At 31.0% G+C, this 288,358-nt stretch overlaps 6 protein-coding genes across 9 annotated transcripts in view; 3 read left to right on the top strand and 3 right to left on the bottom strand.

The window, feature by feature from the left end:
- The window catches only part of LOC147808522 (uncharacterized), a 6,927-nt gene extending 5,819 nt beyond the window's left edge, over nt 1–1,108 (bottom strand). Inside the window, exon 1 of the mRNA XM_087162597.1 lies at nt 459–1,108. Within this exon, the coding sequence (XP_087018723.1) occupies nt 459–578 (120 nt within the window). The 5' untranslated portion in view covers nt 579–1,108. The remainder of the gene's footprint in view (nt 1–458) is intronic.
- A 3,433-nt stretch (nt 1,109–4,541) lies between these two features.
- Nucleotides 4,542–9,761, top strand: LOC147808521 (uncharacterized). The gene is made up of 3 exons (XM_087162596.1): nt 4,542–5,218; nt 5,336–8,271; nt 8,404–9,761. Exons 1-3 carry the CDS (start codon nt 4,542–4,544, stop codon nt 9,759–9,761), a joined length of 4,971 nt encoding a protein of 1,656 aa, XP_087018722.1.
- A 38,351-nt stretch (nt 9,762–48,112) lies between these two features.
- Nucleotides 48,113–50,434, bottom strand: LOC147808520 (uncharacterized). The gene is made up of 2 exons (XM_087165196.1): nt 49,779–50,434; nt 48,113–48,579 (listed from the first exon to the last, which is right to left on the bottom strand). The coding sequence occupies exons 1-2, from the start codon at nt 49,949–49,951 to the stop codon at nt 48,300–48,302; spliced, it is 453 nt and encodes a 150-aa protein (XP_087021322.1). The 5' UTR covers nt 49,952–50,434; the 3' UTR covers nt 48,113–48,299.
- A 32,543-nt stretch (nt 50,435–82,977) lies between these two features.
- LOC107441594 (uncharacterized) lies at nt 82,978–220,957 on the bottom strand. Of its 3 annotated transcripts, none has more exons than XM_087163275.1 (41): nt 220,856–220,957; nt 220,637–220,757; nt 215,961–216,145; nt 214,283–214,542; nt 212,651–212,710; nt 211,457–211,567; nt 208,458–208,573; nt 207,195–207,253; nt 205,767–205,816; nt 203,044–203,156; nt 199,205–199,343; nt 195,848–195,909; nt 192,875–192,987; nt 189,092–189,192; nt 179,644–179,682; nt 174,746–174,873; nt 173,523–173,593; nt 162,116–162,180; nt 141,062–141,209; nt 139,138–139,255; nt 136,046–136,146; nt 131,792–131,863; nt 128,001–128,107; nt 126,343–126,415; nt 117,172–117,270; nt 112,051–112,209; nt 107,856–107,990; nt 106,800–106,884; nt 104,869–104,957; nt 104,716–104,778; nt 97,052–97,144; nt 96,914–96,973; nt 95,779–95,876; nt 92,336–92,399; nt 92,093–92,256; nt 90,159–90,237; nt 87,368–87,422; nt 86,890–86,966; nt 85,911–86,013; nt 83,815–83,889; nt 82,978–83,202 (listed from the first exon to the last, which is right to left on the bottom strand). In XM_087163275.1, the coding sequence occupies exons 2-41, from the start codon at nt 220,677–220,679 to the stop codon at nt 83,105–83,107; spliced, it is 3,930 nt and encodes a 1,309-aa protein (XP_087019401.1). In that variant the 5' UTR covers nt 220,680–220,757; nt 220,856–220,957; the 3' UTR covers nt 82,978–83,104. The 3 variants fall into 3 exon arrangements, with proteins under 3 accessions (XP_087019401.1, XP_087019403.1, XP_087019402.1); XM_087163277.1 differs by having other exon boundaries at nt 220,842–220,868; XM_087163276.1 differs by lacking the exon at nt 220,856–220,957 and having other exon boundaries at nt 220,637–220,816.
- Nucleotides 220,958–226,297: 5,340 nt separating this feature from the next.
- On the top strand, nt 226,298–249,284 carry Elp3 (elongator complex protein 3). The gene is made up of 16 exons (XM_043046369.3): nt 226,298–226,560; nt 228,029–228,131; nt 229,280–229,370; nt 230,370–230,417; nt 230,516–230,586; nt 232,105–232,168; nt 234,167–234,235; nt 235,182–235,417; nt 236,141–236,221; nt 237,300–237,426; nt 240,751–240,944; nt 242,218–242,374; nt 244,483–244,655; nt 244,785–244,839; nt 247,864–247,945; nt 249,133–249,284. Exons 1-16 carry the CDS (start codon nt 226,539–226,541, stop codon nt 249,219–249,221), a joined length of 1,662 nt encoding a protein of 553 aa, XP_042902303.1. The 5' UTR covers nt 226,298–226,538; the 3' UTR covers nt 249,222–249,284.
- Nucleotides 249,285–267,408: 18,124 nt separating this feature from the next.
- On the top strand, nt 267,409–285,493 carry LOC107449832 (uncharacterized). 2 transcript variants are annotated; one of them, XM_087163274.1, is made up of 4 exons: nt 267,501–267,544; nt 268,086–268,182; nt 275,555–275,946; nt 284,131–285,493. In XM_087163274.1, the coding sequence occupies exons 3-4, from the start codon at nt 275,563–275,565 to the stop codon at nt 284,539–284,541; spliced, it is 795 nt and encodes a 264-aa protein (XP_087019400.1). In that variant the 5' UTR covers nt 267,501–267,544; nt 268,086–268,182; nt 275,555–275,562; the 3' UTR covers nt 284,542–285,493. The 2 variants fall into 2 exon arrangements, with proteins under 2 accessions (XP_087019399.1, XP_087019400.1); XM_087163273.1 differs by lacking the exon at nt 268,086–268,182 and having other exon boundaries at nt 267,409–267,544.
- Nucleotides 285,494–288,358: the final 2,865 nt, after the last annotated feature.

The following is a 288,358-nucleotide window of genomic DNA, read 5'->3' as shown; positions in this document are numbered from 1 at the left end:
ATAATAATTATAAACATCGAAACACGTTTGAATTTAATGAAAATACTGAAAGTTTTAGTTTCAATATAGTGAATATATTAACATCGAAACACGTTTGAATTTAATGAAAATACTGAAAGCTTAGTTTTAATATAGTAAATATAAACATCGAAGCATGTTTGAATTTAGTGAAAATACTTAAAGTTTCAGTTTTAATATATCAAATATATGCCTCTGCAGGCATGTCTATTAAGATAAGGATTGTTTTGTAACTCTCGTAACTTAAAATATCGTCATCACAAGCTGATTAACATATTTAAATTAATCCCTGATTTCATCAAGAAAAGCATCACTGTGCATGAAAATCGAATAATTAAGTTAAAAATTATAAAGCTGTTCTTTATTTTGGGTACAGAATTCTTTAATACTTGCATTTTAATATCCAAAAATTAAAACAAATTAGAATTTCAAATAAATACCTGTCCCAAACCATAGTTTGCTGTGATAGTAATGCTGTTCGGGTTGTTGCTGACTGGATCACATGTAAACATAACTCCCGACACCTGACAAGCAACCATCTCTTGAATCACATCGGCCATCCGCGAATTCAAAAACTGACCATGCTGTCTGCAAAAAATCCAATTAAATTTTGATTACTTTTAAACTTTTCACGCTTGCTGCTCAGACGATCCTGCCTGTATGAAATGTGCCGCGGCACATTTTTCGTATCTTTGTAAAAATTTCATCTTACGAACTACCGGCCTGCATCAACTGCCAAGGAGAGCACCTGACTTTATTTACTGGTTGTGACTGAATATCCAAGACCACACAGATGAAAGGGCTCCACCGAAATGTTGCCACCCCATCTTCTCAATTTCTGCAGTTCTTGAAAGAAATACTACTAAAGACGAGGGCTCTTCTCCAAACCCTTCTCTCCCATATCGAGACTAGTGGTCGGAGGCAGCGCAACTAGTGGAACTACTGTGATTGCTACATTTTTTGCGCAGTTTGTAATGTATGATAGGCATAATTTATAATCATAATAATTTTACGATGAACATTAAGTAAAATTTGCTCTACAAATCGAAAATTCGCTTTGTAAAATTGTATTTCTGTAAGTAGGAGAGAGTTGGACAAAAGTTTTAAATCTTTTCTGTCTTGGATAATATCAAAATGTGCATGATTAAAAAAACAAATAAAATACTCACAAGTTCTCTATGTGTCGATCCCTTGCTTAGTCGGTATTTTTAGTAAATGTCTGTTTCCTTTCATACCATGATCCTTATCCCCCCCCCCTCCCTGTTTGTGAAAAAAAAGGACTACGGGCAAAAAAATTTCTTTCCCCACTACAGTTTGTTTACGGAAAGAACTGCCCCCGCCACAATATCTGTTGCTGTCTGCTGCTATGGAAACAAGAGGGTAGCTTCTGTTCACTCTAGGGCAAACACAACAGACCGTGAAAAAAGATTCCCTTTCTCTCGTCTAACTGAGCCAAAACCTGTCCTAAACAACGACCCCACACCACTATGAGAAATAATTATATTTCGTTGCCATGGTCATCCACACGGGTCCAGAGAAATGGCTAGGGGAAATCTTACTATAAGCAAACTAGTTTGTCTACGGTAAGAACTCTCCCATCCACAATGTTAGACTCCGTTTGCTGTTATGGAAACAAGCGCATTTTGGGGAGGGTAGCTTCTCTTCACTCTAGGGCTAACACATTAGACCTTTATTCCTCGCTATTTCACTTGCACTGGGTATATCTAGATTGTGTATATTATTATAGAATCATGGAAATTTTTTAAAAAACATAATTCGAAGGAAATTTTAGCTGGTTATGGGTTTCTTTAAAATCGTTCATGAAAACTTTCATCACTTAAGAGAAACAATGGAATTAATTTTATTGAAAAATATCCATAACATCGAATTAATTATGTATTTAAATTTAATTTTATTTTGTTGAAAGCAAGAAATTGTAACAATAAAGTTATGCGGATCTAGTAAACAAGTTGAAGAAAAGAAATAGATTTTTGTCAGGAATAGAACATCGCTATCTAACAATGGGGATGGCGGATGAATAAAGTTGAAGAAAAAACACGTCTCACAGCGGAACAGGAATCATCATCCACTAATCAAGATGGCGGAAGGGCATGTTGAAGAAAAGAAATAGATTTTCGTCAGGAACAATCTAACATCGCTATCTAACAATCAGCATGGCGGATGAATAAAATTGAGGAAGTGGAACTTGTTTAGTCAAATTTGCTGAGTGGGAAAACTCTCAAGATGATGCTATTCATCACAGTTTTTCTCATGAGAAAGTTTGGATGAGGGAGAAATTTCCATCCTTAAACAAACATCAAAACCATAAGGAAAAAAAAAAGAAATTCTGAAATAGTACTTCCTCAAAGGAAAACACCATATTTATCGGTTTCAAAAAGACAGAGTCACAGAAAATTCAATCAACAATGAGAGTGAAATTAGAAGTGGTGTCTGAAACGAGGGGGGAAATTTTACATCTAAAATAGAGGGAAGTTGATTTGATTAGAAAAGTTAAGGATTTAAACGAATCACAGAATAGAAAATCTCTTTGAAACCGGTCAAAAATGTGGCATCGGTGACGGCGAGTAACAAAACTCATGGCAACAAAGGAAAAGAACGGTAAAAATATATATGTAAAAAACCTTGTACCTTGAATGGACTGTGACCTTGAATGAGACAAACTGAAACAATGAAGGAAAAGGATTCAATAAAAAAAAATAGCCATCAAAGGCAAAGAGAAGAAAAAAATTTGAATAAGTTTAAAAGGTGGTAGGCAGTATTAAAAAAATGGAGGAAAAAAAATCTAAAATAGCAAAATTACAATTGATTAAAAATTTTAATTGAAGAATAGATATAGTCACAGGTCACTGTAATAATATTAATATTTCATTTCAACATGGCGAAGGATAGTTACACATGAATTTAAAACAATTTGCAAGATATGGAGTCATACACAAATAAAGGAAGATGGAGAGCTATGATTGAATCCCTATGCTGCAATAAGGAGAAAGGAGAAATATATATGCATGAATTTTATATTCACTTAATCGTCTAAAAATGAACTTACCTTAGATAGTAACGCCTACTTTCTCTTCTTTGCTTTACTGTGCAGTACGAACAACAAATAACGTATGTTTGGTAATATTATCTTAAGTCAAACCACGAGTAACAATAAGAAAATTTAATTTTCAAAAATATAATATAGTTCTCAAGGTTAAAATTTTATGAAATTTCAGAACATGTGGAGAAATTTCTCTTATTTTAAAAAAAAAATTCTACTTGATAATAAGATTTCTTTCTAGTAGGCGAAGGACGGTTACACATGAATTCAAAGCACTTTGCAAGACATGGAAGAGGAAGTCAAACACAAATGGAAAGCTTTGATAGATGATTCTATAGAGAGCAAAGAGAAAAATATATCCTATATTTTAATTTATTTATTTTTGTCAGGGAATCATCCAGAGAGCAATGAACATTTTATATACATCCTTCATTTCCTTGACAATGAATGAACCAAAAATGGTTCGCAGACATTAAACAGTAACGCCTACTTCCTCCGTATTACGAAAAATTTGCATATGGTAATGATGATCTTAACTAATATGGCGAGTTATGTTAATTAACATTGATTTTCAGAAATGTAATGTAGTTCACAAGATTAAAACTGTGAAATATTTTTGAAACTCCAGAACATTTTGAGAATTCTCTCTGATTTATGCGTTTACAACGAAACGGATAATATGAAATATCGTAACTGTATCTGGCTATCATTGGGAGTTCTATATCGTCACTACAAGCCATTGTGTTGTCCTTCCATCATCATTGATGAAAGCTATTGTATAAAAGTCCCTTAATAGGACCGTAATCAATTCTCACCAATGTATCAAAACGTGACTATATTATAACACTATTAGCATATCTACCAGTATTTAAAACTATTAAAAATTAATAAAAGTTTTTTAATTTAAACCTACATTTGAAGACGTCTTTTTTCCTGCAGTTCTTGTAGAATAATAAATAAAGCTGTCTGCACTTTTTATGTGCGGATGGTAAGATGATTTGTGAAAGGGCGCGCAGTTCTGCATGAGGAGAATATTCATTTCATATCATCATTAATCACTTCTTTTAATATTTTTTACTTTACATATTGACTTTGTATCCGCACGGATTTGTAGCGCCTCCTAGTATAACTTGTAACACTGAGAAAGAGTGTGTGTGGAAGGAGAGCTGTAACGAGCTACAAAAAAGCTCTCTTCCAAATAATAATAAATAAATATTGTGAATTTACAGTCCGCTTATTTTCTGTTTATTGAGCGAGTTCATATTTACCTGAGCGTCGACATAAGTGGTCCGCTCACCAGGAGAAAAAATCAGCAAAATTAAAACAATTAACGAAAAGAGTTTCGTTTTGAGTTCTAAGAGATAACCATTGTGGACAGTGTTACGAGAAAACTGTGGATTCGTGCTTTCCCATTCGAAGTAGGATTGTTTTGATTTTTTTTAATAAAATACTTTAATTTACAATGTTTAAGAATTGTAAAAAAGATGATTTAAGGCTTATTGCCAGTGAACTAGATCTAGAGATTAGTGATGATATGACTGTGGTAAACTTAATTGATATAATTAAAAGTTGTAAAAAATATAAAACTGACTCTGAAACTGTTAGTGATCTAGTAAGTTTAATAGTAGAAGAGCGCAAGTCTGAAGAATCAAAACAATTAAAGTTAGAGAATATAAAGCTCGAGAGAGCAAAAACTGAACTAGAAATTGCACGTATTCGTGCTGAGCCAAAGGAGCTCGAGAGAACAAAAACTGAATTAGAAATTGCACGCATTCGTTCTGAGCCAAAAGAGAATAATATAGAGCTAATTGAATCTAATAATTCCCTAGATTCTTTGATTAAGAGCATTAGAACATTGACCATTAAAGTGCCGTGTAAACCCGAAAATTGGGGATTCTTCTTTACATCGTTAGAACGAGCATTTATAGTTAAGTGTGTGCCAGATAAATATAAATCAGAGATTCTTCTTAATCTACTTGGGGAAAGATCGTCTAATATTATCACATATATAAGTGATGATGATCTTAATAATTATGAAAAAGTGAAAGAAATAGTACTTAGAGAATTTCAGCCAACGGCTCAATCTTGTCTGGACAATTTCAAAACAACCACGCGCCAGTTAAACGAAACGCACGTCCAGTTTGCGTCACGTTTAACAACTAGTTGGGATTATTACTTAAAATTAAGAAATGTCACAGATTTCAAAACATTAAATCAGCTAATAATTTCTGATAAACTCTTCCAAACATTGGACAGGGAAACCGCTACTTATATAAGTGTAAAACAATCGGACACCTGGTTTGAACCAATTAAACTAGGAAAGGAAATAGATTTATTTATGACTTCTCGCGGAAAATCTTTAACTAAGTGCTCTTATAATAAAAGTCATAATGAAAGAAATATTTCTAAAACCTTTTTGTCTGATGTTAAGAGTTCGAAGTGCATTTTATGTAATGAAAATCACCCCCTTTATATGTGTTCTACTTATAAGAAATTATCTGTGTTTGAGAAACTGCAAATTGTTAAAGATAATGAATTGTGTTTTAATTGTCTTGGTAAACATAAAGTGATGTCTTGTAAATCAAAATATTCATGTGCTAAATGTGGTAAAAGGCATCATATTTCATTACACTTTAATCGAGAACATAATTATTCAGAGAAATCAAAAATAAGAGAGGAGAACATTATGAATTCAGAATCGAATAAAAAACAAATTGATAGAGGAAATCCCCCCCTCTCTCCACTTGCTTCTGAATTTACACCCGCAGCATGCGAAGGGCAAAACACAGGCGCCAATATCTTTTCGGCCACGAGTAGTTATGTCTGGAATAAAAACAAAACAGTTCTTTTGAGTACGGCAATTTGTTATTTATGTGATTCTTTTGGAAATGAGAGTGAAGTTCGTGTTTTATTAGATTCGGGATCGATGTCTAATTTCATAAGTAAAGAATGTGCAGATCGCCTACAATTGAGAAAGAATAAAATTAACATAGTAGTGTCTGGGTTGAATGATTCAGCTATTTCTGTTAGGTCTCAAGTTTGTGCTACTTTAATAAATAAATCCCGAACTTTTAACGCAGATCTGAATTTATTAGTTGTTCCTAGAATTACGGATCTCACACCCTCAAAGAAAGTAAACAAGTGTATGGAAGGGTTGGAAAACATTAACTTAGCTGATGAGTATTTTCACATTCCGCAGAGAGTTGATTTATTAATTGGTGCGGAATCCTTTTTTGAGCTAATAAAACCTGGGCAAATTTACCCTCCTAACTCGAATTTAATCTTACAAAATTCTGTGTTTGGTTATTTAGTTAGTGGAAGCATATCAAATATGGAGGATAATAAAATCCATTGTGGGTTAGTTAAAGAAACTCTTGATTTAGAACAAACTGTTAGAAGTTTTTGGGAGATAGAAAATATCGAAACTGAAATAATTGAGAGTAAAGAAAAAATTATTTGTGAAGAACATTTTAAAAACAACTGTGCTAGAAATTCTGAGGGACGGTACATAGTAAAGATGCCTTTAAAAGAGGATCCTAAACATTTGGGAAAATCTAAAGAGTTTGCGTTTAAGAAATTAAATCTGATGTGGAAACGTTTAATTAAAGAGCCAAATTATTTATCTTTATATAAAGATTTCCTTCATGAATATTTAGAGATGGGACACATGTCAGAAATTTCGGATGATGAAGAGGAAGAAGCCACTTACTACATTCCCCATTTAGGAGTTTACCGCCCTGATAGGCAATCTACTGTCCTAAGAGTTGTTTTTAATGCGAGTTATCCTACCTCAGCTGGTAATTCCTTAAATTCTTTGCAATTAAATGGAGGCATAGTTCAGAGTGATTTATTTTCCATCATGACAAGGTTCCGTAAATATGTCTATGCCTTCACAGCAGACATAAAGAAAATGTACCGAATGATCTTAATTCACCAAAGCCAAAGAAAATTGCAGCGTATTCTTTGGAAAGAAAAAGAGGAAGGACCTGTCAAAACCTACGAGTTGAATACCGTCACTTACGGTACGGTGTGTGCACCATTTCTAGCAACTCGTACATTAAAGCAAATAGCTATTGATGAAGGAGAAAATTATCCTCTTGCTGCTCCAGTCATTGAAAATGATTTTTATATAGATGATGTGTTGACCGGCTCTGATAATTTAGCAACTGCAAAAGAACTTAAAAATCAGTTAATTGGTATTTTAGGAAATGCTGGCATGCAACTCCACAAATGGCATAGCAACTGCGCAGCGTTAGTTTCTGATGGTGAAGAAATATATAATTTTACTAACTGTGATGGAACTCAAGTGCTAGGAGTTTCCTGGAGTCCGATGAAAGATAGTCTTTATTTTAAAGTTACCTGTAGTGCATCACAAAGAAAAGATTCGAAAGTCACGAAGCGCTGTGTCTTATCCACAATTGCACGCCTTTTCGACCCCCTTGGATTGCTTGGACCAGTAGTGTCAAAAGCAAAGATATTTTTGCAACAGCTATGGTCTTTAAAGCTGGACTGGCATGAAGAACTACCTGAGAAACAAATCCAAGAGTGGAAGAAGTTTGTCGAAGCTTTAAAGAGTGTTAACAACATGGAATTTGATAGATGTATACTTACAGAGGGAGCTGACATGATTGAAATTCATGGATTCGCCGACGCGTCAGAGGTTGCTTACGGTGCTGTTGTTTACTGTAAGTGTGTTAAAAATGGTCAAGCAGCGACTATCAAATTGATTGCTAGCAAAAGTCGTGTATCACCTTTGAAAAGAGTAACCATCCCAAGACTAGAACTCTGTGCCTCACTGCTTCTAGCCAAATTAGTGAAAAAAGTGATAAAAGCTCTTGATTTGCCTATATCCAACATATACTTATGGAGTGATAGCATGATTGTGCTTTCTTGGATACGTAAGGAGTCATTTCTACTTAAAACTTTCGTTGCCAATCGTGTATCCCAGATTCAAGACTTAACTAACATTGACAGTTGGAGATATGTACCATCAACTGAGAACCCAGCAGACATTATCTCCAGAGGTCTCGATCCTGATAAACTTTCACAATGTAGATTGTGGTTTGAAGGACCAAATTTCTTGTGTAACAGTGAATATCCAAATAGAGACATTCCATCCAGAGTTATTGAAGATGAATTTTCTAATGAATTTAAACCATCTAGTGACTTCAATTGTTTTATTAGTGATAATAGTAATTTTCTTAATAATTTTTTGGAAATTAGTAATAATTATAGTAAACTCATTCGTGTATTAAGTTTTGTATGTAGGTTCATCGATAATTGTCGGAGCACTTATGACACATCAACTGGGTCTTTGTCTCCAGATGAACTTAAAAGAGCTGAGCTAAAATTGGTAAGTTTAGTGCAGAAACGGGAGTTCAGCAAGGAAATCAGAGATTTAGAAATTACAGGTGAAGTTTCAAAGCAGAGTAAGGTAAGAAATTTATGTCCTTTCATTGATAAAAAAGGTCTCTTAAGAGTAGGTGGACGTTTGTCCAATAGTAATTTGTGCTTTGACAAAAAATTCCCATTGTTGTTACCAGAAAAACATAAATTAACACAATTGATAATTATTAGTAATCATATTAAGAATTTACATGTTGGACCTCAAACATTATTGTTTATTATAAGGCAAAGATTTTGGCCAATCAATGGCAGATCTAATTGTAGAAAAGTAGTTCGTGAGTGTTTGTCGTGCTTTAAAGCTAAACCAATAACTTGTGATCAACTTATGGGTGATCTACCCAAAAGTCGTGTGAGTCAAAACTTTCCATTTGCCATTTCAGGTGTGGACTTTTGCGGTCCATTTACAATTAAATACAAGAACCAACGGAAAGGTACTTTTCAAAAAATTTATGTCGCGATTTTTGTATGTTTCGTCACAAAAGCGATTCATTTGGAGCTTGTGACAGAGTTGAGCTCTCAAGCATTTATAGCTACATTAAAGAGATTTTTTTCGCGTAGAGGAAAAAGCAGTATTCTGTACTCAGATAATGCGACTAATTTCGTTGGGAGTAATAATGAGTTACAGCGATTATTTAGCTTAGTTAAAAATCCTGATAAGAGTTTATGTAATTATATGAGTCATGAAAATATCAAATGGAAATTTTTGCCACCTAGGAGTCCGAATTTTGGAGGGCTCTGGGAAGCTGGAGTGAGATCCTTCAAATATCATCTGAAAAGAGTAGTGGGTGATAAGAAATTAACTTATGAAGATTTTTTGACTGTAACTACTCAAATTGAGTCAGTTTTAAACTCAAGACCGCTTACCCCGTTATCTTCAGATGCCAATGATTTGAGCGTTCTCACTCCAGGCCATTTCCTGATCGGAAGACCGTTCACATCAATTGTTGAACCAGATGTAACCAATGTATCTGATAATAGGTTGAGTTTATGGCACAAAACCACTAAATTCGTGCAATTAATATGGAAAAAGTGGCACAAAGATTATTTGTCAACTTTGCAACAAAGGTCGAAGTGGTACATTGATAAGCAAAACATTAAATTTGGAGATATGGTTTTGATAAAGGAAGATAATTTAGCTATATGTAATTTTCCAATTGGTAGAATTGTGGAGGTCTTTCCGGGAAAGGATGGCAGAGTTCGTGTTTGTAGTATTAAAACGAACAAAAGGATCTTTAAAAGGCCCATTTCCAAGATTTGTTTATTGCCAATTGAATGAATATTTTTTTAAAAAAACTTTATATTACTTTTCATAATCATGTAAAATGTGAAATTTATCGTGTAATAGTAATTGTTTAGTATAGTAATATTTGTGTAATAGTAGTAATATTGTTGATAGTTGTAGTAATATTGTTGATTGTTAAAACAATGCAACGCCCGGCGGTATGTATCCGCACGGATTTGTAGCGCCTCCTAGTATAACTTGTAACACTGAGAAAGAGTGTGTGTGGAAGGAGAGCTGTAACGAGCTACAAAAAAGCTCTCTTCCAAATAATAATAAATAAATATTGTGAATTTACAGTCCGCTTATTTTCTGTTTATTGAGCGAGTTCATATTTACCTGAGCGTCGACAGACTTGTTTAGGAAATTCTGTTCTCCCTCACGAGACTTTTATTTATTTAATAAGCTGAATATTTGATTATCATTTTTATGAAAGCTGACTATTTTGAAATCAGTCGTACGTAGCAAGAAAGAGAGATTTCTTGTTGCCAGGTACAAATCTTGTTTCATAGTAAAATAAAAATTAAATAAATAAAGATAAAAGCTGTTCCTTATTTGAATTATTATAAGTCTCATCAATGAGTAAAATTGCTTCTCATTTTCATCATTCTAATTTAATCTCTCAATTTGTATTCCTTTGCCTTTTTTTTTTTTTTAAGTGCAGGTAATTATTTTTCAAATCCTGGTAATGGCCTACTTCCTTACGATTAAAAAGCATTCGCATATAAAGTAAAAATTATTGTATGTTTTAAAACCAAAATGTTCTGCATTTTTACAGGAACTGTTGACGTTTAAAAACTTAATAAAGAAAGATTTATCAAAATGTATTGCAGTTGTTAGCGAGCAAAAATTCTAGTTACTTAAAAAAAAAATTCAAGGAAATTTAAGTCAATTAACTTTTACAATTCAATAGCTGAAATCAATTCGAGCTTTGCAAAATTAAATCGCTTTGCCTTTCTGGCTTCAGTCTCTTATTAAATTAATTTAACACTAATTTCAGATTTTAAAATAAAGAATTATAAACATTCAGGGTTGGAAGTAAAATAGTAGGTGAATTAAAGAACAATTTTACGCGGTGTTCCAGAACTATCACTCTTAATATATATTTGAAGAGTCTTTGTCAAAAAAGTAGCTCAAAAATTAAATGATTAAAAACTTATCTGATTCATTTTTTTAGAAAAATTATTTTAACTGCTGTGCCTAGTAAAAGTTGGTAAATAATAGAAAGACAAAAGTTTATAATTTGTTTAGTCCGCTCTTAAATAGCAAAGTTTTTCTTTCACCACTACTAGAATTAAATTATGCAGATAATGGACATAAGTTTACTTATTTCTAACCCCATTAACGTAAAATTTAAATAGTTGCAAAATTGTATTAGGATTTCTTATTACAGAAAATTTACGTAAATTTATTCTGATGAATTCCATTAGCAATACCATACTAGCATATAATTATTAAAATTAAACATACTATTTAGTAGAAGTCAAATTTGGTTGGCGGAAAAACAAATTTTTAGAATCAAAATCTTCAAGTACCTATGCGATCAAAATAAAGTCAGAGGTAACTGTGACAATATTAATATTTTATTTCAACTTGGCGAAGGGCAGTTACACGCGAATAAAAAGCAATTTACAAGACATGGAAGTAATATTTCAATTTGGAGTAAAAAGTAGAAATATTTATGTATGAATTTTATACACACTTAATCGTCCAAAAATGGTGAATTTACGTTAGACAGTAACGCCTACTTTCTCTTCTTTGCTTTACTCTGCAGTACTGAACTACTGAACTGAACTAATCAAATTTTTCAGAGTACCTAGCCTGATGAGGCTATCTGCTCTTTCATCTCTATGAGAGGAGGAGGAGGGAAGGGGGGAGCGTCGTAAAAATCGTAAGATTACGAAATCGCATAATTCATGAATTAACAATTTATCTGGGTTATATAAAAAATCGCAATGTACATATAAAGCATTAGTAAGGATAATAAAACAATGAAGGGAAGAATTATTTACAAAATATACAAGGGTTTGGATTTCCTCTGCACTCCCTCGCCTCCCCCCAAAAGGGCTTCATTGGTGCAGAGAGCAGAGTTCATCCAGGAAAATATTAAAATTTAATTAAAGTACTTGGAAAGCACGCAATCGCTTAGAAAGAACGCCGTAATTTCTGCAGTACATGGGTGAAAGCCATTATATAGCAAGACGGAAAAGAGAAAAACCTGGTACGTAAAACATCTCATTCCAGCATTTTTTTCGAAAAAAATGAAATATCTGTAACTATCAAGATTTCTTTTATAATTCTGGCATATATATAAAACTGCTTCTTTTCCAAGATAAAGTAGACATTGTTGAAAAGTTTAAAAAAAGAATAAGTAAACTCCTCCCCAAAACTAGCTATAACTGAAATAGTTTTACTACCAGCCTTTCCTCTTTTCCGTCTCGCTTTCACCCCTGCTGCAGTACGAACAGACGGCCATGGGTGAAAGCGAGACGGAAAAGAGGAATGGCTGGTGGTAAAACCATTTCGGTTATAACTAGTTTCCCGGAGAAGTTAACTAATTCTTTTTCAAACTATTCAACAATAACTACATTAACCTTGGAAAATAACCAGTTTCATATAGAGGCTAAAATTATAAAAGAAATCTTGATAGTTACAAATATTTTATTTTTCTCGAAAAAAAATGCTAAAATGAAATGTCTTTCGTACCAGTTTTTGCACTTTTCCGTCTTGCTATATAAGGACTTTCAGCCATGCAGATGGCGTATGGTAATACACATCTAAAGTTAAATCACGAGCAAAGTGAGAAAAAAAATATTAATTTTCATAAATATAATGTAGTTCACAAATTTAAAACTGGCAAAACATTAAGAAATTTGGAGAAATTCCTCATTTTTAAGAAAAAAAAATTCTACTTGATATAAAGATTTTTCTTTCTAGTAAGCGAAAGACGGTTACACATGAATTAATAGCAATCTGCAAGACATGGAAGAAGTCTAACACTAATACCAGAAGATTGAAATCTTTGATAGATGATCCAATAGGGAGTAAAGAGGAAAATATATCCTATATTTTTATTTATTTATTTTTGACAGGGAATAATTCAAACAGAAATGAACGCACCTTCATACCAAACATTAAGTTTTTCTCACCCAAATTATTTTACCAACAATGGCCTTTGATTCAGAATGTAATCATATCATTCACGGAGGTGGCCCTTGCGGCCAGGTACTGCGGTGCACCAATTACTAGTTTCCGCTAACATAGGGAGTTATATATCGTAACTACATGCCGGTGAATTGTCCTTGCATTGTCATCGATGAAAGCTGATGAATAATAGTCTCTTAAAAATATAATTGTAACCAATGTTCACAAAAATAAAAAAGTGACTATAGCATTGCACCATTTGCCGGCCAGGTTGCTGAGCGGTTAGCGTGCCTGACTGACTCTTTGTGTTCTATGTCCTTTCTCCTTTGTGTGTGAATGTGACCCGCCCTATAAACGGGTTTGTGGTTGTGTGACGTGCGCGACGCTGCTCCACCGCCGTGGCTTCGCCACAGGTGCCCGCTGGGTAACGAGAAGAGGGTAGTAGTTCTGGCACTTTCTGAGGCCAATGGACAACTGTTCCAAGTGCCCGCTACTTAAAAAAAAATATTACACCATTTGAATATCTACCAATATTTAATACTATTAAATTCAATATATATTTATAAATTTTACAGCGGGCGCAAGAATCCAAGAAAATCAAATTAATAAAACTGTCTGCGAAACTTGTTATGTGTGGATGGTATGATGAAATATGGAAGTGAGACCTTTTCTGTGTTTCTTTGCAGGAGGAGAAGATCAATTATTTTCTTCCAACTATTCAACAATATCTACTGGCGAGTAATGTAAATTAACTTTGATTATCAAAAGTGTAATGTAGTGCTCAAGATTAAAACTGTGAAATATTTTTGAAACTCCAGAGTATTTTGGAAATTCTCTCTAATCTACGCTTTAACACGTTCACGCCGGGTGTTGCGCCTGAAAGCGGGACGGAAAAGAGAAAATACTGGTAGAAGGACGATTTCAATATTAGATAATCTATTCTCAACAATAACAATTCACTGTAAGGAAATTTATGACTTTACTTACTTTATTTAAAAACAGCTGGGCACCTATCCCATTCATCATGAAACTACAAAAATGAAGCAGTCGTTGTGGTAGCTTTACAATAATATTACCATGATTAGAGAAAATACAAACTTGAACAGAGATATTTACAGTAATTGCCATGAAAAAATGTACAGAAAATATGACCTTGATTAGAAAAGAAATTTATGACGGCGAAGAAGCAATTCAATATAAAAATTGCATCCGTTAAAAACAATTGGTAGTTATGGATTTTTATTATTCCCTTAAAAAATGAAATTTATTTGATACCAGTTTTTACTCCGGCTCGTCGCCCGGTGAGACAATCTAGCGTGACCCACCGGTGGGTCACACCGGCGTGAACGTGTTAGCAACGAAACAGATAATATGAAATATCGTAACTCTATCTGGCTATCATAGGGAGTTCTATAGCTTCACTCCATGCCAGCGTGTTGTCCTTGCATTGCTATCGATGAAAGCTAATGGATAATAGTCTCTTAAAAATAGGATCGTAATCAATTTTCACCATTGTATAAAAACGTGAATCTCTTATTACACTATTAACATATCTACCAGTATTTAATAATATTAAATTCAATATACATTTATAAATTTATCACCCATTGCATCTTTCATTGCATTTGCAGAGATGCCAACTTGCTCCGGACCGCAAATATATATTTTAAAGTGGTAGTTTATCAATTGTGGTTCTTGGTTTATGAAATTCAATTTAGTAGATTTTTGTCCACCACTATTTCTAAATAATTCGTAAGCCTATAAACATCACCACTTTATAGTTCTTATATCTTGCACCTTTTAAAAAGCAAGGAAAAATAGTCAAATATTTGCAAAATTTACTATGTAGTTATTTACCCTTATTTTAATTATTTTGGCGTGTCCGGAGCAGTTGGCATATCTGGTTATTTACCGCTTTTTTTATTATTTTGGCGTGTCCGGAGCAGTTGGCATCTCTGCATTTGATATCTGTTGCTGATTTTTTTATCCCCCTGACGGGCTCCTCATGTCCTCTTTCATCATTACCCTTATTAAGGATCTGGTAGACCCAGGTAGGATGGTTCAGGAATAATTGGTACTTTGCCTTAAGTAGATCGAGATGACATTGTTGAGTTAGCAGGCACAAAACATTAGAGGAAGATTAACAACTGCAAGCAAATGATGACTCTATGCAAAAGAATACGACTAGTTACTGATGATGATGAAGGGTATAATGAACCCGACACCCCCTATTAATATAAGTGTATATTGGAGTAGGGGCAGGTTCATACCAGCACAGGCTCCTGTCGAGCGAGCCGGCGAAGGTCCTCTGTGGTGTAAATTAAAATCTAAAAATTTACAATAAAACGATTGCCAGATTTCAAAGTTTACATTGATTGCTGGAACAAAAATAAAAGGAAGTCATTGAACATAATAGGTGTTAAATGGACATTTGGGAACAGGGCCAAAAAATCGTTATGACATTAAGATTTAAGATAGAAATATAGAAGAAAACAGGATAGGATAATAACGTAACTCACGATGTGAAGAATAATGACATTTTCTAAAATATAAGTAGTGAAGTTCATGACATGAAAATGAATATAAATAAAAATCCTTAAAATTAAGGTATGAAGTAAAAACACCATAAAAATTGGCAAAACACTAAAAGATAAAACACTGCATCAAAGCCAATACAGTTGAATAAATGCAATCAATTAAAACTGTAAAAACAATAGAAGCTACTGAACCTAAAAGTATGTGAGTGTCTAAAAGGTGTTATGTACATTAAAAAGTCAGCATCAACTGACGAATTTCGTTGGTGGCAGTCTAAAATTTCGAGAATTAAAATCCACAAAGTTTAAATTCACAGTAGAGGATTAAAATCAAAGTCTAAAGTACATGGCGATGTTGGTTAAAAGTCAAAGCTAAAACCGAAGAACTAAGATGCAATAAAATTAAAAATCGTGGACACAGTGTCGGGAGGGTTGCGATAATATTTGAAGGTCAAGTTGGACTAGCATTTATCCCCTTGTTATTTTAATGCTACTTTCTGCTATTTTCCTGCATTCTAATGTAGAGTATATTTGTCAATCTGGATTTGATATCTGTGTGCCACGGAGTGCTGGAATCTGTTACAGTCCTTTATGAAAGTTTTGATCATCATCACAGAATTGACATTTGCTGGCCTTGTGAAAAAAATTTCTTTTGATAGTCTCCAAACACTCCATGGCCCATTAAAAATTTATTTTAATGAAATCCGATAAAATAAGATCCAAATTTGTTACCCAAAAAAACTTGTGTTGGTTTTTGAATTGCTTTCTTTTAAAAGTGATAGATTTGGAATTATTTTTTCTAATACCTTATATGGCGTATAATATGATGAACTGCAATTTTAAAATGGGGTGATATTTCAGTGCCATTCTTTAATATTTATTTTTTAAATAAATTTTTAAGCTCTTTTTTTTTATTGATCGAATTGAAAGAAAATTTGTATGCTTTACAGGAAATAAAACCTTTTTTCATCAATTATATAAAAATTTTGAAATTTATTTAATTAATTTAAATTTTCCATTCTATTAAATACATTTCATTGGGCTAGGGGCTTATAACCTTTTGTGAAAGAATTATTGTAGTGTAAACAATCATTAAAAAAATGTGAAAAGAAAGTGACCCATTAAAATAATAAATTTTTTTTAACCATTATTGCATCTAAGTTAGAAAATCTAGCTTTTCAAAACATTATCTTTTCGTTTTTTTTTAAGGGTCGGGGAGGGGGGGAAATCAAAACGAATTTGATGAATAAAGGCTTATATATTCAGAAAAAGTACCTGTCTTGGTCAAAATGGCATATATGAAAACCGTTGCAGTTTACTGTTGCACATATTTTAAGAAATTTCTTTGGGATTATACTAATGCACTTTACAGAATGAAAATCTGAATAACCAATCAATATTTAAAAGATACACGTTTCTTATTGTCTTTTTTATATTTTGTTTATTTATATTTTCTAACAGTACATAATCTTATTTTTTAATTCAGTACCATTCATATACATCAGACAGGTGTAACCATGGAACGATATTCATGATATTGCTATGAGTCTGGAGGGGTGGTGGTGACTATGGTAACGAGGTATGATTATTTCAAGTAGGGGTGCGGGTCCCTCTTTAAGACTGGTTTTGGCGCGAGAAAATCAGACCTCTTTCTTCGGTCTATTGTGTTAGCTCTAGAGTGAAGAGAAATAAGTATTCGCACCTGAAACATCGTTTAGAATTAGATCGTTCGATTTTCTCTTTTTAAAAGAGTCAAAATTTTAATAGCGGTAGCACCCAAAATTTGATATCATAATTCTTACATTTTTTGTTGTTTTTTAAAAAGTATATATTATACGAAACAATAGTCCAAAAACGATTTTTTTTTATTTAATTTATTTTACAAGATATTAACAATTAAATTTCAAAGCTCTTTTTAATTAAAAAATAAATATCTAAGGATAGAATGAGTGGATTTTAAAAAAAATGTATCTCATTTTACGCGGAAATATTTGAAGTTTTTGATAAAATGATTAAAATGAAACAAATATTTAAAAAATTTAATTTTTATTGCAAAATTAAGTTGTAAAATGAAAAACAAACATGTTGCTAGTGTCGTACAAAGTTCAAACAAAACCCATTTTAAAGTAAATTTTATTCTGAACAAAATGGCTTTTCAAAAAAATGGATCGCAATTCCATAAAAAGTTATAGCTTTTATCGTGAAACGCTGCACCGTGGCGCGCTCTGCCACTCCACTCCGCTGATCGCTCAATCGCGCTGTATCAGTTGATTTGGAGGAAATTTAAAAACCTCAACTAAAGTTTCACAAAATAACAAACATTATATTAAATAATAAATTTATAATTTTAGGTGAATAATTAGTTATTTATAATTTATTTACATTATTTTTTGAGTTCAAACTTGGAACAAGAAGAATATATTTTATTTATAACTATTTTATCAAAAACTTCAAGAACTTCCGCGTAAAATGAGATACAATATTTTTAAATCCAATTATTCTATCCTTAGATATTTATTTTTTAATTAAAAAGAGCTTTAAAATTTAATTGTAAACATCTTGTAAAATAAATTTAATAAAAAAAAATTGTTTTGGGCTATTGTTTTGTGTAATATATATACTTTTCAAAAAACAACAAAAAATGCAAAAATTAAGATATCAAATTTGGGTGTAACCGCTATTAAAATTTTTACTCAATGACTAATTAAAATTGCTATTTCTGTGTAATGATTGATAAATAGGATATGTATGGAAATATTATAAAATTGTTTAAAGCATGCTCAATGTTTTATTAATAAATAACTCATCTATAAATTTATCATACATAGCAAATTGGTTATTAAGAAAAAAAAATAAATTTGCTAATAAAAAAACTGTTAGAATTATTTTTTTAATAAATAGTGAGAAAAACTATACAGATTACATTAAAATACAAGTAAGAAAACGTAATTTAAGCAACAAAAAAAAACTTAGATAATTTCAGATGGTTTGATGGGTGCAAGTAAAAATCATCGTTGATAGTTTTAGATTTCATCCTATATGCGGTAACTTGCTTTCAGTTTAAAAAAAAGTAAAAAATAAATAATAAAAACAAAGATATTTAATATTTTTTCGGCACAGATAACGTGAACTATTTCTATCTTCAGCAAAAGTTTTATCTCCTTTTAAAATCAAAGTTAATAAGTTTAAGCACTTCACTTTTTCCAGAAAACTCAAACAATAAAAGAAATTAACTGCTTTAAAAAATGTGCAAGTTTAGAAATTAAACCATCTAACAATCAATGAACATTCATAATAAATATCGTAAAATTAAGAAAGCCTGTACTACCCTTAATGTCAGAATTTGTTCACTTTTTTTCCTTTGTATTTAAAAAATAACAACCGATTGAGTAGAGAGATTCATTTTAAGTAAGGAAGAAATATCTATGCGAATCTTTAAAAAAGTTATTGAATCAGATTAAATAAGTTTCCTACTGGTGGCTGAGTCAGCCAATCTGGTATACTCCCCATACAAGCTATCTTAGAAGCTACCCTCCCTAAAATGCCCTCTTCTTGTTTCCATAGCACCAGACTGTCGCAGACTTTGTGGCGGTCAGAGTACCTATCGTAGACAAACTATGCTATGTGTTTACATTTATATTTAGTGCCGTCCATATATTACATTTAACATTACGCGAAAAAAATTGAGAACAAGATACTTCGTTTTTGTGCTTTAAAATAATCTTGAACTATTATTACAAAAAAAGCTTTTTAAAGACAACAACAACAAACTCTTTATATTTCCTATGTTTAAAAGCATTATATTTAACATTATGAGGAAAAAACAAGACAAAAACTGAAGCATTTAAAGATTTTTCTTTACAGTAGGAATTTCAAGTAATTTGTCATATAATTTCTCGTTAAAAAAATTTAATAAATTTTTTTTTAAATGTATACAAATATTTTCAGCATTTTCAATGGTTTAATAACTTAGTCTTGTTTTGTCTTGGTAACAACACATAAAATAAAGACTATTGGCTGAAACAACAAATATATTGACATTTTTAACATTCACAACCATCGTATGTAGTTAATCTCTTAAGTCGAGTCAAATTGTCCCCCTAATCGCAATCGAAAAATTCTGAAAAATTAATTTAGCTAATTTTTACCAAGAACTTTTCTATGTACCATTTCTTATGAAAAAACTTTGACTTGATCTCAATGAGTTCTTATTTAATACGAAACGTAACGCTTACTTTTTCAGAATACTAAATAATTATACTTTGTAACGTAATGCCTACTAATGTTTACTAAATTGCAAAGAGCATCAGCAAATAATTACACGGTAGAAATTTTTTTTAGTTGCATTTATATAACTTGATCTTAAGTTTGTATTATCGTTTGCAACGTCGAATGAATGGAAAGGTTTTTTAAACCCGAAAACAGCTCTCATGAAGTATTATTAACGATCTTGAACTTTATGCGATTCTGAGCGATCTGGTAAAGATTTTGAGAAGAGATGAATGGAGGTCGTAAACGCTAGGCACAGACGGATCACCATTTATTTTGAATTCTCAACTCTTCTACATGAAACTCAACTCAAACAGGCTGGCTCCAAACACAAATTGGGTGACCGAGAGGTAGACTAAATGGTTGTCGTGTACTTAAGTTACTAAACTATTCTTAATTGTTTAATCCCATCCAAAAGTTAGCTTAAGCTCTTTAGTAAAAGGCGAATGGTTAGCACGATTGATGACGAGAAGCCGAGCATACGTTTCTTCTTTCTTTATTTATTTAAAACAAATTGGGTACCTAGGCCGCGCATACCCCATACATCATGAAAATTATGCAGTGAATAAGACATTTTGTTATTGTGACATTGCGGTAACACTTACAAGAATATAAACATGATTTGAAGTATACTGAGTTGAACGGTGATTTACACAAATTGCCACATGTTTCTTCTTTTCTTTTTCTTTTTTTATTTAACAAAAACAGGGTGCCTGGGCCGCGCAGCGGCCCCTAGCCCATCCATCTTAAAAATATTATTACAGTGAATATGACATTTTGATTTATGTAACAGTGTGGTGACATAAAAATAACCATGATTAGAAATTTGTACAACTTGATCGATGATTTGCATAAATTGCCTTTAAAAAAGAAGTGAATACAGCCATGATTAGGTCGATATACATGAGATACAAGCTTTATCTGTGATATTACATAAGTTGCACTTGAAATTTGAAATTGAGCATAAAAAATTGATGATAACATATATACACATGATCGGGAAAATTATGAGGATTATAAATAATAATTAGGAAAATTATAAATTATGAAAATTCTACATAAATTTTCTAAGCCATAGTGGCGCCATCTAGTGTGATAAACATTCAAGAATATAAATATGCATAGTACTAGAGATATTATCAAAAGTTCGAAAAAGAGTTCAGGTTTAGTCATAGTGGCTTTAATCTGGAGTGGACTCACGCATGATTGCTTGAAGTAGTTGTAGGACTTCTCTGTTTTTTAATAGTTCTTTTAATTCTTTGATGATTGAGACAAGTCTATGGGCTTGACCTGCCGTTGTTGGTGGAGTTACAGTTGGAGTTGCTCGAGAGCCCTTCCTGGGCAGATGCCGCATCCCGTGAAGTTGGCGGTGTGTGCCTCACCACAGTTGCAGCATTTGAGTGGTGTAGTTTTGTCTTTATGGCACTGAAAGGAACGGTGGTCGGCGGCACATTTAAGACATCTTGGTTGAGATTTGCACGTTCGTTGTGTGTGGCCGAAATTCCGGCAGTTGTAACATTGGATTGGGCTATTCCCGCCACGGAATCTTTCAATTTCACGGGATGGTCACAAATATTGGTAACTGAGTGGATTTGCTGATTTTGGTCTGTTTTGATCAATATTGTGAGAAAAAGTGGGATGAGCCGATAGGCCTCGCCAATTTTTCTCTTAAACTGTATGACTTTTTGTGTTATAATGCCTGTCTTGGCCAATTCAAGGGAGATATGTTCTGCATTGGAGCCAACTGGAAGTCCACGGACTAGAACTTTAATGTGCATGATTGGTAGATCTATTTCTGGAGTTGTGGTTGGAGCTGCAGTTGCATGGTAATCCTCCTTGGGTTGGGCTAAGTCAGGATCTACATTGGTTTCAGAAAGTTGCAAGGAAGTGGCGACATCTAGTAGTAATGGAGGGCTGCTATTTGTAGTCACGAGGGAATTTTCCTTAGATTTTTCAACGTTATTTTCTTTTTCCGCTCTTTTGGAGGGGGCTCTGCATTATTTTCGGTATCGGTTGTCATTTCGCTTTTCTGTTCTAAATTTTGGCCAGCATCTTGAGTTTCCATAAGTTGAGTATTGAGTTACGAGCAATTCTGGAGCACTTTCGCTGTTGTTTCAATTTCTTCGTTGGTCATCCTTATCTATTCTTCATATAACAATCGTGACACATGTTTTTTAAAGTGTGTGTTAAAAATATTAAAAAGTTTGTTATAAATATTAACTGGTGGCTAATTATATATTACTAAATGAATTTTCACAGGATTTAATGATTACTTCACTTTTGATTTCGTTATGCGTGTAATGTCAGTGTGAAGTGAATGGACTTGTTCGAAAGTGCTTCTGTACAAATTGAAGTAAATCAACTTCCCTGCATAAGGATAAATATTGCAGTTTCAATTTAAAGAAAACGCCTCATTATACACCTCACAACTACATAAATTGTGAGGTGTATAATGAGATACTAAAAAAAAAAAAAAAAATTCATGAAAGCATTACTATGAGATAAAATTTGGAGCTTTGTTTAAATTATTTTCTCTTTTATTTTTTAATGATTTGAAGTTTTTTTAATTCAGCATTTGTTTATCTTTAAAAATGCGCAAAACCTAATGAATAATAGAAAAATAGAGAGTATCTTTTTCTCTACATTATATCCATGAACATTATAAAGCTTGAAATGAAATCTCAAATACGAAGTAAAATATATTAAGTTGGAATGGGATCCATAGAAGAAAAAAATTTGCACAATCCGCGAATTGAATAACTTTGCGAAACCCGCTGAAATACAATAAAAACAACTTCTACTTTTTTGTTGAAGCTTTGCGGGGAATTAGGTAAAAGCTATTTCCTTGTTAAAGCTTTTCATGTAATGTGCGAACGTCTTAAGCTGCTGACAATCTTTTATAACTGAAATCAAGAAGTCATAGCTCTTAAATGTTACAAAGTCTGAAAAACATAAGTTATTAAAATTTTAAAAACTATACCAATCTTTGAAAAGTTGTGTGTGACCCGGACAAGAGGATATTATTAAATATCCTGATAGAAAGTTCACCAATGACATACAGCAGCTAGCTACAGCGCTTAAGTGTTCATGACTCTTTTCCAGTCTAACCGATAAATTAACTCCGAAATAAGGATTTTTCTCTTTACTAAAATAGGGACAGCGGGAACGAACAAAAAATCATGCACCTCAAGGAACCACATTTTGTGGATTTGATGTGAGCATCAATCCGCTTAACTCACTCAGTGCAATGAAAAGCCTGTGATCAGGTTAGCCTCCGTGATCATCAAAGCTTACCCCAGTGACTGATGCTCATGGTGTACTGTCTTCCATTAATATAAAAAAAATCGACGAATGTGAAAAAAATATTCAAAATTGTGTTTTTATATATTCGGCATTTTTGTATGATAAGCTACTCATTATAAAACACTGTTTACTTTTAAATAAAATTTTATTTTAACAGTTATTTGAAATTCTATTTTACCATTCAGATCATTAGTAGTAGAATAAAGAAAAGATTCATCAAGCCACTTTTTCAAAGTCTACCACGAGGCCTTTTATTTTTTATTTTATTTATTTATTTATTTTTTTAAATGCATGGTAGTGTAATAGTTTCTTTTTGTTCGAGGCCTTTAAGTCCCGTAAGGTCTTTTTAACTCTCCAACATGTGATTCAATCACGATTGTTTGTCACTTTCTGAAATATTTCGAAAACGTTATAATATTTACCTTGTGAATAAGCAAGTTCAAAATCAATTTTACCCATTATCGAAGTATATCCTCGTTTATAAAGTATTTACTGAAAATCATCATATTCTTCTTCCTAATCCCCAAAATTAGCAGGGCTAAACAATGTCCATGACATTCATGACACGGAGGAAGTCGGCCACCAAAAGTGGGTTTTCTAGAATGTCCCTCTTGTCCAGTCCAAGACAGTCCAGGATATGTAGGGGACAAGCCTGCATGTTGTGTCACCTGGGGCAGTGCATCTCCTGAATGGTTGCTCTGGTACCAGTGATGTTTGGGGGGTATGAGCCAGGAAACATTGTCTTCTTTTTTCTTTTTCGATGCCAGTTCCATGAAGGTGAGTGAATTTGGACTCGTCAAAGTTTCTTCTGTCCCCTCCTTAGCCAGAATGTCAGCGATAATAAAATCATAAAATAGTTTTATGAAAGCTGTAATTGCCAATTTTGAAATACTCTACAATTACAGTATTTTTATTTTTTTGGGTATTCATAATTTGACGAGAAGAAAAAACAGTTTGTAACACAAAATGAAACATTGGTATTGCAACTGTTCAAAACGCAGTACGTAACTTATGAATAAACTAGGAGGCTCCGCCCCCTGCTCGCTAACGCTCGCCAACCCCTGAGAATTGCTACGCAATCCTATGTGGTTCACGCCGTGAACCATGGCTCGCGGCACTCGCTCGCCAATGAACATAATGATCTAGCACAAAGACATAATATATTATCATCAAAGATATAGTATTTTATCATCAAAGACATAGTATTGTACTTATGTAGAAGAATTCTACCAATGTTCTTATTGGCTTTTAAAAAAGTATATTAGCTATTTAGATTATACATGGTGAAAAAATCAAAACATTAGCTAAATAAGAAACATATTAGCAAAATAAATTATCAAATATTGCTTCACTAATATTCTGCATTTTAAAGCGTGAAAATTCAATGCATAAATAAACGCGAAATATAAAAAAATTCAATGCATTCAATACAAACACTTAAACGTTTTTTAGACGTTTAGGTAGCTCCCAGTAGAAAAATATCAATTCAGCAGCGGCCTTTTAAAGGGACCCTATTTAATTCTTGTTAAATGTTAAAATAACAAAATCAAAGCTTTTATCTCAGATAAAAAATTAAATAAAAACTCATAATTCTTCGCCTTACTAATATTTTCATAATGATAGTCATTGATTTCATTGAGATGTGAAAAATCAAATCTCAAAATTTTTGTAGTTGAGTTATAGGCATTTAAAAACGATGACACTAATTCAATATTTTACATTATAGAATACTTATTTCTTCTTAAAATGTACAGTAAAATGCAAACTTAATCGTAAGTAAATTTTTAGTAATATTACCGTATGGATGACATTCTTCATAGCTTTTCAACATTTTATGAAGAAATTTTCTCCTTTTTAAAAGAAAAGAATGCATGGTATGAAAACAAAATTTATTTAATTTTGTTGTTATGATGAAGAATTTAGATATTTCCATAATTTTACGTTTATTTTAACCTTGGCTGATAGCATTACTTTCGTACACCAGGATCTGTTATAAGAGCGAGCAGATGGCGCCACTATACATTCTCTTTTAAATTTTGCTGTTCGAAAAGGAAAAAAACCACTTTGTTTTAAATTTTCTAATGGATATAGAAAATTTAACTGCTTTATGCAATTTTTATTTATATTTATTTAATTAAAATACAATTTATCAATATGTCCGGTCGATTTTTACGCCTAAGCTTGAGAACGGGAGCCATCAAATATTATTATACTTGTAGTGTATGCAATATAAAACATTTTTTCAATTTAAATTTCAACGGAACAAACCGCATATAAATTTGCAAAACTCATGGCAAACTCCCTGCAACCCAAAAAATTAACTAACGGAGATATTTTACACAAATGTAGCCAAATAAAGGATAAATCTCAAAACATGGCCAACCTTGCAATTTTTTTTATGTTGTGATATTAATTTTCTTAAATTTGTCTTAGGCTCACAGCCAATTAGAATTTATAAATTACAGGAAGCTCTTATAAATGATGAAATTGCGCGTACAACGATGGACAAATAATAATAATTTAAACAAGAAACGTACATGAAATGCATGAAAATTGCACTTAGCATTGTAACAATGTTCGAACGAATTGGAATTTTGTTTTTATTGAATCGAATTCATTTTTCTACACGCCTTCATAATTCTAAGTCTTATAGATTTTGAGCTGCAGTTTAATGCGAAACAAAAATTAACGTAAAGTAAAAAAAAAGAAGAAAAAAAAGAAGAAAAGAAAGAAAAAAAAATGTCTTATAAAATTCCAATAACTTTCAATCAAATTTTATTACTTATAATTATAAATGTTGTTTCTATTAACAGTAGAATTTTTCTTTTTCAATATTAAACAAAATGATGGTATTCATTTTTCTACCAAGTCTAATAGTTTTACTTTTTTAAGTCTTAAGTCTCTGAGCAGTTGTAGAACAAAATGTTACATGAGGCGAAAAAAAAAAATGGCAAAGAAAGGGACTTAAAATTCTCATTAATTTTTAAACAAATTGTATTATTTATAAATGTAGTTTTTGTTCAGCGTCAAAATTTTATTTTTAAATCATAAATAAAATGATGGTATATTAAATGAAAACTTTTCCACAATTAGAGTTAACTTGTTTAACTGTCCAATGATAATCAATGCAATATAGATGAAATAGGAACTAAATTAGTCCAAGATTTTAAACTTTTTTATAGTTGGATATTTGTTCCATAGTGCAGAGCAGCAGAATCATTATTATTATTTCATTGTTCGGTAAAATCATATTTAATTAATGTTATTAGCTTTTTATAATCAAGCAGTTAAAAGTAAATAATTAAATATAGTGCACATGGTGTAAATCAGTTTCCCTCCCTTTCAGCGCAATTTGTGTTCTCACACAAAATTTATCAACTTCTTTCAGAAGCATTAAGCTTGCCCGAAAAAAAATAAAAATAAAGTTTTTTAACAGCATTCGTCTGACCACAAATGACCACATTTTAATTTTTTTTCGACCACCCTTATTTTGAACATAATCCTAAAAATTAAATTCGTTGGCTAACTTCGTATTTAAAAGGAAAGAAAATAAAAATCCAATTTCTATATTGTTATCGCTTGACCACAAATGACCACCTTTTAATTTTTTTTGACCACCCTTATTTTGAACATAATTCTAAAAATTAAATTTGGGGGCTAATTTCGCATTTTTACACCAATGAAATAAGAATCTTATTTTTATATTGTATTCGTCTGACCACGAATGACCATTTTTAAATTCTTTTTTACCACCCTTATTTAAAGCCGTAATCTTAAAAATTGGACTTGGGAAAAGCAAATTTAAAACTTCAACTGCATTCGTTTGACCACCTTTTAATTTTTTTTCTTGACTAAACCTTTTTTCTGTCGCAATCCTAAAAATAAGACCACAAATGACCATCTCTTAATTTTTTTGACCACCCTTATTTCGGACATAATCCTAAAAATTAAATTCCGGGGCAAATTTTTCATTTTTACGCCAAATAAATAAAAATCCAATTTTTATATTGTAATCGTTTGATCACTTTTTGGCCACAAATAACCACCTTCCAATTTTTTTCGACCATCCTTATTTTGGACATGATCCTAAAAATTTAATTTGGGGGCTCTTCGATCTATTGTATAAGCCCTAGAGTGAAGAGAAGCCCTCCCTGAAATACGTTATTCCTGTTTTCTTGGCAGCAGGCGACCTCAGACTTTGTGGAGGGGGGGGTTCTTACAGTAGACAAAATATACTGGTTTGCCGTAGGTTATAAGATTAAGATATTCAACATGAAGCTAAATAAGTACAATTGCAAATGAATGATGAAGCCCGTTTTTTGATTTTTTTAATTATATTTTCTATGAGGCGACATTTGTAAAATAGAATTTTCTGATTGGTGCAGTTGAAGCTATTGTTTTAAAATAAACTATAGATAATTCAGTTTTTTCAGACATTTTAAAGTTAACATCCATGATGTTTGACAACTTAATGAGCTAAACATCAAAGTTGTTGTTTATTTCAAGTACTGTAATGCTTGATTAATCGAACTTAATGCTTTTCCTTCCTCAAAAACAATTAACTAGACTTGAAATTTTGTATTTTGTCAATTAAAAGGAAATTATGAAGAAAAGGGTAAAAATGATTACCTTGCAATTAAAAATATTGTTAACGCGGAAAATTCAGCAGTGATTTAATTTTTATTACATTTCAAGCTGTAAATCCGCGCCTTTTCGCTAACAAGAGTGTGGTGTAAAATTAAAATATTAATTATATAACCAGTCTTTTTTTTTTCAAGAAAAAGAAAAAACCACATAATTATAAATTTATATATTGGGTCCCTATTAAAAATCTTAAAAATAAAAAAATAAATAAAAAATTGCAAAGGGAAGGGAAAGACATAATTCAAGAAATAGTATTGTCTCGATTGCTTACGTATGTTTATAACTCAATAATTATACAAATATTTTTTTAAAAAAATTCCAATAAATAAATTTCAATTTTATAGGTTGAATTTCCTTTTGTTAACTGTTAAAGAGGTAACTAGAGAAGAATAGTAATCTTTGTTATTGCAACATTAAAGTTTTTTTTCAGGGAGATGGAGTGAATATCTTGAATACCATTTAAGTGGTCATAAAATATATACTCGAAATCGGTGCATTCACAAACTATGTTGTTGTTGTTGTTGTTAATTTACGCCGCACTAGAGCTGCACAATGGGCTATTGGCGACGGTCTGGGAAACATCCGGAGGATGATCCGAAGACATGCCATCACAATTTTGATCCTCTGCGGAGAGGATGGCTTCCCCGCTTCGGTAGCCCGACGACCTGCGCGCGAAGTCGAGCACTTTACGGTAGCACAGTTTACTGAGGACCAATACCGCACACCCTCGGTCCCTACGCAGACTGATCCAAGTGGTCACCCACCCGCACACTGACCGTAGCCAGTGATGCTTGACTTCGGTGATCTGCTGGGAACCGTGTCTTAACGATCAGTCCACTGCGGGACCACAAACTATGAAAACATTATTCTTCTCGATACTGATATTTCCTTTCAACATGGCAAAGGACTGCTACACATGAATTAAAAGCAAGACATGGAAAGAGTCAGCCACAAAGGAAGATAAATGAAAAGCAATGGATCTATGCTGCAATTGAAGAGTAAAGAGGAATATTTATGTATCCATTTTATCTATGCACTTGTCATTTTCCTAAATGTTGATCGCCCAAAAAATGGGGAACTTACATTATTAGGCAGTAACGCCTACTTTCTCTTCCATTCTTTCCTCTGCAGTAAGAACAACTTGCGTATGGTAATATCATCTGCGAAAAAGGTGAATAAAATTTAATTTTCAAAAATATTATAAAGTAAGCAATGTTTAAACTGTTAAAAGTTTTTGAAAATCCAGAATATTTCGAAAATTAGACATAATTTAAATTTTTAATAGAATATCTACCAGTAATGAAATATATTAAATGTTTTGATATTTATAAATCAAAATTTTGTGAACATTCATTCAAAACAATCAGTTTATTGCTAGAGCTTTCAGCGTAATTTTAATTTGCGCAGAAGGCAAGTATAGCTTGATCTTGATGTTTGAAATGTTCTCTTAACAGCGTAAAGGGAGCATTGGCTAATAGCAATAATAATGGCTATTTTTTTTACTAATTGGATGGATAAACATTTCTTTCAAATGCGTGCATACTTAAGATACTTGTTAAATATTTTGTGTTTTATAGAATGAAAGATGAGTTAACAAACAATAATGTGCTGAATGGGACAAAATGTATTCAACGATTTTTAATTTGTACAAATAAAAAATATATATATGTATGTAAAAATAATTAATAATGCTATAAAAAAAACTGCTGACTTTCAATGTTTGTTTTTAATTTAACCAGAATATATGATGTCACATTTCTTGTTTCCCTGTCAAGCGTGGACAGAATTTTTGGAACCCCCCTCCGATATTTGAGGAAAATCCCTCTCGTGAGCAATGCAAATCCGATCTCAGTTTAATGTTTACAAAAATAATACGAATGATTTGTAATTTATGACTTAAGTCTACTTTAATAAGTCAATACTTATCGACAATGATGTAATATTCTTTTGTTTTTATATTTTAAGGTAATGAGGTTCTTAATGAAACACTTTGTTTTTGAAATACTATATAAAGCGGATCAAATCATCTTGAATTCATGTAATAAATTTCCATGACGTTATGTTTAGAGTAAATGTTTTAGAAGTAAGCGTTAATTTTTCAATTGGAATTGCAGTCTCTGTCAGGCTTTGAAAGATTATAATAGTGATAAGTAATAAGAAACGGAGAGAATATTTTGAAGATACGCTTAACGCACACCATGTTGAAAATTCTGAGCAACTCCTAAATGTTACATTAAATGTAGCATCTACTGTAGATTTTTCATTGGAAGATATCTCGTTGGATGAGGTACAGAGTGCCCTGAGGGCCACAAAACCAAAGAAGGCTGCAGGGAGAGATGGAATCGTGGCAGAAGATGCTTAAGGCAGATTTTGAAACCGCTACAAGACAATTGCAAAAGCTCTTCAATGAAATCTGGAGAAATGAAAGAATACCAGATCAATGGAAGGAAGCAGTAATAGTGAAAATCCCCGAGAAAGGCGATCTAACAAAATGCGAAAATTGGAGGGGCATTAGCCTACTTTCCATACCGGGAAAAATATTTGGAAGAATAATTTTGAATAGACTAAAACATGAAATTTATGGAATTTTAAGAGAAGAACAAGCAGGTTTCCGTAGTGGAAATGGAACAATGCAGCAAATCTTCACACTTGAGCAAAGCTTAGAATTTAACACCTCTTTATACTTAAACTTTATTGATTTCAGTAAAGCCTTTGATTCAGTTAAGAGAGAGAAATTATGGGAAATTTTATCACTTTATAATATACCAGAGAAATATATTAACCTAATCAAAGATATGTATGATAACAGCAAAGCATGTATAGAAGTAAATGGAGAATTAACTGAATTCTTTTTAGTAAAAACTGGCGTGAGACAGGGATGTGTTTTATCGGGATTTTTATTTATACTGGTGATAGACTGGTTTATGCGAAACAGCTTGAAAGATGAAAAAAGAGGAATAAGGTGGAATTTCACAACTACTTTAGAAGACCTTGATTTTGCTGATGACATCGCACTTATTTCATCCAAATGTACAGACCTTCAGCTTAAAACAGACAAATTCAACAAATATTCAAATAGTGTGGGTTTATTCATGAACAATAAGAAAACTAAAGTAATGAGAATAAATCAAAAGAAAAATGACAAAATTAAAATCGAAAATCATGAAATAGATGACATACAGTCATTAAGCTATTTAGGTTCTATTGTAGGTAAAAAAAAAGGTGGAAGTAGTGAAGATATTAGACAGAGAATAATCAAAGCAATAACATGTTTTAAGGGATTACATAAATTTTTGAGAGAGTCAAATATTGAAATAAAGACAAAAATAGTTGTTTACAAAGCTATTGTTAGAGCAGTACTATTATATGGCGCAGAAACCTGGAAACAGACTACGATCGAAATTCAAAAATTAGAAACGTTTCAAAACAAATGTTCAAAATTTATTTTTAAAATTTTCTGGCCTTACGAAGAATCAAATCAAAATCTATTAAAGAAAGCTAAAATAAAAACAATCGAAGATGAAATTAAAAAACGAAGATGGAGCTGGCTCGGACATATCCTTAGAATGCCCAAAGAAAAAATTTCATCTGTTGCGCTTACATGGGCCCCTGATGGTAAAAGAACAAGAGGAAGACCCAGACTTACCATCCAGCGCATGTTTTTGAGCGAATTAAAAGAATGTAGAATATCTGGCCGGGAGGATGCAAGATCTATTGCTAAAGACAGGAGGCGTTGGAGGGATATGCTAGAGGCCTTAAGTGCCCAAGGCACGTAGAGGATAAGTAAGTAATAAGAAACTATATCCTATCCACTTCACATAACACTAGGTTTACGGACGTTTCTTATATACTTATCTCTACGAATACGCGTCATTTGACGCATGAACGAATGAGTACATATAACAGCACTTACAGAGATGCCAACTTGCTCCGGACAGCAAATATATATTTAAACGTGGTAGTTTATCAATTGTGATTCTTGGTTTAATAAATTCAATTTAATAGATTTTTATCCACCACGATTTCTAAATAATTCGTAGGCTTATACAATTCACCTCTTTATATTTGCAAAATTTACTTAGTAGTAATTTGCCCCCTTTTTTTAAGTACATTGGTGTGTCCGGAGCAGTTGGCATCTCTGCACTTAGAAAGCAATGTAATTATATACTACGAGAAAAAAATGAAAACATGAGATATATATTTATGAAATATTCTATTATTTTATTTATCAATACTCGAACTAAGCAACTGAAACCTTCAAAATCTGACATCAATTGACATTCTGCGTTTGCTCTTTCTATTATTGCTTATCGGCAACAGTTGCTTATCGCTTGTTTCATTTCAGATAACGATATCGGAAAACGGATCGTAGTATTGTCGGTACATGCCTATTTATTATTGATTGTTTACTCAAAATTTTGTCTAAATTACGATCACGTCAAATTGACGCATATCCGTAGAAACAGGTATACCAAAGAGAATTTCAATATTTCAACGTTTATAAAGAAAATAGACTTCAATATATATTTACCTCGATCAATGGATAAAAGTCATTAAAAGAGATAAAATAAAAATGCAAGCGGGTTTTGTAATTTTCTTTATAAAATTCGAAATGCGCCAAAATGGCGCATCCCCTAAACCTAGCACACTCAGTGGTCATTCACTTAGACTGAGGTTGGGTTTGGTGCAAAGTCGTCACTGCTCTCCTTCACCTGTAATAATGCCCTTGTTTGACTGCGGTACTGTGGTTAGCAGAAATATCAAGAGAAGTAGCAGAAGCTCTGGTAGACTTTAGTTTATACTTATAGTCATGCTTTATCTGAATATATTGCTTACTTTAGTAAATGGTGGGATTCTCCCGATCAGGATTACATGCGCGAACTTTCCTGCTCAGTTATCATCCATAGTTGAGAAAATAACTGGCTATAACTGATAAATAAATAAATTGAAAATATAAGGGAAAAATTTAATTATTAAGTTAGAGGACAGGCCAGTCTTGACTTGATATAAGAATCGTTAGAGTTCTTGCCAGCGGCAGCAGGCACCCAACTCCTTCATCTGCATTGGGTTAATTGGAGACTGAGACTAATGACATAGATAAGAGGTAGTGCTGGGATAGTTGGCGACTGGGAAGTCTACTTAAAAAAAGTTCATATCTGAATATAAAGTGTATAAGAACACGAAAATATATTAGAAGGAACTTGGTAATGAAGAATTTTAAAAAGTAATAAGTTGATAAACTGTAATATCTGCATGATAAGTTGGGGAAGTTTAAAACTAGGATTGGTATACACCAGTGCTGAGAATCAAGAGTGTTCTTTTCCTCTTCTCGGGAGTATCCGTATCGAAGATATTTATAATTTTCTGATAATATCCCTTCAGAGAGCAGGAAGTTTGTAATAGGATTATGTGTTCTTGCACCTTGTTGTAATTCTTTATTTAAAATGAGATTGTATTATTGCTTTTGTCATCGCTGAAGAAACTTGCACTCGGTTTATTTATGAATTCATTGAGTGTATCAATATTTAAATCTCGTCTGATATACTTATTTGGTAGATGACAAGGGGCACCAGTAATTCTGCGTAGAAATTTGTTCTGTAGAATTTCTTATTTTTTAATCTGTGAGTTGGTTAAGCAGTTCCAAGCTAGACTAGTTGATGACTTGGTACAGTTGGAAAATACGTTGCTTCAGTCGGGGCTATTACAGCCAAGTTAAGATCATTTACGCACGATTATATAGTTTTTTGCCGTTCTTGTTGCTGGTTCTACATCTCCATACATTATTTTTGGCATTGTAGTCTCCTGCTATAATGCAGTCATTTGATAGTATCTTTAGCAATGATATTCTGTGGTCTATTGTAGAGTCGCGCAATTTTGTAGGTGGTTTTATCATCATAAAGCAAAATTGAGGTCTCTTCGAGGCTTTGTTCTTTTGTATTACTAAATAATGCTTTGTTTAGAGTCTTTTTTTGGTGAAGGCAGCAGTACCGCCATCCCTTAACAAAGATCTGTACCTTTTGTAAGGTATTATAATTGGCAATAATAAGTTTATTCTAGCCATTTTCATGAGTCTCTGTTACTAAAGCAACATCAATGTTATGTTGTCCCGCAGTGGACAGATCGTTAAGACCCGGTTCTCAGCAGATCACAGAAGTAAAGCATCACTGTGCGGGTGGGTGACAACTTGGATCAGTCTGCGTAGGGACCGAGGGTGTGCGGTATTGATCCTCGTTAAACTGTTCTACCGTAAAGTGCTCGACTTCAAGTGCAGTTCATCGGGCTACCGAAGCAGGGGTGCCATCTCCTCAGCAGAGGATCAAAATTATGATGGCATGTCTTCGGATCCTCGTCAGGGATGTTTCCCAGACTGTCGTTCATAGCCATTGTGCAGTTCTAGTGCGACGTAAATAAACTACAACAACACTGTTATGTTCGAATATAAAGTTTGAGAATTTAATACGTTTGTTTGTGATAATGGTTACATTCCACAGCATTATTTCAATGGCTTTTTTACTCATCATTTTTCTTATTCAATTCCTCTTGTTCAATTTTTTTTCAACTGCTTTCCTTAGAAGTGGGATAGCTTTTAAGCCACTTATCACGTTGACAATATGATTTAGCTTATTCACAATATTAGCTTCATTCACAGTGTTTATCATATTTGAGTTTGCTTATTTTTAAACAGCTTCTGCTTATGTTTTATTTTCCTAAATTATTTCCACTAGGCTAATTCCTTCTAGTATCTAGTTTGGAGACTGCTTTTTTAAAAAATATGAAGTGCTGTTCGTTCATTTTAATGAATCTTCTCTGTGTTCTTAGAATATGTAGTTTTTCCCTTAAAATATCATATCAATAATTCATCCTTGTACAAATCTGCGAAAAAAATTATAATTAATTAATATTATTTTCATATTATCATCATTATTATTTCTCGATCTGTCCTTAAGTAATCATTACTAAAACTAGAAAGAAAACCTGCTTGAAAGAAAAATTCAAGTTTTGATTTTTGCAATCTTTAGGGTAATTAAATTTTGAGTTTGCTACAGATCCAGCTACAACTTATTTAGGCCTAGTTACAAAATATCTATTTCGGACGACCAAAAAAATATGATCTGATATGATTTCTTTACTTGTTATCATCTTTAAAATATCTATATTTTAATAAATTAATAGCAAAGACATATAACTTTCCTTGTTATAAAAATACGCAAAATATAAATGTGTTTCGTTTTATTGATTTACTTAATGTACCAATCACAGGGGTTTATTTTGATTAAAAGAGGAATGAAATGGTCTTTCAGACTCCAAAAATTTATCAGCAGAAATTCTTAGAAAATGCAGCTGTTTTTATCATTCAAAGAACAGAGTAGAACAAAGGATGAATAATAATTGCTTCCCTACAATATCAGACAACTATTTCTTACTGACGGAGCGCACTCCTATTTATATAAGCTTAGCGACGAAACCCGGAACTTATCACATAATTCTAGACAATTCTCGTAAAACTCCGTAAGTATCAATTCTATAACTTTGGAACTCAAAATTTTAAGAGAAATCATTTTGTCGCCAAAACAGTCGCCTAAAGTCATCGGCAAAAATGTCGCTAAACCGAGTCTTTTATCAGAAATGCAATCGACGATATTTACTGTCTATAGCATTCCTGCCAACTTTTTATCCCTTCCATTATCATTTTTCCCAGTGGTATTAAAACGGGGATTAAAACTTCAATTTTAAGCAAACAAATATTTGAGAAAACTTAAGTTAACAACTATGATAGTAACGCATATTAATATATGTGCTTAATTTTTGTAAGAATAGTGGTGATCAAAGTCATCTAAAAATTAAGTTTATAAAAGAAAAAATATTATATACTTACTACCACTTTAAATATGAAAATAAAATCTTGTGGAAAATCCGGAAGAGTTGGTAGTTATGATATAAAGTACTTTAAAAATACGCGACTTTCTTACGAATTTTCAAGCTAAACTGCTTAATTTATGCACATTTAGCTTCATAACAAAAGAATATTCACAAAATTGTACACATATTTACAAAATTGCCTAAGCATAAGTCTATTGAAGACAATTGATTTTTTTTTCTAGCATCAGTATTTAATTTCTTTTTTTTCCTGAATTAAAATCAATAATAATATTCAAAAGCATTGTACCTGTGTCTATATGCCAGAAAAATCTGAAATTCGGAAATTTTACACATGTTTTTCAAATTTTTTTTTTTTTGACTGATTTGTAATTTTTAAATGTTTTTCTTTACCCAAAATATATTTTAAAAGGAAATTAAACTTAAAAACTGGTTTTTATAGCATTCTGAATTTCTATAACATTCTGAATTTCAAATAATTAAAATACTTAATCACGAAAAAATATTTTGAAATATTTAAAAATGTATAATATGAATAAAATATTTAGTAAGTAATAAAATATATTTGTAAGTAATATATTTGTTAGTTATATATACTACATTGAAATGCATACATCATATACTTATACATTTAAATTTGAATAAAAACATATCCTTTAAACATGTAATTATAATTGAATACGCAAATATCCTTTCTTCGGCTGTAATTAACCCAGGTTTTGAAAAAGAAATTAAACAGAACCGGAATAAAAGTATATCATTGCTTATAAACTGTAGGATCACTGGATTTAAAACCTTCAATGAACAGTTCATATCTTGCAATTAATATACCCTTTTAACATATTGATTTTCAGAAATGAAATTTAAGAATCCAAATCTAACTGCATTTTAATGATCAACTCAGAAAACGCGTAATACTGCGAAAACGCGTAACTATGTCAAGAAACAATGATTTTAACTTTTTTTGTTCGTAAAACGGGGGTGTTATCATAGAGTTGGGGTGTTATTTGCTATGGGTGTTATTGCTTTCTATGGGTGTTATTTGCTTTTCAGAATGATGGAAAAAACAAAGCACACATTTTCCGCAATACACTTAAGGTGGGTGCATAAAGTGGGCGTTACTTTTGACAACTTGCATTGGTAATCTTAGGCTTGTAAATTGTAGGTAGATTCGAAAAACTTGTCCCCCCCCCCCCGCCTCCGAGCATCATCGGCGAAAGCGATACTTAAATTCAAATTTTTACACTAAAATTGTAATAGTGTATTAGTCTATATTTGAGGAGTAGTTCTCTTTCGACTTAAAATACTACTCTCCGCCTTGCTATAGGTGCAAAATTAACTAGTCAAATTTCTGTGAGCTATATTGCGATTTTTGTGCTAATTTTTTAAGGTGCAATTTTTATAACTGAATCTGAGAATAAAGAAGTCTTGAAATATTTGATACTTCATCTGCTAAGAATAGTGATAGTTATGAAAGCAAAGATTTCTCTGATATCAGCGCAATAGCAATTTAAATTCTTTAACTCGCAGCTTCTGAGGTACCTGTCATTTTAACTCCAGCTCAGACTTATTACTACCTAATGTTTGTAGGTAGAACTAGTTGAGCGAATCTTTATTTTTGATTTCATACCTATTTCAATATAACAGATAACAGAGGCTTAGAATTAACAACCATTTCCTCGTTTTGGGATTTTTTTGTATTGTCCCCTCCCTTCGTATCAAGCCAGTTTACTTTGCATTAAAATAGTAACACCTACTTTCAACTAAAACTCAAAAGATCGAACTGAATACCGTTCTGAATGTCGAACTGAATTGATTGAGCGCAGATGATAATGATTTTTACGAGCGATTACGTCTGGCCAGTTCACGTTAACCCCTTGGGGACGGGTGATTCGGAAAAGCATTCGTACAAAATCAGAATCAAGTTGTAATTAAATAAAAAACGGTAACTTAAATGCAGTCGTTGCTAATTTGACAGACTTACTTTGCTTTTACTTTAATTATTGTTAGTTTAATCATATATATAATCAATGTTAATTCAAAGTATAACTAAATAGTTTCATTTTGAACAAAGTAATGGTGAATTAAATAAATCAAACAATTATAACTCCGCCCACAAATAAACTGCTAAAAAAATACTTCGGTTACCAGTTTTATATTTTTACCCTGATAGATACGGTTTTATGCTGTCACATATTTGTGACAGTCGGCGCGAAAGGGTTAATGGTCTAAAATGAAATCACTACTTGTGATAGGGAGACGGTTTTAACCAAGTTTTTTTTTATTTTTCTTTATTTCTATTTAGTAATTTAGAATTAATTTTATTACAGTCGCAAGATATATAACATTATTTTTATACATGCTTTTTAGTCTAATGGTTCCAAAAATTTAATTTAAATAAAAGAAATGGCTGTTCAATACAAAGGAATAATTGAATAATTCATAATACTGATTTTTAAAAAGGCGCTAATTTCTAGAAAAATAATAATAGTGACCTTAGATTAAGATTTCATAAGACCTGAAGTAGAATTAATGTAAATACTATGATTGTAGGCAGTATTTTGTTTAGTTCTGTTACGAATGTTATAATTTATAATGCACATGGCTAAGTAAATATTTCGTTTAATTATTGTAATTGTTCAAAATAAAAATACTATTTTCAATTTGTTCCATTTTGTGTGTGTGTGTGTTTTTTTTTTTTTTTTTTTTTGAGTCAAAGTCAGGGAAATATAATATATTTCTGATTTTTTTACGTAAACAGTTATAAGAATACCAAAAATCTAGAACACACACGAAAACGAATTCTAAAGCTAATGTAAAGTAAATACCAGTCAATACATAATACCTCCCTCCCACGCAATGAACTTTCATTTTCAGTCAATAGCGTGATCCGGCCACTTTGAAATTTAATTACTCGTTAATTTTTGATCTCATATTGAAACAAAGTGATGAATCGACAGAATATTTTCGACCTCCGTTTCTCGCGTGCTATTTAAATAGAAGAAATTATTTTCGCATTTAGTTGTAGAGAAAAAACAGGAATGGGGGATATTGTACATTTCAGAGTTAAGTTATTTCATCACTTTTTCAAATTTTTTATTTATCACATAAATGATAATTTATTTATCACTTAGTTGCTTTATTTATCACATAAATGATCTTTTAGAATGGTCTTCTTTTCCTTAAAACATCATGTTACTCCCGATTATTCCATTTTATTTACTTCAAAATCTTAATTTATGAATTTAAATTCATCTTAATTACGATATGACAAACCTTTTAAGAATCTTTCCATAAATTGCCTCAATGAATGCCAATTTCTTTAGTAAAGCAGAAAAATGAAACAAAGGCAAAATTTAATGATATCTTCAGTAAAGAATTCTCAAATTAAAATATTACAAACAGCCCATTAACAGCTTTTTTGTTATCGGATCTTATACTACCCAAGAAATATTGCAAATCGTGTAAATATTGTACATAACCATTTTTCCAATTCATTACCATTCTTATGTATGAGACTGGTGTAACCGGGGAGCGACTTTACACATTGTCGACTCCCGGGCACCTCCACTCGCCGCGGTTTCATTTGTCAACTGTTTCACCGCCTTATCTAGTAACCCTCACTCAGAGGCAACCCTACGCTCGCCGCAATACAGCACTCGCAAAAGTCATAAATGAATCTTCGCGCTCATGGATATTTTTAAAAGTTGCTTGTTGAATTAAGTTAAAATTTTATCCTCGTTTAAGACTAGAAAAATTCAAATAACGAGAACAAAATACTTCGTTCTTTTTAAAAGAAAGAGGAAGAAAAATTTACATACACACTATTATTTCAGTTAATTACATACATATTTCGATTAAAAAAAATTTCTAATAGAAACTATTCTTGTAAATTAAATAAAAATCTGGAGTAATGAAATAGTCAATTATTCAGAATAATCAATTTCTTTTGAATATCTTACTTAATAAACAAAGTTTAAAAAAATAATTCCCTATATAAATCATCACATTATTAAGTGTACATATTTTTAAAGATAAAAGTATTAAAAAAAATTTTACTCAGTTTGAAAAACAATTATTTTCATTTCCTTCATTTTTACCAGGTTTTATCAATTATTTCTATTTTGGAAAAAGTATGTATTCTTCAAAATGCTTACAATATCTTAAAAAAAATTGCATATATTTTATACTGAACAACTTTTGATTGACAGTATTTTCTTCATAAGAGAGACTTTAAAAAAATTTGAAAATATTTTCTGTAAAATGCGTGCTATTAGGAAAACAAGGAGAAAAAATATTTTTAGTGAAGCCATGACGTAAAGAAACAAATCTATGACATATTCACTACTATTTTCGTATAGTTAATTTATTTTTTATAACATCAAATCATATTTATTGAAACTTAAAGTTGTGGCTGCTTAACTTTTTTTAATGTTTCTTAAATTCGTCAGGGAAAATTCCGATATTTTCCATTTTTCTTGCTTCTATCACTATTATTTGTATACATCTGAAATTACTCCCCTTCGTTTTAATTGTTTCCTAATTAATTTTATCATATATTTTGCTATATATATATTTATCCTTTCATTCTATGCTTCATTAATTTCATAACATATCCATCTTGTAACTTTTTATTCATAATTTTATAACAACTTCAGCTTATTAGATTCTATAACTCAACAATTGGTCTATATATTTTATAATTTTTTTTATTCAATTTTTGGGCTTCTAAATAAGATATGGAAAAAATACTATGAAAATTATTACATTTATTATCAATCTAAAATTTGACCTTTTTTTCCTCCTAAGTGCGAAAACACATTTACTTACTTAAGGTAACGTAATTTAACACGATTCATCTATTTTAATAAGAAAGATTCAGAGAAAAGCAGGATCAGAAAAAGTGAGATGTGTATTTTAATTTATATTCTGCTTCAAAAATGAGACAAAAGAGACACAGAAAACTTTTCTGTTATTATTTAATAGTCTTCATTAGTCTTTAAAATTCCGAAAGAATTTTTCAGTTGCTGGAATCATATAATAGTCTCATTTGTAACAAATTGTTTTTTAATTTTTTTTTACACAATAGCTTTTATTGTATGCAATTTGCTTTAAAAGTTCAAATATTTATTCTTGGATTGTCATGCAGTCTGTGTGTCTGGAAACTGCATGACCTATTTTATTTTATTTGTTCCTTGCAGAATGGTAATAATTGTTTCTTATTTGATAATAAAAATCTTACTTTTGCTGAGATAACTGATCGCAGGAGTTTTGTTTTATTATCATAACATTGATTAATTTTTTTGAGAAAAGTATAAGTTCTCAGCCTTTTAACCCAATTGCTTTAAAACTACTTTCTTTATTTAAAGAAAATTATTAAATTTAAAAATTGTTAAGATTCTCTTATTTGACTCAATATCTTGTCTTTAATGAATCAGAAATAAATAAACAGATTGTCCTTATATTGTTATACAGTTATGATATAAGAATGTCAAAGTTGATGCTTACTGTTTACATTATATTTTTATTTTACGAATCATAAAAAGTTTTCTTTAATAAAAATTGTGTTCACCTCATAAATATACTTTAACTGCTACAAATTTTTCAGTCTTTGCTACCAAAGCTGTGGAGTTGGCTAATACGTATGAAGGAATTTATCGTTTGGGACATAACATTTACAAAAAAGTGTCAAATCTAAGTACAATTGTTTGGACGCAAATATTGTTGGCACTGCAAATGGGAATCATTACATCAAATTTAATCATAGATATCAATGTCAGAAAAGTAAAAAAGAATAAATTCATGTATAAAGCTGACAGCAACAATCTCCTCATCATTACACGTATATAGAAAGAAAATGCTTAAAACTCATAAATTGTGTAGTTACTTAAATTAAAGGTTCTAAAAACTAAACAATAAGGTACAAAACCCTGCTGCATTATAGAATATTGTGTCCACATACTTGGTAAAGACACCATAAATTATTTGCTATAATTTTATAAAAATAATTAAAAAGCTATACCCTACTCATATATCCTACACCCACAACAAAACTTTATCCTAAAAAGGAAATAAAAAAGTAAGAAATAAATATGTGTTTCAGGAAGTCCGAATAAAAAGAGAATGATAATACACAAAATTTTTTAAAGCAGCTAAATTTATTCACACCTCATGTTCACTCATGCGTTTTTTAAATCGTATGTCGCAAGTGAAACATGCGCGAATTAATATTCGAAGATTTTCGCGAGAAAATTTGAAACCCGACTTGGCGAATGTAAGATTGGCGAATTTCAAAATACGGTGCCAAAGAAGTGCCCGGGAGTCGACAATGTGTAAAGTCGCAACCGGGGAATAATCCATCAGAAGGTATAGGGGAGGTCACTCCAACAGACGAGAACCTATATTATCTATTTTATTATTTTATTTCAATGTTTGAGCCGTCCATCTACTAGACTATAAGAGTAGCCATGTCTTTATTTTATCCAACAATATTTAACAAGGTTCGATAGTTTTTTGAGTGAACGGATTGCAGTTCGACGACCAAATAAATAATTCAAAATTAATTGAAAAAGTATTTCAAATTCCAATATGCATTCTCATTCTAAACTCCAAATAGTTGATAACGTTGATATGCCAGATATCGAAAAAGGCATACAAGATTTTGGACTATGTCCAAAAAAAATCGAGCTGATGAGAATGAGGCGGGGCCAAGAGTACAAGCTCTTCCCCCTCAAAGACACTACCAAACATTTAGAGATCTATAACGTCAAAGAACTCCTGACTGCACCAGTTTAGATGAAGAGATTTCACACGCGAAAATCCAGCAATTCCGAGCCAGCTAACATGAAATGTGGCGATGCACATTTCACGTACTTATGTACAAAACAGATATGCGAGCAGGCCAAATGTATCAATTGCCATGATGAGCAACCAGCTTGTTTTCCCAGGTACATTGCAAGACTCAAAAGGAAAATGAGAGGAGACCCAGACAAGAGAAACAAACCCTTCGAAATACATATGTGATTCCTACTATTCTCCAAGAGGATGCAGCCGTTGCTGAAGGACCAATTACTTGTAAACCTACTCGGTGGGAAGTCAAATATGTAGAGATCATCCCACAAGCCCGATCCCACCAAGACGTCCACAGTCCTCCTGTGGAAATTCTCATCACTTTTAAAAGCTAATAGTCACCGTTGCCCTAGGGCAAAACTTACATATGCTTTGCGGGCAGATATTTGAACCCCACCCTATCTAGTCTAATAAAATTACCACAAAATATTAAAACGCTCCTCAGCAAGTATACTTGCGGATGTAGCTGGGAGGACACTGTATGTGAAGAGAAGGATTCTTATTAGTGTAAATATTGTTTATAGACTTATTCCATTTTTTTTATAGTTTTTAATATATCGCATCCCTGCAAGAAAAGTGACACAAGTTTAAAAAAAAGTAATTTTGAGGTTATGTCAATAAAAAATAAGTATGAAGCTCCCCATCAAGCTCAAATAGTGTCACACCTCTAAATCGGAATTCATCCAGCTGAAGGTAGTTGTGTGTCTATTTCAGAATTAGTTTTATAGTATTCTTCGCAATACTTCCCCTCTCAATGCCAGCATCTAATCCTTTTTCTTTGGGAGCTTCATCTGCAGATAAATTTTTTTGCAACTTGATAAAATTATTTCAGCATTCAAAACTTCATAGTTTACTAAGTTTCTGTGTATTCACCTCTTTTTGGCATTAAATTTTAAGTTATTGATGGAGTTGAAATATCGTTAATTGTGTTATCCTCTAGAAATCCGTTTTTTATCTAAATTCATACAGTAAATCCTTTCTTTCCCTTTTTGTTAGCGCGCGTTTAAAAACTATACATTTCAATCTTCCAAAAGATATAATTCATAACTATTTTCTTCAATTATAAAATGGGTTATCATCAGAGAAAGATGAAAAAATAGCAGAAAAAATTGAGAAAAGAGCCTAAACCGCGCGTCTTGCTTGCTCTCCCTTCTTTTACCTCAATGCTGCATTTTAAAATCAGGAAACTGTCCTTGCCGAGGAGAACTAACTATCGAATGCAAAAAGTGATGACACTGTCCTTGCCGAAGAGAAGCCGAGTGCATCGAAAGTCTAGGCATCAAATTTTCGCCATTCATCGGCATAAACCAGTATTTTAAAAATACTCAGTAAACGCCTCGATAAATATTGTAATCTAAAATCAAAATAAAGTTGGTATGATAACAATAATTTTCTAAATAATATGATATTTTTTGCAAATTTTTCGTGGTAGATAACAAAATCTAAACTTCCTTTTTAGTTAGAAAATAAACAGATTGAAATATTTTTCTAACAATATATTACACATTAATAGGGGAGAATATCGTTCCCTATTTTCTGACAGAATAATCACTAAATCTTGGCAACTTTTGAGCTACCACCTGTGAAAAACTAAAGAAACTGTCTGTAAATTCCAGGCATATGCCCAAAAGTCACACAGTAATTATTTACCATCTCCTTACCATCATTGACTATTTCCAAAATTGGAAACTTGCCCTCAATATCGACAAAACTCAGGCGGTGCTATTCACCAGAAAAAGGACCTACAAGAAGGATGTTATCATTGATAACAACTTCTCATTCAAATGGGAAACGAAGGCCACGTACTTAGGTGTCATTATGGATAAAACTCTGACATTGAAATATCATTTTAAAAACATTAACCATTTTATAAACATTGAGTAAATTCATAGCTGCAAAATGTGCACTTTATCCTATTCTAAAAAAGAACTCTCCCCTCAACACTAACAACAGGATTCTAATTTTTAAAATGCTTCTCGCCCCCCTATTAACATATGCAGCACCCGCCTTCGGGGGGGGGGCTGCAAAGACAAATCTTAAACTCTTACAGAGTGCTTATAACAAAACCCTCCGCAATATCACAAATTCACCCTGGAATTTCAGGAATAAAAATATCCGTAATAACACCTGTACGCCTAGCCTTCTTGACTTATACAAAAATAGTTCTCTTAAGTATTTTCTTAAGAGCACTGGACACTTCAACCCCCTTATTTGGTCTTCCTCTAACTACGACCCAGATGACCCTAAGAGCAGGAGACGGCCTAAGGCAATTCTCCATTACTATAATAATCGCCAAGACATCGTTTGAGTCCTATTGCTGATTTTTCTATCCCCCTGACTGGCTCCTCATCTCCTGTATCATCATTACCCTTTTCCACCTTCTTGGGTTGGCCCAATCCTTCGCGGAATTTACTAATTCAACTACTAACAATGCTAATCACTCACTGCTTATTTGTCAATAATTTTAAATAAAAAATAAATAATGATTTATAATAAATAATTAAATTTTTTTTTGTTTATGTTATTACCTGTTTGTGTTATCCCTGTCCTATCTTCTTTCCCACAATTTTATTTAACTATAAACATTAAGTTCACTAACCCAAATAATTTTAATATCAATGGCCTTTGATTCAGTTTGTAATCGTATAATTTACGGAGGTGGCCTTTTTGGCCAGGTACTCCGGTTGCACCAATTATTAGTTTCCGCAGTTTTTTCCGCATAAGTCCCACCATAACTCTGAACCACATTGTGCACTCCGACGAGACCTTCCCCGTAGTTATCAAGGCCAAAAATCAACCTAAAATTTTCTTGGAAAGGCCATGTACCTCATCGGTGCCATGTCTTTCCTCGATCGTCACAGATATTTTCCCCCTCTTCAGTGGGCGTAATCAGTAATCAATCTTCAATTGTCAAAATCGGAGAAGGAAAATCGGAGGGGTGAAGGACTAAGATGAACCTAGGAGAGGGGTGCTAGAGGATTATCCTTTATCGCTTCTTACTTGCCAATTATTTGACTTAAAATTAACGCCAAGCAAATGATGTTCACAGTGTAATCCAGGTGGCAACGTTTATCATTTTTTTTCAAGATGTTTATCGCCAAACAGCTTTTAAATGAAATCGAAGTAAATTTCAGAATGCAATGGCATCATCAATCTATACTCTGGAATATAAGAGGTGACAAGCTGATAATAATGATGATTAGTAGAGGAAAGCATGTGCTGCTAAAAGTTTAGCACGTGCTTTTATAAAAGTTATTTTATTAAAATGTCAAAAACTTATTCTTGGTTTAAGTTTAAATTATTTAATTTCAGAGATTTTATCATAAATGAAATAAAATAATTCTATATTTATCACTTCATATAAATGGTGTTTTAAAAAATCATACATTTCCATGAATTATAACTTAATGTTATTTAATAATTTTAGTTTGCAGGTTTTAGTTTAAGGTTTTTTTTTTATTATTATTATTTCGATTGTAACTTAAGAATGTTAAGTTCTTCTAATTGTAGTTATTTAGTTTAATTTACGTTGTAGTTATCTAGTTTAATTTAGTTAAGTTTAATTTAGTTCAAACTTATTTTTTATGACTATCATCTTGATTTATTTATTCGTTAGTTTACAATTATACTACTGCTTTATTAAAAATATATTTTGTGAATATTCGGATTATATTTGATTTGTATTATGTTGTACTTGTTGAAAAGCAGAAAATTAAACTTTCTTAACCTTCACTTTGAAGATAAGAAATTTAAATATATTTTCAAAAATTTTAAATGAAAATTTAATTAAAACGAAGAGTTTATGTGTGATGGTCTTCGTTATAACTCCAGAATCGTTTGAGCTATCGTCCTTAAATTTCGACAGTTGATGAAGAAAGCAATTTTATCCCGATCTCAAAAGTAATTAAAAAATTTCAATTACATCTTTCAGGGGCGACTTTGGAAAGTGTTGACAACTTTTCCTGCACATAAACCCATTATGCAGCACTAGTGTGATGTTTATAAAGTACCCACTTAAATGGAAAAATAAAAGTGTAGTTATTTGAGAAAAAAATTTAATAGAAAGGAGAATGAAAAATGAATTGCGTGTTTTGTACATTTAATTAACCATGGATTTGCCCGGAATTGATTTGCACATAGTGAAAAATATACAAATTAACAAAGAAATTTTTATCGTATAAAGCAATAGAGCAAATATTTTCTTCTTTTATTATACCCAAATCAAAAAAATTTAAATCAATATTATTATCATGATTACGAAGCAAGAAGAAATCCTCGGGGTAAATATTATTCGATAAACAAGTATAATCTTGAAAGATAATGAAATCATCAATAAATCTAAAAACAAATGTAATGTTAAGAGTATAATTTTTCCATAAAAATGCAAAAATAAGATAAAGATTAATAATTAGTGAATATGAATTTATCATTAAATTCCTCAGTTTTCTATAATATTTAAATTACCAGTAATAATATGTTCAAGATCATCCTTTGTGACATTCATAATGGGATATATTAATCCTCCCTAAATTTTTGCTTACATCAGTATAATTAAATATTGTTCTACCAAGTGATTTATTTTATTTAAAGGTTTTAATAATCTTGAAATCTTTTAAGGGAAATAAAGATCAAAAGTATTATGAAATTTGATATTAGCAAAAATAGGATTTTGAAAGTAAATACCGAAATATCACCTATCTGAATTTTCTTTTTATTTGGAGAAATTTTACTCATTTTGGCTTTTACAAAATCGAAACAAACGTGTTTCTAAGTCTATAGATTTTGAGCAGCAAAGCAAAATGTAACTTAAAGAAATTTTTTTAATAATTTAATGTTAATTCTTTCCCCTTTCTCTTTTCTTAACATTATTATTAAATTATTTTAATAATAATGTTAATCCCGTCTTTTTCAGTAACTTGGGGCCCCGCCAAGCTTAAATCCGGCCCTGCGGCGCAGCAATTTAGATTTTACCATTATTATTATTAGTTTCTTCAGTAATTCTGTTTTTTATAACATGAATAGAAAAACTAACGCAAATATTTTTTATCCTGTGAGAGTGATTCTTAAGATGAACTGCTCCATCCTACGATTTGCATATGCGGAGGCAGGTTATTTCGATAATAGCATGCACGAGCAGTTCTTTTTACATATACATAGTTTCAAACCATTCAATGCACTTCGATAGAAAAGGAGCAAGCGATAGATGAGTGTCTTCGCTAAAAATATATTTCATGTATAATACATCTTTTCACATCTATAATATTTTTTATAAATTAGTAAATAAATTCAACAAGTAAATGTTTATGGATTTTTCAACAAATTTTATAATTTTAATCTCTTAATTTTTTAATTTAATAAGAGATATAATTAATGCTTATTATCTCTTATTTTCTTAATTTAATAATTTTAAGCATTTTATGACATACTGCACAGTGCAGCAGGACACATTATATTAAGTTAACAATAATCATTACTGATTATTGTTATTATTACTGTTATAAATTCAGTTAAAAATGAAATCAATGTCATCAATCATTATTTTATTAAATTTTAAAATCAATTTTGTATGATTAAACAAGTTTTATTCCAAGTAAACTAACAAATGTGATGTTATTATGGAGCATAAAAATGATTATAAGTGATGTACAATCATAGCTGCCAATCAAGTAGATTTTATTAAATATACATTTAATCACAACTGTAGCAAACTGTGAATTATGTTTACTTGTACTTTCGAATAGGCATATAATTCAGATTTTTTAATATATGTAATGTAAGGTTTAAACTGATTTCTATAAATGAGGGTTGCTTCATTATATATTAGTAATAATTATTTAAATATTCAAGCAATAATCTGTACAAAAATTCTATTTCAATATAGATTTTTTTATGAAACTTACTCAGTTTTAGGTTATTATAATTTCAGATATTTTTTTTTAGCTTTACAATATTTAGATATTATTGCTTTTATATTTACCAGAAATCTTTCTTTTCCTTGGCCATCATCTATACAGAGGAATTTTCGGCCATCTGTTGTGTTCTGCCAATCTTCTGTTAGGTTAATTTCATCTACATTATGTGGCAAGGCAGGTATGAGAGCATGTCTGGCCCTGTACATCTTCTTTATTAGAGTGGTGAATCTGGGTATTGTGGCAGCAGCCTCCAGGGATGTTGCATGTTTTCCAACTGCTTCACTATTAAAATAAACAAAGTAAAAATCAACTTCAAATCAAATTATTAAGTGCTGTAATTATATATTAATTAATATATATTAATGTTATTAAAGAAATTTTATAATATTAATAAAAAATGTTATAAGTTTTTAAAATAATATTTTAATGTTATAATTTAAGATGTCGATAGAATAATTTCCTCAACAAAACTTTATGTTAATAAAATATTAAAAATAGAACATTGCTTAAAATTAAATTTCTTTATTCTTAGTTTGCATATATTTTTAGTTTTACATACTAAAATTAATTATTATTTTGAAAATTTTAATTTTTTTATCAATAGGGTGGGGTGGACACAAGAGAATATATATATATATTATCAAAATAAAAAAAGAAACTTTTTTGAAATTAGTTTGCATATATTTTTAGTTTTAGTTACTAATGTTGATTACAATTCTGAAAATTTAAATATTTAACAGAGATTTATCAATAGGGTGAGGTGGACACGTGCGAATTCACTATATATATATATATATATATATATATATATATATATATATATATATATATATATATATATATATATATATATATATATATATATATATATATATATATATATATATATATATATATATATATATATATATATATATATATATATATATATATATATATATATATATATATATATATATTATTAAAATAAAAAAAAGAAAATTTTTTAAATTATTAAAATAGATTATTAAGTAAAGATATAGATACATTGCTTTTTGTGCGACCTTAAATTTCCTTTTAGATAGTATTTAAATAACAATATATTATTTCATGCTTCATATAAAATTATATAACGAAATTTTAACTATAGATGTGTAAATTCCGTTAAAAAAGATTTTAGATATTTTATTTTGATTTCTTTATTTTTAATTTATTTGACCACATTCATAGTGAATTCCTACTTTAATTGATTACCATTATTGATAGTGAAGTCGTACCTCAATTTTCACTGGCAGATTAATATACAATAATATATAATTAATATTAATCTAAAATTATTTAGCTAATTAAATGTTATACGCATAGTTCTTAAAAATATTTAATTTTTATTAAATTTAACAAAATATAAATGCTAGATTTTTTTTATCCTTATTCGGAAACAAATGTAGTTAATTAAAAATGAACTTTACATTCATTATAAAGACAATCAAATAAAGACTTACTCGTACAATCTCTTGACAGGAACAGTATTTTGTTCAACAGCTTGTCTTTCCATTGCTATCGTAAACTCACATTCCCTGATCATCTTCGAATCATCTTCGTGATTATGGTGTCCTGCTTCAGAAATTATCTCATCGTTATGTGTTCGAAGTCTTGCGGAGCAATGAGGCGTCATGTGCCTACACCTCCATTATTCTATTCCCTTATTTGTCCTATGTAATTTATAGGTATGTTTGTTGTATACTAGAATCCTACCCCCTCTTCGGGGACTTAGGAAAAAAACATTTTTCCTTGCGACCGCACTTGTGGCTGACATTATTGCGAATGATCTACGATTATTCTACCAAGTACTATTTTCACTTAAGTCGCCAAATTACGATGCTAATTCTATGCCACTATTTACAAGCATGCCAAAATATTATATTAACCTTTTTTCATGGCTCTAACGGGAAAGCTAAAATATTCACGGCTTATTATCAAACGCGCCAGAACATACCCTTAAAAAGGATAACCCTATAGTCTGTGGGGGAAACATTTTCAGCGTGTTAGGTGGGTCATCTTGACCATCATTTAGTAGCAGGTGTTCCTTTGTAACACTCCTTACAATGCCTTTTGTTCATTTTGGGGGGAATAAGTTGTGACGGATCTTGCATGTCATCGTTGATGTCCTTATGGCACAAATAGGATCGGTGACCCGAGGCACATTTAACACATCTGGGAGGAGAACAGCAATTTCTTTGAGTGTGACCAAAGTTTTGGCATTTGAAACATTGAGTTGGACTGTTCCCTCCACGGAACCTTTCTATTTTCACCGGGACATCGCATATGCTGTTAATTGAGTAGATTTGTCGGTTATTTTCGGATTCTATTAGTATTATGAGAAAAAGTGGGAGGAGCCGATAGGCCTCGCCCACTTTTCTCTAGAACTGAATTACTTTCTGTGATTTAATGCCTTTCTTGTCCAATTCAGGGTAGATATAATCTGTAGGGAAACCCTCTGGAAGTCCACGTACCAGAACTTTTATGTGCTTGACTGGTTGAAGGGTTTCTGAAGATGTGGGCAGAACTGCGACTTCAATCGCATCCTCTATGGGTGGAGCTATGTAGGAGTTGACTGTTGCATCAGGTAGTGGCAAGGAGGTCGCGGCATCTATTAGTGAAGAAGAGATGCTTTCTGTAATCATGATTTGTGTATCCTCAATATTTTTGGCTTTGTTTTGCTTTTTCTTCTTCCTTTTTCGCTTTTTCGTAGGGGGCTCTGCATTATTTTTTAGCTGTATTTTCTGTATCGGTTGTCATGTCGCTTTTCTGTTCTAAAATTTTGCCTGCATCTTGAGTTTCCATAAATTGAGTTTTGAGTTGCGAGCAATCCTGGAGCTCTTTCGCTGTTGTTTCAATTTCTTCGTTGGTCATCCTTATCATTTCCATCCATTCTTCATATAACTTTCGTTCACCTGGACTCATGCTTTCCACATTTACCGTTGGTTCTCGTGAAGTCTTTTCGGTTTGCCATTTTCCGCCACGTGGATGATTTTGATATGTAGCCATATTGCGTGATTTGATTTTGTTGTCGAATTCTGTGGATTCCTCATTCGTCGTAGAGTCACTGAGGTTTTGACGCCCGGCATTCAACATTCATTGATTGATTGATTGATATGTAGGAAATCTCGGCGTTAAGCGCTTCTAACCGATTCATCTATACTGTTTTGGCATTTCGACTAGATGTCATATGCAGTTCTAAGATAGGATGATTCAACATTCTGGATCGTGTAATTTTGGCAAGGTACCTGCCCGCGCAAGCGGGCACTAGACCTCTGATCTGAAATATGCCCTAGGGCGACTGAGACTAATGGCATTGGAATTCAACATTCTCTTTCTCTCTTTATTTAACTAAAACTGGGTGCCTGGGCCGCGCAGCGGCCCCTAACCCATTCATCATGAAGTATTTACAAGTTGAATTAAAAAACATTTTGAATTATGCAGCATTTAGGTAGCATTACAAAAGATCAAGCATATTTGCTTGATAAATTAAACATGATTTGATATTTAATATAAGTCATGATTTATGCAATAATCAGAAATTTTCGTGAATATAAAAAGCACAATTGATATTTAAGCATTAATTGGTATTAAATTCGATGCAATCATAGGTTGTGATTAAAATATGAATTAAATTAATATATAAACAATTACAATTGATATTTTAGCATTGAATGGAATTTAAATTTGATGTATTCATAAGTTGTGATAAATTATGAGTAAAATTAGAATGTATGCAAATGCGATTGACAATTTAGCATTGAATAAAGTTAGAATTGTGTAATTTTAAGTTGTAAAACAAATATAACATGATATATGATAAATTTACAGAAGTTTTGTTTAATATTGGTGTCGTCATCTATCGGATACAGTTTGCAATTTAATTGAGCTGTTTTACTTTTTTCATTGAAGAAGAGTTTGATAATCTACATATTACTTTAATGCAAGAGTTCAGAATGAATAGTCCGGAATTGGGCATGACTATGACATTATGGAGCATTATCTCTAATGATTCTTTGCAGTAATTGGAGTACCTCTTCATTCTTTATGAGTTCTTGCAGTTCTTTTATTATTATGACAAGTCTGCGAGCCATATCGGCTGTTGTTGTGGAAATCGGGCGAGAGCCCTTCCTAGTGGGACGGGCTATGCACCCAGTGTAGTTTGCGGTGTGGGATTCACTACAATTGCAACATTTTGGTGGAGTGTGTCTGTCCTTTCTGCATTCATGGGAGCGATGATTGCCAGCGCATTTCACGCATCTTGAGGCAGCGTTGCATGATCTTTGAGTGTGGTGGAATGTTTGACAATTAAAACATTGAATTGGTCCACGACCCCCCCTAAATCTCTCTATTCTGACTGGAATACTTTGAATAGTGGTGATGGAGTTAATTTGATGATTTTGCACTGTATTTTTAAGAATTATGAGAAAAAGTGGGAGGAGCCTATAGGCCTCGCCCACTTTTCTCTTAAACTGTATGACTTTATGAGTTGTAATGCCTGTTTTTGCCAGTTGATGGGAGATCTCATCTGTTTTGTATTCTGTTGATAGTCCACGGAGTAATACTTTAATATGTATGGTTGGATGTGCTTGTGCAGAGGTTATGGGTGTGTCTGTTTCTTCATTGGGAACTTCCATGGGTGGAGCTATGTCGGAGTTGATTATTGTTTCAGATAGTAGCAAGGAGGTGGCGGCATCTATTGGTGAAGAAAAGGTGCTTTCTGTAATCATGATTTGTGTATCCTCAATATTTTTGGCTTTGTTTTGCTTTTTCTTCTTCCTTTTTCGCTTTTTTGTAGGAGGCTCTGCATTATTTTTAGCTGTATTTTCTGTATCGGTTGTCATTTCACTTTTCTGTTCTAAATTTTGGCCTGCATCTTGAGTTTCCATAAGTTGAGTTTTGAGTTGCGAGCAATCCTGGAGCTCTTTCGCTGTTGTTTCAATTTCTTCGTTGGTCATCCTTATCATTTCCATCCATTCTTCATATAACTTTCGTTCACCTGGACTCATGCTTTCCACATTTACCGTTGGTTCTCGTGAAGTCTTTTCGGTTTGGCATTTTCCGCCACGTGGATGATTTTGATATGTAGCCATATTGCGTGATTTGAGGAATTCAACATTCAAATATAGTGAAAACGTATCATAAAACATTTATCTTTTAAAAAATGGTAGTAAAATATTTTTTTTTCTTTCCTTTTTGTAGAAATTTAAAAATTAGCAACTCAAATATACCATTACGAAACAGAAATCCATGATGATGGTACGTATGATTGAAATTAATATCATAAATATGGAATTATAAAAAGTTATGCCCGTGAAAGCGTGCGTCTTCTATAGAATAATACAAAAGGTTCTTTAACACGTTCACGCCGGGGTGACCCACCGGTGGGTCACGTTAGATTGTCTCATCTTGGCAGCGCACCGGAGTAAGAACTGGTAAGAATAAATTTCATTTTTTAGTTTTTTTCCGGGAATAATAAAAATCCATAACTACCAATTGTTTTTAACGGATGCAATTTTTATACTGAATTGCTTCTTCGTCGTGATAAATTTCCTAACAGTGAATTGTTATTGTTGAGAATAGATTAACTCCTCCCGAATATTATCTAATATTGAAACAGTTCTTCTACCAGTATTTTCACTTTTCCCGGCGTGAACGCGTTAAAGAGAGAAAGTGGTAAAGGGATTACTTTTAAGCTCAGAGGTAAGGTTCTATGTATAGGCCAGTAAACTACTACGTTTCTCGCAAAATATTTTGCAGAGTGGTAGTCTTTCAAAAACCAAAGCTTACAGAATTTTGGAAATTCGCTAAAGTCTCATGTGGCGTCATGTATAGTCAAAGTAGCGTTGCATATGAACTTTTAAATCATTTTTATGTAGTGGTGCGGAAAAATAAGTTGAAATGAATAAAAAATAATACATTAAAACATAAACAAATAAATTTTTACAAAAAGCGTAGAAAGTTGGCAGCCCTGCGTATTCTTGCAAGAGATTTCTTAAAAGAGTTAAGTTATTTTCGCATTGTTGATATCAAATCGGCATTAAAGTTCGAACCAGGATTTTTAAATAACACTAGAGTGACTTGCGAAATGTCCCCACATCTCTGTTACGTAGGGCGTAGTAGGAACAGGGTAATAATATATTTCAGTTTATGATGCAATACGTTAGACTTATGTCTATGCATATGTTACACTAATGTAAAAAAGTTATTTTCAAAAGAACAGACAAATATAGCTATAGTGTATAAAAACCAAGATATGTAAATTATGAACCTGTAAATTCACGCAAAAAGTAAACCATAAAATATCATATGGAAATAAGAAGCTGTAGTTTTCTGAAAGCAGATCTGAATCCTTGCACCCGAACTAGCTAAAGTCAAATACTGGTATAAATGCCACAAAAAAAATTTAAAATAATTTATAGTGCAAATTATTATAATTTATGTTTCGAAAATTTATGTGATAAGTTAAGGTTATATGTTTTTAGCTATTATTAAAAGAGTCGACAAGTGCAGGGCTGCTACCTTTCTACGCTTTTTGTAAAAATTTATTCTGGTGGTATCTAAGTTTATGTTTTAACGTAAACATTTTAAAAAGCAAAGCCTTCAGAATATTTGGTAATGTTGCCAAAGTTTTAAAAGCCTCACCACGAAAGATCTGAGACAAAGTGCCGTTCCATATGAGCATTTAAATCATTGGTATAGAGTAGTGTGGAAAAATAAGTTTCAATTAATAAAAAATAAAGCAGTAAATCATAAGTTTAGCTACCACTAAAATAATTTTTTACCAAAAGTATCGAAATTTGGCAGCTAAGTCTTCAATGAAATATCGCATAAAATGGCACTTAACTGCATTTAACTCGTAATTACTCTCTCAAAGTGCAGCTGGAAAATTATCCTAACTGTTATTTATTTATTTCCTAACTCTATGAACTTATTAAAACTTTTACAGAAAGTGCTAGCATTCCTGATTTCACGTCATACCTATTTTTAATTAAGATAGCAATTGCCCACAAATTATAGAGCGTGCACTTGCTTTAATACTTTGCGAAATTGCATGATCTCAAGTATTGCTAAAATATTACAAATTTAATATTTACTTTTTTATATCTCTCATCCTGGTAGATTAAAAAATTTAAATTTAACTTTTATAGGGAAATAAAGTTTTCTCTTGTGTGGAATTTTATCAATTGTAATTAATATGAATCCAAATTTTTATAAGTTCAGCAAAAAGGACTTTTTTTTAATCCGTAAATTCTTTGCAACTCCTAAATAACGCTTTTATAAAGATAGTAATTTTCAATTTTTTTTAAAAATAACGCGATTCGTAATTGTTTCTTGCTTTGCTATTCAAAAAGAACGAAAGGAGTTTCTCTTAGACCCATTAGAAAATATAAAATACATTTCCTCAATCAAATATCTTCTCTTTTTGCATCCTGAAATTTTTGCCTTCAAATCCTCTAATTTTCTTCACTTTTTGCATCCTCCATATTTTTTGGGTGCAAAATTGTTTTTTTCTTTTCCGTTTTACAACTAATATGTAGGTGTTGTAAAAACAGTGATTACACTAATAACTACACTGGAGAATAATTCTTTGTTGCATTTATACAAGTACAATATTGATGTCAATATTTCAATTCTGAAATTATTTTTGTTCTGATGGTAACCGAATGTTTGCAAAATGATACTTTTCAGCTTAGTTGATTTTTTATATAAATGTAGAAAATTATGAAGAACTTATAGGTGTCTATACACACATATACTTTTGTCTGTTCCTTTGAAAATAACAAATGAATAATAACAATGAAAGTTCCTTTCGACCAAAAAAAAAATTGTCTGAATGTATTGCATCATAAACTGAAACGTAATAGAGCCTTCTTTTTACCACTCCTTACGTAGAAGAGAAGTGAGCACACTAGGCATTCACCCCTAGGAATTTTGCGAAATCCTGGTGGAGAATTTATTATTAAATTGGTTTGAAACTCTAGTTTGTAAAGAGAAACCGATTTCCATTGAAAATTTGAAGTCAAAGAGACGAAAATATCTAAAAACCAGTTCCAACAATTCACGTAGCAGAAAACAAACAAAAAACATAAATAAGTAAAAATTGTTCCCAAATGCAATGATTCTAATAGCTAAGAACTTATTCTTAGCGCCCCTATAGCTTATCTTAAAATATACTTATTTATTTCCGATATTTTAAGTTCTAACATCTGAATCATGATGACCACAACCGAGAAAAAATTTAAAAAATCATGACAAATATTTCTGGTCAAAAATCCGGAATTAGAAACAGTGTTGAGAACTCCTTAGAGCTGCTGTCAAATTTTGCCCAGCTGAGTTGCCGGTTGCTACACTGAAAATTGGCGATTCCCGCTTCCATTACGTTACTGTGAGGATCTTTTTAATCATAATAAATATGGAAATAATTTCAAACTTCGTTAGACAAGGCAAAATGCTGCCTTTTTTAACTACAAAGTTCTTTTTCGTGCATTTATTTTATTTTTGGGTGATGCACAGATTTAAATAAACATAAAATTTATTCTTGAACGTTAAATATAACTAAAAAGTATCATTTCGAATGAATGTTTTATTAAATGCTGATTAATATAACCTTCATAGAAAGTTTTCTAACTTAATTATTCGGAGAAAAAAACTTTGTAGAATTCAAAACATATAGGTGAGATTGAAAATTATATGCTTCATTATTCTCATTCTATTTTTAAAATAGTATCAGATAAAATGCAACTTGATTGCTTTCATCTCATGGTTACTTTTTCGAAGAGTAATTATCTTAGTTCTACGATTATCGTAGTTAGTTCTACGTTATCGTTATTAGTTCTACGAAAACCATAATGTTCAATCATCTGCCCACTTCTTACGTAACGAACAAATACTTTATTATAAAGATGTAGATGTAGTAAACACTCCAAAAAGTCTGTTGACTGTTGATGATGATGTGGGGGGATCTCTGCTACTCGCTTTTATCCCCTTTGCTGTAAGGTGTATTTTTGTGAGTTGAGTTGTTGATGCTGAAGATGATGACGATGAGGTGATGAGAGTGTACGCTGTTCTTGAAGAAGCGAAACAAGTTTACAGTAGAGATCAAAATTAAATATTTTCCAAAACACTTTTGGAGAGGAAGATTAGAAAAAATTAAAAACTAGCATTTGGTGGTTCCAATACTTTTGGAGAAACACGTTCATCAAAACAAAAAAATAAGAAAAACATACTCTTTTTCCCAGGCGCTCAGAGAGGCTTAAACTAAAACTTAAAAATTAGTGACTGCATTTAATTATGGATTTGAAAACTGGAGGCTAGAAACGCTTAGTTGAAATTAAAAAAACCACTAAATTTTTGAGAAGATTATCGTATTGGTTATAACTAAGAAGACGGTGAAGGGAGAGTGGAAAAACTCCGATTGAAGTGTTAGTCTCTGATGCTCGAACTTTTTGCATTCAAAGAGGAGGTGGATAGCAGATTCTGGAAGTTGACAATGGTCGCACAAAGGGGAGTCTACGAGCCCTATTTTTGCATAAATTTCGTTAAGTTGGATTGTGTTGCTTCGGAGACGCGAGATTAAGATATCGTATTTTCGGTTTGGGAGTTGATTGAGGGAAGTTTTATTAACAGGGTGATCAAAGGGGAAACGCTTGTGGTATTTTGAATTAGTCCGGAGGTTACTGAGTTCGCGGTTTGAGTCTAAAACTGCTGAATATGACAAGTCTTCAGGTGAGATAAAAGAGATGGCTCGAGGGGCATTGGTGGCGTGTTTGGCCAGCTTATCAGCGGTTTCATTGGGGGGGATGCCAACGTGTGCTGGTGTCCAGGCGATCGTGATTGATTTCACTTTTGCACTTGCTGAAACAATCTTGTTTTGTAAGAGGAGGATGCTGTGAGGGGATTTATGGGTGGCTGAGATGAGGGCAGTGATTGCGGACTTACTGTCCGATAAAATAACGTAATCTAGATACTCGGTAGTGAATTTTGTGACTGCTAACCAAATCGCTAAAACTTCTCCGGTGAAAACTGAGTTAATAGGATGGATTTGAGAGATATAAGACATGTTGTTCCTTGAGTTAAAAGCCGCAATACCTGTGTTCGTACTGGATTTTGAGGCATCGGTAGCCAGGATGACAGAGTCTTTCCAAAGGGTGTGGAGGGTTTCCTGATAGAGAGGGAGGATTTCGTTGGGATTTTTCGTAGTTTGAAAAGGAAGATCGTGTACAAAAAGACAGAGGTTCGGGAGATCTGTGAGGAAAACTGGAATGTGGAAGGGGATGATATTGAATTTACTTATGCCTTTTTGGCTGAAGATGTCCTGAAATTTGAGGAAAAGGTGGGGTTTCTTTTTAAGTCTAGTAAAATGGAATTTATGCAAAAGGCGATTTATTGGGGAGTGAGAGCCAAGGGAACAGTGACGGAGGTAGAATTTTTTAGCTGCTAAAACAAGTCTGTGTGAGATTGAAGTAGTGCCGGCTTCTCTGTGGAGGATATGAATTGGAGTCCATCGTGGGAGGCCCGTTGCTGCGCGGAGGCTAGAGTTGTAGATTGTTTCAATTACTCGGAGATGTGATTTTGGCGCAGAGAAGAGGATTGGGCTGCCATACTCTAAGATACTTCTGATTGTGGCATTTACAATCTGAATGAGGTGGTAGGTTCGAGACCCCCACTGAGTGCTAGAGATGCAGTGGAGTGCATTAATTTTTTTTAAACATTTCTTTTTTAGGTATTGAAAATGACCGAGGAAAGAAATGTTTGCAGTGTAATGGATGCCGAGAATTTTGATGGAATTAACTTGGGGAATTCGTTCGTTAAAAATTGTTAACTGAATCGTAGGTGACAGACGTTTGTTAGAGAAATTAATAGTTGCACTTTTTGAGGGTGAAATAGCCATTTTACACTCTGTGCACCAAGTTTGAATGGTGATGAGGGCATCTTGAAGTTTAGCAATAACCCTGTCAAAAGATTTTGCAGCATAGTAAATGTAGATGTCATCAGCGAACACAAGAATTTGAACTCCAGTGGGAAGGTGTTTGTGAATGTCTTTAAGGTAAAACATAAAAAGAAGGGGGGAGAGGACACTGCCCTGCGGAAGGCCCTGGGGTTGCTGAAAATCTTTAGACCGGGTGTTGCGCCAAGAGATGTAGAAGGTTCTATCGGAGAGAAAGTTTTGTAAGAAAAGTGCTGTTTTTCCAGATATGCCGACCGAGAGGAGTTTGGTGAGGAGACCATCAATCCATACGTTGTCGTATGCCGAGACTAGATCGAGAGCAACACAAACGATAAATTTTCTCCGTTCACGTGCTTCTCGTATGTCATGGTAGAGTATTGAGTGAGTTGTATTACAGTCACGAAAGGGGAGGAAGCCAGTGTGGGAGGGGGGGAAGATATTTTGCTGAAGGCAAAAATTAAGGAGCCTTTGTAAAAGCATACGTTCGTAGACCTTGGCGAAAGTCGAAGTGAGAGCAATAGGTCTGTAGCTGAGAATTTCTGATGGGTTTTTTCCTGGTTTTAAGATCGGAACGATTTTTGCTTGGGTCCATGAACATGGAGGTTGGGCTGTATCTTGAACGACATTAAAAAAGTTAAGGAGCTTAGTTGGGTAACGGGAGTGAATAAATTTAATGAGAGTAGCCGGAATGCGGTCTGGCCCGGGTGCCGTGTTCTTTGTTCGACGAATAGCTGCTTCCAGTTCGGTAGACGAGAAAGGGGTATCCAAGTGGCTGTAGCCTGTACCCCAGAATGAGAAAGGGATTGGACAGGGGCTTTGAGCATGAAAAAGGTGCTCCCCAAAAAGGTTCGCTTGGGCGAGTGGGCAGGTGATAGCTGTCGCTTGGTGGGTTAAAATCAGGTTTTCGGAGGGAGCAGAGGAATTTCGAGTTGAGATACTTTTTAAGATTTTAAAAATGTTTTTTGAGGAACCTAAATTGGAACAAATTTTGTCCCAATAGATTCTTTTTCTGATTTTAATGTATTGGCGGAGTTGAGCGGAGTAGTGTTTGTATTTAAGCCAAAATGAGGATGAGACTTGTTTTTTAGCCTTACGCAAAAATTTGCGCTTTTGACCTAGCAGAAACGCGCATTTTTTATCCCACCACGGAGTCGTGGGATGCGGGGAAAATTTTGTAAATCGGGTATTATCTTTGACTACGGAATTGCAAGTATCTTCTATGTTCTTTGCGTTGAAGTTGTTATTTGACAGAGCTTGAGTGATTTCATTTTGTGCGTTTCGCAAATGGAGGTACGGGCGTGGGATGTTAGGGTTGTTTAAGGAGAATTTAACTTTGGTAATAATTGGAAAATGGTCACTATCAAAAGGGTCTGGGAAGACAGAGTAAGAAGATTTCTGGTAAAGTTCAGGGGAAACTAGGGTAAGATCTAATAATGACTGTTGATGATGTGGGCCGCCAAAGTGGGTGGGAGTATTTGTATTCAAAATAGTAATATTATTTGTTAGGATCCAGTCGAGAAAGATGTCAGCAGTTTGGGAGCAAGAGGCAGAGCCGAGGGCTCGGTGTCTTACGTTAAAATCTCCGACGATGATGAAGGGTTTTTCAATATTGGGAAGGAAATTTTCCAACCATTGTGAGGAGTAATTACCGTCTGGTGAATAGATATTAACTACCGTGATTTGTCTATTATTAACTTGAATTTTTACACCGAGGGTCTCAATTCGGGAAGGGGGGAGATTATGGAAATAAATTCTTTGAAATGGGATATGTTTTGAAATAGCTAAGAGGGTGCCACCACCTCTATGGTTAGGGGGGTCACGATCTTGTCGGAGAGTAATTTTATTTTTAAAGTTAATTTGATCATCGCTTTGAAGGAAGGTTTCCTGAATTGCGATAATATCGGCTTCTGAAAAGATGTTTTGACTCAGCCAGTAGCGTTTATTTCTAAGACTGCGAGCATTCCATTGCACTATATTAAATATCGGAATTGACATAGTTTATAAGAAATAAAAATAAAAGTTGTTTTTTTTTTTAAAGTTTTTCTAAACGCCTGGGACAGAGTATGTATGTAGTAAGGTAAGAGTTTTTTTTTTTTTTTAAATTAAAGCCTTTTCTTAAGGCACAAGAGATAATTCATCCTCATCGTTGTTCAACGGTATTAGAGGCATTGATAAGGAGTTGTCCATAGGTATAGGCAGATCTTGGACTATAGGGTGATCAGCTGTTAGGAGAGGATTTGTAGTGAATTGCACATAAGTTGGGGGTGAGTTTGATTTCTTCTTCTTTTTTGCCCGTTCTGGAGAGAAGTCGGACGAGTAGGATGAGATTTTTGTTTCTGTGATTGCACCCTGGGCAGTGGTGCTTCGTTGGATGTTAGTTATCGCGGGGATAAGAATATTATTTATGGAAGCAGGCAAATTCTCAATTTGGGCTGCCAGTATAGAAACTTGTTTTGCGCAGGTATTCTCGACTAGCTGTTGCATGGAACCCGCGAACTTATTAAGTTCCGATTTTAGCTCTGCTCGGGTAATGTATTCTCCTGGCACAGACTGAGTTATTTCTGCGTATGAGGGCTTTTTCAAATAAGCTATTCTTCTAGCTTCACTCATCGGAACATGATGGGTAGACTTAATTCTCATTAGTTTCTCAAAATTTAAAAATGCAGGACAATCACGCTGAATTGGATTATGGTTGCCGTTACAATTTCTGCAGCACTGGACCCTAGTACACGGGCCCTGATGTTCGGAAGAAAGACCTCCACAGTTGTGGCATCTGGTTGGGGATTTACAGTATTTATCGGGGTGGCCGAAACTCCAGCAGTTTTTGCATAGGGTAACGCTATCTTGGAAGAGTTTAGTCTCATAGTATTGATACCAGAGACGTATTTTCTCAGGGACAACAGTACCTAAGACATTGAAAAGGATTGTGGTTGTCGGTTTCCCTTGTTTTAAGAACCGACGAATTTCTAGAGCTTGTGTCTTGTTTTCAAAATTGAACTCCCGACTAATGTCCGAAACCGAAGTTTCAACAGGAAAGTTCCTGAGAATGAATTTGGAGGAAATGCATTCTAGAAGGCGTTTAACTGCTACAGGAATCTCTAGGATTGTTTTTATCTTTAAGATGTATTTTGCAGTTTCTAAGTCGTCACATTGAATAAGGAGCGACCCGCTTTTTTGGAATCTAATACTTTTAATTTTTTTTGTCGGTACAGAAGCATTTAGGTCTGCTTTAAGGCGTACTGGTGAGGTCTGAGGTATAGCACTAGATTTTTCTTTTGCTTCAATATTAAACCAAAAGTCTGCTGAGCCGTTGTTTTTAGCATGAGCCAAAATATCTTCTATGGGCTCCTTGGAGCACCACTGGTAGTCTAGGAGATTGGTCATTTTGACCAGATGGCCCCCAAAAGGTAAAGAGTAAAAGTAGCTTACCTGTTTTTTGGTAATCCTGAAATAAGGAGGGAGATTTTTAACATCTAACTATAAATGCATGGATGTTCGCTTATTATCCAACAAAAAAAATGATATTCAGAAAATAATAAAAATTCGAAATAGAAACTTAAACGTGGCTTTTCTTTAGTCACATTACTCTCGCTAAAACCTAGTTATTAACCAACTGACTTCATGAAAAAGCTTCGGAAAACATCAATCTCCAATTGAAAACTCCAACTCTAACACTACTACGATCAACACAGTAAGTTTTAAAGTCGACACGTCCGCTCGGAATCAAAAACCTGAACTCAGGTCAACTCAATAACTTTTTAATAATCTCCAAAAAGTCAAAGAAATTAAAAATATATGTTTACTTTTTTATATCTCTCATACTGGTAGATTTTAAAAATTCAAATTTAGCTTTTATATGGAATTGAAGTTTCCTATAAGGTGAAGTTTTAATCAATCGTTATTAAAATGAGTATAGATCTCAGTGAGGTCAGTAAAAAACGTATAATTTTTTTTATAATGCTTTAGGAAAGACAGCATTTCATTTTTAGCAAAAGAAACACTATTCACATTGCTGTTCCAAGACGACGAAAGGGGTTTCTCTTAGACCCATTAAGAAATATAAAATACATTTCCTCAATCAAATATCTTCCCTTCTTGCATGCTGCTATTTTTACCCTCTAATCCTCCTTCACTTCTTGCATCCTCAAATTCCCCCCCCCAATCCTTTAATTATCCATATTTTTTTTTCATCCGATCCTCCAAATATCTTCACTTTTTTCATACTCCAATTTTTTACCTCTAATCCTATAAATATCTCCACTCCTTGCGTCATCAATTTTTCTCTCTCTCTAGTTCTCCAAATATATTTACTTTTTGCATTCTCCAATTTTCTTGGTGTAATTTTTTTTCTTTTATAAGCAAATGTGCATGCATTTTAAAAATAATGAACATACTAATAACTAAACCGAGGAATAATTTGTATCGAATCATAAACTGAAATGCATTATGCCCTTCTTTCTGTCACTCCTTACGTCGAAGAGAAGTGGGGACACTAAGTATTCACTCGAGGGAATTTTAGGAAATCATGGTGAATAATATATTATTAAATTGATTAAAAACAGTAGTTTGCAAAGATAAATGTATTTTCCTAGGAAATTTGAAATCAAAGAGATGAAAATATCTAAGATCAGTTCCAACAATGCACGAAGCAGAAAAAAAAATTATAAATAAATAAAATTATTCCCCAATACAATTAATCTAATATCTAAGGACTTAATTTCACCTCCTCTATAGCTTTACTTAAAATATACTTATTTAATTCAGGCCACGGTATTTTAAGTCATAAAATCAGAATCATGATGACCACAACAGTAGTGAATTAGGAAAAATTAAGTGCCAGTATACATGCAACAAATAATTTGTTTTCTCGCAATATTTGATATTTTAAAGAAATGCAGCTCATGTAGTAAAAACTGAAATCATCCGTTGTCATTTTCCTGAAATTCTTTTGTCTGACAAAACATTTTCAGAGATGCAAACTTTTGCATCGTCTTGTAAAAAGATATTATGAAAGGGAAACGAATTTTAATTTATTTTTAGTTTAGTATTCAACCTTTTAAGAAATTTTTCCACCACTTCACATCAAAGAATCAGATAAAATGCAACTTGAATACTTTTGGTTACTTTTTCAAAGAGAAAGTGTAATTATCTTAGTTCTACGAATTAAACATCTAATTTAATAGAACTTATCAAAAATCAATTCCCCACTTTAATTGAGCATCTTACCCACTACTTATAGATAACGAGCAATTGCTTTTATTTATATACAGTATTCAAAAAACTATATTCAGCTGGTTAATGAAAGTACAATTACATTTTTACTTTTTTACATCTCTCATACTGGTAGTTTTTAAAAAAATCAAATTTTGATTCATATGGAGATGAAATTTCCCATTAGGTAAGGTTTTTACCAATTGTTATTAATATGAGTATAAATCTTTTATAAATTCAGTAAAAAACGTGTAAAAACTATTTTTTTTTATCCGTAAATTCTTTGCAACTTCAAAATAGCGTAAAGACAGCATTTCAGTTTTTGAAAAATACCACTATTCGTAAATGTTTCTCGCATTGCTGTTCGAAGAGGATGAAAGGGGTTCTCTTAGACCCATTAAGAAATACAAAATTCATTTCTCCAATCAAATATCTTCACTTCTTGCATCCTGAAATTTTTTCCCCTCCTATCCTTTAAATATCCATTAATTTTTTTTCCACCTGATCCGCCAAATATGTTCACCTTTTTCATACTCCAATTTTTCCCTCTAATCCTATAAATATCTTCACTCCTTGCGTCCTCCAATTTCTTTTTCTCTCTAATTCTACAAATATAATTACTTCTTGCATCCTCCAATTTTCTTGGTGCAATTTTTTTTCTTTTATAAGCAAATGTGTATGCATTTTAAAAATAATGAACATACTAATAACTACACCAGATAATAATTTGTAACTCATCGTAAACTGTAACGCATTATCGCCTTCTTCCTGCCAGTCCTTACGTCGAAGAGAAGTGGGGACACTAGGTATTCACTCAAGCTAATATTAAGAAATCCTGCCGAAGGATATATTATTAAATTGGTTAAAAACTGCAGTTTGTAGAGATAAACTGATTTCCGGAGGAAATTCGAAATCAAAGAGATGAAAATATCTAAGATTAGTTCCAACAATTCACGAGGCAGAAAAAAAATTATAAATAAATAAAAATTATTCACCAATGCAATTAATCTAATATCTAAGGACTTAATTTTACCTCCTCTATGGCTTTACTTAAAATATACTTATTTAATTCTGGCCACGGTATTTTAAGTTATAAAATCAGAATCATGATGACCACAACTGAAAAAATTTAAAAAGTCATAACAAATGTTTTTGATCAAAGATCTTGAAAGTGTTAAGAAATCTTTAGAGCTTACGTGCTGCTGTCAAATGTTGTCCAGATGGGTTGCCGGTTGCTACACTGAAAATTGGTGATTCTCGCTTCCATTACCATACCTGTTAACTTTTAATCTCTTCCATTACGATTTCTGCCAGTGGTATTAAAGTGGAATTAAAATTTCAATTTTAAGCAAATAAAAGTACGTGGTATTTGAGAAAGCTTAAGCTGACAACCATGATAGTAACACGTATTTATATATATGTCCAATTTTTTCAAGAATAGTGGTGATTAAATTCATTTAAAAATTAAGTTTATAAACGAAAAAAGTAGTATATATTTACTACCACTTTAAATATGGAAATAAAACTTTACGCCGACTGCGTAAAAGTTGGCAGGTATGCATTACGTTACTGTGAGGACTATTTTAATCATAATAAATATGGAATTAATTTCAAACTTCGTTAGACAAGGCAAAATGCTGCCTTGTTTAACAACAAAGTTCTTTTCCATACATTTATTTTATTTTATGAGTGATGCATAGAATTAAATAAATATAAAGCTAAAAATTATTTTTTTACGTAATTCTTAATCTAAAGTTTCATTTTTAACGAATGTTTTATTAAGTACTGATTAATATATATTTCATAGAGACCTTTTCTGACCTCATTATTCGGAGAAAAAAAAATTTGGTGATTTCAAAATATGTAGGTGTGAGTTTGAAAACTATATGCTTCATTATTCTTATTCTGTTTTGAAAATAATTTAATATAATAGTTTTTTTTTGCAGAGCTAAGATATTTTCGCATCGTTGATTTCAAATCAGCAACATAGTCCTAGCAGTGATTTTTCAAATTGCACTAGTGTGTCTTGTTAAGTGTCTCTACAGCTCTGGTACGTAGGGCATGGTAGGAACTAGGTAATAATATATTTCAGTTTGGGATGCAATACGATAAACTAGTATCTTAAGAGTTATTTTCTAAATGACAGACAAATATACAAACATACACAGAGTATATGTTCTTATTAAACATAAACATTCTGATAAAAAATAAAATAAATATCATACTAAAAAAAAAAATATACTAGCTTTCCGAACAAAAATAATTTCAGATCTGTAATCCTTTCACCCGAATCAGCTAAGATCTAGTTCTTGTACACATGCAACAAAACAATTCGTTCCACTAATTTATGGTACGAATTGTTGTAATTTATGTTTCGAAAATTTATGATGAGATATATTAAGGTTATATACTTAAAGGAGGCGACAAGTGTATGGAATTTATATAAACCATTACGTTTTTCAGACCTGCAAATTCAGACATAAGCTAAACTTAAAAATATCATTTTGAAATCAAACAAAACTTATTTTAGTTTTGAAATTCCCTCACCTTTTCCTACTTTGAATTCAGATATGACAACTGCTCAGCGTCAGCAAATGTTTTAATAAATTAAGTAATAAATTACGAATAATAAGGATTATTGCATCCACTCTTTAAAGGTATCACCATGTGCTAACTAGAATAAAGTTGCATTTTATATGATTGTGCATTGACTTTTTTTTATATATAGTGATAGAAAATTTACTTAAAATGAAAAATACTAAAGCAAGCATAACTTTAACTTTATTAGAAAACAACTTTTTTGCAAAGCGGAGCAAGTTGGCATATCTGTGAATTAGGAAAAGTTAAGTGCCAGTATACATGCAACAAATAATTTGCTCTCTAGTAATATTTTAAAGAAATGCAGCTCATGTGGTAAGAACTGAAATCATATGTTGTCATTTTCAGTAATTATCCTGAAATTCATCTGTCTGACAAAACATTTCCAGAGATGCCAACTTCTGTATCGTCTTGTAAAAAGGTATTTTATAAGGGAAATTGAAATTTAAGTTATTTTTAGTTTAGTATTCAACCTTTTAAGAAAATTTTCCGCCATTTCACATCGACATATCATATAAAATACAACTTTATTGCTTTTATCTCGTGGATACTTCTTCCAAGAGTAAGTGTAATTATCTTAGTTCAACGATTTATAACATTTAATTTGTTTTTGTTACCTATTTAATAGAATGTAGAGAGAAATTGAACCTACTTTTGCTAAATTTGCCCACTACTTACATAGCGAGCAATTTTTTCAATTAATTTCCGAAGTACACAAGTATATCCAGGAATTTATAGAATTACAAATATATATATTCTTTTTTTGATGTTTTATACTGGTAGTTTAAAAAAAATAAAATTAAGCTTTAATATGGAATTAAAGTTTCCTGTTCGGTAAAGTTTTAATCAATCGTTATTAACCCTTTCGCGCCGAGTGTCACAAATATGTGCCAGCATAAAACCGCATCAATCAGGGTAAAAAGATAAAGCTGGTAATCAAAGTATTTCTTTAGCAGTTTATTTGTGGGCGGAGTTATAATTGTTTGACTTATTTAATTCACCATTACTTTGTTCAAAATAAATCTATTTAGTTATGCTTTGAATTAACATTGATTATATATAAGATTAAACTAACAATAATTAAAGTAAGAGCAAAGTAAGTCTGTCAAATTAGAAACGACTACATTTAAGTTTCCGTTTTATACTTAATTACAACTTGATTCTGATTTTGTACGAATGCTTTTCTAAATCACCCGTCCCCAAGGGGTTAATATGAGTATAGATCTTTGTGAGTTCAGTAAAAAAAGTATAAAAAATGTATTTTTTTATCCGTAAATTCTTTGCAACTCCAAAATAGTGCTTTAGTAAAGACAGCATTTCTTTTTTTGCAAAAATAACATTATTCGTAATTGTTTCTCGCATTGCTGTTTGAAGAGGACGAAAGGGTTTTCTCTCAGACCCATTATGAAATATAAAATACATTTCTCAAATCAAATATCTTCACTTCTTGCATCCTGAAATTTTTACCCTCAAATCTTCCTTCACTTCTTGCATCCTCAATTTTTTTCCCCTCCATTCCTTTAATTATCCATTCATTTTGATCATCCGATCCTCCAAATATCTTCACTTTTTTCATGCTCCAATTTTTCCCCCTAATACAATAAATATCTTTAGTACTTGCGTCCTCCAATTTTTTTTTTCTGTCTAATTCAACTTTTAGACATTATTTACTTCTTCTATCCTCCAATTTTATAGGTGTAATATTTTTCTTCTTTTATAAACAAATGTGTATGCATTTTAAAAATAGTGAACATACTAATAACTACACCGGGGAATAATTTGTATCTCATCGTAAAATGAAACGCATTATAGCCTTCCTACAACTCCTTACGTCGAAGAGAAGTGGGGACATTAAGTATTCATTAATTTTACAAAATCCTGGTGAAGAATATATTATTAAATTGGTTAAAAACTGTAATTTGTAAATATAAACCAATTTTCCTAGGAAATTTGAAATCAAAGAGGTGAAAATATTAAGATCAGTTCCAACAATTCACGAAGCAGAAAAAAATTATACATAAATAAATAAAAATTATTCCACAATGCAATGAATCTAATATCTAAGGACTTAATTTTACATCCGGTATAGCTTTACTTGAAAGATACTTATTTAATTCTAGACCAGTGTTTCCCAATCTTTTTTGTGCCATGCCCCACCTATGCCTTTCTAAGATTTTTTTGCCCCCCTATGTAACATATACATAATTTTTAATATTAAAAAAAATTTAATTGTTCGTTTAAGAATCTTAAATTATGGGTTTTAGGAAGAAATCACTAGGAAATAGTTAACGAAAGACAGTAAGTAAATTTTCAAAACACATAATGAAAAACTATATTCTAAATAATTTTAATAAAGATTTTCCTATAATAATTTAATATTTTAATTTAGTGAGATCCTTGCGCTTGATGCACAGAGATTTTATGTTAGGTTCTGATTTGGTTAGCTTCAGTTTCAAGTCACCCCGTTTTTTTTTATATCCAGACGATTTCTTTTTTTTAACCAGTAAATCATTTACAGCACTAAATCCACATTCAGCTAAATATGAAGATGGAAACGGTAACAATAGTTTTCTTGCACAGTTGGTTGAATTTGGTTATTTGATTTCTGTTTCCTCACAAACCCATGCCATCACTCCTTTTATATTAAATGAAGTTTTAACTGACTCATCATTTTGCATTTCTGCGAGTTCTTCTTGATACTGCATATTTGATATATCAGACAAATCCACTAGCATTGACTGCATCATCCATGTAGGAAAATCAATTTGTTTTAAATCAAAAAATCCTTCTTTTAAATCGGCCGATAGAATTTTCTGATGATCGACAATAACAATTAAAGCGGTAACATTTACTTCACATTTTTGAGTCAATGAAACTGTTCAATGTTTTTGTTGTTAATATATTTCTGTCATAACTCAATAAGGGTAATAAAACCCAATATCCTCGCTTTTGCATTATTAAGAGTTTTATTTGTTCCTTGAAGTTGCTTATTTAATCTATTTAGTTTTTCAAAGATATCGGCTAAATGACTCACAAATGCTTTACAATCGACTGTTAACAGGTACTTCATTTCAGGTTTGCCACTAAAAAAAATCACAAAGAGTATCAAACAGTTTCATAAATCTTTTCAAGAAGTTCCCTATAGAGAGCCATCTTACTTCAGTGTGAAGCAAAAGTCTCATATGGTCTGTTTTTTTTCTTCACAAAATAGCTTGAAGAGACGCTCACATTAGTTTTAATAGCATTGATACACTTTATTACTGAATGTAGTACTTCATTTAGAAGAGGCGAGATGTTTTTAGCTACCAAGTTTTCCCTATGTACAAAAGTCATTCCTGGATTCTCATCTTTCTTCAATTTTAAGCAGCCATTTTTCTTGCCCATCATATTAGGAGCACCATCTGCAGCACAAGATGTTATATTTTTCATTGGTATATTATTGACATCTAAGTAGTTTTTTAACTTATTATATATATCTTTGGAGGTAGTGGTGCTTTCTAATCTCTTGCAGATCAACATTTCTTCAGCAAAATGCCCTTTATCAATATATCTTACATAAGTTATCAATACTGTCACACTGTCTAACAAAATTTATTCATCCGTTTGCACTGAGAATTTTCTAGTTTTCAGCTTTTCAACAAGTTGTTTTTCAATATCTTCACTCATTTCGTCTATTCTTCTGCTAACAGTGTTGTTGCTGAGTGGCATAGCTTTTACAACTTTGTCAAGAACCATTTTAAGAAATGCTGATATTGACGGTTTTATTAAATTCTTTCCTATAGTATGATTTTTTCCGGGAATCCACGCGTAGCCTGCCGTCTGCTGCAGAGAGGTTAACTTGATGACGCCAAAAACCCAGTTGATATTTTGTTCTCGTCAAACGAATTTATAATATTTATTGGCCGCAATTATTTAAGAATTTGCTATTTTCTTTCAATTTCGGCACCGAAATCTAACATTGCATTTAAATGGCCCTGAGCAAAAGGGTTAAACTCATGTAGAGTCCATTTTCGAATTGCCCTCCTTAGTAATCAGATTGCCCCCCGGTGGGTCGTGGGCCCCACGTTGGGAAACACTGTTCTAGACGCTGTATTTCAAGCTATAAAATAAGAATCATGATGACCACAACTGAGGAAAATTTGAAAAGTCATGACAAATATTTATGAGTAAAGATCCTGAATTAGAAAGAGTGTTGAGGACTCTTTAGAGCGCACGTGCTGTGGTCAAAATTTGTACATCTGGGTTGCAGTTGCCACACTGAAAATAGGCGATTCTCGCTTCCGCTTCGTTACTTTGATGATTTTTTCTTGATCATAATAAATATGGAAGAAAATTCAAATTATGTTAAACAAAGAAAAGTGCTGATTTCTTTTAACTATGAAGTGCTTTTTCATACATTTTTTTTTAAATTTTATAACTGATGCATAAAATTAAATAAATACGAAACTTAAAATTATTTCTTGAACGCTAAGTCTTATTCCAAAGTTTAATTTTGCAATGAATGTTTTATTAAATACTAATTCCTTCATAGAAAGATTCCTTCATAGAATACTGATTCCTTCTTCTATACTTATCCTTCATAGAAAGCTTTCAGACTTAGTTATTTGAAGAAAAAAACTTAAGTGAATTCAAAACATATAGGTGAGATTAAAAATCATATGTTTCATTTTTCTTATTCTCTTGCTGTTTTCAAAATAATTTAACATAACAGATTTTTTTACAGTTCTAAGATATTTTCTCATCATTAATTTCAGATCAGCAATATAGTCTAAACCAAAAATTTTCAAATTACACTCGAGTGACTTGCTAAGTGTCCCCACAGTTCTGGTACATAGGGAGTGGTAGAACCATGGTGGTAATATATTTCTGTTTATCATGCAATACGTTACACTCATATCTGAAGTGTCACTTTCAAAAGAACAGACAATTATATAAACATAGATAGAAGATATATAAACCTATAGATGTTTCCTCTTAAACCTTTCCATTCTGTCTAAAAATCAAATAAATAAAAATAAAATGAAATAAAAAATAAACTAATTATATCATTTAAAAAAAATATTAAATTAGTAAAACTAGCAAAGCTAATTTCAGATTTTAAGTCCTTTCCCTCGAATCAGGTAAAATCATGTACAGTCCGCAAAAAAAAAAGATATCACCCTGAATAACTTTCGTTCTAATGATCGGATTTTCACGAACTAAGTGTCAATCTTAATGGTTCCGGTGGGGTGACCTCAAATATGCTAATTAATTAGTGCTAACTATTAATTAAGTTACGAAATCAGACACAAAAGCGCACTTTCTCAGAATAAACATGTAATTTTTTTTACAAATTTGAAATCCAGACACTTGAATTAAGGGGGTCAGACAAAATTTTGAAATAATTGGGTCTTAAATTAGGCCACAATAAATGTTTATATATTTGGCGATAGTCCAGAAAACCGCCAAAAAAAGTCGCCTGCGCAAATTAATATTTTAAGGTAACCCATTGACTAATTCAAAAGAAGAAGACTTAATTTCACTAGGTTGCTAGGCAACCAATTTCTGACTGCAAAAAAAAAAAATTTCCATAATGCTCTGTGATTGCTCGGAGAGGTTTAATTCGCGATCGCAACGAACTATAGGGGGCGTTGTTGTATGAGACTAATACCTGCGATTTCTATATGAACAGTCATTCATTTACTCTAGGGACGTCTTTAATGTAGCGTGTAGCATTGCAACGTTCCTTCTTTATCGTGGCTCATTAAATTTAAAAAAGAAAAATGTTTAATATCCTTTCTTATGCAAACGAAAACAAAATGGTATCTCTTTTTTTTTTAGAGAAGGAACATCCAAAACACATCGGAAAAATATTTGCACATAAACAGAAAAAAATATGTATATTCTTATAAGAGTTAAAACCTAATGCCCGAGAAATAGTTTTACTAAATTTAATGATATAACATGAAAGGCCTATTTAAACTTTACATTTCATAGTTTTAAGAATCATATTACTTTAAAAATTAAAATGAACAAAAAGTATACATAACCCTCATAATTTTATGAAATTTAATTTAGTAAAAAAAGTTTTTTGACAACAATTTTTATCAAAAAATTTCAAGTTTCAATAAAAATCATTATTTAGAAACTAAAAAACGTAAAATAAAGAATGCTTACGATACAAAGCAAAAAAGAAAAAACCAATTCTAAAAATTCCTTACATTAAAATAAACAACTTTCATGTTTTTTCTTTTTTGATTCATAATCGGACGCAAAAAACCATTCTATCGAAAACTATCATCAAATAAGAAGAAAACTACTTAAAAGTAAAATTTTTTATTTTATAAAAATTATTAGTTACCTGCTTTATAAGTCAGAAGAATTCCAAAATGATTTGTTCTTCGATTTCTGTTACCATTTTTTAGTGCTACGAAAATGCGTCTTTGGGATTTGCCAAAAATAGAACAAGATGCAATTTTATTTTTTCAGGAGCGAAATATTTTGCCCATTGTCCACCGAAATCCGATAAACTACTTTGATTTTAAATAAAGTGTTTTATTTTATGATTTGTCGCAAAAATTTTGGTGTAGATTGGTGACACTTATAAACCGCCAAATCTGTAGTTGCCGTGGCGTTATTACGTAAGTACCGAATTTTTATTCCATACTTTTTGAATCATATTATTTCAAACATTAGAATATGCAAGAAGTATACATTAGCACATAATTTTATACCATTTAATTTTTCAAAACAATTATTTTCACAACAATTTTTATCAAAAAATTATAAACTAAAAAACGTAAAATAAAGAATTCTTAGGATAAAAAAACGATTTTAAAAATTCCTCATATTGAAATAAAAAACTTCCATATTGTTTCTCTTTTTATTCTTATAGTTCTTAATCAGACGTAAAAAAGCATTCTGTAGAGAACTATCATCAAATGAAAAAAAAAATATTTACAAGCAAATTTTTTATTGTAAAAATCATTGCACTTACCTGATTTATAATTCCCGGAGAATTCCAAAATGATATGTTCCTTGTTTGAAAACTTTATTCTCAAATAATAGATACATAGTTTATCCCTTCATTACTTTTAGATAACATACTACACAGCAAAATTTTATAATTGATATGAATTTGAATATGTAGCTAAAAACAGAATAGCTGAATTCTAGTTGAACTTATTCTTTCAAAACTAAAAAATACTTACCAAGAAAACGATTAAAATTAATTAAGAATCAGCACAAATGGCACTATTTCAAGTAACTTGGATAATTTTTAATTGTTGTTTTCCGAATTATATGGATACAGAAATATATACTATTCTATAACGAAGAAGAATATGCTATAACTATTACAATTCTGTATGTTCTGAATTCATATTTATTCACTGGAATGACGAAAGCAATGTTGACTTCACTTTAATTCGTAATGAATTGAAGACAGAAGAAATGCATTTTACCTTAATACACACATCTGTAACAGTATCCGAAATCGGAAGTCATCAGTTGCAAGTTTGTTGATAATAGAAATTAAAAATTATAGAGGAATTTTTCTTCAAATGTTTGGCGTGTTCTGTTCCTGAAAGATTTGCTAATATTTTGGAGATTTTTTTCAAGTTCTTCGGCCTTTTCCTTAGGGAAATTTTGTTTCTTATTTGCTGCTAAAAAATGACGTCTGATTCTGTCAATGATTTTGAAGGAACTAAATGAAAACGTGATAAATTAATGTCTGATATTTACAGGCTCTTGCTAGACGGCGTACTCGAGCGTTGCGATCGCGAATTGTTTTACAACACATGGTTTTAGCCCTCTGGTGGGAAAGACTTTAAAACAAAACTTACAACAGTTACTTTTCTCAACACCTGAAATTTAGAATAGTGTGATTAAGAAAAATATGTGAACTGTTTGCAATTTCAAATTAATATTGAAATGCACGGGTTTAGAATTTTCTACAGTGAAAAGTTTTCGGAACTTCAGTGTTCAAAAAAGTATACAAAAGCTAGACGTTAAGAACGTATCCAATGAACGAGCAAAGCGAGCATCGGATTGCGAAGCAATCCGAAATGAACTGCGAAAGCAGTTCCGGAGGTTGGCGAGCGCCAGCGAGCAGGGGGCGAGGCCTCCTAGTGCTTTTATAAAACTCGACATTCGTTGATTAAAATGTTCTGTTCAAATTTCTTTACTAAATTGCAAATAGAATTTTAGATGACTGAAAAAGAAATATCGCATTTTATAGTTTTAAAAAAGTAAAAATAAAAATATTTGCAAACGATTATTAGCGAAAAAAATATTAATCAAATTTTACGCCACTCGCGCTAAGTCAAGCTCCTCGTAAGTTTATCACATTTTAATATTAATCGCTCCATTAAATCATTTCTTCATTGTCGCCAAACTATTATTTTCTAAGTAATTAATTTTAATTTTGCTCATCTTCTAATAAATATAAACAATAGAAACTTTAGATTTTTCAATTGAAAAATATGTAGATTAAAATGGTGTAAAAAAATCCTTACCTTATAATTCAAAATTTTTTCATCCTCACTTTAATTAAATAATAAAAAAAATAATAATAATTATTAAAATTAATTTTTTTCATGAAATTATCTTTGGGTAAATGAGTTTTATGAGTGGGTGCAATTTTTTTTTTGAATTGCTTCATTAGTTTTTAAAATATGACAGAAAACGCAAAAAACGAAATTAACATTAAGGGGTCCAAACTTCGAATCACTCTCCTGACCCAACTATGGGGACCACATTTCCCAGATTGCGACTACCCCCTATATTTTGGAGATAAGGAATTCAAATATGCAAAAAAAAAATTATATGTTTATTCAGAGAAAGTACATTTTTGTGTCTGATTTCGTAACTTAATTAATAATTAGCACTAATTAATTAGCATACTTGAGGTCACCCCCCGGAACCATTAAGATTGACACTCAGTTCGTGAAAATTCGATCATTAGAACGAAAGTTATTCAGGGTGACATCTTTTTTTTTGCGGACTGTACTTATATGTATGCAAAATAAAATTGATCTGATAACTGACGATGCGAAAACCTATGATGTAATCCCCGGGGGTGAACTGGTACCTATCCGTGGAACAAATTATGCAGCATCACCCCAAGGAATAATAAATTATTTCTATTTAATTTAATGTGGTGTATTTCTCTCGGGTGTGTTTGACTTTCCATAAACCTGACATTATTTAAATAAATGCCGAAAGAAAATACAAAAACAAAACGTAGTAACAAAATCGTGTTAACTTTTATTTTTTATTACTCTTCGTCTAATAAATATCACGTAAAAAGGCAGAAACTAAAATGTAAAGAAAAAAACAGAATAAAACATAAAACGAAAGTATAAAGCGAGTTGCGAATTCAAATGAACATAAATGAGCGGGAAAAGTTTTGCGGATATAATCGTGTGAGCTGATGAAGATATTATATCTTTTTTTCAGATTTTTAAAGTTTCTTTAAAATAATTTTCTTTTTCTCTTTTATCTTAATTCTGTACTTTTTTCCATGTTTTCTCAACTTTTTGAACTTATTTTATGAGTTCTATATATTTGCAGCTTATGCACAGTAAATAGAACTTATTGACTTTCTTCGTTTGTCTTTTCTCATCTTTATATATATATATATACTCATTTTTATAAATATATATATATATATATATATATATATATATATATATATATATATATATATATATATATATATATATATAATATATATATATATATATATATATATATATATATATATATATATATATATATATATAATATATATATATATATATATATATATATATATATATATATATATATATATATATATATATATATATATATATATATATATATATATATATATATATATATATATATATATATATATATATATATATATATATATATATATATATATATATATATATATATATATATATATATATATATATATATATATATATATATATATATATATATATATATATATATATATATATATATATATATATATATATATATATATATACAGTGAAACATCCTGCTATGGTCACTCCTGCAAAACGGACGCCTCTCAATACGGACATGTTTTTAATTTCCCGGAAATTTTCCGTGAATAATCCATTATGTACATTCCCGGCAAAGCGGACACTCCCGTAACCGGACGCGGATAGTCATTTTGGTCCTCAAACTTTATTTCCTATCTCTTCGATCTGGACACTACTTTTTCTAAATTTGAAAAAAGAACTATTTTTGCTTTAAATTGCAAGCTAAAAAAATGCAACTTTTCACCATTTTCAAAGCATGTAAATTTTTTGCCTTATCCATAACTAAAAATATTTTTAAGCTATTTCACTACTGGAGAATCATTCTTTCTCCAGACAAAATGCCTTATCTTTAAAAAGAAAGGAGAGAAAATGATAATATAATTCGGACATCGGCGTCTTTTAATATCTTCATCTGGACCACACAGGTTATGAGACCCCTCAAGTTGAAATGGCATCTTAGATGCTTTCGATGCCTCTTCCCCCATTGAAAATTCCTTTATTTTTCTTATCAAATTAAAGACTGTATTTAACACAACTGGGATAAAAAAAAGAGAACAGATGAATCTTTGAAGTGTTCATGTAATCGCAACATTTATTCAGACACTTCAAAGATGATCAATTGTGAATAATCAACTCCATATGTTCACATTACTTGCAGGTATGCATTGCTATTTTTCTGTGAACTGTGGGAGCTTTACTTTCAAGAAGGTATTAACCATGTTCCCTATCAAGTGATAAGAAGTTGTAAGGGGATGTAAACCTAATAATTGAAACCGACTGAGGACTGAAAGCTCCGATTCGGTATCATTTGTCTAACTTGAGTATCTATGCTAATAGAAAGATTATTTTTCATTTAACGGTAGCTACATCTAGAATTATGTATTTATATCAAACTTCTTTATAAATTTATTCTTTTTAATCTTTCTTAAAGTTTAAATAAATATATTTGTAGATTATTTAATTATTTTGGCATCTGTGAAAATATTCTAAAAACAATTTACGGTGTTAAACTTCGTTATTTGGTTACCCTTCCCGTAAACGGACAACTCTCATAAATGGACAATTTTTTCGGTCGCAATAATGTCCGCTTAACGGAGGTTTTGCTAATATATATATATATATATATATATATATATATATATATATATAAAACTCAACTTCATGACAATATTAATGAGCATTATAGGTTTTAGCTTTTCTTTTTAAGAACTGATTGTAAACTTCTCTTTTAGCTAAAACTGCCGAACTTTTTGAGTTGTCTATCGCTGTCTCATTTTCTATGCGTTGTTTTGCTCTACAAAAAATATGATTATTTTATCTATTTGTTATTTATTATTGAAATTTTTATAATAAATGTTTCTTTTACAACAAATATCTGGTTGTTTTCTTTATAAAATATCTTAGATATAAAATGGACTGATATGTTCTTCATTTGAAAACTTTATGCTCAAATAATATATATGTTACCGGCAAAGTATAAAATCCGGCATTGTATAGAATGCCTAAAATTAGCTGGTAAAGTATGAAATGATTTATATTTCACACATTGCCTAGGTATTCAATAGAATGCCAAATGAGAAACCAGCAAAGTATAAAATACATCTCCGATTCGTCATAATGTCATTCAAAAATGATAAATTCAAAACGTCATCCGATTTGATATTAATTTATTCGCGGATATAATTACATTTATTCGATATTTTAATACTTACTGACGATGGATTAGAAGAAACATCAGTTTTTGGAGTATCGGGCAAATATTTACCGGGCAATGGCACTTGACCTTAAAAAAATATCAGTGTAGGGTATACCAGGCAAATGTATACCGGGCAGTGGCACTGAACCTTAAAAAAACATCAGTGTAGGGTAAACTGGGCAAATGTATACCGGACAGTGGCAGTTGACCTTAAAAGGCATCAGTGTATGGTATACCGGGCAATGGCACTTGACCTTAAAAAACATCAGTGTAGGGTATACTGGGCAAGTGTATACCGGGCAGTGGCACTAGATCTAGTATATATCACGGACATTTGCCAAAGGTCTAGTCATACTAGGTCTAGTTAAGTGCCATTGCCCGGTATACCCTACACTGATGTTTTTTTAAGGCCGAGTGCCATTGCTCGGTATACCCTATACTGATGTTTTTTTAAGGTCAAGTGCCATTGCCCGGTATACATTTGCCCGATACTCCAAACACTGATGTTTCTTCTAATCTACCGTCAGTAAGTATTAAAATATCGAATAAATGTAATTATATCCACGAATAAATTAATATCAAATCGGATGTAATAAATATTTCGGACATTCACCAAAGCGGCTAAGTGATTGTCAACATTCACCGGTGAAAGTCAACAACCACCGATTTCGGTCATTCACAGTAACATGCAAATCATTTACATAATAACCTCATCAGGACGTTAATTTCATACTTTGCCTAAATAGCATTTGGCATTCTATAGAATGCCTAGACATTTTATACAATGCCTAGGGAAAGTATATAATACTTCTCACATTTCATACTTTGCCTAAAAACATCCTGCATTCTATACAATGCCGGCGTTTCATATTTTGCCGGTAACATATACATAGATTATCCCTTCATTACTTTGAGATGTCAGTCCACACAATAAAATTTTATAATTGCAATATCTCGATATGAATTTCATTATGTAACTTAACAGAACAGTTGAATTCTAGTTGAAATTTATCATTCAAAATTAAAAAATACCAGGAAAACGATGAAAACATTTTAATAATCAACATCTATATATATATTTCTCTTACACGGCGATAAAAAAAGCCTCATTACAACTCTCCGAATGGCAACGCTAGAAAGTCAACCAATAATTGGCGATAAAAATGTCACATGCCAAATCTAGATTGGGTGGCTCAACATATAGCGCTTCTAAAAACGGAAACGGAAATAACCAGAGAGTAAAATATTATGTGCTTATGCGCATCGTATTTTTTGTTAAATAATTTATTTATTATATATCAGTTTATAGATGGTAACGAGAAGAGTTATGTGGTTGCTATGGTGACTAATTAGAATGTAAATTGTTTTTTTGAGTGAGTGTGAGATTTGTTTTTTGGAACTGCGATGCTGTAATTTTATTGTTTAGTTAATAAATCTTCCTTTTATATTAAACGTGATAGTAGTTTCCTTAATTATTTGATTCGAAGTCCTTGGAGTTTTATTTGAGGTCAGTTTATTTTGTATTTTTTGACAAGAGAGAGCATTCTCACCAAACGAGATTTCCTCCGAAATTCAATGTTTTGTTTATGCAGGGTTTTTCCATTGCAATTTCTCTTATTCAAATTTTTAATAGACTTAATTATAGCCAAAATTTAAACCTTTTTAAAGAGATATCAGTCTTAGAAATTTTATCTTAAGATTTTATACTATAGCACATTTCTAATAGGTTTAACGAATTACATGTCATTTATTTGAATTCAAATTTATTTTAATGACTTAGTATTTACTAAAAAGATGTAATTTTTTTTAAAAAAAAAGTCGTTATATGGATTTGAATGATTGTTTTGAATTCTTAGAATTTTGTGCATTTGCAATGTACCTAAGTTAGTAGCGAGCGAAGCGAGCTTGGTTTGCGAAGCAAACCATATGAGATAGCGTAGCAATTTTCGGGGGTTGGCGAGCGTTAGCGAGCAGGGGGCACAGCCCACTAGTAAATGATATTATTTCAAGTAATTCAGATGATTCTTTATTGTTGTTTTCAGAATTATATAGATACAGAAATATATACTATTCTAAAACTCTTACAGTTCAGCATGTTCTGAAATCATATTTATCATTTGGAATAAAGTAAGAAATGTTGACTTCCCTTTAATTTGCAATGAATTGAAAATAGACAACAAAAAAAAAATAGGTTTTACCGTATTACACACATCTGTAACAGTATGGAAGTTATCGGTTGCAAGTTTGTTGACAGTAGAAAGTTAAAAATTATTTAGAATTTCCTTCAAATGTTGAGCTCGTTCTATTTCTAAAAGATTTACCAATGTACTGGGTCGTTTTTTCAAGTTCTTCTGCCTCTTCCTTAGGGAAACTTTGCTTATTTGCTACTAAGAAAATGACGTCCGACTTTGCCAATGATTATGATGGAACTAAATGCCTGATATTTTCAGGGTCCCGCTAGAGGGCGTACTCAAGCGTTGCTATCGCGAATTGAGGTAATTTAGAAATGAATCGAGTGATCTTACGACAATTGGTTCATTCAATAAAAAAATATTTGTTTTGGATTTGTTTAACATTATGGTTGCCTCATTGAACAAATTTTACAAGAAAATAAATATATTGTCACTATTTTAAAATTATAAATTATATTTATTTTAATTATGCACTTTAGTTAAAAGAAGTTAAATAATCAATAAAAGTAATAATAATGTTTTTGAAAGTATTATTAATAATGATAATAATAAGCTGCTTTCTTTATCGTTGAATTCATCAAAATCTACCAAATTTTTCTGCTCATAGAACCACAGTTTCACGTAGAGTAAAGGATCTTCAATCGTATGCCATGGCTTAAAAAAGATAATCTACGTTCAAAACAAACACTTACAATGTTTGTTTTGATTTTGTTGTCGAAGTTAAATGATATTCCACTACGTTAGCGGGGTTTTTTAACTTACAAAGATGTGCTAAATCTCTCCTTTTCACTTTCGTAAATTTGATATCTTTTCACAGGCTTATGCGCATTTCACCTGAACTAACGCATGCTCACTAGAAGTGCACATGCGCACTTACTTGAAATCATACGTACGGGAGCTAACTTCAGTTTGCGAAATTTACCTATAGTTTCAGAGTTTTTTAGCTTTAAAACTTTTGATCAGTTGTCCATATGCTGTTCCATCTGCAAACATTTTAAAGAATTGGTAGCGAATTAAAAACTTGTAGAATAAGAAAAATTGCGTCTACTATTTAAAAAAATCACCACATGATAACTGAAAATAAGTTGCTTTCATATGATGCTTTGAAATTTTGATATGCAATGGCAGAAAAATTACTTAAAATGAAAAAATACTTAACTGAAAATATTAACTTATTCTATTTTTTTTTAATAACTTTATTATGTTATTGTTTCTAATACCATTTGCTAATATCAGAAAGCCTGCTTGGTGAAACCAAGCGATTTTAAAGCAAGTGTTGCGTTTTTTGTTTCTTAGTGGCTCTACCTATGGCTAGGAAAATGAATTCAGTCACACACACGTCACAGTCCATTTAAAGGGAGGAACTTATTTGTACGTCATTCATTCATTCACAGGTCGTAATTTTGACCTGAACTTAAAAAAGGATCATTCTCCTATACAGTATTCCCAGAGGTATTGACTTGTTTTGAGGAAGTGTAGGATTTTGATACCCTAATATATTCAACGTGAAACAAGTTAACATTTAATACACTGTTATTACACGTTTTTTAATGAAGATAAACACGTTATTACATGTTAAGGAAGAACGAAAAGACATGGAGAGCTTTGATAACGATAAAACATGGAGACCTTTATGACCCGAAATATTTAACGTGCATAAATCACCATTTTCTACACGGGAGGTTTTCGGCAGGCCAGGATCGAGCCCACGGCGTCTTGTACATGAGCCCAACACCTTACCAACCAGGCTATCCCGGGATATTATACATTGCCTTTGCACCGAACTTCCTCAGCAAATAATTTTCCTACAATGAAAGTACATTATGGCTCTATACTATCCTTAGCAATACACTTTACAACATACTATAAAAGTCGGAAATAAATTATGAAAAACTTGCCGGTAATGCTTTCTATCTTTACTCATATAAATAAGTAAAAGTGGCATTCACTATTACGGAATTAAACAGAAATGCATAAATTCCCAACTACAATTTATTTTTAAATAGAAAAAGAAATTTTAAAAAAAACTTGATCAGTTTTGTTATGAAAATAAGCTCAGACGAAATTTCTCAGAAAACAGTTTCAGACGAATTTCTTCATTTCAGCTTACGGTTTCACCTGCTTCTTTGTCTTCTAAACCATTCGGTTGTGGCAATCTCTGTAAAATACCTTTTTTTCCATCAAGTAAAATATAATCACCTAAAATATCAAAACATAGCATCTAAATAATGTCAATAAAATAAAACCTTATTTCAAAACAGTTAATTAGCAAATTTAAAAAAATCTTGAAAAGTTTTAAAAATGAATAAAATGAAAGAAAAGATAAACAAACTTAGTACTTTTTTAAAATAAGAAGTGAGATCTAAGCAGGGTTCGAAAGCATCCAGGAAATAACTGTTTATAAACACATGCCTGCCAACTACTACTCCTTTCCATAAATGTCTACCATTCTTCAAGATATTTTACAAAAAGCGTAGTAGTTGGTAGGGCTGAGGAGAGGAAGTGTAATCACCCCAAGCATGTGAAAGACAGGGCTGCCAACTACAGCGCTTTTTGCAAAATGTTTCACGAAGTGGTAGACAATTAAAAATCAAAGCCTTCAGAATTTTTAGGTAATTTTTCGAAAATTTTAAGGCCTCTCGTCAAGAGAGCTGGTACAAAATGTTGTTGCATAGGAACTTTTAAATCATTTATAAGTAATGAAGTGGAAAAAAAAGTTTAAATGAATAACAAATTAAAACATTAATTTAGTTACCACTAGAATAAAATTTTACAAAAACGGTGGAAAGATTGCAGCCCAGTTAAAGTTACCTGTTTTAAACTGCTTTGTGGCTCCTCGTACGCCGACAACACACGGCAGGCCATATTCCCGGCTCACAACAGCTCCTGAAATGAGTAAATATGAATGTTAATTTCTATTCGATATAATCGTACTATTTCAATTAATTTCGCTAGAACCATAGTGCATTAGGGGATAGAGCGCTCGTCTTCCAATGAGGCGACCCATGTTCGAATCCAACCTTCGTTGGTCGATATGAATTCTGCTCCACACAGCCACAGTACTGACATGAAATATCATCTGTGGTAGAAATATTCTAATCCCACTGCTGTCGGGTTAACCGGGGGAAGTTTTGTGATTTTCCTCTTCCTGTATCATGTATTGGGAGAAATATTTCCTTTCATGGAGGACTTTTTATGGATTTACGTTACATGCAGTGGAAATCCGCATTTGCATTACATGGAGAGGAAATTCACGAAAACCTTCCACGGTTAGCCTGACGGCAAGGAGATCCGTCTACCACTGGGGATATTTTACATCAGCACTGTACTTGGTTCAAGCCAGATGCGGTGTTCGTATACACCAGCCATTGCTGGCATTCGAACCTGAGTCACCTCAGTCAAACGCTCTATCTCTTGAGCGACAACGGCTCATTAAGAAATATTTATCAAATCATATGGAAAACTCATTCTTTGGGGTGTAGCTCACGAACCGCTGGTTCGAGATAGTTTAAAAGTAAACAAATTGGACAGCTGTGTCTTTAAATGTATTTCAATCAAATAATACCACGGTTTAGAATTGGGTACTGACAGCTCGAGAAGTGAAATGATTATGCCTAGTCATGTGGTTGAAATCATATTAAATTGAATACCTGTAAGAGACGTCACGCGTGTGCTGGTTTCTGAATCGACACATGCCCTGATTTACCAACGATGACGTCACTTGCGGGTATCCAATTGCGAATTAGTATACGGTACATACATACAAACATTCTGCTTTATTAACATAGATTTTATAAGTCTAACTTAGAACATTTTGGTCCAGAATTACAAACAATCAACCGACGCATATGGGTTGATCAAAAACAATAAAAACACTTGTATACTAATTCCGTACCTGCCAACATTCACTCTTTTCGAGAATAGATTGTCCAAGTGGTAGTAAAACAATAACCGAAAAACTATCTTCTTCAAAAATATATTTATAATTTAATCAGGTTGAAATTCGCTATCGTAATGACTAAAATGCTTTCATATATATTTGTTGTAATTATATATATGTAGTGGTGGTCAAACTCATTTATAATTATTATTATAATTCAAAAAGTTTAGCGGAATAACATGAATTTCGCTACCACTATAAATATGGAAATAAAATCTTCCGGGAAAACCGGAAGAGTTGGCAGCTATGTAATTCTATCGAAACATGTTTTCTTTTAGCACATTTGGAAGATTTACTAGGTAAAAAATTGTTGGAACAGTTTCGAAATAATCTCATAGGGTTGTATGATTTCCATAAGAATGCTTTTTCAACAATAGTGGTATAAAAAAAACTGCTTTTAACTTCCTACTCTCATCCCGTCGGAGAGTGCGAAGTTCGTAATTGAACTCTGAAATCATAAATGATTCAAGATTTAGAGAGAATCAGTAAGCGTTTTATTTTATTTTATTTTTTGTAGTGTTGCGTTGTTGTAAAAATATACTTATACGGTCGCTACAAAGTGGTAGTAAAACAACAACAATAATGAAAATATTTTCTAAAAATAAATTTATTGACACACTTAAGGCTTAAGAAACAAATAAATATTTCAACTTTTTTTTTAATTGTCTTGGTAGTTAGAGTTTTCTTCTAAGATTTAAATTGAAGACTTATAGCATCTCAACGCTATAATTTTACTATCAGTATGAAATTTTTTTCTTTATCGACCGTATCTGTAGGCAAATTTAAATGTTACTTGAAGTCTTAATATTATGAAATTAATAATAATTTATAATTATTTTTTAAAAAGGGTGGTAGTCAAAATTATTGTTAAATTCATCAAATATAAAACAATAACGCTAAAACTTACTACCACTTTAAATATTCAAGAAAAGTATCGCTCCAAAAGTCAGATAATTTGGCAACTCACCGTGTGATATAAGTCCACCGAGTTCTGTCACAACTCCAGAAATAATCGGGAAATATGGACTCCAACCGATGTCTGTACTAAAAGCAATTAAGATTTCTCCTGGCTAAATAAAATAGAATTAAATTATGTAGAGAATTTCGAACATCATTTATTTAAGAGTCATTTAATAGTGTTTTTAATGATTTTGAAAATATTTACAAAACTATGCTATTTGAAGAACATATTCATATAACTATTTGAAGGCAAACAATCATAAAGAATTGTTTCAATTTGAACATTAACAATGTGTGTGTGCCATGATTACGATTGAATAATCAGGGCCCGCGCTAAGCATTCGTCACCTCAAGAAATACGATAAAATCATAAATATGGAGAATAAAATTTTGCTTTGGTGAAAGTACTGGCGAGTGATTTTGTCAATGGAAAGAAAAATATATATTTAACTCGATCCTCAATATTACGTCAAAATTAATTTTTCTGAACAAATCAGTATTTTTTATTCGATTACTGTAATTTTCGGTAAATACGCCCCACAGCCAGTTTGAATTGGGTCCAAATAATATAAGCTTGAAACGAAATACAGTAAAATTGTTTTCTACTTGTAATAAATTAATCATAAAAATTTTTTACGATTTGCATTTGGCGAAGACTTTTGAAAATCGGCGAATACTTTTTATATTTGGCATGAAAAATAATAATAAAGTGTGTTACTTTTATAAAGTAGCGCAAAAAACGCACATATTATCAAGTATTTGGGGGACAAGATGTGGTTGAAATATAAATACGATACTTTTATAACGAAAAATAATAATACCGTGCGCTACCACTTCTATAATACCGTACGTTACTTTTATGAAAATAATAATAGCTTGAGTTACTTTTTTAATGCAATGCGTAACTTTCATAAAGTAGCTTATAAAAAGGCACACATTATCAAGTAATTAGTGTACAAGGCGAGGTAGAAATATAAATGCGTTACTTTTATAGAAGCCGCTTCTTGTAATGATGTGGCAACTCTGGCGTATCCTTTCACAACACCTTGACTGACGGGTACACCTGAAAATGTTTCGTTATAACTTCTACTGTAGTAAATGAACATGTAAATTGATGCTACCATGAATGACCGAAATCAAGAGAATGTCAACATTCACCAGTGAATGTCAACAATCACATAGTCGCTTTGGTGAATGTCCGAAATATTTGTTATATCTGATTCGATATTAATTTATTCGATATTTTAATATCCGCTAAGGATAGAATAGGAGAAACATCAGTGTTCCGGGCAGTGGCATTAAACCTTAAAAAAAAGCATTGATGTAGGGCATACCGGGCAATGGCATTTTACTACGGGCATTTACTAAAGCGACAATGTAATTGTCAACATTCACAGGTGGAAGTCTTCCAATTTCAGTCATTCACACTAACATCGACATGAAACAAACGAATTTGATATTTACCTTGCATATTGAGGTCTGCTATGTAGTTTGGTGTCTCTGATGAATCTTCGTCATCCTTTATAAAGAATGAAAATGGAAGAAAAATATGTAAAAGAGGATAGAAATCCAACAAAAATAACAACAAATTAAAAGAGATTGCTCATTGGTTTAGTCATTTTTAAGTACTGGTGGAAAGTAAGGACTGCCTATGCGACACACTGACCCCATTTACACAATAATGCGATTGGTCACAAAATTGTGGAGTCCTTAACATCAATCAACCCCTTTGGACCAAAACTGACTGTTGCTGGAATGATTTTTCAAAGAGATCCAAATTAAAATAAAGCATACTTTAAGCTACACTGATTAAATAAAAACAACTGAAATAAAAGCACAAAAAGTGGCATACTGTAGTTTCAGTTTTCTAATAAAAACATTCAAAATTCGAAACACAAAATGACAGGAGAAAGTGCGAGACAAACTAAATTTCACCATCCCTAAAGACTTTCTAACTTATGTTAACAACTAAGATATTATAAAGTTTATTGTCACTGTGGTCTTGTATACATTTTATTTTGTTTTATTACCAGCGTTGAACAGTCGACCGAATTCTAAGTTTACACCTATCAATGTTCAACTCCGTAGCCTTGTAATTTCGAACCCAACCCAGAATACAAGGACAATCCTGGATTAAGTATTTTGGAGAAACTTACCTTCGTGATAACTCGCTTTTAGATGGAACTAACCAGCATTTGTGTTACACTGCCTTTGTGTATATTTTATTTAATAACTGTCGTTGAACACCCGATCCTACTTTTGGATTTACGACTACTAATGTTAATAACAATAATAATCTTAATATAACGCCTATTAAGTCAAAATAAACGTAACCTAAAAACTTCCGACTTCAATTAATATGAAAAACCGATCGAAAATCAGTATATTAAACAATCTTTAATTGTCCTACAGAGTTGCAATTTTAATCATACGTTTGAGTTTATTTCTGCGATTACCATTCAGCTCTGTTCTTCATCTACAGATCAAGAATTCAGAGGATCATTCCATACTTTTAAAAATTCTTAAAATTTTGTAAATGATCTTTCAAGTATTCCTTTATTTTTAAATGCTAGGAAATCTATTTTAATTTAATTTTAACCCTTCGCACACATGAGGTTCTCTCCCAACCCACTCACATCTCTTTCTGATTTCTCTTCTTTTATTATCTTATTCAAGTATATTCCTCTCACTCCACTGTTTAAACTCCCTTTTTTCTTATTGCAACGAGTTTAATCCCTACTTTCTTCTGTCATTTTGTGTTTAGACACTGATGAATGTCTTTAGAATTTATAAAACCGAAACTACTATAGTTTGCTTTTTTGCCTTTATTTGTGCTTTATTCGCGTTGTTTTGCTTTCTTCATACTGAAAGAAACTCTGCAAAAAATTTCTACAGTGAACAATCGTCATACTTTCACTAGAAAGTCATTTAATACTCGGAGTTTTTACCTGTTCTTCAGAGTTTCTGTCATTTCATAAAATAAAGCTTTTTAATAAATAATGAACTACTTTCATAACCGTTTTGATGTTGCCAACTGTTTAAAATGTTTGAAGAAAAAAAAAATTCTGAAACCTTTGGTTTTTAAATGTCTACCACTCTATTAAATTTTTTGCAAAAAGCGTAGCTGTTGGCAGGCCTATTATCGATGATTATATTAAGCGGATCTTTTTCCCATTCATCACAAGCTTAGTCGATGTGGTAGTAGCGTAAGGTGGTAAATACAAATGGCTGTGAGGAGGAAGTCGACGACTCTTAATCAATGTGATTAACTTGTGTTAGCAGATAAACACGTGATTTAGTAACGATAAAATGAAGGATGTATACAGAAGACGACTACATCAGAGCTCAGGTCCGTATAAACTTTTAAACTCGTAGCAAAATTAATACTGCGTCGGGTTCTGGCATTCCTTGGAAACAACCGTGCTCAGTTACAGCAGTGTAGGTAACTTGTACGGTTAGTCCTGTGTGTTTGAAATGTTTAACAAATCACCCGCCGCGTATGAAGTACGGTCATTAATGCGTTTCTAGTCGACAAGAAATCTGTCTGCTGCATGCATTCACCGGCAGATTTGTGAAGTTTAAGATGCTTCCTAATGTCATGCTGGCAGGAAATTTTGCTATTCCATGACAATGACTCCACAGCTCAGTCCTGAGCTTTATTGGACTCTATTGGCTGGGAAGTTTCGAACCACCCTTTATACAGCCCAGATCTTGCGTTTAGTGATTTTCATCTTTTCCATTGCTTTAAATATCATTTTGGCTGCAACCGGTACAATGATAACGAAGACGTGAAAACGATCGTGACCACTCTGTTATCGGAGCAGGGGACAGGTTACTATAAAGAGGGTATTCTAGTTGTGTAAGGTACTATGATAAGAGTTTAAGCAAACTTGGCAACTATCTTGAAAAACAACAAGAAATGTATGTAGAATCAAAAAATAAATTTGCTTCATGAAAATCATCTCTCCTTTGGTTTTTATTTTCAAACGGCCTTTACTTAAAAAACAAACCTTGTACTTCTTGCTCAATAAAACGGAAATCAATATTATTAAACCCAGAACACAATTTTAGTTGTATAGTGTTATAATTTTGGCAATCCTTAAATTCATATTAATGTTGCCTCCCCTTCTGAGCAAATTATTTTTTGCTCTTTTTTGGCATAAATTACGAAAAAAAAGAGAGAAAAAAAATGTGTATTAAATGTGGTGAACACTAACCAAACACTGTTTGCATATTAGGTATTTCTTATACTTACTGGTTTAGGGTAACCCCGTATGATTTCTGGAAGTGTGTACTTTTGCAGGGTGGGGAATATTTTCCTCCTCTGTTTAGCCCTAAATAAAAAATCATCATGAGAAAGAAAGCAATGTTTAATCTATTAATTCTGGATGCCCGACGGAGAACTAACTGGATTTTATAATTAAATATCTTAAAAACAAAGAATTCTAGAGAAAGGAAACAAACAATATTTTTATTGAGAGCTATGAAACTTTTATATAGTAATTGCGGAATTTAGTTATAAAAAATACCAGCAGATGGTGCGAGAGATGAGAAGAGCTCTTGAAAAAATACAATTGCTTGGAGTGTAATCAAACCTGAGGTATTCTAGTTAAAAAACGCATGAGTGATGCTCTCATGGACATTACTATTTCCTAGTTTTTAAAATTTCTTTAATTTCATAATTTTAATTTTTCAATCATTCTTAATCCTATTATAATTAAATTAAATAAATTGTTTAATTTTATTACATTTTATAAAAAGCAAATATGAATAAGTTTATTATTTTCCTTAAAATCAATGTAAAAGCTAATTTTAAAATTCTCAACAAATAATTCATTAATTCAGTGTTATGACTATACTAAATCGAATATCAAAACCTATTTTTAACTAGCTACTTTATCTCTCTAACCACAAAGTTCTAACCAAATTATTTAAAATTTAATATTACTAACACGGGGTCGGCTTTGTTCTTGGCTATATTTTCGATCGATAACTCGCCAAATTGTGAATCTTTTTCTATGTTCATAAGTGTCCGCTAGCAACTATTCATGCTCTGGTAATTTAAAATTTTTGGACTCAGGCTTAGGACTGATATTTTGTTTGGATGTCTGATGGCCCCTCAGTCCGATCGTTTATAGTAATAAAATTGTTAGATAAAATGGATAAAATTAGCTATTTTCGTCTCACTAAAAGAGATGATGCTTGATATTTTAGTTTGTTATTTTATAAGTAGGGCCATATTTGTTTTGTTAACTTTAAAAATGCATCATAATAAATCAAAAAATATTTGCTTGCAATATCTCTGTGGTAATTTCGCTTTCGGTACAAGCACAATGTACTAGGAGTTTCTCATACAATCATGCTTCGATAACATGGTGTCCAATAGATATTTCGATAACAGGGTATCTCCTAACCCGGTACGGCAACCTCCTTTAGCCTGGTTTTTCGAAACTCTTTAGCCATCAAAATGAAGAAAATAATGCCACAGTTTAAGTGGTGCCTTACAATTGAAACAAAGCTATAATTTAATTTAAAACCCTGGATTCCCCCTTGCCGTAAAGAAATATCAAAACTTTCGAACAGGCAAATAACTTATATTCTTAAGTTATTAAGCTTTTTTTTAAAAAAAAGAATCATCAATTTGGCGACATTTTTCCGCATAGTTGAAAATTATCAAAATTAATACCTTATACCTATTTTTATAAACCAGGTATTGCAACATTGGAGCAACTTTTTATATATTAAGAAAATTCGACTACAAACGCTTTTAATTTTATCAAAACTGTGGCTTTTCTTCATTTTTATATTTTGCTCTATTTTCAGAAAAATTACAGAGAGTGCTAGTTAAACATAGACTAAACTTGACTTAACACTCACGAGTAAGTGTGACGAGTAACTACCAGCAATAATGAAAATAGTATATTATTCGCAAAAAAGCTTCACTTCATGTGATAGCTCTGGTAATTAGTTAAGCACAACGCCATCTTTTGACACGTTTTAATACTAATTTCCAAAATTTCTGCTTGATATTTTTCACTTTCACAATAAACAACATATCATTTGTTTCATTTCTCTTTTGCCTTTTGTTTCCGACAGTTTAATTTTAGAATCAGTCAGTCTCGGTATATAAGCAATTACAAGAGAAAAATCAATGTCATCAATAGCAATCGATGATTGCATAAACAATACCTGATAATATGCTTCGGTTCTCTCGTTTTCAGAAGACACTTAATTTCGTCAAGTGTCAAAAAGTAGAGTAAATCATTGTCCAAGATTCGTCCTTCTGACACCATTTGTTGTGCAAGACGCCGGAATCCTTTCCTCCAGTAGTCCATGCACTTGATGATCAGAGACTATAAAAATTATGTTAACATTTATTATGAATAACGGACAAGTAATCGAATAAAGAAAAGTAATCGATGAAACTTTTACTTTGGTGGTTTCACGGCAGCTAACACCTTTGCAACAATTTGGGATGACAAACCTCAGTAATAGTCTGAAAATATTTTTTTAAGAATTTAATATTAGCAATTATCTCGAGCATTATGCAACTAAATGTAACCTGTATTAACATAATGTATCATTTTTTAACATTTTATTGACTAAAAAATTGAACTGAATGAATTGAAATCATCACCCTACTATGGCGAAGCACCTATCTCCATTTTAAGGGCAATATTTTTTAACGGCCATTTTAAGAATACCATGCAATTTTGATTCTGGTCAGACGACGTGGGCAGTGTTTTAGCTCGTGTCCCTCACTCTAACTTTAACATTACAACTAATGAAAGAGCTTTCAGGAACGACAGATTTAACGTGCACCTTTTTATAAACTTCGTTGAACAACCGACCCAATTTTAGATTTACGACTTGCTAATGTTCAACTCCGTAGTCTTGTAATTTTGAACCCAATTCAGAAGACAAGGAACTATTGGATCAAGAACAAGGAAAAAATTTGCCTTCGTGGAGGTCTTTTTGATGGAACTAATCCGCATGTACGTTACATGGAGAGGAAAAGCACGAAATCCTTCTATAGTTAACATGTAGGCTAGAGAACTCTAACCCATGATTAAAAGCAACGTTCTTATGTATACTACAGGGTATATGGATTTAATATTTCTTGAGTAATAAACTTGTATTTTATAAAAATTTACTTTCTCTTAAATAATGTAACCGATTTCTTATGATTTTTTCATTTTAAATTTGAGAGTTTTTGTGATGATACAAAATATTTGCTCATTGATAGACAAAATGTTTCTGATTGCAACTCAATATAATACAAAATTATAAGAAAAATTTCCATTATATGTTATTTTCTTTCGATAATCTATTTTTTTTATATGTGTAACATATATTTTTATATTAGTGCTATGAATGAACATTCTAAATTATACGGTTGATACTGTTACCTTCATAGTTTGAGGAACGTGAATCTAAATCTGATGAGTTAAAACTGAGTTCGTAAATGCCTTTATCATCTGCTATAATTAATTAACATATTTAAGGACTGCTTTTTAAAAACATTTAAGATTTCAGCATGAGAGGTGAAAGTTGAATGATTAAATTACTCACTGAAAGTTAACTATACATTTATTAAACATAAGGCTGAAACAGTTTTATGTATATCGATGGCACCATGCCGAAAAACACGAATCTACCAACGGTCACAGGTAAAAGTTCGCGTTTTCGGCTTGGTGACATATAGTCATGAGGAAGGACATCTATTGAAAAAGTAGTTTTGCGATGAATTCATTCATTTCAAAACAAGAGTTTATAAATAACGTATCATATTAAATATAAAACTCTTGCTTATATATAAAGAGTCACGTGGAATTTAAACTAATTCTCTGTTATCCCACAAGACGCGTAGTGAACTGATCGTAAAGACACCGTTCCCAGTAGAACACTGAAGCCAAGCATCACTGTCTGCGGTCAGAAAGCAGGTGGGTGACCACTTTGATCAGCCTGCATGGGGAACGAGGGTGCGCGGTATCGGTTCTCGTTAAACTATTCGACCGTAAAGTGCTCAACTTCACGAGCAGGAAGTCGGGCTACCAAAGCAGGGGAGCCATCCCCTCAGCAGAGGATCAAAATTGCGATGACATGTCTTCGGATCATCCTCAAGGATGTTTCCCAGACAGTCGTCAATAGCCCGTTGGGCAGCTCTAGTTCGACGTAAATAGAGTACCTTCCTACCTGTCACCCCACAATGCTCGAAACATTTTTCAAAACGGAACGATATTTTGTTTGAAAAGCATAGATGGTCACATCCACACTAATACAAGAATGTTTTATATTTCAATCTAAAATACAAATCACCGTGCAATTTAGATGGCTTTTACTGCGATAGCTAGCATAAGGAAATATTCACGTAGTTTAAACTTACATGCGTTACCATGAATTGACGGAAATCAAGAGAATGTCGACTTTCCAACAATCTCATAGTCACTTTGGTGAATGTCAGAAAAATTTGCTATATCCTATTTAATATTAATTTATTCGTTGATATTACAATATTTAGTCGATATTTTTATATCTACTGAAGATAGATTAAGAGAAACATCAGTGTTCGAAGTACCAGTTAAATGCATGCAGGGCCACTGAACCTTAAAAAAACATTGATGCAGGGCATATCGCGCATTTGTATACCGGGCAGTGGCACTTAACTGGACCTGGTATATATTTCGGACATTTACCAAAGCGACTATGTGATTGTCAACATTCACCGATGGAAATCAACAACCACCCATTTAGGTCATTCACAGAAACATTAGATCACCGGACAAAAAATTAGTCACCCGAGTGCGCAAACAACGATGAATCCTTAGGCTTCGTTAGATGACGCAGTGGTCAAGTGACGTGTTCAACTGCATGCACACTGCTTCAACCTGATCAAAGACAAGTAGCTATCAGTGAGATATTTTTGTTTGAAGCGGAAATTGTGTGTAAATATGGGTAAGAGTGAAGATGAGATAGAGTGGTAAAAAGGGGCAATTGTGTTTGGCCGTGCCAATGGTCATATGGTGAATAAAGTTGCTGGATTTTTTGGCGTTTCAAAGCTGACTGTTCAACGTGTCCACAAGCAGTGGTGTAATATACGTGGTCACGAAACACGACGTCAGAATTGTGGTCAGAAAAAGATCCTGCATGAAAGTGACCGGAGACGCGTTTCACGACTTTTCAATCAAAATCGCTTCCAAACTGGACAGGAATTACTTCAGTTATTAAATGAAGATCCATCCCAGTCTTTTAGGGAGAAAAAAAATTGCGAATGGAGCTGCATACAGTGAACATATGGAGTCGAACATCTCGTAAGAGGTCATTGCTCGCACTTGCACATAAGATGACAACAAGTTGATTTTTCAAGATGACAACAGCAAAGTTCATGGGGCTGGAAGTATATGTGACTGGCTTTATGAACACTCAGACACTCAATTACATCTCGGCTGGCCAGCAAAATCACCTGACTTGAACCCCATTAAAAATTTGTGCGACATGTTGGAACAACGGGAAAAACGCCAAAATCAGCATTCTCACAATTTGGTGAATTTGCGCGATTAAATCCTCGACGAGGGGCTTAAACTGGATTCGACTTCCTAACCGAATCCAGGCAGTCATCAAATCTAAAGACGCTGTTACACGTTATTAAATGATCTTTTTCATGATTTCTCAAAGGGTGACTAATTTTTTGTCAGGTGAGCTTATGTACTATAAATTTTTTTCGTAAAAATAACTTTTAAGATCACGGCAGCTGTTGTGTTTTATTAGGTTTAGAAAGGTAGAAAACACTAAATAATTAAAGAATTTTATTTTTCTTTAAGTATATTTATGAAAAGAATATTGATACGACATTTGTGTGTATCAAAGTTTATTACCTATCCAAAAAACTTAAAGGAGTGCTCAGCTCTGAGAATAATTCACTGTAACTTTTAACAGCCTTTTTGCTTATCTCTTTTGTGCTGCCAACTGAGGCCTGCAAAAAAGATATGAATTTCCCAGGATCATTAGATATTCAATTACTGCATGGTGACACTTCTAAAGAGTATGCATGCAATTATCTTAATTCTATAAGTTTTAGTATTTAAATCGATACCAATTTATTAAAACTTTTACAGAATCAGAGCAGTTTGCATCCTTATGTAATTTATTAGTATTTTAATAAACTAGAATATTGTCCAGCACTATGCAAAATCATTTAAACTAATATATTAAAGATCAGATAAACAAATGATCGTGTAAAATTCGAACAGAATTTTTTAACAATCCTGTTTACTTTCTGGTTCAGTTCATTGCCACAGGAAAAGTAATTGTTTTCATATCAAGTGCTGAAGGATATATATGCAACATCTAAAATAATAGCTCAGCAAAACCTAAGAAGAATTATATTTCTTGGACTAGCTCTTCTAACAGATAATTACTTTAAATAATCTCTTTCACGTAATAATCGAATCACTTCTCGTATAAATTATCATTAATTAGTGAGAAATGCAATCTTTATTTATTAAATGAATCTAAGCTGTGCAGTAAAAAGTCTTTATGTAAAACGTCGTAATATCATTCAATATAATAAATATTTTGGAATTTTAATGCATCTTCATCCGATTTTATGATTAAATCTTACGACGTCAACTCAAACAAAGAAGTCCTTGTTATGGATCACATGACATAAAGGAAATAATAACTATATGCTGCATGCGAAAAAAGTGCGCACTTGTCTTGTGCGCACTGTGAAAGTCTTCAGGAGCTTCTGTTCCGTGTACATTAGTAAATAGTTTTCTTTAATCACTTTTTCTTCATAAATGTTAAATAAAAATTTTAAGGAAATCATCATTACATTAAAATCGACTGCAAAATAAAAATCTGACAATTTAAAATTAAAATTGAACTAATCTCTGATATTTTTGTCCTAAAAGGTTAACTCGGTACCATAGCATAACATATATATGCATTTCAATATCTTTCCATTTTACTTCATATGGATTTTTAAAATTGTTAGAACTAACTACTTACCTTTATAAGTTTGATTAAATCTTTTTGATCTTCTTCCCATGTTATAGAACTTATAGCAAACTAAAGGAGGAAGGGAAAAAATGCATTAATTACTGGTCTACAATTTGACGCGATAGAAAATTATAAGAAATATACAACCTCTTTTAAACATCTGTGGCCGTGTCTTGCAATGAAATTCTGATACAGTTTCCTTGACTTTGTATTTGAATTGTTCAACCAGTTCTGTGCCTCCTATAAATGAGTAAAATTAAAAAACTCCTTTAAGGTTTTTTTTTTTTTTTTTTTTGAATACGAGGCGGCTAAGTCCCCAGATCATTGCCGCTCAACAACCCCTTTGATTGCTTCGCATTAATTGTTGTTTCGTGGTGGAAAACAGTTTTCTACTAAAGTTAAAATTATTCACGTAACATCTATGTACTAAAACAAATTCTGTTTGCTAACGCTTGTGGCTTCATTTACCGCGTCCAAATATTATTATCTAGTAGTATTATAAATATTTAGATCAGAACATATTTAGGTGAACAGAAGTAATTTTTCCCAACTAATCATTTTTTGAAATAACATTTATATTGTTACTAGCTGACTCGGCAAACGCTGTTTTGCCATATGAATTATTTCTAGAGTATGAAAATTTATCTCATTTATTGTAAATGTGTGCGTATGTGGTATATGAGTGGAGGAGGCATGGAGCGCTGTGAACGATGACGGAATGTGAAAATAACAGCACACTAAATAATAGTTTTTTAAATTTATTGTAACTTTTTTTATAAATTATATGTACAACGAATTCTGAAATTCCATCTTTAGCTGACACAAATAAACTGGATGGTTTGCCCACTCGAGAGCATGCCACGTATAATTGTCCGTGTGAAAAATATGGTGTGCTCAAATCTAAGACACAAACAGACATTGTTTGGCCTTGTAATTGCAAATGCCAATCTAATGGGGAACTGAATGCGTTTAAATTGAATTGGCACATCTGTGGGTACAATAGGGATTCGTGGCAGTAATATACTTTCACCCCGGAATTTGTCATCTAAAATAATGACTTCGATAACATTGTTCATTAATTTTTTAACGACTAATCGCGTGCCGTTGCACAGCCGTGGTAGGTTCAAAATACGAAGCAAAATAACCGGAGATCCAACTCTGAGTACTAAATTATGCGGTGGTATGCCTGGTAAATCCAATGAGTTTAAAAACTCTGTTGGAAAATTTGCAGCTTCAATAGGATCGCAAACTGCATCAACGGATTTATATGTCACCAAGTTACCTGGCAATAACTGTTTTATCTTCAGATTCAATTCGATGACGTTCACATATTTTGCTGCTGAAATCGTCCTTTCTGCCAGCCACTCATGATGAATGTATTGTGTGTGTACATCGGAAAATATTAGGTTAATGAGAGCATCTTGTGAATCAATGATTATGCAGAAATCGTCCAGTAATTTTATGCATCCAGTCTCATCCTTAGTAACTTTTCCATCACCGATATCTAACAATTGTTTTGAGAATGTTTCAGCAGATGAATCTTGAAGCATTCGGACACGCATATTTACTTTTAGTTGAACTTTTTCAACATTACGTCACAGTGGAGATGATTTCAAGCAAGCATTGATCTCATCAGCGTACGCGGAATGACGGGAAGTGTTTGTCTGAAATCACCTGAAAGGAGTAACAGAGTGCCGCCAAATAATTTGTCATTGTTTTTATATCTTTCAATGTCCTGTTCAACGCTTCAAGCAAATGTTTGTGTGCCATAGTGCATTCATCCCAGATGATAATTTAACAGTGTTTCAACACTGTGGGCATAAACGATTGCTTTTTGATGTTGCACACTGCATCTGGGTTGTTTTGAATATTTAGTGGCAGCTTAATTACTGAATGAGCTGCTCTACCACCATCCCATAAAGTTGTCGCAATGTCAGAAGATGCAACGGCCAACGCGATGCCATTATTTGATCGTATTTCAGCGAGAATTAGCGAAATAATAAATGTTTTGCCAGTTCCACCTGGTGCATCCAAAAAAAAATCCACCTTGTCCTGCAGAAACTGCGAGCATAATGCGGTCATAAATGTTCTTTTGTTCCTCATTCATTAGTGGAACACTGCGAGTAACAATCGTTGCCATTTCTATCGTATTGTATTGAAGTTCACGATTCATGTCAGTGTTTAATAAATCAGATGCACTTCGATTTGGCGAAGACATACGGAAGTGACTGACTGGCAAGTTGCCAACAATAATACAAAGATCTTCAATAGCAATCAGTGCGTTATTGTACATAGCATGGCTGAATGCTATCGTTAGATCGTTGCAACGTGTGCGATGTTGATACCGTATATCATCAGTCATCGAATCATTGTGATTATCCCAAAACGTTTCCATACGGGCCGGGAAACATGTAGTTAATACTATAGCAAATAGTAGACAAAGCAGTTCTATGCTGCTTCAGCAAGCATACATTCCCACTGGTTGTCATCTTCCAGCAAGCCGAGTGCAAGGCATGCATCTTTGTACGTTGGATGCTGATGTCCATCGACTTTACGTATATCGTGAAATGACAATGAGCCGGTGACATTAACCAACAACAGTCGAAAATAAAAACACTCAATCTGCCTTGGATTAACTGTAAATACTCTCCCCCTAAAGCGTTTGATTTGAATAAACCGGGACATGCACCAACCGGTGTGCCTTGCATGCGGGGTGTCCATTTTTTTGTTTGAACCCATGTGAAATAGTGAGGTACTTCTGAGTAGAGTAATGTCCGTGGAAAGGCACCAAAAGCGTCCGCACGATTACACAATTCAAAAAAATTCGATGAGTGTAGTTTTTGGTGGATTTATAACTCGGTCTATCGCTGTCTCGTTCATGAAATATACGCGCTGTTTTCAAGATGGACGGTTAAATGAATAAAGGTTGGATCCCGTTCATGAATTAGGAATCCAAAGATACGCCAAATAGCTTCATTGGAGCTGATGTACCGGCCAATATGGTACAGCGTTAGTTCATCGTTGTTATTCACTGGAACTGCAGTCACATTGGTATTTTCAACTCGAAATACTGCCATATCACTGCCTTTATTCACATACTTGCAAATATATTTGATGCTTTTCTTTTAAGGGCGAGCATGAGTATTAGAGTTTAATGTGATTTGTTGCAACGTGAGTGAATATTACTTTTCATTAATTATGTTTCTATGTCTAGTTTGAAATCGTTTAAATAAAGATAAATTTAAAATATACGTTAAATTTGTCCAAGGAATGAAAAAAAAATTAGTTATAAACCTATTCTCAGACCTACTGAATCTTACTATTCGCGATCGCAACGCTCGAGTACGCCGTCTAGCGGGAGCCTGTAAATATCAGACATTAATTTATCACGTTTTCATTTAGTTCCATCCAAATCATTGACAGAATCAGACGCCATTTTTTAGCAGCAAATAAGAAACAAAATTTCCCTAAGGAAAAGGCCGAAGAACTTGAAAAAAATCTCCAGAATATTAGTAAATCTTTCAGGAACAGAACACGCCAAACATTTGAAGAAAAATTCAATAATTTTTAATTTCTATTATCAACAAACTTGCAACTGATGACTTCCGATTTCGGATACTGTTACAGATGTGTGTATTAAGGTAAAATGCATTTCTTCTGTTTTCAATTCATTACGAATTAAAGTGAAGTCAACATTGCTTTCGTCATTCCAGTGAATAAATATGAATTCAGAACATACAGAATTCTAATAGTTATAGCATATTCTTCTTCGTTATGGAATAGTATATATTTCTGTATCCATATAATTCGGAAAACAACAATAAAAAATTATCCAAGTTACTTGAAATAGTGCCATTTGTGATGATTCTTAATTAATTAAAATCGTTTTCTTGGTAAGTATTTTTTAGTTTTGAAAGAATAAGTTCAACTAGAATTCAGCTATTCTGTTTTTAACTACATATTCAAATTCATATCAATTATAAAATTTTGCTGTGTAGTATGTTATCTACAAGTAATGAAGGGATAAACTATGTATCTATTATTTGAGAATAAAGTTTTCAAACAAGGAACTTATCATTTTGGAATTCTCCGGGAATTATAAATCAGGTAAGTGCAATGATTTTTACAATAAAAAATTTGCTTTTTTTCATTTTATGATGGTTCTCTACAGAATGGTTTTTTACTTCTGATTAAGAACTATAAGAATAATAAAAAAAGAAACAATATGAAAGTTTTTATTTCAATGTAAAGAATTCTTAAAATCGTTTTTTTTATCCTAAGAATTCTTTATTTTCCGTTTTTTAGTTTATAATTTTTTGATAAAAATTGTTTTCAGAATACTTTTTTTTAAAAATTAAATGGTATAACATTATGTGTTTATGTATACTTCTTGTATATTCCAATGTTTGAAGTAATATGATTCAGAAAAGTATGGAATAAAAATTCGGTACTTACGTATTAACGCCACCGCCGCTACAGATTTGGCGGTTTTTAAGAGCCGCCAATCTATACTTAAAATTTTTACGACAATTCATAAAATAAAACACTTTATTTAAAATCAAAATAGTCAATCAGATTTCGGTGGAAAATGAGCCGATAGGAGTTTAGCATAGATTCAAAACAATCATATCGCCATATGAACTCTGATAAATAAGATTCCAAATGAAATAACATTTCCAAAACGTACGTTTACCAAGATAAAGTTTTATGTTGTGGGAATTGGTACATTTTCGTTTTTTCGGTAAAATATTTCCCTCCTGAAAAAATAAAATTGCATCTTGTTTTGTTTTTGGCAAATCCCAAAGACGAATTTTCGTAGCACTAAAAATGGCGACAAAAAAGAATTGTTTTTTTGTTTTTGTTTCGTCAGCATTCTTTATTTTACGTTTCTTAGTTTCTAAATAATGATTTTTATTGAAACTTGAAATTTTTTGATTAAAATTGTTGTCAAAAAAATTTGTTTACAAAATTAAATTTCATAAAATTATAAGGCTTATGTATACTTTTTGTTCATTTTAATTTTTGAAGTAATATGATTTTTAAAGTAATGTAAAGTTTAAATGGGCCTTTCATGTTATATCATTAAATTTAGTAATACTATTTCTCGGGCATTAGGTTTTAACTCTTATAAGAATATACATATTTTTTTCTGTTAATGTACAAATATTTCTCCGATGTGTTTTGGATATTCCTTCTCTAATAAAAAGAGATACCATTTTGTTTTCGTTTGCATAAGAAAGAATATCAAGCATTTTTCTTTTTTTAAATTTAATTAGCCACAATAAAGAAGAAACGTTGCTATGCTACGTGCTACATTAACGACGTCTCTAGAGTAACTGAATGACTGTTCATATAGAAATCGCAGGTATTAGTCTCATACAACAACGCCCCCTATAGTTCGTTGCGATCGCGAATATATAAAAATCCAATGATGGTGTCGCAGTTTTCCATTGTCGTCGGTGCAATTTTATTGACCGGAAAATCACATGGTAGGATCCAGTTTTCCCACATTAATTTTCATCTTATTTTGGTTGTCATCAGCATAAAAATTTATATAAGTCATAAAGGTATTGTTTTAGTGTGAATATTCTTGCATCCCTAATCTTCTATCTATATTATATAAAGCGCTAATACGTACGTATGTATGTATCAATAAAACCGATGATATTTCTTTTCTCGCGCTGGCAACAGTTTTCATTTTTAATTGATTGGATTCGGCGCGCAACAGCACGTAGTGAGCAACCAGATAACAATAACCAGAGTGAGCATTATCAGGTTGTTCAATTCAGATTCATGCGCTAAAAACATGACAATATTTAATTTCAACTCAATTGGGTATACTATAGCCTACGTCACAGATTGTGTTATTCCTACTAAATTTAACCCATGAACGGCATTTTCTGCGAGCCTAACTTCAAGCCACAAATAAACAAACGAAGTGTTTGATCGTTTAAATAGCTGCTCGACAGATTTTATTGCATTATAAAGAAAAGTAATTGATATTCGATTTTTGATTAATAATTGATTTATGTGGATAGTGGCATTTATGTGGATAGTGGCATAGAATTTAGCATTGCGTCATGGTAAATGTTATTCCTACTAAGTGGAAGTAGTTGTGTTTTTTTTATATTATACCCAATTAGGAATTAATTAATTAATTGAAGTGAGAATGCTTTAAAAGGCCGCTGTTGAATATATATTTTTCTACTGGGAGCTACCTAAACGTCTAAAAAACGTTTAGTGTTTGTATTGAATGCATTGAATTTTTTTATATTTCGCGTTTATTTATACATTGAATTTTCACGCTTTAAAATGCAGAATATTAGTGAAGCAATATTTGATAATTTATTTTGCTAATATGTTTTTTATTTAGCTAATGTTTTGATTTTTTCACCATGTACAATCTAAATAGCTAATATACTTTTTTAAAAGCCAATAAGAACATTGGTAGAATTCTTCTACATAAGTACAATACTATGTCTTTGATGATAAGATACTATCTCTTTTATGATAATATATTATGTCTTTGTGCTAGAACATTGTGTTCAGTGGCGAGCGAGAGCAGCGAGCCATGGTTCACGGCGTGAACCACATAGGATTGCGTAGCAATTCTCGGGGGTTGGCGAGCGTTAGCGAGCAGGGGGCGGAGCCTCCTAGTATTATATAAAACGCTAATACGTACGTATGTGTGTATGTATCAATAAAACCGATGATATTTCTTTTCTCGCGCTGGCAACAGTTTTCATTTTTAATTGATTGGATTCGGCGCGCAAGAGCACGTAGTAAGCAACCAGATAACAATAACCAGAGTGAGCATTATCAGGTTGTTAAATTCAGATTCATGCACTAAAAACATGACAATATTTAATTTAAACTCAATTAGGAATTAATTAATTAATTGAAGTGAGAATGCTTTAAAAAGGCCGCTGTTGAATTGATATTTTTCTACTGGGAGCTAAATAAACGTCTAAAAAACGTTTAAGTGTTTGTATTGAATGCATTGAATTTTTTTCATATTTCACGTTTATTTATACATTGAATTTTCACGCTTTAAAATGCAGAATATTAGTGAAGCAATATTTGATAATTTATTTTGCTAATATGTTTCTTATTTAGCTAATGTTTTGATTTTTTCACCATGTACAATCTAAATAGCTAATATACTTTTTTAAAAGCCAATAAGAACATTGGTAGAATTCTTCTACATAAGTACAATACTATGTCTTTGATGATAAAATACTATGTCTTTGATGATAATATATTATGTCTCTGCGCTAAAACATTGTGTTCATTGGCGAGCGAGCGCAGCGAGCCATGGTTCACGGCGTGAACCACATAGGATTGCGTAGCAATTCTCGGGGGTTGGCGAGCGTCAGCGAGCAGGGGGCGGAGCCTCCTAGTATACATATAAAATTTCATCAAAATCGGTCGAGCCGTTTAGGAGGAGTTTAACGACTAAAACTGTGACAAGAGAATTTTATATATATAGATAACATTATATTGTTGAACCAAATTTGATGATTTCACAACCATAATTTAATATTATCGCTTACCAAACCGGCTGATATATATATATATATATATATATATATATATATATATATATATATATATATATATATATATATATATATATATATATATTATTTTATTATATATTATTATATATTATTATATTATATATTATTATATATTATTATTATATATTATTATATATTATTAGACAATTTTCGCAAACTACCACCGAACTATTTAAGAGACTAAACAAATTTTTTCAACCAACCTTATTACATCCCGTACTAAAAACTTACTTCTAAGGTCATGTGTTTGAACTTTGTCACACCAATATCTTTCACAATTTGGTTAGCAACTTCCTGTATTAAAAATGAGATTACAATTAGCTAATTAATCCTGGAATTATAATAGAAATAATAAATTTAGAAAAAGAATAAATAAATATTCGCCTGCATAGATGATGGTACTTCGGCGCTTTCCACGTCTGATGTTGTCGCCAATATTTTCCCAAAATCACTGTAGACATCTGCGTCAATACCTGTAAGGGGAAAATGAAATAAATCAATATGCTCTCTGCAATTCTCACCTTATTTATTTATGCTATTGGGATTATGAGTGAGCCAAAAAATAATCCATCGTGATGCAACCCACTTAAGAAACCAGTTTTATATTCCCACACAATTTTGAGCCTTCTCACAAAAATTGTTTGCAGAGGGCGTTTGTAAGCGGAAAATTTAATACGTTTTCTGCTGCATTGTCTGATGATTCCAACTGAAATAAACTATATCCAAAAGCATGCAACCAAAAGCAACAATCGATGTGTTTCAAGCCCTCAGAAACAGGCACCCATTTTCAAGACTTCCCATACGCGAATGAGAAGAAACAAAAGTGATTTCTGTAAAATATAAAACGATAAGTTGTAAACGAAAACTGGAAAAATAGAGGTGAGAAAGAAATTAGAATAATCGCAGTATCTCAGAGAGACAAAAAAGAACAAAAACAGAACAATAAAAAATCCGCAGTGGCCGAAAGGGGCACATTACGGTAAAATGCATTTCCACGCGCCATGGGGACGTGGTGAAGACTCATGACGTCGTTTACAAAGGAATCATATAAATAATAGAGCATGAAAATGCATTTTACCACAATTTGCCAGCTCGACCACAGCGGTTTTATTTTTGTTCTTTTTTTTTTATCTTTGCTTCTGTCAGGGCAACTGTTTTTTTTTTTTTTTCAGTTTTGCATCCCACTTTTATTTTTCTATTTTTCTTCGGCAACTTTACGTTTAATATTTCAAATGACTTTTGTCTCTTTCATTCGTGCCTATCAGATTTCGAAAATGGGTACTTGTTCTTAGGCATTTGAAACATCACGACTGTTATATCCTTTTGTTATATATATTTGCAGAAAATGAAGTATTTATTCAAGTAGCAATTCATGTTGTTTTTATTTCTCCAATTTCAGAACTTTTCTCCCAAAACTTAAAATATGCTCTTTCCTCAAATCATACTAAATTGCATGAAAATATTAGGAGGAAATTTCTCACTTATCATTTTTGTTTTTTCTTTATTTTATGCAGAATTTCCCCTCAGTTCAACAGTGAATTAGCACACAACATTACCAAACATAAGGAATTCTGAACACTGTTCTTAATTCCCCTCTTGCATATCACTTCCTTTATTTAAAATGTTACTCTTGTTTGTAAACTCGGAATTTCTTCCCAAAAAAATTAATTAAGTGTAATCAGTAAAACTAATGTATTCTGAAGCAAAAACCCTTCAATAATAACAGGGATTTCTGTTGAAGTTTTCATTGCTTTTTCAAACTGCACAATTCGTCAAAAAAGAAAATAATAATTTTAATCTTAAGGTAAGTGTAAAAAGTGGAACAAAACTGCTCAAATCTTTGCATTTGTATATAAAAAAGAGAAGTTAAACTTAAAAAATTTGTTTTTGTTTAAATCATTAAAGATACGGGAGTTGTTTTTATTGCCTCCATTGTCCTTGAATAAACTAAAACTCAAAATTTAATAACGTGAATTAAAGCATAAATTTTATTCAATGCAAAGTTTCATAGTTCATTCAAATTCAGTCCTAAAATTCTCAAATTTTTATAACTGCTTTAAAAAGTCGAATTTAAAACAAAATGGGAGGGAGAATGAAACGTATGTAAAGTGAGTTAATAATTTGTTTATTTTTGCTGAAAGACGAGAGGGGTCAAAAATTGTCGCAAACGTGTCAACGTAATATTTAGATTCGGGAGGAAAGAGAGATTATTTTCAAGAATTAACAATATTTTCCCGATTTAACGAGAAGCTGCTATACATTTATTTTAATAAGCTTTTTAATAAGGGTGTAGAATAAAAATCCTATCAACTCACATCCTTTTGCTTTGACTAAAAGGGCGAAAAGAATAGAATTCCAATGTGAAGAATTACCAGAAGAAATCATGTGGCGAATGGTTGGCTGGAAAAAAAAAGAAAACACATTTTGACATTGTACCCACTGCTAATATAAAAATAAAATTTCAGTCATTTTTTTCGCAAATTGAATTTAAATTCAAATTTTTAAACAAATATCAAAAATCGTTTTAAATTTTTCCTAAAATGCCAAAAAACGAAAACATAAATTGTAGTAATATACACCTACCAAAGAGACCCTACCAAATAATTTTCTTATTGAAGGTTCAAAAACTTAATATAGATGGCGCTGCATGTGTATTTTTATTTTTATTTGATACTTACAATGATTCATTGAGTCTTTAATACCTGCTAAAAAATAGGTAATTCAAGTCTTTCATTATTTTTTCTTCTTCTTTTGTTCATTCTACAAGTTATTACGCGTTAATCGTTTTCGAAAATAATATATTCCTTCGACATAACTATGTCGCTCTCCCGGTCACCCGATTTTCCCGCTCTTCACATTTCCCTCTTCTTCGTTACATGGGCTATGGATAATCTCGCTTTCTCCCCAAGGCAGTATTTTATTAAATATGTTTTATTTAATAATAAGTGCACTAGCCGAAGGGTTACCTTACGAATGCTTTCTTCAAAACTTATTTATCTTATTCTTTATGAATAAAAAATGTTTGGAACGTAATTATTTTTTAAATGTTGGGAAAAAGCAAGATCTATTGAAACAAAGGTAACGAAGAGAGGGAAAGTGTAGAGAGTGGAGAAATTGAGTAACATTTAGGTGACTGTTCTATTAAGCAAAGAGTACACTAGATGAAGGATTAATGTGCGAATGTTTTCCTTAAAATTTATTTATCATATTCTTTACGATTAAAAATATTTTGGAACGCAATTATTTTTTAAACATTTTAAGCAGACGTTACATTTTAAATTAAATATTTTTTGAGTTCTAATTGTGAATTTCATGAATTCCACTACGCTTATAAGGGATACAAAAAATGCACTTTTTGTTGTAATGCTTACTTCAAAGAAGTCGGAACAAGATTTCATCAGAGCATTAAAAGTTTCTTCTGCAGTTTCGTATTTCATGAAGGGAAGATCGTAGTTTTCAACATTTTTTTTCGTGACTTCTAATCCTCGGGTGTATGTCAACAATTCCTGAAAAGTAAATGTTTTAAAGGCGAGCATACACACAAACATATGCTATCTGCAAAAAAACACGAGAGTAAAGTTTTGAATCAGCTGCAATTTACTTGGTCAACCAAAAAATATTTTCCACATTTTGAAGAAAGAAAAAATTTTCCTTTATTTTTCAAAGTATACTTTTTTAACGCATTCTTTGCAAAAACAGTCCATGCTTGAGCAATCGTACTTTATTGTAATAGAATTATTCGACATCGACTTGGAGAAATTTATTCTAGTGATAAGCTTAGTTAACAGAGAAGATTTTTATCTATTTATTTTTTTTGAAATTATTGCCAAGAGAGAAATAAATTATGAAATTAAAAACTATGCATGCTTTATAAAGCATACTTTTCTTTAAAGTATATATTTAATAAAGTATAATTCTGTTTTACGTATTTTATACCTTTCTTTAACGTATAGTTAATAAAGCATATTTTTCATTAATGCATTCCTCGCAACAGCAGTCAATTCTTGAGTAAACACATCTATATTATATAAAACGCTAATACGTACGTATGTATGTATCAATAAAACCGATGATATTTCTTTTCTCGCGCTGGCAACAGTTTTCATTTATTGGTTGGATTCGGCGCGCAAGAGCACGTAGTGAGCAACCAGATAACAATAACCAGAGTGAGCATTATCAGGTTGTTCAATTCAGATTCATGCACTGAAAACATGACAATATTTAATTTAAACTCAATTGGGTATAATATGAAAAAAACACACAACTACTTCGATTTAGTAGGAACAACATATGACGCAATGCTAAACGAATGGAATTTAGTTGTTGTTTATTTAGTTATTGTTATTAGTAGTTGTTGTTATTTGTTTTAGTTGTTGTTGTTTATTTAGTTGTATTTAGTTTCAATACATTTTCTTTATAATGCAATAAAATCTGGCGAGCAGCTATTTGAACGATCGAACACTTCGTTTGTTTATTTGTGGCTTGAAGTTAGGCTCGCAGAAAATGCCGTTCATGGGTCAAATTTAGTAGGAACAACACAACCTGTGACGTAGGCTATATTATACCCAATTAGGAATTAATTAATTAATTGAAGTGAGAATGCTTTAAAAGGCCGCTGTTGAATTGATATTTTTCTACTGGGAGCTACCTTAAAGTCTAAAAAACGTTTAAGTGTTTGTATTGAATGCATTGAATTTTTTTATATTTCGCGTTTATTTATGCATTGAATTTTCACGCTTTAAAATGCAGAATATTAGTGAAGCAATATTTGATAATTTATTTTGCTAATATGTTTCTTATTTAGCTAATGTTTTGAATTTTTCACCATGTACAATCTAAATAGCTAATATACTTTTTTAAAAGTCAATAAGAACATTGGTAGAATTCTTCTACATAAGTACAATACTATGTCTTTGATGATAAAATACTATGTCTTTGATGATAATATATTATGTCTTTGTGCTAGAACATTGTGTTCATTGGCGAGCGGGCGCAGCGAGCCATGGTTTACGGCGTGAACCACATAGGATTGCGTAGCAATTCTCGGCGGTTGGCGAGCGTTAGCGAGCAGGGGGCGGAGCCTCCTAGTTTTATTGAAAAATTGCAATGGAATTATTTGACATCGACATGAATACATTTATTCTAGCAATAAGATTAGCTTACACATAAGATTTTTAATTTTTTCAAAAATAATTGCTAAAAAGGAAATAAAATGCAAAATTGAAAACTACGCATACTTAATAAAGTATACCCTTCTTTAACGTATATTTATTAAAGCATAATTTACACTGGCATAATTAAAATGGCACTTTCGCATAGTGGTTTACTTACATAGTGGTTTGATCGGTCTACCTATAAGAAGTCGTGTGGAGGCTTTCAGTTAAAGGAGGCGTTGATTTGATACGAAGGCTTTACAGGCAAATTAAAATAGTTCGAAATTCCAACTGATATTATTCAGACAATCAGTTCATATCTTACTGATCGAACGTTAAGGATCAAATTAAATAATAATTATTTCAATATCTGAAATATTAGGGCAGGTGTGCCTCAGGGCAACATTTTAGTCCCGATACTTAATCTTATGTACTCTTATAACTTACTAACGACAACGTCAATGGAATGACTGCTTACTATGCAGATGATACTGCTTTGTTTATTATATACAATCAAAAACTACTCAACAGACATCGAAGAAGAAGAATGCAGCGAATGGAGATTTAAGATCAGAGGAGATAAATCAAATCTCTTAATTATTATAAGACGCAAGCGTTCGTCTCAATTGCTATTGAATATCAACATTTGAACGATGCAATTCCGAGAGTCCAGCATGTCAAATATCTTGGCCTGATAATGAATGAAAATTTAAATTGTCATGGAAATAGAGAAAAAAAAATTAATAAAGCTAAATCGGTAAATAAAGCTCTATCCATTTATTGATAGAAATTCCACCCATAGCCTATATACCAGGGTTTCGCAACCTGTGGTTCATGAACCCCTAAGGGGTCCATGAGTTATATTTTGGGGGTCCGCTGACTACTCCTAATTTTTAAAACGTTTGGAAGCCTACCCATTGCTTGTAAATCGAACTATGGCAGCTTTAATTCCGTTTGCTACTGTGTATCTTTGCGAAGCGGGATTTTCCACACTTGTGACAATAAAAATATAACATCGAAATCGATTGAATATTGAACATGATATACACATTGCTTTGACGAAAACCATCCCCCAATTAAATTTATTAATTAAGGAAAAGCAGCAGCAACCTTCACATTAAAAATTTTAATTTAAAAAACTTTGTATACTATTAAAATAATAAAATTAAATGTTTTCTAATAATTGATGTTTTTTGCAATTATTTTTTTTCACAGGGGGGTGGTCCGTGACTTCTTAAAAATTTTTAAAAGGGGTCCATTATATCAAAAAGGTTAAGAAACACTGCTATATACTAATGAAAGACTCATCTACCTGTTGTAGACAAGGCTAATTATGATATCTGGGTACCCCGCGAGGGCAACTGTAACTAAAAATATAATTAACTCTATTTTATTTTATAACCGTCGTTGAACAGCAGACACAATTTTGAGTTTAAAACTACCAATGTTTAACTCCGTAGCAGTAACCTAATCCAGAAGACAAAGGAACTCTTAGATCAAATATTGGGAGAAATTCTGCCTTCGTGGAGGACTTTTTGAGTGAGCTAACCCGCATTTGCGTTACATGGAGAGGAAGAACACGAAAACCTCCCTTGGTTAGCCTGACGGCGAGGGGACTCTAACCCATGATCAATCTACAACTGACGATATTTTGGTCTGTGCGAGCCGGGTGCTGAATTCGTATCGAACAGCCCTGCCTGGGATTCAAACCCGATTGCATGTTACCTAATTTTACATCTACATTTTATAAAGAGAGATTTTGAGAGCGCTGATTAGAATTCTCGACAACGCCTTCTGTGACGTATGGCTTTTTCATTCTGCTATGCTTGTTATTTTAAGCGATTTCTGTGCCACAGCTTATCTTTTTCCATCTTGAAATGTCAGCTTTTAAGGGCAAGAATCTGCCTTCTTTATTTAAAAATGAAATAGAAACTATTTCGTCCAACATTATTACCCTTAGATGCAATGTTCTAGATTTAGAAGTTTCAGGCTAGTGGGTAATGCAATTACAAATACGAGTGAACAGACAAATACGAAGTAGAATTCCAGAACTTCAAAACCTCACGAACAAAGATTAAATAAAGAAGAAAAAAAAGGAAACTTGTATGCACGGCTGGTGGACCCCCCTTCTTCGTTGTTATCCGCAGCTTCGGCTGGGTGACTCCCCGGCTACATTAAAAAATATTAATTTTAAAGGTATTAAATTAAAAGATGTTTTTTAATAATTTTAGGAGTACAATGACCTGAAAATAGATGCACTCAATTTTCCACAATCGATCGCAGACAGATACAATTGATTATAATTTATAAAAATAGTATATTTTTTTCAAATCAAATACCTGTCATTCTTAATTCAGATTTCATTCTGAATAAAAGACGAAGAATTCATTCTGAAAAAAATTAAAAATCTTACTTTATAGACTAATAGCTGAACAAAGAGGGGAGGCTTCATGGAATATGGAAATCTTTCCTTGGCGATCTCATAGATTTCTGGCTCTTCCAAAACCCGGCCAAAAATACTAATTAAGAAACCCTTTGAAAGTGTAGTATCATGGCCGTGGCGACAAGTGATCTAAAGTTAAAAGAATGAAATAAAGCAATAAATAACTCTGTCGAGAATTGTAGGTTTGCAAAGACATGCACTGACTTTTATTTTCTTAAACAACAACCGAAAAATTCGTCCTTTTTTCCCCAATAATACTTGAGGAAAAAAAGGAGGAAACTCCCCATTAATACTTCAATAAATACTTGAGTTCCGTCATTTATTTTTCAGTTTAATAAATGAGTTCAACCTTAATTTATGGACGCCGAGGATTATTTAAAACTGTGTACTCGGATAATGCATCAAAGCGTATGTGACTCACCCGTCTCGAAGGGGGAATGCTTGTAAACGGTTTTGCCAGCTGATTTACGTTGTATTGAGAACGGCTCTTATAATATCTTCCCCAGGTGCTTTTTTTATTTTTAGGTTTTCGATAATAGTTTTAACTTCGTCATCATTAGAAAGAGTGATGTTTGTCTCAGTCTTCTTTTTGAGATTGCCGTAACTAGATTAAATCTCATTAACACTAGATTTACGGGACACGTCAATTTGACGCATGTCAAATTTTTTAAGGAAAATTATGTAACCCGTTTGCATTTTTATTTTATCTCTTGTAATGATTTTTAATCATTGATCGAGGTAAATATATATTGAAGTCTATTTTCTTCAAAAGCGTTGAAATATTGAAATTCTCTTTATGGTATACCTATCTCTACGGATATGCGTCCATTTGACGCGATCGTAATTTAGACAAAATTTTGAGTAAACATGCAAACATCACATCACTAATGAATAGGAATGTACCGACAATGCTTCGACCCGTTATCCGATATCGTTATCTCAAATGAAACAAGCGATAAACAACTGATGCCGATAAGCAATAATAGAAAGAACAAACGCAGAATGTCAATTGATGTCAGAGTGTTAGATTTTGAAGGTTTCAGTTGCCTAGTTCGAGTACTGAAAAATAAAATACTAGAATATTTCATAAATATATCTTTCATATTTTCATTTTTTTCCTTATAGTATATAATGCCAACTGCTCCGGACACGCCAAAATAATTACTTACTTTACTTTATTTAATAAAAGCTGTCCCGCAGTGGACTGATCGTTAAGACACGGTTCCCAGCAGATCACTGAAGCCAAGCATCACTGGCCGTGGTCAGTGTGCGGGTGGGTGACCATTTGGATGAGTCTGCGTAGGGACCGAGGGTGTGCGGTATTGGTCCTCGTTAAACTGTTCTACCGTAAAGTGCTCGACTTCGCTTGCTGGTCGTCGGGCTACTGAAGCCGGCGTGCCATCCCCTCAGCAGAGGATCAAAATTGTGATGGCGTGTCTTTGGATCATCCTCAGGGGTGTTTCCCAGACCGTCGCCAATAGCCCATTGAGCAGCTCTAGTGCGACGTAAATGAACTACAACTACAACTTTAACAAAAACTGGGCAACTGGGCAGTGCAGAAGACCCATATCCTATTCATAATGAAATTACAGACAAAAAAAAATATATAAACAGTTTGTATACAGAGTCTCTGGGGTGACTGATGTTGTAGAGCAAGCACCTTGCTTGTTTAACTGAAAAGAAAAGTGAAAATAATTCTAAGCAACTTGCTGTAGTAAAGATGGCTGTGAATTTATAGTCAACATGAGATAGCAGGTGCTGATTTCGAGGCTGGTATTGTAGTTGAGGCTGTAATCAATTGATGTTTTGAACTATTGCTATGAACTATTGATGTAAGAGATGGAGATCTTTATGTATGCTGGTAGTTTTGGTATGAGGCGTCAGAGGTGAAGTGTGCAGCTATTGGTCTTAGGTTTTTGTGTTTTTTAAAGTTTTCAAATTTAAATATTTCGATGATGATATTTTGCTTTGTCGTAAAAATCTGCATTAAGCTTGTAAATATACTGACAGACAGTCGGGATTTTAAGGTTTTTGTGGATGTTTAAGTTTCCAATGAACCATCTGGCACAAAAAATAATTAAAAAAAACGGTAAATAACTATTAAGTAAATTTTGCAAATATATAGTGGTGAATTATATAAGCCTACGAATTATTTAGAAATTGTGGTGGATAAAAATTTACTGGATAGAATTTATTAAACCAAGTCATCACAATCAATTATCAATTGTGATTCATCACAATTGATAAACTACCACTTTAAAATATATATTAGCTGTCCGGAGTAAGTTGGCATCTCTATAAATGCTGTTTAATGTGTTCGTACAGATAGAGATATAAGAAACGACCGTAACCCTAGTGCTAATGAAAGATGCTGAAGTTGCATTTCATTTGATACTTTGAATACTATGGTATGTAGAGGAGAAAAAAATGACTTAAAATTAAAAATACTGATCTAAAATAACTTAAATTTCGTTGCCACAAAAAAAATAATTTTTTTTAAAGTCGAGCAAGTAAAGCGAAGCATGGATTATCACAATAGTTCTCACGTTTATAGTTTGGGCTTGTGACACTTTCGACCAAAGATTGGGGGACGAAATCTTCTCAATTTAAGGAGAGAATAAGGTTACTGTGGGGTGTGTTTTATTGTTTTACGATCACCGCTTCCCTTTCATAATTCACTTCCCGAGGGAAAAAAAGTGCCCATCAGATCTCATGTTAAATAATTTTTAGAAAGGAAATTTAGAAGCGCAATTCAAACGACCCATTAGAAATTTGAACCCCTGTGGTAGAACGTGGACAGCCTGTATACACATCACCTCCAAAGTTTTTTACTTTGAAAGTAAATGAATTTAAACTTGAATAGTGCTTGCTTTTACCCAGATCCAGAGCTGGCGGTTAATTCATTATCTATTCAAGGTTTTAGCCTTCATGGCACTTTTTTTATTTTATTATTTTTTATTTTTAATCAAAATAAGTTCGGAAATTGCGTATTTTTTATTGCATTTTTTTTAAAATCAGATGATTCTAAAATTGGCAAGGCTTCGAAATCTTCTTACAAATTTCAATTTTTAGCATTTCCTGCTTCACAAAATAAGGCATTTTTCCTGATAACAAATTATACTACAATAATATCTTGGGAATCGTGCTAAAGTAAAAAATTAAACAAAATTGTTTAGTATATTATCTGGAAAAAAATCTACATGGAATCACAAAGAAAGAGTAAAAGATATAATGAAATAATTAGTGAATCACACGTGGTCAGATAATTAAAAATTTAATTTCACAACTAAGATAGTAGGACAACATTTAAGATACTGAGATATTTTAAGACGCTTAAAAATTTTGGCTACGTATTCGACAGCTTTTTATGTTCGGTATCTTTATACTCTTTGTAGTGACTTCTAAAACATCAGCATTTTAGATAATCTATGTTGAAATCACAAGAAACAAAACAAAAATAAAGACAATCAATGATTTATATTCTTTTTTCGAAAAAAATAGTATGCTTAGTAAATAATCAGCTGTTTTGCATTAAATAATTGTACACAGTAGAATATTTTTAATTTCTTAACAAGGTTTTATTCTTAGCTAGCAGACAATAATTATTTTAAAAAAAACTTGACTATAATTTTAAAAGGAACTTTAAAGAAAACCTAAATTAAAATACTAAAAAAAATTGATTAGAAGAAATAATAAATTGGGTAAAGAATAAGATTTTTAAAAATGTTAAAATTTAATTAAATAGTTGGTAAAATAGTTCTACGAAACACTTCCGGACAGGTGATTAAAAAATTACTTTTAAGATTAAGACGATATATAAGATGTTGAGAAATTTGCGATGATGTGAGATATGCTTAAATATGTTTACTACGTATATTTATTAATATTTATAAAAAATATATTCGAAAGAAATACTAAAAAAATATACAAAAAAGAAATTGATAAATATCTTATTCCAAATCTATTCATACGTATGTATATTATTGAAATTGTATCAGTTATTGAGGAAAAAAAAACTAAAAACTAAAAAATAATGACATTAAATAAGCACAATCTGGTGTATAATCATATTCTATCAGAAGCATTCTTTTATAGAACTCGACATTCGTTGAATAAAATGTTTTTTAATCAATAAAATGTTTTATTCAAATTTCTTTACTAAATTGCAAATAGAATTTTAGACGACTAAAAAAGAAACATTATATCTTATGGTTTGTTTGAAAGAAATAAAAAAAAAAGATTAGCAAACGATTATTAGCGCAAAAAAATATGAATAAAATTTTATGCTACACACGCGCAGTCAAGTTCCTCGTAAGTTTATCACATTTTAATATTAATTGCCCCATTTAATCATTTCTTCATTGTCGCCAAATTATTTTTTGTTAAATAATTAATTTTAATTTTTCTCATCTTCTAATACATAAAAATAGTTGAAACTTTAGATTTTTCAATTGAAAAATATGTAGATCAATATGGTATAAAAAAATCCATACCTTATAATTCAAAATTTTTTCATCCTCACTTTAATTAAATAGTAAAAAAGAATTAAGAATTAAAAAAAAAATTTCATGAAATTATCGTTGGGTAAATGAGTTTTATGAGTGGGTGCAATTTTTTTTTGAATTGCTTCATTAGTTTTTAAAATATGACTGAAAACGCAAAAAGCGAAATTAACATTAAGGGGTCTAACTTTGAATCGATTGCCTGACCAAACTATAGGGACCACATTTTCCAGATTGCGGCTACCCCCTATATTTTGAAAATAAGGAATCCAAATATGTAAAAAAAAGTATATGTTTATTCAGAGAAAGTACGTTTTGTGTCTGATTTCGTAACTTAATAAATAGTTAGCATTAATTAATTAGCATATTTGAAGTCACCCCCAGGAACCGCTAAGATTGACACTTAGTTCGTGAAAATCCGATCATTAGAACGAAAGTTATTCAGGGTGATATCTTTTTTTTGCGGACTGTTCTTAGCTACCTTCAATTTTCAAAAATAAATAAATAAATAAAATATAAATACGAGAGTGCTATGCTAAATTGGTAATAAAGAAACTGATGAAAAAGTTAATTATAAAAACGCAGTCACCTCTGGTATACTCATGACGATTTGATTGTAGAATATATCCGGCGGACAATATATTCGCTTTGCAAATATTTCAGTCATCCCTCTGTCAAAAGCAAATTTCTAGAAAGAAAAAAAGAAATAATTTGATATATGTATTCCTGTTATAATTATTTTTCATGTAAATAATCTGCTAGCGGAATACCCGTTTCATGAGGGACGAAAAAAAAAGAAATTATCAATAAATCAGAATTGATTACTTCTACGATATCAAGCACAAAGCAGATAGACATGTACTGACACAATTAATTAAGCTAAAACAAATCCAATCGTTTCGTTAATTATTGTTTGTTGCCTTTCACAGTGGCTTTATGTTATTAGATTAAGCAAAAAAATGTCTTTAAAAATTCATCCCTTCAAAATAATTCAGTTTAATTAATTCTCCTCTTCATAAACAGTAAAACCCTATTCCAACAGACGAATCTTGGTATCATTAATAGTACCATAGAAAGTACTAATATTGGTACCAACCTTGGTCATCACCTTGTTACCTTGGTAACAATATTAATACCTAGATACATTGGAAAGTATTGAGTATTTATGATTACGCTAATTAACATAATAGCATTAGTACCTATTACCTAAATGGATTAAGCATCATTGACGTCGATAACAATATGGCAAATTACTACGTTTTATATACACGAATGAGTACCTTTTCTTCATTAATTAATTTAGAATTTCAATAGAATTTTTTTCATTTAAATTTGTACCTTTTACGAAAGTTAGTTAATTGCAATTCTCGAAAATAATTAATAACAGCACTAATGTTTTTTATAATAAATTTTGACAAAAGAACTAATATCGGTACTTATTATCAATATCGCGAGCTATTTTTAAAATCAGTAATGCTTAACATTGGTAAGACAGCTGGGGCTATTTTGGTCCATCTTCTTTTCCATTGTTTTGCTGGTCAAAAATATACTTTCAGAAAGTATTAAGTATTTCTGACATTTCATAATTTACAATTAAGGATTATTTTATAATTAACAATTTAGGAAGTTCGAAGCACTAATCAAGCAAAAAAAGAATTTTTTTATAGATATGTATGTTAGCGAAATCAGCACTTTATCAGGGGACGCACTAACACAGTAAAGCCTTTCTGTAGTCAGTGGTAATACCAAAAGTTGACTGTGCCCCTAGTCGCCATAATGGATAAACTAAATAAGAAAAAGCTATAAAAAAATTCTGAAATTGAAATGTAAATGCATTTAAAAATTTATGTTACACAAACACAAGTCAAAAGTACACAGAGAAAAAACTAAAAATGAAACGCCCACATATTAACAAAAATAAAAATAAACAATAATAATAAATAAAAATTAAATATAAAAAATAACAATAAAAGTTTAAAAAAATACGGAATAAAATAAACTAATAAAAGAATTAATAAAAAATAAAATAAAAAAATTATAATAATTTTAAAAAAATTTTTAAAAAAAATTTATTTGTAATAATAAAACATATTTTCTTCCAGCAATTGGGAATTTCAAAATTACCTTAAAGAACAATAATTTTCCTTTCAATTATGGTAATTAAAATTTTTCAATTCAAAGTATTTAAGAGACGTTCAACTAGTTCGACCGATATTGCAGTCCGCATGAATAGGCCTATAATGTGAAATTTTGGATATTTAGTTCCTGAAAAATATTGATAACTTTATTAGAATTTTTAATCATTGAATGTTTTGCTCTATTTTTCAAGTTTTTAAAAAGGGGTCAGCACTATAAATATTTTTAAAGAATTTTTTAAAGATTTGGCAATTTATATTTTATTTTGATTTGGTTATTCTAACTGTAAATCTTTTTTTTCCTTATTTCTTGACGTTTTATTGTTAATTAATTTTTCCTCTTTTTACTTTGGACTTGTGCATGCGTATCATTAATTTTTTACAGCATTAACATTTCATTTTTTAATTTTTACTAGCTTTTTCTTATTCAATGTATGCATTATGGTGCCCCCGGTACACAGTCAGTTTTTGGTATTACCACTGACTACAGAAGGGCTCCAGTGAGTTAATAGACAGTGTCCCCCCCTATGAAGTGCTGTTTTCTCTAACATGCATATCTTTTTTTAAAAAACTTTTCTTTTTGCTTGATTTATGTCTCTAACCTTCTAAATTGTTAAAATTAAGACAAATTTGGTTTCAGCTGCTTTTTGCGCTTTTCCATTTTGACTTATTATTATTTTAAATTTTATTTTGCGTCTTTCTGAATTGCTTAAATCAGTTTTATTCTTTGATTAGATAACGTTTATGGAACCTTATACCTAGAAAGACGGAAGGAACCAGAGTAGCTCCCAATGTATTTCGGTAGGTACACAGGTAGGTTTGAGTGTAAGGATGCCCAGTTTCATTAATAAAAGAAGGATCATTTCAGCATATTTTCTATTATTATTTATAGAGAAAAGGTAAGTCAATTATCTAAGAAACTATTGAATTAGTATCATTGAAAAGTCGCAGTCCCGTTTAATCAAATATTTTCAAAGAAAGTCCAGATTCAATCACACGCATGCGCAATTGAATCGGGACTTTACTATCTTAACACTCGGGAAGTTTCACTTTAGATTCCTCACCATCAAGTGTTGCATCAAGATGTAAATTATATACTCTAAATTAAATTATTAAAAATTGTACTTTTTAAATATAAGAGTGTTTATCTTAGAACCTCACGCTAAGGAATGACACACTCGCGATGATTTGTGGATTATACTATATTAATGTGTAAAAAACCATCGTTTAAAAAAGTTTCGTTTCAAAACAAAACTGACACGCCTGCCAACTACTACGCTTTCTGCTAAATATTTTATAAAGTGGATGACATTTAAAAACGGAAAATCTTCAGAATTTCTGGTAATTTTGAGAAAATTATAAATGCGTCAATACGAAAGTACAAGATTGAAGTATTATTCAGAGTGCCTGTCAGCTAAGCGATCAATCGACTCTTTCATATGTGTGCATACCCTTGGGCGATTGGATCGAAAGTACTAGTTTATTGAAATTGCATACATTTGCTGGCTTATAAATCTTCGTCGAGTAGGGGGACATCTGAAAGAATGCATCCAGGTTTACGGCGGGTTTCGAACCCATCACCTCCAAGCTTCACACAGCGTTTGGCGGGTGATATTGCTCGGCCAGGGAGGCCCTCAAAAAAAGTACAGGAACAAACTGTCGTTGTGTATGAACTATTAAATCATTTATTTGTAGTGATGTGGAAAATTAGTTTAAATAAATAAAACATGATGCATTAAAACATAAGCAAAGCTACCACTCGATAAAATATTTACAAAAAGCTTAGACTGTTGACAGCCCTGAACTGACTTGGAGAAATTAGGACTGCTAAGAAGTTCGTGACGATCTGACCATATGACTGGAAGTCGTTCCGACAGTGAAGTCTTGAAGGGTGATGCTCTACTGATGTCCTCTTCTCCCTTGTGATGCCGGTTATGTCGAATTGATGCTGATTATCCTGAACTTTACGAGGTGAGTGATACTTATTTTGATCTCGTCAGATTCTGGAGTCGGGAGAGATAATACTGTCAACTAGCCATTTTTGATGTCTGGATTTTGAGCCCGCCATTTTGTTTTTTCAAGTCATGCCGTATCATAAAACAGCTCGTGGTGGAAAGGTCTCACTCTCTGGTCGTAATTCACCGCCGCATTGCAAAGAATCCACGTCATTAGAAGAAATCATTGCTATCTGCGGGATATCAAAAAAATACTTTCCACCAGTTGAACATGAACATATTGACGATCTCGTCGAGTTTTACACTCAGTTTGATACAGAGGAGCTGATTCGTTTAGATAAATTACTTAGCAAACTGCTCATTCAAATAAGATCAAGTTACCCTGGAGACTACGAATACAATTACTTCCTAAAACTGACAAATGCAGCTTATCACATCAGATGGAAGAGGAAGATTCAAGCAGAAGAAAACAAGGAGATGAATAAAAAATCCATTCAAGTCGAATCAATAATGACTGAAACTAATCCAAGCACTGGCGACATAACCATGGAAAATAAAGATGAAAACCTGAATGCAACACCAAATACGGAAACTGACACGGACATCAATATTAACAATAATACAGAACCACCAGCAAAGAAAAGAAGAAAAAAAAGAAGCAAAATGCAGTCAAAACAATTAACGATAATTCTGCACTCATGTCTACAAACAGCTGTCTTTCTTCTAGCCACCATAACTCAACCGATGACGTCACTATCTTTCCGACAACAAAACCCAAGGATGATACCGACAAAGTACGGGATCCGCCCAGCAAACCTGAAATAACACTGCAAGCCAGATTTATAAAGGTTTTGGTCCGGGGCCTGCCTGTGGACTTTGATACAGATGCCATCAATACAGAATTACAGAAAAACAATATTGAAACCCTTAAAATAGTGCAGTTTAAGAAGAGAATGGGAGAGGCCTATCGGCTCCTTCCACTTTTTCTCATAATCCTAACATCAACGGCGAATCACCATAGAGTATTCGATGTCAAAAACATACAGCAGATTCCGATCAAAATCGAACGATTTCGAGGAGGTCTAGGACCTATACAATGTTACAACTGCCGAAATTATGGACATACGCAAAGCCACTGCAATGCACCTGCAAGGTGTGTAAAATGTGCTGGAAACCACAGGTCACATGAATGCAACAAAGACAAAACAACACCTCCAAAATGCTGTAATTGTTACAAAAGCCACACAGCCAACTATTCTGGGTGCGAGACCCGCCCCAGCAAAAGGAGCCCTCGAGCAACATCGAATTTGACGCCTAAACTTACTCACCGATTAGTGACATTAATCAAAGAATTACAGGAATTGCTCAAAAATGAAGAAGTGCTCCGCCTTCTGCGGGGGATCATCGGAGAAACATCTCAATCGCAGTGAGTTCCATTTTTATTTTCAAGACTTTAAAGTTAAATTCACTGAACTTTTCACTGCAGACTTTTACTTACGTTAAATTAAATTGCATTATTTTCTGATAATATAGCCAATTTATGCATACATATTTATTAACTTATGCACGTTAAATTCTTTTGCAAATTCTATTGTATTTAAAGAGCAATATTTCTCTGATAAAATATATTTACTGCATTTTCTCCAAATATGTTATTTTATCATATATCAAGGTATGACTTATCTATATTCATCAATTATGTCTTTCATTTTTCAAAAATCAATTATTGTACACATCAAATCATATTTTATCTTTATTTTTAATTTAAGTCTACCATCAATATTTCTAGTGTTATGTAAAAACGCCAATATGTCATATTGAATTTTTTCATTGTTTTATTTTTTCTCAAGTAAACGGCTTGATTTTTTATGGCCACCACAAATCATTAAAGCATGCTAGATGGCGCCACTAAGGCTTTGCAAAATTTATGTAGAATCTTCATGATTTTTAATCCCGATTTTCTGTATATATGCTATCATCAATTTTTAATGCTCAATTCCAAATTTCTACTGCAATTAATGTAAATTTCACAGATTAAGCTCGTATTTCATGTATATCCATCTAATTATGGCTGTATTCATTTTTCAATGGCAATTAATGTAAATCTCCGATCAAGTTTGTACAGACTTCTAATCATAGTTACTTTATTATAATGTTACCACATTGTTACATAATTCAAAATGTTTTATTCACTGTATATAATTTTCATGATGAATGGGGTAGGGGCCACTGCGCGGCCTAGGCACCCAGTTTTGTTTAAATAAATAAATAAATAAAACTGATTTGGAATAATATTGCAAGAACCTAAAAACCAGTGAAATAATTATCGTTCTTGAAGACTGCTCCCAGATAGGACAAGTTAATTCTTTTTTCAAACGTAAGACCTCGTTTCTTAACTAATCGAACAAAATGAGTTATTAATGTCGGGGCTGCAGCCGATAGACGAATCCAGAAACAGAAGTAACGCTACTGGTGTGAATTTCTAGAAATTCGATGATTTTCAAGAAACTTTTGAATCTTCTTTGGGGTGGTTTGGGCTTTTTTCGAACATCAAAAATACACCAAGTAAGAATTAAGCGAAAGATTATAAGCTAAAATGTATAATTTATTTTTTTAAAAAATTAAAATAAATAAAAATAAAAAATTGTTTTAGCACCCAACAATCCAATACGACTGATTTTAAGACCCTAAAAATACATTCTTATAGATTTTTTTCACCCAAAGCCATTAATAATTCGTAGCAGACATATTTTTCTTACTCGAAAACAACACGAAGGAAAAAGCTTTAATGCTCATTTAGCAGAACACAGTTCATAGGCATTGGCATGCAATTATAAGCGAGAACTACTGAATACAGTGCTGCAGGATGTCTTTGTGAGAGGTCTCCGGCTATCGGGCCACATTAAACAGGCTCTTAGAAGAAGGTGATATTGATCTTGAGCGCACAATTAAAATGGCTTTGGCCATGAAAAAGGTGAACAAGATCACTCAAGAAATTATTGGGTAGCCAGTAGAATTGGAAGAATTTAAGGTTTACCAGAAAAAGGAAACGAAACGGTTCTCACTAGAAACCAAACGATAAAAATAATTTTGTTTGTAATCATTGTTAGAGATCTGATCATGGAATTAATCTGCAACCTGTAATATGTTATGTACGTGTACGTGAATAAATCTGCAACTTATGTCATAAGTACAAGTTATGACTGTCCAAAAGTGGGAGTTATGATTAGTTAATGACTATAGGAGTTATGCAAGTTATGACTGTCCAAGGGATAAATAAAAAAGCATCTTAAACAAAACAAAACAAATTATTGAGGTTGTACCCGGAAGTTCAGGAGAAAATATTATATCCGTACCGTTACGAACTAAAATAATGTAAAACTTTACGATGAATTAGCTAAAAGACGACCCATTACGATTTTACTTTACTTTACTTTATTTAAAAACAACTGGGCACCTGGGCTGCGCAGCGTCCCCTATCCCATTCATCATGAAATTACAACAATGAGGTAAAAACATTTTGAATATAAGCAGTCGTTGTGGTAGCTTTACAATAATATTACCATGATTAGAGAAAATACAAACTTGAACAGAGATATTTACAGTAATTGCCATGAAAATATGTTAAGAAAATATAACGTTGATTTGAAAAAATTACAACTTGAACAAAGATATTTACATTAATTGCCATAAATATGTACAGAAAATTGAATATGAGCATGAATAAATGATGATTATGTATATACAAAAGTCGTGATTCAAGAACGTGAAGATTTAACATAAATTTTCGACAAGCCTTAGTGGCGCCATCTAGTATGCTCAACTTTAATTTGAAAGGGCAGTATGCAGAATTTATTTATAATCTGTATGGGAAATTAGAGTTCTGAATAATAATAAGAGTTCAAATAAAAGTTCAAATCAAGTAAAAAAAAAAAAAAAAAAAAAAAAGATGTTACTGTGCAAGAGTGGCTTCCCCCATAATCCTTTGAAACAGTTGAAGCACTTCTTGATTTTTTAAAAGTTCTTGCAATTCTTTAATTATTGTAACCAGCCTTTGAGCAAGTCCTGTAATTGTTGGTGGTATGGCACGCGTTCCCCTCCTGCTGGGACGGGCTCTGCACCCCGTGTAGTTGGCTGTATGAGAGTCTCCGCAATTGCTGCACTTAGGTTGTGTATTTTTATCTTTTTGGCACTCGTATGATCGGTGTTTGGCGGCGCACTTTACACATCTTGATGGTGAATTACATGATCTTTGACTGTGGCCAAATTCTTGGCAGTTGTAACACTGGATTGGATTTTGCCCGCCTCGGAACCTTTCAATACTGACCGGGATACTTTGTATATTGGTGATGGAGAAAATTTGTCGATTAACATCTGTTTCTGTGAGAATTGTAAGAAAAAGTGGGAGGAGCCTGTAGGTCCCGCACACTTTTCTCTTAAACTGAATTATCTTTTGCGTTATGATGTCTGACTTCGCCAGTTGCTGGGAGATATGATCAGTACAGAATCCAACTGGAAGACCACGAATAAGAACTTTTATATGCTTAATTGGTTGAACTTTTGCTGGAGTTGTGGGTGGATCTACAGTTGAACTGGAATCCTCCTTGGGTGGGGCTACGTCAGTATCAGATATAGATTCAGATGGTTGTAAGGAGGTGGCGGTATCTATCGGTGAAAAAGGTTTACTATTCGTGGTCATGATTAGATTTGCTTCAGCTTTTTTGACATTATTTTTCTTTTTCTTCTTCTTTAAAGGGGGTTCTGCAATATTTTTGGTTGAGCTTTCTGAATCTGTGGTTGACTCATTCCCCGTCTGTTTCAAAAGTTGGCCTCCTTCATAAGTTTTCATATCAATGACATCAATTGGTGTTGTCGGTATTTCGGGCCTATTTGGCACAGGCATGAGAAACTGCTCCAATTGATTTAGTTTCTCAAGTAGTTCTTTATTTTTCCTTTCATCTTCTTTAATTCTTCTTTCCATGTCTGCTAACTCTTTAGCCATTTTGGTTTCAAAATCCGAGCATTCCTCATCCGACGTTGAGCCACGTGCAGGTCTTTCGGTCAACCGCTTTCCGCCACGTCCGTGGTGGTGATACGTAGCCATTGTTGCGTGATTGCAAATATTAATTTCAGCAGTGATGTTAACGTAAATTGAAAGCTACTATATCGGGCAGAATCGTTTAACTTAACTTGCATCTACTTATACTCTTAAGTTAACTCAGAATTAGAAAATATACATGATTTGCAAGAGTATGAAATAGGTATTACTCACTCAAAAGACACCAATGAAAATCCGAAAGTTCTACGACCTCCTAAAAGCATAAATTGTTCTTCCACATCACATCAGAGCATCAAAAACAACATGACCGCATGATGACATCCAAAGCGGATCTGTCCTGACGTCCTCGATTCGACCCATTACGATTAGAGTAAATATAGGAACTTGTCCTGTTTTATTGAAAGTTAACACTGGTGGAGCAGTTTTGGTTATGAGTATTAAAAAATTTCGAAAAATCTCTAAAAAAAGATTCGACCTGTTAAATTGATTTTTAAAACCTGTGAAGGAGATTACGTTGTACCACTGGGATATGTTTCTGCTAATATAATATATCATAACGCGTCATAACATGAAAAATATATCAATTATAATAAATGTCAATAAATAACAACCTGCATTGCTTTTGCAAATAGTTTGGAGCACATCTCAGCAGCCAGAGGAGGTGTTGCACCGGGCATTACTTCGCTGTAACGGAAGGAATATAAATAAAACAGGTGTTCACCATTTTTTTCTTCTCGTAATTAATTCTTGCTTCAAAATTAATTTGAAACATGTTACACTTCTATTTATTACTAATAAGTAAATTTTATTTTATTATGATCGTAATTCGTTCAAGGGCGATAGGATAAAAATTGTTCCACATGCAGACACAAATATGGAAATAGTTTCTCTTATACTAACATACATTTAGGAAGATTTTGCACGGTTCGAAATGTTGGCACTTTTTAGAAATAGAGTCCGTATTGCCCAATCTAAATTTGTAACGACCAAAAAGAGTTCAAGAAATTATAAATTTCTTTTTCAACTTATTACAAGCAATACGGAAGTGTTTATACTGAAGTATAGATGGTGTCGGAATAATTTTTTAAAGCATTTTTTAATTATAGTGGTATTGTAAGAAGAAAGAAGCTTATAACTTCATACGTTCATTTTGGTCGAAGCAAATTTCGTATGAGTAAAATGAACACCACTTCTAAAAGGTTTAAATATGATCTTTCAAACTGTGCCAACAGTTTTGTTACGCAAAATATTCCAAGACATTAGTTGATAGAAAATTTTTTTAAAATGAGTTAGTATAGAAGTGTTTCCATATTTTTGTCAAACTTCTATAATTTCGAAACAAATATCAACAATTAATTATAAATGTAGTAGTTTTTAAACAATGCGGGAGATGATGATCGCAATTTTCTTTCTCTTTTGTTCTAACAGAGGTAAAAGTTAGAAATTACCTCTGTAGAATGGCTCTGAAGACATTTGGATACTTAGTGATAGTCGTAGTGCAATTCAGCACCTACAAAATTGGCATTAAGTCAGTGACCAAGTAGGTTTACTAATATTGGAAAAACTAAAATACATGCCCCATAAACGAGATATTCAGATTCAGTGTATACCTTCTCACGTAAATGTGTCAGGTAATGAAATTGCTGACATGTTGGCCAAAAGGGGCTAGTTGCGACTCCCTCACTTTCCACGAAATTTCTTCTGCATGGAACAGAAGCTGCAAACAAATATGGCTTACTCCCCCTGCTCACCACTGTTATTGTAGAAAGTGCCCAGGCTGCATTCTCGAACTCGAGGGCGATAGTCCAGATATGACAGCGATTTCAAGGTTTAATAGTGGCCACCTGAAAGGTATGACTTTTAGCTCCGGATGCAAAATTTTTTCAACCTGCATTCAGAGCCAACCTCTCCGGAGCATATCCTGGACTGCCTGGGACTGGAAGACCTAAAATCATCTCCACTTATTGTAATTGACTTTGCTAGAATACATGTTGCTAGGTCATGATCTATCTGTTGCTAGGTCATGAAGGATTAGTAACAACAACGCTTAGCACATCAGAAAATTCCATTCAGTTTTCCGGTCATCTCTATTCAATTTATGAATGTGTAAAAATTGTATTAACATCAAGTGTCTATTTACTACGAGTTCAAAGAAATATATTTGAAGTTTAGCGAATGAATAGAAAGTATTTTATTAACGATTGAAAATTTTAACAAGATATAGAGAAAGTGTAAAGTAATCGTAACAATTTTAAAAAAAAAAGCTTACCCAACATTTGCTAAAGTGAAATAATCCCTCTCACATCTCAGAATGGTATTAAACTCGTGTTTCAACTCAAAGCTGTTCAACAAACTTCTGCTTGTCACAGGTCTTGACTAAAAATTTTAAAATTTATCAATATTCACTAAAGGACACAGCGCGGGCCACAAACCGGGGAAAAACTTAAAAAGTGAAAAAAACAATCTTTGCTTATTCCTATTTACCGAAACATTTTTTTAAAAAAAAATCATCGGAAATATATATCGACATCAAAATAGCTCAAATTAAAATGAAAGTATTACCTAAATCGTTAAAATTTTTAATAAATTTCACGAAAAAGTTGTCTTCACTTTCTATATTTTTTTCGGTTGCGACCAGGCTTTTGCCAATAAAGCAAAAATAAATTTAAATTAGTATAAAACTACCACTATCATTAATAAAGTAAAATTATAAATACTTAAAAAGTGAGAGATACGAATTTAAAGTCAAACTCTCTAATCTCAAATCAAATTATGACAAAATATTTTTTGAAACTTAAAGTAGATGTGTCATCTGTATCTTTAAAATAGTTTCACGGAAAAATTATCATTTTTAAGGCCCACACTAAGCATTAACACCTCGCCAAATGCGATAATATCATAAAATTGTGTTTTAGTGAAAGTATTGGCGAATGATTTTTTCAACTGGGAAGAAATTAAAATGTAGGCCCAAATGAATTTAAGTATTTTCAATATGATTACAGTAATTTTCAGTAGATATGCAGCATAATCAATTTGAATTAAGTCGAAATAATATAAGCCTGAAACAAGCAACCGTAAAATAGTTTTCGATGGAAGAAAAAAAATAATCATAAAAAATTAAGATTTGCATTCGGCAAAAAATTGGCGAATTCCTTCGATATTTGGCTAATTTACTGGCTAATAATTTGAAATCTTTAGCACGGGCCCTGCTTTTTATACTTTTTCTGTTGTGACCTCACCAAAACAATCAAAGAAAAAAAAATTTTTAATTAGTGTAAAACTACCACTAGTATTAATAAAGTAGAACAGTTAGCAAGAAAAAGAGAGATTAAAATTTGTAACTTTTACTCGCATAAATCTTTCCTTAACCCCTTGGGGACGGGGGATTTAGAAAAGCATTCGTACAAAATCAGGATCAGGACGTAATTAAATAAAAAACGGTAACTTAAATGTAGTCGTTTCTAATTTGACAGACTTACTTTGCTTTTACTTTAATTATTGTTAGTTTAGTCATATATATAATCGATGTTAATTCAAAGTATAACTAAATAGTTTTATTTTGAACAAAGTAATGGTGAATTAAATATATCAAACAATTATAACTCGGCCCACAAATAAACTTCTAAAGAATTACTTTGATTACCAGTTTTATCTTTTTACTCTGGTTGATACGGGTTTATGCTGGCACGTATTTGTGACAGTCGGCGCGAAAGGGTTAAGAAAGAATTTTAATATTTTTAGAACTTTTAACTAAATAACTTTTTTTAAAAACATTATTAAATTAATAAAGTTTGTCATGGAGGTAGCTCGAATCACGGTTGCCAACTACTCCGCGCCTGCCAACTTTCACTCTTTCCGAGAATGGATTTTCAGAGTGGTTGTAATACAATAAACGAATAACAATTTGACTCAAAAATATATTTATATTTTGATCCCGTTGAAATTCGCTTGCTCAAGTATTATTATGCTTTTATATATTTATTGAAATTATTTATATGTAGTGGTGGTCAAAATCATTTACAATTATCATTATAATTCAAAAAGTTAATTGGAATAACCTGAGTATTGCTACCACTTTAAATATGAAACTAAAATCTTCCGGAAAATCCGGAAGAGTTGGCAGGTATGAAATTGGTAGCGAATTAAATAGTAAAATTTGTTATAAGTGCTCGCCTCCCGATGAAGTGACCGAGTTCGAATCCCAGCGATGGCTGGTCGATACGAATTCCTCACCCGGAACGCGCAGTGCTGACGAAAAATATCCTCAGGGGCAGACGGATCTTGAGTCAGGGTTCCCTTGCCATCAGGCTTACTGTAAGATGTTTTCATGGTTTTAATCTCCATGTTAGGCTAATGTTGATTAGTTTAATCTAAAAGTGATCCACGAAGGCAAATTTCTCTCAATACTTGAACTAGCTTTCCCTACACATTTAAACGTATACACATTCAAATTTGTACGAAAGTATAGAACAGGATCATCTAATGTATGCATTAAAGAGTAGATCCCTACCATTTTTTTTTCTTTCTAAAGATATCTTTTGTGTCATTGCATAATAGGGCATGCACTTACTCGGGCAGAATTTTCCGGATGACCTAATATTCATCATGACCATGCCCTAATTTATTCATTTCTATTCTGTTAAGATCATATACGTGTAACGGTGAACAAAATTCTCTCATTTCTAATGCATGCCTGACAACTACTACGCTTTTCGAAAAATATTTTATAAAGTGGTAGACATATAAAAACCAAATCTTCCTAAATTTTTGGTAATTTTGCCAACATTTTAAAATTTTCCTCGCGATAGACTCAGAGGTGCCAACTTGTACCGCTTTGCAAAAGAGTATTTTCTAGTGGTAGCAAAATTTAAGCCATTTTTGATTTAGTATTTTTCATTTTAAGCAATTTTTCCACCACTTAATATCAAAGACTGAAAGTATGGAACAAAATGCAACTTTATTCCTCTTTACTCGCTGCCACTCTTTTAAAAAGTAAGGCGTAATAATCAAAATTTTACAAGTTTTATTATTTAATTCGCCACCACTTTATTAAAACTTTTACAGAAATCGGAGTTGTTGGTATCCATGTACTTTTAAATCATTTATATGCAGTGGTGTGGAAAATAAGTTCAAATAAATAATAGATTAAAACCCAAACTTGGATGCAACTGGACATTTTTTTTACCAAAGGCGTAGAAAGTTGGCAGACCTGTTAACGCATCTATATTATATAAAACGCTAATACGTACGTATGTATCAATAAAACCGATGATATTTCTTTTCTCGCGTTGGCAACAGTTTTCATTTTTAATTGATAGGCTTCGGCGCGCAAAAGCACGTAGTGAGCATCATATGGCTAATCTATATTATATAAAACGCAAATACGTTTCAATTGATAGGCTTCGGCGCACAACAGCACGTAGTGAGCATCATATGTCTAATCGGGTGAATTCTCACAAAAAAATTCTCACAAAATTATCTTCATCGAAGCCGATGCTTTACATCCGGCGTTCAGTACTATTTCTTATTGTTTTACAACACATGATTTTAGCCCTCTGGTGGGAAAAACTTTAAAACAAAACTTACAACAGTTACTTTTCTCAACAACTGAAATTTAGAATAGTGTGATTACGAAAAATATGTGAACTGTTTGAGATTTGAAATTAATATTGAAATGCACAGGTTTAGAATTTTCTACAGTGAAAAGTTTTCAGAACTTCAAGTGTTCAAAAAAGTATGCAAAAGCTAGACGTTAAGAACGTATCCAATGAGCGAGCAAAGCGAGCATCGGATTGCGAAGCAATCCGAAATAAACTGCGAAAGCAGTTCCGGGGGTTGGAGAGCGCCAGCGAGCAGGGGGCGAAGCCTCCTAGTTTATATTAATACTTTAACTTTTACACTTGGAAATTGTTTCGAAAATAATGCAAATTCCGTACCAGCGACAGGGTACTCGCAACGTGGTCAGTATCATAACACTTATTCAAAAATTATTGCAAACTACACACACAAATTATACATACAAATAGTACTAATAAGTTTTGTTTAACAAATTATACTTACTTGAAGAAGATATATGTTATTTTGTTTTATACCCCATTCTATGTCTCTGGGTGATCTATAAAACTTTTCAACCTAAAATTAAAATAATACTAAGCCTATATCTGAATATTTCAAAGAAGAATGCTCTGTTCAGAGAAAGTTTAAATCAAGATTGTTATGGTATTCATATTAAAAAATACTAAATGAAGATATTTTTTTCACTCTAAAATTAAATAAATAATAATGAATAATGAAGAAATTTTTCATTCGCTTAAAAAATATATAAATTTCAAACAACAGTCGAAATGTTTCAAGCACTTAAAAATAGGTGTTTATTTTCAAGATTTGCTAAACATGAACGAGAAGAAACAAAAGTGGTTTCAAATAAAAAAAAAATTATGTTGCTCATAAAAAATGAAAAAATGAAGGGGAGAAACATAAATAGAAAAACAACAGTAGCCGAGAGAGAAAAAGATGAAAAGCAGAATAAGAAAAAGAAGTGGCCGTGCAGGTCAATGTTGCCTTCAAATAACTTGTTTTGAAATTTATGGACGCAAAAAACTTGATATTATTTATTTCTATATTTGTAATATCGTATGGCGATAATTGTCTCGCCTCTGCTGTTCTATTGTAGCAGTATTATCAAGTTGTTTTTTACACTTTCTAAATCAATTGAAACATTTTCGCACTCAATTATAAACGTCGCTGACCCAAAAATAATTACATGCAAAAAAAAAGTAAATATTATTTTTTTTCAGTATTATTTTATTTAATAATAGACGTAAACATACATTTTGAATTTCAAACCATTTTGAATTTCAAGAAAGTAACATTTTTAAAATTCACTTTCTCTGGAGCTAGTCAACCGATTTCATGCATATTTTGTATTTTTGCATATAATTTCAAATGTTGCATGAAATTGTATATCTTAAAATTTATTGTAAGTATGTGTATTCAGAGAAAGTATGCTTGCATGTCTGATTTCGTAACTTAAAATATTGTCTGCGCAAATTAATTACCATATTTGCACTTAAAATATTATCTGCACTAATTAATTAGCATATTTAGCATTAACATATTTGTGCTTTTTAAGTAGCATATTTGAAATCACCTCTTCGAACCATTACTTTCGAGTCCTTAAACGCGAAGATCCGATCATTAAATTAAAAGTTATTCAGGGTGGCTCGTTTGTTTTTTTCTTTTTATCCTACTGTACATCGTTATCATCTGTATATAACTTTCATTTTAGTTTTACTTCGTCATGCCTTTACCTGTTGCTTATTATAACTGTGTGACCTCACATCAGTGCTTAACTGATTAACCGGTAAACGCCCAGCGTCATATATTAAGGACAGTTCCTTTTTTCAAAGACATTCATTGTGGTGGGAAACTTTTTTCAGTATTTTCATTTATCTGGGTGAATTAAAAGATTCTCAAATACCACAATGATTTAGTTATATCTGACTAGATCTAGAATTAAAAGGAGCAAGTACTTTTTGATCAATCGAAGACTTTTTGAATGCCCTAACAGTAGAAAAACCAATTAATTTCGATAATATATTATACCACTTTTTCCATGAAACCCGCTTTTTGTATCATTTCAATATATAAAGGCGGGACAAAACGGGTTAAGTCACGAACAAGCCACATTAAAATTCGTGGCCCTAGTTATCAGTTCTAGAAACCATGGTCGAAAAGCCCACATCATGACGACAGCAGCACAAGAACTCGACGATAGAAGGCCCCGAGTCTCGCCACCACAATTTACCCCATCTATATATTAATAATATACATACTAATAACACATTTACGGGACGCATCATTTTGACACATTTCGAATTTTATAAGGAAAATGACAAAACCCGTTTGCATTTTTATTTTATTTCCCGTAATGAGTTTTATCCATTGATCGAGGTAAATATATATTGAAGTCGATTTTCTTCAAAAGCGTTGAAATATTAAAATTCTCTTTGTGGTGTACCTACCTCTACGGATATGCGTCAATTTAACCTCATGCGTCTAGATGTTATATATCAATAAATATCTATAAGTATTTAATTTAAAGGAAATATATATGGGTGCAGAAAATTACACGTGAATAATTTCAATGAAAGGTAATGAAGGCAAATGAATTGTAAATTTAATTATTATTCAAAAGTTTTAAAAAATCTTAGGTATCACGCATTTATTATTTCCAGGTCGTAGTAGCCCAGTGTAACTAGCATGCTTTTGTTTTTCAGAAAATAAAAAGTGGTTGATGAAGTGGCATTTTTTCAGAAACCGGACAGTCAACCATGATATATTTATAACTCAACGGTTTACATTTTAATCTAAAATTAAGGTTGAATGTTTTTTTAAGCTGAAATGGTTATTTGAAACACAAAGAGAAAATCTGTTTACTAGAAGAAGAATAAAATAGGTACTATCAAATTTTATCAGATTTAGGGCACTTTCGACAGCTTAACATGAATGGGTTGAGCAATTTCAATGAATCCATTGGGTAATGCGAAAACACATTCAAAATTGTGGAGTAGCTTCCTTGCATAAGGATATAAGGAGTCTGTAAAATTATCATTTAAAGTGTTATCCTTATAGTTATATTCACTTTAAATGTCCATCACAAAAATAGACTTGCCTCGGAGTCTGATTCAAGATTATCCTTGGTTTCAAGTCTGTGTTCAAAATCAAAACCTTACTAAGTGGAACATCAAGAGTCTCGGATTTACTGTCTATGGATCAAGAATGATTCCAGATTTTTCCTTGTCCTCAAACTTGCATTCAAAATTACAACCTTACCGAGTCGAATATTAAGAACCTCAGATTCGCTATTTATGGATCAAGAATACTTCTAGATTTTCCTTATATATCTTGCACCAGTCATGTTTATTATTTTGTGTTAGTCTAGACCAGGGAATCCCAAATGGAGTTCCATAGAACTCTGGGGTTCCGTAGAAAGTTTAAAGGGTTCCGTTAGTTAGTACTTTTTATGACAAATAATGAGTTTTGAAACTTTTGATTATATTTAGATCCAATCTATTATTCATTATTTATTTAATCTTTCGGTTGTCTTTATGAAATTACTTAAAAATACCAATGAAATAGAAATGGTATTTTTGAAAAGAAACTATAGCATTTCTAATAACGATATATTGAACAAATGATGTAAAAATCAAGCATTCTTTAAACATTGCATTAATATTTACTATCGCACTTTTCAAAAACAAAAAAAAAAAACTAAATTCTTTCATAGAAAAAGATGTTTTATTAATTACCATTTTCAACGTTTACGGCAGTTCATTTAAGTTTTCATTTCGAAGTAAACCATAACTCGTTTTATTTTAGTCATTTTCAGCTTATATGTCACCAAATCTCAATTCATTGCAAGACAAATTCATAACTAGACTAGATATAACACAATATATAGCTGCAAATTTAACTCTGGATCTTAAAACCTAATTTAAAGTAATTTTTGATAAAACTATAAAAAAAATCTTCATTCCTCTAATTAAATATTTTATAAAATAGTCTTTTTAAAGCAATTATGTTCATAATTGCCTTAATAAATTTCATAAATAAAATCGGGATACCACCAAAAGAAGATTGATTATTTAGGGCTCTGTGGCGAACATGATCGTGAACCGCGGATTTAGACAGTTAAAAAGCTCTTAGATTAAAAGATCACGACTGTTTTTTGATATCTTAACACGTTGAACGCCACGCTAATTTTACATGACTTGCCCATCTGGTCACGGTAAATAACTACAAACTAAATTTGCAAATATTAGACGGATTTTGCTATTTTTTTAGAAGGTTTATCATGACATATTTGACAAAAGTGATGAATTATATAAGCCCACGAATTGTTTAAAAATAGTGATGCATAAAAATCTACTCAATTGAATTTATTAAACCAAGACTCACAATAATTAAGTAAATTTTGAATAAGTTTTCTGCAATTCCATAAAAGAGTATAAATTTTATAGTTCTATATCATGTTATACGCTGTCAGCCATCTGTTTTTCACGGTCTATGTGAAAGGTCAGTGTCAGCAAGCGGTGGCAGACGCAGCCTAAATGTAATTTCAGTGTCAGCCACCGGTGGTTGACGCGGACTAGATGTAATTTCAGTGTCAGCCACCGGTGACTGACGCGGCCTAAATGGAAAGTCCAGTGTCAGCCACCGATGGTTGACGCGGCGCTCAACGTGTTAACGGTCATAGTTTTTACTAGTACAGTATCATGTTTCTCAAGAGAAGTGTTCAAAAATTTGAAGTACTTCGATTGCCAGTTTGCCAAGCCTTTGGGCCATTTCATTGTCTAGGCAGGAGACAGACTTTTGGTCTTCAGACAAATCTTCTAGTCTAGTTCCACCAAATTCTATAAGAAAAGAAAACACAAATTCTAATTATAAAAAAAAGAATCTAAACTAAAGAAGAATAACATATTTTCGTGTTAAAAAATAAAACAAGAATAAATACAAAGACGGCAAGACTACCAGTTAAAAGGCTATAAAAATACAGAAATACTTCGGAATTGAGAGGAATATGATTAGAACGGTTATAAATAAATGAGGCATATGAGCTCTGGGCTGCCAACTATTATACTTTTGCAAAATATTGTTAAGGCGGTAGGCAATTAAAAACCTAGACTCAATTTTTAGAGTAATTTTGCAAAAATTTTTAAATTTTCTCCAAGTAAAACCTCTACAAAGTGGTTTTCTAAATTTAATTTTGAATTTATTTACAATTAATGGTGCGAAAAATAACTTTAAATCAAAATTATAGAACGAAGAATACTACTTTAGAAACTTTAGTACAGCTCGAAGAAATTTGCCACGGGCAAATAAAAAGTATAAAACATGGTGACTAATAAAATTAAAAATTTTATTTAAAACGATGAAAATTAGCAACTTTTTATAGCATATTTTTTTCCAGTTTACTAAAGTGAATTTGTTCGCTTTAAATGTAAATAATTCGAAATTAAGTCCTAATGGTAGTCACAATTGACTAATTAAAGGTATCCCTGCATTTATGGGATAAACTTAACCCCTTGGGGACGGGTGAATCAGAAAAGCATTCGTACAAAATCAGAATCAGGACGTAATTTAAAAAAAATGGTAACTTAAATGTGAGAGTTGCTAATTTGACAGACTTACTTTGCTTTTACTTTAATTATTGTTATTTTAATCTTATATGTAATCAATGTTAGTTCAAAGTATAATTAACCCTTTGACGGTCAGGGAAATGAGCAGTTTTCGTTTCATTAATTCGCACAGTATTACGTGCAAACAGTAGTCGAAAGTGGCATCTGTTTTCCCCCTCCGTTCTTCCGAAAATGTCACCCTTCTCTGGCGATGCCAACTGCTCCGTCTTCTGGAATTGTTATAATAAAGTGGCAGCAAATTATGTAGTAAATTTCCTTGGAGAAATACAGTTATACGCCTACTTTTTAATAGAGTAACCAGTAGATTGTTGCTTTAACGGTGCATTTCATATGTTGCTTATAGTTTTTGATATTTAGTGGTGAAAAAATTACTTAAAAGGAGAAATGCTAAACTGAAAGTAACTTGACTTTCGCCATCACTAGGAAATACTATTTTACAAAGCGGAGCAAGTTGGCATCTCTGGATGCGGTAGATAGCTCGCCTCACGTGTTTTAAAAATTTCTTAAAGTACATATGAATTACGTAGTACATATAAATAACAGTTTTTACGTAATTTTCGTTTTTAACATAGTCAATGCAGAATAATAATGGCGAACGAGCTCAACTCGTCAGCGCGCATTGGGGAAGGAAAAATTTCCCTACGCGAGTAGTGCTCGTTACTAACCATTACGGTCAAAATCTTGCTCCCGAGCGGAACTCGTTTGCGCGCATTATGAGGAGCGATTCGATTGCGAGCTGAACTCGTTCATAACCGTCAAAGGGTTAAATAGTTTTATTTTGAACAAAGTAATGGTGAATTAAATAAATCAAACAATTATAACTCCGCCCACAAATAAACTGTTAAAGAATTACTTTGGTTACCAGTTTTATCTTTTTTCCCTGGTTGATACGATTTTATGCTGGCACGTATTTGTGACAGTCGGGGCAAAAGAGTTAATAGCCATAAAAACTGGCAAGAACTTATAAAAGCTTTTATAATATTATTCTTGGAAAAGTACTATTTCATACGATTGAAGAGTCATTTGATCACAGAGTTACATCATATGAGTTCTGAGTCATATGAGTTCATAGTTACTCATATGAGTGCAGAGTTACTTCATACGTGTGTTAAGTTATATGAGTGCGAAGTTACTTCGTATGAGTGAAGAGCCATTTGAATGAAGTTACATCAAATGAGTACTGAGCTATATAAGCGCAGAGCTACTTCATGTGAGTGGAGAGTCGTAGGGGTGCAGAATTACTTCATATGAGTGCAGAACAATCAAAGAATAGTCATAAGACAATGTATTCTCAAAATTTCGAAATAAATGTTAAACGCTACGTTGTTACAATTCGTTTCTAAGCACCAAGAAAAGAAAAAAAAACAGAGTCGGCATTCCATTTTAAGGAATTCATCGGTATCGAGAATTGAATTCACTAAATTGGATTTATTCGCAATATCGGTGTCTAAAACAATGAAATATAGATTTCCAAGCTTAATGAGACTAATGAGAGATTTAACGTACACCTTTTAATAACCGTCGTTGAACACCCGATCCAATCTTGGGTTTACGACTACTAATGTTCTACTCCGTAGCCTGGTAATTTTGAACCAATCCGGAAGACAAGGAAACTCCTGGATCAGTACCACCAGAGATATTGATTTGTTATGGGAACTTGGAGGATTTTGTGGCTCGACAGATTTAAAGTGCACCAGTCACTACTTACTACACGGGGAGTCTTTGACCGGCAGGAATCGTTTTCACGACCTCTTAGATAAGGGTCCAGTGCCCTGCCTAACAGGCTATCCCGGCCCATTATTAATAGTTTTAGATATCGCCTAATAAAGGCCGGGATAGCCTGGTTAGTAGGGCACTGGACCCTTATCTAAGAGGTCGTGAAAACGATTCCTGCCGGTCATAGACTCCCCGTGTAGTAAGTAGTGACTGGTGCACGTTAAATCTGTCGAGTCACAAAATCCTCCATGTTCCCACAACAAATTATGCCTCTGGGGGTACTAAATTGAAGACTGGTCGTTCTCTGGTTCCGGTCAAAATTACGATCTGTGGATGTAGGAATATGTCCGCTCTATAAATGGGTGTGACATATGGGTGTAGCAGAAGTCAAACTCTTGGCCATAGATGGCGCCACTGGAAAACTAGAACAATTACACCCCTTGTCTTAAAAGGCTTACCACAGCAACAACATAAATAATCGAATATTACCATCCATAACTTCCTTCTGGAACTTCGATCCGATAGTCAGTTCTTCTATTGTGGGAACATCATCCCCGTTCTTCTTCAGTACATAAGTATCAGGCTCAACGGATCCAGACACCACAGTCTAAACAAGAGTTTTTTTTATTTTATTTTATTTTTTAACGATGAATCAATTGAGAGTTAAAACTATAAAATTAAATTTGCAAGAGATTCAAAAAGATTTATAAATAGTAATACAGTAAATATAGTAAATAATTATAGTAATATAGTAAATGCAAGAGTTCTAAGATGTTTGGTTATAATAAAACTACTGAAAGTCTTAATTTAAATGTTGTAAAATAAGTATCCTAGGATGTTTAACAGAAATAAAGTCTTAGTTTTAGCATTGTAATTCTAAGAATCCTAAGATGTTTAAATTCAATTTAGTAAGTTTCCTTAGTTGTTTGAATTTAATTAAAAATACTAAATGTGACAGTTTCAATATAGTATCTACAAGCGTAATAAGATGTTTGAATTTAATAAAAATACTTAAATCTTGGTTTTAATATGGTATATCTAAGCATCCTAAGATATCTAAATTTATTAAAAGTACTGAAAATCTAAGCTTTAATATGGTAAATATAAGCATCCAAAGATGCTTGAATTTAATAAAAATATTGAAAGTCTTTGTTTTAATATGGTAAACATAGGCATCAAAAATGTTTGAATTTAATGAAAATACTCAATGTCTTTGTTTTAGTATTAAAATTGTAAACATCCTAGGATGTTTAAATTTAATCTAGTAAGTTTTCTCGGCTGTTTGAATTTCATAAAAATACAGAAAGTCACGGTTTTGATATAGTAAATATAAGCATCCTTAGATATTTAAAATTAGCAAAAATACTGAAAGTCTAAGTTTTAGTATGGGAAATGTAAGCATCTTAAGGTGTTTGAATTTAATAAAAAATATTGAAAATCTTAGTTGTAATATGATAAATATAAGCAGTGTTCCATGTTTGACTTTAATGAAAATGCTATAAGTATTTGTTAATATGGTGAATGAAATCGTCGTAGCGTGTTTGTTGTAATAAAAATGCTGAAAAACTTTTATATAGTAAATATAAACATCGTTAAATGTTTGAATTTAATGAAAATGCTGAAAGTCTTATTTTTAGTATGGTTAATATAAGCATCGTACCATGTTTGAGTTTAATGAAAATTTTGAGAATCTTTGTTTTAAAATGGTAAATATAAACATCGTAGCATGTTTGAATTTAATGAAAATGCTAAAAGTCTTAGTTTTAGTATGGTTAATAAAAGCATCGTACCATGTTTAAGTTTAATGAAAGTTTTGAAAATCTTTGTTTTAAAATGGTAAATATAAACATCGTAGCATGTTTAAATTTAATGAAAATACTGAAAGTATTACCTTTAAAATGATAAATATAAATATCCAAAATTTTTTGACTTAAATAAAAAACTCTGAAAGTCTTAATTATTAAATATTATATGCATTTTAATATGTTTGAATTCAATAAAAATTTTGAAAACTTTACTTTTAATATAGTAAATATAAACGTCGAAACATATTTGAATTTAATGAAAATACTGAAAGCTTCAATATAGCAAATATAAACATCGAAACATGTTTGAAGTCATTGAAAATGCTAGAAGATTTAGATTTAATTTATCAAACATATGTGCCTTCAGGCATGTCTATTAAAATAAGGATTGTTTTTGTAACCCCCGTAACTTAAAATATCATCACCACAAACTGATTAACATATTTAAATTAGTGTCCCTGAATTCATCGAGAGAAGCATCACTGTGCATGAAAATCGAATAATTAAGTTAAAAATTATAAAGCTGTTCTTTATTTTGGTACAGTATTCTTTAATACTTGCATTTTAATATCCAAAGATTAAAACAAATTAGAATTTTAAATAAATACCTCTCCCAAACCATAGTTTGCTGTGATAGTAATACTGTTCGGGTTGTTGCTGACTGGATCACATGTAAACATAACTCCCGACACCTGACATGCAACCATCTCTTCAATCACAACGGCCATCGGCGAATTTAAAAGCTGACCATGCTGTCTGCAAAAAATCCAATTACATTTTGATTACTTTTAAACTTTTCACAGTGTTTTTAGAGTTATAAATAAATAAAATCTGAAAATAGCTATTTACAATGCAAAAAAATATATATATATGTAATAACTTAGGATCAAATGCGATCAAATTTTTAACTATAATCCCCCCCCCCCTATTTCCTGCTCAGACGATCCTGCCGGTATGAAATGTGCCAGAGCACATTTTTCGTACCTTTGTAAGAATTTCATCTTACGAACTACCGGCCTGCGTCAACTGCCAAGGAGAACACCTGACTTCTTTTACTGGTTGTGGCTGAATATCCAAGACCACACAGAAGAAAAGGCTCCACCGAAATGTTGCCACCCCATCTTCTCAATTTCTGCAGTTCTTGAAAGAAATGCTACTAAAGACGAGAACTCTTCTCCAACCCCTTCTCTTCAATATCAAGACCAGTGGTCGGAAGGAGCGCAACTAGTGAAACTACTGTGGTCGCTGCATTTTTTTGCGTTGTTTGTAATGTATTTCAACAGGCATAATTTATATTCATAATAATTTTACGATGAACATTAAGTAAAATTTGCTCTTCAAATTGAAAATTCGCTTTGTAAAATTGTATTTCTGTAAGTAGGAGAGAGGTGGACAAAAGTTTTAAATTTTTCTAGATCTGAATAAACAATCTTTTCTGTCTTCGATAATATCAAAATTCGCGGGATGAGAAAAGCAAATAAAATGCTCACAAGTTCTCTATGTGTCGATCCCTTGCTTAGTCGGTATTTTTAGTAAATGTCTGTTTCCTTTTATACCATGATCCTTATCCCCCCTCCCCTGTTTGTGAGGAAAAAAAGGATTACGGGCAAAAAAATTTCTTTCCCCACTACAGTTTGTGTACAGAAAGAACTGGCCCCGCCACAATACCTGTTGCTGTCTGCTGCTATGGAAACAAGAGGGTAGCTTCTCTTCACTCTAGGGCAAACACAACAGACCGAGAAAAAAGATTCCCTTTCTCTCGTCTAACTGAGCCAATACCTGTCCTAAACAACGACCCCACACCACTATGAGAAATAATTATATTTCGTTGCCATGGTCATCCCCGCGGGTCCAGAGAAATGGCTAGGGGAAATCTTACTTTAAGCAAACTTATTTGTCTACGGTAAGAACTCCCCCCGCCACAATGCTTGACTCCGTTTGCTGTTATGGAAACAAGCGCATTTTTGGGAGGGTATCTTTTCTTCACTCTAGGGCTAACACATTAGACAGCTATTCCTCGCTATTTTACTTGCACTGGATATATCTAGACTGTGTATATTATTATAGAATCATGGAAATATTTTTAAAAACATAATTCGAAAGAAATTATAGTTTATTAAGGGTTTCTTTAAAATAGCTCATGAAAACTTTCTTCTCTTACGAGAAACAATGGAATTAATTCAATTGAAAAAAATCCGTGATATCGAATTAAATTATGTATTTAAATTTCATGTTATCTTGTTGAAAACAAGAAATTGTAACAATAAAGTTATAAGGATCTAGTAGTAAACAAATTGAAAAAAGGAAATAGATTTTCTTCAGAAACTTAACATCACTAAATCAATCAGGATGGCGGACGAATAAAGTTGAAGAAAGAAATACGTGTCACTGAGGAACAGGAATCATCATCCACTAATCAAGATGGCGGAAGAAAAGAAATAGATTTTTGTCAAGAATGGACCATCGCTATCTAACGATGAGGATGGCGGATGAATAAAGTTGAAGAAAAAAATACGTGTCACTGAGGAACAGGAATCATCATCCACTAATTAAGATGGCGGAAGAAAAGAAATAGATTTTTGTCAAGAATGGACCATCGCTATCTAACGATGAGGATGGCGGATGAATAAAGTTGAAGAAAAAAATACGTCTCACTGAGGAACAGGAATCATCATCCACTAATCAAGATGGCGGAAGAAAAGAAATAGATTTTTGTCAAGAATGGACCATCGCTATCTAACGGTGAGGATGGCGGATGAATAAAGTTGAAGAAAAAAATACGTCTCACTGAGGAACAGGAATCATCATCCACTAATCAAGATGGCGGAAGAAAAGAAATAGATTTTTGTCAAGAATGGACCATCGCTATCTAACGATGAGGATGGCGGATGAATAAAGTTGAAGAAAAAAATACGTCTCACTGAGGAACAGGAATCATCATCCACTAATCAAGATGGCGGAAGAAAAGAAATAGATTTTTGTCAAGAATGGACCATCGCTATCTAACGATGAGGATGGCGGATGAATAAAGTTGAAGAAAGAAATACGTCTCACTGAGGAACAGGAATCATCGTCCACTAATCAAGATGGCGGAAGAAAAGAAATAGATTTTTGTCAAGAATGGACCATCGCTATCTAACGATGAGGATGGCGGATGAATAAAGTTGAAGAAAAAAATACGTCTCACTGAGGAACAGGAATCATCATCCACTAATCAAGATGGCGGAAGAAAAGAAATAGATTTTTGTCAAGAATGGACCATCGCTATCTAACGATGAGGATGGCGGATGAATAAAGTTGAAGAAAGAAATACGTCTCACTGAGGAACAGGAATCATCATCCACTAATCAAGATGGCGGAAGAAAAGAAATAGATTTTTGTCAAGAATGGACCATCGCTATCTAACGATGAGGATGGCGGATGAATAAAGTTGAAGAAAAAAATACGTCTCACTGAGGAACAGGAATCATCATCCACTAATCAAGATGGCGGAAGGGCAAGTTGAAGAAAAGAAATAGATTTTCGTCAGCAACAGAACATCGCTATCTAACAATCAGCTTGGCGGATGAATGAAATTGAGGAAATGAAACTTGTTTAGTCAAATTTGCTGTGTGGGAAAACTCTCAAGATGATGCTATTCATCACAGTTTTTCTCATGAAAAAGTTTGTATGAGGGAGAAATTTCCATCCTTAAACAAACATTCAAACCATAAGGGGAAAAATAAGAAATTCTGAAATAGTACTTCCTCAAAGGAAAACGCCATATTTATCGGTTTCAAAAAGACAGAGCCACAGATCTAAAATAGAGGGAAGTTAATTTGATTAGAGAAAGGATTTAAACCAATCAGGGTCACCGATACCCAAATTCTTACAAAATATGATGAGGAAGAAACTTTTCCTCAAGTGAAGGGGATGCAAAAGGGTAGATGTGCAAGGACAGAATCGAAAATCTCTTTGAAACCGGTCAAGAATGTGGCATCGGTGACGGCGAGTAACAAAACTCATGGTAACAAAGGTAAAGAACGGAAAAAATATATGCGTAAAAAAAAAAAAAGGAACGGGTGACCTTAATTGAGACAAAACTGAAACGATGAAGAAAAAGGAAAAGGATTCAATCAAAACATAAAGAAATAGCCATCATAGGCAAAGATAAGAAAAAAATTAGATAAAGTTTAAAAGGGAGTAGGTAGAATTAAAAAAATGGAGAAAAAAAATCTAAAATAACAAAATTACAATTGATTAAAAAATTTAATTAAAGAATAGATATAGTCACTGTGACAATATTAATATTTTATTTCAACTTAGCGAAGGATAGTTACACATGAATTAAAAGCAATTTGCTAGATATGGAGTCATACACAAATAAAGGAATATGGAGAGCCATGATTGAGTCCCTATGCTGCAATTTGGAGTAAGGAGAAATATATATGTGTATACATTTTATATGCACTTAATCGTCGGAAAATAAACTTACTTTAGATAGTAACGCCTACTTTCTCTTCATTTCTTTACTCTGCAGTACGAACAACAGATAACGTTTGGTAATATCATCTAAAGTTAAACCACGAGCAACGATAAGAAAATTTAATTTTCAAAAATATAATATAGTTCTCAAGGTTAAAATTTTATAAAATTTCAGAACATGTGGAGAAATTTCCCTTATTTAAAAAAAATAATTCTACTTGATAATAAGATTTCTTTCTAGTAGGCGAAGGACGGTTACACATATTCATCAATTCATATTCATATATCATATTCATATTCATCTATCATATTCATCAAAGCAATCTGCAAGACACGGAAGAAGAAGTCAAACACAAATGGAAAAGATGGAAAGCTTTGATAGATGATCAAATAGGGAGTAAAGAGGAAAATATATCCTATATTTTTCATTTATTTATTTTTGACAGTGAATCATCCAAAGAGCAATAAGCATAAGCATACGCCGTCATTTCCTTGACAGCGAATCATCCAAAAATGGTTTGAAAAACATTAAACAGTAACGCCTACTTCCTCCGCAGTCCGCAACTTGCATATGGTAATGACGATCTTAACTAAAATGGATAATAATGTGAATTAACTTTCATTTTCAAAAATGTAATGTAGTTCGCAAGATTAAAACTGTTAAATATTTTTGGAATTCCAGAACATTTTGATACTTCTCTCTTATTTATGCGCTAACAACGAAACGGATGATATGAAGTATCGTAACTGTATCTGGCTATCATTGGGAGTGTTATATCGTTACTACAAGCCATTGTGTTGTCCTTGCATCATCATTGATGAAAGCTGATGTATAAAAGTCTTTTAAAAATAGTATCGTAATCAATTTTCACCCATGTTTCAAAGCGCTACTATATTATTACAATATTAGCATATCTACCAGTATTTAAAACTATTAAAAATTAATAAAAAAATTTTCGGAGGATAACTCCCTCTGTAAACTCACAAAAAACCTTAAAAGCAATAAAATTATTAATAAGCCAATTCACGGCAAACAAGGCCTAGTGTACACGGCCCGTGAAAAGGCCGAGGCTTTCGCAGATTCAATGGAAGAACAATTCTCCGAAAATACAAATAACTGTGATGAAGACTTTGAAAATATTGTTCTTCACGAAAATAGATTATTCTTCAACAATAATAGGCCCATTAACAACCTAGAACCAACAGATTTTCACGAAACTAACACTATTATCAAAAAACTCAAAACCAACAAGGCCCCAGGGGGAGACCAAATAACTAATAAAATGATAAAAGCCCTCCCACAAAATATCGTTAACGAACTCATCATTATATTCAATAAATGCCTAGCATTATGCTACTATCCAGAAAAATGGAAAGAAGCCATAATTATTCTGTTTCCAAAGCCACTTAAAGACCCAGTCATGCCACATAATCATAGACCTATTAGCTTATTACCAACACTAAGCAAAATATTCGAAAAATTAATTTACAATAGACTTAAAGACAAATTACACATGCTTCCTGATGAACAATATGGGTTCAGGAGCAAACTAAATACAACAAAACAATTAACCAGAATAATAGACTTCATTGGACAAGGACTCAAAAACAAGCAAAAAGCCGCATTCCTAATGCTAGACGTTACCAAGGCCTTTGATAGGGTCTGGCACGCTGGCCTTCTTAATAAATTAATAAACCTCAATTTTAACCCAGATATAATTCTTTTACTCAAGTCGTATCTTCATCATAGACACTTCAAAATCCGACTAAACAATAATACACATTCAACCAAAAGAATCATTAAAGCGGGCGTTCCCCAGGGAAGCATCCTGGGTCCAATTCTCTATCTATTTTACACTATTGACTTCCCTGTAGACAAAAATGACTATAACAGCCTGACGGCCTTCTTTGCCGATGATACAGGCGTTATCGTTAAATCCAAATCACTACCCAACGCTATTAATAAACTGCAAGAAAAAATATATAACTACGAAGACTGGTGCTCTAAGTGGAAAATAGATATTAACGCCCAGAAATCTAATCTCCTCCTAATTAAAAAACCCAGAAACTTAACGATACAACAAAATCTAACATTCTTCAATAATGATATCCCAATTGTTGATAAAGCAACATATCTTGGACTAACAATTAACAAAAATCTCAACTGGAACGACCACATAAATCATATCATAGCAAAAGCATATAGCATATATAATAAACTAAAATGTCTTTTAAACCCATACTCCTAATTATCCCTCAAGAATAAAAAAATTCATCTATATCACATACATTAGACCAATACTAACATATGCATCACCTGCCTGGTGCAACTTAAATAAAGCACAGGCAAAAAAGCTCAATGTTTTTCAAAATAAAATGTTACGTAGGCTCTGTGGAGTCCCTTATTTCATAAGAAACAATGCTATACATAGAGACTTTAAATTGAAAACCTTAACAGAAACTATCACAGATATCAACATAAATTTCTTCAATAAAGCAATAAACTGCGATGTAGCAAATTACAATAAAATATTTAAAAATGAAATGTATGCAGAGGATAGTAAAATCAGACCGATTGCGCACTTCCTAACGAGTGACGCAATTCTCTCAAATAACTTCAAAATTGCACAATTCAAACCCTAATATCTAAAAATTTCTCATTAATTTAATTAATTAAAAAGGCCTTTTTTAGGGCCAAAATTTCTCCTCAAGACTCTTAGTTCAATTTTTCACCACCATCAGTACTGGCGCTGCAAAATCAACTGCACCCAGGAAATTCCAGCCCCGCCCAGATCCAAACTAATAGACCAATCAGATCCAAGCTCCGCCCCCAATATGATCTTAATAGTTCTCTTGCTAATTCTTTTCCCTTCTAGATTCACATCAAGACGTAAAGCAACTGATGACCAACAAGCTGAAGATGAAGAGGTAAAAGGCACCTTCGGGGCCTGAAGGCCTCGGCCAAATCAACGACGACGACGACCTCAAGCAAACGAAGAGAAATATTTCTAAATCTAAATAAAGCTGTCTGCACAATTTTTTATGTGCGGATGGCAAGATGATTTGTGAAAAGTTTAACTTTTCTGATTTCTGCATAAGGAGAATATCAGTTTTTTTCATGAAACTAGAAACTATTCATATCATCATTAATCACTTCTTTTAATATTTTTTACTTTACATATTGACTATTTATCCATTGTTGTAAGTCTCATCAATGAGTAAAATTGCTTCTCATTTTCAACATTCTAATTTAATCTCTCAATTTGTATTCCTTTGCTTATTTTTTTTTTTTTTAAGTACAGGTGATTATTTTTCAAATCCTGGTAATCGCCTACTTCCTTACGATTAAAAAGCATTCGCATATAAAGTAAAAATTATTGTATGTTTTAAAACCAAAATGATCTGCATTTTTACAGGAACTGTTGACGTCTAAAAACTTAATAAAGAAAGATTTATCAAAATGTATTGCAGTTGTTAGGGAGCAAAATTTCTAGTTACTTTAAAAAAAAAAAAAAATTCAAGGAAATTTAAGTCAATTAACTTTTACAATTCAATAGCTAAATCAATTCGAGCTTTGTAAAATTAAATCATTTTGCCTTTCTGGCTTCAGTCTCTTATTAAATTAATTCAACGCTAATTTCAGATTTTAAAATAAAGAATTATAAATGTAGTTATAATAATTCAGGGTTAGAAGTAAAATAGTAGATGAATTAAAGAACAATTTTACGCTGTGTTTCATAACTATCACTCTTAATATATATTTGAAGAGTCTTTGCCAAAAATGTAGCTCAAAAACTAAATGATTAAAAACTTATCTAATTCATTTTTTTTTTGGAAAAATTATTTTAATAGTAAAAGTTGGTAAATAATAGAAAGACAAAAGTTTATAATTAATTTGCTTAGTCCGCTTTTAAATGGCAAAGTTTTTCTTTCACCACTACTAGAATTAAATTATGCAGATAATGGACATAAGTTTGCTTATTTCTAACCCTATTAACATGGATGCAAAAATTTAAATAGTTGGAAAATTGTATTAGGATTTCTTTTTACAGAAAATATACGTAAATTTATTCTGATGAATTCCATTAGCAATACCATACTAGCATAAAATTATTAAAATTAAACATACTATTTATTACTAGACAAATTTGGTTGGCGGAAAAACAAATTTTTAGAATCAAAATCTTCAAGCCCCTATGCCAGGGATGGCGAACCAATGGCACGCGTGCCATTTATGGCACGCGACACAATATTTTGGGCACTCCACCGATCACAATTGTTGTTGGACTATGAAGCATATGTAACAATTAAATTAAAATTCGCAAAAAATAACCAAAATAATACACAATATTAATAAAAAAATTAAAAATTAATGCTAAAAAAACAATTAATAACTATAAAAAACAGGCTAACAATAAATAACTAGTAAAAGAAAATCAACAGTCCTGCTTAAACTAACATCTTACAACCTAATTAAGTTATTTGTCATCTAATCTGCAACAACAGAAGTCACACTAATGTTACTTTAAAGTTGAATTACGCGTATAACTGAGATGTAACTGCAAAATGTATTTTTTTTTTCAATGTAAATAAGGAGTTTTGAGTTGATAGTATTTAGTATTATTATTTTCACAATAATCACGAGTCAAAATTACGGCACGTCTATGACCTCATTAAGCAATTTTTTAGAGAAAATGGCACGTTGGTGTATAAAGGTTCGCCACCCCTGCCCTATTCGATCAAAATGTAATCACAGGTCACTGTGACAATATTTTATTTCAACTTGGTGAAGGGCAGTTACACACGAATAAAAAGCAATTTACAAGACATGGAAGTAATATTTCAATTTGGAGTAAAAGGGAGAAATATTTATGTATGAATTTTATACACACTTAATCGTCCAAAAATGGTGAATTTACGTTAGACAGTAACGCCTACTTTCTCTTTGCTTTACTCTGAAGTACGAACAGATGGCGTATAGCAATACCCATCTAAAGTTAAATCACGAGCAAAGTGAAGAAATTTTTTTTTAATTTTCATAAATATAATGTAGTTCCCAAATTTAAAACTGGTAAAACTTTAAGAAATTTGGAGAAATTCCTAATTTTTAAAAAAATAATTCTACTTGATATTAAGATTTTTCTTTCTAGTAGGCGAAGGAGAGTTACGCATGAATTAATAGCAATCTGCAAGACATGGAAGAAGAAGTCTAACACAAATACCAGAAGATTGAAATCTTTGATAGATGATCCAATAGGGAGTAAAGAGGAAAATATACCCTATATTTTTATTTATTTATTTTTGACAGGGAATAATTCAAACAGCAATGAACATTTTATATACACCGTCATTTCCTTGACAATGAATCATCTAAAAATAGTTTGCATACATTGAGCAGTAACGCCTACTTCCTCCTCCGTGCGAACAACTTGTATATGGAAATGATGATCTTAACTACAATGGCTAGTAATGTGAATTAACTTTGATTTTCAAAAATGTAATGTAGTTCGCAAGATTAAAACTGTTAAATATTTTTGGAATTCCAGAACATTTTGATAATTCTCTCTTATTTATGCGTTAACAACGAAACGGATAATATGAAATATCGTAACTGTATCTGGCTATCATTGGGAGTTCTATATCGTCACTACAAGCCATTGTGTTGTCCTTGCATTATCATTGATGAAAGCAATTGTATTGAAAGCTAAAGCTATTACCGCATTTATCAGGATTTTATTATTCGCACACCGGGATTCGATGTCAGGTATAAGATTATTCATATTTTTAACTGCAAGATTTGCATATACAGATCTCATTGCAATAGCAGTGTCGTCTGCTTAATAGACAATGAGACTGTTTCTTTGACTTCATCTGGATGGAAAATCATTAGTAAAAATTACGTAGTGTATTGGTCCTAAAATGCTTCCTTACGGTAAACCTGCATGTGTATTTCATTTAGGAGAGAGGTGGCCATTTAGACGTATTTGAAATGTTCTATTATTTAAATATGAATCAATAATTTTAATGATATTGAACCTGAGTCAATTAGTTTTGCCATAAGTGGTGCCAGACGCGGTCAGAGGCTTTGGCCACGTCTAGCATGAGCAGGGCTGTGGCTTCGTTCTTGAATAAACCATCACTGATGAAATCAATTAGGTGTATGAGCAGTTTAGTTGTTAAGAGTTTCCTTCGAAACCCATACTGTTCCTTCCGTAAAAAAGTAAGTAAGGGTTCGTGCCTCGTATTGTTTCTAATATTTTTTAATACTTTCACGTTGACGAATTTCACTGCTACTTTCACTGTGACTAATTTCACTGCTACTATGCTTTGGTAATTTCACTGCTACTGTCGCTGCTCCAAAAATCATAGTGAAAATGTTGTTTTTCACAATTTGATTTCTTTTGACTGCCAGTAGCTACTCCATACCGTGCCTTTGGAAGCATTTTCCTTGCTCTGCTGTGATAAATGTTGCTGTTATTTCTGATCGAATATCATAACGGCTCATATATCATATTTTCTCGGCTAACTGCGTCCAGTTACTGTTTGAATTCGAACGTAAAGTCAAAATCTCTGTTTTGATCATTTGTTAAGATTTCTATAATTTGTGGTCTGATAAAAATGTTATATAACGAAGAATCTTAAAAATAATCTTATTACAATTTTTTTTTCTCGCATATATTTGAATATAGTTAAATTTTTATTTACTCAGAAAATTTAAAGCTAAACATTTTTTTTATTGATTTTTTTTCTTTAAATGAGACTTGATGTCTTATTATAAATATAAATTATACAGTAAATAAAAGTCTGAAGCTAAAAACTGTATATTTTTGCGAGTTCGTAAAATTTGAGAAATGATCGAGGCAAAAGATTTTATTTATAGACTTGATATTTTTACATCAAGTTATTGACATTTATATTTTAAGGTGTGAAATCAATATTCTATCTTCTCTCCCCCCCCCCCTCCCTTCGTTTAGCTAGTTATTGCTTTTGTGAAATGAAAGTGACAAAAGAGAAATAAAAGAAATGAGACAAAAAGAAAAACAGAAATAGTAAGAAATCAGAAAAGACGAATACATCAACAAAAATTTACTTATGGAAATTTTAGGAAATATGCGCAAATATTTTACGTTTTTAGTTATTTATAATGTTAACTATAATTTTCTCGCGCGTGAGAGGAAGTGTGTATTGGTAACAAAGCTGACCTTGCACTTTGGTAGAAAGCCCGAAACAGTTACGTTATTCTCAATAAATTCGGGAAAAACGAAAACATAACAAAAATTAGAATTTTTGATACTAATGTTAAATTTGTCCAAATCAATGGATCCGAGGATCGATCAATCAATCGAACTTCAAGCATTTAATTAAGATAAGTTTAAGAAAAGAGAGTTTTTAAAATAAAAAGTTGGCAATTTAAATCGAAAATCTCAAAATTTTGATCGTGGTCCTCTACCATTTTCTAATATTTTGCCGAACCCGTACAAGCTGAGCATCTTTGAATAAATATCATACCTGCCAACTTTTACGCATTTGGCGAGAAAATTTTATTTCGATATTTAAAGTGGTAGTAAAATGTATGCTTTCTATATATTCTTTGCATTTATAAACTTGATTTATTATCTTTTTGACCACCACAATTTTTTAAAAATTAAGCATATATATTAGTATAATATACATGCTTAATTGTATATAATGTCTACTAACTACTTAACTACTAACACTTTCTGCGCAATGAATGCGCAGTATAAAAATATATAAATTTTTTATAAGAATTATAAATAATATTTTCTAGTAATTTTAGTTCAGTTTGTATATTGGCTGGCTGCCTGCCCACAAATAATTATCTTTTTAAATTTTAGTCGCTCATCACACTGATGCAATGAACAACGTTTTGAATACTGTCTGATAGGACCTTCAGAAAATGAGAAGCAAACGGATACGAATTCCGCACCCGGCTCGCACCTACTACAGTGCTGATGCAAAATATCCTCCACGGTAGACGGATTATGGGATTTCGTGGTTTTTTTCTTCGTGTAACGCAAGCGCGGGTTAGTTTCAATAAAAAAATTTCCCCATCACTTGATCCAAGAGTTCCCTTGTCTTCTGGATTGGGAACAAAATTACAAGGTGACGTTGTTGAACATTGGTAACAGTAAACCCAAAATTGGGTCGGCTGTTGAACGACGATTATGAAATAAAATAAAAACCACGCGCTCCAATCACAATATTTTTCAGTAATATCCTGGTATTTTTTTTCTTCTTTTTTTTTTTGAGAGAGAGAGAGTCAGATTTAAAGCTCTTAAATATCATTACTTAAACTGCATAACATATTTGAGTTTGGATGGAGTTGGATGACTGCATTCAAATCATCCTACTCCAGTAATTGTTGTCGAAACTGGTTGTCGTAATAATTTCATTTAAAAACAATAAAAGGTTTCAACTTAAACAGAGCATTTCATAAAGTTCAACCTTAATGTATATTTTTAAAATCCTTGATGAAATTTAAGTAAAAAAACGAGTACACACATTAAGGGTCATAAATTAATGATTAGACAAGGAAAAAAAAATCAAAATTTAATGAATCATGACTGATGAAGGTGGGATTGACTAAAAACTTGTGATTACTAGAGAAAACAAAACTTAGAAGGCGATTAAATCTTAACACGTTCGTGCGTCATCGGCCATTCAAACTGATTTTCTATTCTTCATACCGCCTATTTAACAATTAATTTAACTGATACGATGACGTTTTAATTTTTTTCTCCTCTATGAAATATCAATTTGCAGCTTTTACAACGTGTTAGATGTAATTACAGAACACCCTGTATGATATACAGTATTTTACGTGATTATTAATTAGGTAATTTTCACAATCAAATTTAAATAGGATAAATAGCTTTTCTAATACCTAAAATTTAAAAACATCATTTTTTAACTTCCTGTAATTACTACGTCTCTTCAAAATTATGTTGAAAAATTTTGATGTTAAGAATGGTATAAAATGTTTCATACCTTTTAAAATACACTTCTTTTTATAATCATTAATGAATAAAATACAAATAATATTTAATTCTTAAAGGAACTTCAACATTAGTTTTGGACAAATGAATTTTACTGTAATGTGAAAATATTTTTAAATTCTTGAATTTAACTTCATAGATACGATGGAAATGCAAATTGTCATAGCATTTGTGCTCATATTTTCGACCGCTCTTTAGAATGAGCTATTGCAAAAAGTTGCATAGATTTTACGAAAAAAAGACCAATTAGTGTTCAAACGATATTGAGGAGCATTTAGAATGTCGAAGGCACTCTGGGAAAAAAAATTAAATAAATAAAATTCTGCTGCTTTTATCCTTGTGTTTCATACTAGGTTTATCAGGCATGTTGCAAATATTGATGAGCTTTCTTAGAGTTTTTAATATCATTGACGTTTGGAACAGTATAGTCGATTCTGGTAATGCTGTCATTAAACTATAAATGAAATTTCATCTAGAAAGAGTCAGCCCAGTTTGAACTCCATCCTAAGCACACTTCTCTTCAAATACAATTAATTCATATATAAAACGTAGCAAATCAAAATTGAAACATTATTTATTGATTACCAGTTAACCTCACTATTTTCCTTAGTAATAAGCAATGAAAACTCACCACTCATGCTCTAAGGAAAATCTTTTTCAATGGATGCATTAGAGTTCAAACAGCGATTTTACAAATAAACAATTAAAAATAAATAATAAAAAGTACTGTTAAATTAATGGGGTATGCTTTTTTATTCTATGCATTAATCATGGGGTTAAGTATAGGCTTACTGTTTGCGGGTTGCAGCCCAAGGATAAAAAACGACAAAAATAAATAAAATAAAAAAAGCTATATTCAATAATTTTTTGAAAAAAATTTAAAAATTCCAAAACTGCTAAATAGTATGAGAAAGAGCCTTAGTGCAGATTATACATAAAATGCCAATTCTATACATGCAAATAAAATAAAAATTATATATATATATTTTTTTCATGCGTAAAAAATTAACTAAATATTTAACAAATCTTTTTCTGTATTAAATGTATAAAAATTTATTTTAGCCATGATAAAAAAATGAAGAAAAAAAATTATATATGTGTAACCTGTTATGAAAAAATGAAACTTTACTTTACTCATAGCTTTTTTTTAAGACTATGTACAAAAGCAGCTTCTTTTTTATATTAGGTTTTATTTCATACCAAACTTTGAGTACATTAACATTGATACAAATGGTAAATAAATTAAGAATTTAATATACTTTTTATGACCATTTAAACTGTAGTTGATTTAGACTAAGAAGAAATAATACACTTCTCCATTTGATTACAAAACAAAAAATTATTATTTTAGGCTATAAAGTAGCAGTAACCATGTAAGCATAAACAAATACTGTTAATTCAAATAATAACAAACAACTTAATTCTATTTACTTAAGCTGATTTGAAATGAGATCCACAATCTCTTAAGATGTTCTTTGGTCTCCTTATGTTTCTAAACAAAGCATAAAAAATAAATGCCCTTTTAACATAAAACGATACAGTTGTACTGTAAAAAAAATTTCTCCCTTCATGTTTCAGCATTCATGCATAACTTTTTCAGAAATATATATATATATATATATGCTTGCAACATATAGACCAATTTAAATTAGATATTCATTCAACACAAAACAATCCTATAAAAGAATTTTAAAAAAAACTTTAATGAAATAAAAATTAGAGTAAATTATTTACACTTTTTAATATTGTCATCAATAAACAAATTTTGTGTATTATAAAATCATATTATGATTGTGCGAAATAGAGACACTTTTTTGAAAAGCCACACAATCTCCGGTACACAAAAAAATTAATTAAAACAGACACGAAAGCCACACATCAATTAAAACGAAAATGTATTCAAATTCATCTGAAAGTAAGATCAAGTCAGTGGTGTTACATCCTTTAGAACTGCTCTTAGAAGATATTAGATGGTATGTTGTTATTTTGCAGTACTGCCAATGGTGGATACGATGTATTTTAGATGTAAATATAAACTACGAAGAAGTTAAGATACATTTTCTACAGTTTCATGGACCCTCACTGTCATACTCATACCCACGGAAGCCTTTGATATTGAAAGTAAATAAATCACAGATCATTTAGAAGGTTGAAGTACTAACAACAACAGGTTAAGATTTTTTCATACCGTCTAATGAGATAAAAATAATTAACAAAAAAATAGCACTACATCATTCCTAACTATTTCATAAAATTTTATAATGCTATATGTTTAAAAAATTACTAATTCTGTTCATAGCATATTGTAACAGAGTTAATAATCATAATTTTATAAAATATTTTCTATGAAATAAATGTTATTCATATCTTGTAACTATTTCACATATTTTTTGCATATCAAAAGGTAAACCATTTTTTAATAAGAAAAATATAATACACTTGCTAAAAATAAAAATGTTATTTTCGATACATTTTAGGAGCCAAAAGTATGGGATAAATATTACTTTTGATATGAATGATCATTGATTTATATATTGGTTTAAGAATTTTAGGCTTTTTACTCAGATTTCCACGTATATTGTATGAAATGTCTTAAAGGGGAAAAAAGTTGTACAGCATATCACTTTCAATTAATAAAAATTTCGGTTTGCAATGATTAATGTTTTTTTTTATTTTTAAATTTCAATTTCTATGCTACAAATTTGAAAGGTGTAGAAAAATGTTGCAGTAAAAAAAAAATATTTCTTTCGTAATTCTTTGAGACCACATATCACAGGTCAAAGGCCAAATCAGGTTGCTTTGAAAGTTGACCTAGCCTCAGAAAGTCATATAAGGTATCAAATGAAAGGTCTATTGCAATGGTGTTTCAAATCTTTTTTTAAACACCATTTACTTTCTTCGAAAGTAAAAAAAAAAGTAACTTATAAAGTAAATTTCTTAAAATAACTTTTTTTAAGTAAAAAAAAAAAGTTACAGTTATTTATATGTATGCAAGTTAGTGGTTTTTTCAATGAAAATTTTATTTTTTCAAGTGTTTATAACTTGGGCAAATTTCAAATTAAAAACTGTTCAAATTGTTTACTTTATCATGTGTGCATGTTCCACCAAATTTCATTAAAATAGTAGGGGGGTCAGTTCAAAAGTGATTGATCTGTTGTGGAATGACTCATTATGAAATTTTTCCTTTGCTAATATTTCCTTCAACTTATTATATAAATATAATTCAAATTTTAAAGGATCTTTTTGATTGATAGCTTCTAAATCAAAAAATAAAAAATTTTACTCTTATATGCTTCAAATATAGATTTTTATATATTTATAATTTGATTGTTACAAAATTGTTTTTCTAATAAAGCAGTGGTAAGTTTAAAAAAAGCAACATTTTTATACTAGCCACATGATGCACATTTGACTTAACTCTCAATACACAGCAGTAAATAATATGTAATCAAAAATCTAATCTATCATCATAAAAGTAAGTAGTCAACTATTCGAAAATAAATTTCATGTAACATGAATTTTTTTCATTTCCAATATTATTGTCATTTCCACAGAATTTTTATCATTTCAATATTATTGTTTATCATGATGTGCTTAGATTCACAAATATATTATTACTTTTCATTCCTTCCAATTAAATATATAATAATTGATAACCATATAAAAATTTTATCGATGATTTTTAACTCTTGCCATAGTTTTATTAGCTAGCCATAATTTTATTTTATTAAAACTGCGCTTTACAAATTCATTAATAAAATGTTATAAGTAGAAACACTTTTAATGTCGAATAAACATAATATATAAACACTTAAACATCAATTTGAACTTTACTGCAGAATTATATTTTATGTTACAATTACAATGCTTAATAATTAAGTACAAATGTTAGGAAATATGCATAGGATGATTAGACATTACATGGCATAATTATTCTTTTAATTTAGATCCGAATTTTCTTTTCCTTATAACAGAACGTAAAAAAGTTATATAAATATTGCAGCTAAGCTTTTATAAGAGAATACTTAATTTAAAAGTATTTAAGAGCACCCGTTAACATACTCTTAATATCAAAATGACATAATTTTATTTAAAAACAAATAATAAACATAGCAAAGAAAACATTCATTTTTATTGTTACATTTATAAATATCTAAAAGTTCGTAAACATTTTCGCCTAATTTCTTTTTTAAACACGAATCTCCTCTTTTACAGTGGCTGTTTACGAAATAAATGTAAACACAATCCATCAATGAACCAATTGTTTCATCCCACCAAATACGAGATTACGCGAGAACACAGACAGGCGTGCACAAAATTATTGAAATTTTTATTTTAATTCACAATAAACGCGATAACTTCCCAAATTCTTGCAACCATGAGTGATAGTCAACAGCCAATCACAATGCGAAAAGCCCATTGATCCGACGTTATCATTTCCTTGTTGCCATTCTGTAGTAGAAACTATGGTTTAAAATTAGTTACCAATTCCTATGAAGATAGAGACCCATATAATTCTTCATGAAAAAAAAATGCTTCTGAAGAAATGTCTCAATGCCATCTATCGCCTAAGTTTACTTATACACAAAATAAATAGGAATTTTATTTAGGCAGTGTCGTAGTGCCATCTATGGTCTGCATTTACATTTATAGGGGTTAACTTAAATTTACTTAGTTGTTTTCAAAGAGGTTAATTTAATTTTTTTATTTGACATTTATTGATTGCAGTCTTTATTCTCTTCACGATTTGTACAGTTCTTAAATTAGACAAAAATTAAGATAAAAAGAAAATGTCATCAGTCTTTCTCTTCCAGTTGAATATGTCATGATCAAAAGTACCCAGAAATTAACTAACTACTCACAGCTATTGGCAGAATTTTGGAACTTATATTTATTTTTATTTATTTATTTTTTTTGTAATATTCAAATTACCTATATATCCTAATATAACGACTTGTAAATTACATCTTGTAAATTACATCCTTTTGTAATATGGAAATTACATCCATTTTTTATTTTTTTTAATTTTATAATATTCAAACAAACTTTTTTTTTTAATAAAATAGACATTTTAAAGAATTTCTTGAACCTGGCATTTCACCATTTATTTTTAAAAAGTCGTAAAATAATTCATAAAAAAAATATTGAAATTGAAATTTTATATATACAACTGATAACGACTTGTATTATGTATATTGAATAAATTTAATAGAAAATATTTGCCCCAAAATTTTGATAGGTATAAATTTGCAAATAAATATTTAAATTAACACATTCGTTCTCGCGGCATCGAACCTGAGACCTCCTGCACACTAGCGCGAAATTGTACCCACTATACACTTTTTAAATACTGTACATTAAAAAGTTAATACATATACTACATATACACTTTACATTAAAAAGTTAATACATACTTTTAAATAATTATAGATATTTTTTGAAATCTTTACTCATAAATCATCACTGATATGTAGTAACTTGTACTAACTTATCGATTTAAGGGAGGGAGGGAGATAAAAATTTTTCATTCTTTTCACACCTTAAGATATAAATAAAAATGTTTGCAGTGTCTGAAAACCTGATGTAAAAAATCCAAGTCTTTAAACAATATCAGTTTCTTCGAATATATATCATATCAACATATATCGAACATACTTTGCTTAATTTTACGTTTTTATATGCTGCATAATTGATATTTATGACAAAGAATTCTGTTCCATTTAAAGAAGAAAAATCAATAAAAATTTTATTTTGTTTTAAGTATCAAGTATTAATATAAACTATTTGAATATATACGAATATATAATATATTCGAATTACATCTTATTTAAATATATAATATTAAATTAAGATTATTTTGAAGATTCATCATTAAAAACAATTTATCCCAATTGTAAATTATAAAAATTATCAAAACAAAAACAGAGATCATGGCTTTTTTTCTTTCTTTTTTTTTCAAACTGAAATAGAAATTGGTTGGACTCCGTTGTGAGATTTGATCAAAAATAACAGAAACATTTGTCACAGTAAAGCTGCTAAAACTTAGAAGCAACGAAAATGTTTCCATTTGCAGGTTACGATCAGGCATTATTCACAGTTATTTCAGTATGATTTTTGGAGCAGCGATCATACCTGTGAAATTTGGAACAGCTAGAGTAGCAGTGATAATTGTCACAGTGACAGTAGCAGTGAAATTTGTCACAGTGAAAGTAGCAGTGAAATTTGTCACTGTGACAGTAGCAGTGAAATCTGTCACAGTGACAGTAGCAGTGATTTTTGTCACAGTGACAGTAGCAGTGATTTTTGTAACAGTGACAGTAGCAGTGATTTTTCACTGTGACAACTTTTTGGTTGGAACACAACTTTTGACAACTTTTTGGTTGGTTCTTTGTCACAGTGACTGCTCCAGTCACTGTTCCATTACTTTTGACCCATCTCTAGTATATGCTTGTTGTTACATTCCACCTAAACTTCTCAAAACTGCAGCGTATGTTTTTGCGTAAAATTGAAATTTAAATTCCATTTTACTACCACTGGGAAAAATCCTCGTCGAAAGGATTAAAAGTTGGCAGGTATTAACTATTAATACCCTCTCTTCATATACACACAGTTCCACGCCAAATGTTTAACGAGGAACTGCTTTAGCAGTAAGACGCCATTTTCTTAACTTTGAGAATTGTTATATAATCCTTCATCTTTTTTTAATTTAATTTTAGTGGTGGCAAATACCTTATAGTTATAAATAAAATATGAAGTGCGCCGATGAAAGATACGTAATATTTCAAAATCGATAACAGACTGAAACAGCTGTATACCTCACGAATAACACACACATTTTGAATTAAATAGTATTTATTTAGTGAGTAGATGGGGGAAAAAAAGACAATGAAAAGTTACGCCTACTTTCTACGCTAGGCTTTAGTTTGTTTTTCTATGATGAAAAGTTACTTTTTTAAGATAAAACTAAATAGTTCTACCCAATATTTATTTCCATCAAAGTATAGCTACGAATTATCATCTTGTTCCGATTTATCGAAACGTATTTCTATTTAGAATAGTTATGCGTAGAATACAAACGAGCATACAGAAAAAAAAATGACGTATTACCCTAAATAAGTTATAAACGAAAGATCAAATATTTACGTTTCTTCCTTTTTCCCACAGCTCCTCGCCACAATGTTTAAAAAGTTTAAACGAGGAGGAACTGTTTTAGTAGAGATGAGATTTATCAATCTGTGTATGAAACATATTAATAAATAAATATATATCTTTTTATAATTTAAATTTTAGTGGTGATAGTATTTATATAGATATAATTAAAATATGGTGTGCACCAACATAAAGAAAGATAGACATAATTTTTCTAAGTCCATGACAGACTGACGCAGGTGATTATCACACACAATTCGAATCAAATAACAATATTTAATTATTTATAGAGGAGATGGAAGAAAAGTGAAAAGTTACGCCTACTTTTACGCACTGGTGAAATATGAAGTGGAGAAAATCTAACCGCATAATTATAAAACGTCCGGCATTTTGTTCACGTGTAATAAAAATAACACGGACAAAATTAGCAACAATAAAGATACAAATAACGAATAAATTAAGATGAAATGAAGGATGGAGCACTTAGCTTTAAAAAATAAAATACAATTAATTTAGTAAATTCATTTTCAGCGAAAAAATTTAAAGAAATATGTAAGGAAAACTATTGAAGGATGAAAATTAATTTAAATTTCACTCTCTATCAGGAGACCTTGGAAAAGAAATAAGTCAATAGATATTTAAAGGCTACAGTCGTAGTAAAAACTAGTAACAAATAAATTTCAATTTTTAATTTTTTTCCGGGAATAATGAAAATCCATAACTACCAATTGTTTTAAACGGATGCAATTTTTATATTGAATTGCTTCCTCGCCGTGATAAATTTCCTTACAGTCAATTGCAATTGTTGAGAATAGATTAACTCCTCCCGAATGTTATCTAATATTGAAATAGTTCTTCTACCAGTATTTTCTATTTTCCGGTACCAGTATTTTCACTTTTTCCGGCGTGAACATGTTAAATAAAAAAATTTATCGGGAGACATCTAGATTTATCTTTCCAATACTTTTAAATAAAATTTCCAGACCATGGCAACCCTGTTCATATTAAAATGTTTAAAAAAAGGGATCTTACCTTTTATATTCTACAGCTGTGAGACTAAACTGTGATGCCCAGCACTTTTTCACTGAATGGAAAATCTAAAAATATGCAACAGTATGCAAAGATCAAACTTTTGCAGGATTGTTTATGAAGGAAAAAAAAAGCTGATGGTCAAACCATTTCTAAATTAATTCTTGCTTAATTTCTAGAGAAAAAAGTCAGGTTGGTAGCTGTTACATACCTGCCAACATTCATTATTTTCGAGAATGGATTATCCAAGTGGTAGTAACACAATTACCGAAAAACAGTTTTACTCAAATGTGAAAAAAAAAAATCGTGCAGGAACTAGAAGAGTTGGCAGGTATGCTGTTACAAAGAGTATACATTAAAAAAGCTGCCAATTTCCAAGTCTTTTTTAAAACATTTAATCTAGTGGTAGTTAAGTTTATGTTTACTGTATTATTTTTAGTCTCTCAAACTTATTTTCGCCACCATTTCGTACAAATGATTTAAAAGTTCATATATAACGCCACTTTGTTCCAAGTCTCGTGGTGAGGCTCTTAAAATGTTGACACTATACAAAACTATTCAGAAAGCTTTGGTTTTTAAATGGGTATCTCTTTATAAAATATTTTATAAAAAGCGAAGGAGTTGGCAGGCCAGCATAAGTATAAATTATTTCTTGATTATGAATATACATATATATATATAATATTAATTAACCTAAAAGTGATTTTCACGTAATTAGGTGCTTGCAACTCGAGAAGAAGATGATCACTGATTCACAGACACCTGAACTATGACCTCAGACCCATAAGTTATGATGTTAATAAAGGTGAAGTTAATTAAAAATATCGTCGTCTCTCACATCGAATTTCTTAAAATCGAATTCTTTCTCGTCTACGATTTTTACTTAACTTAGATTTATTATTTGCTTATATACTTTATTGTAATCGTTATATATATATTTATATGTGTGTCTGGCAACTTCCATGCTAATTAGTATGTGTTCGACGTGGCTTCAGGCCTGTCTTTGTGTTAAGTAAGAAATATGTAGTGAAAGAATTGAAATCTTTGTGAAAGAATATAGAATGTTTCACTTAAGAGAGTTGATACTTGACGGGCATGGATTACTCGAAAGAACAGTTGCTCTCAATGCATATCACAAATGTCACGGTTCAACTACCAATCAGGATCGAAATACCCACGCTACTTCATTACTCCGAAAACTAATGTTTCTATTAATCTATCCTCAGCAGATATTGAAATATCGAATAAATATAGTAATATCAACGAATAAATTAATATCAAATTGGATATAGCAAATATTAAGGACATTCACCAAAGCGACTATGTGATTGTTGACATTCACCGATGAAAGTAAACATTCTTTTGGTCCTTCACGGTAACACACACACACACACACACGCACACACACACACACACACACATATATATATATATATATATATATATATATATATATATATATATATATATATATATGTAATACAATAAGTAAATACTTTTGTATTAATAAAAGAATTAAATCTCTTTCGGTTTCATAAAATGTCTTTGTTAAAGAATAAGCGTAGAGAGATTCTATTTTGGGAAATCAAGGCTGAAAACATACCATTGAAATATAAATAGATTTATATTTCAAAGGAAGAGTTATTTATAGAATCGTGCCCTTTTTCACTACCATATAAGGAAGCAGAAATGATTTTCCTTAATGCGTAAGGATACAAGGAATGTACGAATGTGCCTTTTTACTTCAAATCTAGGTTGGTATAAAACCTAAGAACGCATTGTTTTGCGTGTCCTTTTCATCATAATGTGATCCTGATAAGCTGTGCCGGAATTGTCCGGAGTCTTGTCCATTCCCCTCCCGTAGGGAGCTTGGACGTCAACTGTAGCAATACCAGTCTACATTTAATAAACCTGTTTAGAACGTCTGATGGCTTATGACTGCAATTATTTCAAGCTAAATACAACACTGATAACAGGGTTGGAGCCCTGTTATTACAAGCCGACAGCATAGTTGCTTGCTGAGGAAATCTTTGACCGGCTGTGACTGCTACGTTGAAATTTTCCATCAACCCCCGGAGGAGAAAAAAATCGGCAGTGAAAAAAACGTTGAAGGAAGGAAGGATGGCGATTTTCCACCCGTACTACTGGTACCTCGTCGCGCCTGGAATGCTGGAGAGTGTCCCCCTGAAACCAGTGAAAGTATCCCATCCGATGACCCTACAATTCCATAGTGCCACAAAGTTGGAAGAAACATCAAACATGGTAGTGATTCGACACCGAGTGATCCTACAATTCTTACTACTCAAGTTGTGAATTAAAAAGTGATATATTTTGTGTCTCTCATCAAAGAAAAATAGATGAAGGTCAAAAGAAAGTGTGAATGGAAAGGATTTACTGTAGATATATTTTTTTTTCTCTCATTTTTTTTTCTCAATGTTATGATTGAATATTTTAGTAATATTAGATATGAGTAGTAATTTAAATATTTTATTTTGAATAATGGAATAGAACATTATACAGAGTTAGATTGTATTTCTTGTGTTTATATATTTTTTTTATATATAATATTATGATATAGTATTGTATTTATCGTGCATCTAAAATGTTTTTAAAGGAAATAAATGTGATTCAAACGTCAATTAAATTAGTGACGGCAAACAAAATTAAGTTATTATTTAAAATTCTGTTTCCAAATGATTTTTCTAGATTAAACCGTAACAAAATTTTAAATTTTTCTGAATTTTCTTTTGAACCAAACGATGAAGAATTTTCAAACAAACTACAAGAAATTTGTAATACTTTCAATTTTTCGGACTTAGTCAAAATTTCAGACATTTTAAATATTTCCAGTGAAGGAAATAAAGATGAAATTGCCAAACACATCTTAACTTGTTTATGCGATTTCAATTTTTTAAAAAATTCTTTAGTAATTGAAAATCCCTCTGAAGATGAGGAGGAAACTAAACAATTTCAATGTAAACAAACTCAAACGGATTTTGAATCACATTTACCAATTAAAAATTGTGTAAGTCAATTTACACAAGCTAGTTTAAATACTAAAATGTATGTTGATAAAGAAATACAAACTCATGTTTATACTGATAAAGATATGGCATCCTATAGTCAAAATTCTAGTAATGATTTAAATAATAGAGAACCTGTAACTAAATTAATAGTTAATTTCGCTGATGTTGAAGCAGTTACTCCTATTTTTAAAGGAGAAAAACACGAAAATATAAATTCTTGGTTTGAAAATTTTGAAACTCATGCTACCTTATTTAAATTGTCTGATATGCAAAAATTTTTATTTGCTAAAAGATGTTTGAAGGGAAATGCATTAACTTTAATTAGAAGTGAAACTCATTTAAATTCTTATGAAAAATTAAAAAATCTTTTGTTTGAAGAATTCGGACTTAGTTGTAATAGTGCAGAAGTACATGCAATGTTGCAAAAAAGAAAGCAAAGGTATAATGAAACACTTCAAGAATATTTCCTAAAAATGAAAGAAATTTCAACTCAAAGTGATATTGATGACTTAGCTCTAATCACTTACATAATTCAGGGAATACCAGACCAAACAAATAATAAATCAATTCTTTATGGAGCCAATAATCTTTTTGAATTTAAACAAAAACTTAGAATTTATGAAAAAATTAAAAGTGACTTAGACAAAAATAAATTTCAAAATAATAAGGGACCATTTATGAAAAAAATGGAAAACCCAAAATATGACATAAAGTGCTATAAATGTAATGCACCAGGACATAAAGCCCCGGCTTGTCCTAAAAATAAAAGTGTAACCCCGAATGTGACAAAACCCAAAATACATCATACTACACAGGAGAACCCATTGAATCAATGTAAATATTGCTCAAAGAAAGGACTTTTGAATCAATTTCACATGGGCTCCACGTGTGTAAACAACCCTAGCAATGTTGTTGAAATGAACGTTCAAAATATGACAAATAATCAATAGCAATTAATAATATCCGGATATAAAGTTGAAAATGGATATATAGTTAAAAATGAATACCTAAATGGAGGTAAAGTGGAAAATAAATACCTAAAGGGACGTCCAAAACAAAATAAAAATGAAAAAGTTAACAAAGAGATATTGTTGAATGTTGATACCGGGTCAACATTGAATGTAATACCAAAAGATTTGGTGTTAAAATTGAATATTCCTATTAAAAAATGTGAGGAATTGAATGTTACCCAAACGAAAGGTCAACTAGCACTTAACAAAATTTGTGAGTTTCCCCTTAAATTAGGCAAAATTGTTAAGTCAGTTAAGTTTTTTGTAATTGATACTGATTTACCATATGCTTTACTTGGGTTGCAGACTTGCAAAGAGTTTTGTTTGTTTATTGATTGTGTCGGGCCAGTTGTTACTCAATTTGGTAAGAGATTGATCACCTCTGCTAATTCTAACAGTGACAACTTATCTTTGCACATTAGACAACAAAATTCTCAAAATGTTAAAGTTAAAAATGTTGAAAAAATAAAAGTTGAAGATGTTTCAGTTAAAGTAAACATTGAAAAAAATAATGTAAAGGGTAACAAAAATAAAAGGAAAAGGACAAATAGGAAAAAGAAAAAATGTCCAAAATTTTCAAATGATTCGAAGATAGATCTAGGTAATGGATGCATACATTATCAGGTTAATATCGACGAAAAAAATAAAAAATGAAAGCGAGATAGAAAATGTGGACTTAAAAGAAATTTTAAAAAGTTATGATGATATTTTTGCTAAACATAAACATGACGTAGGAGAAATTAGAATCGAACCGCAAAGAGTCAGGTTAACATCAGATTTACCTATATCTCTAAGGCCTTACAAAACATCCCCAAAACAACAACAGGAAATTGATTTACAAACAGAAGAATTGTTAAAAAATAACATTATAAAAGAAAGTTCATCCCCTTATGCTGCCCCTGTAACTTTAGTCTTTAAAAAAGATGAAAATAAAAAGAGTCGTTTATGTGTTGACTTTAGAAAATTAAATCAAATTACAAAAACAGATTCTGAACCTCTACCTTTAATACAGTCTTTAATTGAAAAATTATCTAATAGTTGTTATTATTCTAAAATAGATTTATCACAGGGATATCATCATGTTCGTATTCATCCTGATGACACTGAGAAATTAGCATTCGCTACTCACAATGGTCTATTTGAATACTTAAGATTACCTTTTGGCTGGAAGAATGCACCAAGCATCTTTCAACGTACAATTCGTAGAATTTTAAATAAACATAAAATTAAATTTGCTACAAACTACTTTGATGATATCATTATATTTTCTAATTCTTATGATGAACATTTAACCCATCTTAAAAAGATTTTTGATATTTGTAAACAAGAAAACTTAAAATTAAAACTTTCAAAATGTTCATTTTTGCAAAAACAAATAGAATTTTTAGGATATGAAATTAGCAATGGAATTGTGTCACCCGATAACCATAATATTGAGGTTATTAAAAAATTATTGCCCCCTAAAAATGTAAAATCATTGCAAAGATTTCTTGGATCAATAAATGTTTACAATAAATTTATTGATAGTTATGCAAGTATTCGACATCCTTTGAATAACTTGTTAAAGAAAGATGTAAAATGGGTGTGGTCAGAAAAATGTCAACAATCTTTTGAACTTTTAAAAAATGCTATTATTTGTAAACCAATTTTGAAAATTTTTAATCCTAATCATGAATGTCATCTTTTTGTTGATGCATCGTTAGTTGGAATTGGTGCTGTGTTAAAACAGACAGATGAATGTGGTGTATTGCATCCTGTAGCTTTTCATTCTCGTTCCTTAAGGGACTATGAAAAAAACTATGCAATTACAGAACTTGAATGTCTTGCTATTGTAGATTCTTTAAATAAATTCCACCATTATCTTTTTGGCCAAAAATTCACCATACATACTGACCATGCTGCTTTAGTTTGGCTAAAAAATGTTAAAAATTTAAAAGGTAGATTATTTAGATGGTCATTATTGTTAAGTATGTATGAATATGATATTAAATACACAAAAGGTTCTACTAATTTTGAAGCAGATTGGCTTTCGAGAGATGCAACACATTCACTTGTCAAAATTAATTGTAACAATAATAATGTTCATGTTTCACATTTGTTAAAATTGGATGAAATTGTTGAAGCTCAAAGGAAAGATAACTTACAAGGTAAATTTGTTGATATCAATAATGTATTGTGTGTACGTAAGAAAAATTTTACTAAAATAGTTGTTCCATTTTCGTTAAGATTAAAACTTCTGCAAAGTGCTCATGATAAATTTAATCATCCAGGAGTTCAGAAAATGATTAACTTAATAACCCCTGTTTATTATTGGAATAACATAACTTCAGATATAACAAAATTTTGTAGACATTGTCATACGTGCCAATTAAATAAAAAACCGCGACAAAAAAGATTTGGATTATTACAATCCTTACCCCCTGTTAATCAGTCATTTGACTTGCTAGCAATAGATAGTGTTGGTGGATTGAATTACTATAATTCAACAAAAAAATATTTAACTTTAATTATTGACCACCTCACAAGATACATTTGGGCTTTTGCATCAAAATCCATTAGCTCAGAAACCTATACAAATTTTTTACATCAAATTTTTCAAAATCAAATTCCTAAATCCTTGTTGAGTGATAGAAACGCTGCCTTTACTTCTTCTCATTTTAAAAAATTTTTGAAGCATAATAAAATTCAACAATTATTGACAACTGCACATCATCCGCAGTCTAATGGCAAGGTAGAACGCCTTGGTCAAACAATAATTACGAGTTTAAAATGTAAAATCAATGAAAAACCTAATAAAACTCCCTGGCCTACTTTGTTAAAAGATATAGTTAATACTTATAACTTAACTCCCCATTCTGTAACAAAATTTCCACCTGCATACCTCATGCATGGTAGACTCCCCTATGAAAATCCCTTAGAGGAAAAAATCTATCCACCTGTTGAGGAAGCTAAAAAAATAGCAATTCGAAGAACTAAAGAATATCATGAAAGAAATAAAATCTATTATGATCCTAGATTTTTAGATATAGATTTTAAAACTGATGAATTAGTTATGTTTGAAGAATTTACTTATCCTAATACGAGGAAGTTGTCACCTCCTTTTAGTGGACCGTATAAAATTCTTCAAAAAATTTCAGAAACTAATTACAAAATAAATAAAAAGAATATGTTGAGTAAACAAAATTTTGAAATAGTACATGTATCAAAGCTTAGGAAATATCACAACCCACAAATGTTGAAATTAAATCATGAATAGAGTCCAAAGGAAAAGAAATTTTTTTACTCTCTTCAAAGGAAGAAGTAAACCCTATATTTTTGAGAGATCCGAATCACGTGTGGAGATGTTTACCTCTACATCATTTTGATGTGAGGGCGATGCAAGTTGAACTTTTTTTTTCTCAAAGGTGAGAAAAATTTTTATAAACTATTTTTATATTGTCCAATCTGGATCTCTCATTTTCCCTCTGCTTCATGAAATTCTGTTTTTCTCCATTTTAACGGGGAATACAGATTTTCATAAAGTAACTAACCCCTTTTAACCACACAGAATCTTAAATTCTGAATAAATGACACTTGTTGTCCAGTTCGATTTGCATAAAAATTTTGTATATTTTTGTGTGAAAAAATTTTTTTTGAAAATTTTAGTAGATTAGTTATGTAAATATTTCAGTTTTCTTTCTGTTTAGTTACTAAATAGATAAATTGCATAATCATGTTTTTCATATTTTTGTCATTGTAAATAATATTTTTTCTTCTCATAATTGAAAAGATGTTGTTTGTAGTAAGGAAAAAGGAACAATCGTACCAACCTAAAAATTTTAAATTTAAAGTATTCTAAATTTTTTTATTTTGGCTCACCAAAATTTTTTTTGGGGGGGATGTAATACAATAAGTAAATACTTTTGTATTAATAAAAGAATTAAATCTCTTTCGGTTTCATAAAATGTCTTTGTTAAAGAATAAGCGTAGAGAGATTCTATTTTGGGAAATCAAGGCTGAAAACATACCATTGAAATATAAATAGATTTATATTTCAAAGGAAGAGTTATTTATAGAATCGTGCCCTTTTTCACTACCATATAAGGAAGCAGAAATGATTTTCCTTAATGCGTAAGGATACAAGGAATGTACGAATGTGCCTTTTTACTTCAAATCTAGGTTGGTATAAAACCTAAGAACGCATTGTTTTGCGTGTCCTTTTCATCATAATGTGATCCTGATAAGCTGTGCCGGAATTGTCCGGAGTCTTGTCCATTCCCCTCCCGTAGGGAGCTTGGACGTCAACTGTAGCAATACCAGTCTACATTTAATAAACCTGTTTAGAACGTCTGATGGCTTATGACTGCAATTATTTCAAGCTAAATACAACACTGATAACAGGGTTGGAGCCCTGTTATTACATATATATATATATATATATATACATATATATATATATATATATATATATATATATATATATATATATATATATATATATATATATATATATATATATATATATATATATATATATATATATATATATATATATTAGGGCGTATCGAAAAAATCGAAATTTCTTAGATCTTTCTGCGGTAGTGCGGAAAAGATGTAAATTCCTATTATTAAAAAATGAGCGGAATCTTAAAACTCTGGGTTGATATCTTCTGTTGCCTCAATGGGCCTAAAGTTCCTAAAATTCGACTGAAAATAATTAAAATACAAAAATTAGTACTTAACCACAGATTTTGTTGATCGGTTTGAGGTAGCACTTAAAAGTTACAATATTTTAAAAACAACAATTATAAAAAATTTTAGAATTACAGATTAATATCTCCTGCCTCCTCATCGTCATCTAATTTTGGAAATTTCGACGCATTTTGGTACTTTTTTGTATAACTGTTTACTGTTTGCACAATGCACAATCGAGACATACTGGATTTGGCGCTCTGCCAAAAAAAGTAGAACAACCTTATTTTGAACCCTATTTTGACAGTTCTTGTCAGTCAAAGATATGGTGTATCCAACAGAACCACGGCTGCTATAGCATGGCGTGTTATGAAAGATTTGAGTTTAATATCGGATTCACATACCAGCCTCGTTAGAGACAAAAATAAAATATGGAGGGAAAAATCGAGAATATACAAAGAAATTGTCTCAAAATCAAATGAAAATCGTTCCACTATATATGGCCTTTATTTTGATAGACGACATGACAAAACTTTAACATCAGAAACATACGAGGGCAAGCAGTTCTAAAGAACAATTGTAAAAGCTCATTACTGTATTCTATCGGAGCCTGATTCAACGCACATATGGGACATGTTACGCCTGTAAGTGGATCTAGTCTTCATATATCTAATAACATTTACGAATATGTAACAGGTGATTTATTGGATGATTTTAGTAACCTTTTTGTTCTCGGGTGTGACGGCACCGTAGTGAACACAGAAGTGTTTAATGGCGTAATTCGCAGGCTTGAATTGAAACTTCAGAGAGCAGTGCAATGGATTATCTGCTTACTTCATTTCAACGAGTTGCCATTACGACACCTATTTGAGTCCATTGACGGCAAGTCATCTGAGCCCACATCTTTCACCCGAGACATTGGACGGAACCTCAAAGGATGCGAAAAGCTTTCAATTGTTGCTTCTAAAAGCATTGAATGCGAGATGCCAGATATTGATCCCACCACTCTCAGTTCAGATCAGAGATACTTATTAAGCATTTGCACCGCCATTAGTTCTGGCGTTTGATGTTCAGATCTAGCTAACCGGGAACCGTGAACATTGAATTCGGCTCACTGGCTACCAACTGCTAATCGAATACTGAGGTATATCTACATATCTACATCAGGTATGAGGTATGACATGAGGTATATCTACATATCTATTGATGTATATCTACATTAGACCCATCAAACTAGTTGCTAACTTTAGTTGTATTCATTCTAAGAGTCTACGCACCCTCATGGTTCCGAATAAAGATTCATCATTCCATAAAAGACAGTACTATACATCTGTGGCAATTCATCTCGCTACTTGCCTAAAAAGTATCGTGACGTAATCAAACCAATTATTTCTCGCAACGCTTACTTTGCAGCTCCAGAAAACATGCTTTTGGTTAACGGATGAGGGGTGCCATATTAGGACCCTTGCAACTCGGTGGATTATTAAGGCAAGGGAAGTTCGCCCAGAAAGAAATTGTGTTCGCAGATTCGTTATTCCTGCTCTTAACTTTGGAGCAGAAGACTATGTAGATCTCATTAACTGGCAAGCTTGTTATGTGTTCTCCCGTTCTCAGAGAGATCAGTTCTCAAGAACTTCTGAAGATGATAAGGGACGGTATGCCAATGGACTGCTGGAACTTTATTAAATTTCCTTCACACACACAAGTAGTGGAGCGGATAGTGAACCTCGTTACTGCAGCTTCGGGAAAAAGAGTTGGGCCGCTGAACAGGGATAGATTTATTAGAGCGACACTAGAATCCAGAAAACATATGTCAAAATTTGAGACAAAAAATGATATCAAACAGTAATGCTTTTGTCATTTGTATGTTTAAGAGGTAAAATAAGGTCTCGCTTCCCATTAAAATGAGGTAAGTGTGAAGTTTATTTACTTACATTTTTTGTCTTCATTTTCCAAAATTTTGTGGCGATGAGGCGGCAGGAGATATTAAAATATAATTCTAAAATTTTTTATGGTTGTATTTGTTATAGAATAGCAATTAGTAAACACTACCTCAAACCGATAAACGAAATATGGGTTTGTTCATTATTTTTTTTAATTTAATGATTTTTAGTCCAATTTTCGGAACTTTCGGCCCCCTGAGGCGACAGAAGATATTGACCCAGAGTTTTGACATTCCGCACAATTTTTAATGATGGGTGTTCACATCTTTTCCGCACTACCGCAAAAAGATCTAAGAAATTTTGATTTTTTCGATACGCCCTAATATATATATATATATATATATATATATATATATATATATATATATATATATATAAGCTCAAAATGAAGAATAAAACAAAGAAAAATTATAGACATATGAAAATAGGAGGGGGGGGGGGAATAATAAGTGAAAAAATAACAAACAACAGTTTTAAAAAGAAAAAAAAAGAATGAAATTTTATTAAAAAAACCGGAAAAAAACAGAAAAAAATATATATATATTATCTTTTCATCAGCCATTAGACTTTTTAGTGCTTCATCGATCGATGATGCCAACCGCGCCAATCGACTGACGTTACTATCCACTTTCCTACAGTTTTTTTTACTCCCCAGGCTTTGTTTACACTTGTTTGAGTTAACGCAACTAGAGAGCGGGGTTATCAAATTTAATAACATGTTCCATCAATTAAATTAATTATAAGCATAAGACATATTTACATTATTAATTCCTTGGATGCCGAGAAAAGTATCCATTTGTCCAGCAGCCGACATAACATCTGTGTCTTCACCTTTATATAAGCAAAAAATATAGCGAAATTAAAAACAATATTTATTTTTCAAAAATTTAAAAAAAAAAATAAATAAAGGATTAAAAAGCATGCATATATATGCAGGGTTATTCATAATTCCTTTCGGGGTTCTGAAGCGTTATAATAGTTAAAAAAAGAAGACGAATATGAAAAAAAGAAACATATGAAATTATTCCGAAACTATTCAAGTTTTACTTACATACATTACAGGTGTTCTATGTGTGAACCCTTGGTCACATTGCGATAGTCCAGTTCCAGCTATACTTTACTCAGCATGGTACTGTCCATGTTATTGATAGCACGTGTTATCCTTTCGCGCCATCTACCGGCAACTGCTTAAATTAAAACTCGAATACTTTCGGAATAATTTCATAAGTTCTTTTTTACCATATTCGTCTTCGTTTTTTTACTATAACGCTTCGGAACCCCGGAGGGAATTGTGAATAACCCTGTGTATCTGTGCTTTGAGTACATTTGACGAATGAGACTCGTCATGCATTTATTACAAATAAATGAAGATTGGTGATTAAAATATTTTGCTGTCAGTCTGTTTCAGAAAGAAATAATACATTGATAACTATCACTTCACATAAATGACAAAGCATTTAGTGAAGGTGTCAGGTTATATTTGGTAACTATTTAACAAAACAAAAACATTTTTGCCCAAAAACTTACTACCAGGTTTTAAATTTGGTTGTTTCCTCTTAGTTCGGAATTTAAATAAACCGTAACCAAAGGGTAAAATTTCCCTCAATTATAAAACGATTACTCAATAGAATTTCGGATCATGTTCACAACTGATTCATTTTTTAAATAGTCTGCGCAGAATACTTATAAAAACCTGTGAGGAAGATTTCTGATGCAGGAGGTGATGGAAAATTACCCGTACTTTTCATAAGAGAAGCCACAAGATAACAGCAGTAAAGTTGCTTTTCATATGACGCTTAAAATCTTTGATATGCAGTAGTAGAAAAATTACTTAAAATTTAAAACAATAAACTAAAAAAGAGAAAACTTAAATTTCGATACCAGTCGAAAATATATTTTTGCAAAGCGGAGCAAATTAGCATCTCTGTACTATGTCAGTTAGTTCATTTAATTAAAAAATAGGAAGGGAATGGTAGGCATTACCTGTTGCAGAAGATCGTACTGCAAACCTAAGACCTTCAAATTCACCATCAAAAACTAAGTTTAGACTCTCAACAATGCTTTTACAGATCCCATCGGGAAGAGTTGTGTGTAAAACAGCCTCCATAACACTGAAAAAAAATTAGAGGATTTATATATCAAAAACAGTATGTCTCTAAAACATTAAAATCAGAAGGACGAAATTTGATTGGATGGTCTGAGTCCTGTGGCATCACCTTCTCCATCAGAAAGCCTCCGCGCAGTTTTTATAAGTAGTCTGCGCAGACAATTTGAAAAGTAATCCACTTGTGCGCATGAACCGAAATTCGATTTTATTAGTACCTAAGTCAATATTCTTAAGGGTTCCATCAAAACATTTTCATGGTTTATGTTGGTTTGAATGCGATTCGTGATAATCACCATCATCCAACATTTTCCATTATGCGTTTATGGATATGACAAGAAACTTCCATCATTCCGAATAGAAAATGCTACGTTAGTACTATGATGGTTAACCATCAAGAGAAGTTTAATTCTCATGGACCAACAATCCATGATGATTCGTGATGGTTCCAACTATACATTTCCATGATGGTTTAATGAGAATTCTTGTTGGTTCTCCGGAACGTACCATCAAAACAATGTGGATTTTTTTTTATCTTGGACCATCATAAATCTGTCCGAATTCTTACATTGCGATGATGGTTGTTCGCTATTTCTAAGATATTAAGATGGAAATTCGTGATTATCCATAATAGTACAATAATGCATCTCCGATGGTTTAATTATAATAATTGTCGGTACAGCAGGAACATACCATCGAAACAATTTATTTTATGTTGGCACTTAAATTCCTATATTAGAGGGATGGTGGTTCATGATCGCTGCAATATTTCATTTCTAAGAAACTACGATGGAGATTTCTAATGGTTCAACCTGAACAAATTACTATTCTAATGTTGGATCATCATAAATCAATCCGAACTCCTACTTTGGGGTGAGGATTTCCTTCAAGTTTATGTTGGTACATCAATGGAAAATCATTAAAAATTTTTACTTGGGTCATACGAGAAATTTGCCTTATACAGGGTGATTCTAAAAAGATGGGCAAAATTTTAGGAAGTGATAGTACACACCCAGACAAGCAATTTTTATCAAAGAATGCGTGGTCGAAAACAAAACGCAAAGGTGCTGGCGCATTTGGAAAGTTTTTTCATGCAAACGAGAAAGCTCCATTCCTATTGTGAGTTACCGCGCTACGTTATTTGTCGCCAAGCTTTCGGCTGCTGCAGGGAAAGTTCGCCTATCTTTTCTTCGCCGTTGTACCAGTATAGCCGCTGCCGGCCACTGTTGTGAACACTTATCGTAATCACATGCCATTAAATTTGCTTTTATAACTTAACTTCATCGTTCTTTGTGTGTTTTTGCCTCATATAAGAACATAAACTTTGACGCCCTCTGGCGGTTTTGGGTTTTGTTTTCGACCATGCATTCTTTGATAAAAATTGTTTGTCTGGGTGTGTACTATCACTTCCTAAAATTTTCCCCATCTTTTTAGAATCACCCTGTATATTTGAATGGTGGTAAAAAAAAGTAAATAAGACAGACTAATCATATTCATAAATTATACAAATGTTTAGACATATAATTGCAACCACTTTTTACTAGATTTTCTATTAAACGGCTCTTTCGTAAACTGGTTTACTTTCATAGTGGTCTGATCAGACTACCTATAAGAAACTGTGTGGAGGCTTTCAGTTGTAAGAGGCGATGCCCGTGGTGACTCAAAATTGTTAAAACGATCGTTAACTTAACGTCAAACTAGTGGATATTCACCTTAATCAGCAACCACTCAAATGCTGAAAACTTTCAATCAATTCTAATTTTGATTATTATCTACTGCACAATGCAACTGTCACCTCAAATGTGTGACAAAAATGTTTCCCCAATTCGAGATATTGTAAAACATTGTGGAGGTTGGTTTACTAGAAGGACGAAACTAGGATAAAGACTAAATATTCGAAAAAAGCCGATGGGGTGTATGATGGTCAAGGAGTTGGCTTCGTACTAGGAATGTTCATCCCGGGTGTAAATCCTCGCTTGAGTAATGGTGTTATTTATATATTTGTACCATTTGTCGTTTCTCGATTTATTAACATGTGGAATGCCATGGGGGTCACCGGTGACCGGTGAAGCGAAGGTTATTAGAAACACATAATTCGAGTAAATTTGTACTTTTTTTACATTATTATCGTTACTAAAATGGTTTGAAGAAATTAATGCAATATAAAACACACAAAAATAGTTTTATTTAGATACACAGAGATGCCAACTTGCTCCAGACAGCGTATAAATAATTCCAAGTGGTAGTTTATTAATTTTGATTCTTGGTTTAATAAGTTCAATTTAGTAGATTTTTATCCACCACTATTTCTAAACAATTCGCAGGCTTATATAATTCCTCACTCACTCAGATATGTCATGCTAAACCTTTTAATATACTAGCAAAATCTGTCTAATATTTTCAAATTTAATTTCTTGTTGTTTACCGTTGTGGCCAGAGGGACAAGCCATGTTAAATTAGCTTTGCATTCAGCGTGTTAACCCTTTCGCGCCGACTGTCACAAATACGTGACAGCAAAAAACCGTATCAATCAGGGTAAGAAGATAAAACTGGTAATCAAAGTATTTCTTTAGCAGTTTATTTGTGGGCGGAGTTATAATTTTTTGATTTATTTAATTCACCATTACTTTGTTCAAAATAAAACTATTTAGTTATACTTTGAATTATCATTGATTATATATATGATTAAACTAACAATAATAAAGATAAAAGCAAAGTAAGTCTGTAAAATTAGTAACGACTACATTTAAGTTACCATTTTTTATTTAATTGCAACTTGTTTCTGATTTTGTACGAATGGTTTTCTGAATCACCCGTCCCCAAGAGGTTAATAATCACTGACGATATAGACTCCTGCGAAAATAATAGAAATGAAATGGTTAACTACTAATTTTTTCTACTTTTCGGAGTATATACAACTCTGATAACTAAAACATTTCATTACAACGCTTCTACAAATTGAAATTGTAATAAATAAAAATTTATTCTAATTCGCATTCTAAAATATTACCACTTTAATATATATGTACGTTTCATTATATACGGGATAAGATCTTTGTCAAATTACGTAGATTAAGCTTTTTATTCTATAATTTAAAAATTTGCGTTCGTAGCATTTATTTAAAATGCTGGTGACGCTAAAATTAAATATGCCGTCCAATAAGGTAATTTATTAACGGCGATAGCAGCTTCTCAATTTCCGGCTTGCCATGAAAATTGGGGACCTCTTTTTGTTCGCTTTCAATATGTCAACTGTTCTTATCTGTATATTTTTGAAACGAATGAAGTTTTCAATCAAGATATTTACATAGTTTTTGCCTTCAATTGTCCGTTTAGGCCTATTTTAGCAAATCATCTTTTCAAAAAAAATATTTGTAGTTCTTTTTTTTAATAATCATTAAATGTTCTTTATTACCACAATGTTCGGAAACTTATTGTATTATCAGAAAACTTACAGGTGATTGAAAGAAAAATATGTAAATCGAAATGGGTTTAAAATTAGAAAAATTGCATTTGCTTTTTGAATACTACCACTTTCATTTTTTTTTTACTTGCTTTTATTAATCATGATACAGGGCTGTCAACTTTTTACGCATTTTGAAAGAATTTATACTTATGTCAAACAAGTTTATGTTTTAATACATTATTTTTAATTCGCTCGAAATTATATTCCACACCACTACGTTTAAATGATTTAAAAGTCTATATACAACGCCACTTATCTTCAGCGATTTATTATACATTCCCACTTAAATGAATCAGAGCCTATGCGTATGTGAAATATTTATCTAAGTTTCGGCCCCGCCAGGGGCCCTAACTCATTCATCTCAGTGGGATTATATGGTGTTTAGCCTAAGCTCATATCAGTGGGGGGTATATGAGTAAAATACACAGTGAGTTAAAATACAGAGAAGATACACGAATGCCAACTACTCCACTTTCTGGAATAGTTTTAACATAGTGGTAGCAAATTATATAGTAAAATTTGTGAAAGAATGATGGTTACGCATACTTTTTAATAGAGTAACCATTAGATGGATGCTATAACGTTGCATTTTATATCATACTTATAATTTTTTACATTTAGTGGTGAAAAAATTACTTAAAAGGAAAACTACGAACTGAAGGTAACTTAAATTTCGCCAACCAATAGAATCAGAATCAAGACTGAATCAGAGTCAAGACTGAAAGTCCATATATATTAAGAAGGAAAAGAGTAAAAACTGGTAACAAATAAATTTCATTTTTCACTTTTTTTCGGAAATAATAAAGTATCCATTACTACCAAATATTTTAACGGACACAAATTAGATATTGAATGGCTTCTTCTGCCGAGAATAAATTAATAGCAGTGAATTGTTTATTGTTCAGAAAAGAGTAACTCCTCCCGAAAATTAACTATTATTAATATAATTTTACTACCAGTGTTTTCTCTTTTCCGGCTCGCTTTCAGAACTGGTTAGAGCCCCTCGCGGGGCTGATGCTAAGATAACTACAACATATGAATATGAGTTTAGCACTTTCGTGCTGAGACTTTCAAAATTTTAGCAAAGTTTAGGTTTTTAAATGTCTACCACTCTATAAAATATTTTACAAAAAAATGTAATAGTTGGCTGGCGTGATGATGTAATTATAAATTACAAGTTCTAGTTTCAAAAAATAAATTTTAAATTTCGCAAATTAATACTAATCGTATCATCATCAGAATTAGCACAATATTTTGCGTTGTAAGCTATACAAATCTTTAATTATCCAAAACATTTTATTTATTACTTACCGTTCGCAAACATGTTTTACATCACCTTCAACATTTCCACTGAAACATTAAAAATAATATATTACTATTACAGTAATATAAGAAAAAGATAAAAACAAATGTCATTAGAAATAAAACAGTCTTTTGAATCCTTTAAATCGTATTACTATCACCTATTGGTGAAAACAACGGTCACACTATAATAAAAGTGAAACTACTGTAGTGACTACTTTTTTTCGTAGTTTGTACTGTAGCGTGCTTTCTTAAAAAGTAGTGTAGTGAGTAATGCGATACAGAAAAAACCCAGCAATTTGTGGCAATTCCTGACAATTACTTTTAACGAAAAGAAAAACGGTTCAAACACAACTGATTTTTCGAGTTTGAAGGTTCATCATTGGATGCAATGAAAATGACCCCCTGTGGCTGCAGCTGAGCGTTAAAATCACTTATAACTAATATTTAAATACAGGGTGTTTATAAAGTCCCGGACCCATTTTGATGTTTAATAACTTATAAAATAATAAAGATAGATTAAAATTAATAACATAAATGGTAAGATAGACCCAAAACGTTTCATGACCCTTGTCAATGAACTTCCACGTGTGCCCCCTTCTTCGCATGGAGAATGTCAAGTCGATATCGAGGCCTAGGAGGATGACGTTTGCAACAGATATGGTGGGAAGGATAGAAGATGCTGCTGATTTTCTGAAGCACATAATGTTCTCCGACGAAGCATCCTTTCATGTTTCTGGCATTGTTAATCGCCATAATGTGCGCATATGGGGATCTGAAAACCCCCATGAATACCGTGAGACACAAAGGGATTCCCCAAAGGCTAATGTGTGATGTGGACTAATGCAGTGGTGCTCAAACTAGGGGTCGCGACCCCTGTTGGGGTCGCCAGAAGTTTTTTGGGGGTCGCCAAATTTTTATGAAATGCATTATCCCTGCATGCTGCATACCATACGGTGTACATATAAAGAGTGAAGCGCCGTCACTCACTATTTAATTGCAATTGGATTTCCGAAATGTCACGAAATATCGAGTCAGAAGTCATAAAACGCATACAAAATTCATCTGTATTTGCTTTACAACTGGACGAGACTACCAATATTACTAAAAAGGCGCAACTAATTATTTACGTTAGGTTTATTTTTAATGAAGATATAACAGAAACGTTTTTATGTTGCAAAAGTTTGGAAGGAAAAACAACTGGAGAAAAAATATTCGAAGTAATAAATGAATATTTTGAAACAAAGTCCCTTACCTGGGCAAACTGTGTTGCGGTTTGTACTGATGGTGCTGCAGCATTAACAGGTTCGAATAAAGGGCTCAGAGGCTTAATTCAGAAGGTGGCGCCTCATATGGTATTTAATCACTCTATGATTCATCGGCAAGCTCTTATTGCAGAAGATATGGATGAAGAGTTGCTCAACGTATTACAAGACGCTGTTAGTTCAATTAACTACATTAAATGCAACAGCCACAACAGCCGTCTCTTTTCAATACTTTGCAATGAGATGGGCTCAACGTCTGAGAAATTACTGTTACACACCGAAGTCAGATGGCTTTCACGTGGGAAAATACTACGACGGATATTTGATTTGAGAAATGAAGTGTACATGTTCTAAATCGAAAAGAAACATAGATTGGCAAGTTATTATATCAATGAAGTTTGGCTAGGGAAGCTGAGCTATTTAGTTGATATTTTCGAAAAACTTAACGATTTAAATTTGAGTTTGCAGAGTGAGAATTCAACTATCATAACTACAGCCAGTAAAATTCAAGCTTTTAAGAATAAGTTTAGTCTCTGGCAAACTGAACTGGATAAAAACAACACCGACATGTTCCCTTGCTTTAACGATTTTATCAAGGAAAATAATATAGATATATTTACATTTAAAAACATCATTTCCAATCACATTGAAAAGTTAAAGAAAATTTTTTCGAGAAGATTCGAGGATTTTCCTGAAAACGATCTTGGTTGGATTCGTGATCCATTTTCCTTTGACAAATGCAGTTCAACGCTTCAAATTAGTGAGAAAGAGCAATTGATAGATCTAATTAGTGATTATACTCTTCGAAATCAATTTAAGACTCAGCCTTGCCAAAAATTTTGGCTATCCGTGGAAAAACAATATCCCGTTTTATGCAAGAATGCCATCAGAGTGTTAATACAATTTGCATCAACGTATTTATGTGAAACTGGATTTAGCAAACTAGTTTCAATAAAAACTAAATACCGCTCGCGTTTAAACCCTGAAGATGATATGTGAATTGCAATTAGCAACATACATCCAAACATCGATGAGATAATTAGAAACTTGCAGCCACATACATCTCATTAAAGGGCAATTTACTGATTTTTGTGTTATACAAAAAGTATTATCTTAAAATTATAAATAAAATTAATATGAGTCAAATATGATGATGTTTTTATTGGATGAAACGAAAGAAATGCGCGAAATATACATCGTATTTGTGAACATTTATCTCTAGGGGTCGCCAAAAATTTTCTCTCTACAAAAGGGGTCGCAGTCGAAAAAAGTTTGCGCACCACTGGACTAATGCACGACCGAGTCATTTGGGCCTTTATTTTTTACAGAAAAGATGGTCTCATCAGTCCTAAACTTAGACATGTTGGAAAACTTCGCATTTCCACAACTAGAAGAGCTTCAGCCACATTTCTTTTTGCAACAAGATGGTGCACCACCTCGTTGGGGTATCATCGTTCGTAGTTCTTTGAATGACCATTTTCCAGGAAGATGGATTGGGTGAGGAGGTCCAATTCCTTGGCCACCCAGATCACCTGATATAATGCAGCTGGACTTTTTTCTTTGGAGATTTATAAGGGACAGTGTTTACAGGAGGATCGTGTCGAACATTGATGACCTAAAACCAGAATTACAGCAGCAATAGCCTATGTGGATGCCGACATGCTTGCCGCTACCTGGCGTGAAATTGACTATCGACTTGATATTCTCCGTGCGACGAAGGGGGCACGCGTGGAAGTTCATTGACAAGGGTCATGAAACGTTTTGAGTCTATCTAACCATTCATGTTATTAATTTTCATCTATCTTTATTATTTTATGAGTTATTAAACATCAAAATGGGTCCGGGACTTTATAAACACCCTGTATGTAATTAATCACTTTGGTCACACTTTTAGACGTGAATGCACACTCGTGAAACATTAATTAGATTTCAAATAAATGGAACGTATTTTCGATGTCCTTAATTTCTGAGACAAAATAAAAAGAGCATTAAACTATTTAAAAATTGTAATTCTTTGATAAATTCTTAAACTAAATATTCGCTGTCGAAAAAGGCATGAAAAGTTAAAATTTAAATGAACAAATAACAAACTGCATATAAACATGAATTAATATTTCTTAGTTATTCCCTTATGTATAATGTAAGCCTATTTCTTATTCAAAATCATTTTGAACATCGGTGTAAATTAAGTTCTCCAACGAAATTCGACACCTTAAAGTAGGCAAATAGTTACTACAATTCCGAATGTATAATGTAAACCTATTTCTTATTCCAAACCATTTCGAACATCGGTGTAAATTAAGTTCTCCAACGAAATTCGTCACCTTAAAGTAGGCAAATAGTTACTACAAGTCCGAATGTATAGTGTAAACCTATTTCTTATTCCAAACCATTTCGAACATCGGTGTAAATTAAGTTCTCCAACGAAATTCGTCACCTTAAAGTAGGCAAATAGTTACTACAAGTCCGAATGTATAATGTAAACCTATTTCTTATTCCAAACCATTTCGAACATCGGTGTAAATTAAGTTCTCCAACGAAATTCGTCACCTTAAAGTAGGCAAATAGTTACTACAATTCCGAATGTATAATGTAAACCTATTTCTTATTCCAAACCATTTCGAACATCGGTGTAAATTAAGTTCTCCAACGAAATTCGTCACCTTAAAGTAGGCAAATAGTTACTACAATTCCGAATGTATAATGTAAACCTATTTCTTATTCCAAACCATTTCGAACATCGGTGTAAATTAAGTTCTCCAACGAAATTCGTCACCTTAAAGTAGGCAAATAGTTACTACAAGTCCGAATGTATAGTGTAAACCTATTTCTTATTCCAAACCATTTCGAACATCGGTGTAAATTAAGTTCTCCAACGAAATTCGTCACCTTAAAGTAGGCAAATAGTTACTACAAGTCCGAATGTATAATGTAAACCTATTTCTTATTCCAAACCATTTCGAACATCGGTGTAAATTAAGTTCTCCAACGAAATTCGTCACCTTAAAGTAGGCAAATAGTTACTACAATTCCGAATGTATAATGTAAACCTATTTCTTATTCCAAACCATTTCGAACATCGGTGTAAATTAAGTTCTCCAACGAAATTCGTCACCTTAAAGTAGGCAAATAGTTACTACAATTCCGAATGTATAATGTAAACCTATTTCTTATTCCAAACCATTTCGAACATCGGTGTAAATTAAGTTCTCCAACGAAATTCGTCACCTTAAAGTAGGCAAATAGTTACTACAAGTCCGAATGTATAGTGTAAACCTATTTCTTATTCCAAACCATTTCGAACATCGGTGTAAATTAAGTTCTCCAACGAAATTCGTCACCTTAAAGTAGGCAAATAGTTACTACAAGTCCGAATGTATAATGTAAACCTATTTCTTATTCCAAACCATTTCGAACATCGGTGTAAATTAAGTTCTCCAACGAAATTCGTCACCTTAAAGTAGGCAAATAGTTACTACAAGTCCGAATGTATAATGTAAACCTATTTCTTATTCCAAACCATTTCGAACATCGGTGTAAATTAAGTTCTCCAACGAAATTCGTCACCTTAAAGTAGGCAAATAGTTACTACAAGTCCGAATGTATAATGTAAACCTATTTCTTATTCCAAACCATTTCGAACATCGGTGTAAATTAAGTTCTCCAACGAAATTCGTCACCTTAAAGTAGGCAAATAGTTACTACAATTCCGAATGTATAATGTAAACCTATTTCTTATTCCAAACCATTTCGAACATCGGTGTAAATTAAGTTCTCCAACGAAATTCGTCACCTTAAAGTAGGCAAATAGTTACTACAATTCCGAATGTATAATGTAAACCTATTTCTTATTCCAAACCATTTCGAACATCGGTGTAAATTAAGTTCTCCAACGAAATTCGTCACCTTAAAGTAGGCAAATAGTTACTACAAGTCCGAATGTATAATGTAAACCTATTTCTTATTCCAAACCATTTCGAACATCGGTGTAAATTAAGTTCTCCAACGAAATTCGTCACCTTAAAGTAGGCAAATAGTTACTACAAGTCCGAATGTATAATGTAAACCTATTTCTTATTCCAAACCATTTCGAACATCGGTGTAAATTAAGTTCTCCAACGAAATTCGTCACCTTAAAGTAGGCAAATAGTTACTACAAGTCCGAATGTATAATGTAAACCTATTTCTTATTCCAAACCATTTCGAACATCGGTGTAAATTAAGTTCTCCAACGAAATTCGTCACCTTAAAGTAGGCAAATAGTTACTACAAGTCCGAATGTATAATGTAAACCTATTTCTTATTCCAAACCATTTCGAACATCGGTGTAAATTAAGTTCTCCAACGAAATTCGTCACCTTAAAGTAGGCAAATAGTTACTACAAGTCCGAATGTATAATGTAAACCTATTTCTTATTCCAAACCATTTCGAACATCGGTGTAAATTAAGTTCTCCAACGAAATTCGTCACCTTAAAGTAGGCAAATAGTTACTACAATTCCGAATGTATAATGTAAACCTATTTCTTATTCCAAACCATTTCGAACATCGGTGTAAATTAAGTTCTCCAACGAAATTCGTCACCTTAAAGTAGGCAAATAGTTACTACAATTCCGAATGTATAATGTAAACCTATTTCTTATTCCAAACCATTTCGAACATCGGTGTAAATTAAGTTCTCCAACGAAATTCGTCACCTTAAAGTAGGCAAATAGTTACTACAAGTCCGAATGTATAATGTAAACCTATTTCTTATTCCAAACCATTTCGAACATCGGTGTAAATTAAGTTCTCCAACGAAATTCGTCACCTTAAAGTAGGCAAATAGTTACTACAAGTCCGAATGTATAATGTAAACCTATTTCTTATTCCAAACCATTTCGAACATCGGTGTAAATTAAGTTCTCCAACGAAATTCGTCACCTTAAAGTAGGCAAATAGTTACTACAAGTCCGAATGTATAATGTAAACCTATTTCTTATTCCAAACCATTTCGAACATCGGTGTAAATTAAGTTCTCCAACGAAATTCGTCACCTTAAAGTAGGCAAATAGTTACTACAAGTCCGAATGTATAATGTAAACCTATTTCTTATTCCAAACCATTTCGAACATCGGTGTAAATTAAGTTCTCCAACGAAATTCGTCACCTTAAAGTAGGCAAATAGTTACTACAATTCCGAATGTATAATGTAAACCTATTTCTTATTCCAAACCATTTCGAACATCGGTGTAAATTAAGTTCTCCAACGAAATTCGTCACCTTAAAGTAGGCAAATAGTTACTACAATTCCGAATGTATAATGTAAACCTATTTCTTATTCCAAACCATTTCGAACATCGGTGTAAATTAAGTTCTCCAACGAAATTCGTCACCTTAAAGTAGGCAAATAGTTACTACAAGTCCGAATGTATAGTGTAAACCTATTTCTTATTCCAAACCATTTCGAACATCGGTGTAAATTAAGTTCTCCAACGAAATTCGTCACCTTAAAGTAGGCAAATAGTTACTACAAGTCCGAATGTATAATGTAAACCTATTTCTTATTCCAAACCATTTCGAACATCGGTGTAAATTAAGTTCTCCAACGAAATTCGTCACCTTAAAGTAGGCAAATAGTTACTACAATTCCGAATGTATAATGTAAACCTATTTCTTATTCCAAACCATTTCGAACATCGGTGTAAATTAAGTTCTCCAACGAAATTCGTCACCTTAAAGTAGGCAAATAGTTACTACAATTCCGAATGTATAATGTAAACCTATTTCTTATTCCAAACCATTTCGAACATCGGTGTAAATTAAGTTCTCCAACGAAATTCGTCACCTTAAAGTAGGCAAATAGTTACTACAAGTCCGAATGTATAGTGTAAACCTATTTCTTATTCCAAACCATTTCGAACATCGGTGTAAATTAAGTTCTCCAACGAAATTCGTCACCTTAAAGTAGGCAAATAGTTACTACAAGTCCGAATGTATAATGTAAACCTATTTCTTATTCCAAACCATTTCGAACATCGGTGTAAATTAAGTTCTCCAACGAAATTCGTCACCTTAAAGTAGGCAAATAGTTACTACAATTCCGAATGTATAATGTAAACCTATTTCTTATTCCAAACCATTTCGAACATCGGTGTAAATTAAGTTCTCCAACGAAATTCGTCACCTTAAAGTAGGCAAATAGTTACTACAAGTCCGAATGTATAGTGTAAACCTATTTCTTATTCAAGACCATTTTGAACATCGGTGTAAATTAAGTTCTCCAACGAAATTCGTCACCTTAAAGTAGGTAAATAGTTACTACAATTCCGAATGTATAGTATAAACCTATTTCTTATTCAAGACCATTTTGAACATCGGTGTAAATTAAGTTCTCCAACGAAATTCGTCACATTAAAGTAGGTAAATAGTTACTACTATTCTGAATGTTTAATGTAAACCTATTTCTTATTCAAAACAATTTTGAACATCGGTGTAAATTAAGTTCTCCAACGAAATTCGTCACCTTAAGAATGTATAGTGTAAACCTGTGTATGTAATGTATAGTGTAAGTAGGTAAATAGTTACTACAATTCCGAATGTATAGTGTAAACCTATTTCTTATTCAAGACCATTTTGAACATCGGTGTAAATTAAGTTCTCCAACGAAATTCGTTACCTTGAAGTAGGTAAATAGTTACTGCAATTCCGAATGTATAGTGTGAACCTATTTCTTATTCAAGACCGTTTTGAACATCGGTGTAAATTAAGTTCTCCAACGAAATTCGTCACATTAAAGTAGGTAAATAGTTACTGCAATTCCGAATGTATAGTGTAAACCTATTTCTTATTCAAGACCGTTTTGAACATCGGTGTAAATTAAGTTCTCCAACGAAATTCGTCACATTAAAGTAGGTAAATAGTTACTGCAATTCCGAATGTATAGTGTAAACCTATTTCTTATTCAAGACCATTTTGAACATCGGTGTAAATTAAGTTCTCCAACGAAATTCGTCACCTTAAAGTAGGTAAATAATTACTACAATTCCGAATGTATAGTGTAAACCTATTTCTTATTCAAAACCATTTTGAACATCGGTGTAAATTAAGTTCTTAAACGAAATTCGTCACCTTAAAGTAGGTAAATAGTTACTACAATTCTGAATGTTTAATGTAAACCTATTTCTTATTCAAAACAATTTTGAACATCGGTGTAAATTAAGTTCTCCGACGAAATTCATCACCTTAAAGTAGGTAAATAGTTACTACAATTCCAAATGTATAGTGTAAACCTATTTCTTATTCAAGACTATTTTGAACATCTGTGTAAATTAAGTTCTCCGACGAAATTCGTCACCTTAAAGTAGGTAAATAGTTACTACAATTCCGAATGTATAGTGTAAATCTTTTTCTTATTCAAGACCAATTTGAACATCAGTGTAAATTAAGTTCTCCATCGAAATTCATCACCTTAAAGTAGGTAAATAGTTACTACAATTCCGAATGTATAATGTAAACCTATTTCTTATTCAAGACCATTTTGAACATCGGTGTAAATTAAGTTCTCCAACGAAATTCATCACCTTAAAGTAGGTAAATAGTTACTACAATTCCGAATGTATAGTGTAAACCTATTTCTTATTTAAGACTATTTTGAACATCTGTGTAAATTAAGTTCTCCGACGAAATTCGTCACCATAAAGTAGGTAAATAGTTACTACAATTCCGAATGTATAGTGTAAATCTTTTTCTTATTCAAGACCAATTTGAACATCAGTGTAAATTAAGTTCTCCAACGAAATTCATCACCTTAAAGTAGGTAAATAGTTACTACAATTCCGAATGTATAATGTAAACCTATTTCTTATTCAAGACCATTTTGAACATCGGTGTAAATTAAGTTCTCTAACGAAATTCGTCACCTTAAAGTAGGTAAATATTTACTACAATTCCGAATGTATAGTGTAAACCTATTTCTTATTCAAGACCATTTTGAACATCTGTGTAAATTAAGTTCTCCAACGAAATTCGTCACCTTAAAGTAGGTAATTAGTTACTACAATTCCGAAGTAGCTTTGAAAAAAAGTAGTTGGTGTTAACTACATTTCTGACAAAATAGTTGTAGTAAACTAGAAAAATAATGTTGATTTCAAATAATGTTGATTAAAACGCTGTCGATATGAATTAATTTGAAATAGTGTATGAAAACTTACTAAACTACATTTTTCATTTCTTCGATGGCACTTGAAATAGTCGGATTTATAAACTTATCATAAGCTGATGTTGTAACAATCACTCCTTTTGGAACACTAAACTGGAAAAAAACACTAAATTTTTAGCATTGCAAATAGTGTCTATGTATAAATTATTCATGGGGATTAGTATTAACCCAATGATGTCACAGGCGATTACAAATGTAAGAATGGAGGAAATTCAATTCATTTTTATTTATTTATTGTCTCTTTAATCATTCAATTTCAAGTATCACTATGACTCACATTTCAAATTATTCATATTTGAAACAAAAACATATTTTTTAATTAAATTAAATTCAATAGTAAACAGAGTTGGTGATTTTGAAAACTGATAATAGTAACTGAGTTGGTGAAAAAGCTGCTAATTTTAATATCTTTAAATAAAATTCAAATTTTTTTAGTTACCCTTTTTTGCATTCTTAGTTACCCGTAGCCACGACCACAAAATTTGCCTACATGGATAATGCCTGGGTGCTAAAAATTGGTAGTAGCATAAATATATATATGTTCATACTAAATGGATATTTCTTTCTGTTACTTACCACTATAAGCTTAAAATTTTCTCATTTTAGCCTCTTTTTAATAAATCTTCAAATTTTATTTATTTCCACTTTTTGGATTTTTAGTTGCCTGTAGCAAAGTTTGCTATCCGACCACAAAATTTGCCTGCCTGCGAAAAAGTGGTAGCAGTACATATTTGTTTATACTAAAAGGATACTACTTTCTGTTACTTAACACTTTGGCTTTAAAAAGGCTAACGTACTATTTATATTATCAATGCATTCAGGGTTGGGCGGCTGCAACTACTTATCAAAAACACAGAATAGAGACCTTCCGAAATAAATTGCTTCGATATATTTTTGATTTTTCGCAAAAGTTTTGATTTTCATTCGTTGGATTTTTTCTCTTTCGAGCTTAACAACAGCAATCCAACTCATCACTCGAACTTTCAAAAAAGGCTTAAAATAAAGGGATTGCTTTTCAGATGAGGTGAAATACACTCTATAACAAAAAAATCGACGCACCAAGAAGCAATAGTCCGATTGCTTTGAAATTTCGTATGCATTAATGTTTTGAATAGATATGGTTTGAATGATGCCGACTGTGGACGTATAGTCTTTAGCGACGAATCCCGCTTCCAACTGTGTCCTGACGATCATCGAAGACGTGTTTGGAGACGCACAGGTCAGAGGGGGGATCCTGCTTTCACTATTGCACTCCACACCGGCCCTCTACAAGGCATTATAGTCTGGGATGCCATTTCCTTTGGCAGCCGAACCCCTTTGGTCGTCATTAGAGGTACACTTTCTGCACAGCGGTACGTCGACGACATCCTAAGACCTGTTTTGCTACCGTTCCTTTTGCAACGCTCTGGCCTGGTTTTTCAGCAGGACAATGCCAGACCACATACAGTACGTGTTGCTATGAACTGTCTGCAAGCTTGTCAAACTCTTCCTTGGCCTGCCAGATCACCAGATCTCTTTCCCATCGAGCATGTCTGGGATATGATGGGAAGGCGATTGCATCTGGTACGGAATGTTGATGACCTCGTTCGACAATTGGATCGAATTTGGCAGGAAATACCGCAAGAGACCATCCGGGAGCTTTATCGATCTATGCCACGCCGTGTGGCAGCTTGTATCCAGGCAAGAGGTGGGTCAACACCTTATTGAACTTGTTACTGTAACTCTGCAATAAATTCATCAATTGTTCTGAAATTTTAATCATTTACTATTCTGTACATTGTCTTCCTATCCACCAATTTTCGTTTCAATCGGACAACTCCTTCTTGGTGCGTCGATTTTTTTGTTATAGAGTGTAGCTCTGGTTGACTTTGTGAACTTCGATGAAGTTCTCTTCGAAACTAATAAGCAAAAAAAAAAAAAAAAAATCACGTGATTTGTACTTTTGAGTCTATAATTTAAGACAACGCAAACGGGTATTTTATATTTTTTTAAATTTAATTTTATTACTGCTAAAACTTATGAAAATCCATATGAATGATGCTTGAAAATTCTTGTGTCGTAAAGTGAAGATATTTACTATCTAAGGATATACAACGCAGGATATACTAAGGATACACTATCTAAAAAAGATATTTACTATCTGAGAAAGATATATTCTATCTAAAGTTTAAAAATAGGCAAATGACTAACTTTCAAAAACTGATAATTGCAGAATTGTATTGGTATAATTTTGCCGGAAAGAAAATCTGAAATATCTCACGCTTTAGATCTCAAACTTTGATTGGCTGGCGGCCTTATTTTATTTTGAATCTATCGAAAGATGCTGTTGAATATTCGCGATTGCGACGATCGAATATGTCATCTGGACAGCGGTTCCATGTCTTGACCCTCTCCTCTTCTTCTCAAATGTGTAGGAATGTACTACGATATTTTCCCAATTCTTAATATTTTTCGTATTTAATTGTCACAAATCATTTTTTTAAATTTCCATTGCGCTTTCCTTTAGAATTATGCTCAATGCATTTTTCAGTTCCATATATTTTCAGTTCAATATAGTTTCCTAACTAAAAAGTTTTTAATCTATTTGAAAACCAAGGGTGAAACTGACGTACTTCCTTCTCCTATGACTCTTCACACGCTAATGATGAGAGCATGCCATAGGTAAAGAATTCCGCTCTGCATCATCTGTAACCCATTTCAATCGACAATAGTAAATATCCAGCATGAGTTCACTTTATTTCAAATTTTATTGAACAATATCGAACAGCTGATCCAATTCTGAGCTTGCGGCTATAAATTTTCAACTTTATAACCTTTCATTTTTGAACCCAGTTCAGAAGACAATAAGGGAACACTCATATCAAACATTGGAACAAATAGCCTTCGTGAAAGAGCTTGATGGAACAAACCAACATTTGCGTTTCGTGGAAAGAAAAATCACGAAACTTTCCCACGGTTAGCCGATGACAAGGGGATTCTAGTCCATGATCCTTTTACCACTGAGAATATTTTACGTCAGCAACGTGATTTGTGTAAGTCGAAAGCAGAATTCGTATCCAACAGCCACATCTGAGATTGAAACCTGGGTCACTTCAGTGAAGAGTGGATAATCTATTCTCGGAACCACCGTTGCTCAACATCAGTTGATTTTATTTTATATTTTATAACTGGCGTTGAACAGTCGACCCAATTCTGAGTTTTAAAATATCAATATTCAACTCCATAGCCTAAGAATTGTGAACCCAACCCAGAAGTAAAGGAATGAATATTTAATCAAACATTGGGGTAAACTAGCCTTCGTGATCTATTGATAGATATAACGCGCATTTGCGATACATGGAGAGAAAAGCCATGAAAACCTCCATGGTTAACTCGATATAGCAAAGGAATTCTAACCAATGATCCATGCATCACGCAGAATATTTAACTTCAACACTGTGATTAGTGCGAACCGGGAGCAGAATTTGTATCAGTAAGCCACCGCTGGGATTCAAACCTGGAGCACCTCAATGAAAGATGAATGCCCTATCTTCTTAGCCAGCGTGGCTCATCATCAGTTAATTTGCAAATATTAAATAAGGAGGATTAAAAATATCTTTAAATTTTTCTCTCTTTGTCTCTAGCCCTTCTACTGTTGCGATTAATTGAGAGGCCTCTTAAACCCCTCAACTTTAATTAAATCCACCCTCTGTATTATGATAATCAAAATCTTAATTAAACCCACCCTGTGTATTATGATTGTCAAAACCTCAATAAAGTGTGCAATTGAACTTACCTTTTTGTTTTGCTTGCTTAACTTCGTCAATTTCCCAAGGGATGAACCTTTCCCGCCCGATATGTCACCAAAAAGGGAAATCTCATCCGTAAATTTTACTACTAGTGGTACAACTGAAAGCAAAAATTAATAACGAAATTATCATCTGATTTATTCAGAACATACAATAAAATCATAAAATTTAGATTTAAAAAAAAAACATAAGCTTTTTGAATCCGAAATCAGGGTTCTTCCAGTAATTAACATATTTAAAAACTAACACCAAAATTTTTTAAACAAAATTTATTTTAATAAGTTTGTATTCACCCCTATGCTTAAGATCTTCAGGCCATATATATATTGACTAAGGGCGAGCAAGAAATCGTTATATAGCGGTAAGCAAAATTCGAAATATATATATATGCTTTGCCGCATTTGTATCTTTTAAATCTATTTTCGTTTGTCGTGGTGAGAAGGTTTAGTTTTAACCAAAATTAGTTTTGACCTCTTAGAGACGGGCGAGTCTAATATGCATTCTCAGGGTAGTTACAATCAGCATAAAACTGGTATTAAATTTTCTAGCAGTTTATTTGTCAGCAGAATTAAAATAATTTAATTCACCACTGTTTAGTTCAAAATAAAAATTATATATTTGCGCTTTTTAACTAAGTAATGCTCAGCTTTAATTTTGTCATGTATGTTTCTAAGTTTAACTTCAAGATGAATGGGAAAAGGGCCGTAAGGCCTCAGACGCCCAGTTCCACTACAACGAACGAAGTAATGCTCAGACAAGGCAATCAACTTATATTAGCGTTGAAAAAAAAAACTTTTTCTAGTAGCAACACTATAGTGTTTTGGCGTGTTAGACCTCAATTTTAAAGTTTATTTTCAACCTCTCCCGACAAAGTCAATGATTTAAAAAAATATGTAGATTTGGTCTATTTGTTAGCTTTTAAGTAGTTTAATTTTAAGAAATTATTCCCAACCTGATTTGCTACTACTTGGCAAAACATTTTCTGCGACCTACTAGTTGAAATGCCATACGGAACTATGAATGCCCACACTCAAAGATCATGCAACGCTGCCGCAAGATGTGTGAAATGCGCTGGCAATCATCGCTCCTATGAATGCAGAAAGGACAGACACTCTCCACCAAAATGCTGCAACTGTAGCTAATCCCACACCGCAAACTACACTGGGTGCATAGCCCGTCCCACTAGGAAGGGCTCTTGTCCGGTTCCCACAACAACAGCTGGTCTGGCTCGCAGACTTGTCATAATAATAAAAGAACTGCAAGAACTCATAAAAAATGAAGAGGTTCTCCAATTACTGCAAAGAATCATTAGAGATAATGCTCCATAATGTCATAGTCATGCCCAATTCTGGACTATCCATACTGAACTCTTCATCAGTGTAATATGTATGATTATTATCAAATTCATCTTCAATGAAAAGTAAACCAGCTCAATTGAAAACTGTATCCGATAGATGGCGACACCAATGTTAAGCAAAACTTCTGTAAATTTATCTTTTATCTTGTTATATTTGTCTTTCAACTCAAAATTTCACAATTCTAGCTCTATTTTGTCAATTGCATTTGCATATATCCTAATTTTACTCATAATTTATCACAACTTATGATTGCATCAAATTTAAATTCCATTCAATGCAAAAATATCAAATGCACTTGTTTATTTTAAATTAATTCATATTTAAATCACAACCTATGATTGCATCAAATTTAATCCCAATCAAAGCTTAAATATCAATTGTACTTTTCATATTCACGAAAATTTCTGATTATTTCATAAATCACGACTTATATTAAATATCAAATCATGTTTAATCTGTACTTGTTTATATATTAATTTAATTTCATACTTTAATCACAACCTATGATTGTCATCAAATAAATACCAATCAATGCTTAAATATCAATAGTGCTTTTCATATTCATGAAAATTTCTGATTATTGCATAAATCATGACTTATATTAAATACAAATCATGTTTAATTTATCAAGCAAATTTGCTTGATCTTCTGTAATGCTACCTTAATGTTGCATAAATCAAAATGTTTATTATTCAACTTGTAAATATTTCATGATGGATAGGTTAGGGGGATAGGTTAGGGGCATGATGGATAGGTTAGGGGTTAGGATAGGTTTCATGATGGATAGGTTAGGGGCCGCTGCGCGGCCTAGGCACCCAATTTTAGTTAAATAAAGTAAAGAAAGAACTATGAATGCAGAGATGCCAACTTGCTCCGGACAGCAAATATATATTTTAAAGTGGTAGTTTATCAATTGTGATTCTTTGTTTAATAAATTCAATTTAGTAGATTCTTATCCACCACTATTTCTAAATATTTCGTAGGCTTATGTAATTTACCACTTTACAGTAGTTATGTCATGCTATACCTCTTAAAAAGCAAGCAATAAAAGTCAACTATTTGCAAAATTTACTTTGTAGTTATTAACCGTTTTTATAATTATTTTGGCGTGCCCGAAGCAGTTGGCATCTCCGTGAATGTAAAAAGTGGTGAAAATTCCGTTTTATTTATTTATTCAATTGTAACAACCACTATGACTTACAAACATTTAATAAAATTTAGAATTTTACTGTCAGAATATTTTATTGTCCGTACCAAAACGGCATAGGTAATTAAACTAACAGAAATTTAGATATCAAGTTGTTTTTTTAATCCATCGTCTTGAGTTAATTACTATAGTTGGATGGAATCAGATGGTATAGTGTGGTATTATTATGTCCTATGATACTTAGTAATTTTTGACAAAACCTATGATTTGATTCTATGTATATAACTGACAGCGATATAGTTTTATTATTCGTCATAGTCTTGCTGTTTGTTAAGTGCATAATAAATAGTTCGGTATATTTGAAATAGTCTTTTAACATTACTCGCATTAAAGATTTCCTTCATAAAACGTACAAGTTGATATAAATTGTTTAAAATAGTCTATAAATAACTTACTCTGAGGACGTGAGATTTTGATTGAAGGGAGATCACGTTCTTTAGATGCTTCCTTAAACGTTCTGTGGGAAAATATAGAAAGTAATTAATTAAATAATTGTGAAACTTTTCGGGAGCGACCACTTTTTGTTCCACAGTAAAATGATCGTTAATGGAGGCATGTCGTTCTTAGGAGTTATTTCCATTGACTTCAAAATGTTATGGAAGGTACATGATTTTTCGCAAGCGATTTTAATTTTACTCGGTGTCATTTTCTTGGTGCTGAAATGCCCCACTTTTGTTGGCGTTATGAAACCGGATGGGTGAATAAAATTCAGCGTCCATAGAAATGACCTTCACTGATATAATTATGTCTAAAAAATATTTAACAATTGTGAATTACGGAACTATTTTAAACATTTTTGCTTAAGAGTCTATTTAATTTTATAACAGAAAAATGAGTGTACTTTTAGAAAAAATGAGGGGTTTATTTGTTTAAGATGTAGGGGAGAGTGGGGTCAATTGTAACATTTTTTACTTAACTATTTTTAACTAACAAAAAATCCAATATATTATTAGTATTAATTGACAATAATTAATTAGTATTAATTAATTAGTTAGTAATTAATTAGTATTAATTGACAATAAATACCTTATTTTAAATGTTATTATATTAGTTATTAACAATTTTTGACAGTCGTGCACTTGTTACAATTGTCCCCACAATTGTAACAGTTCATAAATTCAACTAAAACATAGTTAATTATACATATTATCATAGTTGTGATACATTTTTTTATGGATCAAAATAGTGGTGATATTTTAGGAGTAAAAATAATACTGAGCAGAGACCTAAAGGGTTAAACTTTTAACTTTAAGGGGTTAAAAATTTTAATTTATGCTGTGAAAAGTGACAAATTAAATAATGCACATGGAACATAGTATAATTGATATAGGAAGCTATTGGTGGTTCTTAAAGAGTTAAGTAATGGTTTGTAAACATAAGATTATTAATTTCAGCTGTTACAATCGTCTCTTTACTTATTGTTACAATCGTCCCCAAGACGCCACTTCAGCTTCATTTGTTAAAAACAATGCTAGTTAATTAACAAAACTAATCTTTTTTTTTGAAATGTTAACTAAGGTGTCCACTTACATATTCGGTTAATAATTTTTATTTGTTTAAACAAAATTACTTTGTTACAATATAATATTCTAATACCAAAAAAAGTACTTACGTAGCGTGAAAATATCTTTTGTGATGTAAGTCTTTCAAAAGTACATAAAAATGGTTGCCAGCAGGGGTGTACATGTGGATTTATTAAATACACCTTGTGCGCCACCTAGGAACCAAATCTAGAACCCGACACTCGAAATTTTTGCTCTGTTACAATCGTACCCTGTTACAATTGACCCCACTCTCCTCTACAGTTTTTTCTGAATAATTCTTTTTTATAGTTTAACTTTTAACTCTAAATCGTTGATAGCATCGTCTTCAGTACACTCTGACTGAAATATGAGGTTGTCTATCACTTTCAGCAATCGTCATAAAGAACATCCTAATTAAAAACTATTTACAAATACATTTGAATCTATTTAATTGTTTTGTTAATATATTATATATATTTTTTGTGTTTCCCTGCTTGACCTTTTTCCGCATTTAGTGCGGAGATTTACCCGGTTACTGGGAGAGGTTTTGATACTCTCTCCTAAAGGTTATCTTCAGCACAAAGTCTATGAAAGGAATTCCGTGCCTCCCAAAAGTGGTCGCTACACAGAGGTGGTGGTCTTTCCTTGAGGTATCAATTAAGAACATTATTGCAGAATAATAATATCATCAAGCATTATTGCATGAAACATTGTTTACGAAAGAACAATGGTCTCATAGGAGTGTTTATCCAAAAAATGAGAAAAAACTCGCACTAAGACAAATTCATAGTAATCTTCCAAATCTCACCAACAACTATTTTCACGTACAAATAGTTAATTCAGTGGACGGGTGTGTATCTATTAACAATTACACACCTGTGCAAGGGGATTATTACTCGAAAAATCTGTTTGACGCCAAAGACGAGAGGAGTCACAAAAGGGAAAACCGATTTACTTCATTTTTGAGTGACTCTGAGGATTCATTCTATCCTTTCTGAGGGAGGAAATTGAGGATTTTTCCGAGCCATAGGGGATTTAGAGGGAGAAAAGCTTTCCTGTTCTCGCCAGGAAATGAGATAGGAATTTTGAAATGGGGATAATTCAGTAAGGAGAAAAAAAGTTTACCCAGAAAAATATTTATTCAAAGATTCAAAGAATAATTATTTCACTAAATTGTTGAATGAATTTATTAAGAACGAATATATTAAAATGAATTTATTAAAAATTAATATCATCTTGAATTTAAAATCCGAGTTTTAAAATTTTTTGTTCGTTTATCTCTTATGAAAGAATATTATTAAAACTTGACTTCTATAAAAAAAAAATCTATTAAATTCGCTCTATTAAATTAAATTAAACATCACACGACGCTATCGAGTATCTTTATAGTTTTCTCATGCACATCCACACGTGCAGGAAGGGGGGTGAGGGACTCGGACGCGAACTTTTTATAGCCACCTTGCCTTAAAAACTAATGGGGATTATAGCGAGGATGCCAACTGCTCAGTTTTCTGAGAAAGTTTTAATAAATTAGTAGCGAATTGAGTTGTAAAACTTACAGAGTAAAGATAAGTACGCTTACACTTGAAATTCTTCACCATGAGATAATTGTTATAAAGTTGCATTTTATATGATACTTTGAATATTTGGTATGTGTGTAGCATTAGAAAAACTACTGAAAATGAAAAAGACTAAACTGAAAATAAGTTAAATTGCGTTACCACTAGAAAATAATATTTTTTGCTAAGCGGAACAAATTGGCATCTCTGAACTGAGGGCAGTTTTCTCACGGGGACACTTCTTAACAGTGTCATTATGAGTAGGTGTAATTATCCTTATTCTATATGTTTTGCTATTTAATCGTTACCAATTTATTAAAACTTAAACTACCAATTCGTTACCAATTTATTTTTTACAAAGCAAATTGATATCTCTTATCTTATAAATTTGATTAATCTTATAAATCTCTACAAGCAAATTGATATCTCTGGATTTTACGAAAAAGAAAGCAGAAACAATTCTGTTGCATTAAACACATTCATACTGATGCGACCACTTTATGTAATGTTTCCCCGATTGTTTATCGGGAAAATGCATAAGGTGCATTAATTTTTCATTATAAAACAAATGAAACCGGGACATACTATTTACATATAAATTCTGATAGCTATGGAAAAATTCTTTGGAAAAAGGTGTATAAGGGGGCATGTTAGTAAGAAAATGACTTACGTGACAAAATGCAGTCCATAACCTTTTTTGTTCGCCACAGAAAACTCTACAAATGAAATTTCAGAGAATCCATCTCTCCTCTGAAGTTTTATTTGCTTCTTTGCAAGAAGTCCAGTTATTTCATGTGTCGCACCATTTACTGAAAACAATACGAATAATAGTTAGAATCTATTTTCAACAGCAACAATATTTAAATTCAATATCAGCAATAAATAACTCAATCCTTCAGGTCAGTAACAATTTGAATTTGATAACAATATAAATCGCAATACACGATAACAGTATACAACAAATGCAGAAATAACATGCAGGTTAGCCTCGCTATAATGAAATCAGGATATAGTGAGCAGTCCTTTGTAGTGGACGCTTTTGTGGTCTCATACGAAATGCTATTTTAAACTAATTTTTTTTCTCATGTGACTGTGAAAATTATGACTTTCAATTCAAATGACTTTCAACTCAAATGAAATACACAATGAGTTAAAATAAGTAATTTTGTTGGAAAATGAGTCATATTAAAAATGTGTAAATAAATCATTTTGCTAGAAGCGAGTCATACTTAAAATGCTTAAAATGATTCAATTCGCTAGAAAATTAGTCACATTTTTTTCCCAGTAAATTAATAGACTGATAAAAACAAGCACATTGGGGAGCGAGTAAGTTTGCCTTTTACTTACAATTATCTTCAAAAATAACGAAAATCATAAAGATAAAGTTATAAAAAATTCCAAAATGTAAGAAAATCGGGAAGCAAAATATCGAAACATTTGTTTTAAGGAAACAAATACTTTGTCAAATGGGGAATATTTTGAACGTTATAGAAAGAAATTAACTGTAGAAAAACTACTTATATTTAGTTATTCAATAAAAAGCAAATTTTGTACATTTGTACTCACTATTTCCAACAATACTACTGACTATTCCTCAAAGATTTTAGATATAGGGAACAATCATTCATACTGAACTTATAGGTTGGTCTGGAGGTGGGTCACTATAGCGTTATATAGCATATAGCACCTTGAAAGCGTTGCTTTATCTACTATATTTTTTATAACTTGAGTATACTCTTTGCGCAGATCGAACAGTTTTTCAAAATTTAATTTTAAAGAGGATCAATTGCCAATATTTTATAAAGGCTCAATGATTCATAACTGATACTTGAATTATTTAAAAGTAGTAGTGGGTAAAAACCCTTTAAATTGAATTTGCTAAATCAAGAAACATACGATAAAAGACTACCACTCGAAAATCCGGGTGTCCGCTGTCCGGAGTAAATTGGCGTCTCTGCGAAAGCTAATTTTTCCCAACACTTGATCCAGGAGTTTTGTTACCTTCTGGATTGGATACAAAACTACAAGACTACGAATTTGAACATTGATAGTCGTCAACTCAGAAATCGACTGTTCAACTCCGGTTATAGAAACTGTGGAAAAAAAGCATAAATGCCATCGAAATCTGATGTATCAACCATGCAGGTGACGAAAGAAATAAACAATAAAACTGGTTTGATTGCAGGTGGAAAAAGAGAAAGCCGAAAGACAATTATCAGAAATACTTTCAAGTTTCAACCTGCAATAAACCTGTTTCGATGTAAGTTACACCCCTTTCCTCTACTGCAATTTGATAAATTTCGTTTTGCTTCCCCCCCCCCAGCTTCAATAAGGATCTTCGACCCCTCTCCCCATATGTGTAGATTTTTGCATTCCTTTTAAATACGAATTCTAAAAATACATATCGAAAGCTGTTTTAACAGGACACCCAATATAACAGGAATCGAGAGTATTTGCCTGCAATTTTATTTCTTTCATAAATCCAGAACCAGTTGTGATAGATGATCTTAAAATTCGGACAGAAAGAGCAAATGGGCGATTTCGCTCTTAAATTTCGTTTATAAATTTCAATCCGTTCCAGGAAGAGGTACGTTTGAAAAGTAATTTTTCTTTCTTTCTATAAATGAAGTATTGTTAAAAATAAATAAATCTTTTTGTTAAAGGAAAAATATTTAAAAATAACATCAGTGAAATTCGCTAGTTTTTCGGTTAGATCAAAATGTTATTTCACCGAGAGTTTATTGTACGTTAATATAAAATTATTTACTTTCGATCATGTTAGGTAATCAATGGTTAAATGTCAGCAGTATTTTTTTTAAAAATTTTTTATAAACGGCGTAGGACTACCGACTTGATTCTGAGTTAACGACTATCAATGTTCAGCTCCTTCGCTTTTATAACTTTGAACCCAACATAGAGGACAATGTTACTCCTGGATCAGTGATGGATCAATGAGGTGGTCCGGGTTCGAATTCTAACTATATACAAATCGATACATATGGCTCACTGGTAGACGAATTGTGAGTTAGAGTCCCCATCCTGTCAGGCTAATCGTGGGAGGTTTTCCTCTCCGTGTGACGCAAATGCGGGTTAGTTCTAGCAAAACTTCTTCCGCGAAGGTAAATGTTTCCCAATACTTAACCCAGGAGTTTCCTTGTCTTCTGAATTGGGTTACAAATTACAAAGCTGTGGAGTTGAATATTAGTAGTCGTAAGCCCATTGTGTGGTCCGGTGTTTGATTACTGTTAAGAAGTTGGACAAAGTAACCTTCGTGGAAGACGTTTCGATGGAACTAGTCCGCACTAGCGTTATATGGAAAGGACAACCACGAAAATCTCCTGGATGGGGACTCTGACCCATGATTAGTTTACCACTGAGGATACTTTACGTCAGAACAGTGGTCGGCGCAAATATCTGTTGAAACGGATAATGCAGGGCTGTCAACGCTTTATGGGAATTTTTTTTCCAGTGGTAATAATATATGATACTTTGTTAAGTAAATTAGATAAAAAGCTATTTTCAGCACAACTTCATATAAATGATTTAACCTTTTCGCGCCGACTGTCACAAATGCGTGCCAGCATAAAAACGTATCAATCAGGGTAAAAAGATAAAACTGGTAATCAAAGTAATTCTTTAGCAATTTATTTGTGGGCGGGGTTATAATTTTTTGATTTATTTTAGTCACCATTACTTAGTTCAAAATAAAATTATTTAGTTATACTTTGAACTAACCTTGATTATATATATGAATAAACTAACAATAATTAAAGTAATAGCAAAGTAAACTAAGGTAAACAACGTTAAAGAGCACAAAAATATTATTAAAAGTCTATTAAATTAGCAACGCCTGCATTTAAGCTACCGTTTTTTATTTATGTACATCCAGATTCTGATTTTGTACGAATGCTTTTAAGAATCACCCGTCCCCAAGGGGTTAATAGTTAGTACCACTTGGTTTTACATTAGCCGAGTTCCCACGAAGTGAGCCTCTTAAAAAAGTTAATAAATTTTGAAGGTCTCAACAAAATATATTGAAAATGGCGTAGTATTTGGCTGTTCTGTGAACATTGATTCTAAAAGTAAGTTGTCAAAGCGATATGATAGGTAACAATAGGCTCTTTCTTCTGAAATGTGGTAACAAATTCCCGAAAATCTTTTTTTGATAAAAGGATAACTTAGTCAGCGATTATCACAACATTGCTTCAAAGTAAATAAATAAATAGATAAATGAATAAATAAAATAAATAAATAAATAAATTGGGGATAAAATTGTAATAAGGGAAAGATCGCTTTAGCTCATTAATACTAGAAATGTATTAATAAATGCCTTTTACTTAAATCGTCATAGTATAATATTGTTCAGCTAAAGAACCGAAAAATGTATTTCCCCATAAAACTTTTATCGTAATAGCGGATTTCTCCTAATATAACGTAATCGTTATATCGAACTTTTATTGTATTTGCTTTTTGTTTTGTATGTGAGAGGAAACATGTATTGGAAGTTACCTGTACTGACGATACTTTTTTGAGAAGAATTTGGAAATACACAATCCGGAACTTTCGTCTTCTTAATGACGTTTAAACTACCATCGGGGCTTATCACAAATCCAGACTCCAGTCTAAAAAAAAATAGAATATATAATAATTTAATGCACGAAATAAATACGAATGCAATATTCAGTGCACCAGTGATCTCCAACCTTTTTATCGCCAGTCTGCGGTCCTGGGGTTGGAGACCACTGCTTTTCACGATATTCTTTTTTCTAATGGCAGGCACTGAATTTGAATCTTTGCCTATGAAGATGCCGGAATTGTTGCTCATTTAGCGTTACCCAGTGGGCACCTGTGAACCAAAGTCCCGAATGCGAGCAACGTTGCCCACGTCACACTGCCACAAACCCGTTTATAGGATGGGCTACATTCACACACACACACAACAGAGGACAGCACAAAGAGCGAGAGAAACATCCATGCCCAGAGCGGGATTCGAACCCGCAGCCAATGGCTTCGCAGTCAGACGCGCTAACCGCTCGGCCATCTGGCCGGCGCTTTTCACGATATAATATTGTTTTTTCTTTAATTTAAAATTTTTTAATTCTTTTGAGTCTAAATATGTCTAATAGAAGTAAAATGAGATTTAAAATGGCAAGTGAGTGTGGCGTGGGTAATGCTGCTCGCCTTCGTGACTTAGGTTCACAGGTAACCACCAGGTAAAGTTAAAGAGCAGCACACAAAGAAGGAAAGTTGAGAGCCCACTGTTAAAAAAAATTTTAAAAAGATTATTTTTAATGCGTTATATTTATAATAGAATGTGATGATAATAATAAACAGTGAAAAAAACTGATATATTTATAATTTTGTAATTGCTAATATTTAATATATGTTATAAGGCAAATTAATAAAATTAGTTTATCAAAATCCTGCGAATGATAATTGAAATAATAATAATTAGATACCGTGATTATAGCAATCAACTTATAAATAGCATTTCAGAACTATTAGAATAACATTTCAGAAGAATCAAGAAAGAGTGACTTATTTTGTTCTACTATTTTGCTATTCATGAAACTGTTAATAATTTATGCTCGTGTTTTATCTTGAACTCTACCCCGTTAAATGTTCTCATGATTTTTAAATTCACTTAAAATACTTATGGCAAAATTAATAAGAGCACAAAAAATATTATTATTTATTATTGGTTGCAGTCTAAATTTTTCTATGTTTGTCTTATCTTATTCTTACGAGATAAAAAATACGATGTAAAAACGTTATATAATTAATTAATTTTAATTTAGGAATGATGAACACCTAATCTATATCTTTCCGTTGCAAAAATTAAATTCACCGAGACAACTATAGTTTATTAAAAAGTAGAGTATGTTTATTGCATCTCTGCTATATCTATTAATTAAAGTTATAGTCATGAAACGTTTAATTCTGCTTAAAAAAAAAGGAAATATTGAAATGTTCTTATCTACCAGTTTCTTGCCTTCTCCTATTAAATTGCTGCACTCTATTAATTTAGTCGTATTGATTTGACGTAAAAAAATTTTAAATAAATTTTTCTATTAAAATGTAACATTATGCTTAAATGCCTATTCGACCTTTAATATATCTGATTAAATTATTTATATGTAGTAATGAACTGAGTTCTTGTAATTTTCTGTAACTTCGCAAATTCCGCATATATGTGTCTAAAAATTTGTTTGATTTTTGAATATGCAGAGATGCCAACTTGCTCCGGACAGCAAATATATATTATAAAGTGGTAGTTTATCAATTGTGATTCTTGGTTTAAGAAATTCAATTTGGTAGATTTTTATCCATCACTATTTCTAAATAATTCGTAGGCTTGTATAATTCACCAATTTAAAGTACTTATGCATGCTATACCTTTTAAAAGCGAGCAAAAATAGTCAATTATTTGTATAATTTACTTTGTAGTTAATTACCGTTTTTTTTTAATTATTTTTGCGTGTCCGGAGCAGTTGGCATCTCTGAATATGAATGATTTGTCTTATTTACTTGTCAACCACTACAGATTCAATTCTCAAATATATATAAAAAAATTTAAAAGGAATTCATGATCTACTCCAATGATAACCTGAGCTCTTTTGCGAAATTACTTCATGAACTCTAACATATGACTTCCTAGCATATACCATTCTAGTGTAGACGAATCGGTCAGTGGCGTTTAGCGCCTAACACCGAGATAACCCCAATATCCAATCAGTTTCTTTTAAAAAAGGGGTCTCCCTGACCATATAGTATCCACTAAACGCTGTGCAAAATGTGGAGGATTCGAATCTCACAGCAATTCTTTGAGATGTTCTCTGAATTATTCTATCTAGTTGACAAGGGTTTATAAGCCTGAAAATGTATGTAACCCCTATAAACAATACTTTTAAAATACAATTTGGGTACAATCGCACAACTGGTTCACTTTTTAAATTGTCAGCACAAACTACTTAAAACTCATGCTGAGACTTTCTGATTTAGGCGATGATGCGCCATAACAATTACTTTGAAATTAAAGGTACCACTCTTAAAGTTACAAATGTTTATAATTTAAATATTTTTTACACAATTAAGATAACGTTAAAAATTATTCAAAAATATTAAATTGTGTTTTAAAATGATTCAGTGCTTATATTAGCCCAATCAACATTTTGACGTAATCGGGGTGCAAAGGGTTAAAAAGAACACTCCTAGAAAAATGTCAAACATACCCGAGGAAATGATTCGATCCATTGCTTAACAAATGAAAACCAAATCCATTCTGAAATGTATAATAATACATTATACATAAAATTCATAATAACAATAAAACGTCCCCACATTCACAACTATTTCAAAATTTGTGCCTAAATTTAAAAACCAAGAATTTTTCAATCCATTAAACCCAAGCCAATGGCGTACTTTATATATACATGGTGCCAACGTAAAGAAAGTGTTAGTATATATTTATATTTTTTAGGAGGGTATTTCTTATTGTTACCATTTCAGCTTAAAAACAAACACTGTACATTCAGGTCACATTAAAAAAAAAACAAGTATTTATATTATAAATATGTTATGATAGACAGAATTATCTTGTTTAAGCGAAATAAATTAAACTATGCGGCGCGACAGCCCAAAGAGGGCCAAGGTCTGGTGTACCCATCTCAGCTTTCTTGACCTTGGGCTCAGGAGAGCAGGGGTCGATGTTTCAGTTGGGTGGTCAGCCGAGTGCGGAACTCCCAGTGTTTAGTCCTCAAGCATGTTTGGTATTCATTTTATCGATCCGCTGAAAGGACGAGAGACTGAATCAACATTACCCGGTTCGAGAATCGAACCCAGGATCAGCGGCACGAGAGCGCGAAGCGCTACCACTCAGACACCGAATAAATCTTAATAATAAAACACATGTTCTACCACGTTTTTCCTTTTGGCAAAAAGAAACCGTGCTTTTTAAAGGACGCTAGGCACAAATTAATTGAAATTAGAGCATTTCGAGTAAAAAAAACTCGTAAATTAGACAAAAATTAAAATCGTATTTATTTATTTATAAAAAGCATTCCTGCAACTGCCCCTTTTTCGCCAGGGGCCAAGGAAATTAGGACTCCACTATTTCGTGACCAACGGCATGGTTGTGGCAAAGTGATCAACACTGCGCAAAGGCCGTCTTTATGTCCCTGACAAGCTGTTACTCATCAATATGAAGCTGCGCTGTCTTCAAATCCCCGCTACTGGGGATCGAACCTCAGTTCTTATTTATTTGTACTACTTTATTTTTGTTCTGCTTTTTATACTCCTTAGTTATTTATGATTGTTATATTCATTTATTTATTTATTCACGATTTTTATTTATTTATTTCTTTTCGTCTACGTAGTCGCACGTTTTTTAACTGTACTTTGAGTAACAATCGTCCTTATCCTGATTCGAAACGAAATTTAAGAAAAAAATTCTAGCGTAAGAGCCTTTTGTTCTTGTTAAAAAAAACAATGAAGAATATATTTCTATTGATATCTTTCTGAATTTTTCATTTTTTTAAAAAAATTTTATTTAGTGCATGCATAGAAGTATAGAAGTCTTAAAAAAAATTTACTAGTATCAAAATTGTGAAAGGAAAAAAAATCATTTTAAAAGTTAGTTTATTGATATCAAAATTGCATACCAGCGGAACGTATCCCACTAATATTGGACATCTAAATGTAGCTGCCATCTGACTATCACCTGCAGAACAAAAAATAATAATACATTAAAGCGTCTTTCCTGTAGTAAAACAAAGCAACTACAGCGGAATCTTCATAGTTTTAAGGAAATACGATGTTTTATAGTAGCGTTAACAGGAGTAATATTTGTATTCATATTTTAAGAAATTAGAACTTAAAAGAATTTCATCCAACAGTAAACAAAAGTATTTTAAAAGAGAAATATAAGGTCAAAGCGACAAACGCCTAAGTTCAAAAGAAGTTTTTTTTTTTTTTAATTTAAAAGAAAAGTTTGCTTGTTACAAAAAATTTGCCTTTCATCATTTCATCATGCTGAAAGCTCTGAATGATAAAAGGCAAAACTTTTTTTATAATCTTTCTCATAGCCTTATCTTATTATCTCCCACAGCCTTATTTATTTATGAAAGATTATAAAACTTTTTTACAATATTTCCCATAGCCTTATTTATTTATGAAAGATTATAAAACTTTTTTACAATATTTCCCATAGCCTTATTTATTTATGAAAGATTATAAAACTTTTTTATAATCTCTCCCAAAGCCTTATCTTATTGTCTCCCACAACCTTATTTATTTATGAAAGATTTTAAAACTTTTTTATAATCATACCCACAGCCTTATCTTCTTATCTCCCACAGCCTTATTTATTTATGAATGATTATAAAACTTTTTTACAATATATCCCATAGCCTTATTTATTTATGAAAGATTATAAAACTTTTTTTATAATCTTTCCCAAAGCCTTATCTTATTATCTCCCACAACCTTATTTATTTATGAAAGATTTTAAAACTTTTTTATAATCTTACCCACAACCTTATCTTCTTATCTCCCACAGCCTTATTTATTTATGAAAGATTATAAAACTTTTTTATAATCTTTACCATAGCCTTATCTTAATATATTCCACAGCCTTATTTATTTATGAAAGATTATAAAACTTTTTTATAATCTTTCACATAGCCTTATCTTATTGTCTCCCACAGCCTTATTTATTAATAAATAAAAAAAAAGCGGAGGGACAGCAATGCATAATATTTACTTCCGCCAAAATTATGAATATGCTTTGATAATTTTAATTTGAAAAAAAGAAATATAACTTTTTCAAAGACAATATATGGCGTTTTTACAGAGCGTTTTACTAACAAAGCCATTTAGCGCCAACTAAAAAAATTCCATTTTTTTTTCACCTTAGTATTACTCACCCAAGTTCCTCTGCCTGTCTCCGAATAAATGCATCTCGTAGTCTTGTTTATCGTTCACAGAAACTGTACACGTGAGATTTCCCACTTGCGAATAGAAATTTATCGTTTCTTGAAGTCTGAAATAAATTTTTAATAATAGTTCATTTACACATTTTTAATAGTAAAATTTAAAAAAACAATTGTCACCACTGAAAATAAATAAAGAAAAATAAATCTATTTTCCAATCATTCTTAATGTTAATTAGCATTAAAACCCCTGCAAAACAATAAAAGTAACATGGCACTTAACACAAAAAGACATATTTACCTTATGTGCAATACTATTCTACGCATCCCCGGGCGGGGGGGGGGGGGTTCTAACAAACAGCCAAAAAACAAAAACACTAAGCATTTTTGAGCACAAAATACTTAGACGTTTCACCGGGTCACCCTGGGTTGCTCGAAACAATACCTTATATAACGACCTAAAAATTGACCAATATTTATTTAAACTAAACGCTTCCTTTTTTAATGGCGCTGAAGATTGTAATACCTGCGACTTCAATAAACTATTAGACTTAGACATTATAAAAAATAATGCAAATTTCAGTTCAATAACCGCATTCTTTCTCAGCGATTGCCTATTATCAAAATATTACCGATATTTTTAATATTATCTCCCTTACCATAGACAAACTATGCACTCTGCACCTGAGAAGCCCGGCTACCTGGAGAGTGCATAGAGAGTCTTCCCCTCTTGTAAATATTTTTCTTTTATTTCTTATTCTAATTAATTTTTTTATGTATCAAAATGCGATTTAACTTTTATATACGTATCCCAGACTTTATTTTATCTGTAAAATGCTTACAATTGAGACTTAACTTCAGTTAACCCCCGCACCACCCTTCCCATCCTCCTATTAAATATAACTGAGCAGATATCCTCCAAGGATAGGCACTCCAATAAAACTGTATCAGTCAGACATAAATTTAATTAGCATTTATCCGATCGAAAACATAAGATAATTAAGTGTAAACGGAACAAAGAAATAACATTATGTTCAGAGAAACACTCGATGAAACATATAGCATACCTGCCAACTTTCACTCTTTCCGAGAATGGACTTTCCAAGTGGTAGTAAAACAATAAACGTAAAACAATCTGACTCAAAAATATTAAATTATTTTGACCACGTTAAAATTCGCTTTCGTATTGGTTATTATGCAATTACATATTTATTGTAAATATTTATATGTAGTGGTGGTCAAACTCATTTATAATTGTCATTATAATTCAAAAAGTCAATAGAATAACATGAGTCTCGCTACCACTTTAAATGCGAAAATAAAATCTTCCGGGAAAACCGGAAAAGTTGTCAGCTGTGATGTCGTGCAGGTAGGGCCTATTGTTTCGGTTAACGCACTTGTCATCGAAGTTTAGCGGACAAGCACTTCAAAACTTAAGCATATTTTTACTGAGCCAATAATGAGTAAAAAATTCAAATAAAATATTAAAGATTTAGTTTTTTTAAAAAACTGGTAGAAATAAAAAATGCGTTTTAATGTTTTGTATAAATAATCGATCAACCACAAGAATCACATTGATGTAAAAAGTGCTAATGCAGTAAAGGTGGCAATGCATATATGATCTGCAGATCTCGAACTTGCTAGATGAGTAGAAATATACAAAAAACTGAATTATCAAAAAATGGTATTAAAATATACTAACATCTCTTTTTCTAAATATTTTGAATTTTAAAAAAATACCCCTTTTTTAATAAAATATGGATTTTTTACAAGAAACTACTATTTAATGATGATTCAAATGTTGTTTACTTAAAAGTAGTGTATAATTTCTTAAATCAAAAAGACTAAAATTCTTCTCTTAGTAACTATATATATATATTTTTATTATTTATAACCGGATATAAAAAATTTTATGAAATATAAATGTAAAAACTTTTTAGTATATTAAAAAGTCCTCTTTAATATTTTCTAATATATATATATATTTATGTTTCATTTTGAGAAAGCTTAGACAGATAACCATGACTCTGATTTGAAAGGTGGTAGACCAGAGTACCAGCCAGCGAAGCGGGCATCTAACTCCTTCATCTGTGATTTATATAGGTGGCTGGGACTTAAATATAAGATAACCATGAGGTCTTGTCGGGTCTGTCTGGTAAAACTGGGCATCTAAGTCCGAAATTGGCCCTTTTCCCATTCATCATGAAGTAGAAGATGTATACATAGAGAATTGGTTACAATGTTGAGAAGTCCAAAATGAGGTGGTGAGAAAAAGGGCACTTTTCCATGGTGCTACAAAAGATAAAGCTGTAGGTGTGGAAAAACTGGAAGATGACTTGAAATGAGTAGAGTGTGATCAACAACAAAAAAAGAACTCTACTATGCTTTAGCTTGAAGAAAACATCTCGCTGCTTGAATACTTATTTCGATGAGGTAATTGGCATCACAAGTCTTCGCTACTAATTTAACCCGAATGAACCTATCGTCCGACAGTGGAGTATAGTTTCGCAGGACCCCTATTAGTCATCTTTTTAATGGACCTAATCCACATTTGAGTTACATAGAGTGGAAAGCCTCCCACGGTTAACCTGACGGGACACTCTTCCTTCAGACGTGGGTAAGTACCTGGAAATAATCCTTAAGCGCATAGCCCACCAGTATGGCTTATGGACGTGGTTATTTAAAATCAACAGATTTGTGAATTAAGCGGATGAATGACATAGCTAAATATGTTACCCATCTTTACAGTGATTGTTTTTGTGATGATAAGTCACTTTAAGTAATATGTAGTTTTCATTTCATTTCTTTGAACAAGAGGTTGAGAATAGTAAAGTTGCTACAAATATAATATGCTATTTATAGATAAAAATATAAACACTACTTTCAAAGTTATCATAAACACAAAATCACATTGTAACACATTTTCAGGACTTCAATAGTTAAAGATAGTGGGACTTAGTTATTTTACATATGAAGATATCGTAGGAACTTACAGTTGAAGTGGAGGATAAATAGATTTCCATTCCTTCGAAGCAAGTAAATGGGTGAAACCTTTAATATTCTTATCAAGTGTTGGATCATAAACATCCGATGATGCGCACCACCTATAATTGAAAACACATTTTGTAAAAGAGAAAAAATTTCTTTTAAACCACTTGTTAGTACTCTTGTTTATTTATTAATCTCAATCGTTATTTTAACCACTTCCTTTACTAATCTTTTATTTTATTTTATTATTAACCCCTTGGGTACGGTTGACTCAGAATAGCATTCGTACAAAATCAGAATCAAGGTGTAATTAAATAAAAAAAACGGTAACTTAAACGTAGTCGTTGCTAATGTGACAGACTTACTTTGCTTTTACTTTAATTATTGTTAGTTTAATCATATAATCAATGTTAATTCAAAGTATAACTAAATAGTTTTATTTTGAACTAAGTAATGGTGAATTAAATAAATCAAACAATTATAACCCCGCCCACAAATAAACTGCTAGAGAACTCTACTTTGGTTACCAGTTTTATCTTCTTACCTTGATAGTTGATTGATACGGTTTTATGCTGGCACGTATTTGTGACACTCGGCGCGATAGGGTTAAACATATGACACTACATCAAAACAAAACATAAAGCTTCTCTAATGAGTTTTTAATATTTTTAAGTAAAAAAAAATACTTTTAGCATAGCTGACAATTCTTACAGATTTTGTGGAAGATTCTTTTTTACATTTAGCGTGATAGTAAATATTTTGCTTTTTTATTTCACATTTGAATTTAAGAATTTTATTAAGAATGATTTGTAACTTTAAAAAACACATCACCGTAAGGCATACTCGAAAGCAATACTTAACCTTAAAGTTTAAAAAATAATAATAAAAATAATCGTTTATCACACAGAAAGATCGCATATTGGGTAAGATAACCAACATGTACAAGATTTAGGTATTTTTTATACATAGATCTCCTTTTTAAGATGGACATTAAAGGGTTAAAACACATTAGGCACAGTTTGTTTAAGGTGCATTATAATGATTTGGTTAAGATACATTATAATTTTTTTTTCCTTTAAAAATTTTAATTAAGCTTCACTTCTAATCACATAACTTTTTAATTATATAAAATAAACATATTTTTAAAACATGATTCTATAAACAATTCAAAACTCTTACGTGCAATTTAAATTACTTACAGGAAAACAAATTTGACAAATGCTATTTCTTGGGAATTTTCGTCACTCTCAGAATTTTTTCTGAAAAATATGAATGAAACGAATTAGAAATAAAAGGAAATTCAAAACGAAATATTTGAAACTTAAATCCAATCATTTACATCTTAATTTTCTGAAAAGACAAATACATAAATGATTCTTTGAAAATAAATTAAGAAAAACAATGATTTTTTAATTTTTTTCAAAATGTTATAATTGTTTGTTCCAATTTAATAAAATAAAGTAACATTTAATTTAGAATTATTAATTTTAATTTTAAATGTGCTTTCTTAAATGAAAAGATACATAAATACTTTACTTATATTTGAATAAATAAAAAATATACGAGAAAAAAATTTAATCTAAGGGCCCCAAAAATTTTAATGGCCAAGGGCCCCGCTTACACTTTAACCGCCCCTGTGAAACGGTGCGTGTAATTGCAGTATATAATCTAGATTCTTTCTGCAGAGTGTACACCGTATAGCTGATTGACTTCCAAATTAAATATCTTGAAAACAATGAAGGAAGAATGAAACAAACCATTGCGAACATTTTATCCAGAAATGTTGCTGTTTAGTTACAAAAGGTGCCAGCGCAAGAAGTCATCACTTGACAAGAGCAATTACTTATTGCCTAAAAATGTGAAATAAGTTTGTTGCATAGGGTTAAGAGATTTTACCCGTTCGTTATATTTGGCAATTAATGTGTCTATCATAGCTGCCAACTCTTCCGGTTTTCCCGGAAGATTTTATTTTCATATTTAAAGTGCTAGCGAAATTCATGTTATTTCACTAAACTTTTTGAATTATAATAATAATTTTAAATCAGTTTGACCACCACTACATATAAATAATTACAACAAATATATAAAAGCATATTAGTCCTCACAATAGCGAATGTCAACCTGGTTAAAATATAACTATATTTTTGAGGAAGATACTTGGAAAATCCATTCTTGAAAAGAGTGAATGTTGGCAGTTATGGTCTATAACTGGAATGTTGGTGATCGAAATAAGCTATAAGTTGAACTGAGCAAAACTCTTCGTCTATCGCAACACTTCGCATGCCTTTACCATTAGCGGGTGAACAGTCATGGGAGAAGGAAGTACGTAAGTTTCTTATTTAATTTACAAACAAATTTTAAAAAATTTAAGTCAGGAAACTTTATTCAACTCAAAACTGCATTAAACATAGTTCTTCAAGAGTGCATCGTGGAAATTTTAGAAAATATTTTTCACAATTAAATATGAAAAAAGATACGAAGGCGGAAAATATCGTAGTACATTCTCATAGAACTGAGAGAAGAAGGGAATGTTAAGACTTAGAACCGATTTTCTTCCCACATGGCGTATTCGAGAGTAGCGTTACAATCGTGAATCTTAATTTGATTACTGTTTTACAGCCTTTGTACTTTTTTCGAGAATTTTGTAAACCATACAGCGCTATCTATTGGATAATTTTGTAACTAAATACAAACATTTCCGTATAAATCGTTACAGCTTTCACACTAGACAAATAGTTTTTTTATTTGTTATTCTATCATCCTTTGTTTCCGAGTTTTTTAAATCATCAAGCCCTGTAATAAATAACAAGTCAAAAATAATGTTTTCTTACATCAAAGATCCACAATATTCTATTCTCCATCGTCTCATGGGTGACACAGCCTGCATACGAAGACTACCACAAGAAAAAATCAACGATTCCTCGTTTTCTGAGTCCTGGTAATTCACGTGTTCTTCCAAATGATACGTTGCACCGTCTGCCATTTTCACGTATATCCAAGCGTCTGCCAACTGATTACTGTATCTGGCGAGGCGAATTAACACGCATTCTGCCTTAGAGTTAACACCATAGAACAAGACTTCATCTATGGACTATGAAAAAACTTTCATGTTATAACACTTGTAACAATGCAGCCATGTAATACAATAAAAATTATTACTCTGTTTAACTTTTGTTCTAAACATTTAATAAAAATCATTAGAAAGCTATAGTGAATTGAATTGGAAGAGTTAATTAATATAGAACTAAATGAATACAATACTAAACCCTATATCAGAGAATACCCTACTCATGTGGGAGCTTTCCTGTTGTTGTCGTAGCTATCTACGGTCAAGAATTCGACTTCAACCACACCCTTACGTCACACCCATTCATACATCCATTTATTCATCCACAGATCGCAATTTTGACATGAACCAGAGGACGATAAATCTCCACTTCAGTTCCCCCAGAGGTATAATTTGTTATGGAACATAGAGGACTTCGCATCGCGATAGATTTAACGCGCACGAGTCACCATTTACTACACGGGAAGTCTTCGACCGACAGGATTCGAACTCCCGTTCTCACGAACGAGAATCCAGCCCTCCGTTGACCAGGCTATCCTGGCCTCCTGCTTTCCTGTTAATAACTGTTTAAAAAAAGACTTTTTATTTGTGTCCTGAAGGCCCATTGTGAAAAATTACATAAAGTGTAGGGGATATCCTCACTATCGCTCTCACGTTTATTTAATTCTAAATTTAAATTTACTTTTCCATTTCATCTCCTTATAATTTTACATTTTTTGTCTCATACTGCCTTAGAGCTTTCTAAATTTGACGTCGCATTTTTCTTTTCTGATCCATCTTCAAACTGATTTTTATCATGTTTTTTATAAGATTTTATTTTCTGACTTTTGTTCTAACTATCGGGTCTCCACGTACTAAAAAATGATTAATGACTTAAAGAGTATACAGTAAATACCATAATTAATATAGCTAACTATCAATTAAGTAAAATATTACACTAAAGCATACTTTCACCTAAAAAATTTCTTTTTTTTCTCAAAAGATTTCAATTTTTCTCATACAAAACTGGAGACATTGTTAAATATGGTATTAAAAGTTTAAGATGAAGAGAGGTCGAAATGTTGAGCCCTTACATGAATTTCACTTTATGTCCATTTTTCCATATCTCGGAAGCTCTTAAATCGGAAAAGAAAAAACAAAAAACGATTCGCACTTTTTATAAAAGTTCCGTCGGAAAGTAGTGTAACTAACACCTTTGATACTAGATATATTTACTCAGAGGAAGTAAAATATCCTGATAGTTACGAACTTAATATTATAAAAAAATACTGCATCAATATAACTACCACTTTTTTATTTTTTCCAATTTTGTATGAATCCCTAAATAAAATAAAAATACAGTAAAAAGGCATTTAATAAAAATACTGCTTCATAGGGTTGTTATACGAGCATAAGTTTTAGGACAGAAAAATATTGTGTATTTTATTGAAAAAGAAACTTACATTTTGCAAGTGTTTCTCGGATTGTGGAGATTCTAGATCTATTTCAATTTGAGGAGTGAGAAAACCGAGTTTCTCTGGATTGCCCAAAGCATTCGGTTGATAGATGTCAAATCTCTTTCGATTCTTTGAGTTGTTGTAACGAATCACAAGGTAGGCTATCAACCATTTCATCCAGTAGAGGAAATCTGTCATGGAAGAAGAAAATTTCGTTAAAAAACGAAGTAGGTAGGTATATTATATACGTCGCACTAGAACTGCACAATGGGCTATTGGCGACGTTCTGGGAAACATCCCTGAAGATGATCTGAAGACATGATATAGCAATTTACATCCTTTGCATAGGGGATGGCTCCTCTGCTTTGGTAGCCCGTCGACCTGCGCAGGAAGTCGATCACTTCACGGTAGAACAGTTTAACAAGGACCCGATACCGCGTACCCTAGGTCCATACGCACTCTTATCTAAGTGGTCACCCACCCGATTACGGACCTCAGCCAGTGAATTTTGACTTCAGTGTTCTACTGGGAACCGTATTTTTACGATCAGTCCACTACGGGACAAAAAACGAAGTAATATACTAGAATCAGGCTGGAACATTTCAGTTAACTTTACCGATGCACAGTGCTAAAAAAGAGAATAAATATCTAAAAATCAATAAATGGACCTAACTGAATAACTTTTGATCAAACCATCGGATCTTCACGTTCTACGACTCACCTCCTTATGTACCTGAAATGCGAACCTTCGATTGCTGTATGATCGTAACCGATTATTGCAATTTAAGTGTAACATTACGTCACAATCGAATTCGAAGGGTCACTCTTTGATTTGTATCTAATCGATAAAATAGTTCAATCAGCGCAATATTTACATAAAATTGTCACGGAATCGAATTAAACTTTATGACATTTTTTTATTTTCTGTTCCTCCTGATTTCGATTACAGGATCGCCATTAAAAGGAGAATATCTGCTTTGGGATTGGTCAGAAGGAGTTTGATCAAACTTAGCCGTGCTTAGCCGCACATTTCTCACGTGCTGGTCATGTCACAAAAAACGCTCGTAACGTTTCAGTTGAATCAGGAAACAGAAGTTTTTTCGAATAAATCAAGAGGATACCAGTAGTTCGATCGAACTTTATTTTCATTGCATAACGAGCTTAATCTTAAAGGATTGAGAAAGTGACATCAAATATGTTAACTAATTAGTGCAGAGGCTATTTGAAGTTGCGAAATTAGACATTAAGACGTACTTTCTCAAAATATGCTTACCTTTTTTTCGACGAAATCGGACATCTAGCACCCAAAATATAAGGGGGAGCTGCAATCAGGGAAATAGGGTCCCAAAGTTTGGCCAAGAGAATAGTCTAAAGTTTGGACTCCTTAAAGTTATTTTTTTTTACCATTTCCCGAGGACTCTTTAAGCGAATTGATAAATTTTTGCACTCAATTATAAAGCTTATTAATTTGAAAACTATTCAAATTTGAAAAGTTGTAATTTTAAAATTCGATTTTTCATAAACTATTCAACGTATATCGCTCAAATTTTGTATTTTGCCATTTAAAATTGCATTCTTTAACCCTTTCGCGCCGACTGTCACAAATACGTGCCAGCGTAAAATCGTATCAACCAGGGTAAAAAGATAAAACTGGTAATCAAAGTAATTCTTTAGCAGTTTATTTGTGGGCGGAATTATAATTGTTTGATTTATTCAATTCACCAATACTTTGTTCAAAATAAAACTATTTAGTTATACTTTAAACTAACATTGATTATATATGTGATTAAACTAACAATAATTAAAGTCAAAGCAAAGTAAGTCTGTCAAATTAGCAACGACTACTTTTAAGTTACCGTTTTTTATTAAATTACATCCTGATTCTGATTTTGTACGAATGCTTTTCTGAATCACCCGTCCCCAAGGGGTTAAACAGATGTAAAAAATTTAATATTTTTCCATTCAAAAATTTTAGACTATTATTAAATCAAATAATAAATATTTGCTAAAAGTTATATGTTACCTGGAATTATTTTTAGATAGACAAATTTTATAATTGTGTTCGAGAACTTTTAAATTAGCTTTAAGGGTTCTCTAGGTATAGTGAAATACGCAACAAAAAAAAGTTAACTTTAAAGTAGTCCAAACTTTTAAGCCGTTTTTCTGACCAAACTATTCAGACCACATTTCCCAGATTGCGGCTACCCAACCTATATATTTTGGAGGTCAGAATTCCAAATCAGTCGGAAAAAACTATGTTTAGTCAGAAACGTGAAGATTACAGGTACCAATAAAATATTAGACCATCGGGCATCCAAAATAAACGTAGAGTTGGGCCATCCATGGCTAACCGCAGATAGAGGTCTATATATGAAAATCATCTATGTGAAAAATATAGTATTAAATATTTCTATATACCAATTGTAAATTTCTTCAGTTATCTTTCCCTTAAACGGCAATTTTTTCAGCGAAAACACAGAACATTTTGTTTTCAAAATATCCAGATATTGTAGTTTTATGTAAGAATATTTTGTTAACCATAACGAAATAGACGATAACCTACAATTGAAAAATAGCCATCTGTTCCAGGAAAAAAATTAACCTAAGGAATGCAGATTATAAGACTCAAAAAGAAGAAATAAAAGTGAATTAATTTTATTATTCATTGACAATTAAACAGGAAACGGTTTTTATCGCTCTCAAGTTCTTTTTCAATTTTTAAAAATTTCACGATAATTATTAAAAATTATATTTGTCAACATGTAATCTTTCTCTTTTTATCTCCTATCAATTGACACCTACTCGAGTTCGAGCTTATGTAATAAAGATAAAATAAATATCTGTAACAATGGATAAATAGTAAATATTTAACGCAAAATGGCTGGAAAAAAAATCCTAAAGAAGCTCTTATGTTAGAAATGACTTTCAAACTAAATGGAATTTTGAAAAGAAATTCGAGTTAATTTCACATTAAAAGCATTTTTTTACACCACGCCAAATTCTGACTCATTAATTTCATCTTGTATCGATCTACAAAATCAAGTATTTTTTCGCTAGCAAGTTTATCAGCTACTAATTCTCAAACTAATTGTCACGAATTTTTTTAGTTTATTTTGTAGTTCTGCGAATTTTTTTTGAATTAAAAAATAAAGGAAAATTCGCAAAAAGAATTTAAAATTGCAACGGAGAGTTTTTTTTTCTGTTTGAAAAAAAAAAAAAAACTCTCTGTTAAGTTCATAAACAAGTATGATCATTTAAGTCTACCCTATTTCAACCCTATAGCTTTATTCAGGTGGTCTTTGGAGCAACCAGAATGGTATTTTCTTCTACAAATTTAACAATTAATAATTCTCGGACTACTTATTAAATGTTAATTTTTTTTGTTCCATTTTATATCTTGTAAATTTTGCTACAAACCATCGTAATTTCAAATTTCTAAATCTTAGAATTTTTGAGGAGCAAATCGCTAAATTGAACACCAAAAACGGCGGCGTTGGCTGCCCTCACGATCGCATGAAGTGATAGACATATTATGAGAGATGGAGCTGTATTGTTGTTGCTAAATAAATCTTACGCACTGCCGCTGTGGCAAGGGGACAGAGCTCTCGCTTTCCAATGATGCGACCCATGTTCGAATCCAACCTTCGCTGGTCGATACGAATTCTGCTCCTGGCTAGTAACAACCACAGTGCTGACATTAAATGTCCTCAGTGGTAGATGGATTAGAACCCATTGCCGTGGGGTAAACCGTCGACAGCCTTGGGATTTTCCTCTCCATGTAAGGCAAATATGGGGTAGTTCAATCAGAAAGTCCTCCAGAAAGAATTCTTCCAATACTTGATTCATAAGTTCTCTTGTCTTCTGGATTGAGTTCAAAATTACGAGGTTACGGAGTTGAACATGGATAGTAGTAAAACTCAAAACGGGGTCAGTTGTTCAACGATGGTGAGATAAATATGGATAGTTATATATTTTCCAATAACAAATGAATGATAAAAAGAACATGTTTTGATATAGAATTACGTTAATATTTCTCATCCATCTGTTCAATACAAAATCAAAATAAAATTTATCCAAAAATGAAGCAATAATGCTTCTCTGAAAACCCTTCTCAACGTTTATAATTTTTTTCATCTCTCCAAGAGCCTAATTCATCTTCTTTTAATATTATTTAAAGCTTATTATTTACTTAATATTATTTTTAATTTTTATATATGCTAAAAACAAATTTTGTACAAAACTAGATGCCGCTCTGAGCCTTTGAATCCAACTGCTGGACATGAATTTCAATTTTAAGATTATTTTTGACAAAATTTCTTTCGACAGTTAAAAATCCTCTTAATTTTCAGTTATACCAATGCTCTAAAGGTATCGGGGGAAAAACAGAGTATGGTGTTTTAATAGTAAAAAAATCAACATATAAGTTTTAAATACAATCAATATAAATTTATTACAATGTTAAATAACAATTCTCTATTTTTTAAATTCTTTATTAATTTTTAAGAAATACTATTTAAAAAAGATAAAATCAAAATGTACTTGATAAAACAAATAAAACGTATTATGATGAAAGCATAACACAAAAATTTAACAATAACTTTAATTATCAAATGACTGAAAACAATATCAAATAAAGTATTGTTATTTGTCAAAAATATTCAAATATATATAATTTAACTCACCAGATGGCAGGCATAACAAAACTGTGATAATAGCTGTGAGCATTTTGCTTTTAGTCTATTCCCCTCAATAAGATTCGCTGCTTATTTTGAACTCCGTGCTTAATATTTTGCTCTAAAATACCTATAACAAACATGAAAGAGATATGTTATTAATGTGTTCCGTGAGACCATGAATCAAAAATATTTCTAACGAAAATAAATATACAATATTCCTTTTACATCGAATTTTCCTCCTCCTCTTGATCTTGTTCTATCGCAGCGATGAATGAAAGCGGAAAACTCACGTGACATTCAGAATCACCTTTGTACTTTCAATTGTTCATTTGTTTAAAATGATTATGTTACTCCTAAACATTTATCTCTGAAAATATCTAGACATCACTCTCTAAGCTTTATGGTTAGCAATCGGAGTTGAGTTTTTAAACAAACTCCGTCTGCATGCCTGTTAATAACTAGTGATTAAAAGAACACACACATACTTTTAAAAACGCGAAAAAATCCTGGAATCGCGCGGATTAAATTCTCAATTTTAGGAAATAACAATTTTGAAGGTAAATAAAACTGGCATTTTTCAATATAAATTGAGAGATTAATATTTCTAAGATAACAGTTGCAATATAAAAGACAAGGTAACTTATGTATTTCAATTTAACTGCAATAGTTTTAATGTATTTTCGTATTAAATACTTCACTAATTTTGAAATATCTTATTAAAAGTAGATTTTAAATTTTATATTTTTAATTTCATAAATTTATTTTAAAAAAATATTGAACAAAATTACTTTGAAATTGAACATTTTTTCAAAAGAATAGGTAGAACGATTATTTTTTTTAAAAAAAATTCATAATTTTTATTATCATTAAATAAATAATTTGAATTTACTAATGGACTTGAAGAACAATTTAAACTCTTGGTAATAAAAAGACTGTAATTTTCAAAATTTTATTCCCATAAGAACTCTGTACATTCACAAAATAAATTGATGTTTTTTCTGCACACATTTCAACTCTATTAACCTTTCTCACGCGGGTCTCTTTCTATAATTAAAGAAAAGGGAGAAAGGAAAAGAAAAGGGACAAAAATGACGCAACCACTAGGAGTTTACAAGGCAAAACGTACTGTGAGCATAATTACAATATAACACATAGAGAACATTAAATAAAGTGGTAACTAAACATTAATGTGTAAGAAATTTAACATTCAATGCGGTTAATAATTTAATGGCCGATTGGTAGGGCGTTGTACTGGTGTTCGTGAGAAAGGGAGTGTGTATCCTGCCGGCCGAAGAAACCCCATGTATTAAATGATGACTGCTGCACGTTAAATCTTCCGAGGTTACAAAGTCTTTCAAGTTTCCTTAACAAATAAATACCTCTAAGGGACCCGTGGTGGCTTAGGGGATAGAGGAACGAGGAACGCAAAACGATGACTCATGAAGTAGGCCCAGATTTGCTGATCACTTCTGGCGGTCTTCTTTTTTTTTTTTTTTTTTTTTGCTTCTTTCGTTTCTAAAATTTTTTTTCGTTACTATTTTACTAATTTTTTTCGTGTTACAATTTTTTTTTATTTGTATTCCTTTTTTATTAGTCTGGATTAAATGTTCCTTAATTGTGATAAAATTGCTTAATATATTTATTTGTTTTCAGAAATGATTAAAAATAAATGCTGTGTGAGAGAAATTTTTTTTTTTTTATTTAAACATTAAATACCAGTTTAAATATTTATTTTTATCAAAGAATAAAGAATTCTTCCATTAACGTTCAATCATTTTAAAAATTGGGAAATTTTATTTAGCTTTTTTTACTAAATGTATGGATTAAAAACAAAGAAATATATTTTTAAAAGGTTTCCACACATTTTTTATTATTATTATAATTTTAAACTACTTATAGAACTCAGAAAAGGGTTTAATTTTTATTTTACTTACATTTTTAGTAAATGATTTGGATAGTAGTTAATAGTGGTTAATTTGGATTTTAATGATTAAGTTTTTCAGGTTATTAAAATTAGAGCATACGAAATAAAATAGAAATTGTATCAAAACAATAATATAAAATCAGCTTATAAATTTTTAGAAAATTAAATGCATTCTTCAAACAAGGTTTAGAAAGAAAAAAACATAACATCAAAAGCATGATTATAATTCGGACTTTTTTTTCTCTGTGGAAGTGTGTTAGAAGTGATTAACTAAAATAAAGAAAGCTACCTTACATAACATATATTTTATTAAATAGAAAATTCAAAAAATGATAAATAAAATGTACATCTACTTTACGCATGTATTTTTAATTTTCTTTCAACAAGTTATGTAAATATATATGTATATATAAATATTATATATGTATGAAAAATTATTTGATTTTTGGGAAAATTTTATAATCAAATAAAAATAATTTGCTTTTAGCAGTTACAATATATTACTTTCAAACGAAAATGTTTAAAGTTTGAGCAAAAATTTGATAAATACAAAAATTATTAATATTTTTATAAAATAAAACTCAATTAAAAAGTAATTAATAATCCGTTTGTTAATTCTTTATACTACTTTCTTAATTATTAGTAATTTACTTATTTCAATTTAAGAGCAGTCTACAATTACTGCCAATTCGAGTATTAGTAGGATAATAATAAAGTTAAGAAAATGACTCCAACTCTTTTTGTATTTCAATTACGTTCTTTTGTTCCTTGATTCTCAGCATTTTCACTGTTTATTTTTAATTTCAGCTTTTGAATAAAATTTCATTTCTTAAATAATCAAATTTAAAGCAGACTGTTAATGTTTTTCCTTTAAAAATATTTTCGGCACCAAACTTTTATTATTTTATTTAAAATAATAAATTACTGCTCTTAACTATTATATATATACATAAATCATATTTACATCTATCTATCCATCCATGTATATTTATGTATAATTATTTTATCGTTATAAAATCCACGCAAAATTTATTATGATATTTTGCGATATGACTGATAAAAACAACTTAATTATTGAAATAAATTTATCCACAATTAAAAATAATTTACTCTAAATAAAAATAATACAGAATCATAACTAAATTCTAAAATGAGGATCATAACTAATTTAAATACCACGAAATTGCGCAAGGGATTTTTAAAAATAAAAGCAGATATTACTCTCTTTGGAATTCCTTGTAACTTCAAATTCTCTTGGTATACTGACAAAACAAACTAGCAAGTGTAATATTTTAAGCACTTAAGATTTTATTCAAAAACATTAAATCTAATGAAGCACACAGTGTTTCGAAGGCACTGCGTTTAATCTATATACATTTAGCCTGCTTGTCATACATATATAAAATCACCATTAGAACTACTTACTGGATATCGAAAGTTTATTTTACGTAATAAAAAAAATCGCCAAAGTCTCATGAATCAGCATCCGGGACAATCACTGCACCACTCAAGTTTTAAAAAAATATAATTATTGGGAGTAAAATTCTTGAAGAGAAAGCCTTTAGAAATTCGTTTGCATAAGGTTTGATTGTTTTAGCGCGAATATGTATATAGAAAGTAAACTTTTGGATAGAATGCTTCTCATAGACGAATTAGTACCATTTTCCCATTAATTTTGCCTTTCAATACATAACTAATATTTTTCATTTCAATTACCTTTGATTTTAAGTTATTTTGTTCCATAGAAACACAATTTGAGTAATTACTATTAACAGAATAAATACTTTATTTCACATAATTTATTTAATACTAATTATGTGACATAGTCTGCCCTTACTATCAGGTTAAAGCGGATCGTTCAATTTATCTGACACAGTGAAGGAAAAATAACTAGATATTAAAGTACGTGTAATGAACTCTCTCTCTCTCTTTTTCTGTGGTAGTCCAGTGGTAAAAGAATCGGACTCCGGTGGAGTTCGATTCTCGATTCTGCTGAAGCCCACCGAGTACATGCCATGTACTTGCTCGTAAAATCTGTGGAATGGAGAGTTCTGTGGTCGGTCGCTGAGCAATAACATGGATTCAGCGATCTGGAAAAAATTTTCTTCTCCTTCAGATCTACGTCCAAATTGAGGAAGATAAAATTGTGATGACATATCGTTGGATCATCCTCAGGGATATTTCCCAGACCGTCTCCAATGGCTCATTATGCTGCACTAGTGCGGCACAAATAAAGTACTTACCCCCCCTCTCTCTTTTGTTTTAAATCAAATACAGCCATAAGCTAGAAAACATAACCGGTATTTTCTATAAAATACTTGAAAAAATAGAATCGTCTATACTTTAATTTAGAACAATGACTAACGGTTAACAAATGAGAGCATTTCATTTTTTAAACAACTCTCCCAAACGATCTAATTGAAAACTTCGGATAAAATTTAGGATCGAGGGCTAAGATTGCTTCTCCACCCGCTCTGTAAATTTCCCAAAGACAGCACAAACTTTTCTGGAATATAATAGAGAGGCACACACACTCTTCATTTTATTAATAAATATAGATATTCTTTCCTGTAATACTAGTTGAAATGCCATTCCCACTAGATTAAGTTGACTTAATGAAATTCAAACTGAAAATCATTTTTAATAAAAATGTATATTAAAATTGATTGTATATATAAAGTTGTATTATTAATTGTATATTTAAAATATGATTTCTAAGGAACTACTGAACCGATTTTGTTCAAATTTTCCCTTTTGCAACTTAAAATGATTTTTTTTTAAAAAAAATGATGTTAAAACTTGTATAACTAGCCATTTAAAAGATTTTTTTATAATTAATAAATAAATTCATAAAAAATAATGAATAATTATCAACAAAAATTTTTACTGAGATTATTTATTCATCGAGATAAGAAATACACAAAAAGTGAAATTAACGTTAAAGGGTCCAAACGTTGAACTGCTCTCCTGACCAAACTTTTAAAATCATATTTTTTTTTATTTCGGCTTCCTCCTATAATTGGGAGTCAGAAATTTACTAGCGATCACTCTTCTGCTTAAATTATTTGGACCACATTTTGCACTTTTTATTTACCATTTGTTTTAACCATTTTTTTTAAAAGGCCCATTTGTTTTAAAAAAGGAATGCTTATTTAAATAAAGTACGTTGTTGTGTCTCATTTCTTAACTTAAAATATCGTCATCACTACTTATTTAGCATATTTAAGCCCTCAAAACATTCAGATTGAGTGCCAGTACGTGAAAATCGGATCATTAGATCAAAAGTTAATCAGACCTCAGTTTTTTCCTTGTTTTTTGTACCATACCTACGTAAGTATCTACATTATTATCTCATGTTAATTGCATGCATACAAATTTACATAATTTGTAAGTACATTCACGCTTACGTACACTGCATGTACATGTTCTACGTATATTTTATGTTACACATGTAAACATGTATTGGATATACAGTGCTTCGGAAAGAAAAATAAAGCGCACCATCCTGAATATATTTTTTTATCTAATGATCATTACCAATTACTTACTAATGATCATCCGATTACTTACTAATGATCATCATAATGACTTCGAGATTACCAATATTTTCCAAAATTCAGAATCTAATTTTTAAGACTCCGGAGTTAAATTTCACGTATTTTAAAAACTGTAGGGTCCTAGCATAATGGGACATTCTCACTGTATGGGACTCGCATATGTGATTGCCCATCAATACAATCCACGCGTGCAAGTGCGATTTTACATACAGTAAGAATGTCCTCTAAATTATTTAAGCACTTATTTCACAAAAGAGCTTGTGACTGAAACTTTCACTTTTCATTACATGTGGTGTTTTATTTGTTTACAAAAAATCTTATCCACGGAATGAATCTAATTTCGATTCTATGTTGTCATAAATTACTGTAGTTTTATATCGAACTGTGGTTAACATTATTCTTAGAAGAATTTCGTTTCCTTTTAACCATGGGAAGAAACAAAGTCAAAGGTGCTGTAAAAATCATTTTGATTTTGCGATTTGAATATTATCAACTGCTTAAATAATACATGTATTTAATTAATAACTATATTGAAACCACTGTTTTGTTCATGGTGATTATTAATAAAATATAAATTATGTGTGTGTATTTGAAAAAATTAAGCTTTGCCACTTGTGCGAGCAAAATTTTTGCTATTACTGAATTTAGTCTTTTCTCTTGAATTAGTTAAATTTACATCTGGAATATTTCCGTTTCGTTCCCGTCAAATAACAATCACCAGTACTCCAGAAAATTTGTTATCGTTTAAAAATTTAAATGTGTATATATAAGCTTATGTAATGTAGAGTTATAAAATTATATATTTATGTATTATTTATATGTATTTATTTAAATAATATAATTATGTGGGGATTTATATTATATACATATAAATATATAGTAAACGATACGAAAATTCTGATCAGATAAAAGAATCATCAGATTTTTTAAAGTTTAAGCCTTTTAATTTTAGTGGTTATACATCCATATCAGTAACTGTTTGCGCCTTCTTCCTTTGCTTAAGGGTTTGTTAATTTGCAAACATTTTAATGAAATTATGTTGTGGTGTGCCTGTGGGTGGCTAGGACTTATACCTTTTGGGTTGGTCACCTTCTGTGATATTTTATATTTGTTTCTCGTCGGCAACATCAATGCCCAGAAGTTTTCAAGGCTTTAGGATTATTTTGGCTTTGCTACCAGTAAGATTATCTTCCCGTTCTAGCATATATTACCACACTTTTAGAAATATTTAGGGAAGTTAAAAACCTTTCAACCTATAGATTAAAAATAATTTAATTCAATGCAAATCTTATTTTTTAAAACTATCGTCTAATTTAAATGTTAATGATTAAAAATTATTAAAACGAAAGATAAGTGCACGTTTCAATCATTTATGAAGTTTTAAATGGCAAAACCTAAAATTACATCAATAGGGAAAGATTCGGTACCTGGGGACAACTGGATAGTAGTGGCACTCGATAAGCTGTAAAAAATCACAGTAAACAGACTAACTAAAATAATTCTTAGCCACATCAGATATATATATATGTAAAAAAAAAAAATTCTGAGTGAAAGCCCCTTTTTTTATGCTATCAAATATCAAGTGGGAAATATTCTCACTTGAATCTCCAAAAAAAGACTAATTTCTTTAGAGAAAGTTCAATTTTTGTTTTTAATTTCATAGCTTCAAGTTTTGTGTTTCTGCATTGATTATGTACGCGTTAGTTATTAAGTTTTTCATCGTTGAAATTAAAAACTTCTAGCATTAGAATAAAAATTAAATTGCATTGTGTGTTACATATTTTATATGCCTTTTAATTTTTTTAAAGTGTTTACTATATGCTTTTTTGGATTTTAATATCATTGTTTGTATATAAACTAAATTGTATTTAAACTTAATGTATAATTTTTTTCTTTCTATTTTCTCTTTTATTGCAGAAGTGAATTTTTCAAAGGATGAGTTAATGGTTATGACGGTGGCTGAAATTGTTCAAGAGCTTATCAAGGCACACAAAAATAATTCTAATATCAATTTGAATAGGTAAAGCTGTGGCATAACTACCACCTCGATTATTCAACATCAATTGACAAGTATATATAAGACATGCTAATTCAATTCAATCTTGGGTACCTTTTGATAGATGGAGGTTGGCATTGTCGAGAAATAATCTCCTCACACAGTATAGTCATCTTTTGTTAAATAATCTTTTCACCCTTTATTAAAGTTATAATCAAATTTTTTAGTGGGATGGACGTTAAAGGAAATTTTAATTTTAAGCAAGGAGATTCTTTAAAGCTGATGGCTTTGCCTTTAATTTGAATTAAAAAGATAGAACCATATAAGTTTTTAAAAATGTGAAATACAAAGCCAGAAAGTTATTGCCTCACATACATATAAGCTGTGCTGTTAATATGTCCAATTGCATAAACAAGGTTCAGAGGAAATTTAGACAGATATGGAAATTTAGACAGATTTTAAGCCTAATTTTAAAGAAAGAATAAACTGCTACAAAGTCTTTTTTTTTTTTTTTTTATTGTTCAAAAGAAATGTGGCACAGCACAATATTTCCTGAAAAAAAAAAGTTTTATGTTGATTTTTTTTTATTTATTAGTTTTAAGTCTGCAAGTTTACGATTAGGACCTTGAGTTTAGTTTTGTAACTATTGCTTTTCTATTCATTTAACACATTTGCTATTTTGTTATTGACTGCTATTTTATTATTCACTGCTATTTTATTATTCACTGCTATTTATTATTCACTGCTATTTTATTATTCACTGCACTTTCTAAAAATATTTTTTAATGGTTATTTTTACTTGGAGAAAATTTCAAACCAAAGGAACTATTTTCTAGTAACATACTGGACTCAGCACCCCTGATAAGTGTTGAATCAAAATTTTAACTTTGTAAAACTAAAGGAGAACTCTAATTAATTGTTGTGAAGCTATATTTTTTGTGGTTGGAGTTTCTTGCACTTATATTATTGTTATTTATTATTTTTGTCGTAAACTAATGTTATTTAGGGATAAATATTGTTATACCTAATGCATAATAGTATAATTAAGAGTTATAAAAGAGAGTGTGATAACAGAAATATTTCAGTGAGGCTATATTTTCTTTCGTACTTATTCACATTATAATTTTTATTTTGTTATTCCTTAAAATATTAAAAATGGTTGTTTATTGCAGGGTGAAATGTGAAATTTCATCTAAGTACGGATTAGAGTCTCAGCCACGCCTTGTTGATATCATTGCTGCCGTGCCTTCTGATTATAAAAAAGTATAATACTTCTATGATTTTTGTTTGTTTTTTCTATCCTTAATTTTTTCTTGTTTACTCAGTAATTTTCCCTATTGTATATTTTTTATTTCAATAAAATAGTTAGACCTCAAATGAAGTATTTTAGGAATTACTTGAGAAATTTTTTTTTACTGCTGCTCCTTCCTTTAATTTTTGATGAGAGTTGAAATGAAATGCTAAATACTTGATGTATACAAAAAGTTTTGTTCATGCTTAATATAGTTTTTTTTGTTCATATTTATTTAATTAGTCATTTATTTACTGTTTTCCATAAATCTGTAATCAAGTACTTCAATATCTATTCTTTATGTGGATGGATTGGGAGTAACTGACTCAAAGTTGTCAAAATTTACCAAAATCAAACAATTTTCACCATTTATTTTTCTTTGAATATATTTTGATCTCATTTAATATTTGTTACTGACTGTAACTGTCATTACCAAATTACACTGTATATTCAGTTTGTTTTTCAAAATAATAGTTATATATATTTCTTGTGGTCTTTTTAAGGCATTGCTTTGTCTTGCTTGTTTGTTTGGATGTTCTGCTTGAAATTTTCATAATGATTACTATTGTTTCTCAAATCAAAACAGTCCAAAAAATTTTCTCTTAACTATTAATTACCACCATCTTTATTTATACTGATTTTATTTACTTTAATAAATCTTGCTAAGTTTTTTTTTTTTTCATTGAACTTTAAAGGCTGAATATACACCTACCCTCAAAAAAAGGTCATTTAAAATTATTGTTGGAAGTGCTCAAACCTCAAGATAAATAATATCACACAGTATCTACAAATCACATGCTCAGTGCTATTTTAGCACATAATTATGTATATTTTTACATAACATATTTAACGTTGCTCCTTCATACTTAATGCATAGTAGTCTAGTATTATTTTTATGCCTCTCACCTTATATCTGTACTGTATAATATTTTTAAGTTCTATTTAATTTATTGTTTCAAAATTTTGTGCAGGTTCTCCTTCCTAAATTGAAAGCTAAACCTGTTAGGACTGCTAGTGGTGTAAGTGCTTAGCAATCTAACGTTAAAATCAACAATTTAAATTTTTTTTTCCTTCAAAATTCATATTTAATGAAAACTATTTATTATATTCTTTTCAGATAGCAGTTGTTGCGGTTATGTGCAAGCCACATCGTTGTCCCCATATAAATATGACTGGTAATGTGTGTGTGTATGTATGGGTAATATTTTTTGTTTAAAATATGCTGAAGTTATTGAATATGATTTTGAGTATGATAATACACTTTTTTTTATAACATACACTTTTTTCTTGTTCAAATTTCAAGAATTTTTGCAATTATATAAATGTGCATGGCACATAACATTTTTGGATTTCTATTTTAATCCTTTTTTTTACTAGACTAAAAATTAAAACATTTTTAAAAAAATGGTAATTTTAAAATAATTTTTGTTGAAAGTAGACGGCGAGGAAATGATTGAAACTAGTTGCAAGAGTTAATCAATTGCTTGCAGACAGTTTTCTAATTGAGATTTTGTATTCACAGAAAGTTTTTTTTTTTAATTTTATCTAATTTTGGTTAGAAATTAGATTGATACGTTAAAAAAAAATTTTTTTTACAAAAATAAAGTTTATTAAATAAAAATTAAAACTATTTTTGAAATAATGTTACAACTGTCAAGAAAAAGCTGTTCTGTTATTCCGCAATTTTGTTACAAACATGGATATTTGAATGCTTATTAATTGATCTTTAATTACATAAATGTATTCAGGTTCAGGGTTTCTGCACACCTTGAAAGTCATGAATTTCGGTGTTGAACAAAATTTGTCATGAAATGTCATGATTTTAACTATTTTTTTAAAAAAAAGTCATGGATTTAGGTCGTTTAAAAATCTAATTTTTAAAATGGAATTTACTCATTCCCCCCAATTTCAATCTGAATTTGTAACAAAATGCCCACTCAGAGTCATATTTGATTAAAATATAAAATGTTTTTATTGTGTTCTTTAAAAATTATGGTGTTCTTTCAAAAAATGAAAGAAAAAACCTAATTTCTAGAGCGAATTATCTTTTAAACTTCTGTGATTTCCGAATTTTTGTTATTATTTTTATTTTATCAATTTAAGCAAGTCAGTCATTGGCGAATTTTTTTTATTCCGAAATGAGAACAGAAAAATTAGGAGTATTTCTTTCCTTTCCGATGTTCAAGAAAAGTATCTTTAGAATGAAATTCTGCTGAATAAAAGAAGAAAAAATTATTTGCTTTTGTATTTTTTCAGCTATTTTATTGCTTCACCTCTTTTTTTACTCTGTTTTTCAAATTTAAAATCTATAAATATGAAGATGCAGAGTATAACAGTTTTGGTCATACGTATCATTTCAATTAATGTTATTATAATGCTTTTTTAAATTTATTGTTGTGTTATTGTCAGAGAAAATAGTAACTTCCTTAAGTGATGAAAAATTCTTTGAATTAGTCATGGAAAGTCATGAATTTGAAAATCTAAAATGTAGCAGATACCCTGTAATGTGAATATAAATGAAAAAAGCCCTTATGTAAATGAAAAAAGCCTGATAAATGCATGTAATAAAAGTAAATAAATTATAATAATAAAAGTAAATAAATAAATTCTTGTTTGACGAAATAAGAATTTTATTTCTTTACTCATTACATTTGTGTTTTTTTTTTTTTTAATTGAGTACAGATTGCTTCTCATTTGTTTTTCTAGATACTGTCCTGGTGGTCCTGACTCTGATTTTGAATATTCTACTCAATCATACACAGGATATGAAGTAAGGCAAATTGGGACTGTTAATTTTTTTAAAATTAAAAACGTTATGATTTTAAATAAGACTGTAATGCTTTATAGAGTTTTCTTTATAACTACTTCTCTTATTTGAATTAAGAGAAGTTATATCGGAAGATCAGTACAGTAGCTATATATATATATATATATTATATACTGTTTTAATGTGGTTGTGAGGAAAAGTATATCATATGGATTAAAAATTGCCAAGCAATTGCTTTTCTTTCTTTTTTTTCTAAGCTTTCTCACAAAATAACCTGCAGAATTGACACTCATTAGTATATAATTTACAACTAAAAAAATACTAATAATTGCTACTATTTGCTATGATTCCTAGAGAATCAACTTTATATTATTTAATCCATTCGAACAATTTAGTTCAACTCCAAACAGCTACAAAAATGACGCTCATTTATTACAACATGCTAACCTGCATTATTCAAGATTTGTTTTCATAACCATGTAATTTTTTTCAATATATTAGTACATATTATGAAATTTTTTTTTTAATCCTGTCTTTTGAATATTATTTAGCTTTATAGAAATTAATTGCAAAATCCTGGCATATGATTTTGGTATCATAGCTTCCAAAATACTTTTTCTATAGTATCATTCCCAATGGTACTGAAACTGTCGATATTAATTTCATTGGTGTGCATGTGACACAAGGAAGCAAAGAAGAGTAATTATTAAAAACATAAATAAGATTTTTATTCATTAAATACAGACCTCTGTGAGCAGCAGTGAGTTAACAGTTATTATCCTTCAAGTAATTGGGGAGGGGAGAGAATTCTGTTGAACACTAAAAAATTCACTATAAGTGTTTCATGATAGAATTTGCTAAAAGTGGCTTGACGATAATTTTCTTTTCATTGCTATGAATACTAAAATATAATTTAAAAAATAAAATGTTAAACAAAATTTATTTTTGATAATAAAAAAAAAATTGCAACCTATAGCTTATACAAAAATATCAAATTTGAATTATTTGTGGCAATTAAAAGCGTCGTCAAACCCACATAAAAAAATAATGCTACCCTAGAACAGAATGTCTTTTGCAGTGTGGCAGCATGAACGTAAAGAAAACTTAATAATGTTTTGTTTTTTATCCAAGAATGCTATGTTTTCTTTTGATCTAATGTGTATAATCAAATTAATTAATCTACTTATTTTCCACCTATGTTCATTTTTCTTTTGAACCGCAGAATTTTCTTCAGTTCTACTTGCAACACTCTGTAATGCTAATCTAATGAAAAATAAATTCATTTTACACATATACCATTCATTTTACACAAAAATAAATTCATTTTACACATATTATTCATTTTATACAAAAAATTGCAGTAGAATATTCGAATGTCAATAATAATTTTCCATAATTCTCATATTATTGGTGTCTAAAATTTTATTGCAGATATGGATGAATTTTAAAGGAGTGAACTCAGGGTAGCTTACAAAAAAAAAGAAAACATTTATTTTTATATGAATCATAAGTTTACATAATTTATGAATGTTATAAAAATGAGTATGTTTTAATAAATTTGATGTTATCTATATTTTCTCATCTTGGTGCATTTCTTTTAATTCATGTTTCTTATAGAATCAAATTGAAATTGTTTGTGTGGAAAATAATTTACTTTTTTTAACTTTTAAATTGTTTTTATCTTCATATTTGTACTTGAAGCTTAGTTGTTAATGAAGCACATATTTCCAAACATACTTTAGTTAATATGTATTATGTTGGCTTTCCTCAACTTAGATATCTTTCAACCTGAAATCGTCTTACAGGACACTATATTTTAACTTAATAGTCAAAATTAAATAATAATCTTATTTCCTAAATAACTCCCTAAATAATACCTACTCTGAGTAAAACAACTAAAGTTTACATTCTGACTGATTCAAGGTTAAATTAAATGAAACATGCAATAGAATAAGGCCATTGTTATTTTTATAAATTTGAGTTGATTTTAACTGTTTTTAGCCTACATCAATGAGGGCTATTCGAGCGAGATACAATCCTTTTCTGCAAACAAGAAATCGATTAGATCAAGTAATTATACAATTTATTTTTTACTATTTGTTATCTATTAGTTTTTTTTTATCTTATAAATAATCAATATAATTTTGTTATTTTTTCTTATCGATTTTAATTTCTCTGTTTCTAAAATTGTGCAAAAAACAAAATAATGTGTTAGAAATTTTACATGAAATATTCTTTAGCTATTATCAAACTTTCATTATTTAGTTAATTATTATCAATTTATCACTGTGATATAATTATGTATGCAAGATGCCTATTATTTTGTCAATGGATAGAACCACTGCAGTATTTTTGACTTTTAATATTTAATGCATTTAGTCTGTTGAGTTGATGTCAAAAAAATGCTAAAAGATATCTGAATTAGAATTTTAAAAAAATTACGAAATCTGAATCTGAAATTAAGTTATATAAATAAAACAAAAGAATTAAAAAAAAAAAAAACGGTTTTTGGTCTTGTGAAAATTATATAGCAAAAATATTTATCTAAGTGACCAAAAATAATACTCAAACGAATAGTGTAACAACTGTTGAAAGCTGTAACTTATTACAGCTGTAGCTTATTATAAACATGATTTAAACCAATTTAAATTATCATAATTTAAACCATCTTCAGTCTGTGTTTGATTGAACCGTTAAAGGGAAACACAGCAAGTTGTCAAAATTGAGAATTTAACTGAAAAAATATGCAAATAAATTTGAAACAAGTAATTAAAGTTTGTTCTAAATAGATGTTGCATAACTTGAAAAAATCTACAACTAAAATGTAAAAAATATTGCAATTTTTGATACCATAAAATTTGTCTCTCTTTGACTTATTGATATCTAGATTTAACTTTAGAATAAATTAAATTTATACATTATTATATTTATTTCTCCTTTTAACAAATTCTGTATTTTTGATTCATTCAAAATGCTAAAAACATCTAAATGTATATTTGTAACATTCTGTTTCCAGTTGAAACAGCTCGGCCACGATGTTGACAAAGTGGAGTTTATTGTAATGGGTGGAACGTTCATGGCACTTCCCGATGATTATCGGGACTATTTCATCAGAAACCTGCACGATGCTCTGTCTGGTCACACAAGTACATCAGTGGAGGAAGCGGTCAAATACAGTGAGAGATCTTCTACAAAATGTATTGGAATTACAATAGAAACAAGACCTGACTATTGTTTGAAAAGACACTTAAGGTAAACTGAATTTCTTTTATTATTAAATCAGTATTTTCAAAATTTAGTTTTAATGATCAATGCAACATAACATCATATTAATCTATATTGTATTAGCAGCAAGTTTTGTTTTCTGAATAAAAGTTTATTTAAACTTTTATGGTCGATAAAAATTTTGATACCTAGTTTTTTTATATCTTAAAATTCGGCATAATTGTTTGTAAAAATTTATTTATATTAAATATTTTCATTTATTTTTTGTTTTCTGCATCTGAGTAAAAAAAAATAGATATCGATCTGTAAATCATTCATATGACTTTCAAATACACCCTACATTCTTACTATTACAACGAATGTTAATGTTGGTTTCTGCAATATATTTTGTAGTTTTTGTGGCCTGCTATCCAAAAGTTATTATATGCATCCCCAATAGCTTGCACAATTTTTGAAAGCACTTACTGTGATATTTTAAATTCTCTTGAAAACAATTTTTGTTTTTTAAAACAGTATATTGCAGTATGTTTGATAGCAGTCAAACAGCATAATTACCTAAATTTTGTCAAAAATTAATATCTACAATTAAGATTTATGTTTCATTCATAAAGTGGCGGTCATTTTTCAAATTAGTTATTTTTCAGATACTCTTGTGTACCTTTTACAAAAAATGAAGTTCATTTAGACTGTTGATCATTCTTTCAAAAGCTGATTGTTATTTTTTTTTCTGAAATTCATTTTGTATTTTAGTGATATGTTGAAGTATGGTTGTACCAGGCTAGAAGTTGGTGTACAAAGTGTTTATGAAGATGTAGCCCGTGATACAAACAGGTTCAATCCTTTTTATTTTTTTATATTCTGATATATTATGTAACCATTTTCTATCTATAGCCATTTGCTAGAATTGATAGGTGCAGATTTTATAATCATTCATCGACACCTTCACAAAATTTTTTTTTTAAAGAAGCTTCCTCTTCACATAATTTAGCTCTTAACAAGACTGACAAATATTTGAAGGGGAAAAAAAAATTTTTTTAAAAAGTCACTCTGCAAATTTTTTTTTTTTCATTTAGATGTAATTTATTAAAATCAATGTTCTTATAAGTAACTTTTAACATATTAAAAAATTGGATCATTAACACTTTTCATTTTTAAGAAATTGTGGCTTTTCTTTAAATTGATAAGTTGTGCCATTTTCATTATCAGTTGATATTTTCAGGTTAGCAAAAACTCCCCAATAGGGCAGTAGGTGTTGCAGATTTTTTCAGTGCCCTCTAATTATTTTTTTTTATCGTAAGTTTTATTTTTAAAAAGCAAACAAACAAAAGGGAGATAATTAATGAGTGTCAGTTTTAAATTATATCTATTGTTTTTAAATAAAAATTAAAAGGTTGAATTGAGGGAACACACCAAAAATTAATGGATTTTTGTCACTTGATTACAGACCTAACTATATAGCTTATTTATTTCATTTTTTTGCTATCATTGTATAAAATTTAATTAAATTTAAACAACATAATATTTTTGTTTATTTTTTTAATATTTTTAACATAACTAAATGTATCCTTGCAGATTTTACTACACGTATTTAGATCAAGCTGAATTATAATAATAATCTCTGTCTGACTCCATTCAAGTTACAGGCAGATTTAGATTTATGAAGATAGTGCTGCAGATGCACTTTGTATATTCTGCTACTGAAGACAAAACCAAACCTCAAAGCAACAACTGTCATGAATTTACATCAACGTTTTTCAAAGATATTGTTATTTGTTAAAAAGTTTTATTTTATATGAATTCAGATTGTTCTAAAAACTGATTTAAAATAATGAAATAGTATTACCATCAATTACCATTTCCTAAATATTTCAAAATATTCTTATTAAACTTACATCTGTTTATCTTGTAGAGGGCATACAGTTAAAGCTGTTACTGAAACATTTCAACTGTCTAAAGATTGTGGTTTTAAAGTTGTGTCTCACATGATGCCAGATCTGCCAAATGTTGATTTTGAACGAGATATTGACCAGTTTGTTGTAAGTGAAAAATATTTTTTAGTCTATATAAAAATAAATGTATTTCACATATAAGTATAAATTACACTATAATTACACTATGTATTTGTATACATGTTTCTGAATTTTTGAAAATAGTAAAATAACTTATAGAATATTTATTAAATTTTCATCGTTTAATATTAAGTTATAAGCTTTTTTGAGATTGCAATATTTAAAATAATGTTCCTGTGTACCATACAGCATGGGTATAGCACGTATAGTTCGCTGGAAATGTATTTCAGTGTAATAAGGTGTATTTCACAATGCATTCTTATAGGTCAGAAATAAGGTAACACCTGGAATTGCCAGGAAATTCAATTAGAAGCTCATTTTTTTAAAGGGTAGAGGAAACTTGCAATACATCAATTCTTTCGAAAAGCATAAAAAATTATGGATATTAGAAGTAATGGTAAAAATATTCAATATGATGTAAAATAAATAATTCAATTATTTGCAAACTAAATCTTTGGTTGAAAAGCAAAGTCAGGGTTCCCACGGTCCTTGAGAGTCCTTGAATTTTTTTTTGCTAAATTTAGGTCCTTGAAAGTGCTTGAAAAACTTCTTAGGTCCTTGAAAAACTTGATAGGTCCTTGAATTTGTCCAATACTGCCTGCGGCCCTTTTTATAAAACACCCGCGGATCTTTCTCGTTCTTTCTGTTTTGTTCCCGAGCTCTCTCACGTGGTTTTTAACGCCACCGTTTCTAACCGGGCCTAGCGTCTTGGTGTCTGCCAAGCACGCGGAGCACAGCAGACAATCAATGGGTTCGGGGCGAAGACTCCACTTCATCTTCTGTCGTATATGCTTAGATCTTCTTTTTTCTTATCGAAACTGGAATACTCTCAAATTTCGTAACAGTATGTACCTTGTAGTTTTCAATAAATTTGCCGCTTTACCATTCGCACTTGTCCTTACGTTTGCGTCATTTCAAAACTTTATTGTAAAGCGTATTCGCAAAGGCACAGCTTCGTATTTGTGTTATGTAGTTTAGACTAGTTATGCCTGGGAAGTGGTTTTAATCCCCAATGGATGGATAATCAAGCTTATAAAGAATGGATTTTATCGATGCCCGAAAAGAAGTTCAGAGCCAAGTGCCGATTATGCATGAAGGAGATCGATATCGCGAAAATGGAAGAATCTGCTCTGAAATCACACATGAAAGAAAGGTAAAACAAAAAAGCAGTCTCATGCTTTGAGTTCTCTTTTTCCAAAGACATCAACATCTAATTCATCTGGTGTAAATACTCCTTCAACATCATGTGCCCCATGTGAAACAGAAACTTTAGTGGCCGAGGTAACATTGTCTTCTTATCTGGTCAAAAGGAATGTGCTTGATGCTGAAATTATCTGGAGTCTGAAGTGCATCACTAGTAATTATTCATGTAACTCCTGTGAAGGGATTAGTAAATTGTTCTCCAAAATGTTTGCTGATAGCTGTATAGCGAGACAATTTTTTTGTAGTGCCACAAAGTGAGCCTATTTGGGCTCCTTTGGATTGGCACTATACTTCAAAGGGATTCTTATAAATGAGCTGAAGAATGTTGATTGCTACACTGTACTCTTTGATGAGACGTTAAATCAGTCTCTACAATCTAAGCAGATGGACATTATGGTAAGGAATTGATAATAAAGTTTGCACTAAGTACCTTACCTCCCAATTTATGGGTCATGGAACTGCAGAAAATATTTTGTCCCCTTTTTACAAATGCATGGATGATGGTTAAAAGCTCTCTAAAATACTTCAATTATCCATGGATGGACCCTATGTCAATTGGAAATTCTATTAGAAGCTTCAGTGTGAATTAAAAGAGAAATATTCCCACCAGGTCATATTCATTGGCAGTTGTGGATTACACATAACGAATAATACTTTTAAACATGGTGAAAATGGGATATGTTCCTTCTAATTTTTATTTTCAGAAAGAATTGTTGCTGCATAACATTTAGAGAAAGTTGTGTAAATTATGGATGAATAATTTCAGAAACGATGTTTAATAGAGGAGAGGAGGGGGTTATGGAATAGTCATGGAATATGGAATACCTAAGATTTAGCTCTGTCTTTCATGCAGCCTTCACATGGAAATACACAGGATTAAAGGATTTCACCATTAACACCTCATTACCATTAGTTATAGATTGTGCTGAAAATGATTTTGTGAATTAATATGTAAAACCAGTAGGGTTGTTTCTAAAAAAATATAAATTTTAGTCCATAATACATATACTCTCTTCTCTCTATATAGGCAAAGCATTTAGGTATTATATTTGAAATTAATTATTGCCACAACAAGCATTGTTGCTTCTAGTAAAATAGAAGAGAATAATTTTTAAAATTGGTCTTAGATTAAGTTCCTTGAAAATTTTGTTGAGGTCCTTGAAAAGTCCTGGAAAGTCCTTGAATTTCAATCTCATCATAGAGTGAGAACCCTGAAAGTTAGATATAGTTGTTATGTTAAGCAATTAACAAATTAATAATATTCTTTAACACACATGTAATCTCATTTCTGTTTGTTTTGGTGATAATGATAAGCTAATGTTCCACTTCTGTAGTTGGCAAAATAAAGAAATTTTTCAAGTGGCTGTTTGTAGCATTTTTTACTGTAGCCAATTTTTAAAACATGTAAGCATTTTTTCAAAAGTTTAAAATTTAAAACTACTAATTCGCAGATAATTTGCTAAAGGCTTAAAAAAAGACACCTGTCATCAATTTTTTTAATATAAATGATAGATTTCAATATCTATTATTAGCAGTTTTCTTCTAATTTTCTTCTTATACATTTTTTTTTTTATTTCTGTATGAAAAAACCTGCCAACTTTTTTTTAAAATTTCTTGGTGATGGAAAGGAGACTTAAAATAAAACAGGCAAGAGCAAACTTTTAATTTGGGAGTTTATACACTATTGAAAAAAGACCGCACGAAACAAAGTTCGTATCATAAAATATTGTTAACAGTTCAAGGTTCAATTCTAAAATGAAGAAAAATTTTAGTGAGGGAAGTGTGAAATAAAGAAATTTTAAAAAAATATTTGTTATAATTCAACATTTAATAAAAGTGATTTATAAAATGCGTATGGGATACCTTTTTGACGAAAAAAGTGGTAATCAACGGTCGGTTTTTGGACAATTTTATTATCGCTCTTAGTTAAATTTTTTTTATATTATATGGTTTTGCTATGTGTAATAAATTCATTAAATTTTTATAATTTAGAATAATATGTTATTGTTTTATGACATGAGTAATCCTTTTTCTTTTTCTTCTGTATAATTTAAATTAAAATATTTGTTTATTTAATTATTTTGGTAGCAATTCTTTGGTGACCCCGCATTCAGGGCAGATGGTTTAAAAATCTACCCGACTCTTGTGATAAGAGGAACCGGGCTGTACGAGTTGTGGAAAACCGGGAGATACAAGAGTTACCCTCCCAGCACACTCATAGACCTCATTGCTAAAATCTTATCTCTAGTACCACCTTGGACTAGAGTATATCGTGTACAGAGGTGTGTATTATTTTATTTTATAATTGTGATTATTAATGGAGCTTCAACTGTCATTCCCATTTCTTTGTGTTATTTATTTAATTAATGACATCAAATTCTGAGCTTTGATTGCAAGGCATTTTACCTTACCCTTTGTATAAAAAAAAAAGTCAGAACTTTTGCTTACTATAATTCAGTTTTATGATCTATAATTTAATTCTGAAAATAATTGAATATACAGGGTTACCATATTCGATAATAAATAATTCCATTGATGCCAATTTTTTCGAATTTTTACTAAAGATTTTGTTTTTATATTTAAAGTGAATGTCAAAATACATGCTTATTTCTTTAAATTCTTGCATTCATAAATTTAAAACTATTTTGACCACCACTGCACATTTAAATAAATGATATGTATAAGAACCATGTGTTTTAAATTCTAAAAAAAAAGTATGTTAGATATTTTTGTCTACAGTTATAATTCTATCCTCATTTCACAACTACTTGCAAAAATCATTCTTGAAAAATCAAATTAAGTTGGCAGGTCTATAAATTTGAAACATTAAACTGTTTTACTTATAAAAATCTCTGTCATCAAAATTATGCATTAAAGGTTCTTATTGAACTCCTTGATTTTTGTTTTAAAATGTTGGCTTGCCTTTTACAGCAGTGCCAATTATCATAATTTATCAGTAATTATTAGGATTTTATCGTTAAAGATTACAGCTGAGTAAAATTATATTTGGGGCGGGGGGAATTTCTGTAATACTTTGTTTAAAATAAGTTCTTTTCTTCTTAACTATCAAGAGTTATAAAATTTTGTTTGCAACTACCCTATCATTTCTACTTCTAAAACAATTCTAAAAACAATAATCTCCATCTGAAACAATAATCTCAAGCTCAAATCTGAAATGCAGTGAGCAAAAATTTTTAGTGGTTCAAATGCAGGATGATAAAAAGGTTAAAGGGCTTATTTAATCAAAAACTAGAACATTGAATCTAAGTAATCAATTTAATTTTATAATGAATTATAAATTTTCAGTGTTGTATAAATTTTAATTTAGTACCTTTATCAGTGTTACTTTTTTTTAAAAATCTTTATAGTAAATTTAGGCATTTATTAATACCATGCACATGTATAAAATAAAGTAGTTTATGCACCTCGAAATTGTGCTAATTTGAGATGACTGTATTTTATTTCTGTGTTATTGTACTTCTGATTACTGATAGCTTATTTGGAAAGTTTGCACATGTGATGCTATGATAAATAATTATGTTTTCTCTTAAAAAGGGATATTCCGATGCCCCTCGTGAGTTCTGGAGTAGAGCATGGCAATTTGAGAGAGTTGGCTCTTGCAAGGATGAAAGATCTTGGCCTGAAGTGCAGGGATGTCAGAACAAGGGAAGTGGGAATTCAAGAGATTCACAACAAAGTCAGACCTGACAAAGTATGTACTGCATTTATTAGTGAATTTCATTAATGAATGTCATTATTAACAATTCATCAATGATTCATTTTGTAAATATATGACTGAAAATCTTAACATTGTAAAAAATTAGTAATATATTTATATAAGAGAGAGCAAGCAGAGAGAGGCATCCTCTTAAGCATTTTTTGGTGTGAACAATTTGGTGTGAACAGTATCATGGGAAAAACTTTTATTCTTTCTTACCTCCGTTACAACTTTTAAAAAAAAGGAATAGTAAGTCCCGGCAAACCTAGAGAAGTTTCAATTACTGGGGGGGAAAATATCAGAATGCAAACAAAATTATTGGGAGAGAACTTCTCCATTGCATAATCCTAAATTATCATCTCATAACTTATTTTTATTTTGATATTTTAAAATTTTCTTTTGAGCATTTGAAACTTCATGGCTTTCTCTTGATTTGTCTGAACTCTCTTTTTCTATAGTTAAGATTACTTATGTAGGTGAAAGAGAATTTGAAACGAAAAGTCCCTCCTGTGGTATGGCGTCCTCTTAAGAGAATGTTATATTACAAGAGAAATCCTCCATGGCAAATTCTTTTTCACCTATATAAGTACAGGAGGCATAGCTTTTTAAAAAAGTGCTTAAAGGTGCTTATTTTCGTTTTTTTTAAAGCCCTTGAAGGTACTTTTTTCATTGGGTGTTTTTAAAGAATGCTTAATTTTCACTTTTCCAAAATAAGATTTTTTTTTCTTCACCAAATCAATTTTTGCCACAAATTTTGCAAAAAGTGGGTTTTATGTTGTTTTATTCTACGCTTTCACAATTCGTTCAACCACAATCCATTTCTGCATACCATTGGTCAGTAGCGTTTGAAAGGGCCAATCATTTTAAATGTTTGATGAAATACTAAAGGGGCCGAATGTGCATATACGGAGCGTGATTCGGTAGGGAGGATTCTTGCATTCTCAATTTCAGGCTTGGTTTCCATGTCCTCTGAAATCGACTGAAAAATCTCTCGAATTTTTGCTTATCAGGGGGACAAACGAAACAGTGCCAATATTTTTTCCCTAAAAGCAAAAGAAAATTTTATTTCTCTTGTTAATTTTATTTTCAACCCTTGCTACTCAGTTTTGTAAAGCAACATTGAAGACTTAATGTATGCAAATAATCTAATTACCATCACTGATTTAAAAAAATTCCTTTCAAGGGTTTTTCGAAAGCATTGTTTTTACAATAATTCTTAATGTTTTACTTAATTTGGCTACCCCAAATCATTGTCATCAATGACAAGCATATTGAACTAAATCCCAATGTCTACTGTTACTTTAAAACTTTGATTAAAATGTTTGAGCTCAGTAATTTTTGAAAATTTCATTTCAATTATAGTCCCCTTTACATTATACACAGTGTTTTCACTACAACGCGAGAATCTCGCATATTTTTTCTTTTCTCGCAATAAAAAATTATTACCGCGAGAAATTCGCGCATTCTATAAATCAATTTCAAAATTCGCCAATTTCTCGCATTTTGGAAGAAGCTTCGAATTACGCCATTTAGAATAAAATCCGTTTAACTTTTTTTCCTGGATCTTACATTATTTTCAACATCTGCCCCATTATCTAGCCTCCCTATTTACCAGTATTGTTCAGAAATTTTTCGAACAACAGAACACAACCACGGAACCCCTTTCAGAACACATTTCTCTGCAACCACGTGTTTACCGTAGGTAAGGTTTCTTCATGTAAGACGTTCAAATTTTTTATGCACTTATGTAAGATGGACAAATATCTTGTAAAGGCAAAATCTTCTATGATGATGCACTAAAAATATTCAATGCTTTAAAAAATAGAAGACGTTAAAATGTATTATAATTAAAGAAATGATTTTTTTCCAAGAGTTTTTGTGTTTTTTTAGTTTTTAGAAATCTCACTTAACTTTTTGAAATCTCACCCTGTTTTTGAGAAAGGGTGAGAAATCCTCACCCATTTTTTTTCTATGATGAAAACACTGATACAGATTTATAACATCAATAGTATATATTTGAAAAGACACATATAGTTGAATCATCAAAACATGTGTATATCCTTTGATACATATTAAAATCTAATTTTTTTTCTTTGGCTCAGATTGAACTGATTCGTCGAGATTACGTAGCCAATGGAGGTTGGGAAACATTCCTGTCCTACGAAGACCCAGAACAAGACATCCTGGTCGGCTTACTTCGCTTGAGAAAGTGTTCAGACGACACTTTCCGACCAGAGCTGAAAGGTGGTGTCTCTATAGTTAGAGAACTTCATGTGTATCCTTTAAATATATATTTATGTATTTCAGTAAAGTCGTAATTTTGATCATATATATGTAGTTGTTTAATAGCACTTTTTTGTTTGCACTTTATTGTTGAGTATTTTGTGTCCTTAATTACATGTAGTTATGGAAGTGTTGTTCCTGTAAGCTCTAGAGATCCTACCAAATTTCAACATCAAGTAAGTTTAAATTTTCATCTTTTTTAACAATGCAATCATTCTAGTACTAATATTCATTTATCATTTAAGTTTTTCTTTAAATTCATACTATTGAAATATGTAAATATCTAAATCAAAATCTAATAACCAACCAAACCAAGGATTGATGCATAGAATAAGTCTAAAGGTTGTAAATAAAATTTAAATTGTGCCCTTTTGTGCACAATTTGTTTTTAATCTGTTTTAATTAGCCTTTTTACTATATCCTTCTGAAATCGAGAAAGGGATTAGGAATAGCCTGGAATAATTTATAAGCAATGTGTCTGATAAAAAGTATCATTTGTCCACCATAATTAATACTGAGACATAGTTGACAACTCTTCTAGTTTAATTGATCCGTCATAACAATGGTTAAAACTTCTGATTATTGTGAAGGACCTTGGTGCCAGCTCGAACTGATGGATATCAGCTATTGGATGGATAATTGTTGGAATCAGTTCAAATTGATGAATATCAGCTATTGAATGGATAGTTGATGGATATCAGCTTTTCTGGGAACATATGGCAGCTTGTGAGCAAGGTTGACTGTGTTGATTGTTGAAGTGATGATTCTTGATCACAAAATTGTGGAACCGTAACCTCCATACACCTGACTCACAAGAAGCTTTTGCAGTAATGAGTTTTATAACTTAATCAAAAATAACTTTTGCTTTTGTTTATTTTATAATGTCTCCTGAAGCAGGAAACAAAATCCTTATTTAAAATAGATTTTTACACTTTTTATTGCTTGCTTGAGTATTTAAATTGGAATAACTTTTAAATAATAAAACAAGCCTTATTTACTGTTAACTTGAAGTTTTTCTTTACTTTTTTTTAATAATCATAAACTTAGTTTTTTTTCCCCTTCTCATGTATGACTCTATTTTAAAATTAATTATAAATAACTTTATAACTTCTGTCATTGAATAAAATGTTTATTTCTATCATTCAATGTTCTGAGTTCAAAATTATATGAAACATAATTAAATCATTGCAATTAATTTAAAATTATATTGATTAATGCTGTATAGTTTTTGTTTTTTGTTGACTATAAAAATTCTTGAAATTCCCGTTTGTTATATTATGCAGTAGTTATTATATAATTTATATTATTCCATAAATACTCCAGGATTTTTCCTTTCCATGTTGGCACCTATGTATGATGTGTGAACATTTCATTTAATGAAATTATTTACTATTCTGCTAAAAAATATTTAAAATTAATTAAAAATGTTTCAAACTACTCTCATTTTGTTTTTACGAAATCCAATAATTTTTTAACTGAGATGCCATTAATAAGCTAGTCAAAAGTTAACCTTTAGGCTCTTTCATATTTTAACAGAATTTTTTTTACCTTTCTTGTTTAAAATGCACGCTTTTAATCAATGAATGCATAATTAAATCATTATCTTGGTTGTACAATTCATTTATCTTATTTAAAATGTGAAACACCAAAGTTATTTAGATAGGGGAAGGTGGGGTAACACTGGGTACAAGATTTAAAGGCCTGTTGAAGCTAAGCTGTCTGACCTAGAAACTGTTTAATCAAAATTGTCTTTATTTGGTTGTATCCAGTGTATCATTCATAGGTAAACTACTTTTTTTATGAATGTTTTTTTTTTTTTTTTTTTGAGAAAGTCAAACTACTCGATTTTACTCCACTATTGAAGTTAAACCAGGTACACATGTCAACCCTATGGGACATTCAGAAATATTAGAATTTCAGTGAGAAAGTAGCAGACATTTCTATATTGTATGACAATTTCATGAACTTTACAAGTGGTGTAGTCATGGCCGTACTCAAGGAAAGTACTAAAGAAAAACAATTGTCCAATATCTCTGGATGGTTGAGGTCCCTGCTAAAATTCTTTACAAAAATTTAGTGTAAATTTTATTTTCTCAAAAAAAAATTGCATTTCTTTATATCGATATAAAAACTACAATTTTGTATAATGGGTCTTCAAAAATGCTACAAAATATGAAAATAAGGCTTCTTGTGCTTTGAGAATGGGGCCTGCAATAACTTTTATCCTGGGACCTGTAAAACCTTTGCTCAGCCTTAGATTTATCTACTTCCTCTGCAATGCAGCTGTAGTGGGCTCAACATAAACGCACATCAAGAGAGAGGGGCAGGCCTAATACCCAGTTTTATCCCACGATTAGAGATTGTCGAAGTGAAACAGGACAGTCTTACTTATTGAGCTGCATCCTTATTGTTTGTTTGGGTATGAATATTTGGTACACTTATAATAAGCTTTTATAATTTTAATGGTCAATTAATAAGGATAGTTAAATAACGAGAACATCAGTTAGTTGATAGAGTAAAATAAACGTATCAAAATAGACGCAGTGAATGCACGCAGTGCAAAATAGACGCAGTGAAAAATAGACACCCTCCGACAGCAGCCCCAGTCTTTTGTTCTTGATGGACCTGCGTAGGCGTCAGAGTGTCTCACAGTACACATCGAAGTAAATGGTTTTTCTGTGCTCGAGGAAATTGGATAACACCTCGCTGCACCTCAATCGTCGAATTTTGCAACGCGAGCGCCATCCAGTCCTCATACGAACTGCCGCATCAATTGGACGCCGCTTTTGATAAGAGCCTCAGCTCTCGTATGCGGGCACCCGCGCGCACTCCGATCCCAGTCAGAGACTCCAGTCGCATCCCGAGATGTCTCGCTAAGTTCTCCCATAGTGGAATATGCAAATATTTAACTGTTATGTTTTTATGTCGTTTCGTACCTTTTCATTTGATCACTTCTTGTATATCTATATATATTTATTAGCTTTTGATATTGTTGTGGTTTATTACTTAATAACTTGATAAAATTGCCATTGGATATTTTTGATTAAATCTAACCGAGAAATGCCACTCCCACCACATTTTAAGCTGTTGGTCGAGTTATTAATTCAACTTCGTTTTTATGTTGTTCTTGTACATGCCTATTTAAATGTATTGTTCTCTCGAATGAAAATGTAGACTCTATTAATGCAATCCATTTCTAGGGTTTTGGGACACTTTTGATGGAAGAAGCAGAAAGAATAGCCTCACAAGAACATGGTTCACATAAAATAGCTGTCATTTCAGGTTAGAATTTTCATTAAGAATATAGTTTCTTTATAATTTTTAGATTTAAATGAATGACCCGATTCCGGAATCGTTGAGACAAGTTTGGGAAAATAAATTTTTCCGCATAGTAAATTTTTTTAGAAGAACAAAGAATAAAACTCGCCATATTCATTAAAAAAGCTGATAAGCAAATAAAAATTAACAGCATTTCTCATTCCCGAGGACCTGCACACGAAGTTGAGCACTTTACGGTAGAAAAGTTTAATGGGCACCATTACTGTGCACCCTCAGGTCCTTGCGCAGGCTAATCAAAGTGATCACCCGCTTATTTGACCACAGCCAGTGATGCTTTGCATCGGTGTTCTACTGAGAACTGTGCCTTTACAATCAGTTCACTGCAATATTAAATTTGTTATTTTAAAAAAATTCCTAAACTTAAATTTGTTGAAATTTTATCCATTTTTATAACACTTATTGTTCATCTATAGTTTGTTCCATTTTGTCCAATTTCTGATCAGGATGGGAGGAAATAGGTTTTTAGTAGGAATGAAATGCCATCCTTGGTTTGAGCAGATATAAGAACAGTTAACATTAAGGGATTATAATAGAATAAACTTTTAAATTGTTGAAATGAATAGACAGACATTTTTTACTTCTTATATGTTTTAATTTGATTCATTATTTCAAAATTTTATCTGCTGATTTAAATTTATTTGCCAGCAAAATCAGAAAGAAAAAATAATAATAATAATCAATAAATCAGTGTATTTTAATAAAAAAAGTTTTTTTTTTATTTCTTTTTTAAAACCAAAATGTATCATAAAACTCAAAATTATTGGGATAAATTTGCAATAGCTTTAAAAAGCCAGAAGTTATCATAAAACTCAAAACTGTTTAAATAATTACAAATAGTTGCAGGGCTCAACTTTTAGATTCCCGGCGTTAAAGTCAGGATTTAATTAATAAACTTTTTTCCTGTTGGTTATTAATATTAGTAACACTGTCAGCTAAGTAATCACATCTAATAAAGTCAAGTGGATGTAGCGAAGAAAAGTTTCACAATAGGACAAGTTTGTTTATTCATTTAAACACGTTATTAAATAAGGTTATCAAGAATTAAAAAAAATCTTTTGCTTGTATATTAGGGAATTTGGATATCTATAATTTTTTTTTCTTTGTTTTAAAACTATTACTATTTATTTTAGGAGTTGGCACCAGAAATTATTATAAGAAACTAGGCTATGAATTGGAAGGTCCATACATGTGTAAACAGTTATCTTGTAGCGAATGTTGAAAAAAAAAACAATTTTTATTTAAATTGTACATATTTATTTTAAAATAAAAATTATTGTTGTTACTTTTGGTTTCTTATTGTAAAGAGAATTTTTACATATTTATTTACTATTGTTGATTTCATGCCGCGCTGTGAAATTATACTCTATTTAATTTAATGAAATGTGAGTTATGTACAAATTAAATAATGTTCATTTAAAAACTGTTAATTGTTTTTAATTTTGTAATAGAAATACAATTGAACTAATATACACTAGGCTGATTTATTATGTGAAATTAGTAATTTGCTGTTTAAATCAAGATACTTGTCAAATTTGAGTTGGCGTTCATTATCCAAAACAAAAGCTGCTGTGTAAATAAATCTGTGTGCATGAGTCACCTGGCTTTTGTCAGTTTTTAAAGAATCTTATTTTGGCATTTTGCTAATTTTTCAAAGAGAGCATGTGATGTATTGCATTAGGCAAATGAAACATATGTTAAGATTGGTTTTATATTGAATAGATAGAGAAGCCTTTTTAGTTACAACTCCAAATTACATTTAAACAGATTTTTAAATGCTGCTTTAACTTTAATTTCTGAAACCTGATCATCCTCCATAAATTTGGAATTAATACAAACCCTAGTTAGGTTGCTTTGTTTACAGTAAAGATGGTATTAACACACTGTTAACTCGTTACTGCACTTGTAATAACTACTTTAGTTTATGAAATGCAAGACAATATAGAATATTCAGTAGTCGGAAAAACTATATTATTTTTACTACTGCTTTGTGTCATGTACTGACTACAAACTACTTAAGGAACCGATCTTTGCTGGAGAAATTAATTTGCACCTGATTAATTTACACATTATGTTCAAAATGGTTTTGAATAAAAAAAAATTTAAAAATATTTATTTGTGATTACGTTAGTCATTTTGTTATTCTATCTAAAACATTTTTTTTTTTTTCGAATTTATTCATTTAGTCTTCAACTTTTTACTCTCTTCTTAACAGCGAATATTTAATTGAGGAAATTATCCAATACTTGCGATTTCGTTAAGTGTTTACTGCTCTTTTATTTCCTCTCAGAAATAAGGTACATTGAAAATATATTTCCATCCTTTGAAATAACATCACTGTTTTGCGAGTGTACACATTCGCATGTGAAAGTGTGACTAAAGTAATAAATTATCAATAGTTTAAATATTAGTTATGCGTGACTCTTGTACATTTCAAAGGGGCCATAAAAAAACCTCTACAGTATCTATATTAAAACTGTACTGTATTGTTGCAGTTTTAATAGGTACAAATATGCTACTTTGTACCTATCTTAGTATATTAGGTAGTTATTAAAACTGTTCCAGGAAGAGCTTAGTACAGGGGTGGCGAACCTTTATACACCAACGTGCCATTTTTTCTAAAAAATTGTTTAATGAGGTCATAGACGTGCCGTCAAATAATTTTGACTTCGTGATTATTAGGAAAATAATAATACTTAACACTATCAACTCAAAACTCTTTATTTACATTGAAAAAAAAATACATTTTGACATGTCTTAAAACAACTTAAAGTAACATCAGTGTGACTTCTGTTGTTGCAAATTCGATGACAAATAACGTATAGTAGGTTGTAAGATGTTAGTTTAAGCAGGACTGTTAATTTTTTTTTGCTAGTTGTTTATTGTTAGCTTGTTTTTTATGGTTATTAATTGTTTTTTTTAGCATTAATTGTTAATTTTTTATTAATAATTGTTTATTAATTTGTTTGTTTTTGTGCATTTTAATTTAATTGTTACATTTGCTTCATAGTGTAATAACATTCGCGTAATAGCAATTAATTGTGTAATAACAATTGTGATCGGTGGCGTGCCCAAAATATTGTGTCTCGTGCCATATATGGCACGCGTGCCATTGGTTCACCATCCCTGGCTTAGTAGAAGAACCGGCTAAGTGCCATTTCTTATTTTAAATTAATTTAAATATATAAAATTCGTTTCTAAAGCTAAATCTATATATTCTGAAGATACTCAGTGGAAGAACTGGCTAAGTGACATTATTTGAGTAGTAATTGGATGAAAGAACCTGCTGACTTGGTGACAAATAGTCAATAAACAACCTTAAAAGTTCTCTTTCTTGGAGCGGAGGAAAAAAATGGTGAAAATTAGAAACCTGAAACGGCAACTTTTATACATTAAGGAAGAATTTATATTATCTAAACGAATGTCGAATTTATATTAATTATTTTTTTTATTTTTAGAATCAATAATTAAGACATGAAAAAATAAACCCTTAAGCAGCTTCAACATAAATGTTTTTGTTGTTTTTAGTTTGAATTTCAGACACACTGCCCTGGTCGCGTTGGAAAAAAATATGCTGATTTGTGCTCAGACAACTCAGCAAAAATACTCGTTTTCTTAGATAAGCTTATTAGTAAAATATATATATTTAACATAGAATTTGTAATCTGAAAATATATTTTATGTTGATTTCAACTGCACCAGCATTGTTTTTCCTAATAACTCTTATCAAGCAAGGTGAGCGGTCACACGGTGTGGCGCCAAACTAGACCTAAATTTAATGTTCTCGAAATAGTTTATTTCCTCCTTTAAAAAAAAATTGTAGGCCACTCTTTCAGGAGCACCATATTAAGTGGACTAACGTTGCTTTCACGGTAAGGACAGATAGTTCAGAAAACCATGTCCGGGATCTTTTCGATGTGAGGTCAATTCGCTGACCACTACATAGTCCGGTCGGTGGGTAAGGAATCATCCGCCGCAAAAAAAAATTTATTTAGAGAAGATACGTTCTTGTGTGAGATTTCGTAACTTAAAATATCGTCTGCACTAATAGCATATTTAGGGTCACCCCATCGAATCATTGAGAATTCTAGAAAATCCGATCATTAAATCAGAAGTTATTAAAAGTATTTAGTTTTAGAGCACAGTGCACGTTAACTTGTGCCCCAAATGTACTCTAATTTGAATTTACTGATATACATCTTAATATCTATGTAGAAAATACTTCTACTTCGTTTTCAAAATGTAATTTTAATTTAAGTTTAGCTTTGTTTATGTATTATTTTAACTTATTATCCACACCACCACTACATTTAAATGATTTTAAAGTTCATGCCCGTCCAACGCTACTATAGTACAGCTCATTCGTGGCGAGACTTGAAAAATGTTGGTAATATTACTGAAAGTTTTGAATGTCTACCACTGCATAAAATATTATGCAAAAAAGCGCAGTAGTTGACAGGCTTAAAGACGATTTAGTTAATTTTCTTACGTTACTTACAAGACTTTATTTTTATACTTAAAGTAGTAGCAAGACATGATGGTTACTTTTTACTAAATCCATGAATTCGTAAATTTAATTTAACCTTTTGCTCTAGGGTGTCGTCTCTGAAGTGACATCAAAAGTCACCATTCTAAAATTAAACATTTTTAATTTGTTTGTTGAAGCCGGAGTTACAAGTAGTGCCACCAACATTTATTTGAAGGGGGGGGAAAGAAGTTAGTTGTTTCTGGTCTACATAGACAGGCCGATGCGCCGTTCATGTAATAAACACATTAGTTATGAACAAATATGGCAACGTTACTTTTAAAAAGTAACGAGTAAAAGTACAAGTATTTTTAAAAAAAGCAACGAGTAAAAATCTCTTATTTTAAAAAGTACAAGTACTAAACAAAAAAAGTAACGATTTAAAAGTACATTTCCAGGAAATCGAAAATTCAAAATGACCTAATATTTTATTGAATAATGTTCTTTAATGTTTTTGCAAAATTGTTGTTATTTAATTATTTTTAATTTTGAAAGTTATGGACATTAATTTATTTTTAAATTCGGAAGAATATTATAATATAATTTTATAATATAATCGTATAATATAATTTTAAGATTAAATATAATTTTAATATCAAACTTTTTATAGATTTGCACGAAAAAGAAATTTTATCTAAAATTTGAAAACTGCTTCAAAGAAAAGAAATAAACTGATTAAATATTTACGAGCAAGCAAGTCCCTCTAACTTTAAAATATCGTTGGCGCGACTTATAGAAAACAATTATAATTAATAAACCTCAATATAGTTGATTAATGAAAAACGAATATCAAAATATAAGGGAAACGACAGTTCTTATTTCTTTCCCTAGTCTTAATTAACCATTCCCTAGTTTATATTAACTTAAAGAGAGTCTTTTTTTCATTTAAATAAAAATTTATATTTGCTAATTCAAAATAAATATTTGTTAATTTATTTAAATTTAAAAAAAAGATAAAAGTAGTAGAAATCATATTATTACGGAATAAAATCTAATTCGAATGTTACAAAGCTCCTTCAATAGTGAACATTTAAAATACCCAGAAGCCAAACCAGAAATCAAAATTATCTGTTTACACATGAAAGGGAGCTTAGATTTATGTTAATTTCAGAACTATAAAAAAAAAATTTAAAATTTGGTTTTCATTTTCGGAATCTTTATTTCATAAATAAATTACTTTGTTCGACAAATTTGATAAATGTTATAACTTTTGTTAGAAAATAAATTTTAAAAAATTGCTTTCATATACAGGAAACCCCTATAAATCCAATAAATTACAAATTTTGATTTTGTAATAACGATGTGCAATACTAAATCCACTCATAATCAAAAATTGTGAACAAAAGTTTTATTTTAAAATTTTATGATATGAATAACTAATACGTTTACGTAATAGTACATATATGTTACGTTTAATATAATTCAAAAAAAATATTTTGTTGCAAAAAAAATACATATATATATAATATCTTAGATTTTTTTTAATGCATACTACATTTCCATTAAATAAAGCATTGTTTTTATAATTTAATACTTTAACGTTAAAAAATGTAAAACGTGTGCCAAAATCTTTTGTAATAGTAATATGAAATTAGTTATTTAAATTATTTAAAAAAGCATCCAATGTGCACACATTGTTAACAAAATTTTTAATTAACATATTTAAATGAATGAAAAATGTTTCAAATAAATATAAAATGTTATTTTATAAATAGAAAATAATTAGATATTAAAATTTATATGAAATATAAAATTTTTATGAATAATTAGATATTAAAGTTTTTTAGAAAGCTTACCGAGTTTTAGAAAAAAGTAACGATTTCATTCGATATTTTCGTTACAAATACTTGTACTTTTCCCCTAAAAAAGTAACGAAAGTACAAGTAAAAGTACTAAATTTAAAAAGTAACGAAGTACAAGTAAAAGTACGTACTTTTTACTTGTACCGGCGGTACAAGTAACGAAAGTAAAAGTAATGCCATATATGGTTATGAATCCTCTATTCATTCCTTTAATTGTCATTTTTATACCTGCCAACTTTTACGCATTTGGCGTAACATTTTATTTCTATATTTAAACTGGTTGCGAAACTCATGTTAATCTTTAAATTATAATAATAACTAAAACAATTATTAATTAAATTTTTAATAGTGATTTAGGAACCGACCGATAGTCAACCTTGTCAAAATATTGAAATATTTTTGAATGTGATTGCTTTTCGGTAATTTTTTTTTTCGACAACTTGGAAAATTTAATTTTGGAAAGGGTGGAAGAAGCCAGGTAAGATTATGTAGTTTGGAAGATATTAGTTTTGTATTAGTTGCAGTTCAGATTATGTAGCTTACATTAGTTACATTTTAAAATGATTATGATATCTATTATGTTCAAAAAATTTAACATACATATAACGGGCATGTTAACCAGAGTGGGACGGAAAAACTGGTTGTAAAACAATTTCATTAATAGCTAATTTTCGAGAGTATTAAACCTATTATTTTCTTCTTCAAAGTATAATTCTTAGAGAAGTAGGTACGAAAGTTTGTAGAATACGGATAATTATTCCAGGGTTGCCACAGTAAAAAATGAACAAAAATAGTTGCTTTTAGTAGCCTCAAGCATGAAAATAGTTGCCTAAAACTAAAAAAAAAAAGTTGCCTGAACAGGAGCAAAAATTTATCAAAAATAGTAGCCAAATAATTAAAATTGTAGCTTAATTGTCAAATACTATGAAAGGACTGGTTAATGTCAGAAATTTTAAATCGTGATACATCGTCCGTTAGACATCGCGATTTAGCATATGTTCAGAAGTGACATATGGGAAATCAATCAAAAATAAATAAAAAGGAATAAATCTATAACAAAAAAAAATATTAATTCTAAACATATTCTACTATAATATCAATATCATTGCTTAATTTTTTCAATTAAAATAATAAAGAATAAATGTAAAAATATTTTTACTTATTTATTATTATTTTCGTTTTTGAAAATAAAATTGACTAAAGATTTATTTCTTTAAAAATGACACTGACTATCTAACAAATTATAAGACAAACAAGTATTGAAAGAATTTTAATAAAATTTAAAAAAGAAAAATACTTTAAGTACTAATGTTAAATTATTAAAAAGCGTCCAAACATTACTAAACTCTTTATTTAATTTTTAAAAAAAAAATTTTTTTTTTAACTAATAGCCAAATTTTTTTAAAACTTTGTTTTCAGTTTCTCAAAAATAAAAGCAAATTAAATAAAGGTAAGCTTTATTTTAATTTTTTTATAAATAAAAACAACTGAACATTTATTGGTTTAAAAATAATCAAATTATTATACTTACCTACCTTAAATAAATTTGAAAAAAAACTAACTTTTTATAACAAAATTAAGTACAAAATACCCCTATTAAATTGTATCGCTTAAAATGAAAAATAATAATTGAAAAAAAACCAATGAAGAAACTTTTTTAATTTATATTTTCTTTTCATTGATCTATTGAGTTCAGAACGAAAGTTTAAGATAACAGCGATTGTGCAGCAATCGTAAAGTAACAGTAGAGTAGGTCTACGAAAAATAAGTATAAGTATAAAAATAACTTCGCTAAGAGTAAAAAAGTCTCCCAATAGTCGCCTATTCCTGAAAATAGTTGCTTTTTCAGCCCTTTCAGGCAAAAAAAAGTCGCCTAAGGCCGAAAATAGTAGCAAATAGTCGAATTTTAGTAGCCTGTGGCAACCCTGTTATACCCACTCTGTAACACTCTCACCACAAGGGTCATATTTATATATATGCTTAATTTGTTTTTTTTTTTAAATAGTGGTGGTCAAAAAAATTATAAATTAAGCTTATAAATGCAAGGAATATATAGAAAGCATACATTTTACTACCACTCTAAATATACTCTCCAACTTTTACGCCAAATGCGTAAAAGTTGGCGAGACGTCGTGAACCTCTTCGAGACGGGCGAGTCAAATATGCAATCGCAAGGTGTCGATAATTGGGTTAAAAAAGATATAACTGGTAGCCAAACTATTTTTTATAGCCGTTTATTTGTGGGAGGGGTAATAATAGTTCGAATTAAAAGTTGTAGAGTTACACTTTTAACACAAAAGGATTGCATGTGTTAGATTTAAAGTGAAAGCAAAAATAAATCTGTCAAATTAGCTATAACCAAACTTAAGCTACCGCTTTTTATTTTTTACTATCCTGATTCTGATTTCGTACGAATACATTTATGACACACCCGTTCCGAAAAGGTTAATATACAATTTTTTATTCCATTTATTTTGCCCCACTTAGACTTAGTTATTATTCGCACCCACTTCCCCACCTTTATTTCGATTATTTGAGATGAAGGAGAAAATATCCCCCAGGGTTGGGTACTCTGTTCAAACCCTTTGCGCTCCGAGTACTTTTAAATGCTCTTTGATCTAATATCAGCACTACAGCATTTAAAATACACAATATGGTATTATTATATAATTTTAAAATTCTAAAAATAATGTGGTTACTAATTATTCCTTTATAAAATTTCTTAATTTTAAAGTGGTGACAGTTGATGGTACCTCCGTGGGGGACGTCGGAGGGCAAAGGGTTAACTGTATCAGTCATTTGGTAAGAAACAGCTGTATGTGTTGTTTAACCCTTTCTAAGGCAGTGGTAAGTATACTTACCACCAATTTTTAACCCCTTGGGGACGGGTGATTCAGAAAAGCATTCTTACAAAATCAGGATCAGGACGTAATTAAATAAAAAACGGTAACTTAAATGTAGTCGTTTCTAATTTGATAGACTTACTTTGCTTTTACTTTAATTATTGTTAGTTTAATCATATATATAATCAATGTTAGTTCAAAGTATAACTAAATAGTTTTATTTTGAACAAAGTAATGGTGAATTAAATAAATCAAACAATTATAACTCCGCCCACAAATAAACTGCTAAAGAATTACTTTGTTTACAAGTTTTATCTTTTTACCCTGATTGATACGGTTTTATGCTGGCACGTATTTGTGACAGTCGGCGCGAAAGGGTTAAAGTCCATGGTGACTTTTTTACCACTTTCGATTTTGGTTTCCATTTGTTAATAGCTTCAGTTTTCTTGAAGTGAGTTTGAATAAAATTGGTAACCATTTCTTGGTATAAGAAAACGAATAAAAGTTATAAAATGCATAATTCCTTCTGAAGTTTGTAGCATTTATAAAATTTATTTTACAAATAAAGAAACATAAAAATCAATAAGTTCCTAATAAGTTGTGGTAAATATACTTACCACCAAAAAAAGAAAAAAAAATGCAATTAAAATTTAGATTAATTTCTTATAAGCTAAATAAGTTTCTTTTTTATATCAATTTCAATTCCAAAAATGCTTTAATTTATCTTTACTAAAAATAAATGGGCCATTAAAGGGTTCTCGGTAGTCATGCATATTTTACCAAGAACAAGAGCTAGAACAAAATGATTTTCTTACCTGTTTTTCTTTGAAATTTTAAAGGTTTTAGCAAAGTATTTCATGCATATTTAAAATATGTACATTGTACCATAATATATAGTAAAGTATTCCCTATGAGCCAGAGGGGTTGATTGTGGTCCAGCATCACGCGCAGGCCACCTCCACTTTACAAACAAATACCCATCGATCTGAAGCTGGGGGGGGGCTTCAAATTGCCAATGAGGATCGAACCACAAGTCATTCAAACCTGGTCAATTAATTTCATTTTTAGGATTTAAGTTGGCTGAATTTCACCAAATTAAATTTTTAACCCATAAAAAATTTATTTCTGCCTACAAATCCAATTTTCATTTCTTTACATCGGAAAGTGTGAATATTTGAAGTTATTGTTCTTCGAATGAAAGGAAAAATTAAGCGAAAATTTCATTCAAATTCCTTCAAAGTTTTTTGTTTCAGTACACTACCACTGAGAAATATATTTTACAAAAAGTGCGTATGTTCACGAAATCTCTCATTCTGAGATAAAGGTAAATTAATAAATTAAAATCGGTATTAAATTTTCGACCATTTATAGCTCGTATTTCCCCCTTGAGATTTCAAGAAGTTATTTGAAAAAATTATCAAACTTATATTCTTTAGATTGGTTAAGAGTATTTTGTGTACAGATCTTGAAGAACAAACGTACCGAGTCTATTTTTGATTGAAAAACCAGAGATGCTGCTCCACTTCCAGCAAAAGTTTTAATAAATGGGTATAGAGAATTATACAGTATAACTTGTAGAATAAGAATAATTACGCCTACTTTTTATAAGTAGCTCTACAAGATTACATTACTGGAATAAAATATCAGTTTATATTATCAAAAATTATTATAAGTAATAACTTTTGATGTATAGTGGCAAATAATAAAATACTAAATTAAAAATAACTTAAATTTCGTTACCATTGGAAAATATTTTTTTAAAAAGCTGAGCAAGTTGATCTCTATTTTTTCAGTTATTTTTTCATATTTTTTAGCATATTTTTTCAGTTTATTAATGAAAGGTTATTATTAATGAATAATTTAAATATAAGTAACTCATAGTGTTAATTAAGATTGAGTAATTAAATAAATTTTTTAAAAAAAAAAAATTTTGTTTTTACCAATTTTTACATTTTTAGTCGCCCGTGGTATTTCTACAAAACCAATAACTACTATGGAAATATATTTTCTGCCTTTAATCATAAAATTACGAGCAGTTATTTTTAAACGTTAAACCAGGGCTGACAGCAAGACGGAAAAGAAAAAAGTTGATAGTAGAACGAGATTCCATATATAGCTTGTTTTCAGGAAATGGCAAAATAAGCTCTTACTGTTCTTAAATTATAAACTACCCAGCGCTATTCAATTTCTTTTGGGTACGAAACAGTCCTGTATACATTTTATAACTGTTAAAAAAAATCTTAGTTGCCATTCATGTTTAACTCTTCTCAAAAATAAGGTAGAATTATATGATTTTAACCAGCTTTTGCACTTTTCCGTTTTCATGTGAATGAGTTTTCAGCCATAGTACTAACTCTGAATAAATAATATGTTTACTATGAAATTAATTATAAATTTATTAAAGTATTAATTACACAGAGACTCCTACTACTTCGGATGATCCGTAGTTTCAGAAAATACTTTCTCTAGTAGTAGCAAGGGTAATATATTTTTTAATAAAGTAGATAAGTAGTAGTTTAGATCAGATTTTAAATAAACTAATCAGATTAGAACTAGAATAAATAAATCGGATAAAATAAATTAGGTGTATAGTCAGGGGTCTGTTTAGAAGAAATTTGGATCCGTTAACGGGCCCTTAACAAAATATCTTTTCATAAAAATGGACCTTTCACAAAATAATTTATCTTTTAATCGGACCCTTCACAAATTTGTTTATATTCATTATTGATTTGTTAATCGAATAAAGCCTTCCCGGGGGAAAAAAAAGAAAGAAAGACAGTTCGAAAAATTCTAAGAAAATATTTCTACTTTTACAAGCATCGCGTTCACATTCTTATAGATAATTTATTTATTTTTTGGTAAATAAATAATTAATCAATTTATATTTATTCATTAAATTAATTAATACAATATTATGTTAATAAAAATTAATTTCTGACTATTTTTTAAATAAAATATTATAAATTATATATTAAGTTTACTTAATACGTAACACATTAAAAGTGATACATAACTAAGTTGTGTTATTTAAAATATGTCAATTGAAATTGGTAAAAATGTGAGTGATTTTCTTTCCATTATTCGTTCAAAATGTATATTCTGCGTTGAGCAGTATAGGCTAAATACTAAATATTTGTACGTTGCATCTCTAATTTAGTAGTAGCAATTGTTGAGCATAAATTTGTATCTATTTACAATTTAAAAACTTCGTGAAAAGGTTTTTAGCAATTATTGCAATAACAGGACCCTATTTGCACAAATTCACAAGAGCAGGATCCTGGTTGAAAGAATGTGACTTAACGCTTATTTCATATTCACAAATTATGAGTAGTTTTTTCACAATTTTACAAAAACAGAATCTTTTACAAAATGTCTGGACAGATCCCTGATAGTTCAATAAATTGAAATTAAAAGAGTTTTGTTCAACACTTAACACAATTAATTTAAGCAGATGCATGTTAGCTCATACAGGCAAATGCTTAACCTTTTGTTCCTCTGCAGCTACTAAAAATGTAAGAAGTGAAAAAATTTGAATGCATTTTTAATTTATTTAATAATTCAATCGTAACTACCGCCATTATGTACATTGTAAATTATTCATGCGAAAAATGTTTTTGCCATCACCTTCAATAGTAAACTGAGAGAAATATGCTAGAAAAGGTTACTGAATTTTATCTCTTTCATTATATATCTGATTTTTATTAATCACCACTTTTGGCATTTGTACTTGGCAACTCTGCCACTGAGGTGACTTCAATGGTCACCACTCTAAAATTTAAAAAATTTATAGCTTAAAAATTAGTAACCACATTATTTATAAAAATTTTCTTAAAAAAGGTTGAAATTACTGTATTATGTGTTTTAAATGATTTAGTGGTTATATTAGGTCAAACAGCATTTTAAAGTATTCAGAGTGAAAAAGTTAAGTGCTTCGTCTTAAAAAAAATAAAAATTCTGCATTATTTCACTACTACTGAATAAAATATTCACAAGTTGCAAACAGTTGGAGTATTTAACCTGAAAAAGGACAAGTTTATAGTATTAATAATAATAATGATAAAATAATGCATATATGTAACCCTTTGACACAGAATTTTAATTAAGAATAGTTTTCATACTTTTTTCATCCTTTTGTATTAACCCTTTTGAAGGCCGTGGTAAGTATACTTACCACCACGTTTTACCACTTTTAATTTAGGTTTCTATTTTTCAATAACTTTAGCTTTCTTGAAGTGAGTTTGAATAAAATTGGTAAACATTTGTCACTTTTAAAAAACGTATAAAAGTTATAAAATACATATTTCCTTTTGAAGTTTGTAGCATTTAAGGAATTTATTTTATAAATAAAGAAAAATAAAAATCAGTAAGTTCCTAATAGGTCATGTTAAATATATTTACCACCAAAAAAATGGCACTTTTATAAACTAAATGAGTTTTTTTTTATATATCAATTACTGTTCTTAAAACAATTTCAATTCCAAAATTACTTTAATTTACCTTTACTAGAAATAAAGGGCCCGTTAAAGGGTTAATTTAGGTCAAAATAAGTTAAAAATATTATATTTAGCATTTTAATAAATTATAGTTAGGAAATACAGCATGAAACACGTGTGTCTTTTTTCTACATTAAAGGTAAAATCTTCCAAACAATAATTTTTCCAATTTGTACTTATTTCTAGTTATTTAAATCTAAGAGAAACAGTTATTCACCATTAAAATATTTTTTTCCTTTGCAAAATCGATTATTGATACATTTTTGAATATGAAGGGAAAAAAAAGATTTTTTTTTCGAACTACTCTTTTAGGACTTTTTACTTTAATACAAATATAATTCAGATAATCTAATAGATTTTTTGGAAACTATAAGATTGTGTTTTATAATTAAAAATAACAAATTATATTTTTGCTTGTAATTCGAGCATCAGAAAAAAAATATATAGATAAAAGGGACACCGGTGTCCCATGTGTGTCAAAGGGTTAATAAAAAGTAAGAATTTTTTAGACTTTTAATAAAACATGGTTATAAATTTTAATAAAAGCATTTGATTTACTTGAAATCAAATAAAAAAAGCAAAATATAAAATTAAAAAAAAAATAACTGTCAAAAAATTCAATAATCTGCTTATAACGCATGTGATAATGTAACAAAAATAATAAATTGATGTATATAACCTTCGCTTAATGAAAGAGCATACAAGATGCGCTAATTAATAAGTTACTTATCCCATTTTTTGGTCAAGAATTAACATGATTGCATACATACGAATGCTTTAGTTTAAAGTCATATATACGAATGCTTTAGTGTTTAAATTCTAAAATGTTTGAAAAAAATTATTGCTTAAAAAATGTCTGCATTATTTCACTGCGGCAGAATAAAATAATTCGAAACAGTTGACTTCTCTGAAAATACCTAAGTAAGAGCAGGTTTATTGTAGTATTAATAATTAGAATATAAGTTTAATATAACATATTGCATATATTTAACAAAAGGCTTATTATTTTTCGGATTTGTATTGAAACATGCATATATATTTTAATAAAAGCATTTCATTTATTCAAATTACTTAAATAAAAAAAATAGCAAAATATTAAACTATAAGGAAAAATTAATAACGGTTGAGAAAAATTCAATAATCTCCTCATAACGCATGTGATATTGTAACGAAAATAATAAATTGATGTATATAACCTTCCCTTAATGAAAGCGCATACAAAATGCGCTAATTAATAAGTTACTTATCCCATTTTTTTGGTCAAGAATTAACATGATTGCATATATACGAATGCTTTAGTGTTTTAATTCTAAAATGTTTTAAAAAAAAGGATTGCTTCAAAAATGTCTGCATTATTTCACTGCGACAGAATTAAATAATTCGAAACAGTTAAATTCTCTGAAAATACCTAAGTAAGAGCAGGTTTATTGTAGTATTAATAATTAGAATATAAGTTTAATATAATACCCGGATGCCCCCTTTGGGGGCGGGACGGGGTTTTAGCAATAAATTAGCATAAGTTTAATATAACATATTGCATATATTTAACAAAAGGCTTATTATTTTTCGGATTTGTATTAAAACATGCATATATATTTTAATAAAAGCATTTCATTTATTCAAATTACTTAAATAAAAAAAATAGCAAAATATTAAACTATAAGGAAAAATTAATAACGGTTGAGAAAAATTCAATAATCTCCTCATAACGCATGTGATATTGTAACGAAAATAATAAATTGATGTATATAACCTTCCCTTAATGAAAGCGCATACAAAATGCGCTAATTAATAAGTTACTTATCCCATTTTTTTGGTCAAGAATTAACATGATTGCATATATACGAATGCTTTAGTGTTTTAATTCTAAAATGTTTTAAAAAAAAGGATTGCTTCAAAAATGTCTGCATTATTTCACTGCGACAGAATTAAATAATTCGAAACAGTTGAATTCTCTGAAAATACCTAAGTAAGAGCAGGTTTATTGTAGTATTAATAATTAGAATATAAGTTTAATATAATACCCGGATGCCCCCTTTGGGGGCGGGACGGGGTTTTAGCAATAAATTAGCATAAGTTTAATATAACATATTGCATATATTTAACAAAAGGCTTATTATTTTTCGGATTTGTATTAAAACATGCATATATATTTTAATAAAAGCATTTCATTTATTCAAATTACTTAAATAAAAAAAATAGCAAAATATTAAACTATAAGGAAAAATTAATAACGGTTGAGAAAAATTCAATAATCTCCTCATAACGCATGTGATATTGTAACGAAAATAATAAATTGATGTATATAACCTTCCCTTAATGAAAGCGCATACAAAATGCGCTAATTAATAAGTTACTTATCCCATTTTTTTGGTCAAGAATTAACATGATTGCATATATACGAATGCTTTAGTGTTTTAATTCTAAAATGTTTTAAAAAAAAGGATTGCTTCAAAAATGTCTGCATTATTTCACTGCGACAGAATTAAATAATTCGAAACAGTTGAATTCTCTGAAAATACCTAAGTAAGAGCAGGTTTATTGTAGTATTAATAATTAGAATATAAGTTTAATATAATACCCGGATGCCCCCTTTGGGGGCGGGACGGGGTTTTAGCAATAAATTAGCATAAGTTTAATATAACATATTGCATATATTTAACAAAAGGCTTATTATTTTTCGGATTTGTATTAAAACATGCATATATATTTTAATAAAAGCATTTCATTTATTCAAATTACTTAAATAAAAAAAATAGCAAAATATTAAACTATAAGGAAAAATTAATAACGGTTGAGAAAAATTCAATAATCTCCTCATAACGCATGTGATATTGTAACGAAAATAATAAATTGATGTATATAACCTTCCCTTAATGAAAGCGCATACAAAATGCGCTAATTAATAAGTTACTTATCCCATTTTTTTGGTCAAGAATTAACATGATTGCATATATACGAATGCTTTAGTGTTTTAATTCTAAAATGTTTTAAAAAAAAGGATTGCTTCAAAAATGTCTGCATTATTTCACTGCGACAGAATTAAATAATTCGAAACAGTTGAATTCTCTGAAAATACCTAAGTAAGAGCAGGTTTATTGTAGTATTAATAATTAGAATATAAGTTTAATATAATACCCGGATGCCCCCTTTGGGGGCGGGACGGGGTTTTAGCAATAAATTAGCATAAGTTTAATATAACATATTGCATATATTTAACAAAAGGCTTATTATTTTTCGGATTTGTATTAAAACATGCATATATATTTTAATAAAAGCATTTCATTTATTCAAATTACTTAAATAAAAAAAATAGCAAAATATTAAACTATAAGGAAAAATTAATAACGGTTGAGAAAAATTCAATAATCTCCTCATAACGCATGTGATATTGTAACGAAAATAATAAATTGATGTATATAACCTTCCCTTAATGAAAGCGCATACAAAATGCGCTAATTAATAAGTTACTTATCCCATTTTTTTGGTCAAGAATTAACATGATTGCATATATACGAATGCTTTAGTGTTTTAATTCTAAAATGTTTTAAAAAAAAGGATTGCTTCAAAAATGTCTGCATTATTTCACTGCGACAGAATTAAATAATTCGAAACAGTTGAATTCTCTGAAAATACCTAAGTAAGAGCAGGTTTATTGTAGTATTAATAATTAGAATATAAGTTTAATATAATACCCGGATGCCCCCTTTGGGGGCGGGACGGGGTTTTAGCAATAAATTAGCATAAGTTTAATATAACATATTGCATATATTTAACAAAAGGCTTATTATTTTTCGGATTTGTATTAAAACATGCATATATATTTTAATAAAAGCATTTCATTTATTCAAATTACTTAAATAAAAAAAATAGCAAAATATTAAACTATAAGGAAAAATTAATAACGGTTGAGAAAAATTCAATAATCTCCTCATAACGCATGTGATATTGTAACGAAAATAATAAATTGATGTATATAACCTTCCCTTAATGAAAGCGCATACAAAATGCGCTAATTAATAAGTTACTTATCCCATTTTTTTGGTCAAGAATTAACATGATTGCATATATACGAATGCTTTAGTGTTTTAATTCTAAAATGTTTTAAAAAAAAGGATTGCTTCAAAAATGTCTGCATTATTTCACTGCGACAGAATTAAATAATTCGAAACAGTTGAATTCTCTGAAAATACCTAAGTAAGAGCAGGTTTATTGTAGTATTAATAATTAGAATATAAGTTTAATATAATACCCGGATGCCCCCTTTGGGGGCGGGACGGGGTTTTAGCAATAAATTAGCATAAGTTTAATATAACATATTGCATATATTTAACAAAAGGCTTATTATTTTTCGGATTTGTATTAAAACATGCATATATATTTTAATAAAAGCATTTCATTTATTCAAATTACTTAAATAAAAAAAATAGCAAAATATTAAACTATAAGGAAAAATTAATAACGGTTGAGAAAAATTCAATAATCTCCTCATAACGCATGTGATATTGTAACGAAAATAATAAATTGATGTATATAACCTTCCCTTAATGAAAGCGCATACAAAATGCGCTAATTAATAAGTTACTTATCCCATTTTTTTGGTCAAGAATTAACATGATTGCATATATACGAATGCTTTAGTGTTTTAATTCTAAAATGTTTTAAAAAAAAGGATTGCTTCAAAAATGTCTGCATTATTTCACTGCGACAGAATTAAATAATTCGAAACAGTTAAATTCTCTGAAAATACCTAAGTAAGAGCAGGTTTATTGTAGTATTAATAATTAGAATATAAGTTTAATATAATACCCGGATGCCCCCTTTGGGGGCGGGACGGGGTTTTAGCAATAAATTAGCATAAGTTTAATATAACATATTGCATATATTTAACAAAAGGCTTATTATTTTTCGGATTTGTATTAAAACATGCATAAATATTTTAATAAAAGCATTTCATTTATTCAAATTACTTAAATAAAAAAATAGCAATATATTAAATTAAAAATAAAAATTAATAACGGTTGAGAAAAATTCAATAATCTCCTCATAACGCATGTGATATTGTAACAAAAATAACAAAATGATGTCCTAACTTTTACTTAGTGAAAGCGCATGCAAGATGCGTTAATTAATAAGTTATTTATCATCGAATTTTTTGGTCAAGAATTAACATGATTGCATATAAAGTCATAAATACGAATGCTTTAGTGTTTAAAATCTAAAATGGTTTAAAAAAATTATGATTGCTTCAAAAATTTCTGCATAATTTCATTACAACTGAATAAAATAATTCGAAACAATTGAATTCTCTGATAATACTTAAATAAGAGCAGGTTTATTGTAGTATTAATAATAAGAATGTAAGTTCAATATAAAATATTGCACACATTTAACAAAAGATTTATTATTTTTTAGACTTTTATTAAAACATGCTTATTAAGTTTTAATAAAAGCATTTCATTTATTCGAAATCACCTAAATAAAAAAAAATAAAAAAATTGAAAGTAAAAATAAAAATTTTAAAAAAATATTAAGTAATCTACTCATAACGCCTGCGATATTGTAAAAAAAATAACAAAATTGATGTCCTAACCTTTCGCTTTCTGAAAACGTGTGCAAGATGCGTTAATTGATAAGTTATGTATCATCGCATTATTTGGTCAAGAATTAGCATGATTAGATTATAATCTTGCATGAATACAAGGGGATAATCCCAGGTTGATGTTACTAAAGATATATGCACTGAACATCGTGATTTTAAGGGTTGTTAAAACTTCAAATCTGATTGGCTGGCGGGAGAGCCACTTTACAATAAATAGAACAAGTCGCTGCGACATCGTATTCTAGAGGGATCTTACTATGTGAATGATTCTACCAAAAAGGTAAAATTATCTTCTTTTTTTTTCTATAAAATTACGTACATTATTATCTAAAACGGAAAAAAAATTATTTAAAGACTTCACATAATGTTAGAAAATATAAAAAGAAAATTATACTTATATATTTTCACTTAGATTTCGTATTTTATTAGATAAAAAATAAAGTATGCTTATGTAAATTGATCGAATCAAATATAAAGACTTAAACTGTAAGGAAATTTAAATTTTTTTGGAAAATAAATCATTTTATTTGCCTTTCTTCCTAAATGTGATTATTTTTTGCAGAGCAAAAAAGCTTAAGTATTAGAAAGTAAGGCTTTAAGTAAAAGAATAAAAATAAATTTTAAAGCTAGCTATCTTGAGATGTTATTTAAAAATGAATTTGACGATTCTCTTAAAAACACATTTTTATAAGTGTTAAATCAAAACTAATTTTTTTTACCAACTATAAAGTTGATATTTTTTAATATTCCTAATTTTGAAAAGAGAATATTTCTAATTTTGCTAATTTATTTTTTGTTGTACTAAAACTTTATTTTAATAGATAAGTCTTAAAGAATTCTATTTATGAGTATTCTGAAGTATCTAGAGCCTGTAACATCTTTTACAAAAAATTTCTGGTTGTTGTGAAAAAATATTAAGTAAGTAGAAAATTTTTAATTTTCACCAAGATTTGAAAAAACATATGTGACTTTTAATGTATATTGTATATATTAGAATCTTTGAATTTTTTGTATTGCAGTATTTAAAATTATTTTAATACATTAATTTTATTATGTACTACTATATCTAATTATTATTATATAATATATTATTATTATATATACAATATATTATTATATAATATATATTAATTAGATAAATATTAATATTATAAATTTACTAAAATAAGAATTAATTATTAAGAAATAAGCTTTCCTACTGCAGGTAAAAATAATACAAACTGGGTAAGCATTAATTTACTTTCAAATTATCTAAATTAAAGAAACATTTTAATAGTGATTTTAAATACTCATGATTGTAGTTAATAATGATTTCATGATTTTACTTTTACGAACACAACTATAAAAATTAAAAATAGAAATTGCGTTTGAATTATTTATACCATAAGTTAAACTGAACAATATTTTAATTAAAATTATTTTATTAAAATATAACACATTATTTTGTTCTAATCAATAAAAATTAACAAATTGAGTAATCTTAGAAAAAATGCACTTCTCTCAAATCTTATCTTTCTAAAATGTTATTTGAATATATTTCTTTAACATATTTTTCAAAATTAAGCATTTTTTAATCGGATATTTAAATAAATAAAGTATAAAAGCAGATATCACAGAATTGTTATAAAAATATGCAAGATTATAGCAAGGTAAAGTAAAACATTTTTTACAATTAACAGAGTATAATTATTTTATTTTATTTATTTCGTGAAATTAAAAGAAGCAAAATACGTAAATAAAATTGTTTTTATTTAAGATTGAATATGGGAAATCGCAGTCATGGGATAAAAAATATTAAATCTATTAAAAATGTATCTTTTTTCAATCAAAGATATATTTTGCTGAAGGTTTCAAATAATTCAATGCCTTTATTTAAAGAATATTTTTGATGATATAAAACTGGATTATTATCAAATTTTCCAATAATAATAATAAAAATATTAAAAGAAAAAGAAATTTATATTTTTCGATTCTTATAAATAGTATTTTCTTAAACGCTTGATAATATTAGCCTCTGCTTAAAAAATGAAAAAAAATTTCATTCTTTTATTTAACTTACCTCAGAAATGTTTATAAAATATCACAATAAATATATCCATAAAAATAAATAAACGTTTGACGTCATCAACATCCTTATTGTTTGTGAGCTTCACAACGGTTATTTCCCTTATTTTACGTCACAAAACTGAGAAAGGGAGTTTTCCCTTCTTATCTTCTTATACCCACCCTCCACCTCCTCTCTCTCTCTCTCCCTAATCCACCGGGGTCAAATTAATGTCACAAAAAAAGAAAAGAATTGGCGTTATTTAATACATTGATTCGGATATTTATTTCTGAAATATCCGATGATATATGGTGCCATTTAAAAATTCGATTTACATCATTTAATTTCTTCACTGTTATAACACGAAAAATAAAACAGAAAAAATGAATTTTAAATAATTATTTGAGGAAATGTACGTATATTATATTGTGATAGAATATTAACAGATAGTAAGACAGTAGATAATTTCATAATAACTTACGATATTATGAAAGCATTATATAAATATTGTGCTTTCATAATATCGTAATTTTTTTTAACTGCGCAAAAACGATAAACAAGTTGCAATTAATGGAAAATCAAATAATATCATTTGAGAAAATATAAATTAATGCTGCATTATTATACACTGAATATATGCAATAAAGCTTTACTGAAATTTTGTTTGTATATGCAAACTTCGGGATTTTTTAAATGAAAATTTTATAAAAACCCGCTTTATTTTATTTAAATATTTTTTTTTTAAAATTGAAATTGAATTTTCGTCAGCGATACTTTTAAGAACTTTAGCATGCTGAAAATGTTTAAATATCACTGTCAGGACTCAATATTTGTGTTATTTAATATGTTAACTCAAAGACTATTATTGAAATATGGTAGGTTCTGATCACTTGATCCATTTCATATAAGATTTGTTTATTGTTATAAAACAAAAAACAAGTGATTGGAAAGTACAGTTAAACTATCATTTTAGCGTATTTACTGTGGCAGACATTTAACATACCAAAACATAAATATCACGGGATTTATATAAATATTTAATTGTAGTAGTTATTAAAATAATTTTAATTTAAATTAGTAAATCTAAGAAATGAAAAGATAAAAAATAATTTATTTTCTCCACTTTAAACATGAAAACTGTATAGTATTTAAGTTCCATAAAAGTTGAATATCATGTATTTTCGCCTTGCTTTGTCCTTTGCACTGCCCCCTGCTTCCTCCCTTCATTATTCTCACCTTCCGATGGAGAAATAGGTGACCTTTCCCGGCAAGAACTTTGATCTCGATTTTATATAGGAATAGGTAGAAAACTATGAAGGAATTAGAAGATTATATAGCAATAGGCAGACGTGCCAACTTTTAATCCCTTTCATTATCATTTTTCCCAGTGGTATTAAAATGGAATTAAAACTTCAATTTTAAGCAAACAAATACGTTGCATTTGAAAAAAATTAAGTTGACAACCATGATAGTAACGCATATTAATATATAAGCTTAATTTTTGTAAGAATAGTGGTGATCAAAATCATTTAAAAATTAAATTTATAAAAGAAAAAATAGTATATATTTACTACCACTTTAAATATGAAAATAAAATCTCCCACAAAATGCGGGCATATAGTGGTAGTTAAATATAATCGTAATTTAAAACGTTCCTAATTTCTGTGAACGATTTGAAACTACATTTTTATACACATAACTGAATATATAATATGGATGCATTAAAATATAGACAAACAGATATTGCGTTTCATTATTATTTTTTTTTTAGAAAATAATAAAAATCTGGTTTATTTGGTTTAAATCAGATTTTTGTTTTTATTTAAATCGGATGGTATATAATTTTTAAATATACCTATGGAATTTTAGTGTATATCTAGCTATTTTTTAAAATATAAATAAAATCGAAATATTATTTAAAATAAATCGTAACAATACATTAGAAACTATATTGCTGCATGAAAAGAAATATTGCCTTTTATCTTAGCTTAATAATTGGCAAACATTTCTATATCAAATAACTTAAGTTGACCCAGTTGTTTAAGAAATGTCCCTCTACAAGAAAAAGCGATCTGAATTTTTTTTCACGTTTTGATACCATATTAAGATAACTTACTCTTAATTGTTATTTGCACTATAATATTCAGAAAAAGATGCGCAATGTCAAAATTGAAAGTGGTTTCGAAGATAATGTTGTACTTTCATTAGTATCATGTTTCTCTCTCTCCCTCCCTCTCTCTTTTATTTCGAAAAAAAAAATCATTTACAATAATTACTTTCTGTTTGTGTGTAAGAAGAAAAAAAACTTTTACTTTGTTCTGAGTTTGCATTGTTTAAAAATGCAAATGAATTATAAAATTTTTAAAATTCTATTTCAAAGGCTCTATGATTTATTACACATAACTTACAATTGCCATTTTGCCAATTGGGTACTTACACTTCAAGAAGAAGACCTCCCATACCCACACACGTGACCTATGACGTTAGCGCCAGCTCATCTTTATCAACATAATGGCGTATTAAAGATGAGCTAAGTTTCTCAACATAAGTTAGAATATTAATAAACTATAAGTTAAATACAGAGCAGTGTCCCACACCGAATGAGTTGAAATATAATTCTTTCTCGTCTACTTAACTTAGATTTATTATTTGTTTACGTATTTTATTTCAACCGTGATATATTTTTGTTTTGTGTACCTGGCAACTACGATGCAGAATTAGTTTGCTCGTGTTCCATATTGCTTCGTGCCTGCCTTCGAATAAAGTCTGTGTGTAAATATATATTGAAAGAATTGAAATTTTTGAGAAAGAATTTTAGTGAAAGAATTTAGAATGTGTCACTTAAGAGAATCGATACTTGACGAGTTTGGCTTACTCGAAATGGAACGGAAAGAACAAACAAATGCCACTTTTCAACAACCAATCAGGGTCGAGATACCCACACTACATCACTTGCAGACTTAAAACTTATTAACACAGAAATAGCATTCGATAAATTTTATAGCCACGAAAATCAATAAAAAATTCAAATAATGTCATATTAAATATCTTTATACATTTTGAAATCAATGTGTTCTTTTAAAAAAATTTTTAAAAAAAACCAATCGATTTAAATTTAACGAACCAATATTATTTATACTATGCATAATTATATATTTCTATATTTTTAATCCATTTTATATTCACTTTACATGGTTCCATTATGTTAATTTTTATGGTTTTAGTTATAATTATTTGCTGCGGCGACTGCTCGTGGATATCGGGAGGATATTATTTTTATTTAATTTTTATTTGCATTAAAAAAATCATTTTGAAGTTTCTTGAACATGGAAGAAGTTCTCTCTTATCATTGGTTTATAGCATAGGGAGGGGAATGAAATATTTCTATTATTTATCACTCAAAATTTCTCGGTAAATTTTGTCATATTTATATCTTAATTTTCTTGGTTTCTTAAATGATTTGTCAATAATTTTAATTATGTGAAAGTGATATTACTTTTCTTTATTGTATATACTAATTTTATACATCGTTTAATAGTTTCATTATTTTTTTTTATTCTCTGTTATACACAAATTATCCACGTCTAGAAACTACAGTTTTCTATAATTAGAAGGAGGAAAAAAGAATCCTACAAAAAAAAGTTTGGGCGTGTAAACATTCTTTTCGCACCATTTTTGCTAAAAATTAAATTATTTATGACCACAAATGTTTATTAATCAACTAACTGACTAATTTTTCTCAATAATAGTTAAACATGGTTCATCGAAGCTCTGTCGCCAAGAAAAATAAAAAAGCCACAATTTACGTCCCTTACACTTGGAGCAATGCGATGATTTAAAACTATATATATATAATCTTTATCTGGGATTTAGAGCGAACGGATAACTTAAATATTTTAAAAATTATTAAGCATTTTTTTTATATATCGCCCATTTGTGCGTCATTTTTCCATCAAAATGAAAACTATCAAAATCACTGCCTTATTTTCAGTTTTTGAAAATTTTTATGAGTCCGGATAATGCAGCATTGGAGTAAGTTTTTAAATATTAAAAAATTAGAGCGCAGGGGCTTTTTATTTACACAAAAACTGTGGCCTTTCGTCAAATTGACATTTTGCACCATTTTTTAGAATATTCATTGACAGCGACTTTTGATAGGCTAAACTTGTCTCTTAGCAGTCATTAAGGCTCCTATACTACCAGAGTTGACCTATCAAGCAATATTGGAGCAAACAAGTTCTCAAGTTAACGTTATTTTAGTATTCGTTATGTTATTACAGAGATGCCAACTGCTGCGGACACGCCAAAATAATTTAAAAAACGGTAAATAACTACAAAGTAAATTTTTAAAATAGTTGACAATATTTGCTTGCTCTTAAGAATGTAAAGCATGTGATAAGTACTTTAAAGTGGTGAATTATATAAGCCTACGCATTGTTTCGAAATAGTGGTGGATTAAAATCTACTAAATTGAACTTATGAAACCAAGAATTACAATTAATAAACTACCACTTGAAAATATTTATTCGCTGTGCTTATGATAGCTCTTTGCTCCAACAATAAATGATAAGTCGGCCTGTCTAATTCAGGGGCTCTAGCAGTCATGAGTAACTATTGAAAAGTCACAGCAGTTATAAAAATAACATATTGTTCGCAAAAAAATATGATTTTATGTGACGATGGAGCCTTTGATAAACAGCCTTAAATGCCATTGAAACGATTGATTTTTTTTCCAGTTTTCTCACGATTTGTAATATATCATGCCACCTATTGACAGAACGAAAAAGCCACAACTGCTCTGCCTTTCTTACAGCCGATAATGTAAGAACCAGGGTTGGAGTTTTTGCCAGGCCAGTGGCAAAAACCGGCAAAAACTGGCAAAAATCAAATTTTCTAAATTGCTGATTAAATATTATTACAAAATACATGAAACAAATTTAAATCAATCATAAGGAATAATAATTTTGTTACATTACATGAAAAATTATTTTAAAAATATTAATAATTAGTATGAGGTTAATAATTGTTAAAAGATTGAAAGTTTTTGACCTCTTTTAGGATCCTTAAATAAATGTTTTTTACAAATTTTATTTTTTCTTACTTCTTCATAACAACTTTTGGTATGTATTATTTTACGTTATATCACTCTTACACTATATTTAAAGATAGACATAAGAAAGCTAAAATGGATGTTTTATTAGATAGATTTTGATAAATACCTCATTTCTCTATATTACTTCAAAATGCAAACAAAACCACACAGTTGAGACAGCACAAATTGTATTATGATGATGAATAAAGAATTGAATTTCCCCAAATTTAAAAAAATTGCATTGATACTTGTATACTTTAATTAGCTACACATGTTGACAGATATTTTATTCTTTAAATTATAGTTATATTAAATTAAAATAAGCTCATTTCACTGGAAAAAGAGAATAATCACTAATTTTCCGATCATACTAAAATGATATATTAATACATTATGTTATGATTTAATTATGGAATAATAATTTTGTTAATTTCTGTTAATTAGATATATTTATAGTATATATTTATATTTTAGGAATAATTTTATATCAAAAATGTGTTTTTGTCCTCTCATGTTGGAAAATATAGGTTTTTTCCACTTTTTGCCACTTTGCTTGGCAAAAACCTGTTTTTGCCAGGACAGTTTTTACCGGTATTTACCATGGTTTTTTCCACCTGCCGCAAAATCTTGCCAACCCTGGTAAGAACGGACTTGAAAGCTGCCACCGGCGGCGTAAGCCAAGGGGTTAAGACAATACCTCCTAAAGGACAGAAGACCTCAATGCGGGTTACCACAAACAAGAAACCTGATCCTGTAGTAGTCCCAATGTAATGACATCTTTCGTATTTCTTCCACTGCGCAGTTTATGTTCTCTTTGTCAGACTACTGAATTGATCCGTGCTGAGGCTTTCTCTCTTCTAGGAAGTGTCGCCTATACCCTGGCCACCTTAGATTGTTTTTGTGCGTTATCGCGATAATTTTTGCTCCTAACAAAGTGTTGATGTTATAATACTATTTCATAGTAGCATATATGCGACTACTATTTGATGATATAGTATCCTCCCTATAAAACGGGGTGTGACGTATGGATGTTGTCTCCGAATCATCCTCAAGGATGTTTTTGCAGACTGTCGCCAGCTCTGCAGCTGTAGTGTGACGTGAATAAAAGTTTCAAGATAAATAAATGCTAGTCTACACTCGTTGTATCTTTGCAGGTGATAAAATGAGTCATCTTTCGTTGCTCTCATGGAATGTGTTCCACGATCCACAGTTTTGGCAACACTTCGAAAAGGAGGTGAAGGAAAAGACATGGAGTTGCGAATTCAACAATGACATCCTACAATCGAGCCTGGAGAATGATGCCGCCCTTTATGACGATCCTACAACCTTCAAGAAGCGCAGGAGTGGCGTTCAACAGTGGACAATGAACACCGCCCTCTGGGTAGCCACTGTTCTGGGTGCCTGCAAGGAGCTCAGCAACGGAGAGAATGGTGAATATGTGCGACAACTTGACGAGTTAAAGATTTTGGAAGCGTTTTCTGACTATTTGGATCATTTGAATTTCTTCCAAATGGTGGCTGATAAGATGGCTTCACTAGGACAGAGGGTTCGTATATTTTCCCCTATAATTTACTAAATGTATAAAGCAAAGGGGCTATTCCACGGTAACTTACGTTACATTCACATAAACTTTATTGCATTGAGAACTTAAAAGCAAAAAATAATACGAATACACATATTAAAATAAAGTGATTTCTTAAAATTACAATCAAAACCAAAAGGAACCTAATTAAAATAATTATTATTTTTCAATTTAAACAGTGTGAAAGTCTAAAATTAGTGTGGTAACTTACGTTACCGAAAAAGGAATGGCATAAATTTGCAATATGCTTGAAGGCAAAATTCTGTTCTTATACAAAAGTTTCATGATTAAGATTATATGTATCATTTTTCTGACATGTTTAAATATTTCTTATGCCTAGATTTAAGATTTTATTTCAAAAGTTAAATTAAATAAAATTTTTTAAGTGGGTAACTTACGTTACAGTAACTTACGTTACGAAATTCACTTTGTATCAAACTTTTATCAAATAATGTACAAATGCAAATTAAGTTGTTTAAACAGTATAGTGCAGGGGAGAAAAAGTGTACATGAAGTAAATTCAGATACTTTTGACTCACACATAACTGCAAACTTATTAAGTCCTCTGTTATTAACTAGTACAGGAGGCTCAATTCTTTTCACCATGCTTTCTTTCTGGTAGAATATTTCATCCCTTTTTTCTGGCCATTTACAATAGATTCCCACAGCAGCCATTACATTGACTTTAAATTCTTGCTCTGCAGCAGACATTACCACACCAGGATATAACATGTCCTCCTATCTAACCATATATCAACCCCCAACATTTATCTTGGATTCATCATTTTCTTTTTCAGCATCTTTCACTAAAAAAAACTCTTCTGGTATGCCTTCTTGTACTCTTAAATTGTGGATCTGCTTAATGTTTTTAATCTGTGGAGATTTTGAGAATAGATTAGACACTCCACTCATCTGTTCTAGGGACTCACACTCAGCTGTTTTTTCTAAATATAAAATAAATTTCCAAAGAATTTCGAAAGATGGAACATTATAAATTTTGTTGAAGGCTTCCTTAGTCAATCCGAACTTTTCATGATTCTTACAAAGACAAACATTGCCTGGAAGTTTGCTACTAAGCAAGACATGCTTTGGACGGAGCTCAAAGAATTTAGTTTTTCCAGTTTTGCATTCTTACTTTTTTGTACTTTTTTTTGCTACCATTAGCATCTCTAATTATAACTACATCCTTAACTCCCGGTGCCTGTCGAAAGATTTCGTTCAATTTTGAAAACGTATGAATGCCAACACCCAAATTAATAACTAAAAGCAAGAGTTTCATTAAAATTAATATCTTAAGGCAGTGATAATTTATTTAAACTTTAAGTATTGTAACTGGATACATCTTATTTAGTTTGTATGCCAATTTTCAAGAGGAATAAACTCATTTCACATTGGCAACTTACATTGCAAGCATGTCAGTAACTTACGTTACACATATTGAATGGGGCACAAAACAATAAATAAGTAATATTTGAAAAGAAAACTATTGCTGCTTATTTAGTGTTAGCCTCTGAGGAAGAAAAAATATTATTCTTACTTTTGTATCACTTGTTCTTTTTTACACATAAAAACTTTTTCTAGTTTTTGGTAACTTACGTTACATGCATTAATGTTTAGTTGAAATTTATATAATTAAGTGAATTTAACAACAAAAACTTATTTTAACACTGCACAACATTTCTATTAAGTGCAATAAACAATATTTATTCTTTGGAACATTTTGAAATTAAAATAATGTTAACTTACTGATTTTCAAAATCTGACCATGTTCTTTACCCAAATCAGAACAAACAAATGCCAATGTTCAATGAGCTACCAACACTAAAAAACTAAATTCTCAAAAAAAATCATTATAAATTATCAAACTTCAAACCTTTCTAATTCAGAAAACATCCAAAATGACAACATTATTCTTATTTGAATTTTCAAATGCTTTTCCCCTTTTTCATGGAATTGCCCAAAGTCTATGCTTTGAGTGCAAAGGGCAATAAATAAAATCTTTATATAACCTACTTATATATATGTGGGAGATAGTGCAGCATAGGAGTAAATAATGACGATAATTTAACAAACATAACAATTTAATAGAAATAAAAAGGATGGAAAGATATAACAGTAAACGTTATTGACATGACTCGTGAGAGCTGCCTTCGCGCAGTGGTCTCCGGAATGCATGTGACTAAGAATTAGATTGTTCTATGGTATAAAGTTAAGAGTTAATTATAAATTCGGGAGTTTCCCTTCGGGACTTCCCCTTCTGGTCTGGCTGGCGCCTCTCAATGTCAAGAGGATGATGCAACTTCCTTTAATATTACAAGATGGTAGATGACGCAATGTTCGCAGTTATTACACTATAATGCTATAACAACAGCTCCGAACTCCACATATATAGCACGATAAGGAAAAAAAGGATGAAAAGAAAAGAGAGAAAAATAGAGAAATTTAAGAAAAATAATAAGCTTTATTCGTTGCGCACAAGTATATAGAACTCATAAAGTAAGTTCAAAATATATAGAAATCATAGAAAATAATGTAAGAAAGATTAATGAAAAGAGAAGAGGAAAAATTATTAAAATAGAATATTTATTTAAAATATCTAAAATAAATTTTCTTTAAAAAAATTTATTTAAAAAAATATTAAAAAGTCTCAAAAAATCAATTAATAAAAAAAATAGTCATGTCATCAGCTCACACGACTATATCCGCAAAAAGGAGTGCTATCTAATACAGTATTAAAATAGCCAAATTTAAATATATCAATACAATAGTGTGAGGAGCACCCAAAAAAATTGAAACGAAAATAGAACATATGTAAAACATATGAGTAAATAATAAACGAAATAAAACATATTAGGCAAAAATGAGATAATAAAGTACAAAATGTAATCTATAGAGAGAGTAGCGAATTCAAATGAATTTACATTTTCTGGAATCTTCCTAGAATGATTTAAAGTATTTTATTTGTTTATATAATAATAGTTTAAATCATTCTTGAAAGATACCGGAAGGTATAAGTTCTTTTAAAGTCACTACTCGCTTTATAGATTTTATTTTGTATTTTATTCTTTATTTATCTAGCATTTTATTTTCTATTTTTTGCTTGTTTTTCTATATTTGCTTGTTTGTAGATTTCTTTTTGTTTACATGTTTTATTTCGTATATTTTTTACTTAATATGTTCTATTTTCATTCTAATTTTTTGGGTTACACTATTGTATTGACATATTTCGCTTTGGCTATTTTAACACAATATTAGAAAACACTTCTTTTGACGGATATAATCGTGTGAGCTGATGACGTATATATATATATATATATATATATATATATATATATAATACACTTTATATATATATATATATATATATATATATATATATATATATATATATATATATATATATATATATATATATATATATATATATATATATATATATATACACAGTGAATTAAAATTTTGAAAATATTAAGAAATATTTAAAATAGCTTTAAACTCCAAAAAACACACACGCAAACGCTGCTGACGTGAATTTGAGCAGATATATAAATAGCAAAAATATAATAAAAAATTGCTGTAAATCCTCAACAGTCAACAAGCTTTCGTTCAGAGGTATGTATTTTTGTTATAGATAATATATAGATCTGAAGAAATAGATCTGATCTACATATTTTATTTAAATTATTGATTCGTCGTGGTAGTTTTAAAAAGTATTTTTTTAAATTTTAAGATTTAGTACGCCGAAATGAATACGCTGAATGAATTACTAAGAAATTATTTCTCAACGATCACACAAGTTTGCAGCTACGGATATGAAAAATTAATTCAATACTGGAAGCTAACATTCAGAAGTTTTCATTTCTTTATTACAAAATAGATACGAGTTATAAATTTTTTTCAGGTACGTATTAACCTTGGTAAACAATGAGCTGCGGCTTACAAACTTTAAGTAATTGTGTCCATATTTTACTTTATTTATTATTATTTTTTTACTTGTCACAAGGTCAAAGTGGTAAAAATCTGTAGAAAATTTAGATAAACGCTATTCGCGTAACAGTTATAAAGAACTATTACTTCAACTCAAAACAGTTATAAGAGCAGTAGGTTTGTCTTTAAAATCATAATTTTATATAATGAATGACCTTTAGTTAACCCCTTGGGGACGGGTGATTCAGAAAAGCATTCGTATAAAATCAGAATCAAGTTATAATTAAATAAAAAACGGTAACTTAAATGTAGTCGTTGTTAATTTGACAGACTTACTTTGCTTTTACTTTAAATATTGTTAGTTTAATCACATATATAATCAATATTAATTCAAAGTATAACTAAATAGTTTTATTTTGAACTAAGTAATGGTGAATTAAATAAATCAAACAATTGAAACTCCGCCCACAAGTAAACAGCTAGAGAATTACTTTGATTACCAGTTTTATCTTTTTACCCTGGTTGATACGGTTTTATGCTGGCACGTATTTGTGACAGTCGGTGCGAAAGGGTTAAAGAAAAGTAGTCCAGGTATATATAAAAAAAAGAAATAACTACATATAAATTCAATTGTGTTGACCAAGTCTTCGTTGTTGAAACTAAATAATTCTAGATTTCTTTTTCTTTTTATGATTTTATTTAAACAATCAAACGAAAATATGTACATCAATAAACATAATTATTTCAAGTAATTTCTAGTAAATAAACTCTAAAGTGAATAAAACTCACTAACAAATTTTTTAATTATAAAAGATTCCCAAGGAAATAATTATGAGGTATAGACTCAGTGTCTTTCTTTTTCACGATTTCGAGAGTGTTACTCTTATTATAACTTTGAGATCACGTGGCTTCGAAAACGTTGTTAGAAAAACTCCGCCCAGAGTCCCACCATTGTACATAACCATAATTCTTACAGTTAGTTGATAGTAAATAAAAACTATCTCTCTATTCTAAAAAAAAGTTTTTGCAGTTAATTTTGTCCCCTGAAAAACTTTTTAACTACGTGATGAAAATCTAAAATTAAGGAATCAATTCATTCAGAATCTTTCAGGGAAGACATTTAGGGCATTCAAATCTTTTACATAATTTTAAATTTTTATTTATTTTAGTTTTAAAGCACGATTTTGCAGTTAATAATGAAGAATAACCGCCGTTCACAACAGCCAATCACATGTCTAAAAACGGCAAGCTTAAAAAAGCGATTTACAAGTCTGAATTTTCTTTTTCAGAGATGCAACCAATCACAAAAAGTTAGAATTTCATTCTTCAGTTTTACAACATCTCAACTTATTTCGTATTGATATATTGATTAATCTGATTATTTGTTTTCTAAAACGTTAATTCGTAAGTTTAATCTGGTTTTAAGGTTTTAAATCTTAATTCGATTTGTTTATTTACAAGTAATGCCTAAAAAGAAAAGACCTAACATTACTAAAAAGTCGCAACTCAATGCGAAAGCTAATCGAAAGCGGGAAAAACGTAAACTTCATAGTATAGAAGAAAATAATGCTCTTTTGCTTATACAACCTAACGATGATTCAACTAACAAAAAAAAAGTTAAACTAACAAAGGTTGAGCTAAAAGAGAATGTGTGTAATTGCTACACAGTCGCAACAACATCGACTTTCATTTGCCCACATCAAACCAGACCTGTAAATACAGAAAATGTGGTTGGAATGCACACTGTACCAATTCGCTTTCGCAATGTTGACAATGATATGGACCAAAATCCTAATCCACCTATTTTAAAATCAAAACAACATGAGTTTGCTGGTGATTTATCGAAATTGTTACCTATCAAAGTGGCAAAACATAGTCTTGGCAAAATGTTTTCAAAATGCAGTTATTGTGGAGCTTTGAGATTTGCTTCTGCAAAAGGGCGCTCTGTTAATTCTTGCTGCCATAATGATAACATACATATACCTCCGCTGCATGAATATCCTTTATTTTTGAAAAACTTACTTCTTTCTGATGAGCAAGAAGCAAAATTATTTAGGCAAAATATCCGTGTATACAATTCATCATTTGCGTTTGCCACTTTTAGTGCTAAATTTCTTCAAGATGAAAGCAGAGGTCCACCGTTGATAAAAATTCAAGGACAAGTATATCACCATGCGACAACATCCCTAAATTCAGCAACCAATGCTCCAAGGAATGGACAAATATATATTTATGACAGTGTTGAGGAGGCTATTAAACTATGCATGAATTTAGACAATCTTCAGTTGACAAGGCATATTGAAAAATTATTAAGGGAAGTCAATCCATATGCACAGAAATATCGGATGCTCAGAGATTTAACTATTCATGATAGTGAATTTGTTTTACAATTTCAAAGATTTATATTCGATGATAAAAGAAGATACAATAAACCTACTTCTTCTGAATTAGCTGCCATTATTGTTTCCAAAGATGGTGTTGTTCCTGTATGCGATTTAACTGTATATCCTAAACAAGAAATAAGAGAAACGAGTATAATAAACCAAAGATCTCAACATGCTGATCCTATGGTCTTTCCTTTACTTTTTCCTAAAGGCGATTTAGGATGGACTTATCAAATGCCTTCGCAAAAAGGAAAACAAATAAGTCCAATTCAATATTATGGGCATAGGTTAGCCTTACGACCTAATGGTCCTTTTAACCCGTTATTGAATGCTAGAAAATTATCTCAGCAGTATGTGATAAATTGCTATTTGTTGGTTGAAAGTCAGCGATTAGATTTCATTAGAAACAATCAAGGAACCCTGCGCACTGAATGCTATCAAGGGTTAATTGACCATGTTGAAAGGAATTCTTTAAATGAAACTGACAGAGTAAGGTTGGGCACAGCTGTTATACTACCAGCTACGTATATTGGGTCACCTCGAAGTATGCAACAACTGTATCAAGATGCAATTGCTATTTGTCGGAAGGTTGGAAGGCCTGATTTTTTTATTACGATGACATGTAATCCGCAGTGGCCAGAAATTACTGAAACTTTAAAAGATCATTTTATTAAAGGTACTACTGTAAATGACATTTCAATAATCGTCACAAAGATTTTCCAAGCTAAAGTGGATGAATTAATTCATGACTTAACAAAAAAACATGTTTTAGGCCCTATTGTGGCATACGTTTATACGATAGAATTTCAAAAAAGAGGGCTCCCACATGGGACAAAGTCTGTATTATTGTGATTATCATTTTTTTTTAAACAAGTTTCATATTAAGATTATATCTGCACATTGATGTTAATTTCTGACAATTTTGGCTCATTTAGAGAACAAATAGGACATAGAAGGAACTGTAGTCAACGAAAAAAAGTGACATTGATATTGACACACTGCTTATTCTGCATTTAAGAAAATTAATTCTTTTCGATGATAGCAGTTAATATTCAGTTTAATATTGAAATATATGAAATCAAAGCATTCTTGGTTTTGCGAAGCAAACCAAGCAAGAATTGCGAAGCAATTCTCCGGGGGTTGGCGAGCGTCAGCGAGTAGGGGGCGGAGCCCTCTAGTTAAATAAATAATCAAAAAAGCTTAAGAGGTAATATAAATAGAGGTAACAAGAGAAACCAGAGTTGCCAGGAGGGGCAAATCAGGTCAAAATGTATTTCCACATACGAGTACTATGAAGAGGGAGCGAAGAATCTCTTCTGTTTCTTCTCATTCACGCCTGGCAAGTCTTGAAAATGAGCACCAGGTTTTGAGCGCTTAAAACTTGTCGACTGTTATTTTCTATTTAGGTATTTCTGAAGCGAATGAAGTTTTTAATCAAGTAATAAATTAGTTGATTATTGATATAGCCAAAACTGCTCACAACATCAAATTCCTCTATAATTCAATTTCAGCATCCTTATTACAAATCAATGCTTAAAAACTAAACAACATGAATAAAGCACAAATAAAAGTACAGAAATGAATATACTTTAGTTTCGGCCCTACAAGGATCTTCTTCGGTGGATAAAGACCAAACAGTTTATTTGATGCTCCATTTGAAGACAAATGAGGAAGGTTCTTGCTTGTAGAATTGAAACTATAGTATCTCCATTTCTGTAACTTTGTTTGCGCTTTATTCATGATGTTTTTGCTGTAGTCTACAAATACCAAAGTGTACCCTTTTCTTCCTATGGACATAGTAGGAAAAAATTACATTCCTTTATTTCTTTGCTAACAGGTGAAACCTCTAAGCCAGGATTCATCAGGAATCCACGACATCGATAAACTAGATCCCATCATGTTGGTTGGTTACTCAGAGAAATTCGAGGACATGATGAACACTTCTATTTGGAATGTGTGCGTTGACAGGCACACCAAAGTGAACCCACACCACCAGGCGCACTGCATGTGGAACGGCTGTTGCGAGGATACGAATGGCTGCACGTTCTGCGAAGACAACAAGATCAAAGCCCTGCGCGAGATGATCTGCGACAAAGTGTCCAGAAGAGTCCAGAAAAACTTGGGTGGAAAACTTTCTAAAGATATGTGGGACGTGGACATCGCCTTCTTCTCCGGACTTCCCGAGGATTGGCTCGAGAAAGCGAAAAGCATGATGATGGAATTAAAAGGAAATGATACATATACTTAGCTGGAAGCACTATGCGTACTTTAAAACGTTTTATGTAGTTTTAACTATTTAAACCGTAACAACCATTAATGTATTTCATATAAAGCTGAATCGCTGTAAAATTTTAATGATGTGGGTGCAGTTGGAGCATTGCATTGTTAAACATTGTTGCAATTTTGAAAAGGTCTCGTGCTATACTGTTTCAACATTGTTGAAACTTTGAAAAGGTGTTATGTTGAACATATTCTGCGATATTCAACATTGTTGTAACTTAGAAAAGGTGCTATGCTTAACTAATATATTTAGCGTTGTATAACATTGTTGCAATTTCGAAACTGCGTCATGTTGAACTAAATTGTCAGTACAAGTTAATTATTTTCATACTTAATTACATTATATGATACTAATATTAAATTTAAGCGAAAATAGTTTTAAATTTAATCCTTATTTAGGTTGCAACAAATATGCCAAGGTTTAGCCTTAAATCGAATTTGTTTAGCCAGTGCATATGAAGTTATAAATTTGTATTTGAAATTAAATTTAGCAGAAGTTATTTATTTTGATTGATAAATATTATCGCATTCTATAAAATTTTCATAATTTACAATTGAAATGGCTTTAAAACAGTTAAACAGATTTAGACTTTGCTTGTTTTATTTTGTAATACTTTTTGCAAAACAAAGACTTAATTCAAATTATTAGAAAAATAATAAATTAATTAATTAAAAAAATCATCTTGTATGCTGAATGACACCTACCAAATGTGATGCAGTGAGTGACGTCATATTTTATACATTTTATTTAAATCGACAGTGTTATATTGTTTATTTTCCTTAAAACTCAAATATTTATTATATGAGTATATATTATATGACTTAATATGTTATTACCTTAATATTATTTATCAATGACATATTGTAATACCCTTTATTATATGAGTAAGAACTTAGGCAATAAAATAATATGAAACTTGCGTCTTTCTTTAGTTTTGATTTTTTTAAAAATTGCAATCCTGCAGATTCCAAAATTGCTGCACTTTGTGGATAAATTATGGTAGTTGTCGCAAACTTTATGTTTTAGTGTAAAAGAGATGTCAAGTTGCTACACATTGTGGATAAGTTTTTTGTAGTTGTAGCAAACTTTATTGTAACAGAGATGCCACACTTACAGCACTTTTTCGGGAAATTTCTTAGAATTACACTTAGTCGTAGGTAACTTTATGCTTTAATGTATGATTTTTGTTTTTGTAGATTTGATTTAAAATTATTTTCTACACTACTACATATGAATGATTCAAAAGTTTATGTAAAATGTCACTTTGTCGCAGCTCGTTGTGAGGCTTTTAACAAGGTTTTTCAAAACTCTTTCGCCAAGGAAAATAAAAAAAGCCACAATTTAAGGGCCTTACACTTGTAGGAAGGCTATAATTTTATATTATATACGCCATTTTGCTGTAAAGAACTATCGAATTATCTGATTCTTAGAACGGACAAATAATTAAAATATTTTAACAGACATTAAACATTTTTAAAAATCGCCAATTTGGCGACATTTTACCCTTCAGTTGAAAATTACCAAAATCAATGCCTTATTCCCAATTTAATGCAAATTCTTATGTGCTCAAATAATGCAACATTGGAGTAAGTTTCAAAATGTTAAAAGAAAAAAATTAGAACACAAACGTTTTTCATTTCCTCAAAACTGTGGCTCGTCTCCACACTGACGTTATACACCATTTTCAGAATAAACATAGACAGGAATGCCAACTGCTCCGCTTTCTGAGAAATTGGTAGCGAATTAAATAGTAAAACTTATGAAGAATAAATATAGTTACATCCACCCTTTGACAGTGTCACCACGAGGTAACTGCAATCAATAAAGTTGCATATCATAAGAATTTCGCATTAATATTTAAATTTCTCGTATGATCAGTTGAAACTAGTTAATTGGCAAAATAATTCTCATTACAATCTTCTGCAAAATTTACTAAAAAACATTTTATATTATAAATAGTTTAAATGAAGTTGTGACTATTTTATCAAAAACTCAAAATAGATGTTTATGGATCACATACTTTATTGTTCAGTTATTGTGTCAATGATGCAATTTAAGAAAACAAATAAAATTAGAAAATTATCTGTTTTTATATACAAACTAAAACAGCTGTTGCCATGTTTTGCTGAAGAATTGTTAGCTGAAGGCATACTTAAATCAGTATCTTGAAAATATTAAAAATAACTTGTTTTAAGGATTTATCTATTTTTTGCAACATAAATTTAGTGTATGCAAATAAATATGAGAATAGAAAAAAATAAACAATATTAGAATCACATAAGTGAAACTTTTATTTACACTATTATTTCCTTAATTTTTTTACAGAATAAACTCTTCTTTCTTTAGCATGGCGCAACCAGCCTCTAATAATGCTTCCAACTTCATTTACTTTAGTGTATGTGAAAACACTGCAAACAGTTTCTAAAACATAACAAAAAGAAAATATAAACAAACCAGTAGGTATTTTTATGAATAAACATAAAATTATTTCAGAACCTATTTAAAAGGTATCTCAAACTAAATTAGTAGAAGCCCAGATTTCTGTTACTCTCAGGGAAAATATTATGGGGTAACCTTGTTAAGCTGCTTTTTCAATTGCCCATCATACGTAACTTAATACTAGTTCACAAAAAATAAAATGATTTGATACATGTTTGATTCATTGTTATAAGAATAATCTAGTAACAACAACTGTAATAATGATAAAGCTATTAGTACACACAAGTACAAGTCAAAAAAAGTGTTGGATAACTGAAGTATCGTATATATATATATATATATATATATATATATATATATATATATATATATATATATATATATATATATATATATATATATATATATATATATATATATATAAACAGGGATTAAATATTACCAATAATTGCACCTGACACTCTGTAACCAAAAAAACTTTTTTTTCATTATTGCCCATCCAGCTTTAGAGTTCAACAACATCATCAGGCATGATGTGGCGAATAGCTTGTCTTGTACGTTCTTTAAAATCAGTTCCATCAAGACTTTGCAATCTAGCAGACTATGAGAAAGAAAAAAAATTATACAAATAAAAATATTTTAAAAAAGCAAATTGACATGTAAATGATATAATTAATAAAAATTTATTTTAAAGAAAACAAAATTTCATTCTGAAAATAGTTTATCGTAAATCTGTCCTTGTAAAAGAACGAGCTCTTGGAGAATCAAGAGAAAGACAATACTAAAATTTAGCATAAAATTTTTTTTTGTAAAAATACAAATATGTAAATACTAATGAAATGTTTCAACCACAATTATCAGTTAAAAATGTTAAAAAAAATTTAATAATTGAGAAAATATGCAGATCAACTACAAGTAAGTTTTATATGCCTTTTCTAGCACTAAATATTTTATCTTAAGAGATCATTGAATATTTTTTAACCCCGTCAAAAAATACATATTATGAAACACAAGATACCTACCTAAAATATATCTATAAAAGTAAACTAAGAATTAAAATGTAAACACATATATTTATTGAATTGAATTTTTGGTCTCACATGGTGGAAAAAACGATATTACTAAACATCTAGCGACAAAGAGGCACAAAAGAGTTTTGAATAATGCCGCTTCCTCGTCTAAAACGGAACAGTTTTTTCGCACTGCTAACTTTGGCATCACGGGAAAACAGCTAGCATTAGCGGAAGGGCTATTTGCTTCCCACACCATAAACCTTGATCTGAAAATCAAAGTTTCAGATCAATGGATTCTACGTCGCAAATGATCAAAACATTATACGACAAAA

Source organism: Parasteatoda tepidariorum, chromosome 5 (assembly GCF_982258835.1).
Source record: "Parasteatoda tepidariorum strain Cologne lab strain chromosome 5, Ptep-v5.0, whole genome shotgun sequence".
Taxonomy (NCBI): domain Eukaryota; kingdom Metazoa; phylum Arthropoda; class Arachnida; order Araneae; family Theridiidae; genus Parasteatoda; species Parasteatoda tepidariorum.
The sequence above is the reverse complement of the archived record's forward strand: the minus strand, read 5'-3'. Positions and strand labels throughout refer to the sequence as shown.

Coding starts and splice junctions, on each gene's coding strand:
- LOC147808520 (XM_087165196.1), bottom strand. CDS start 49,951: ATGACGCCTCATTGCTCCGCAAGACTTCGAACACATAACGATGAGATA. Junction 48,580..49,778: donor CCTGTCAAGAGATTGTACGA/GTAAGTCTTTAT, acceptor TTATTTTAATAG/TGAAGCAGTTGGAAAACATG.
- LOC147808521 (XM_087162596.1), top strand. CDS start 4,542: ATGTTTAAGAATTGTAAAAAAGATGATTTAAGGCTTATTGCCAGTGAA. Junction 5,219..5,335: donor TTAAACGAAACGCACGTCCA/GTTTGCGTCACG, acceptor AACATTGGACAG/GGAAACCGCTACTTATATAA. Junction 8,272..8,403: donor TTGTTTTATTAGTGATAATA/GTAATTTTCTTA, acceptor CTTTGTCTCCAG/ATGAACTTAAAAGAGCTGAG.
- Elp3 (XM_043046369.3), top strand. CDS start 226,539: ATGGGAAGAAACAAAGTCAAAG. Junction 236,222..237,299: donor GTAGCCCGTGATACAAACAG/GTTCAATCCTTT, acceptor TTTATCTTGTAG/AGGGCATACAGTTAAAGCTG. Junction 244,840..247,863: donor CTACCAAATTTCAACATCAA/GTAAGTTTAAAT, acceptor ATCCATTTCTAG/GGTTTTGGGACACTTTTGAT.
- LOC107449832 (XM_087163273.1), top strand. CDS start 275,563: ATGAGTCATCTTTCGTTGCTCTCATGGAATGTGTTCCACGATCCACAG. Junction 275,947..284,130: donor TGGCTTCACTAGGACAGAGG/GTTCGTATATTT, acceptor CTTTGCTAACAG/GTGAAACCTCTAAGCCAGGA.
- LOC107441594 (XM_087163275.1), bottom strand. CDS start 220,679: ATGCTCACAGCTATTATCACAGTTTTGTTATGCCTGCCATCTG. Junction 212,711..214,282: donor GAATATTGTGGATCTTTGAT/GTAAGAAAACAT, acceptor CATATTTTTCAG/AAAAAATTCTGAGAGTGACG. Junction 141,210..162,115: donor ACAGCTGTAGAATATAAAAG/GTAAGATCCCTT, acceptor GATTTTTTGCAG/ACAGCATGGTCAGCTTTTAA.